Source organism: Argopecten irradians, chromosome 7 (genome assembly GCF_041381155.1).
Source record: "Argopecten irradians isolate NY chromosome 7, Ai_NY, whole genome shotgun sequence".
In the NCBI taxonomy this organism is placed as follows: Eukaryota; Metazoa; Mollusca; class Bivalvia; order Pectinida; family Pectinidae; genus Argopecten; species Argopecten irradians.
The window spans coordinates 16,680,681-16,969,038 of record NC_091140.1 but is presented as its reverse complement, the minus strand read 5'-3'; the positions used below and the strand labels follow the sequence as shown (position 1 = coordinate 16,969,038).

At 35.3% G+C, this 288,358-nt stretch overlaps 8 protein-coding genes and 1 long non-coding RNA gene across 11 annotated transcripts; 6 read left to right on the top strand and 3 right to left on the bottom strand.

The window, feature by feature from the left end:
* Positions 1–1,426: 1,426 nt before the first annotated feature.
* LOC138327705 (protocadherin beta-11-like) lies at positions 1,427–40,153 on the top strand. 3 transcript variants are annotated; one of them, XM_069274016.1, is made up of 7 exons: positions 1,427–1,581; positions 12,009–12,136; positions 27,334–30,107; positions 33,331–33,444; positions 36,989–37,103; positions 37,350–38,149; positions 38,404–40,153. In XM_069274016.1, the coding sequence occupies exons 3-6, from the start codon at positions 27,441–27,443 to the stop codon at positions 37,856–37,858; spliced, it is 3,405 nt and encodes a 1,134-aa protein (XP_069130117.1). In that variant the 5' UTR covers positions 1,427–1,581; positions 12,009–12,136; positions 27,334–27,440; the 3' UTR covers positions 37,859–38,149; positions 38,404–40,153. The 3 variants fall into 3 exon arrangements, with proteins under 3 accessions (XP_069130117.1, XP_069130118.1, XP_069130116.1); XM_069274017.1 differs by lacking the exons at positions 1,427–1,581; positions 12,009–12,136 and adding an exon at positions 20,484–20,699; XM_069274015.1 differs by lacking the exons at positions 1,427–1,581; positions 12,009–12,136 and adding an exon at positions 25,461–25,642.
* A 17,870-nt stretch (positions 40,154–58,023) lies between these two features.
* On the top strand, positions 58,024–166,601 carry LOC138327704 (uncharacterized). Its single transcript, XM_069274014.1, is given in 29 exon segments — positions 58,024–58,177; positions 71,635–71,894; positions 85,427–85,670; positions 86,077–86,150; positions 86,153–86,210; positions 90,836–90,964; positions 95,186–95,333; positions 96,036–96,168; positions 97,325–97,459; positions 97,879–97,982; positions 98,344–98,468; positions 98,637–98,884; positions 99,608–99,808; positions 100,264–100,431; positions 101,157–101,342; positions 127,202–127,406; positions 137,103–137,234; positions 140,606–140,749; positions 141,647–141,896; positions 142,337–142,472; positions 142,900–143,138; positions 145,243–145,367; positions 146,050–146,294; positions 146,594–146,794; positions 149,382–149,555; positions 150,984–151,119; positions 156,599–156,754; positions 164,937–165,184; positions 165,402–166,601. Coding segments are annotated over 28 exon segments (4,713 nt in total). The 5' UTR covers positions 58,024–58,177; positions 71,635–71,639; the 3' UTR covers positions 165,516–166,601.
* Positions 146,243–164,126, bottom strand: LOC138327703 (uncharacterized). The gene is made up of 2 exons (XM_069274012.1): positions 163,077–164,126; positions 146,243–146,318 (listed from the first exon to the last, which is right to left on the bottom strand). The coding sequence occupies exons 1-2, from the start codon at positions 163,690–163,692 to the stop codon at positions 146,287–146,289; spliced, it is 648 nt and encodes a 215-aa protein (XP_069130113.1). The 5' UTR covers positions 163,693–164,126; the 3' UTR covers positions 146,243–146,286.
* Positions 166,602–176,256: 9,655 nt separating the features above from the next.
* LOC138327702 (uncharacterized) lies at positions 176,257–177,707 on the top strand. The gene is made up of 2 exons (XR_011209091.1): positions 176,257–176,476; positions 177,332–177,707. It is a non-coding gene; the product is annotated as an uncharacterized lncRNA (long non-coding RNA).
* An 11,986-nt stretch (positions 177,708–189,693) lies between these two features.
* On the top strand, positions 189,694–210,313 carry LOC138327701 (enolase-phosphatase E1-like). Its single transcript, XM_069274011.1, has 10 exons — positions 189,694–190,522; positions 196,173–196,335; positions 198,137–198,237; positions 202,340–202,459; positions 202,798–202,968; positions 203,487–203,602; positions 203,947–204,070; positions 204,380–204,388; positions 205,073–205,246; positions 206,570–210,313. Exons 1-10 carry the CDS (start codon positions 190,465–190,467, stop codon positions 209,524–209,526), a joined length of 3,993 nt encoding a protein of 1,330 aa, XP_069130112.1. The 5' UTR covers positions 189,694–190,464; the 3' UTR covers positions 209,527–210,313.
* An 89-nt stretch (positions 210,314–210,402) lies between these two features.
* On the top strand, positions 210,403–213,472 carry LOC138327699 (uncharacterized). The gene is made up of 2 exons (XM_069274010.1): positions 210,403–212,141; positions 212,862–213,472. The coding sequence occupies exons 1-2, from the start codon at positions 211,880–211,882 to the stop codon at positions 213,236–213,238; spliced, it is 639 nt and encodes a 212-aa protein (XP_069130111.1). The 5' UTR covers positions 210,403–211,879; the 3' UTR covers positions 213,239–213,472.
* A 2,757-nt stretch (positions 213,473–216,229) lies between these two features.
* LOC138327698 (methylmalonic aciduria type A homolog, mitochondrial-like) lies at positions 216,230–227,272 on the bottom strand. The gene is made up of 7 exons (XM_069274009.1): positions 227,179–227,272; positions 226,026–226,563; positions 225,529–225,651; positions 225,039–225,209; positions 218,149–218,235; positions 217,139–217,287; positions 216,230–216,609 (listed from the first exon to the last, which is right to left on the bottom strand). Exons 2-7 carry the CDS (start codon positions 226,561–226,563, stop codon positions 216,322–216,324), a joined length of 1,356 nt encoding a protein of 451 aa, XP_069130110.1. The 5' UTR covers positions 227,179–227,272; the 3' UTR covers positions 216,230–216,321.
* A 6,333-nt stretch (positions 227,273–233,605) lies between these two features.
* LOC138327050 (glutamate receptor 2-like) lies at positions 233,606–284,262 on the bottom strand. The gene is made up of 19 exons (XM_069273041.1): positions 284,202–284,262; positions 283,956–284,057; positions 283,237–283,275; positions 281,179–281,328; positions 267,089–267,337; positions 265,553–265,752; positions 264,650–264,703; positions 264,302–264,460; positions 263,225–263,446; positions 262,438–262,650; positions 262,007–262,076; positions 260,907–261,043; positions 259,982–260,328; positions 259,414–259,612; positions 257,603–257,847; positions 239,085–239,193; positions 238,061–238,195; positions 237,466–237,606; positions 233,606–235,592 (listed from the first exon to the last, which is right to left on the bottom strand). Exons 1-19 carry the CDS (start codon positions 284,260–284,262, stop codon positions 235,521–235,523), a joined length of 2,904 nt encoding a protein of 967 aa, XP_069129142.1. The 3' UTR covers positions 233,606–235,520.
* On the top strand, positions 276,159–278,767 carry LOC138326830 (UDP-glucuronosyltransferase 1-6-like). Its single transcript, XM_069272831.1, is given in 2 exon segments — positions 276,159–276,537; positions 276,540–278,767. Coding segments are annotated over 2 exon segments (957 nt in total). The 5' UTR covers positions 276,159–276,182; the 3' UTR covers positions 277,142–278,767.
* Positions 284,263–288,358: the final 4,096 nt, after the last annotated feature.

Sequence of the window (288,358 nt, the reverse complement as noted above, 5' to 3'; positions counted from 1 at the left end):
TGTACATTAAATAGTTTTATGGTGTTTACATAGGTTCATTTTTGTATCAGGTGTAAAAGCCCTTCCCATTCCCTACCCTCCAAAAACTAAAAAATAGAAGTTCTAGATTACTTTTAATTTCTAAAGTGTAGAAATGTTTCTGGTGGTCTTAAAGTATAATAATATCCCCAAATAATGATATAAGTTGTGTTTTAGCTATATACCTTTTAATTGATCATGTCAATGTAATTTATGATATATCTGATGAAATATTGCATTTAACTTAGTGCGTGGGTATGGTACCGTTCTATTAGAGTCATCTTCCACTAAAATCTAGTCACTATAAAGCCTAATTATTATCCTTGAAAGGTGTTTTATGGAATCCAAAGTGTTTTCCTTAAAGGTCAAGATTTAAGATTTTGTGTAGTCATTTTCAGAATATCACAAAAATCCTATACCAAAGTTTACTCCATTAAAGTTCACTGATCAATTTGACGATTATGTAATGATGATTTTCAGGGTGAAGTTGCAATCAAATTAGTGTGACTGTCTGTGTTTTTGTCAAAAAATAATAAAAATAATTTCGATAAGTATTCATGCATTTTGTGTCTGTCAGTACTTGTATTGTATGTGGTTAGTTAAAAAATCATGCATAACTGAAATGGTTTGTAACGACCTATTTGAAAGCTTTTAAAAGTTATCTAAGTATATAAATAGAATTCTAAAATAAACCATTAGCAAAAAAGCAAAACTTTAATTTTGCATAGACCATTAATTTTAACCCTGAAATTAAGGAAATGCTTAGATAATGTCTAATTAAAAAAATAATTTAGGCTTACCTGTATGTTTCAAATAATTAAATTTTAGCTACCACTTAATACAACAACTAAGTTAAAAAGTGGTATAACTTGAAATCAAATAGGCAATGTTTTGTGGATTATTTTATTTATTAAAATAGTGTTGAAATACAATATTTCAATTTTTATTTTTATAAAATTGAATGTCATGATGTTCTCAATTTTAACTTTTTCATAATTTTTTGTCTGATTTTTCTCTTTCTATTTTTTCCTACCAAATAATTCTGTGTATAAATAGTAACATCCAGTTGAAATTGAAATGGTTTAATTATCATTATTTTCAGTGTTTCAATATGCAATACTTTGAGATAATCTCTATATTTATGATGTATGTAATGAAAGTTATCATTAAGCATTATGATAATGTATGACCTAGAGTTTACAATGTCCGATTTTAACCTTTAGTGAAGGTAATAGTACGATTAACTTTCTAAAATACCATGTCTGAATCCTATATAAATCGGTGCCCTTTGGTTAGTACCAGGTAATGTAACAGACCAGGATGCTAATCAGATCACCTGTGATTTTTACCTGTGTCCTATCCAGGTATTGTAACGTGACAGCTTTAGCCTGAGGGCACCTGTGACTGACCCACGGTGGGCGGAGCATACGATCTGGCTCGGCATACAAACATTTACTACGATACTTACCTACATGTTTACAAGGTTTATGTTGTGATATCTGTTACGTTAGTACATTCTGTGATTTTCGTGATTCTCAGACTTGGAATAACAATTGATATCAGGTAAATATTTATATATATTGTTTATTAGTATAATATAGTTCTAGCAGGTATTATTGTGAAATTGGCATTCACATGGACATCATTGATGAGTCTATTCATTTATGTATGTTCAAAATTTTGAATTTTGATTTATGATGCTGCAGTTACTGATTCTGAGAGGAATGACTTCAATGCCCCGTTCTGGATTTGTAAAAAAAACTTTTCTTTAACAATGATCATATGTACTTAAGACATCTTATAGACAGTCAAGGATATTAATTTCACAAATCAAAATTCTGTAAAGAATACAGTATAGTTGTTTTAATTTATGACAAATGTAACTTGTTACATGTGGATCTTTATCAGTGTAAAAAGAGTTTTTGATAGTGATATAAAATTTCTCTGGTAGAGTAAAATTTCAGTAAAATGTTAACTATATCGCTGATGGATGAATTGTGTGATTATCTAAGGGTAGACATTTAAACTTTCCTCGCTAGCTTTAAGGTCAAAAACAGTTTCCTATTGAACAATCTGACTCGTGTCGGTGACTCTAAACAGACATTCGTAGATTTTATCGGAAGGGTTGTTATTATCGTAACATGGTATTTTGTGAAAAAACACTTGGAAACAATGACAGTATTTGTTGCTAAAAAACATCACCCCGATTTTTAAACGGACAAAATTTACGACTGTCACCAATTCTTTAATGGTACAGTTGTGTGTTTAACAAATGTTCTGCTTTTTAAAAATCATGTCAAATATGAAATTACCAGGTGTATGTTTTTACAGGGTTTTAAAGAAATTTTTCAGGTTTTCATAAACAGGTAGACAGACGCCTCTGCATCACCTAGATGTTGTCAGAGAGGCGGAATGTTTGTCATAAGTGTGTCAGTGTGAGTATATAAATCCTGGTGGTAGATAAATATATGTTTCTTGTCCAGGTATTTAGTGTTTACAAAGCCCTAGTTTTGACCTTTTTTGTGTGATAGATATGTTTTATGTGTGGTGCGGACATTGTTGTATGTTTGACCAGTCATATATGGTTTATATGGTATATAGGTACATGTATACATTATATATAAAAAATATCTTATAAATGTAGGCTACAAAGCAGACATACTCTGTCCCACCTATAAATGTTTGACTATAGAACGAAAAGTTAAAAGTTCATGTCAGTCCATAATGTCATTAAAAGATATTGCATGTATGACCAAATTTCAAGTACCAAACGATTATGATACATTAATTATTGAATTCTTTAAAGGTTCTTGTATCGAAATGTTAATTTTCTTGGATTTTAAAAATGATTTTTTTGAAGAAAAGTTATGTTTTCTGATTTACGATGATTCAAATATGATGCCATATTGACTCAGTTACAGTGTATTGTTTGGGTCAGAGACATTTATACTTTAAGTGAGAATATTAAAAAATTAATTTTGTCAATCATTCAGATTATAATCCAAGCAATATTTTTAAATTGGTTAATTTAAGATATCATTCTTAGATTATAAATAATAAATATTAATCCTTTCAGGTTTTTCAGATAGTTTCTTAAATATTTTGATCAAATAGATATCTGTAAAATGCAATGACAATGAAGAAATTCATGTTTCTTTAATACATTGATTTCTACAAAAATAACCTGTATATGAAGAATAATTTGATTTACTATTGATTAAAGTATCTCCTTCTGCTGAATGTTACATTATGACATGATTTTTGTAATGTAACAATCACCAGAAGATGGAACTAATCAATGGTTAATTATACTTATATATCCACATCGTTTTGGTATATCTCAAAACCATAATGTATCAAGTCTGAACTGTCATTGAACAGTTTATATAAAATCTATTACTTATGATATTGTATGATAGAAGGATTATGACTTCTTCAGCTGGAAAGAATCTCCTGTCCTTAATCAAGTTTCTTAAATTATCTGTCTCCCCATTGATTTATAATGACACATATGTTCCCATTATAGATTCCCCTCCATTTATATAAATTGTTCGTTAGCGATATTTAACACACACACTGTCCAATATGAAGGCTAACAAAGATAGAAAGCCGTAGTGAAAGTAGATTGATTTAACTGTATTTCAAATTTCCAACATTATTATCCAAATTGCAACCATGTTTGTGTAAACTTTCTCCCATATGGTGTGTCTGTTTGTAGTCAATAATTCTATTGTGTGTTCTCCTGAGAAATGTCCACTGCCTATTTGTTTTCGCCATTGGTCAGTTTTTACCTTTTTAAACACTCTATTGATTTTTAGTTTCGTGTCAATACCAACTTTTCACAAGTTTGTTTTTGTCCGATACTTATTTTAGAAATTGAAAGTTTATTGTTATTCTAAGTTTAAACATCTATTTGTATTTGTAGTTTACAAGGTATTTAAATCTTTTTGACCATTTAAGTAGGTCTCTTTTACACTGAGGACATAGACTTATGGATATTATATTTACCTGGTCATAACTCATTATGTTTAGGTGTAAATAAATAATTAATTAGCTTTGTTACCTGGTCATTGTTCGGCAGGTGAAGCTAGACTTACACAATATCTTGATTCCCCGGCCTGATAGATTTATCGGACAGATCAGTTTACTATTACTAGCCAATCAATGGTCAGCTACCGAATAAAAAATTACATCATGATAGCGTACAATATTTATGATATGGTAGAGCTACATGTGTGAATAAGATAGGGAGGAGATTGATTTCTGATATCCCTACATGTCGATGTAGACAAGTCTGTGTGTCAATGATCAGGTTATTAGAAATGGTAACCTGTGCGTCAATAGACAGGGTTACCTGTGAGTTAATAGACAAGTTTACCTGTGAGTTAATAGACAAGTTTACCTGTGAGTTAATAGACAAGTTTACCTGTGAGTTAATAGACAAGTTTACCTGTGAGTTAATAGACAAGTTTACCTGTGAGTTAATAGACAAGTTTACCTGTGAGTCAATAGACAAGTTTACCTGTGAGTCAATAGACAAGTTTACCTGTGACTCCATAAACAAGTTTACCTGTGAAGTGATAGACAAGAGTACCTGTGAGTCAAAAGACAAATTTACCTGTGAGTCAAAAGACAAATTTACCTGTGATTCCAAAAACATGTTTACCTGTGAGTTGATAGACAAGTGTACATGTGAGTCAGTAGACAAGTTTACCTGTGAGTCAATAGACAAGTTACCTATGACTCCATAAACAAGTTTACCTGTGAAGTGATAGAAAAGTGTACCTGTGAGTCAATAGACAAATTTACCTGTGAGTCAATAGACATGTTCACCTGTAATTCCATAAACAAGTTTACCTGTGAGTCAATAGACAAGTTTACCTGTGAGTCGATAGACAAGTTTACCTGTGAGTCAATAAACAAGTTTTCCTGTAAGTCAAAATAAATGTTTACCTGTTAGTCAATAAACTTGTTTATCTGTGAGTCAATAGATAAGTTTACCTTTGAGTCAATAAACAAGTTTACCTGTGATTCAATAGGCTAGTTTACCTGTGAGTCAATAGAAAAGTTTACTTTTGACTCCATAAACAATTTGACCTGTGAGTTGATAGACAAGTTTACCTGTGAATCAATAGACAAATTTACCTTTGAGTCAAAAGACAAGTTTACTTATGAGTTAACTAGATAAGTTTACCTTTGAGTAAATGGACAAGTTTACTTGTTAAACAGTTGATATACAAGTTTATCTGTGCGTCAATAGACAGGTTTACTTGTGATTCAATAGACAATTTTACCTGAAAGTCAATAGGAAAGTTTACTTGTGAGTCAATAGACTAGTTAACCTGTGAACAATAAACAAGTCTATGTGTGAGTCAGTAGATAAGTTAACCTTTTAAATCAATAGACAAGTTTACCTGTGAGTCAATAGACAAGTTTACCTGTGACTTCATAAACAAGTTTACCTTTGAGTCAATAGATCAGTGAACTTGTGAGTAAATAGACAAGTTTACCTGTGAGTTAATAGATAAGTTTACCTTTGAGTCAATAAACAAGTTTACCTGTGAGTCAATAGATAAGTTTACCTTTGAGTCAATAAACAAGTTTACCTGTGATTCAATAGGCAAGTTTACCTATGAGTCAATAGAAAAGTTTACTTTTGACTCCATAAACAAGTTTACCTGGAAGTTGATAGACAAGTTTACCTGTGAGTCAATAAAATGATTTACTCTTGAGTTCCTACACTGATTTAAAGCCTATATTATCAAGCATTTAAGACGTGTAAAAGGTGTTTAAGATGAGAATGGGATCTACGTTTTGTTTACTTGTTGTACCAATCTCTGTATCCATGGAAACCTACAAGTCCAGGTAGGTACAGTAAACAAAGTCAGAGTTAGTTTATGAATATGTGTAGCTCATCATACAGAGAAAGCTTAATTAATTTCAAAAATGCCTGGCAGCTGTGTGGTATTTATATGCAGCTGTATAATTCATAACTCATCCGAGGATGACAGTCTCACCTGCCCAGAACAATTAGGGGAGCAGTAAATTAATATACCTATATATCTACCTGACAACTGATTTAATTAACATTTATAGGGGTTTGATATATTCTATGACATTTTATACCTATAAATGATACAAATATGGTGTTAAAATTATTAAGGACTTGTAACTTTCTTACTTGCGAAATACAATTGTACATTGTTCAAATTCAGGCTTTGTGAATTGTGTAATGTATCATCTATATAAAGATGTTGCATTCAGATTTAAAAAGCTGGTGAATTAGAAAACTGTGAATTGGAAAATCTTGGAAATGAACATCTTTGATATTAGATATATGAAAAACCGGGAGTATTCAACCTCTAGGTACTTTTTAAGTTCCATGAAGCCCACACAGACAGTTGCTAGGTAATGATTATAGGTCTGTGCTTTTCACTGGGTACTCCGGTTTTCCTCTGCTTGCTATACTTGACACCTCCATAATGCCCTTTGCTGGTTGTCAAGTGATTAAAATGTCCCATTGTGTTACCACAAGCCCTCTACCTCTGGGTTGTTAGTTTGCCAGGTACCGACTGATGATTGATGGTTTTTCTCCGGGGACTCCTGGTTTCTTTCACTTATAAACCTGCGACACATCTGTAGATGATCCTAGCTGTTTATAGGACATTAAAACAAACAATATGAGCTAAAATTGTAATATAGTAAGTTGATCTTTTAAAAAGCAAAAATGACACCCACATTAAAATACTGATTAACTCTTTACAATTGGTTACAGGAATATAAAATATATGTCATAACAGTGAATTAAAAACAGATCAGAACTTTCAATTATAACGTCTTATCAATAAAAAATTAAGAGCTGAAAAATTAAGGTTTATATTCAAGGCATTAAGACATCTCAATTGAAAATCAATCTTTTTTAATTCAAAACTTAGGTAGCATATTTAGGTTCGAAAAATGTTAAAACCTTAGACACAAATACAAAATTGCAACTTTGAGAACATTTTTTTAGATTGAATTTGACACAATGTCATTGACAGTTGGAGGTCTTTAGTTAAAACACCAGTCACGCCGAACAAAAGATAAAATCGGTAATTTCTGAACTCAATTGATCAGAAAAATGCCAACAAATGTATTTCAACCGTGCGATTTGTACATTATTGTGTGTGTAACAGGTCACAGAGTGAAATCAAGGAAAGCTGGCTATTAGTGTCGTCAATAGAGTGTCAGTCGCCGTTAGATTTCTGATCAGGTTAAGAAAATAAACGATAGATTATAACTACGAATCTCCTGTTGACTCAATAAACGGGAGTTGTGTTTGTAAAACATATTGTCCTCAAAACGTATTTCAGTCATAATAATATTTGTTGACACTATTTAATATTCTACCTCGCACAATCAAAACAGATCATTTTCAGACGGCGTTTAAAATGACATGCTATGATTACCAGAACAGACACGGCTGTTCTTTAAACGGTAGTATGATAAAAAATTGGATAGACATATAGACTTCCCGGCAATTTGTTATCACTCTTCAATTAATATGTATGAAAACGTGGCAATTTATTTAATGATGGTGTCACCATTTTCTGGAGATCCTTTGATATTCTGTAGACTGCAATTAAGACAGCGTTTCTCAATAATCGTTATAATCAACAGACACCATATCTTTTTTAACCCTTTTGAAATGTTTTCAAATCCTCTCATGTAATACATTTTCTGTGTTACATAGTGTTGAGGAATCAATCAAAGGCTTGGTCATGATCATATGATACCAAATATTGATATTGAAACCCTGCCGATGACATCGTTCCATCGATTTGACAAAAATGATCTCTTGTGTTCGAAGGGCTGATTGGTTTCCACAAATTGACCAATCAGAACATGTTTTTCTGTTGTTGCTAAGGTTCTCAATCTAACAAATAGAGCAAAGAGGAATTTTATGACAAAAGTTGAAGAAATTTGAGATTTAGCTTAAATTGTTCTCATAGACATTATTCTTGTGGTTAGTTTACTTTGTGTGTATGAAAGGTTCAGAGATTCTTGAGTACTGTCTTGGGTTGCTGAAGTCTCTCTGTGGACATCCACAAAAAAGGAAGATAGGCCAGATTGGTTTATCTCTTAATTTACTTGAACCACCAAAGTCAGGTACTACCAGTATGATATTTCAAGGCAGGACTTATATCAAGGTTTAAATGTATTCCTGTGGTGAAAACCTCGTATATCCTTTACAGATATCATACGGTCGGGCATATCAGCTTTAAAGAATTGGCAAGTATTGCTCAGTATGTGGCATATTGTCGTCCCAAACCATCACCACTGATTTCTATATACACTTGACCTTTAAACTTACCTGACTTTTTTTATCCATACATGCTTTTACCTGTCCTCATTTCGCAGTGGTTTAGGTTCTATAGAGATCAATGTTGAGTTGATAGGAGATTTTCAATATTTTTTCACCTGTCTGGAAATGAATATACCAAAATCAAATTAAATACATATTAATACTGCTGTTTAGAGCAGTTGAATTTTTTTGATGGTATTAATTGGAAAAGCTTGGATCCTGCTGGTTTTGTAAGGTGGTAGGTAAACGACCCTCGGACCTGCTGATAGGGTAGAAAGGCCAGAAACACACCGACACGTCCGTATACCCTCTTCAGGAAATGATATGTCAGAACTCTTTTGTGTGTGGAGTCCGACACCCAGGGTGCAACATTACCTCTCTGTTTGACAACCATTAGCATAAAACACTCACCGCAATTGAAATGTAGAAAAAAATAAAGCCTGATTCAGAGAATAACAGAATTTGTATAGATTCCACTGATGACTTTGTTATAGTGAAATCATTCTTATTGAATGTCTGTAAAATCTATATAAAGTCTTCGGAGAGGAACGTGATTTCATTTGCTGCATCAATTTGCTCTAAGTTTTGACAAGTATTTCAAGTAGGCAACCTCGGGCTTGTTAGTGCTAATTAGAGCCGGAGAGAAATATTCACAAAACTTTCTAAAATACACTTCTCAAGTCAAGTTCACCATCTTCACCAGGTGGTTTTAACCAATCAAGTCTACAAGATGAAAGTATCAAAGGTAAAAATGAGTGTATATTGTCCGCGGAAGCAAATAATCGTACAACAGGAAAGGGTGAAGAGTATCAGAGTCTGAAGAGTTCGGAAAACATACAGTGCTTGTTAGATCGTGTTTTCGTATTGAATTCTGGGTCCCTGCGTTTGATATCCTAGTGCTAGACAAACAGAGATAAGTGGTATAGCAATTAAATCTCAAGAGTCTCGCGTCTTACCGATATAGAGTCTTGTGCCATCCACGATCGTTGTGACATTTATACAAAAGCTGTTTTGTAGCTATCTGTCAGAAATGTAAGACAAACAGCGGTCCAACAGGATTTATATCATCGATAAAAATTCTAGACTGTAGAAATGTAAATAAATAAAACCAGCAATTATTTGAAGACAGAAAAGTTCATCAATTTGACCATAGCTCTACCTTTATACTTATTTGTTTGTCCACTTCTTAACTTGACATTATGGTTTTATTTATTTGTTTATTTTTTTTTTTAAATGCTACTTTTTAGAAATAAAAATTCTTTGATGACAAAATGATGCAGTATAATGGAATGATACCATACCCTTGAAACTTTTACTATCACCATGCAGTTTTCAAATATAAATGCATTACTTTTATGTTCATCACTCTATTTATAAATTCCTTTAATTGAAAACTATTTTAAATGTTATATTCTCGAAATATTTAAAAAAAATTCATTGCCCATGCCTCAACAATTTAGAGAAATGTATGTTTTTGTGAAATCTATTGTTAAGAATCATAGGTATGAAATGAATGCATATATCAAATTTTTATCACTTTATGACCTAATTTTATTGCCTGATATACATAACATTATTATTTGTTATATCATATGCCTCACATGAATGTTCTTGTAATTGAATAAAAAATAAATAAAATTCCTTTTGAAACCAGGTAGATAAAGTTGATAATCTTGGTATGTATATTTTTACAAATGAATGTGAAATGGATTGTAAACATGGAAACAAAGCCTTATCATGTTGTGTAAATCTTGGCCATATTTTGTGTAGTGTTACCACATACTAACTAGATACAGGTAATTGATAAACAACATGGTTTATTTACTGATAATTATCATTAATTACTGTTTAAATGTTTACCTGTGACATAACACCTGTATCGCCCATCTCCTTTGGATCTCACCGTACTGGGCCTGTCTACAATTTTATTTTATTTTTATTTACCCGAGGGGCCTTGCCTCGACACATGGGTGTTACCTAACCGATTGTCTGTCCCAACACGGTCTGATCTTTATCTGTCTGCTGGGGAAGTCTTCCTTCCACCTATCTGTCTTTGGTGATTTCACTCTAGTGGGAACAGACCTATATACCTTAGTAAAGGACCTGGGACATTATATTTACCATATATGGATATTTGGAAATTCAGTATTTGTTTTTAATATTAGTGTGCATGGACTTTTACAAGACGATTGGTCGTTTCAGGTAATTATTTTAATGGGAATTAAAATTATCTTGATAATTCTGCACAGAATATTATTTTTCAGTCAAAAAAATGTGAAACAATTTTGGAATATATTTTCAAGAAATTAATTAATATTTTGAAACAATTTGTATTAGATACAATTTTCCAATTTAAATTCTCATTGCAACAATGAGTGAGTATTGATAATTGATGAAAATTCAATATTAATTTCTTTTTAGCCTTTTCATGTAAGCTTACTTGAAAACCATATTCTCATGACAGTTCTCAAGTAACTTTTATCTCATGGAAAGTTGTATATATATATATATATATCTAAAATATTTGGTTCATGAAGAACGTGTTATGTGGTATGTTGGGTGTTAAGAGGAATTTACAGTCAACTTATCACCCCATGTAGTAATGGATTAAGTTGTTTTCATCCTTGGTCACTCTAACGTTTGTCGACTTCACGCTCCTTACTCTATCATTGAGTCCCAACATGAATGGTTTGTGTCCTGCTGAGGAACATACTATTCTAAACCAAGGTGTCACACCTTCGCTCATTCAAAGATAGCTTGAGGTGTGGTCAAGTGTCCAAATTACCCCACAAGTGGACACACGTAATGGTCAAGTTATTCAAGAACCTCTTTGGACATGCAGTCATAGTGACCGATCGCAAATTGAGATGACCCAGAACTGTCTTGTTCAGACAGTGCCATTTTCGTGAAGTACAGATAAATCAATTGAAATTATATGTCCTTTGTAGAAAATTGCAATCCCAATTTTGTAATTAAATTATTCTGTATAATGTAGACGTTGAAATAAATCAAACCAAAAATTGCATATAATACATGCATTTCAGAAAAGTGTAAAATTGACAACCTTTATAACTAATATAATATTTCATGGTTTTATGATTAGCATGTAAAACTAAACCTTGTCTATAGAGAATACGTGTGTGTCTATATATAGCCAAGTGGTCTTAATATACACGGTTTATCTTAAGTTGAAATTGGCTATTTTTAACCCCTAAGAAATTGGTCTTATTAAGCAGATGGTCTTTATACAGAGGCTGTCACTAAGGCGGATTTCACTGTACACAAATAGAATAATGAAGATCTACAAAAGAAAAATGAACAAGAAGACATTGATATAAATCCCTTAACTGTTGGTCAGACTGAAGTAAATCTGTTTTAAAAGAATGTATTCCTTTGTAATATGATGTTCTTATTTGACATGGAATGTCTTTTGTGAAGAGTGACAAAACATAAAATTTAGTTTTTACTTTTATAAAGGATATAAATCTTGACAATAATTTTATTGAAACTTGATATAAAAGCGGAGCCTAACTTTCAATGAAACTGATCTGATAATCCCGGTGGTGGGTCCCTGTTGCACCCGTGTATATTTTAATGGCGATATTCATATTCAACTGATCATGTTGTGCATTTCCTTTCATTTAAGGTCACCTGACACAAGACAGGAGAGTTCGCATTGTAAGAGATAATGGTGTAGCATTCTATCTCCGAAGCAGAAGAGTTCTTCAAGCATTAAGAGCATCGACGAGCATCAAGTTACAAGCAATAAAAAAGGTACTGTCCTTACGCAGTCAAAATTTCACTTTGAAAATGAAATCTGACCCATTGTCACTTTGACTAGTGGAGTGCTTTAGTATGACAGTAAAGAGTGAAACAAGAAGATGGACCAGATATTTTATGTGGATTACAGTATTGTACTTTCTGTTTTGTCTGGTAAATTAAAATGCATATTGTTGGGTTAGGTAACTATTTATTGTCTAAAGTGAAATGGTTTTAATCGTGCTATAAAAAAGTTGGTGTAAAATTTGTTCGTTAGCGCCATAAACTTAGGCAATAACTGTATAGTTTCGGCATACATTGAAATAAATAATTAATGTAATTTTATCGAATATAAATATCTCCTGTCTTGTTTTCAACAAAGAAATCCTTTCGATCACAAATGAAAAATCTTGAGTCCGCCATCTTGGATCCAAGTGGTACGCTTCTGAAAACGAACCTCTTGTACTGGTACAGATCTGCTGGTACAGCACGTTCCATTTGAGATACAGCAGATTCGTATCAATACTACTGGTACGAATCTGCAAATGGAACACATGGTTAATGTTTGCTGCACTGGATAAGTGGTTAGGATGTCTTAATTGACATATTACCACTATTACCACTATGCTAGTCCACTTTTGGGTATGTAGTGCGAGTTTGATTGAAGGTTGATGATTTTTCTCCATGTACTCCAGATTTTCCCCATCTCTTTAACCTGGACTAGGCTTTTAGTGTATTTCTAATGAAAGTATAAATTACTAAAATATCCAGTCAAATTTAATGCATGCAATAATTGAGACAACAGATTTCTAAAATTCTTATCAATTAAAACATTAATTATCAATTTTAATAAGACATGTGTAGCATATATATAGGTCAGCTGTTTTACTGTATGGTCAGTTTCACATTGATCAGCTTGTCCATCCGAAGTCAGGGAGTTTAGATGTTGAGTGGTCAAGTGTGAAAGAGAGTGAGTCACCATAGGGTCTGAGTTGACTTCATTTGGGGTACTGATCATTGTTATACATAGGACACATTCAAAGTGTCCCCAGGTAATAATGGCTATTTGTTTGTGGAAAGTTAGCATCAAGTTTACAAACACACACACCCTCTGGTCAAGCGGGGTGGTCAAGCTTTGCCCTACACTCTATAACTTTAATTTGATGAGGTAGGAAATCAATGTATAGTTAGCTTAATGTGATAAAAATCAAAAGACAATTTAAGAGTGTTTAATTTTGTTATTCTAAATCTATTTAAAATGCAGATTGGTAATTTTGAGTGTTAGGTTTTTGTTTGAAAAATATTCAATTAAAAAAATATGATCCCATGCAAGTATCATTTATTGGCTCAGATTTTCTAGTTACAAGCTGACAATACAATTTGTCATGTTGATGTTTTCCTGTCTATAGTTACATTTGTGTGTGTCCACTTTCCCTTTGTCCACTTCCCTAGATGTTTGGTTACATTTTACTGGTCAGCTGTTATGTTTGCTCCTCCTGACCATTGTCCAGTTTGTCTCTTTGTCCATCCATGCCGCCTCTATTCCAAAGACAAATACCTGGCCAAACATTGGTCAGTGCTATGTCAATTCTATCATCCTGTCTGACCATGCAGAACTTAATTACTAACAAAAACACCTGTGTGTTGTGCATACCCTTTATTTAAAGAAACAAACACCTTTCTCTATGTCTCCGTCATCACTTTTACCTGTAGGTATTGTTATTTCTCCAGGTAGATGTTAATTGTATTTTTACCTGTAGTCTAACTTCATTATACCTGTACGACTGCATTCCCTTTCACTCAATTATGTCACAAAGTCTTTTCCCTAATTGGTAGAGACATCTCGGACACCTTGTGTATGTTAGCTTTCTTAGGTCAATTTTCACAGGTCCTATGTAAATTGTTGGGTGGACAAGTTCAAAGTGTCATGGTATTATACATTTAAGCCAATATTAGGGACCCCTCGTAACAGACAGGCGATAGTTCTAGTGTTAATGTGATTCGGACTTCATACAGACAGAGGCAAACTTCAGTGTAAATATATACTTTTGATGCCATTCTGAGGGATAGCGACTTCTGAAATAGGTAAGAAGGTTTCTTGAATCAATTTGGAGCCTAATATTCTTGACAGTATTTTTTTTAGCGAAAGTCTTAATTGATATATTGCTCATCTAGGGTAAATATTGCATGGACATGTGGTCGCAATTAACTTGCTATCTGTCATGAACGCAAAATATTGGAGTATGTACAGGTCACTGTATTTCAATTTTTTATTGATCAGATCATCCTATAATGAAATTGGTTTATCAAAGTCAATTGTAAATTGTCTTTTTTATCTAAATACTGGAAAGCTCTTATTTTAATTGAGGAAGTTAAAAAGGATCACTATAGATTTATATTGTAACAAACAAACAAAATAAATAAAAAGAAAAAGAAGAAAAGAGAATCGTAATAGATTGTTTGAAAATATTTTGTTTTTGTGTATTATTAGATATTCTTACACTGAATAACATCGATCATTTTACTTTAAGTAGAAAGTTAAAGTCTTTAGTATTATGACATAAGAGGAAATATCAACTTTTGTTGTCCACTGACTTTAAGAAATGGTGATTGGATCATAATCTACATAAACAGCTTACATTAAATCACCTGAACAATAGCCATAATTCATGGGATTTAATGTAGAATTCTCCCCCTGTTATGACATTATGATATTTTCCATCCAGTCGAGTACGATAATCTATGCAACAGGTATGACACCATGCTGTGTCATTGTGCAAGTGTCAGCTCCAACAAGGCTGATCTGTGATAGTCTTTTCCAGTATAGATCCTTACTTTTGTGTCTAGTGGTCAGTCTTGACCAGTTCATGTCCAGGCGAACGTCCACTGCATGGACACAATCTGATTAGTATACTTATTAGTAATCATCAGACCATTCATCGATTATTAACTTTCACTGGGAGATTAACGTAGATTTGACTTTGAGATTTTGCACAAATGCCTATCACACTGGGCGGTCACAGAAGCTCTTGACTTACCTAAGGTGTGAGAGCCCATCAGTAAACATTTCTATCACACAGATTTTGACAGAAGCCTCCATGTCAAGTGATTGGTTTGAAGAAGCTTATAGGTTGATTAGGTTCGTAGTTAAACGGTAAACCATGGATTACTAAATGTTTTATCCATGAACCTGATTGGATGTTAAGTCAGATGTGCTGGTAGTTCGGAGTTCGTTACGTATCTAGTACTGTATTGACGTTTAAAATATTAAGAATTAATGATTTACGAAGTGAAATCTGCATGGTTCTAAACCAAATTTTGTGATTCCAATATATGTGTTCTCTGAGGATTTAAACATAGACGAGTTTGAAGGTAAGGAAAAGATGTCATTATTTGTTATTAATCAATTCATACATTAATTCATATAAATAAGATCCTTAATGAATTACCTTTAACAGATATTTTTAGGTAAAAAGCAGAGAAATTTGATAGTTTTGTGAAAAGATATAACTGCATGATCATTGATAATTAATCAGGTAATTTGATTTGATAGAATTTAAAATTGTCAAAGTCTAGATATAAAAATCTTACATAAATATAAAAAAAACTTGCTGGGTAAAAAAATGTCATGGATTTGTTTGTGATGTCTGTATGGCTCTTATAGGTCAGTGATGCTGGAAACAAATATCACAGATTTGTTAAAAGTCTAATTCTAACCAAAAAGATGTCAGGAATATGTCATGGATTTGTTTAAAGTCTCTAATTCTAACCAAAAAGATGCTGGGAATATGTTATGGATTTGTTTAAAGTCTCTAACTCTAACTAAAAAGATGCTGGGAATATGTCACGGATTTGTCTTAAGTCTCTAACTCTAACTAAAAAGATGTCAGGAATATGTCACGGATTTGTCTTAAGTCTCTAAATCTAACTAAAAAGATGTCAGGAATATGTCATGGATTTGTTTAAAGTCTAACTCTAACTAAAAAGATGCTGGGAATATATGTCACAGATTTGTTTTAAGTCTCTAACTCTAACTAAAAAGATGCTGGGTTTGTCATACAAAGTTATTATCCTAAAATTACCTGCATGATGCCAGAAAATGTCATGATTAAGTTTTTGTTCGATGATGACCAGTACACATTGAACTGTCCAGACACCTTGATTACTTCTTGTCTGGTCAAATTATCTTCCATTTTATCAAATAATTCCATCATTGTTATCTTCTTACCATAATTCTGTCACCCATCTTGTCAACTTTAGACAGAATTAAGAGCATTAAGCTTTTCACCTGTAGGGTTACCTGTAATTAGAAAAACTCCATCTTCATTCTTATCTTATAAATCCTGATTGTGGAAATTGGAGTGTTAATTAATTAACCTGTCTGCAAAGGGAATTGTTAGCTTTATCGGGAATTTGAAAAACAAATTCACATAAATCTTTTAGCCTCAATAATTAAACTTTTTTCTTTTATTTTTGTTTTTAAATTGAATATTTGTTGCTGTTTGTGTTCTTTTTTCACTTAGGACAACAATAAAAGAACTAAAATTGTGAAGAAGAGAAAATTATAAACAGATCAAAATTTAAAGTTGACAAAACATAACTGATGCCATACAACTTTTTTGAGCTGGATATGCAAAAATATGTCTTTGATAAACAACGTACTGCACGGTTGTTTGTAGTGATCTGTGGTCATTTATTGGTTTATTTAAAGCTCTTAGGTTATGGAAAGAAGATTAGGATTCATGATGAGTGCCAAAATTTTACATTTTGCTAAAAGACAGGTGCCTGTGGTTTAATATACAAGGATGATCTGGAATATACATATCACAAAAAAGATTATTTTATTTGTTTAACTTAATTTGTTTTACCAAATAAAAAAATATTTTGCTTTTTAAGAGATTTTTTTAGTTTACTCAGAAAATTGAACATTTTAGTAATGAAATTTTGATTATTGTCAGGAACATTATCAAAATATCTTTGATTAGCATTTAATTTCACTATTAGATTTTTTTTCAAAACTGAAAAAAAATGTATTCCAAAATAAAATAAAAGGATAAACAAAGTTAACACTCATCAATATTAAAAACGTTTGTTTGTCTTAAAGCTTAACTTCTTAAATTAAATACAATAAATATGACCTTATATGGTGTGCATATATTTTTTCCCACACAGTTTAAGATGTACCGCGTTTGAACCCAAGACTCATAGACAAGGCTTACCTGTATAAGCTACCTGTTGTATTAATCCAGATCATCAGTTAATCTACTAATCCAGATGGTGTATTGTTATTAGCGGTGTATTAATAGGTTTGTATTATAAAAACACAGGTATGACTCATAGCCTGCCACGCTTACAGATTAGACCTATATTAAAAAATGTACCGAGTGATTCTACCTGTACTCTAACTCCCAGGGTCGGTAAAACATAAAGCAACAACGGTTTACAAACTATCGGTCCTTAAGACAAATCCCATTTTAAAATCAATATAAATCTATTATGATTGTGATTACCGTATATTTTGGTCTGCATTAGAAATTTTGTAGTTTTAGGTACACACATGTATAAAATATGTACCAAAAGTTAAACTTGTTATAATCTTTACTTGTTGTTGAAACTAATCTCATCAACTTTAAAGATTAACATGAAAGAGCGGACGATTTACCTAGTCTGAGAATTACTTCAAGGTTTTTAAGTGCTTGTAAATATTGAAACTACAACGTGGTAAACACATTTTTAATTTAACAGGCAGCGTATTAAGTAAAGACAATTACATTGACAAAATTTTGTCCTGAAAGAAATCACCAATTTTTTTTTTCAATTGATATATATATACATATATTTTTTTTCTTCACTTTTCTGATATTTTGATAATCTTTTTTTTTAATTTGGTGGAACTTCTAAGAAGATAACTTGAAGCTTATAATGTTTAAGTGAAGTTTATGGCATTAAAGTGGCTTTAAATGGCAGTATTATGTGAATTTCTTTAGTTCCATTGACATTATGACATCATTTCAGATTCCTCTAGATTTCTTCCTAATTCCAATGAATTTATATCAGCATATCTTTGGAAGCAATAAATATTTCTAAAGATTCTCAGAAAATATACATGAGGGAGACACCTATCTTTGATATTTTTTGATGAGATCGTTGAAGTTGTGCTTGCTGGTGGTCATAGCGGGTCATGCTTTACATGCCCATGTAAGGAAATGATACTGAAAAATGAATTAATTATCAGATATTTCAAATGGAAAACCTCTTTAAGAACCAACAACGAATCTCAATTAAGAACAATTAAGTTTTCTTTGACTGCAGGATCAACTTTTTGGCATTGTCCCCTTGCCTTATAAGTAGATACATCTGCAGTGGAGTGATACTAGAATAAGTTTTCTTGTTTAGACATTCTTTGTGGTCAACTTGATGAGAGTAATCTTCATCTCTATGAAGTAGTCAATTATACCACTGACTGAACGCTAATTGAATTCGGTGAATGGACCATGCGACAAATTGACTATGGAGTGGAATCTTTTGACCATGACCAGAGACTAATGTAGCCCTTGTGGTGAAAGGTAGGCCTGCATGACAGTGCATTAAGGTACGTTCTTGTCCGACTTGACCAATGCCCCTCAGCATGTCCGTACAACTCCAATCTTAAGTTGTCGCCATGTTTTCATCAGATAATCTCCTGTGGATTTTTCAGTCAATGAATATTTATTATGATTTAAATTCTCCTAGATCTTGATAGGTTGTCTAAAGTCATGATCATCATGTATTCAATTCTTCCTAAAACTGTCCTATTGATGGTCCAAGTCAGTGACTCGAATTGTTAAATGCAGATGAAATATCCAGTAAAGGTTTTCATTTGAATTGGTATTTTCCAGAACAAAATTTTATTAAATTTCCCAATTATTAATTTGCATATTGAATTAATCTGGGTGGTAATTATAAAATGTTCATGAGCGATAGTTTTTATGTTGTTATTTGTACTTGGTATATTCTAATTATTTGAGAATTTTGTGAGTTTAATTTACCTTTACAGGTAAATGAACAATCTAATTATAACTAATTAAGGCTCACCTGTCACTTAATCAATCCTTCTTTGATTGACACACCTGAGGAACTTCTAACACCTGTTTCAATTAGTATATAAGAAAGTGTTACAAAAAAAAGATATTTTGATTTCAATTAGTATCAATTAAATTGCTAATATAAATGGCAGGAATGAAACACAAAATGTCAAAGTTTTATCTAAACAAATAATAAATAATATATACATATATATTTACCTGCTAATTTATATATACAAATAATAGATATTGTTATTAAAAGAAATGTCATAATCTAAAAATGTCACATGGCATATGTCTACCTCTTTCAGGAATTAATTAGCTGGCACAGCTGCTACTGTCTGAGAAAATTAAACAATTGTCTTTGTTTACATAAAAACAACAAAGCGTTTTAAGTAGTTACGTAAACAATTTAACAATACATAAACAAAGCTCCGACATTATCTGGCTATAGTGTATAGGTACCATATGGTGAGAATAAAATAAACATTTACGACAGCTACTGATCTTAGCTGATTTTCGGTACAGAAATTAAACTTCAAAATTCAACAAAAAGCTTTAAAGTATTGTTTTGTGTTTTGACCTAATTTTTTACACAATATACGTGTCATATTAGTTCAAAATATATCATACACAAAAAATGAAGTCCAAGGGGAGGAGGTTGCAATCTTAATTTCTTCAGTGACCATTTATGTTACATTGCTTTCAGGATGATAGTAATATTGCCAATACTTTTCTTAGTGAAGAAGATATGAATTTAAACATATTAATTATAAAAAAAACAATTACTTATATGTCCATTAAAATATATCTTAATGTAATTGATAATTTGTTAAGCAAACAATACTCAAAATTCAAGGATGAAATTCTGCTTTGCACTGAATGTTCTTTAGAACAACTATATACACATAGATGTTAACAAACTAAAAATAAATATGAATATATTTTAAAGACTTGTTGAGAAAAAAAAGAAGATAACAAACATTGAAAAAGATGCTGGTCCTAGATAGTTGGTTTAGATTTAAAGTTGAGATATTCTACTGTTTCAAAATAATCTCTGATACATCTTCTGTCACGCACGAAGGGGACGAAATGTTCACAGCTTTTGTTTCAACCAGGACGATTTTTATACATTGTTATCACCCTTTTGTCAAAGTCATTGTCGTGATTCGTTGGTCATGAGCAGGACGTCGTCAATCTACTGTTTATTGCGTCTGATCCGTCAGATTATTTTTGTGTTGAAAACGGCTCATAACTAACTGTGTGCTGAAGCGTGATCGTAAATGTGACAAAAATAAAGGCGGATGATTTAGCTGGAGATGGAAGTATTGTTTTATTTGCGAGGTCTGGTGTCTCCAAATTTTACGGTAGTATAGGGGATCTTAACTTCCTACGGTGTGGTTGTGTGTTCGCAGGGTATGTCAGCTCTTGTTTGGCTCCATTTCTGTTTTTCTATTTCGGTCAAATTCTGGACACAATTTTGAAAAGAGATTTTGTATCATTCCAAGAATTTGGTAAGTTAGCTTATTCATGCATCATTATAATAATATTGTACCAGTCATTATAATTTATAACTAACTTTCTGTGTAATGGACAGTTTTTAAAAGGAAAGGATGAGTTGCTGTAAGTAGGGTATAGGTTTGGGGAAGGGGAGGGGGTGACCGGGAATACAGTATAACCATTGATGTTGTACAGTACTTGGGGTTTATATATATAGGGAGGGAATGGGGAGGGGAGAGGAGAGGAGGGGGGGAGAATTACAGGGAATGCAATATAGTGATTATGGTACAATAGATGGGGGGTATAAGGGGGAGGGGAGGGCCCTGGTGTCACAGGGAATATGGTTATACAGTAATGCTATGACACTTTGAGATGGAAAGTACCTATATCAAATAATTTTACCTAATACTTGCATGAATATAATAATGATGTTGCATTTTAATATGTAAAGTAATGTACGATAGGTTCATCTCATGAATTATATACATATTTATATTCATGAAATCCTATGTAGGTAATATGAAGCTTTATTTATTGTTTTTTTTGCATGAAACCAGATTTTAACATGCAAGTGTTGGTTTTCTTTCGTACCTTTGCAAGACAGGAACGAGTAAAAATGTTGATTTATCCACTGATAAGGAATATCTGATATCAGATTAGAATTTAAATAGTTTCTGTATTAAATATGAAATAAGACTACGATGCACTTGTTACAAGGGTCGGAGTAGTACAGGATTTGGAGAGTGGACTTTGCAGACCGTAAAATTGGTGTCTTGGTTTTAATATCAGCAGCTATATACATATGCGGTATTGTCAAAATGGAGGCGTTTCATCTGGTGGAAAAAATGATAAAATTCCTTAAGGAGACTTATTATATCAATTAAATATTTATGTATAATTCTATTGGGTATGAAAATTAATTGAAACTGTAACTTAATTAGTATAAATTTCCTAGAACAGTTAATTGAATGGCCAAATGCACATGTAGCTATATCAAGCATATAATATCTGAGTCTCTGACATTTTGGTGGCAGATTTACACTACTTGAAGCCTCTATATATAAAAAAATCTCAAACAGGCTATATTACAAAAGTGCTTACTAGATTGTTTAGATTCCATGTTTATAAATATTTTGAATATATCTACTCAACTTTTGTTGATAACTGAATGGTACAATATAATTATATATGACTACACTTGTGCAAACATTCTCATCCAGATAGATTTCCTCAAACTATAATCATATTTAAGTGCTACCATTCAGAAGTTTTAGGTTCAAATTCAAAACCTGCTTTATCAACTGAATTACATTTTTCGGTACCACACAGTTGGTCATTCATTGTGACTTGCGTCTGGCGACACGTTCGGTGATAACTCGCTCATGTCCGTTATTCATATGAACTAAGTGGGCTGGACGCTCGCTGATGGTTTATATGCAGTGGGTGTCACCTTTTATTGGACAGCACATTTGTGCCGTCTTTGTGCCCTGTCACATTTTAAAGCCAATTTATGGCTAATTGACTGCTGCACTCTGTCGGGGCCGAACTCATCTTTTCAGATGAAACAGCCAATTTTCACTTAGCTCGTTTGATTGGCCATCATTGATGGAAAGGATTCAATAGCATGGGGTCAGTTTCGGCCCCTTTTAGTAATACTTCATACCTCAAATCACATCCTTTGGGTCCAAAATGTCCAGGTCCTTTTAGAAGAAGATGAAACTTTGTATTATAAATGTATCTAATGTCCAGCCATCTTGGAATTAAGGTCAATTTTAGAGGTTAGTATCTGCATAAAGAAGAAATTTCGTCACCTTCAGGTCTAAGTGTAAAGAAATCCAGGTTCTTTTAAGGAGAAGATGGAAAGGACTCTGTTTTAAGAATGTATCTGTAATGTCCATGCAACCAGTTTGGAATAAAGGTCAATTTTAAAGGTTAGTATACTTAAAAATGAAAAAAGGTTGACTTCCTGGTATTAACATTAATGTATTTATATCCCACTATTTTGGAATAGGGTCAATTTTAAGGGTTAGTATCCTAAAAATATGAAAATTCATTAACTTTTAAGAATGTATCTAAATTTCCAACCTTCTTGCATTAAAGGTCACTTTTAAAGGTTTGTATAAAAAATCATCAACTTACCTGGTTAAGTTTGATGTTAACAGTTATATGTTACAAGGGGTTTATAAATTAGGGTCTGTTTTGTAGGTACCCAGGGGCTAGTACTGAGTGGCATCCCGGCCATTGAGAATTAGATTGTCTGCTAGTAATCCCTTGTTGTCACTTCAAAAGATAAATGTTTTTTAGGGATTACTGTAAAGTGCTGTGTTGTATAGGGAGTTTTAATCCCTAGTTCCTTAAGGTACACCCCAAAAGGGACCATCCAAGCTGTCATCATTTATCTTAAGGAATTAAGGTTCGCTTTCAATTGCCTTATTGTATCATTGTGATGTCTTCAAAAATCAAACTATTTGTTTTGACGTTATGGAGAATATGTTTAAGTGTGACGCAGGGCAGTGACAAGCTAAAAACATTTACTTTGTGGAACCAAGGTAGCAACTGACAGATTTGAAAAATCTGTTGAATCAATGTTTACCACTGGAGAAGGGATTTGTGTCAGGAATATAGTTTCAAATTCAAAGTGTCAAAAAAGAAATGTATGTACATAAGTTATGATATGATGAACAAACATTTGTTGGAGCCAGATCGTCAGCAAGGTGTACTTGAACGTCGTTAAACGAAGGTAGGGTCTATAAAGTTTATATAGCTACACGTTAATTTGGTTAAATATTTGTATAACTTTCGGCCTCTTTTGTGTATTTAACACAGCAACATTGAAGTTTGATATTTTATTGACAAATTTAAAGCAAACGAGACAGTAACGCATTACTTGCCGTGGGGACAATTTTAACTAAGTGTCCTGTGTGTGTATATTACTCATTGACAATAGACGCTGCCACTTTGCTATTATCATATAGTGACCAGGCAGGCATGTACGATGAACGATATATAAAAACACACTTCGTAACGGTTTTCTAACCTGTCACTGTCACATGGAAAAGATCCCTGTCTCACTTCTAACAGCGTTTCTTTATGTATCATGATAAATTTTGATACATTTTGTGTTAAACAAGGCTTTAGTAAAGTAATCTATTTTATAGGTAGCCACATTTTTTTTTTTATATTTATCAACATGATAAAATGTACATAAAAATGATACATAGGATTATTTTAATTCTCTTTATTGTTGATTAATTATTTATTTAAAAAAAAAATATTTATGTTTATATATTCAGAATTTAAACTAATTAATTCATAAATAAGATGAAACATATTATTGAAAATGAAACAAATCTATTTCACACTTCAGTATATTAGAATCATTTTAATATGGATGGTTAAAAAATTAAAATATTGATCTAGCTGTTTTCACATCACCATGGTAAAAGAATTCTAGTTTTCAGAATTTCACCCGTTTTAAATCTTTGTTGATAAGATGAGAGAAAAACAAAGCAGACATCTTAATCACAGAGAACCACCTTGATAGTCGTGACAACATTTTTCTGTTTTATTTGACGTTGGTTTTACGATAATCACTGAGTATGTTTGCTTAGGTAGAGCTATGTAAAGATGCCGCTCTTACTTTCCTCCCTATCTCTGTCACGGGAAAGACCAACCACCGGTTACCGGCCGATGTTACATAACTTGTTTCATCGTAAAGCCCTCCGAGCTGCTGGGGAAACTAAAAAATTTTGAGAGATATGTAGGATTTTGTCTGGTGACAGACTGTCGAAGATGAGTGGACTCATGGAAACTTATTTAATCTTTTGTTTGTCCGTCTCGGATTGTTTCACGATGACGATGGATGAATAATCATCTCGTCTGTAGGAGAATAGGATGGTCCTGTATGTATTGTTGATGTGTGTAAAAGTGTTATCTTTACATTCTGGGTTCATTAAGAACGGTGGTTGTATCCCTGTTAAATGAGCTAGTGCAAAATAATTTTGAAAATTATATTTTTATTTACTCGAAAGATTGATATCAGAAAATGTCTGCTGCATTATAAATCAATTTTCCCTTAATTCACTTATAATTCAAGGTTGGTTTTTAAATAAAATCTTATCCATTCGCTGCATAGAATTATTTTGTACATTTATGAAACTTGACCTAGAAAAAAAGTTTTTGGAGAAATTTCATGTACTTTTAACAAATTATGTGTAATTAAAAAGTTATAAAGTATATATGGTTGTACTCTGTTGCCTGTATAAGTTTGTTTTCTCATACTTTTACTCAATGACATCTCTTAATTAGCCAGAAATTACACAGAGTGTGTATAGTCACACACAATCGACTTTCACTCTCTGCCTTTATCTAGATAATGGCGGACTTTGAGTGTTCAATATACACACAGCCACGATAATTGTTTCTCTTTTAAAGAAAACAAATGGATATACCACCGCAGCGATGAATTATTAGGTGACAAACATTATAACAATTTCCTCAAGTATTTAGAAGAATTAGAAAAGAATATTTCAGTGTAAGAAATGTTGTCTGGTGAACTGAAAGGCTGATTGAGAAACAAACACACGAAATAAACAACTGATAAGCGTGGAGATTTGTTGACGGAGTGACCGCTTGGTACATACCGTCATCAGCAGCATGTATCCGGCCAAACTTGACCACACGTAGTAGGGTTGGTCAGTTCCTGAATACAGGTAAAAGTACAGGCTGTGCTCAGGTGTAGCTCGTTACCTTTAAGACACACCTGAGGGAGCATAAGACGAATCGCTCAGGTAAACTACACTGTACACATCACTGTACACAGTTTGTGTGTGGTGTGGCAAGGTGTGGGGATGTATGTGAAACACTCTGGGATAAAACAATGTTACAACGTCATTTAGTGCATCAAGGATAGTAATACAAATGTTTCTCAGGAGGTCTTCAACTTCTTATTCTACAGGTATATATTATAACTCATTTATTTACATGAGATACATAATTCTGTATGTTTAATATGATATCCAACATGACGTTCATTACATCACTGGAAGGTGTAGTGTTGTTGAGATGATTAGAATACATTTCATCTGTGTTGCCATGGTTTTCATGCTAGCTGGCACATTTAATTAATAGATATGAAAGTTACATCTATATATAATAGAGATCTTATTTTGATGTTCTCTGATTAGTTTTGAATTTGTCATGCAGTTACTCTGTATATAGCACTATACTATAGTCAGCCTGATGGAGACCAACAGATCTGTACACCACATCTGTGTATGCATCTATTATAACCAAGTGATATTTTCTTGGATTACAATGTTATAAAGAATTGGACTTTTCATAAATTTAGGATTTTAGCTATATAGGTGATTTTTTTTTTATGAATCTGAAAAAAATGACTGCAAGGCAACTAGATGTAGAACTTTAAATGAGTAATAAATATAAACCAATTGTCATCTGATATCTGTATCAAAGATTTTAGAATATTTTCAGATGTTTCTACAAATCTTGACAAAGATTTTTTTTTTTTTTTTTTTTTTAAATTTAATTAATTTATCTCAGAATCTGCTAAAAGTCTATTTTAGAATAGATATAAATTGGACAATTGGATGCCACTGCAAACAAATCAGAAAAAATCACTTTTTAGGATAAAGTACACTTTAATTAAATCATAAAGATATCTGATTTAAATTTAATTTACTATGAACATGCATTCGTTTAAAGGTCAAATTTTATTTCACTATTTTATTCACTATATTGTAGATTATTTGGTCTCTATAATCAACATGTCTTAATTGCCTGTGCACTTAAAAACATTTACTAGATGGTGGTTTTGTTGGTGAATTAGATGTGTAGTTTTTAAAATGTTTTAAAGCATGATTACAAAATTGAGTAAATACTTAAAAGCATTTTTTTTTTCAAAGTAACATAGAATTTTTTTTAACATAGTTGTGAAATGACTGATATTTGATTTAGTGAAAATGTCAATACAAATTTTCATGGGAAAGTTTCAATTTTTCCCTGGCAATTAGCAGAAGGGAATTGTGAACTTTAATTAGTCTTGGGTATCGTTAGCGGGTCGGTCTGTAGTCCTAACTGCCAAACCAGTAGAGTGTTTACTTCGCTAACAAAACTTGTATGGATTTCTCACCCTGTGCTTCACGGACAACAAAAACGGAGCAAATATTGTCAAATAAACCACTTGTTTACCATCGATACACACGAGCATCCCGTGAAACTAGCACAGTTCCGTCTAACAGTGTTTCTTCTTTTCAAGTTTTTGTAACCACCTTTTATGTTCAAATGACCAGATGTTGACATTTTTAAACCTGAAATAAACTTTGTCCTTTGGTATTAGTCTTGTTTGTATAATTTTTGGGACAGATTATTTAAAATGTGTCTTAGTGCCTTGTAGTCAAAGCTGATCTGAGTCATCAGAATGCTTAATGATTGTCAACACTTTGTTTTTTGGAGAAAATAATTGAAATTTTAATTGATGATTTTAGGTGGAGGAAAAATTTGTGTCTTTGTTGGTAATTTCCCTCATAACATTAGCATTCTGAAATTAATATCAGGGGAAACATTTGAAATAAGTTTTAATGTTTTATGAAAATTTTGTTCTTTATTCAATCTTTTTTCTTTCAACAGGGAACAGTTTTTACGAAGGAGGAATTTTAGATGACATGACACAGATGGAAACTCGAAGGACATGAAACAAAGAAGGAAATAATACCTGGACGAAAATTTTACCAAATATGGCTCCTGTTCATTTATTTCTCCTTTGTTCTTTGTTTCTGGTGAGTCAATGCCTGGCCAACTCGCCCAACGTTACTTTTCCATTACAAGAGGAGAAGCCAAATAACACTATCATCGGTAGCATCATTGAAGAACTAGATTTAAGGAATAAACTCGACCCTGATGTCCTCAACAGCATCCAGTTTAGATTCATGGATGGTTCCAACATTCCCACAATATTTCGTATCGATAGTAACAGTAGCAAGATTTTCACAGTCGGAGTCATTAATCGTGAGGATGAGAACGTATGTCAGTTTAAAGTGGATTGCTACTTTGATTTCGAGGTGCTAGTCGGAACACCATTGTCTTCGGTTTACTTGGAAATAATTACAGTTCGGATCAACATCACAGACAAAAATGATAATACACCAACATTTTCTAAATCTATAATGGTCCTGAATATTTCGGAATCAACAGCTGTACATAAAAGTTTTCTAATTGAAAATGCACAGGATTTAGATCGAGGTGGCAACAATTCTATCCAGTCTTATGAATTAGTAGCCCTACAAACACAATCAGATTTTGTTCTTCGACAAGAAGCAAATGCTATTGATGACAGTCCCATTTTAAACTTAGAGGTAAATCAGGAACTAGACTATGAACGGCAGACAAATTATGAACTGATTATTTTAGCTAGGGACGGAGGAGTGCCTGCCCGCACTGGGACTCTCACAATTCAAGTCAATATTCTCGATGAAAATGATAACAAACCAATTTTCAAAGATCCAGCTGTAAATATAACTGTTACGGAAGATCTTCAGCCGAACAGTCTCATTTTCACCATGGATGCTACAGATAAGGATTCTGGGAAATTTGGTGAAGTTTTTTATAGGTTACGTAAATCCCAACCTCAGGAAATATATGAACTTTTTGAAATTGGAGAAGATGATGGACATTTAACAGTTAAAGGAACATTGTCATACCAGCCTGGAAAAGTTTATACGATTATTGTGGAGGCCTCAGACAAGGGAAGTAACCCTCTTGTGTCTTCAGCTGTCGTAAGACTATCAGTACGTGACTCTGGAAATAATGCACCGAAAATTAGCCTCAGTTTCATATCTGACAAATATCCAGACAAAGTTGAGATCTGCGAGTGTGCTGACTTACAAATGTTTGTTGCCTTGATTCAGGTTTCGGATATAGACACAGGAGCAAATGGAGAAGTCACATGTTCCACATTCAGTACTTATTTTGGACTATCTAGTTTCGGTAACCAAAGATATAAGGTCATAGTTCAACACAAACTGGACAGAGAATCTATTCCGGAGCACAACATCACAGTTACGTGTCACGATAAGGGAACTCCACAGTTGGACGGTTCGGTGACTTTCACCGTCATCGTCTCAGATGATAATGACAACCCGCCTAAATTTTCGCAACATTATTACAGCATTAGCATGGAGGAAAACAATGCTCCTGGCCAGGAGGTAATCCAGGTCGCCGCCACCGATGACGACATCGGACCAAATGGAGTCGTAACTTATGCCATAGATCCACCTTCTGATCAGCGCTTTGAAATAGATTCCATTACCGGTGTTGTTCGTGCCAACATGGTGTTTGATAGAGAGGCTACTGCTCATGTGACCTTGAGTGTCATTGCTATGGACAATGGATCACCAAGACTTAATGCTACCGCTACTGTTGTCATAGATATCATCGACCAAAACGACAGGGATCCTGAATTCCTTAAGAGTATTTTCCCATTCAGAATTTCGGAAAATCTTCCAGCAGAAACGCCTGTGGGGTCTGTAACAGCTGTGGATGAAGACCAAAATTCAAATGGTGAGGTCCGCTACCGATTTACACCAGGCTTTGATAATTTTTCTGTTCCTTTTGTTATCTATCCAAGTGGAGAAATTAAAACCACAAAGGAGCTAAATCGTGAGGATCTCAGTCGCTATGACTTCACAGTAGAGGCATATGATCAAGGAAATCCCCCCAGAACAGGATCAACACAAGTTGTGATTACTGTGACTGATAGCAACGACAACACACCACAATTTATATTTCCAAACGAGGAAAATTATACCATTTCCATCCCTCACACGACCCCGGAAGATAGCATCATTGCTTCAATTCAGGCTTATGACATGGACGAGGGTGAAAATGGAAAAGTAATGTTCTTCATCAAAAAGGGTGATGTTGATAACATGTTCTACCTGAATCATGAAACTGGAAGCCTTCATATTCGCAGGGCTTTTGAATTTCACGAGGATAAGCAATATACTCTGACCTTAGAGGTCAAAGATCGTGGATCACCCATTGTGCAATCCAAAGATCGTGACCTTCACATAATCGTGAGATATGTTAACACAACAACGATGATAACAACGCCTCAGGATGCGGACAAATTTGTGCTTATCGTTGTATCAGTTGTATGTGTAACTGTCGTGCTATCAATCGGCCTGATCGCTGTAATATGTGTGCTTCGTAAACGGGAGAAGGACAAAAATAACAATCCAGAGTTATCTTTCCCTACTCAGTGTACCAGTATACCTAATCTGTATGATGAACCAAATCCCTCGTCACAAGGAAAATCCAAGCCAAAAGCCAAAGTGAGCTTTTCACTGGATTCTAACTCACAGTTTACAAAGAATCAGCTTTTACAGAAACTAACAGGCTCACCGGTAAGTTGGCTTAGATAATATATCCAACTTGTAGTTATCTCCCTTGGTATTTTTGGTGTTATTACACTTATCTCCCTTGATGATGATTATCTTTCTTATGATCATTGTCTCCCTTGCTTAATGCCCATTATGATATATGATTCTTTTAGTTTATTAAAGTCGTCTTCATTTATTTTAAAAGGTTAATCTTTCTACGTAAATTTAATAAATATCTTTCTAAATTAATGTTTGCTATGCCAAATGGAAAAATAGCATTCTAAATTTTTGGAAAAGTTAGAATAGTACTCTTTTAAATTTATGCCATTTTAAAATGTATTCCTTTATTTTGGAAAAATCATCACGTTTAAAATATATATATAAGTCATCGGAAACATGACTAAACACAGCCTTAGTATTAACAGAAAGAAATATGTATCTGAAAATCTCAGAATATACACAATAGTTTTCATTTGTATACAAAGCCAGATTTTTTTAACACATAACAATACGTCACAAATACAAAAGGTGTCGACAAAACCTGTTGCCACAAAAATAAACCTCCAATGTGTGAACAAATCCTGAATATAGTGTCAAAGATTGGCTAGATAGATAAAACAATAGTCTGAATGTTCCAACTTGATGAACCGCACATTGGACTGGGAACTTCTAGGAGGCCGACTCTATTGTTCGCTTCCTGTGACTAAGTCAGGCTGGAGATTTTTGTCTTCAGATAATGAGTGTTGTGTTCTCTTGTAGGTGTCTTGTCTTAAACCCAACAACAAAGAAATTTGATACTGTCGCAAAAATTATTTTTTTTATGTTTAAAAAACAAAATAAGATTTAGTTAACTTTAGATTGTTTCAAAATTAATATTCTAAATTATTTATTTGATATTGTTCTCCCTTTTATTTTTGAATTTGAAAAACTTGACGTTCTCAGATTTTGTCATTTGTAAAACGAGTCATGCAACTGCAAGAGGTTGGTCAATTGAAAAAAATCATTGATTAATTATAAATTGATGCAATTTGAAAGGGATATATACCAATTTATTAAGTATTTCTTTGAAAGTCATAAATTTGATATCAGTTTTAAAAGAAAAAATGATTTAAAGAAAAATTATATTGTAAAAAAGTGATTCCCATAACATATATGTGGGAAGTGGGGGGATAGTTATAACAAAGAAAGGCATTTTAACAATAGTTCAAAGTCTACACTACTACTGTATCCGATTTCAGTAATTTAAAAGTACAAACTTTTTAAATTGCTCATTAAAAGAAATTCACACACAATCGGACAAAGTCAGAGAGTTCAATACTTTTGAATAGATTCAAGTAGATTTGTAAACTGTTTTGAAGTAGAGGTGAAATGGAACCATCCTTGTAATGATAGGGGAGGGGAGAATAAGGTGACTTCAGCTTGTTAATTCAAGGAAGTCTATCGAGATCCTCCTTTTGTTTACTGTCAGTAAAAGCAATGTGAAAAAACAAATGTTAAAACATCAAAGGTACCAATATGTAGATTTATCCTAGCTTGGAATTTTCTTGATTAGGTTTAAATTTATAATTTGGGAAAAAATTCTATTATCATTTGAAACAGTTTTTGAATATAGACCACCTACAATGCATTGTTGGACACCTTATTTGACAGACATTTAGAAGGTGATGTAGATTTATCTTAGCTTTAAATTGTCAATTTTGTTTGAAATAGGATTTGCATAAAAACAAATTCATGGTTTTTTAGACGATTGAAATCCTACTTCATTAAACACTACCAGCATTACCATGTTACAAACCTTACTGGCAAGTGTCAACAAGGTCAAGTCAGAGTTGTACTGGGTGTATGTACAGGTTCTACCCATATGTATACATATATATATATATAGATTGGATCACACGACCGCAAATGAAACTTCTGGTCAATATATATCGGGGCCTCTGATCTCGGGATGATTTGTGGTGTCTGGAGGACAAAAGATTTATCTAAAATGGTTGACCAATCAAAATCACCATGACTATTAACCCCTGGCAGGTGAAGTGTAACTTTGAAGATAAAATAGTCAGCCAGTTTGATGGCTGGGAGCTGGTCGACGTCAGATAGTTTCAATCTTTCCTCCGGATACTCCTCCGATTCTTATCTGCCTATTTCATCGTCAGTAATTTACATATCTCGTTAGGATCTTGCCATAGGATAAATCAAACAATAGAGATGTTTGTTCCATCTATAATACATTATTTTTTTGCATATTTTTTCGAGTACACTAAAAGTCAATCACATGTTGCTATGGTGATGTATTTTTCTTAAATACTTACCGGAGGGTAGCTGTTAAACGTTATGGTGATCTAGAATCCATTGTCGCTCTTTGTGAGGTGGAAGATAAGAATGAGTAAAAACTACCATTAACATAATTTTAAAATGAGGAGTCATGATATTTGAATAGAGCTTTTGAATTGTTGGTTTATTGTGATGAAAATAGCATGCTTATATTGTAGCATAACATAGATGTATTATAAGTGATGTCCACAAAACCCAAAACAAAAAATACACAAATTGGAATCGACAAACAGTACCAGTAACTTTCTCCAGGGATGGTTTGTTAAATGTGTACAGGTACATTAAACATAAGATTCCCATCCCAATGGTACAGAAATGCTGGCTTATCGTCCTATAATTTGAGGGAGTTCCCTGGCCTTTGTGTGAATGTACACGGTTGAGGATTACTAGTACAAAACGCTCTCTTATGTATTCTTTTGGTGAAACAAAAAGCCATGATAAGGTATATTGTAAGAGAATACGAGGCTAGTCGTTAAAGTATTGTTATTGAAATAGAACAACTTGACTTCTTGACCCTCCCAGCTCATATCTTCATCTTTGGGGATTTTATGATAAAATCTTAAGTTTTACAAAGGTGAAGATGTCTTTGTTGTCTTTTACCTGTGTTTTTTGTTGTTGATTACCATGGCGACTGTAAGTTACTAAGTTACTGATTATGTGATAAGAAGTGTTAAATAATATGTGTTGTCCAGTTCACTCAACCATGACTGCTTTCAACTCCGTAGCTAGATAAAAATACACTTTTCTAACAGAAATGATGGAAAAAAAAGATAATGCTTCAGCTTGAAGTTTCCTCCCAATTTAACCGAAAAAGTTTTGAAAAAGAAAAAAGAAATGTTTTGAGATTTGATTTTTGATAATTTACCTGTCAATAGGTATCAATGTAAGTATTGTGTAATTTGTATTGTTTCAGACTGGTAACAAACCTGAAGTAAAGGACACTGAGAAACTTGTAGTACACCTCCCCGGCGGACAGAAATACCCTCCTAGTAACTCAGAAAAAATCAACAACTACCATCAAAAACAGGTAACATATACAGCTGTATATATACTTCTATCAATATCACATCCATCAGCTTTCCTTTTTTGTGCCACTCTTTCTCCAGATCATATGGATCTTTCTTTCTTTCTTTCTTTCTTTCTTTCTCTTTCTTTCTTTCTTTCTTTCTTTCTTTCTTTCTTTCTTTCTTTCTTTCTTACTTTCAATCTTGGTGTAATATTTAGGAATAGATCTACCTGCCTGCCATTTTAATAATCTACTCTGTTGACATCTGTCAGCATGATAGAAATGGATGGTTTGTTTCTGCGTCACACGTTTCTGATTGACAATCAGATGTGTGTTATGACACCACGGACGATCATGTTTCACAATATTGCATGTGTGCCGTTTTACCTCTATAAATATCTGTGATATCGTGTTGTATCTCCTCACTGTATTCGAGCAACATCTGCCTGGCACTTTTAGCCTAAGATTTTTTTATGAAAAAAGACAAATTTATATTCCTTTCAATGAAATTAAATAAAAATTTAGCAAATCTGAAATTTAATACCAGCAGTAAGTCTATATATTCAGCAAATCCGATATCTAAGACTTCAAGTATATTTAATTTTAGTTTAAATTAGCACAGTTCTTGATGAAAATGCATATATTTTATATGAAAAATATAGGGTAACTAAGTACTTCTACTGCAATAACACTTTTGGTTGATTTCATTTTCCATATGAGAGCTAGCTTTATATCTGTTTAATAAGCAAATCAAATTGAAATCTACGGCAATTTGGGTTGACAGACCTAAATGTTACATAAACAGATTAAATGGGCACATTTTTCTCAGGGGAGTTTGATCTGTTTACATAGCTTATTTTTATGGACCCTAAACCCCTAAAAATTTATACGATAGTGTGCACGATAAAACGGCAATAAAACACGAATAGAACATGCATCGATGTACCTGTCTACAAACATGCCCCTGTCCCTGCTAATAAAGCACCTGTGGACTCGCCAATATGACACGCAGATTAAACCTGGAAACCTGTTTTCTTCCGGTTCATTTCGGATTGGAATCCCAATGAAAGTTACACAGGGATGGACCATTAGTGAGAGAGACTTTTTCTATTGTTATACCGCTATTGTTACTATGAGATGGGATTTATTTCACATGATCTATACTAGGGGAAGTCAAACAGCATTTCAGAGTATAAACACCTAGCTTTATCGTAAGCTTTAATCCCCGTAACATGTGGTAGTCAGCGTATATATCAAACTCAGTATCTCATGTGAATATACATGTATACCTGTATCTTTGAAATGAGTTGGTGATGTTGATTTCACCGTTTAATGACTTGATGAAAGCTTGAAGTTTATTCAGGATTTCAGGGAAAATAGTGATACAGAAACTTAAAAGCATGAATTAACCAATCCAATATTGATTAAGAATACATCAAGATGAAATTTTAAGGTTTACTTACAGAATAAAAGTGGTATTCAGGATTGAGTAAATTATTAGGTCATATATTGACATTTGTCATACTCTGAGATACAACAAATTTATAAGAGCCTATCAGAAAACATTTGCTATAAAATATTGCATATTTTTGTTTTTGTAAATAAAATATTTTCAAAAAAAGTAGTTCTGAATGCATAGGAGGACATAAAGAATTAAAATAATAACAAATTTTGAAATTTAAAAATTATGCATGGCTTGATTAAAAGGCATCATATATGTTTGTGTCCATTTGAATGATCTTCACATCAAACCCGATGGTTTAAAATAACACATCAAAATGTTCAATTAGAATTTGCCTCAGACTATGTACCTGGTACGATTTCCTGTTCTCTGTCTCTGGTATTGTTCAGATACCCAATAAATATGAAATTCCATTTGAAGAGTATTAGTTGCAATATATCAACAATCATTTGATAAAGGGCTTATCTGTCGCTTTATGAAGAGGAAGAACGTGTGATGATAAATGGCGGTTATTTATCTACGATTATTGATATCTAAATATTACACACACGGACCTCCCCGCGAAAGGAGTAAACAATTTGACAGCGGGGCTCAATAATGTGGTGACATTTTCGGCAGAAAGAAAGTTTAGATTAGGTTTGTAAAGTCGGTGAGGATTTTAGGCTTTAGATACAGTGTTAGAAATATTGATCAGATTTTTGACAAGCTGTTCAGTAACTCTGCCTGTGTGGATTATTTCCTATACAGAAATACGGACGTGATGTCTACCTCTTTTTATCTTCTGTGTTCATTTTATAAGATGATGTTCGTGCTCGTTGAAACGTTCAAGTGGCCGATGGAATATTGATGATTCAACTTACTAAACTATGTTTTTTCATTTCAACATGTCAGTTTGTGAAAATGAAAATTAATAATGTCAGCAGTTAAAATCAAATATCTAAAGAAATCAAATAAAATTGACCAGACACGTTTTAATTGTTTCTACCTGCTGTTTCCTGAGCTAGAGAGAGGATTGATATTAATTATACAAATATTTTAGAATTTAAATGTCCGTCCACTATAATACATGTATAGTTAATCAAGTTCACAAGATTTTACATCTTGCAATCCTTTAATTCACTTTCATATATTTTTAATAGTTGTATACCGTAGCTTGAAAAAGAAGTTTTCATTCAATATCTACCTTTTCATTATTCTTAATTTATTTTGTATAAAAAGATTAATTTGATGCACCAACAAATGCTTTTAAATTAAACAGACACCAGGAATAGCTAAATCATAACTTAATATTCCAATAAATAGCATTAATATACCTAAATCAGAAGTCCATTTCCTCAGATTTTGCCGTCGTTCAAAATGATGATAAAATGGCAATGATGCTTTATGTACCTGTGGTGGGAATTAATAGATCGTCGTGCTTTCTCATGCGGAAATGGAAATCATTTTCCTCTGAATGTCTACGCCGGTGACCTCCTCAGGTATCTTTCCACATTTAACGAAGGATAACTGTATAAAAACTGTGCCATTCCATTGCCTGGTATCCTGTCCAGTGTAATTTTACACCTGAGCGAGTTTTCATAACAGGATAATTTCATAAAATCAATGAAATTGGTTAAAAGTGGGGGAAAACGAGATGAAATGGACCACAACATTTTGCGCTTAATTCTGTCGCGACATGATACTTAATGTCTGTAAATGTGACAGGATTTAGCCATCCCTAATCTCCAGGATATATAGAAAAAGACATCCCAGGTGGCCATTCTGACAGAGGTTATAGGTGATTACAACACCCCTGCTGTTTCCTCGGGAGATGTCAGTCAAATCATGGTCACAACGGAGGGTTTTAAATGTCCGAATTCAGAATGAGGGGGACTCACTCAGTGCCTCACATCCCAATAAAGATTGAAATTTCATGTACCATAGAAAACATTTAAAAATGCAAATTATCTTATATTTCTTTTTGAAAGTGATAATCTGATATCATTGTGCTGCATACGAAACATTTTGCCCTAAATTTAGTATTTTAGTATTTATTTAACGACCTGGTAGCAGAATTAGAAATATAACAGTAATTTAATTTTGATATTATTTTGTATATTTCAGGTTATAGTATCTAAGTCGCACCAGGAAGAGAGCCTGAGTGAGTCGTCCGGGGAAACCTTGCCATCCGTCGCAGATAGTGGTCATGGTGGCAGCGAGGAAGACTTCTCACACGCAGGTATATATTCTATATATATATATTCAATATATATCTATTGTTTTATTCATATAAAACAGTGAGATATGATTCAGTTTATTGTGCTGGAGTTACCTCCCTTTTAATGAGTTCTTTCACTGTAACAATGTACAATTACATATGGCTACTGAAAATAAATTAACTTTTAATTAATTTATCTAATTTAAGCTCTAAACATAGAATTTTTTCCTTGCTCTTTTTTCATTCTGCTTTTATTTTTATTTTCAGACAATCAAAACACTTTTGAACTCAACCCACTGTTTGCACAAGGGAAGGATACGCCGGGAATATATGTAATACGGCAGCATAGCCATGGTGGGAACTCTGACGTACCCATCACCAAACCACTCAAACATCAAAACAGATACTCATTACCGCCGGGCATCAGAGCACCGAGTGTACCGGTGAAAAACACAAATCGCTATTTAGATGACAGTTTACTGACTTCTAGTGTAAATTCAACAATGTGCTCAACAAATCGTAGTCAAAACTCACATAAACACAATCCTAATAATGTGAATACATTGCCTACAATATTTGACTTGCAATCAAAAGGCCATTCTAGTTTTGACTTTGGTAGTGGTTCTATGTTTTATAGTAAGGATTTCACACTTGGAAGCCAAAGTGCACACAGTAGAGACGATGACGAAGTCACGACAACGTCGGGCAGTTATACAATAAATCCAGACGAATTAGACGATGATTTTTCTATACGTCCAAACGACCTCTATGTGTGAAAGGCAGCACATATGTGATATTGTGATATAAATCGTTGGAGGTCGAACAGTTTGGAATACATGTGTTTATATGTATGTAATATGAAATGAATTGGTGCGATATTGGATGTGAAGAATCCTACAAGTGATAGAAACCATCACTCATATGTGGTTAAAAACTACGGCAACAACAAGTCATCGCAAAAAACTAGGACAGCGATGATATCCACCTCATGGAAACACGATATCTAGAGTGGTCAGTGGTCACATATCAGCATCCTCTTGGGGACTTCACCCAAGGGAAAATGACAGGTAAATATCACAAATATGTGTACATATATTTAAATACATGAAGTACATTATATATTTTCAGTAAATTCAACAATTAGATATTTTATAAATTGCAAATGTTTTATATCCAATAAACTTTTAAGAAAAAGTTATTCAAACATCAGCCACTGAAAGATAAAGTTTCTTTTTATTGTGATAAAATTCCTTAGTAATTGTTTTATGCAGTATTGTGATTGATGTGTTTTATATGGAAATATTTTTTTTTTTCATTACAGACACCATTGTGCTATGGCCAATCAGAATGTTAAGTCACCATCAGTCATCTAGAATGTTCCTTCATCACGAAAGTTGAAAGAAACAGACGAAATCTGGAAACCAACATGTACTGAAAACCATTGTAATAGATAATTATTGAAAAAATGTTGATCCTAAAAAGAAATATAAAACAAATGTATGTCTCTGATGGAGTTGAAATTAGAATCTTTAAGAGCCAATCATGAAAAAATGATTGTAAGACATTTTAACTGAGTGATTTGTTTTTCTCATGGATGATTTTGTTTGTCATTTAATGTGAAGGATTTGGGTGAAATATGTGCCATAATTAGTATCTAATCTTTTTATGTCAAAATTTAATTCAGGCATTATCTGGAAAATATATATTTACCAGTCAGTTATTCAATAATTTTGTTAATTGAAACACAATTTTGTAACATTATTTTCTCTGTCTGTTTTGGTGGTGCTATTAGGCTGGCTGACTAAAACAAAGCATTTATAATTAAAATATGAAGTTTTTCTTTAACAATGATGTTAATTGAGCTACATGGGTACCAGTGAGAGATCTGTATAGCATTTCAAAGAAAAATATCCCTTATTGTATTTGCTTTATATGGATTTACAACAAGAAGGGTTTAAAACAAAGATTTGAGATCCAGCGTTAACCAAAGTTATGTAACATAAATATGGATGTGATATATTAGTTATCCCTATATATTTTTTACTGTAATACAAATGTGTTCACTATATATATCATAATTCTAGGGTGAGGCTTGATGTATATCCAAATTTACTGCTTAATAACTATTTGAAGTGTATGCTTAACATGTAAAGATGCATGTTTGTTCAAATTCATGTTTTAACGTGCAAAGATATATTTTGTTTTTGTACCAGTAATTATATAAGCAAAATTAACTGAATAGAATAAATACATGATTTACAAAATCAATTTCAGGTTATGTTGAAATGATTTTTGATAAATTTGATAACAGAAAAATATATCTTACAGATTTTAAATCTTTCACCCATGAAGACACATTTGGGTTCATCTAATTCAATATCTGTGACAGCCCATTATAAAATTTCAGGGGTTAATGGGTTAATTAGTGAATAAATTATTTGATCAAATTAATGAAAATAGAAAAAGTTTGAGAGGCATTAATGTTTAAAGACAAGATGTAAAGCAAAGGATTTAAAAGTATACTGTAGACAATGCGTAATACAGTACAGAAAATCAGAAAAATGAGAAGTCACTATAATCAGATTTGCAAAAAAATGACTATTACTTTTGAATGTGTGAGAGAAAAACAGGAAAGAGAGAAAGTTAAAATTGAAAGACTGAATAAATGAGAGATAGAATCCAAAGAAATTCAAAGCTCGTTAGCAGACCAATTTTTGTACATTTCTAATTTCATTGGTCATTACGACACATAACATATGCCTTTCAACAGTGCAGTTAGTGCGTCTAAAATAATATTGTATTTTTATATTTTTACTTAAGAACAAAGTTTCATATTCTGGTATTTCGATACATTATGGTTACGTTGTTCTTATAATGATGATGTTTATGTTGTTGTTGTTATTGTTACGATACTGTACATGTGAATTTATATGTGTTATAGTATAACAGGGCGGTGATGAACACTAAATTGCACAGTGTACATGTATAATATAAAACTATAAATGAAAAAAAATACAGGAAAAAAAATGAGAAAACAATATGATGAAAATAATAAAAATCATAAAATAAAATGCCTGACTTGTTTTGTTTGTTCACATTATGGTTATATAAGTAGAATTTGATCAGTTGGGACAAATCCTTATAAATGCAGGGTTTAATGTATAAAATTTCAAGTCTTGAAATTATTCTCAGTTAGTTCTCAGTCTGATTCATTTACTGCAGTGAATTCTTAAGTCTATCACTATTTTGGATTTATTTGGAAAATACAGAATTTGTAGAATTCATCAGCAGGAGACAAAAATGCTTTATAACGGTCAACAGTAATATCGATTTGTATGCTTCCCCATCTACTTTTAAAAGCTTTTAGCTATAGGCTGAGGAGATGAATCATTGCCTCCAGATGGTGTTTCGTTTCATGAAGTTACCATTAAATCTACTGTTACAAACCACATATATAACATACATATCTATTTTGAGTTCATATCAGTCATACATCCATGAACTGCTATTTGCAAATTACAGATACCTGCATTTATGAGAAAAAATAAAATGAAAAATACTGTAATGTGTGATCCCTCTCAAATTTAAGGTGTACATCCAAATGAGTAATTTTGATCATATACTGAAACTACCAAACATGCAAATATGGGGATAAAAATTGTTTGGAGACTAAAGATTGCTCAAGCTTGGCAATTAGGGAAGTCATATGAATTAAAGGCTATATAATTTTCATAATGTTGATGGTTGGATCAAGATCAAATACCAATTAGTGTCTTGTGTTTTGGAGAAGAAAAAAAGTACAGTATATTATCTGCAGTAATAATTAGATATTGAGACCTACGTATACCTTTCTATTGGTGATAGTTTTTAAATAGCGACAGAAAAAAAAATGCTGTAAGGGTTTGTGGCTGATCCAAATTATCAGTCAAAGGGAGGCAATCCATTTAGATTTCAGCAAAAGATTTATGGCGGGAAAATTTTTGTCAAGTCTACCATGTAGTTTTATTACGACTTATGAACCAAACCCATCCGATTTATAAAACTTTTAAATGAATAAAAAAATATCGTAATTTCTGTACGCAAACAAGAACAAGGGATCATAACTAATAGTTTTATACAAGGATTTGTTTTATAGTTGCATTTGACACCCATGATGACATACATGTGTGTGACAAGCCGTTTGGGTTTTTACCTATTGAAATGAAGATACAGTGGCGTAGGAAGATGAAACATGGGGGGGGGGGGCAAAGGTCCTCAATATTTTGTAACCCCCCCCCCCCCCCCCCCGCCACACCTACAGGAGGAGATTAATTCAACTCCCAACCATACAATATATGCTTTATGTACATTTTTCATATATCACTAAATTTAATCCTTGTACACATTTATAGACAGTGGGGTCGCTAAAAGGAAATTAACGAATACGCAAATTGGCCAAATTAGCGTGTGAGCGTCGAAGGCGCAAGATTTTGGTGTTTTATTAGGGGTCTGAGGGTGACCCCCGGGATGAGTTTTATGTATTTTGATGATTTTGCGATCGCCCGAAAGTGCGAGAAATTTAGTGTTTGGGGGGTCTGGGGGTTTCCCCCGGGAAAAAATTACAATTTAGAATGGCTTAGATGAGTTTTACGATGCAGTTTGATGAATTTGCGAGTGCTCTAAGGCGCGAGAATTTAGTGGTAGGGGGGTCCGGGGGTCTCCCCCGGGAAAAAATTACGATTTAGAATGGCTGAGATGATGAGATGAGTTTTACGATAAAGTTTAATGATTATAAAGCGTTCTTAACATGGTAATTTTTCGATTTAAAGCTACCTGCATTTAGAAATGATAATTGTGTCGTCATAACATTATGGAACCCTACTCGATCTGAATATACCGGCTTCACACCATCGGCACATTGTTGTGTAACAGAAAAAAAAGAATGAATTGTCTCGCTAAGACATGAGACATTTTTTAAATAGTACATAGAATCCCTTGATGGGCATTTTTAGTCTAGTTTGTGTGTATTGAATTTTTACAATTTAAGGTTTGACATTGTGTGCTTGAACCCTTTAGGAAATGCGTCGCGCAGCGGAAAATTTTCTAGAATGAAGTACGAAAAATGTGCAGGAGGACCCTTTTTTCTTTCAAATAAGCTTTTTTAGAAAATTTCAGTCGGCGAAAATGGGGGGGCAAAAAGACATGTTTGCCCCCCCCCCTGCCCCCCCCCCCCCCCGCTTCCTACGCCCCTGAGATATCTCTATTTAATTAAAGATATCTCTAATTAAAATACAGATATCTCTAATAGTTGCAGAAATACAGATTTCTTTATTTTGAATACAGATATATAAAAACTCAAACGGCTTGCCAGACATGTGCATGTAATCTCCATACTCAAACTAACGAAGAGTTTTTATTAATATGTATTTCAGCGCCAAAAGTTAACTACATTTTGAGAGTTACATTACTCACATGCATAGGTTATAATTTTACATGTGAAAATAAGAGCTCAAAACGAATTTTGGCAATTGATATTGTCAAAAATCGTTATATTTACGTCTACAGTGCAATGAAATGTATACAAAGAGTCTATTTATAGATTCATTTTTGTGTGTGTCTACATCCCTATAGTGTTATAAGTAATTAAGTATGTCTAAACCTTAAAGCATGTGTTGTACCACATACCATGTATAAATAGTTGTAGATGAAGGTCTGTGAGGAATGAAGTTATTTTTATTTACCGACACAATTCATCAACTGAGAAGGATTTTTTTATTTTTCATTTATTGATTTATTTATTTTGTGTCTTTGTTAAAATTATACTAAATGGGCGTTTTCAACTGCATAAATAACACTATAAATGAATAATCCAATTACTAATTTATTACATTAACAAATCTAGCAATTAAACTTGACGAAGACCACGTGCACGCATTACATTTTAGGTAGTGTAGGTGATTAAGGGGAAATAACTCCAACGATATTAAAAGTGTAAAAGCGTGTGCGGTGCGGTCATCAAGAACAGCGAGATTGTTCATCAAATGTTTGTCAGATTTAAGCGGGACGTCTAAAACGTAAGTTTGTGGCATTAATGAAGAAAAATGTCATTTTGTACAATATTCTAGCTAAGATTAAAACCGAAAATGAACAGATCTAGGATAGATATTTTATATCACCAAGATGATATTTCTAGCACCCACGTGCGCGCATTTCATGTAGTCTAGCCTACAATTTACATTATATAGGCCTATACTGACGCAAGACAAAGTGCTGGGTCTCAATGTAAGAATATAATTATATTGGTAGTAAGGTACATGCATGCGTTCTGCAACAAACTGCGGTGTCTTTTTTTACAGAAATTAATCCTGTGTATGTACTGTTCCCGACATTCGAAAAAAGGATCGTCATCTACATGTACACATATTGATCTAGATCTATTTGTTTTGGTATTTATATTGATGAGAAATACTTTTAAAATATATCAGCCATTCATTGTGATTCTCAGCGGAGATGTTGAATGAAAACCGCGCAAGTTCATTAAAAAATAATTTCTCAGAACCAAGGACGTATATGAGAAGGATAAGTCACACTGGGTTTTTAGGGAAGGCCAAGGCAGGCGCTATTTGTGTTTGTGCACTGACCGTGACGTTGGGCGACGACTTGATTTTCCTTTGATAATCCGCCGGCGCAGCCTTTGAATGTAGCTTGCGGGTGCGAGGGTTACCGTCTTACTTTCTGAAGCGGTGCTGTCATTTCATGAGCTGTCGATTTTTTAACGAAAATTTAAGACATATCCCCTAAACATTCCGTCTTTAAAGCAAGTTATAAACGTCGTGAAATTTAATAAACTTTACAATGGTATTTCGTTTGACTCGATAGGACAAGTATTTGTTGAGAAAAACGGTTTTTATTCCCGGTTCATAAGCGTCTCGCGTGGTGTTTAGTAATGTAAAGAGACAGACACGAATCCTTCTCACTTATAAATCCTTGCTCAGAACAAACATGTGTAGGTACAAAAGTAGCTCTTCATCTTTGGATGATGGGTTATCCTGTTACAGACTACAATACGACCTCTATTGGTCCAGGTTTATCCTAGGTCTGAATGTCAAAGGTTCACCCTTTGTCTAAATATTATACTGTAGGTCAGTGTTCAGTGATTTTTTTTATGTATATGGGGCCGAATAAAAAAAGGCTCCTTCCCCTAGAGAAATTTAGCTGTTTTTTCTCAATTTCACATAAATATTTTCCCAATTAAACAAATTAACCAATTTAAAATGATGTTTCAAGAAAGATGTAGTTTTGCCCGATTCAAAAGGTACAAGCCCCTGAAATCATTTAGTAAATAAGAAAATCACTGAATGTTCACACTTTCACATCGCCCGTGGGCAAACTCATCATAAAATCCTTGTAGAATATGCTAATTCACATACTAGAATTGACCAATTAGAATACTCGATATATAGTTTGGAACTCTTCAGAATGAAGGCTGGTTTATTAGCTTGAAGATCGATAAACAAAAAATGGCGGGGCCCATAAAAACATGTGAGTTTTGTATAGAAACGATCAAGGACAAACCATACAGATCTCTATCTTCCAAAACTATCTCATGTGACCACATACCGGTAGGTCATGGTATACTAAGTAGTATGGTGAGTGTGGAGGTATGACACCAAGGGTAGAATGGAGTTGTTGACCACAATGAGTGTTAACCAGCTGTGTTTGGTTACAATGTAGGTCAAGGCGGTGTTGGCTCCATGACGTTGAGCTACAACATACGTATGCCCTAATTAATACCTTATACCTAATAACATAAAGACTATTCATAAGACAATACCTATTTCAGCCCTTATAAAGCATGATATTATTACTGAAAATACCTAATAAAGTCCTACACTGCTATGAACAAAGCTAACAACGCTTTTGTTCATAGTTTACCTGGCCTATATTCACACGTGTATACATGGCTCGTGGGTTCACAGTATCGCGTACCCTAACATTCACCAGGTGCAGGTCTTGGCCATCCTTGTTGTGCTGCCGTACACTGTACATAACGCTTAGTCTGATTGGATGAAATCCCATCGCAAAAACATACTGGAACCAATCAAATTCTTCATGCATATAAATTACCTACCAGGATTTTACATTGAGTTTGCCAACGGGTGAAAAGTGTAACATATTGTAGTACGATCACCCGTGGGTCTCCGACGATGCACTTTCATGGTTTTATGTTAATTTGAGGTCAATTGGAAGATTCACAATTGATCTAAATGTCATAGGTCAAGGTTCACCTTAGGTCCGAATGTCATAGGCCAATTAAGGTTCACATAGGTCTGAATGTAATATATATGTAGGTCAGGTTCAACCTTGGTCTGAATGCCATAGGTCAAGGTTCACCCTTGGTCTAAATGTCATACATAGTAGGTCAAGGTTCACCATAGGTCTGAATGTCATAGGTCAATTATGGTTCAGTTACATTTGTAGGTCTGAATATCACTGGTCAAGGTTAAATTGCATAGATTTTATATTAATATCAGACATGTTTCACCCAATTAAGGTATTTTGAAGAGACTACACATCTACGGTATAAACACTATTGTGTTTTATCAGATAACTTATTGCCTTTGGTGCTTTCATCTTATGCAGTGTATATAGATGTCAGAATAAAACTTCAGAAATGAAAGTACCAGCATTGGATTATTTAATTATCAAAGGTCAAACCAAGGTCACTAGAAAATTGGCTTCGACCTTCATTGGCACCAACATTCTTGTCAAGTGTAAATTGAAATACCAGTGGTAGGCGTCCAATTATATACCTATCTATGTCTAAACAATTTTATGGTAGAAAACATATCTGTAAACCATGATTCTTAACCACTTCCTGTTGCCTTTGTGCTATGGAGCCAATCACAATTCTCTAGTGTTTTATTCTGTCTGTAGGCGAACATACAATCACCGGCTGGTAACAGAGTATTGCTCACCACACTATCTCTGTTCTACCGTTCAGTGTTGAAATCAATATCGTTTATGTCAATATTTTTTCGGGGAATTCCCTAATTCAAAGTTGGATAAAATGCTTATTTCAGGTATTGGGATGCATTTACCTCGTGTTTTTAGGGGACATAAGCTAAGTGGAGGGGCAGGGGTGTAGTGGAACTGAATCATTGGCGACCATGTAGACCCATAGTTGGTAGAGTTTGGAAGAATCTGGGTTCAAATCATACTTCTTCTTTGCCACATATGTATTATACTACTAGTATATAAGCCATTATGGATAGACATTGAATAGACTGGCCACCAGTTTCTAGAATATTGAAAAAATCACTTAAATTTGACTTGATTGTTTTTGTCTCTTCATGTCTGATTCTAAGTTTCAAACAAGGGGGAGAAATTCTAGTAAAGAACTCTACTGAGAAAGTCTTACCAACAACTTAGGGTCTGGTGGCAAATCTAAAGATTGAATATCCCTGGCAAGTTCAGTCCTGTTTTTACAATTAAATGATGAATCTTTTTCCATATGTCTTTCTTCTCAGAGAGATAATGTTACTATATGAAGACCCAATCTATGCTATGACAATTTAGAGTTTTAATCTGTAACCTTAAAGGAGAAACTAGAACAGGATTCCAACTATATATAGAGACCATCTCAACTCTAGACAGACACCCTGTAAATACATATACAGCAAAATAAATATACCCAACCTAGTCCTGCTACATCATTTATCTTAGCTTTATAATTCTATTTCAGCAGGAGTATTGTATTGATGGAGAGAGACGATAGTGACCCAGTGTTCCAGGATTTAGAAAACATGTGAGTTTATGTAATACAACCCTGTTTGATGAATTAATGCTTAAAATTAATGTTTATGATATAATGTAGATGTCATATACATTCCCTACTACACTAAAACACAGCTTTACAAACCTCTTGAATCGACAAAATCACTACATTTTAAGCGTAGTATAACATATATTACAAACATATAGGAACCTTGACAGGAAATGAAAATTACTGTGTTAATTAAAAGAGTGTTGATTATAAATGTTTACTAAGAAGAGTTTCTTTGTTTTTCTTAAAAAGTATAAATAAATGTAATTGTTGTGAACTGGATACATGACCTACTAATCAGATAAACTGGATACATGACCTACTGATCAGATAAACTGGATACATGACCTACTGATCAGATAAACTGGATACATGACCTACTGATCAGATAAACTGGATACATGACCTACTGATCAGATAAACTGGATACATGACCTACTGATCAGAAAAACTGGATACATGACCTACTGATCAGATAAACTGGATACATGACCTACTGATCAGATAAACTTGATACATGACCTACTGATCAGATAAACTGGATACATGACCTACTGATCAGATAAACTGGATACATGACCTACTGATCAGATAAACTGGATACATGACCTACTGATCAGATAAACTGGATACATGACCTACTGATCAGATAAACTGGATACATGACCTACTGATCAGATAAACTGGATACATGCCTACTGATCAGATAAACTGGATACATGACCTACTGATCAGATAAACTGGATACATGACCTTACTGATCAGATAAACTGGATACATGACCTATCTGATCAGATAAACTGGATACATGACCTACTGATCAGATAAACTGGATACATGACCTACTGATCAGATAAACTGGATACATGACCTACTGATCAGATAAACTGGATACATGATACTGATCAGATAAACTGGATACATGACCTACTGATCAGATAAACTGGATACATGACCTACTGACAGATAAACTGGATACATGACCTACTGACAGATAAACTGGATACATGACCTACTGATCAGATAAACTGGATACATGACCTACTGATCAGATAAACTGGATACATAACTACATGACCTACTGATCAGATAAACTGGATACATGACCTACTGATCAGATAAACTGGATACATGACCTACTGATCAGATAAACTGGATACATGACCTACTGATCAGATAAACTGGATACATGACCTACTGATCAGATAAACTGGATACATGACCTACTGATCAGATAAACTGGATACATGACCTACTGATCAGATAAACTGGATACATGACCTACTGATCAGATAAACTGGATACATGACCTACTACTGATCAGATAAACTGGATACATGACCTACTGATCAGATAAACTGGATACATGACCTACTGATCAGATAAACTGGATACATGACCTACTGATCAGATAAACTGGATACATGACCTACTGATCAGATAAACTGGATACATGACCTAAACTGATACATGACCTACTGATAAAAACTGGATACATGACCTACTGATCAGATAAAACTGGATACATGACCTACTGATCAGATAACTGATACATGACCTACTGATCAGATAAACTGGATACATGACCTACTGATCAGATAAACTGGATACATGACACTTGACCTACTGATCAGATAAACTGGATACATGACCTACTGATCAGATAAACTGGATACATGACCTACTGATCAGATAAACTGGATACATGACCTACTGATCAGATAAACTGGATACATGACCTACTGATCAGATAAACTGGATACATGACCTACTGATCAGATAAACTGGATACATGACCTACTGATCAGATAAACTGGATACATGACCTACTGATCAGATAAACTGGATACATGACCTACTGATCAGATAAACTGGATACATGACCTACTGATCAGATAAAACTGGATACATGACCTACTGATCAGATAAACTGGATACATGACCTACTGATCAGATAAACTGGATACATGACCTACTGATCAGATAAACTGGATACATGACCTACTGATCAGATAAACTGGATACATGACCTACTGATCAGATAAACTGGATACATGACCTACTGATCAGATAAACTGGATACATGACCTACTGATCAGATAAACTGGATACATGACCTACTACTGATCAATAAATCAGATAAACTGGATACATGACCTACTGATCAGATAAACTGGATACATGACCTACTGATCAGATAAACTGGATACATGACCTACTGATCAGATAAACTGGATACATGACCTACTGATCAGATAAACTGGATACATGACCTACTGATCAGATAAACTGGATACATGACCTACTGATCAGATAAACTGGATACATGACCTACTAATCAGATAAACTGGATACATGACCTACTGATCAGATAAACTGGATACATGACCTACTGATCAGATAAACTGGATACATGACCTACTGATCAGATAAACTGGATACATGACCTACTGACAGATAAACTGGATACATGACCTACTGATCAGATAAACTGGATACATGACCTACTGATCAGATAAACTGGATACATGACCTACTGATCAATAAACTGATACATGACTAACTGATAAACTGGATACATGACCTACTGATCAGATAAACTGGATACATGACCTATGATCAGATAAACTGGATACATGACCTACTGATCAGATAAACTGGATACATGACCTACTGATCAGATAAACTGGATACATGACCTACTGATCAGATAAACTGGATACATGACCTACTGATCAGATAAACTGATAAACCTACGATCAGATAAACTGGATACATGACCTACTGATCAGATAAACTGGATACATGACCTACTGATCAGATAAACTGGATACATGACCTACTGATCAGATAAACTGGATACATGACCTACTGAATCAGATAAACTGGATACATGACCTACTGATCAGATAAACTGGATACATGACCTACTGATCAGATAAACTGATACATGACCTACTGATCAGATAAACTGGATACATGACCTACTGATCAATAAACTGGATACATGACCTAGGATAAACTGACCTACTGATCAATAAACTGGATACATGACCTACTGATCAGATAAACTGGATACATGACCTACTGATCAGATAAACTGGATACATGACCTACTGATCAGATAAACTGGATACATGACCTACTGATCAGATAAACTGGATACATGACCTACTGATCAGATAAACTGGATACATGACCTACTGATCAGATAAACTGGATACATGACCTACTGATCAGATAAACTGGATACATGACCTACTGATCAGATAAACTGGATACATGACCTACTGATCAGATAAACTGGAACATGACCTAATCAGATAACTGGATACATGACCTAATGATAAGATAAACTGGATACATGACCTACTGATCAGATAAACTTGATACATGACCTACTGATCAGAAAAACTGGATACATGACCTACTGATCAGATAAACTGGATACATGACCTACTGATCAGATAAACTTGGATACATGACCTACTGATCAGATAAACTGGATACATGACCTACTGATCAGATAAACTGGATACATGACCTACTGATCAGATAAACTGGATACATGACCTACTGGATACATGACCTATATCAGATAAACTGGATACATGACCTACTGATCAGATAAACTGGATACATGACCTACTGATCAGATAAACTGGATACATGACCTACTGATCAGATAAACTGGATACATGACCTACTGATCAGATAAACTGGATACATGACCTACTGATCAGATAAACTGGATACATGACCTACTGATCAGATAAACTGGATACATGACCTACTGATCAGATAAACTGGATACATGACCTACTGATCAGATAAACTGGATACATGACCTACTGATCAGATAAACTGGATACATGACCTACTGATCAGATAAACTGGATACATGACCTACTGATCAGATAAACTGGATACATGACCTACTGATCAGATAAACTGGATACATGACCTACTGATCAGATAAACTGGATACATGACCTACTGATCAGATAAACTGGATACATGACCTACTGATCAGATAAACTGGATACATGACCTACTGATCAGATAAACTGGATACATGACCTACTGATCAATAACTGATACTATCAGATAAACTGGATACATGACCTACTGATCAGATAAACTGGATACATGACCTACTGATCAGATAAACTGGATACATGACCTACTGATCAGATAAACTGGATACATGACCTACTGATCAGATAAACTGGATACATGACCTACTGATCAGATAAACTGGATACATGACCTACTGATCTGATCAATAAACTGGATACATGACCTACTGATCAGATAAACTGGATACATGACCTACTGATCAGATAAACTGGATACATGACCTACTGATCAGATAAACTGGATACATGACCTACTGATCAGATAAACTGGATACATGACCTACTGATCAGATAAACTGATACATGACCTACTGATCAGATAAACTGGATACATGACCTACTGATCAGATAAACTGGATACATGACCTACTGATCAGATAAACTGGATACATGACCTACTGATCAGATCAACTGGATACAACTGATATAATGAACTGACCTACTGATCAGATAAACTGGATACATGACCTACTGATCAGATAAACTGGATACATGACCTACTGATCAGATAAACTGGATACATGACCTACTGATCAGATAAACTGGATACATGACCTACTGATCAGATAAACTGGATACATGACCTACTGATCAGATAAACTGGATACATGACCTACTGATCAGATAAACTGGATACATGACCTACTGATCAGATAAACTGGATACATGACCTACTGATCAGATAAACTGGATACATGACCTACTGATCAGATAAACTGGATACATGACCTACTGATCAGATAAACTGGATACATGACCTACTGATCAGATAAACTGGATACATGACACTACAGATAAAACTGGATACATGACCTACTGATCAGATAAACTGGATACATGACCTACTGATCAGATAAACTGGATACATGACCTACTGATCAGATAAACTGGATACATGACCTACTGATCAGATAAACTGGATACATGATCAGATAAACTGGATACATGACCTACTGATCAGATAAACTGGATACATGACCTACTGATCAGATAAACTTGATACTAATCTAAACTGATCAGATAAACTGGATACATGACCTACTGATCAGATAAACTGGATACATGACCTACTGATCAGATAAACTGGATACATGACCTACTGATCAGATAAACTGGATACATGACCTACTGATCAGATAAACTGGATACATGACCTACTGATCAAAATGATAAAACTGATAACTGATACATGACCTACTGATCAGATAAACTGGATACATGACCTACTGATCAGATAAACTGGATACATGACCTACTGATCAGATAAACTGGATACATGACCTACTGATCAGATAAACTGGATACATGACCTACTGATCAGATAAACTGGATACATGACCTACTGATCAGATAAACTGGATACATGACCTACTGATCAGATAAACTGGATACATGACCTACTGATCAGATAAACTGGATACATGACCTACTGATCAGATAAACTGGATACATGACCTACTGATCAGATAAACTGGATACATGACCTACTGATCAGATAAACTGGATACATGACCTACTGATCAGATAAAACTGGATACATGACCTACTGATCAGATAAACTGGATACATGACCTACTGATCAGATAAACTGGATACATGACCTACTGATCAGATAAACTGGATACATGACCTACTGATCAGATAAACTGGATACATGACCTACTGATCAGATAAACTGGATACATGACCTACTGATCAGATAAACTGGATACATGACCTACTGATCAGATAAACTGGATACATGACCTACTGATCAGATAAACTGGATACATGACCTACTGATGACAGATCAAAACTGGATACATGACCTACTGATCAGATAAACTGATAAGACCTACTGATCAGATAAACTGGATACATGACCTACTGATCAGATAAACTGGATACATGACCTACTGATCAGATAAACTGGATACATGACCTACTGATCAGATAAACTGGATACATGACCTACTGATCAGATAAACTGGATACATGACCTACTGATCAGATAAACTGGATACATGACCTACTGATCAGATAAACTGGATACATGACCTACTGATCAGATAAACTGGATACATGACCTACTGATCAGATAAACTGGATACATGACCTACTGATCAGATAAACTGGATACATGACCTACTGATCAGATAAACTGGATACATGACCTACTGATCAGATAAACTGGATACATGACCTACTGATCAGATAAACTGGATACATGACCTACTGATCAGATAAACTGGATACATGACCTACTGATCAGATAAACTGGATACATGACCTACTGATCAGATAAACTGGATACATGACCTACTGATCAGATAAACTGGATACATGACCTACTGATCAGATAAACTGGATACATGACCTACTGATCAGATAAACTGGATACATGACCTACTGATCAGATAAACTGGATACATGACCTACTGATCAGATAAACTGGATACATGACCTACTGATCAGATAAACTGGATACATGACCTACTGATCAGATAAACTGGATACATGACCTACTGATCAGATAAACTGGATACATGACCTACTGATCAGATAAACTGGATACATGACCTACTGATCAGATAATCTGGATACATGACCTACTGATCAGATAAACTGGATACATGACCTACTGATCAGATAAACTGGATACATGACCTACTGATCAGATAAACTGGATACATGACCTACTGATCAGATAAACTGGATACATGACCTACTGATCAGATAAACTGGAACATGACTGATCAGATAAACTGGATGACCTACTGATCAGATAAACTGGATACATGACCTACTGATCAGATAAACTGGATACATGACCTACTGATCAGATAAACTGGATACATGACCTACTGATCAGATAAACTGGATACATGACCTACTGATCAGATAAACTGGATACATGACCTACTGATCAGATAAACTGGATACATGACCTACTGATAGAAATGATCATGACCTACTGATCAGATAAACTGGATACATGACCTACTGATCAGATAAACTGGATACATGACCTACTGATCAGATAAACTGGATACATGACCTACTGATCAGATAAACTGGATACATGACCTACTGATCAGATAAACTGGATACATGACCTACTGATCAGATAAACTGGATACATGACCTACTGATCAGATAAACTGGATACATGACCTACTGATCAGATAAACTGGATACATGACCTACTGATCAGATAAACTGGATACATGACCTACTGATCAGATAAACTGGATACATGACCTACTGATCAGATAAACTGGATACATGACCTACTGATCAGATAAACTGGATACATGACCTACTGATCAGATAAACTGGATACATGACCTACTGATCAGATAAACTGGATACATGACCTACTGATCAGATAAAACTGGATACATGACCTACTGATCAGATAAACTGGATACATGACCTACTGATCAGATAAACTGGATACATGACCTATGATCAGATAAACTGACCTACTGATCAGATAAACTGATATACATGACCTACTGATCAGATAAACTGGATACATGACCTACTGATCAGATAAACTGGATACATGACCTACTGATCAGATAAACTGGATACATGACCTACTGATCATATAAACTGGATACATGACCTACTGATCAGATAAACTGGATACATGACCTACTGATCAGATAAACTGGATACATGACCTACTGATCAGATAAACTGGATACATGACCTACTGATCAGATAAACTGGATACATGACCTACTGATCAGATAAACTGGATACATGACCTACTGATCAGATAAACTGGATACATGACCTACTGATCAGATAAACTGGATACATGACCTACTGATCAGATAAACTGGATACATGACCTACTGATCAGTAAAAACTGATACATGACCTACTGATCAGATAAACTGGATACATGACCTACTGATCAGATAAACTGGATACATGACCTACTGATCAGATAAACTTGATACATGACCTACTGATCAGATAAACTGGATACATGACCTACTGATCAGATAAACTGGATACATGACCTACTGATCAGATAAACTGGATACATGACCTACTGATCAGATAAACTGGATACATGACCTACTGATCAGATAAACTGGATACATGACCTACTGATCAGATAAACTGGATACATGACCTACTGATCAGATAAACTTGACCTACTGACAGATAAACTGGATACATGACCTACTGATCAGATAAACTGGATACATGACCTACTGATCAGATAAACTGGATACATGACCTACTGATCAGATAAACTGGATACATGACCTACTGATCAGATAAACTGGATACATGACCTACTGATCAGATAAACTGGATACATGACCTACTGATCAGATAAACTGGATACATGACCTACTGATCAGATAACTGGATACATGACTACTGATGATAACATGACCTACTGATCAGATAAACTGGATACATGACCTACTGATCAGATAAACTGGATACATGACCTACTGATCAGATAAACTGGATACATGACCTACTGATCAGATAAACTGGATACATGACCTACTGATCAGATAAACTGGATACATGACCTACTGATCAGATAAACTGGATACATGACCTACTGATCAGATAAACTGGATACATGACCTACTGATCAGATAAACTTGATACATGACCTACTGATCAGATAAACTGGATACATGACCTACTGATCAGATAAACTGGATACATGACCTACTGATCAGATAAACTGATAACATGACCTACTGATCAGATAAACTGGATACATGACCTACTGATCAGATAAACTGGATACATGACCTACTGATCAGATAATGATAACTTGACCTACTGATCAGATAAACTGGATACATGACCTACTGATCAGATAAACTGGATACATGACCTACTGATCAGATAAACTGGATACATGACCTACTGATCAGATAAACTGGATACATGACCTACTGATCAGATAAACTGGATACATGACCTACTGATCAGATAAACTGGATACATGACCTACTGATCAGATAAACTGGATACATGACCTACTGATCAGATAAACTGGATACATGACCTACTGATCAGATAAACTGGATACATGACCTACTGATCAGATAAACTGGATACATGACCTACTGATCAGATAAACTGGATACATGACCTACTGATCAGATAAACTGGATACATGACCTACTGATCAGATAAACTGGATACATGACCTACTGATCAGATAAACTTGACCTACTGATCAGATAAACTGGATACATGACCTACTGATCAGATAAACTGGATACATGACCTACTGATCAGATAAACTGGATACATGACCTACTGATCAGATAAACTGGATACATGACCTACTGATCAGATAAACTGGATACATGACCTACTGATCAGATAAACTGGATACATGACCTACTGATCAGATAAACTGGATACATGACCTACTGATCAGATAAACTGGATACATGACCTACTGATCAGATAAACTGGATACATGACCTACTGATCAGATAAACTGGATACATGACCTACTGATCAGATAAACTGGATACATGACCTACTGATCAGATAAACCGGATACATGACCTACTGACCAGATAAACTTGATACATGAACTACGTTACAATAAAACAAGGAACACACTTACATTGAATTCATGTTTACAACATTACAGTACAATCAATTCCCCATCAAAGTTCCTGTAAGATACTTATATTTAAGTAGTTTTGTTTACTACATCTGTTCTCGTTGGACATCCAAATGCTAACTGGATGTTCTACAGAGGTCTCTGAAATAGAAACTTGGGGTAAAGCGTTATCATGATTCAACGTTTAACAATTATGAATGATTAAGGTAATAAGAGGTCAAATGTGTTTTTGAACAATTTCTTCTTGCTTATGATAATTGGCCAATGGGACTAATTCATGCTTAGCATGATACCTAACGACCTTTGGTGGGGACTATTGTTTCTATTGGTGATAGGATGAGTCCAAGATAAAATCCTTCCCTAACATCATTTCAATGGGAAGATTACCTGTACAAAGAGTTACGCTCCATCACCACTGGAGATAATAGTTCCGCACAAATGTTTTCAGGTATCATATTTGTGGTACATAAATTAGTCCCAAAACATGAATGCATGTAATTCATAATAAGTCTCTCTCTCTCTCTATAAATATATATATATACATAAACATGTATTTATAATAAATTTGAAGAAAAATTCTTGTGGACAAAATCTATAAGAAATAAAAACAACAAAGTCTGACTAATGAGCGCTTTCTCCCGGGGGCCCGTTCAGTGGAGCTCTTCAGACTGTCTGAAGAGCTCACTTAAATGGGGTGAAAGCGTTCACTAGTCAGTCGTTACTGTTTTTATTTCTTATACGTGTATAGATATACTTGACTTCAAAGAAAGTTTCTTCAATTTACTGACCTTGACATATATTTGAGGTAGTTCACTTAAGTCTTTGGGTTCTTTAATGAAAACTTCAATTATCCATAGACTAAAATGTTATTATTTGTACACGGTAATCAGTTTTTAAAACCATATTGGTAAAAATTCATTCCAATAGCAAAACATCTATCATGTTTTAGAACTAAGATATTCATCTGGCCCCATGGGCCTCTTGTATCTCTGTAAACCAATTAATGTATGAGTAATGATGGAAATCCCAGGAACTTTTAGCTGAAAAACTATGGTATTTACAAAATGTTTATGTTATATAATACATGAAGCGGATATGGATTATATACATGAAGCCAGTACAGCACAACAAGTGTCTGTATGTTACTGGGAACAACTCCACAAGATTGGTGTCTCTCCACCACCACCATTAATCCAGACTGTGATTGGGGAGACTTGTATTGAGCCAGAGACATTGTGTAGAGAATTAGTAGCTCAGCAGATTCTCAGAATATGCTATGTGTAAGGGATGACTGCAATGGCGCTGTCAGCCAACATGTATCGGTGCAGCACGATGACTCGTCATCGGGAGGAGAACCGGAGGTGTCATCATGAGGTCATCAATGTTACAGTGTGTGTGGCGACTCGTGTGATGTACCACCTGTAGGTTCAGGGAGGGGCAAACATTTACAAGAATAAGATTTACGTACAACTGCCATCATGTAGAATTAACAGGAGTCCGGGTGTTGTATATTCTCTATATACCCAGGAAACAGTAGGTAAGGTATTACTGATCATATTCAGGCCATCCTGTCTTCTCAACATTTAAAATTTTTGTTGATGTCTTTCTTGGACAATCTTCCATGTATCTTAGGTCTAATATGACTTTAAATTCAAATTTGAAAATAGAATATTTCTGAATTCGGATTTGAAAATAGAATGTTTCATTGATATTGGAAATTTGTTATTTATATCTTTGATTTTCACTTCTGCCTGATTTCCAATGCATAAAGTGCCTTTTATTTTGATATCAAGGGTGTTAAAAGATTGAAAAAAAGGAGAGAGAAAAAGAAGAGAAATTTGAATTTGGAAACCCTTTTTTGTGGCCTCTAAACACCAGTTTTTGGCCCATCCCTTTCTGTGATGCATATATTGCTTAAATCTTAGACAGGCTAGGGAAACTGAGACAAGTGCAACAGAATCTCTTTAAAACATCACTGGGACATATACCAATTCTTACTAGGGTTGACCCCTGCACATGCTTCCCCGTCTCAGGAGTTAAGCATACATGTATGTCCACTTTTTATAGAGTCTCCAAAATAACATGCTTTAGATCCAAAGGACGACATGCCATAATATACGAAGTGTAGTTAAAGTGTCAGGATTGAATGAATGCACATCAAATGAGCAAAACCAAATTATGCATATCAGCATTATTTCTCATGTTCATATATAATTTTTATTGATAGAACAATCCTCCAGATTCTGATATAATACATCAGTTAATTTTAAAAACCCTTTGTAGCTTAAATATTAATTGTACTGATATCAAGTTGAAACATAAAATTTCTTGATGTGATTTAAGGAAAAAGATTTCTCAATTGAGACTAAATACAATGTATAAGAATAACTGGGTAGTTTTATCTTTGGTTGCCATGGTGACAATGTCGGACAAAATCTCTGTGACAGTTGATATGTAACATGGAATCTTTGGCAACAGACTTGTAGCTAATGACACTCACAGAAAAAAGTAAAAGACATCTACAATTACTGGTCTACCTTACTTATTTATTACATATTGGCATAGCAAACTTCCTTTGGGTAATGAAACCTGCAATTGGCAATTACCGAGCAGTAACTTTGGCAGGTGCTTGCATTTCTACACCAGTAACAAATATTCACTGTCAAATTAGATAGGTAAAATTTGGTCAGATCTGCTTTGTAGTTTGGCTGATATAGACGATATAACCTTTTATAAAAGTCTTGGTACGATATAAAATGAAGCCTATTGTAGTTTGTTCCAAGAAATATATTCTCTTAAACATTGGACACTAACATGCTGTAGACCTCCATTGTAGATATATACACAAATTGTTTGGTACATTGTACTATAGAGCAGTATGTACTGAGGGTACAAATCTTTACATGCAAAAATATCAAAATGGAATAAGTTTGTTTATTTAATTTCAATACAAATGAATATGCAAGTTAATTGATTTCATTAAAGGCCCATTACCTTTCTGGAGCAAAATATAAAGGTTTCTTAAAAAACATAAATAACATCAGAAAATGCATACCGATGACCTAAAATAAGGTTACGACACCAAACAAATGCAAGATTTCCTGCGTAATATATGAAAACAGTGGCGAGTCAATTCGCTGTTTTGCCGTCTGGCGCAGTGATAATCAACCTGCGCGCGGTATTTAGGACGACGGCGGGAAACATAATACGACCCGCGTTATGAAAATAAACATTTTATTTATTTTAATCAAATCGTTCAGAAGGTGATGATAAATGTAGTATTAACGGTAAGTTAATAATTTTTAAGACTACAAAATTATCGATCTTGTTTTACATTCCCATTTTAACACTATTTTCTATACTGTCCTTTATACGTCAACCCTAGACGGCTCCTTTTTAACTCTATCTTGGAACTTGACAATGATATACCACTGACAACACAAACATTTTTGCAAGGCTCTGAAAGACACGATATAAACATTAACAAAGCTATATTGGATAAAGTTCAGTGCTTTGTCAGAGATACCAATAGATTTCAATAGATTTCGCTGATTTTGTTGAATAGATTTCGTTGAATTCGTTGAATATCTTGTAAAATCATTTTTTTTTTCTATTTGTAATGATATGAAGTAGGAGACATTTTGTATATGATGTTTATCAATATCTAGCTTGATGTTTTAGGAAATCATCATCATTAAATAAATATAGCAATTAAGATTATTTATGTATATATCAATATTAATTTGTATCTACTGTTAATATGTAAGGAGAGGGCGTGTATAGGCATGTTGCCTGTTGCCCAATTCCAATTGTATGTAACATCTGACAATAAAATATTCTGAAATGAAAATCAGAAAATGCATACCGATGACCTAAAATAAGGTTACGACACCAAACAAATGCAAGATTTCCTGCGTAATATATGAAAACAGTTGCGAGTCAATTCGCTGTTTTGCCGTCTGGCGCAGTGATAATCAACCTGCGCGCGGTATTTAGGACGACGGCGGGAAACATAATATGACCCGCGTTATGAAAATAAACATTTTATTTATTTTAATCAAATCGTTCAGAAGGTGATGATAAATGTAGTATTAACAGTAAGTTAATAATTTTTAAGACTACAAAATTATCGATCTTGTTTTACATTCCCATTTAAAAAATTAAAAGCCGTTTCGGAAAGGTAGTGGGCCTTTAACTCCTGAGGACTTAACAACTGGAACTTTGCATGGTTTGGTTTTATGAGTTTAATGTCCTATTAACAGCCAGGGTAATTAAAGGATGCATGTGCCTGATTTAGATGGTGGAGGAAAGCCAGAGAACCTGGTGAAAAACCACTGAGCAGTGGTCTGACATGGGATTTGAACTCGCGACCCAGAGATGGAGGGCTTTTGGTAATATGTCGGAACATTTTAACCACTTGACCACCACGGCCAATTTCAGGGGTGACTGGGTAAAATAAAAAATCAATCAGCTGATGCTTTTACACCATCCTACCATGAATTAGTAGGGTATAAAAAACTTAAATATTCCCCTAGTTTTTTTTTTGTAGTATGTCGCTTCCGGAATGTCATATTGAGGCAGATAATTTATAGCTATTTTAGTTTGAATTTTTTCTAGCATCATACTCCGTAAGTGTGTCTAGTGTTTCTGCTATCAGCCATGATTGATTGTAGATGGATGTGTACTATAGTAGATACCGTATTCGACCCAATAAGCGCCCAGGGCGTTTAAAAAATTGAAAACTTAAGGTGCTAATAAGACATAATTATTGCAAATCTAGAGAGTTTTGTGTAGTTTTTGTCTTAATTTATGCATGGGCAATTAAAATCGAGGCCTCAGAAGCGGGAGGGGCGTTTATAGGGATATGGGCGCTAATTGGGTCGAAAAAGGTAATGTACCACCACTTATAACTAATTAAAGATGGAGGTAGCAGAAATCTATGTCAGCATTGCAGGCCCATATGGCCTCTTACTATTCAAATGTAGTGGAGCAGAACACGTGATCTCTAAAATCCATGCCTTTGCTCTAATCAAACGCTTTACCTTTGACCTAATAGTCTTACAATAAGCTGATTATCATAACCAAGTGATATAGTGTACGCATGGCTCTATAGGTATGGCCTCTTAGTATTTATCATTTGTGATTCTCAGGACTGCTAGCACAAAATATGGTTTCTTTGTATAATTCGGGTGTAATCTAACAGTACCAGATTTTATATTATAACAAGCCTTGCCCACCTATCGTGTAGTGAAGTACAATTTATATTGTCCAGAAAACACCTCCTGAACTACTGGTTGAATTTCAATGAAACTTTACAGCAATGTTTTAGATGTGATTGCAGATTTTCTATAGTCAAAATTTTAGTTGTCATGGTAACCTAGTCACCAATGGCTTCCAGTTCTAGTTCTTTGCTGTTACTGGATAAATCATACCAAGGTTACCAATATTTTGAACGTGCTGGACAAGCAGTATCTCATATTTAACCACTACGCACCCTAATTTCTTAAATGCTCAAATAAAATTAGCCTTGAAGTTTATGAAATTCACATGGAATATGGTATTCATATATGTATTTGCAAAAGCACAATTGGCTGTGGTGTAAGCCTTGTGTGGTAGACTCTATACCATATATCTGGGGATGAATTCTGTGTTGTCACTATACATTATGTGTTAACTCCCAAGTGACTCTGTCTGTCCAATCTATAGTAACGGTGACGATGTCATGCCTAATTTAATTCCATACCCACCATTTCACTGGTGTGTTACGTAAGCTGTACGTAGTCTCTCATGAATTAAAGAAGATGTTCTGTCTACTATAATTACGTCGAACAGTTGAACAAGTCTACACTGTCAAAAGCAGGTGAGTTGCTCTGAATTGTATTGTTTTGTCTTTGAACTTCATTGCTGTTAGGAATTAATACACTACAGATAATGATGTAGGTTTTCATTGGTAGTCAAGTTGCTCTAAGTAGCTTTGTATTATAACTTCATGAGTTGCTCTGACTTGAAATTGTATTAAAATTTAATCTTCATGAGTTGCTTTGCATTACAACTTAATTGTTAGTTGAGTTTCTCCGAGTTGCTTCTAAGAACTTTGTGAGTTGCTCAGAGTTGCTTTGTATGAGAACTGCATGAATTCCACAAAGTTGCTTTGTATTGGAACTTCATGAGGTGCTTTGAGGTGCTTTTTATTAGAACTTTGTGAGGATGTTTTATATTAGATATTCATTGCTATTAAGAGACTTTAAAATTAACTGTTCCATACTGCTTAATATTGAGGATTCCCCAGCTTGGTCATAGACATTTGACATAATTATCAAACTTTCAATAGAAAGGGTAAAGAAGAGAAAGCAGAAAAAAATATGTTTCATTTGACTGAAGTAGATCTATCTGTGGTGGGTGTGGTGCCATGATCAGACACCTGGGGATAGAAGGATGGAGTATTCCAAAAGGAAACATTGCTGAGATTTCACATTAGATTTCCCTTTCTATGAAACTGAAAGTGGATCAATCTGCCATTTAATATTAATCTAAACTAAAGACTTACAGAATCTTTCCCTACAAAGAGGGTGTAACAACGAAATTTGTCACATTCTCATAGGGGAATAATTCTTTTTCTCCTATATATAAAAAAGAAGAAGATGAGACAATAACCTTTAAAAGAAGCATTTTTACCGTGATATGAACATGTTCCGTCGATCGCAAGTCAATATTGATGACATCATCAACAATGTATGCCATGGTTACATAGCATGACGTCATGAAGCATGATGTTATGACATCATGTAATTGTTTTACCAGAGCTATATCTTACGCTTGAAGTTGACCGAGAAATCTTTCGCAACTAAAACCGGTGACAAATCTTTAAGAATGGTTGGAGAATTCTCTATCAGGAAGTAGAAATATTGTCTTGAAGTCTTTCATTTAATATATGTTCAGATAGGCATTATGGACAGGACCTTTTTGCCCTTGTTTGCTTCCATTCTTCTTTATTAGAATGTTTTTGCTAACATGGACAACTAAAGAGCATGGCTACGTACAAATTAAATCACATTGTTTTAAAAAAATTAATGGTACTTTATTATTAATCAATAATCAATGATCAGTGTTAATTTGCATTGTAGCAAAAATATATGTAAACATTGCATGTTATTGCTGTTAATCAATGGGAGTGTGTGTTGTGGGAATTACATCATGTTCAGTTTTATGTGTGTTACATTGATGGAAATCTACACATTTAATGGCCATTCTCCCTATCTTCAGAGATGGAACTCTACACATTTAAAGGCCATTCTCTCTATTGTCAGAGGGGCACACTTCAGTCATAGCACAACAAAACGGGCAAAAACATCTTTTATTGACTTTTGATATCAGGATCATGAATGCTCTTATTTGGTCTGACAATGATGGTATTCTGGATTTATTTCATGAAAAAATTATTCTTCAATATACAGTCAATTTTTTCCCAAAAGATAAGTGAAGTTAGAATATATTGTAAACCAATTGCAATTAAACATTCATTCAAGGGCTCTAAATTTCGCGATTTCCAATTCAAAACTGATTGACTATTAGTATAAAATACCTTCCAATATGAATTAGCCAGATATGAATTCGCAAAGATAAACTTTCCCAAATCTACTTTGATTGTTAAAATCGCAAAAGTAAATTGTACCTGAAAAAAAGTTGGCTTACAGTGCTTTGTTGCATTTTGGATCTGTATTCATGGACTTCTCTCATTGAACAACTTCCTTTCCATACTATGATGCCATGAGAAAGACCTGATGTTTGACATACATGTACATATGTACTAGCATGTTTAATGACCTTCAATAAGGACGTCTTCATGAATATGGGGAATAGATACTGAATTCATAAGTTTGATCAGAAGCTTTAACTGGAACAAGTAGCTGACTATGACCTTGACCTCTGTTCAATGTAAATGGGTCAAATGATTGCTTCCTAGTACAATCAGTAAGCGCTGATCTTGAAAAGCATGAGGTGGTCTATTGCCAAACCAGCCAGAGATTATAAAGAATTGTTTATATTAGTCAGTGAGGTAAAGACATTATTACTCTGATAGCAGGAAAAAAGTGGTTATAATGTTGTGGCCTGACTATAAAGGAAGCATGGAAAGTAATAGTTTATAAATATCAAGTCAAAGAAATATAAGTTTGCCATTGTGATCAGGAAACCTAAGGCAACATAAAATTGTATCAGTCATTGATGTTTTAGCATTTCATATCAGAGCCATGTAATTAATTGTTACCAGTATGTATGAAACCCTACATCAAACAAAACAGCCGTGAGAGATAACTAATGATGTAGTGGCAATTTAGTTACTTCTATTAATTTTGTGTGTTTATCAGGGAAATAAAATCTGGTTGGTATTAATTGCTACAGATCCTGGATCTACCGTATTTCACCGTAAATAAGACCTCCTCCCCCACCCACTCAGAGAAGAAATAAAGGTCAAAAGTGGGGGGGGGGGGTCGATCTGATTTCCAGACAACATCAATCTAGAAGGTGACACCATCTTGGATTTTTGAACGTCATATATGTTTAACAGTTGCAAGTCAGACGGTTAAAAATCTAGCAATATTTTCTTACAAAAGTAAAGATGCATGAATATAAAATTCAATCAAATGTTATGAAAAATTAAAATGTATTTACAGTACCGGTAGGCCTTATCACAGAAAGAGAAACTGACTATTTTTAGGTCATCTGATCCATCTGTCACATTTTGAACTTCTTCTCAAGTTCTACCACTGCAATTTAGCTGAAATTCACGTGAAATGACACTGACATGGTCCCGACAAAGTGTAAACTTTTTCGGGTCGATCCGAAATCCGAGATGGCCACCACAGCCGCCATCTTGAAAACACATGAACTTCTTCTCAAGTTCTATCTTGAAAACACATGAACTTCTTGTCAAGTTCTATTGGTGCGATACTGACATGGACATGACAAAGTTGTTTTTTTTCCCCGAAATCCAAGATGGCCGCCATCTTGAAAACACATTTTGAACTTCTTCTCAAGTTCTACTGGTGCGAATTGGCTGAAACTTGCTTGAAATGATCCTTACATGGTCCCGTCAAAGTGTTGTTATTTTTTGGGTCAATCCGAAATCCAAGATGACCACCACAGCCGCCGTCTTGAAAACACATTTTGAACTTCTTCTCAAGTTCTACTGGTGCGAATTGGCTGAAACTTGCATGAAATGATCCTTACATGGTCCCGACAAAGTGTTGTTATTTTTCGGGTCGATCTGAAATCCAAGAGAGCCGCCACAGCTGCCATCTTGAAAACACATTTTGAACTTCTTCTCTAGTTCTACTGGCGCGAATTGGCTGAAACTTGCATGAAATTATCCTGACATGGTCCTGACAAAGTGTTGTTTTTTTTCGGGTCGATCCAAAATCCAAGATGACCACCACAGCCGCCATCTTGAAAACACATTTTGAACTTCTTCTCAAGTTCTACCGGTGCGATTTGGATGGAACTTGCATGAAATGATCCTAACGTGGTCCTGACAAAGTGTTGTTACATCTCTGGTTGATCCCAAATCGAAGATAGCTACCATGACACTATATCTAATTAATTTCCTATATGATTATTGCCAAGGTAGTCAGATGACCGTTAAGGCCCTTGGGCCTCTTGTTTTTAAAACATTTCTGCATGAGTCTCACGGACATTCATCACTGAATGAGGAGGCGGGAAATGAACCAAAATAACAATATTTTTATTAATTCCCGTAATTGGGTAGAATCTCTATACCACATTCCTTATTCATTTGACCAGTAACTAGTGACCCACACTTGGCCAAGGTGGCTGAGTGATTAAGATGTTTCAACATAGTAACAAATAATAGGAGTTTACCTTTGAAAATGACAATTTCCTTTAAATCAATACTAGTCATAGATTTCTGCATGGATTGTAACCAAATTTGGCCAGAAACATCCTTGGGGGAAGGGGAACAGAACTTGTATAAATTTTGGCTCTGAACCCCCGGGGGCAGGAGGGGCGGGGCCCAAAAGGGGGAAAAGAGGTAAATCCTATCAATCGCTACTTGTCCTAGAGTTCTGTATGGATTGTAACCAAATTTGGCCAGAAAAATCCTTGGGGGAAGGGTAACAGAACTTTCATAAATTTTGGCTCTGACCCCCCCCAGGGGCAGGTGGGGCGGGGCCCAGTAGAGGAAATAGAGGTAAATCCTATAAATCGCTACGTGTCCTAGAGTTCTTAATTGATTCTAACCAAATTTGGCCAGAAACATCCTTGGGGGAAGGGGAACAGAACTTGTATAAATTTTGGCTCTGACCCCCCGGAGGGGTGGCGCTCAATTGGAGAATTAGAGGTAAATATTGGAATTTCTTCAGAAAAGAAACAATGAACCTGTGTTTAGAACATTACTTGGTATTACAAACCAGGTGAGCGATACAGGCCCTCTGGGCCTCTTGTTACCAAATTTGGCCAGAAACATCCTTGGGGGAAGGGGAACAGAACTTGTATAAAAATATGGCTCTGAACCCCCGGGGGCAGGAGGGGCGATGCCCAATAGGGGAAATAGAGGTAAATCCTATAAATTGCTATTTGTCCTAGAGTTCTGCATGGATTGAAACCAAATTTGACCACAAACATCCTTGGAGGAAGGGAAATAGAGTTTGTATAAATTTTGGCTCTGACACCTGGCGGCAGGAGGGGCAGGGCCTAATAGGGGAAATAGTGGTAAATCCTATAAGTCGCTAATAGTCATATAGTTCTGCTTGGATTTTAACCAAATTTGGCCTAGAAACATCCTTGGGGTTAACAGTATTCGTATGTATTTTGGCTTTGACCCTCTGGAGCAGAAAGAGTGGGGCCCAATAGGGGAATTAGAGGTAAATATTCAAATTCCTTCAGAAAAGAAACTATGAACCTGTATTCAGAACATTCCTAGGCATTACAAACCAGGTGAGCGATACAGGCCCTCTGGGCCTCTTGTTACATTTAAGAACCTGTGAGAAGTTTTATCTAAGTGATAAGACCAACAAAATTGATTAAAAAAAATTCAAGAAAATCTTCTACAAAGAAATTTTATAATAATGATATATATATTTCTTGATGATCAGTTTTGAGATATAGTCTGTGTCATGCATTTTGTTAGATACAAATCTCTACAAAACAAGAAATGTGATGATTTATCCTTATACTTCAAAGGCGATATGGTATAGACATATCTACTGGAATCAGTCTGGCAGATATTGTTAATTTTACTACTGGAAATCACCTTTAAATATGCTGATTCAGCACACGAATTGCTAGTCAATTTAATCTTAAAAGGGGGAGTGGCATTTCCATAATGTCCAAACCACAGAAAAAACTTGATTATACTTCATAACTCCAAAGTGGTATACAGTTTTAGTCAATATAGCACTTACATACTCTAAAGCTTGTGGGAAACATTGTCTGTCAAGACCCATGGTTGATCGCACAACACTACGCTGCACTTATATAATTATAGCGTACATAGTGTACCGGGTAGTGCAATCAACCAAAAATAGTCCCCAATGATGGTGGGATGTGGATTCCTAGAAAGGTTTTATAAAAACAATAACATGCATACCTGTAACAATGGAATTGGTTGAGAGGAGAATTCTGTATTGTTGAGTGATATCATCTCTAATGTGTTATGGATGATTTATCAACCACCCCCTGCTGTGAAATTAAAATGTCAAAAATCTCAGTACACTGTACCTCACTGTAAAATATGGATGGTTTTCGGTTCCTGCCAGTCCCATTTTCTACTAGTTCAGTGTGTTCAATGTGAGGCATTGCTCCAATTTTAGGTGAAGGCCGATTAAAGATTGGAATGTTTGCCGTGGTTCCATCTCAGACAAGTCTTAAAGATTTACACAATGGTACAAAGGGATTGGTTTTACATCTGAAATCTGTCTGGTATTATCAGTGTTCTGGGAATGGCATTGAAAATTTACATCCTCTTCAAGCCAATCCTGAAAGCAATTCTTTAAATTCTTTTATTATTTCCACCCAATAATCAGTTTTGATGAAAATAAAGAATCTTTTAAAATCATCCTTTACACTCTGTGAGTGGAACTCTGTATTGACAATATGTTAATTGTGCTACCTTTTTAACATTTAACACAAATTCAATGGAACAAAAGGTACCAATTTGTCGTGAGACTGCTCAGAATGTAATGTGTTTTGAGTTGTATAAAATAAAAAACCTTAGCAATGCCCTGAGACTGTTCAGAATGTAATGTGTTTTGAGTTGTATAAAATAAAGAGTACCAATGCCCTGAGACTGCTCAAAATGTGTATTGTTTGGATAAAAAATATTTTTCTCTATTTTTTATTTCAATGTTTCATATAAGCAGTAAAAGGAAATATTAATGTTTGCTGAAACTCGAGCATTTCTTCTGATAGTTTCGCAGTTTACAAACAATAAAGAAGTTGGTATAAATATACAGATAACTGCATTTACAAGGAAAACAATAACATTGTACATTGTTAGAGATTTAGGTTAATGTTGTGTAAATTGTTTCTCTCGCCATTTCCTTGTCCTATAAATTCTGCTGCGATATACACAAAAAATATTGATCGTGACATAAAGTGTAGTGTAGGACGTACATTATATGTCGTGTATGTTGCTGATAATACAATCTACGTCGACCTTCAAAAAGAAAAAGTAGGCCTGAAAACGTACTGTATTACTGCAAACTAAATGGGGTATGAAACATATACTCTAATTACAGGAAATAAAAAAAACGATTCTATCTGAACTAGATTGTCTCTTTATATTCAAGGAAATGTTTCAAACAAAATACTACAACTACTTATCAGAAAACGTAAATGATTCGTACATAATTTTTACCGTAATAGCTAGCGGGAATGACATTGAACAAGTCATTATTGCACCAATTATTGACCGCGATTGCAGGTAGGGCAAAAAAAAACCTGATGAGGGGTGATATAATTGCAGTGCCTTTACCGTAACTGCTGAAGATCGTTTCATCTGAAAATCAATAAGATTTCTGATAAGCAACCTATGACCAACCAGGGATGAGATATTTTGTTTGGACCAGTAGAAAATGTTTTTCGTGTTCTCGCTCATCGATTGCCAAACTTGTACAATTTACCGAGGAGTTCAATTTACTATAACATAACTCTTGTATGGTTTTAGACCTATCGACAGTGTGCTGGGATTGATACAGACTCAATATTCCAATTAGGTTTATTTTGCCAAAGTATGGTATGACTTATACGCTGTGATTTACTTGAAGGCTGAAGCAGTAATGGATTTGTAGTCTATATGTAGTGATTTCCAGGTCAGCTGGATGCTTTTTGTTTTCAAAGATTTTATGTTTGGAAAAATCAAAATGCTTCCGGATTCACAAAATTTAGGTATGGTGATATATATATTATTGTGCTTTGAGAAGGAAATTGAAACACCTGATAGAGTTGTATATTTGTCTTCTTTGTTTGTAAATGATTTAGCATTGGAACTTCTTAAATGGTAATTCAGGTTTTGAAAGTTAAAAGTCAAGTTATTGTTGTATAATGTGTTATATGAGCCGGAAAGAAATTACAAAATTTAAAAGCTCTCAAATGAAATATTATACATTTGAGGATGCTTCATTGCTAAAGGAGACTATAAATACTTGGTAATTTTCCCGAAAGATTTGAAATTTTAGGGAGATTTATTAAGTCATTTACATGTATTATGGTACACTCTAAAAAAACTGTTAAAAATGTAAACCATTATGAAGGTCAAGATATCAATATCTGTTTGATTTGAATGAAGGGGGATGTTGTAGAATTCATTATATTTTAAAGTCTAGTTTTTGAGTTACCAAGAAATTTTGTCTCTCGCGAAAATTAAGTTATTTTCAGAATATATTTAAAGGGACAATTCAGTCTTAGAGAACAATAAAATTTGTACATTTATAGGAAAAAATCCAGTTCTAATGGAAATTAGATCGGTCGGTTTTACTGTGATATGCCAGAGAAGCCCATAGTGGTGAAATGAGTGTGAAACGTTCAAACTCGCTTGCTGTCCGCCATTACACATTGTGGTCGAACATCTTGTATGCCGAACCCTGTCCCTTGCTCGTAGAGTAATGCTACTTTTGTCTAGAACTGCTCAAATCCCTCTGACAGTAGTGTGTTTACCTTATTAGTTGAATTGTCTTGCCTAAAAAATCATTTTATCACCTTTTCAGTGGTTATGTAGTTCATTTGTTGACGTGCCTGCAGGCTTTGTCTCTGATATGGGTACAGCATACATATTGTACCTGCTTAATCGTATTGATCAACGATTTGTAATTACAATGGTATCAATTAAAATACTTAACAATGTCGTGGAATTTGTCAGTGTTTTACGTTATATGTTTCATAGGAAATGTAGAACAATACATTTATGCTATATTTTGCTTCTTGGTTATATAAAAGAATTAACCTAAGTGAATTGTCCCTTTAAGATGTAATATACATATATATTATAATATATTTAACATATCAATAACTTATTTGTAATGTATTTATTTATCAAAATCATTTAAAAGCTAGGACATAGTGTGTAAAAATGTATAGTACATGTTTCAGTTTAAGCCTAGCTGATAGTTCCATTTTTGGTTAGATTCTGTGTCACCTATCTACACTTTCTGTGTCACCTCTGGAATTACGTGTTTGACTCACAGGTGTACCAAGGTCAAGGTAGTGTATTGTACCATAAATAGGTCACTGTAACCTAGTTATCTGTAATAAATTATGTTTTATTCTTTATATTTATCTGCTGTTAATTTGGAAAGAGTTCAATATCTGTTGGCGGTGGCTGGGTGTTAGGGTTAGTGGAGGGCTGTAATATATATATATATATATATAATATATATATAATATATCATTGAAATATCTAGTTTAAACTTAGAAATAAATATCACGTGTAGAATTAACAGGAAAAAATAATAAATCATGTGTTTACCTTTGTTTCTTCCTCAGGAAACATGAAGATCTGTACTGGGAAGGACAGCTGTGTGATGGAGGATAAAACCGGCCTCCCCGGGGGTGAGGACCCCCTTGGGGAGGGGGAAAAACCTCTATCATTTATTGCGCCTCCGAAGGGCAAGAAACGGGTCAGACTTTCCCTGGAGGCAGGCGGAGGTGAAGATTATCCAGAGGACGACATGGATGAATTTGAAAATGATGCTGATGATGAAGCATACGATGATGTGTTTTTACCCAATGATTATAGGGATCAGGTAAGTAATTTTTATACATTATTGCAAATAAATTGGGAAAAGCTACTTGCAATTTACAGGTCTATAACTTCATTATTGTCCATGTTAATGTTTAATGATATGACATCATTTCATTAAAATATACCATAAGAAAAGATAAGTAAATGGATTTTGTGGTAATTTCATCTGTTCATGGTCTAACCGTGCAGTGGATGTCTCATTCATGTCATGATGGCTCAATCTTTTTGTTGTATTAATTTACATAAACGCTGACTGATGGCTTCTCCTAGACACATATCCTTATAACACCCCTGCCCCTGTTCTAGCCTCCCCCCCCCCCCACCTCAAAGTTAGGGGTATACACTGGTTTTGTCCAGACAACTCCCCTGAACTTCTCAGTTCAATTAAACTTGGCAGTAATATTTGGGATTTGGATTTTTTTGATTGCTGTGGTACTAGGTCATTGAACACAGGTTTTTAATGAAAAAAATTGTCTGGACAACTACTCCCACATTACTGTGTCAATTTCAATGACACTTGGCAGTGTTGTTGTGGACCATATGTGTCGTAGTGCTATTGCAGTGACCAGACACTTCACTTTCAGCAGGTTTTAGAATTTGTTTAGATAACTCCTATAGCTCCAAAACTACTGGATCAATTTCAATGAAACTTGGCAATCATGTGTCGATGCATGGGCATGTATATTTTCGTTTTTCAAAATTTTGGTCCCGACTTATGGTGTCTCCTTGACACCTGTCCTGATTTGGCCATGACTCTTGATGTCCATGACAATTGTCCTTATTTGGCCCGGTCTCTTGGTGTCTCCTTGACACCTGTCCTCATTTGGCCATGACTCTTGATGTCTCAATGACACTTGTCCTCATTTGGCCATGACTCTTGATGTCTCCTTGACACATGTCCCTATATGACCCTGCCACTATCTGGGCCGACTTCTGCCATTAACCTCCTAATCACCTTAGCAACCTTTTTATTACTTCAGATTTAGGTATCATAGTTTCTTTCTCTCCTTTCAACATTGATAACACCTTGGTTACCAAGATCCTGACAGGCTTATGTAGGTTATCAGGTTTTAATGGTTAATCAATCAACTTTCTCGATATTTGAGAATTTAGTGTGTGATACCTTCATTATTGGACAAGCTTTAGCCTTTATGAGATAAAAAAAGTGCGGCCAGGTCAAAGCATTGATTGGGTGGAAAGCACTTTAAGGCCAGACAAGTATGAAACATATGATAAACCCTACTTGGCCATATTACACAATGCTATGTGGAGAAACTTACGGATGACATGTTGTCATCATAAATACATTACCAGCTGTTTAATTTCCCAAATGTGTATTTGATAGTGGAGAAGATATTTCAGGAGTTGGCATGGTGTTATTTGATTGGAGCGATAAAGATATTGATTTTTGTTTCCAACTTTCTAGTTTACCAAGTAAAGTTATCCCTGTTCTAGTAAAATTAAAAAAAAAAAAAAAAGTTTTGATTATTCCACAGAAGTTTTGGATAAAAGTTTCCCACTTGAGGTAATGGAAGTGACAAAACACAAAAAAAATACTTTCATCATCTTAAGCAATATATGTATATAATAATAAAGCAGCTCACTGGAACTAGGTCACTGTGACCTTGACATCAATAAACTCAATTTCAGTACACCAACCTGAAAGAAAAACCGTCTGAGCCAATGGTACAGTGTCCATTGTTCAGGGGCCATCCAGCATCAAATTTACCTTTTCATAGACTTTGTAACCAGAAGACACGTACGGGTCATGGTACTGGGCCTGTAGTATTTCAATATGAAGCTGAAGGGCTATAAAGTTTTTTCTTTGATTGGATATCATAAGTCACAGCATTTTCCACAATAAAGTTTGACTTAAAATGTTATTTTATAAATCACAATTTCCTTGTCAGTTGAATAATTCATAACAGGGGTATGCTAACTTGTTCAATATTGTTTTTTGCATTAAAAGTCAAATTAGTTACATTTACAGGATTTGATTTTAATAACAGCTCATAAAATATTATATAATTTATTCTGTGATATATATGCAAATTGGCAATCTGATTTAACAGCTTTAATGGTTCTGGATCAGATAGATGGTAAAGCACCCTGGCTTGTGCTCATAGTGTCTCAGGTTTGAATCCCAGTCTGGCCATGCCTTTTGCTGCTAATATTACATTTGATACCTGTCACCAAACCCTTTTCTAATATTGATGGTACCTTAAGTAGGGTGATACCCGGGTTGTGTAATGAATGAATCTTTGCTGCGAAGAGAGGGAAGAGAGTTCTGGTAGGTTAGATCGCTGGTGACCAGATAAATCAATTGGTAGAGCTAACTATAGTGTTCTGACAGAAGGGTCATGGGTTCAAATCTCGAAAACGCCGTGTTTTTTTCTGCTTCTGCTTCACAGCATTGTATAGGTTTTCTTTTTGAAAAGTACAAACATTATAGATTTTTTAGTAAAACTCAGGTAACCTCTTTCTTTTGTAGATTTAAGGCTTCTGTGTGAATATTGATTAACGGATGGGATTTCATGGCTCAGTGATATATAGGATAATTAAATTGATACGAGAATATCAGAATGTTCTATGGGATCTGTTATCACAGCTAATCTCTATGTAACATGTACCATGTTGTACATCACTCAAAACGTATTGCCAGTACATATATGGCTTCTCTAGACCGTCTAAGAATGGATTGCCAGAAAATGAAATTTACCAATCTGCACTTGAACTTGAGCTGTCAGCATTTATGCCTTTAAAGCTGTTTTGGTTAATTGTTTGTCAAGGGACATTATTAGTCATTGACATGGTTATTCAGCGTTTAGATTCGTTATATTTTAATGGACACTTGGGACAATTACACGTAAATTAACTATTGCAATTTGCCTTTTGTTGCCATTCTTTGGTCTAAACAGTATACAATTTTGACTCTTTAGCCATGTAGATGAAAATTTATATTATCTTATGAATGTCTTTAACCATTCTTTCAAGATTATAGGGTACAGTTAAGATATATTAACAGTTTAATCTCAATAACTTGGGAGTCTAAAATCATTTCAACATTGGTCGTGTAGTGTGTCCTTGGGTGAATGGGTACCACGTTCATTGGTTGAATAACCTTGACCATCTTTCAAGGTCACTGGGTTGAAAAAAGGATCTTGCCATTTCACAAACTTTAAACTATATAGCAATCTTTGAACCTTTGGCAAATTCTAACCTTTAATGGACCATTAAGACTATGGCAGAACTATAGTCTCTAGTTTGACTCTTTGACATTGGATTAAACTGAACTATATAGTGTTAAATTGATCAATATGTTGTGATTTCCTGGACTGTCTGGTCTGTGGGGTCCCTGGGGTCCAATTCCACTACCCAAAGACAATCTGAAGATATTGGCAGATCACTCCTGAGTATGCTTTGATTACACTAGATACCATTAATACACCGATAGTTTTTTAGGTTGATCAGCGTTAAAGGGCAAATGCTACTCACATTTGTTTAAGTTCATCGATTAAAGTGAAATGTCAATATAAAGGTCACGAGTATGTGGAAGGGGGTTCCTTATTGATCTTACCGCATTAGTTTGTATGCTAGAGAATAGGTTAACTGTCTCAATACTTTAACGTATTGGCACTTGCGTACAACAATGACAGTCTAGAGGGATTGCAGTGTATTCTAACTGATATATGTACCACTAAGCAAGGTTTACAAAAATATATTGTATATTAATAAAGGGGCTACAGTAGCCACTAACCCTCCACTCCATAATTATAAGTACAATTTCCAGGTACTGATCATAGGTCAGTGGTTTTTCTTTGGGTACTCTGGCTTTTCTCCATCTAAATGTTCCCCTCGGTTAAAACTACAAAAAGTCTTGAAATAAATTTATTAAGACAGTTTCATATGCTTGAGCAATTATCTATATATATGTGTATTGTTTTTGAGTGACCTTCAGTATTAATCAAGGTCATGATTGGCTGAAAATAATGCTCTTAATCATCAAAGAGACCTAAAATTGAGTATTAAGTAACATGATAAGTAAGTGCGACCAAAATTGATCAAATAATTGACTTATATTGTACATTCAAAATCACATTGAAATTCGTTTTACTGTTTGGATTTTAATAATTGGAATGAAGTCAACTTCTAAACATTAAAAAAAAATGAATGAATCAAAATTAAATGTTTTACCAAACTTAAATAATACAAGACAGTAATTATTTGATTTGTTGATATTTCACCAAAAAAAAACTGGAGCTGACATGTATTGCAAGAGAGCAATGCTTTGTCTGTGAATCTAGAATGAAAGATGGGAGAGGGGGATGAATTTAGAATGAAAGTGGGAGAAGGGGAGATGAATCTAGAATGAAAGATGAGGGAGGGAAAGTGAATCTACAATGAAATGTGGGGGAAGAGGAAGAGGTGAATACTCTAATTACCAGCATGCCTTGGGGTAGGAGTGGGGTGAAATGAGGTGAGGAGAATTTATTTAGTTCATTTTTAAGCTTAACAGGGAATGGGATTGGTGAATACTCTAATTACCAGCATGCCTTGGGGTAGGAGTGGGGTGAAATGAGGTGAGGAGAATTTATTTAGTTCATTTTTAAGCTTAACAGGGAATGGGATTGGTTTCTTAAATATAGAATGAACACGGAGAGGGGCTATTTGGGTAGTATTTTGAGTACAACAGAGGGGGAGGTGGCTGAAAATATGTACTCTTGAAAAGAACAGAGAATGGTGGAGGGGGAGAAAGACATGGAGGGGGGAGAAAGACATGGAGGGGGGGGAGAAAGACATGGAGGGGGAGAAAATATGTACTCTTGAAAAGAACAGAGAAATGGAGGGGGGGAGAAAAGACATGGAGGGGGGAAGACATGGAGGGGGGGAGAAAAGACATGGAGGGGGGGGAGAAAGACATGGAGGGGGGGAGAAAGACATGGAGGGGGGGGGGAGAAAGACATGGAGGGGGGGGGGGAAAAGACATGGAGGGGGGGAGAAAGACATGGAGGGGGGAGAAAAGACATGGAAGGGGGAGAAAGATATGGAGGGGGAAAAAGACATTGAGGGGAGAGAAAGACATGGAGGGGGGAGAAAGCAATGGAGGGGGGGAGAAAGACATGGAGGGGGGAGAAAGACATGGAGGAGGGAGAAAGACATGGGGGGGAGGAAAGACATGGAGGGGGGAAACATGGAGGGGGGAGAAAGACATGGAGGGGGGGAGAAATGGAGGGGGGAGAAAGACATGGAGGGGGGAGAAAGACATGGAGGAGGGAGAAAGACATGGGGGGGGGAGAAAGACATGGAGGGGGGAGAAAGACATGGAGGGGGCAGAAAGACATGGAGGGGGAGAAAGACATGGAGGGGGGAGAAAAGACATGGAGGGGGAGGGAGGAGGGAGGAGAAAGACATGGAGGGGGGAGAAAGACATGGAGGGGGGAGAAAGACATGGAGGGGGCAGAAAGACATGGAGGGGGGGAAAAGACATGGAGGGGAGAGAAAGACATGGAGGGGGGAGAAAGCAATGGAGGGGGGGAGAAAGAACATGGAGGGGGGAGAAAGACATGGAGGAGGGAGAAAGACATGGGGGGGGAGAAAAGACATGGAGGGGGGGGAGAAAGACATGGAGGAGGGAGAAAGACATGGAGGGGGGAGAAAGACATGGAGGGGACGATTTACTTATTATGTTTGAGTACATGTGGCAGGTATAGTGTAGCATTAAGAGAAGTGGTCGTGTAAAGAATGCCATTATGTAGACTGTTGATGAAGATATCATGTCCAGAATCACATTTATGACAGAAGAGAGGAATGTGAGGAGTAGGTTTCTGATACACCTGTAGATATCTTACCTGAGATAGACAGGTAGACATTCTCTAGAATGACTTTGTCTGACGGAGGCTGGCTGTAACTTACTACATATACACAGTCTCCGCTTGTACTCCCATTTCTGTGTTTTATTTTTCCGTAGTATTCGTTGTTAAAGTCTTCTGTTAGTCAGAGCAAGCTTATATCATTAATTTAATTGCAGTTTGTTTATTTTGGAAACATTTTTTTATAATTAACAGAATTTTATTTGTTTAAGAATTAACACTTTGTGGTAGCTAGACAATTTCTTGCTGTGTAAAACTTCATTCATGGGATGATTGTGTGAATAAGTGCCTACTGGAGACTAGTTAATTAAGAGGCTGCTGGACTAACCGAGACAGAATGTTAACTTCATGGATATTGGGCTTACAGAAAGTTTGTGGATACTAGGAAGCACTACTTAACGTAGGAGCATACATATGGAATGCACATTTTAAAAGGTTTGGTTATTTTTTTATCTTTGTTTTATTCTTCAATTACCTACAGTGCTGACTTTGCCATAAATTGAGAATAACAAATAATTAGTGTCTTAATCATAATCCATCTAAGCAAATAATTAAAAAAAAATTAAAAAAATAAAACTGAAGCAGAGACATGATAATAATGATTTACTTTTTCTTTTAATTTTAATGTTTGTATATGGAAATCTTCTTGTAAGATTAAAGATTATGATTTCAGAAAAAAATGACAATATGGGTGTAGTAATTTCAGGAACGATTTACTATTTTTTAAATGTAACTGTAAATGTAAATAAATAAAATATTTCCTATATATTTTCTCGGCAACGTTATTAGTGTTTCGTCATTTGAAACTGACGTTAACAATTTAAAGTGGTTGAAGCAACGTTGGCTAAATGTCATGCATTTACTTTATATTCAAGAGAAAAATGTCGACGTTTGTCCAACGTCGACGAAACGTAAGAAATCTGACTGCGACCTAGCAGACTGAAAATGACGTCGGACCAACGTAACTCTGCTTGCTGGGTACATGTCACATCCCAACGAATCACATTAACAATGCTATGTATGTCCCTAGTTGTGTTTGAGACATCCAAGAATGAGTGTTTCGGTAGCCATCTTTGAAGACCAAAAGTTAATTTTAACAGCGAATCAGAATTGCCGAATTTCACCGGAAAATGATACCAGCTGTCTGATTGGGTGTTAATATTAACTTTCAGTCTTCAAAGATGGCTACCCAAACACTGATTCTAGGATGTCTCGAACATAACTAAGAACATAGTAGCATTAATGTGATGAATTGGGATGTGACATGTATTAAATTGAGTGCCATATATTTTCTTTTAACTGTCAAGACCTCTTTGGTCCCAATTAAACCTACAGAAGTCCTACAATCGCTGTCGCCAGATTTGTACTACAATCCCCGGCTTTTCATGAGCAGTAGGTAGCTGACCATAAAAGGGCGATCAGTCAAAATTTTGAGCCTGCGATTATGGTCAGTTTTAGCGGACTAGTTACCAAGGTCACAGTCCATATTGAGGCTGTTACCAAGGTGACAATCCTTACAGATGATATTGGTTTCAATGCAGGTAACAGTCTTTTAAGACTTTCAACATTTCATATATACATATCTAAATCTGATTTCAAAGGTAACAATTACTCCTTTATAGATTTTGGATTAGGATGGTAAACCAAGGTAACTGGCCTAACAATAATTGTGGTAACCGCCTATCTTTGATTAGGTTAGCTTCCATCAGTCAAGTTGCAATATCCTTAGCAGATTAATAGCATTATATCATAAAGAAAATTAATGGGAAAATAAGTGTTAGAAAACAAAGTGTAAATGTATTGATTACACGACAAGTTTATGAGTGTTGTTATGACAGTCTGACGATATACGTCCCCATTAACCTCCTTGGTTACCCTTCCATGTCCATTATCTCCTGCTCGCTCAACAATCCCCAGACCCACTCTTGGATTTCTGTTTTGAAAGATCATATATGTCAAATGAGAAAGAAAGAAGAGTGTGTTATGATTGGTTGACTCTTTTCCAGAAACACTACTGTACATCATTTTTGTTGTCTATTTATTGATATTTGTCGGTGTGAGCCGTCTGGCTTTGGATGATGTTTCAGGATTTTGGCTAAATCGGGGATGAGGGTTTGACCTCCAGGGTGACCTCTGTATATATATAATACATGACATAGGAAAGTGATGCTGAGTTGAAGAATGCCTTTTTCTGATAGACCTAAGTCTTGTCATCGTTTCGAGAATAAAGGAAATCTCCTTCATTAAAATTATCAAAGCATTATAGAATCAAGGATCAATGTTTATTGCTAATTTTGGTCCTGATTTCCAATCATGAATACTTTCCGTTTAAGGTTCTTCCAACAAAATAATAGTTTGTCGAAAGAAAATTTTTTGTCTCTTGTATTTATAAGGAGAATCGAGAGTAACAGAAATTCAGATTGCTTATGTATTAGATCATGTGCTGTATGTGAAGTTAATATGACAGAAATGATTTCACAAAGAAAACAGTTACTTCTAATTCATCTTTTCTTGCTGAAAAAATATGCAAGTATTCCTAAATACGATCAAACCTGTGTGTAAAAACCACCCCAGGGACAAACTAAATGATACTCGACTTGATCACTATACACAGGTCAGATAGTGTTGGAATGAACCATCTGGGTTCAATGATAATGGTCTATGTAGGCAGGTGGTCTTTATACAGAGGTGGTCGATATAAGATTTTTGTATGGAATAAATGAGAGTTAATGGTTGTATATGAACTGTATACAATTTATAAATTATCATGATGACATCACATGTTTTAATGCATGAAAATCACTGAAAAGGCTCTCAACTGCCTCTGTCAAATTTCTCTTAATATCACTTTTTCTTTTCTTTTTTTTTGCCTAACAATTTAATGGAATATGGCATTAATAGGGTTCGACTCTATTGCAATATGATATATTTAACAAATATTGGGGAAAATGCATGTTTTGCCATTCATTTGCTACGAAATATGCAATGACTCCTAAGTATACTATTGGAGTTAACAATAGCATCAGGGGTTTGTAAAAATACGACTGTTATAATGAGAATAAAGTCAACGATTGGCACGACCAACATGTAAAATCTAAAGCTGTGTGAATTATGCATTGTTCACATGGCTATTTCTACAGTGCAGCTCCCCAGTCCAGGGAATCTATCAATGTATTGTGGTATTACATTGTACCACAGAAATCTGGAAAGGAATATCATCAATGGTTTTGTAGGAAAAAAAGGAGTTATTGAGTTATTGACATTATATAAATATACAGTTAGCATCTGGTAACTGCCCCACATAGGCATTGTTTGCTAACATATATGGCATTAGCATTGTACATTGAAACTTTATGTAGGATATGATTTTTTTTTCTTGCTGACTTCTCCATTTTCACAAATTTAGTGTTCTCACCTATTAGAAAAGCTGCGGGTTTTGTCCCTTGGCTGAGACACAAAAAATGTTTGTGCTCCTGTTAAGCATTCTGTATGTAAGAGGACTATGGTGGATGGCTTGCCCTCTGTATTATATGACTGAGTGGGGTGTGTTGTTTGGTATCTTTGGCAGTATGTTTCAGTGAGATAGCACTATAAAAAGAGCAAGAGTACATTTTCTACAAGGGGATACAACACAAACATACCACAGCCTCCCAAAATCATACTGTAATCACCATAGGCAACACACATCAACTAAAGGAAGGGTTGTCCGTAAATGACCTTAGCTGTTATAGCGTTTGATGTTTAAGTATAATCAACAATCACTGAATTATACAAATTATTGTAAACTTATGACTACTATAAAGCTGGAGCAGAACAAAAATCTAGTATAACTTGTATTAATATCCCACTAAATGAACAAATTTTAAGAGTAAAAAAAAATTCTGAAACAAAAACAAATTTTTTTTACGATGCATGTTTAATCATAATTTTAAAACTGGTACTCCTCATTATTGGTTATATTGTGATGATATAATAAAGCGCATGGCTGATTACTGGGGCATCTTGTAGTCCCTACCATTGGAAGCAGGGAAATATTACAGATATTCTCTCTATCTACAGGGAAATTGATTCCTGCAAACATTACATATTTGTGGAATTATGTATCCTTGAGCTAGATTCTATGTCCCATAAATCAAATTATACTCGGTGAAAATATGATTAGAAGGCAACGATTAATTACATGTTTTAATCAAGTGTTATTAGGACCAGATACTGGCTCTCCATGTCCTGACATCAGCATTTGTAAACGTGATGAATTTTATCGTTAACTGTAAATAATTAACAGGTAATATTTATGTTTTATAGGCTTTCATGGATTTTTTTTATTTCTCTGCATCAAGACATAATTATTTTATTACATAACTGCAAGCAGAGTAATTTTTTTTGTTTTACCTTATCAAGTGCCGGAATGTTTCAAAACATCTTGTAACTTGTTATATGTGATATGCCCAAATGGTCTTTTAAACAAAAATTTGATGCTACTTAGAAAAACAGTAAAAACAATTATTATTGAAATTGACATGAATAATTTCTTTTAAATTATGTCTATATAGCTACAGAATATAATACAAGCTGCTTAAATAGGTCTGTTATCCATGTAAGAATTATTGGGGTTTTAACTTCTTCAAAAATTTCAATGAATCAATGGTTCATAATGAAAAAAATATAGGTCTTTCAAGTAATTTTTAAAAACAAGAGTTGAAATTTTTAGGTCACCTGACCATAGGTCATGGTGACCTATTTGGTTAGTCTTTTGTCCGTCGTCGTGTGTCGTCCATTAACATTTTTCTTGTGAACGCAATAACTTGAGTAAATAAAAACTGATCTTAATGAAACTTTGTATGTAGACTAACATTGGAAAGATCTCGGACGAATTTGAAAATCAGCGTGATTCAAGTGTAATTTACAGAGTTATAGCCCTTTGCACTAATAATCATAATTTGACCTTGTGAAAATGATAACATTAGTAAATATGAACTGAGCTAAATGAAACTTCATATGTAGACTAACATTGGAAAGATCTTGGAAAAGTTCCAAAATCAGGGTGATTCAACTGTAACTTACAGAGTTATTGCCCTTTGCAATGATAATAATTGAACCTTGTGAACATGATATTTATTACTTGAGTAAATATGAACAGAGCTTTGTGTAACTTTGTATTTAGACTAACATTGCATAGAAATATCTCAGACAAGTTCAAAATCAAGTTTGATTCAATAGTACTTTAAGGAGTTATTGCCCTTTGCACTTATAATTATTATTGGACCTTGTGAATATGATAACTTGAGCAAATATGCACCACGCTTAATTTAAACTTTGTATGTAGAAAGATAGTAAATGACATAACTAATTTTTATCAAATATCATGTGACCGTTAAGGCCCATGCATGGGCCCCTTGTTAGCCCACCATCATCAGATGGTGGGCTATTCAAATCGCTTTTTGTCCGTGGTCCGTTGTCCGTCCTTCCGTCCGTCCGTCCGTCCTTCCGTCAGTTAACATTTCTTGTTACCGCTATTTCTTGGAAAGGGCTGAAGGGATCTCTCTCAAATTTCAAATGTAGGTTCCCCTCCGGCCCTAGTTGTGCATATTGCATTTTGGGACCGATCGGTCAACAAGATGGCCGCCAGTCCGCCATCTTGAATTTTGATAGTCAAAGTTTGTTACCGCTATTTCTCAGAAAGTACTGAAGGGGTCTCTCTCAAATTTCACATGTAGGTTCCCCTAGGGCCCTAGTTGTGCATATTGAATTCTGGGACCGATCGGTCAACAAGATGGCCGCCAGTCCGCCATCTTGGATTTTGATAGTTAAAGTTTGTTACCGCTATTTCTCAGAAAGTACTGAAGGGATCTCTCTAAAATTTCATATGTAGGTTCCCCTAGGGCCCTTGTTGTGCATTGCATTTTGGAACCGATCGGTCAACAAGATGGCCGCCAGTCCGCCATCTTGGATTTTGATAGTTAAAGTTTGTTACCACTATTTCTCAGAAAGCACTGAAGGGATCTCTCTCAAGTTTCACATGTAGGTTCCCCTAGGGCCCTAGTTGTGCATATTGCATTTTGGGACTGATCGGTCAACAAGATGGCTGCCAGGCTGCCATCTTGGATTTTGATACTTAAAGTTTGTTACCGCTATTTCTCAGAAAGTACTGAAGGGATATCTCTCAAATTTCACATGTAGGTTCCCCTAGGGCCCTAGTTGTGCATATTGCATTTTGGGACTGACCGGTCAACAAAATGGCCGCCAGTCCGCCATCTTGGATTTTGATAGTTAAAGTTTGTTATCGCTATTTCTCAGAAAGTACTGAAGGGATATCTCTCAAGTTTCACATGTAGGTTCCCCTAGGGCCCTAGTTGTGCATATTACATTTTGGGACTGATCAGTCAACAAGATGGCCAACAGGCCACCATTTTGAATTTTGATAATTGAAGTTTGTTACCGCTATTTCTTAGAAAGTACTGAAGCGATCTGTCTCAAATTTTATATGGAGGTTCTCATAGGACCTGCATATTGCATTTTGGGACCAATCGGTCAACACGATGGCCAACAGGTAGCCATCTTGGATTTTGATAATTTAATTTTGTTAGTGTTATATATCTCAGAAAGCACTGAAAGGATCTTTCTCAAATTTCATAGGTAGTAAATATGTAGTAAAAGTTTGAAAAGCAGAGAAAGGTCCCTCTTTCTATTGTCAGACAAAGATCATTCTTTGGTGGGCGCCAAGATCCCTCTGGGATCTCTTGTTGATATTTCTGCTTTGTTACTTCGAATTCCTGAAGCTTATTTGATTTAAAATGCCTGAAAATTAGGAGTAAAATATCTGCCTTCAGTTGGTAATGTATTCTCAGAGCCACTAATGCTCGCTGAATAATTTTGTCCCTTGAGTATTAGGTGTAATTTGGTGTTATTTAAAGGTTAGAAGCACATTTTCCTACAACCAATAGTCAGTCAATCCTGTTAGATACAGAGGCTGAAGCTCCTTGGTCTGAGGTTTGTAAGATTTTATCTGATAAGTTACAATTAGTTTTGTACAACTTTATTGAAAACAATAAACACCATGTATTTATGAACTCTTGAGAGAGAAAAGATGCTGTAAGTTATCTTTGTTTAGTGCATTAGGTATTAGAAAGATGGAAAAAAACAAAACACAAGTGATTTAAAGCGAGATATTTGATTTATATTTCAATAATTTTAAAGGAATTTAAAACAAGTTATATCAACTTTCACACCTGAAATTTAGTCTCAGGAATATATTAGCCATATAAGGACTTAATTATAATTAGACTTTTGTGATTTAGAGGTTTTGAGCACTCTAACCATCTGTGTTGTGATTGTGGAATAACTGCCTCATCGCTGGGTGGTTTACGTGTGAAAGGGCGTTATTATGTTTTATAGTTTAAGGCTTTGAGTTATTACTTACCTTAAATTCCCGTCCTTATCAAATGCTATCTGAATCAATTAATGAATACCATGGATTCTTTATTTCATTTATATTTTGCATATCAGTTTGAGTCTTTCTGTGAAATAATTTTGTGGAAGGTCTGGATATGACCCCATTAAGTATTCCTCACAATTTTTTAGCATTTTTTTGGTCTCAAATATCAGGTAATTAAGGTAAATATACTAATGACAGATACAAATGTTAAACCTGTATTTGTTCCAGATGGACACTTATGTAGGATCTGAGGAGGAATATGATGATGCCAGTACCGTCACAGCTGGCCAAATAGACCAGGAAGAGGAGGCCCGTCAGGTTCTGGAAAGGTCATGTACATCGAGGTCGTCGGAAGGGGAGACAACTCCGCGATGGAGCAGCCAGATAGAGTATATTTTAGCCTGTTCAGGTTTTATGACAGGACTTCATGGTGTTCTCAAGTTCCCAGAACTGGCTAGAATTCATGGCGGAGGTAATAATATTGAATTTTTGTTGGTTTATTGAACTGCTATAAATCTTTCTGTAAAGAAAAAAAACCTTACAGAGATAATATCAGAATGATGTGCACAAGCACATATATATAAGCATTAAGCACATAAACCATTTTTACTTCATGGAAGAATGTATGTAACGATAATCGGTTTTTAACCAGAAACACCATTGTATTCATGCTCTTATGACTATATCCTCATATAAATTACCGAAGTATTGAACTTTATGTATAGACACGGAAGTACAAAGAATTCTGGAGTTTGGAATAATTCACAATCCCGACATTTTGGGCTGGGAACGTAAAGGTATATATTATATAGGATCCTCAGTATTACATATATTATCAAACAAATCACATTCATTTCAAACAAATTTTACCATTTCAGGTGTGTTCTTCATGGCCTATCTGATAATGGTCATGGTCTGTGGCTTTCCACTCTGTTACATGGAAATGATTCTGTGGGACAGTACTCCAGGGGTGGTCCAATCACAGCCTGGGCCGTCATACCTTTATTTAGAGGTAAGAAAGAGACAGGGATGGTCCAATCACACTCTGAGTAGTGGTACCGTTTATAATCATGTGTCCCTGCTGTAGGCTGTATACTTTGTGATTTACAGGTGTTGGTATATGTGTGGTCCTGGTGTCCATAGTGGTCAGTGTCTATAACCATGTGTCCCTGCTGTACACTGTATACTTTGTGATTTACAGGTGTTGGTATATGTGTGGTCCTGGTGTCCATGGTGGTCAGTGTCTATAACCATGTGTTCCTGCTGTACACTGTATACTTTGTGATTTACAGGTGTTGGTATATGTGTGGTCCTGGTGTCCATGGTGGTCAGTGTCTATAACCATGTGTTCCTGCTGTAACTGTATACTTTGTGATTTACAGGTGTTGGTGTATGTGTGGTCCTGGTGTCCATGGTGGTCAGTGTCTATAACCATGTGTTCCTGCTGTACACTGTATACTTTGTGATTTACAGGTGTTGATATATGTGTGATGCTGGTGTCCATGGTGGTCAGTGTCTATAACCATGTGACCCTGCTGTATACTGTATACTTTGTGATTTACAGGTGTTGGTGTATGTGTGGTCCTGGTGTCCATGGTGGTCAGTGTCTATAACCATGTGTCCCTGCTGTACACTGTATACTTTGTGATTTACAGGTGTTGGTGTATGTGTGGTCCTGGTGTCCATGGTGGTCAGTGTCTATAACCATGTGTTCCTGTTGTAAACTGTATACTTTGTGATTTACAGGTGTTGGTATATGTGTGGTCCTGGTGTCCATGGTGGTCAGTGTCTATAACCATGTGTCCCTGCTGTAAACTGTATACTTTGTGATTTACAGGTGTTGGTGTATGTGTGGTCCTGGTGTCCATGGTGGTCAGTGTCTATAACCATGTGTCCCTGCTGTAAACTGTATACTTTGTGATTTACAGGTGTTGGTGTATGTGTGGTCCTGGTGTCCATGGTGGTCAGTGTCTATAACCATGTGTCCCTGCTGTAAACTGTATACTTTGTGATTTACAGGTGTTGGTGTATGTGTGGTCCTGGTGTCCATGGTGGTCAGTGTCTATAACCATGTGTCCCTGCTGTACACTGTATACTTTGTGATTTACAGGTGTTGGTGTATGTGTGGTCCTGGTGTCCATGGTGGTCAGTGTCTATAACCATGTGTCCCTGCTGTAAACTGTATACTTTGTGATTTACAGGTGTTGGTGTATGTGTGATCCTGGTGTCCATGGTGGTCAGTGTCTATAACCATGTGTCCTGCTGTAAACTGTATACTTTGTGATTTACAGGTGTTGGTGTATGTGTGGTCCTGGTGTCCATGGTGGTCAGTGTCTATAACCATGTGTCCCTGCTGTACACTGTATACTTTGTGATTTACAGGTGTTGGTGTATGTGTGGTCCTGGTGTCCATGGTGGTCAGTGTCTATAACCATGTGTCCCTGCTGTAAACTGTATACTTTGTGATTTACAGATGTTGGTATATGTGTGGTCCTGGTGTCCTGGATGGCGTCAGTGTGTATAAACCATGTGTGCCTGCCTGGACCACTGTAATATTTGTGATTTACAGATGTTTTGGGTATAAGTGTGGTCCTGGATGTCCATAATGTGGCAGTGTCTATAACCATGTGTGCCTGATGTACACTGTATACTTTGTGATTTACAGGTGTTGGTACATGTGTGGTCCTGGTGTCCATAGTGGTCAGTGTATATAACCATGTGTTCCTGCTGTAAACTGTATACTTTGTGATTTACAGGTGTTGGTATATGTGTGGTCCTGGTGTCCATGGTGGTCAGTGTCTATAACCATGTGTTCCTGCTGTACACTGTATACTTTGTGATTTACAGGTGTTGGTATATGTGTGGTCCTGGTGTCCATGGTGGTCAGTGTCTATAACCATGTGTTCCTGCTGTAAACTGTATACTTTGTGATTTACAGGTGTTGGTGTATGTGTGGTCCTGGTGTCCATGGTGGTCAGTGTCTATAACCATGTGTCCCTGCTGTACACTGTATACTTTGTGATTTACAGGTGTTGGTATATGTGTGGTCCTGGTGTCCATGGTGGTCAGTGTCTATAACCATGTGTCCCTGCTGTACACTGTATACTTTGTGATTTACAGGTGTTGGTAATGTGTGGTCCTGGTGTCCATGGTGGTCAGTGTCTATAACCATGTGTCCCTGCTGTAAACTGTATACTTTGTGATTTACAGGTGTTGGTGTATGTGTGATCCTGGTGTCCATGGTGGTCAGTGTCTATAACCATGTGTTCCTGCTGTAAACTGTATACTTTGTGATTTACAGGTGTTGGTGTATGTGTGGTCCTGGTGTCCATGGTGGTCAGTGTCTATAACCATGTGTCCCTGCTGTACACTGTATACTTTGTGATTTACAGGTGTTGGTGTATGTGTGGTCCTGGTGTCCATGGTGGTCAGTGTCTATAACCATGTGTCCCTGCTGTAAACTGTATACTTTGTGATTTACAGGTGTTGGTGTATGTGTGATCCTGGTGTCCATGGTGGTCAGTGTCTATAACCATGTGTCCCTGCTGTACACTGTATACTTTGTGATTTACAGGTGTTGGTATATGTGTGGTCCTGGTGTCCATGGTGGTCAGTGTCTATAACCATGTGTCCCTGCTGTAAACTGTATACTTTGTGATTTACAGGTGTTGGTGTATGTGTGGTCCTGGTGTCCATGGGTCAGTGTCAGTGTCTATAACCATGTGTGGTCCTGCTGTAACTGTAACTGTATACTTTGTGATTTACAGGTGTTGGTGTATGTGTGGTCCTGGTGTCCATGGTGGTCAGTGTCTATAACCATGTGTCCCTGCTGTAAACTGTATACTTTGTGATTTACAGGTGTTGGTGTATGTGTGGTCCTGGTGTCCATGGTGGTCAGTGTCTATAACCATGTGTCCCTGCTGTACACTGTATACTTTGTGATTTACAGGTGTTGGTGTATGTGTGGTCCTGGTGTCCATGGTGGTCAGTGTCTATAACCATGTGTCCCTGCTGTAAACTTTGTGATTTACAGGTGTTGGTGTATGTGTGGTCCTGGTGTCCATGGTGGTCAGTGTCTATAACCATGTGTTCCTGCTGTACACTGTATACTTTGTGATTTACAGGTGTTGGTAGATGTGTGGTCCTGGTGTCCATGGTGGTCAGTGTCTATAACCATGTGTCCCTGCTGTACACTGTATACTTTGTGATTTACAGGTGTTGGTGTATGTGTGGTCCTGGTGTCCATGGTGGTCAGTGTCTATAACCATGTGTCCCTGCTGTATACTTTGTGATTTACAGGTGTTGGTGTATGTGTGGTCCTGGTGTCCATGGTGGTCAGTGTCTATAACCATGTGTTCCTGCTGTACACTGTATACTTTGTGATTTACAGGTGTTGGTAGTATGTGTGGTCCTGGTGTCCATGGTGGTCAGTGTCTATAACCATGTGTTCCTGCTGTAAACTGTATACTTTGTGATTTACAGGTGTTGGTGTATGTGTGGTCCTGGTGTCCATGGTGGTCAGTGTCTATAACCATGTGTTCCTGCTGTACACTGTATACTTTGTGATTTACAGGTGTTGGTGTATGTGTGGTCCTGGTGTCCATGGTGGTCAGTGTCTATAACCATGTGTTCCTGCTGTACACTGTATACTTTGTGATTTACAGGTGTTGGTGTATGTGTGGTCCTGGTGTCCATGGTGGTCAGTGTCTATAACCATGTGTCCCTGCTGTATACTTTGTGATTTACAGGTGTTGGTGTATGTGTGGTCCTGGTGTCCATGGTGGTCAGTGTCTATAACCATGTGTCCCTGCTGTAAACTGTATACTTTGTGATTTACAGGTGTTGGTGTATGTGTGGTCCTGGTGTCCATGGTGGTCAGTGTCTATAACCATGTGTCCCTGCTGTAAACTGTATACTTTGTGATTTACAGGTGTTGGTGTATGTGTGGTCCTGGTGTCCATGGTGGTCAGTGTCTATAACCATGTGTCCCTGCTGTACACTGTATACTTTGTGATTTACAGGTGTTGGTATATGTGTGGTCCTGGTGTCCATGGTGGTCAGTGTCTATAACCATGTGTCCCTGCTGTATACTTTGTGATTTACAGGTGTTGGTGTATGTGTGGTCCTGGTGTCCATGGTGGTCAGTGTCTATAACCATGTGTTCCTGCTGTACACTGTATACTTTGTGATTTACAGGTGTTGGTGTATGTGTGGTCCTGGTGTCCATGGTGGTCAGTGTCTATAACCATGTGTCCCTGCTGTACACTGTATACTTTATGATTTACAGGTGTTGGTGTATGTGTGGTCCTGGTGTCCATGGCGGTCAGTGTCTATAACTATGTGTCCCTGATGTACACTGTATACTTTATGATTTACAGGTGTTGGTGTATGTGTGGTCCTGGTGTCCATGGTGGTCAGTGTCTATAACCATGTGACCCTGCTGTATACTTTGTGATTTACAGGTGTTGCTGTATGTGTGGTCCTGGTGTCCATGGTGGTCAGTGTCTATAACCATGTGACCCTACTGTATACTTTGTGATTTGCAGGTGTTGGTGTATGTGTGGTCCTAGTGTCCATGGCGGTCAGTGTCTATAACTATGTGTCCCTGCTATACACTGTATACTTTGTGATTTACAGGTGTTGGTGTATGTGTGGTCCTGGTGTCCATGGTGGTCAGTGTCTATAACCATGTGTCCTTACTGTATGCTGTATACTACCTGGTTATCTCAATCAAGTCAATGCCCTGGACATGTGGAACTCCAAAAGGTAAAGCTGACTTATTACAATGATCATATTTATTATTTATTAGCCCACCTGATCCAAAGGACCAATGTGAGCTTATGGGATACCGTAGCGTCTGGCGTCCGTCTGTTCAACGTCTGTCTTCCGTCCGTCCATAAACAATCGACATCTTCTCCATAACTGCTGGTCGGAATTTAACAAGATTTGACTGTTAGCATCCTTATTGGGTACAAACCTAAAATTGTACAAATGATTGGGCTGAACCCCCCTGGGGGCCTGAGGGGCAGGGCAAAAGGGGTCAATTTGGCTATTTCCATATAAATGACTTCTCTGAAATTAAGCATGGGATAGCACTCATATTGGAATGAAAGCATCCTTATAGGGTGGGGATTCAAAATTGTACTAATGATGGGGCTGGACCCCCGGGGCCTGAGGAGCAGGGTCAAAAGTGGTCGATTTTGCTATTTCCGTATAAACACCTTCTTCTCTGAAACTAATTATGGGATAGCACTCATAATGCAATGGTAGCATTTTTATAGGGTGGGGATTAAAAATTGTACAAATGATTGGGCTGATCCCCGGGGGCCTTTGGGGTGGGGCCAAAAGGGGTCAATTTGGCCAGTTTCGTATAAATGACTTCTCTGAAACTAAGCATGGGATAGCCCTCATAATGCAATGGTAGCATTTTTTATAGGGTGGGGATTCAAAATTGTACAAATGATTGGGCTAACCCCAGGGGGCCTGAGGGGCAAGTTCAAAAGGGGTTAGTTTGGCTAGAAACTAAGCATTAGATAGCACTCATTATGCAATGGTAGCATATCCTGATGGGGTGAGGATTCAAAATTGTATAAATGATGGGACTGGGGGCTTGAGAGGTATGGTCTTTGTCATAATCATGAGTGATACAGACCCTCTTGGCCTCCCCCATGGAAAATGTGAGTGGGATCCCACCGGGACTTCAAATCCCACTGGGATTACACAGTGGGATATCCAATAATATCCCACTGGGATTTTTGGAAACCTGGATTCCCACTGAGATTCCCACTTGGATTTCACAAGACCGGGATCCCAGCTTGTCACAGAAGAGTTACTCCCCTTTTTAGCTCATCATTATCAGATGGTGGGCTATTCAAATCGCCTTTCGTCCGTGGTTCCTGGTCCGTCCTTCCATCTGATAACAATTTTTGTTATCGCTATTCCTCAGAAAGTGCTGAAGGAATCTGTCTCAAATTTCATGTGTAGGTTACCCTAGGGCCCTAGTTTTGCATATGGCATTTTGGGACCAATCGATGAACAAGATGGCCACCAGTCAGCCATCTTGGATTTTGATATTCAAAATTTGTTATCGCTATTTCTCAGAAAGTACGGAAGGAATCATTCTCAAATTTCATATGTAGGTTTCCCTAGGGCCCTAGTTTTGCATATGGCATTTTGGGACCAATTGATGAACAAGATGGCCACCAGTCAGCCAACTTGGATTTGGATATTTAAAGTTTGTTATCACTATTTCTCAAAAGGTACTGAAGGGATCATTCTTAAATTTCATATGTAGGTTCTCTTAGGGTCCTAGTTGTGCATATTGCATTTTGGGACCAATCAGTGAACAAAATGGCTTCCAGGCAGCCATCTTGGATTTTGATAGTTAAAGTTTGTTATCACTGTTTCTCAGAAAATTTTGAAGGGATCATTTTCAAATTTCATATGTAGGTTCCTCTAGGGCCCTAGTTGTGCATATTGCATTTTGGGACCAATCAATGGACAAGATGGCCACCAGCTCAGCCATCTTGGATTTTGATATTCAAAATTTGTTATCGCTATTTCTCAGAAAGTACGGAAGGAATCATTCTCAAATTTCAAATGTAGGTACCCTTAGGGCCCTAGTTGTGCATATTAAATTTTGGGATCAATCGGTGAACAAGATGGCCTCCAGGCAGCCATCTTGGATTTTGATATTCAAAATTTGTTATCGCTATTTCTCAGAAAGTACGGAAGGAATCATTCTCAAATTTCATATGTAGGTTCTTCTAGGGTCCTAGTAGTGTAGATTCCATTTTAGGACTGATCGGTGAACAAGATGGCCGCAAGTCAGCCATCTTGGAATTTGATTATTGAAGTTTGTTTGTGTTATATATCTCAGAAAGTACTGAAAGGATCTTTCTAAAATTAAAAACATTTTAATATTCAAATTTTGAAAACAAATGTATCGGAATATCTCTGACTAAACGGATTAAATTACATTGCAGGGGAAAACACTCTAATCGCTCTCCACTAGGATTTTGCTTTTGATATCACAAGTCAGAAAGCGCCGGTAATTTTGGATAAAAATATTGCGTTTGACTATATAGACATTTTTTATATGCTTTTGCATGGTACATATGTGATTATGGATTATCAGAGGACTGATATGTGACTATGACTTTAGGAAAAAAGGTATACTATTGTGAAAAAAATAACTTTGATCAAGGCGGCGGTAAAATTTCCAACATAGCGACTGTCGTCCGTTTCTGTTTTATACTAAATATACCGATTTTTAATGAATTTTCAAATCTTGTATTTTCTGGAAAAAAACCACATGCCAGTGTTATATATTCACCAATCTATCCACCAAGTACATAAAATGTATGACAACATCCATTTTCATTGAGTTGGCCCCCTGTGTCTGTAGGAGGTTTCTGTGACAACAAAACTGCTAAGAATATCAGCAAGTCATCAATGATAATAATTTTAATATTGCCTCTTTTCACCTTCTTTGTAGCAGATACAATAGTGCAAAGCTATGTTCACAGGCGTTCGGTCCTTCACCATTAGCTATTGATACGTCTGCTACTAGACCAGTATATCATCAGTAGCATCGGCATCTATCTATTTGGGGATACAACAGTTGTATTGACAGAGAACATATTCATTGCTGAAATTGCCTTGAGGATGTATATATAATAATTCTGCTTTCTCTCAGTGGAGATTTTAACAATGATAAAAGTATATAATGATTGACAATTATCGGTCATTATAACGTTAATAATCCATCTTTTGATAATTGATTTTGCTATCACCTCACTCCCACTGAAGGATTGTGCACTTATTGCTTCGGAAGAAAACAAAATCTTGTAACCAGCACTAAGAGCAGACGGCAGGGGAGAGTAGTATTAGATTGTGAGGATCAATGATGTTGTCTAGGGCTCCAGTAGAATTGTCTGTTTAAAATGGCTCATTGATTGAAGACCACACTCAGGATTCCTATGAACAGATTGATTGTGTTGCTTTGGTAGTTTAGGCTCATTCTGTATGTACAAATGACATTTTAAGGTAATTTAATGCTGAAATTTTGAACAAAACAATACATTGTATTTTTGTCTGAATTCTCGTAAATTTTCTGTATCAACATTTTCAGAATGTGACACCTTCAAAGTAGGTACTTGATGTATTGATCCACAATTCTTGTTTTTGCTTTTAATGGCTGGGTGTGTGGGTGGAGGTGGTGGATTAAAGTTGCAGGAAGAGTCTTATATAGGCCTCTACAGTACCTATGGGATAACATTTTGCAGAAACTTTTAATTTCTTGCTTTCATGTAAAATTTAAGGAAATCAATGCATTAGAGAGACCTTACCTTTAAACACTTAACATAAAACAGGTTTTTTTTTTGAAGTGTTTAGAATTGCACTAATTTTGTTTGATGCCATCACCATTGAAGGATTAGCACATGGTGGTTACCGTGTCCATTGTGTCCTTTCCTGGGGGGAATGAGGTGTACTTCGTCTTGTTTTGATTTCATAATTATCATAGTTTATTCAAATCATGAAACAATTAACCTCTATTAGTGACAGTAAAAATTGTCTAAATCTATTTAATAGCAAAAGTTGACATACTGCAACTAAATTTCCAACGGTACAAATAAACACGCCAGGACCCTGGAGTTTCACAAACATACTTTAAATAATCCCTTACTTAGGAATTAACTTAAATTCCTCCATAGAAAAGCATTGCACAAGTTAAGGAAAAAATCTGAAGTAGCCTTCCTTATAATCTATGATGTTTTGCAAATTTCAAGTTACGGAACTCCTTAAGTTTAAGGAATGATCCTGATACTGGGGCCTGGCATTGTGATGATCTAGTCCTAACACTCAAGATTATATTGTACATATACATGTATTGAAATTCTTTGTATTGAATCATTCATTTGTTTGTATTGAATTCCACATTTCTTTGTTTTGAATTTCTTATTTTTTTGTATTGAATTCTAACAGATGGATGCTGGCCATTCCTGGAGGTGAACAAATCTAGTCTGACTGATGTAAACCAATACATTGACACGGTATATCTTACACATAATGTATCCAGTCTGCCAAGGTTTCCTCTGGATACCATTACTAATAAGCAGCATTCCTTTTTCTAGTAAGTTACTTTTACACTGTCATATTCTTAACTTTGTTTTTGTGACTTCTAGGTACTACGATTTCTTTTTAAAACAAGTTTACAGTGATATCATTAGCTATATTATAATTGAACAGATTTAGTACAATGTACTTTTCATTACTATTGAGGTAGATATTTATTTGTAAAAATTTGATCGCAAAATTTGTGAAATAAAATCGCATGTCAAAAAAGGTTGTTTAAGTATAAATTTAGTAAACTGCTGGTAATTGAATTTATCAGTAAGGAAAAAGACATACTTTGTAAAACATGTTATAGCGAAACTCTGGGTCAAATATAAATCACTTTATTATAAACATAGTTCATCATACACATACTACAGACATCTTATCAGAACTTAGACACTGGAATAAAAGTTACTTTGTTATAATCATAAATTCGTTGTCAGCATATTCATTATAAATGTGTTTTGATGTAGTCATTTGTAATATTCCTGAATTGGTTGAACTCCAGAACTTCTTCAAACGCAGCTAAAACATCCACTTTACAGAATTATCTGCCATTTGTGACCTTTATCTATGATGAAATCATCAATTTATGAGCAAATACTGTGTTGTTTTCTCTGGAAGACATTGTATTACGCTCCCAATTTTATTACATGTTTTATCTGAGAGAAAATCAATGAAAACAAAAGTTAATTGATATATACTATTTCCGATTCAGTGCTGATGTCCTGAACATATCCAGTGGCCTGGAGGTGATTGGTCAGTTACAATGGCCACTCGTGTTGTGTCTTGTTGGAGTCTGGACCGTTATCTACCTCGTGACAATTGCTGGACCAAGGTCATTTGGCAAGGTGAGCATCCATTCGAGGAAAAAAGTAGAAATAGCTTGTAGGAAAAGAATAGCCAATTAATGGCACCACTTATAGATGAATCGACACAATTGTTCTAACGTAGAATCGATGTTTACTCCTGATATGTCACATCAGTTGATTTACCTATACATGTAGATGAAACGACACAATTGTTCTAACGTAGAATCGATGTTTACTCTTGATATGTCACATCAGTTAATTTACCTATAGATGTAACGACACAATTGTTCTAACGTAGAATCAATGTTTACTCCTGATATGTCACATCAGTTGATTTACCTATAGATGAAACGACACAATTGTTCTAACGTAGAATTGATGTTTACTCCTGATATGTCACATCAGTTGATTTACCTATAGATGAAACGACACAATTGTTCTAACGTAGAATTGATGTTTACTCCTGATATGTCACATCAGTTGATTTTTTTACCTAATAGATGAAACGACACAATTGTTCTAACGTAGAATTGATGTTTACTCCTGATATGTCACATCAGTTGATTTACCTATAGATGAAACGACACAATTGTTCTAACGTAGAATCGATGTTTACTCCTGATATGTCACATCAGTTGATTTACCTATAGATGAAACGACACAATTGTTCTAACGTAGAATTCGATGTTTACTCCTGATATGTCACATCAGTTGATTTACCTAATTTACCTAGATGAAACGACACAATTGTTCTAACGTAGAATTGATGTTTACTCCTGATATGTCACATCAGTTGATTTACCTATAAGCTGGGTTTAAAGGCAACAGAAAATTGTCTACCTTTTATATTACAGTGAAACCTACCTTAGTGAACACCTCTATATAAAAACCACCTGCTTATAAAGACCATTTTATTAAGGCTCTAAATGATCAGATTACTGGGGTTCGGCTTATAGTTAGGTTTGAATATACTTGTAATATACAGCCAAATCTATATATCTATATTGTATTAAGACTATACTGAAACACAAGCAAAAATGGTGTTTATAGCCAAGCGGTCTTTAAACACAGGTTAAATTGTGTTGAAATTGACCATTTTGAACCCAAAAAATTGGTTTTATTAAGTAGGTGGTCTTTATACAGAGGTGGTCGCTAAGGCAGGTTTAAGTATATATGTCTATGTTTTATATTCTAGGTGGTGTGTGTGACTTTTGGTATATCTGTATGTCTATCCTTGTCCCTGTTGGTACGCTGTTGTCTAGAAGATGGGGCCATCGTTGGAATCAAGTTCTTCCTCAGCCTACAATGGAGTACGCTAGGTAATCCCCAGGTCAGCCTATGATAGGGCAGTTCGGGAGTTATCTCCCTTCAATCTTACAACTTGGTTGATACTTATACATTTATATTTTTAACCAATATTGATCTTTAATAATTACATCAATATTTATAGAAAGGAAATTGAAGTACATAAGTTATGCATTAAATTTTTCAATTATTCCAGTTGATATTTATCTAAATTCTAAATATACAGTTTCATACTATTGAGCATTTAGGATTCATAAGATCATGTGCTTTGTTTCCATTGATAGATATATCATCTTTTGTGCTAATAAACATCTGTAGAAAAAATATCAATTGGAAAAAAACTATATCCAGTAATAGCATTTCCTTTTGTAGGAAAAAATATTGTTGGAATTGTCTAACCTTGAATAATGTGATTCTAACAGTTGATGCTATTTTTTTTAACAGCTGTGGCGAGATGTTGCCCAGTTGATGTTTATGTCCATGGGACTCGGGACAGGCTGTTTGACCACGCTGGCCAGCTACACTCACTTCCACAGTCACTGTTTTAGGTATGTATCCATGGAGACGACATGAGGTCCAGATTAATGACCTTGACTTACTTGTTAAAATGTAGGGATCAAATGTGTGAAAACCAATAAAGATTTCATCTAAATAACCAAAAAATCTGAGGGAAATAATTCTGAGTTAAAATAACCAAAAAAAACTGAGGAAAATAATTCTGTGTTAAAATACTCTCACTTAGATGAAGGTCTTCCTTTTTCTAGAATCTTACATTTATAATGCATAAATTCTTTACTTAGATTAAAAAAAATTGAATAAAAAGTGGAAGCTATGAATTTTTCAGTGAAACATTTTTATTGAATGAATCAGATAAAATTTACTGAAAATTATATAATTATATCTGTACAGGAATTCCCTGGTCACCGTGCTGGCCCACCTATTCAGAGTCATCCTAACAGGGTTCACCATGTTCTCCATGCTGGGGGTGTACGGTCATAGCAAACAGGTGGAAATCTCAAAACTCAATTTCACATGTAAGTAAAGTCATTTCTGAAAACTTATAAGATTCATAAATGATATTGATGTGTTCTTGACTATATCTTTGCTTCTTTGGACCATATAATATTGTATAATATAGTATAGTAGTAATAGTAATTAATAAAGTATTTGAAACTGATGATTTTCAAAATTTGCATTCACAGCCTGGGAGCTTGTCTTCAGTATCTTCCCGTCTGTGCTGAACAAGATGGAAGTGTCCAAAGTGTGGCTGGTGGTGCTCTTCCTCCTTCTGGTCCTAGTTGGTCTCCACACACAGTGTGTGTACGTTGAGAACGTGTTGTCAGGGATACTCCTCGTCCTCAGGAACAAGAGGCTGTTCAGATGGAAATATATAGTACAGTTAGTGACATGTCTGGTCCTCATGGCTATAGGGTTGCTGTTTACCTCACAGGTAGGAAGAAGATACTAGCTTTCACACATGCATACTTTTCATTACATACTACACTTGTTTTCCAGTAAAGTTTCTTTGTAAGTTAAATGTCTGTATTTGCAACTACAGTTGTGTTTCATAGCACATATTAATGTTCATACAACAGTGAGAGAAGTATCATGACAAATTAAAAGGAAGCTATCTCATCTAACAAAAGTTAGGGAGGAAGGGAGATAATCCATTTATCTCATCTAACAAAAGCTGGGGAGGAAGGGAGATAGTCCATTTATCTCATCTGACAAAAGCTGGGGAAGAAAGGAAATAATCCTGTAGGTATTTGGAAGTTAGCAAAAGTTTTATGAGATCAAAATATCAGTTAGATTGAACAAACATTATGTTTGTACAGTTATGAAATTTGTGTGAGGTGTTAAGATTTTAAAAAGCATCAGATTATAATGCAGTTGAATGAATTATCTGAACTTCATAAACAGATAGTAGTTAATTATGATCATCTTTAGAAAAAATTATTCTTAGGCTGCCTTGACTATCTGACTCATCTAGTGACCACCAGTGTGTGTAGACTTGTCCTATTTTTGGTGACATTTAATGATTTTTTTTTTCATTTTAGAATATTTTATTGTCTGACGTTAAAGACAATCGGAATTGGGTAATATGCAACATGTCTTTACATGCCCTCTCCTCATGGACTGAATGTATCGTCCTAACTTGGCTGTATATTTTCAGGCTGGTCTGTATCTAACCCATCTAGTGACCACCAGTGTGTGTCAACTTGTCCTGTTCCTGGTAACTCTGACTGAATGTATCGTCCTGACCTGGTTGTATGGCACACAGCGACTCTCCAACAATGTGGCGGACATGACAGGAAGTGTGGACAGTCCATGGTGGAAGATTACATGGCAGTTCTTTACACCATTGGCCATAATGGTGAGGTCACCACATCTGTCCTATATACTAGTGTGTTAAACATCAATACTGGACCATCAAAGTCAAAGGTCAACTTTTCCAAATTCCTTCTTTTTAACCTTGACCATCAAGATCAGAGGTCAAGTATTCCAGAGTCCCTTCTTTTTGATCACTATGAATGGAGGCTGAAACATTGTTTTATGAGAAGCTACCACTCATATTCAAATTAAATAATGTCACTAAACGGTCACAAAGTCACAAAATTGTTTAACATATGAATATTTTCCCTTATAACCAAAGCTGTAGATACCATTTTTGGGTCAGACTAGAATGCTGAGGCGAGACACTTCAAAGTTTGTTCAATTAAATAACCTTGACCTTCGCTCATTGTCACAAATATCAAATATATTTTATATGTAAACCTGAGAGAAGTAGGTGAGGATACAGACCCAATGGATCTCTTGTTTTAATTCCAGACCCTGTTGGTTCTGACGATAGTGATTGACAATCGCCTCACCTATAAAACCTACCTGTATCCTGATTGGACAACACCTGTAGAATGGATCTTTACCATCATTCTCGTCTTACCTGTTCCTCTGGAAATGATTACGGTTCTCATGAAGGGATCAGACCCCTTTTTAGAAGTAAGTGTTACAGATGCTAGTTTGACCTTGATCACTGCTCTGCTCTTACTGTGTAGGGAGGCAATTTGTAACATTATGATGCCTCTTAAACTTCCAAACAAAACCACACGATGATAATAATAGAAAATGAGAGCAGCTAAAGCAATATTTTGGAATAGTTGATTTCATTATTAACCTGACGTTAGATATTATGGATAGAGATGTATTATAAGCATAGCTACATCTACTCTAAAATACTGTCACAGATGGAAATTAATCCTTTCTACATAATATCTGGGATATGGCTCTCTACAGGTGTTTCATATGTATATGTACCTACATGTAAGAAGATTAAGATGTTTTTACATGGCAAGTTACAAAGACATCCAGTGAATCAATATCTCTTATACAGATTTTACCTCTGGTTAAACACAACTTTTACTTAATCTGTATGCTCTTTTGCTTTGACTTTCAGAATTCCCATCATATTTACTTGTAAATTCTTTCTGATATATTAGAATAATATGTGAAAATTGATTCCAGTATAGGAAGGTAAAAACAGGATCATGTAACATATATATATCATTGGCCCTGAAATGTATGTTTTGGAATTTATTGTATGTTAAGGTAGTGTAAAGGTGAGTATTTGATAGCTATAATTTATAGCAAGGCTAAATACTAACATTGCCTTCTTACTTTCCGATCTCATAAATTTATTCATGATAAATCAAAATTTATCTTGCTAGAGAATCAAAAGAGTGAAAGCCACTCCGATTGGCTGGGGTCCAGGACCTTTGGCCAATGAGGAACCAGACAAGGATCTCCCTGAATATGTTATCTGTACCCCGGATATCTATAAACCTGAGCATGGACTAGCCTTGTTAACCGCAAACCTGTACATACCCAACCTCAGTAACCTGGTCACCGATGTGGTAAGTAACCATGGTAACCATTAACCTGTATATACCCAACCTCAGTAACCTTGTCACCGATGTGGTAGGTAACCATGGTAACCACTAACCTGTATATACCCAATCTCAGTAACCTGGTCACCGATGTCGTAAGTAACCATGGTAACCATTAACCTATATATACCTAACCTCAGTAACCTGGTCACCGATGTGGTAGGTAACCATGGTAACCATTAACCTGTATATACCCAACCTCAGTAACCTGGTCACTGATGTGGTAAGTAACCATGGTAACCACTAACCTGTATATACCGAACCTAAGTAACCTGGTCACTGATGTGGTAAGTAACCATGGTAACCACTAACCTGTATATAATGAACCTAAGTAACCTGGTCACTGATGTGGTAAGTAACCATGGCAACCACTAACCTGTATATAATGAACCTAATTAACTTGGTCACTGATGTGGTAAGTAACCATGGTAACCACTAACCTGTATATACCGAACCTAAGTAACCTGATCACTGATGTGGTAAGTAACCATGGTAACCACTAACCTGTATATACCGAACCTCGGTAACCTGGTCACAAATGTGGTAAGTAACCATGGTAACCACAAACCTATACAGAACCTCAGTAACCTGGTCACTGATTTGGTAAGTAGCCATATAGTAACTGCTAATTTGTGCATAGCAAACTTCAGTAATCAAAATGGACCGTATAACCACATAAAAATTCCCCAGATTTATTCTATTAGTTCTTCTGGTTATAGAAAGTAAATGATAACTTATTATAGCTGTGGTCTGTTATCAGGGAACTGCATGTTTACAGATCAGACCTTAATTACCCAATCACAGCTGTAGTGATATATTAGCAATGTACCTGTATGTTTGATAACGTCTTACCTGTAATGTGAGAGTAGTGTTTAGTAGTTAAGACATATTATAGAGGCAGTCTTAGGACCAGGCTTATATAGGCCTAGCCTGTTGCTCAATCCTGTTGATTATTAATTTCCCCCAACAGAGTGGGGAACTTATTGTGTTTGCTTCGTTTCTTGTTATTATTCTTCTTGTTCTTATTTTTCTGCCGCGACTTTGTCTGACCATTTTCTTGAAAAATATAAATCAGACCGCCATGAAATTTTGTGAGGTCATTTCTGGTGACCTGCAGATGAGTCGAACGGTTTCATTTTTCCAACCAGCATCCAAGATGGCCGCTACAGCCTTCATTGTTCAAAATTGAACGGCTTATAGATATTTAACTACTGGTCCGAGTTGCCTGGAATCGGTTTCAATATGTAGTTTAAATCAGATTCTAAATTTTTGAAATGAAAAATACCGTAATTATGAGTAAAAAAACAAATTTTGTGACTGTTTCAAATTTTCTTCCTTTATCAGGGATCCGTTATATAAGGTCCAAGTTTATTTTTGTTGTATTTTTAAGTTGTAGATCATACTGTTACTAGTGACATAAAACTGTTTTGTGGTCATGTTTTTGGCAACCTTTGCAGACCAGGAATCAAGATGGCTGCCACGGTATGCTATTGGTCAAAATACAAGGTTGAGAACACAAATCTACTACAATTATAGACATTACTGTGCCTAATATATTAACTTTAAATGATGTGACTTTTCAAAAAGCATTTTTCTTGAGCGAAATTTATTAATCGGTAAACAGTGTCACTTCATCATTCAGGAGAGGTCACTCTTGTCAAATTAGGCTCTGTAGAGATCGGGGAACTTTATGTGATGGCACCCGGCACAATTAGATCTTGATATTAGTAAAATTTGTTGAAATGAAAATAAAGGCAATCTTATTCTAGATATATATAACCAGTGTTGTTTCCAGTAACAAAACAAAGGGGGAGTACTCTGCTGTGTCTGTCTCACGTACACTCAAGTTAGTTGAGTGTTAGGTCTATGTTCAGACGCTACATGATTTTAATGTCTTTATTGGCATACTCGCTGGATAAGGGTAGAGGCAAGATTTGTTTACATAATAGTCAGTTTAACTTTAGAATGATTTCTATATTTATATATAAATAATGTATAATATGTTGACACATGTGACTTCAATAGTATCTAATTATATGGTCAGCGACATATCAATACAGATCAGTTTTTTTTGTCAGAATTGTGTTTAGGTATAGACTTAAGGCTTGATAATGAAAATATATAAAGTCATATTACTTTCTTATTATTACAAAATCTGAAACAATAAAAAAAAGTGCGGTTCAATTAATACTATTTGTAACCTGTTAATAAAACACTTAATCTAACTCTGATATATAAAGACTTCCGAATCAGCCAGTCTTAAGTGGAATTCAACATCTTAAACTGAGGATAAAAAGTTATCTTGTACAAGCTTCTTAATAAAGTCTTCAACCCTGAACAGAAAAGCCATCCATTTCAGTAACAGGAGATGAGAAAATGTAGTAACCAGACTAGGGTTTGAGTCTGGGACCATCAAACACTAGCCAGATGCTGTCCCAATTGAGCTACCTAGTCAAATATGATTGACCCAGTCCAATTTTCACTCATTCCTCCCTCCTTTTTCCAATTCTTAATCTTCGATGACACAACAACTCACAAGTTCTCATATCCATCTGTTACGTATACTCGCAATTCCTGGAACAGAGGTTGTCAAACTTGCCAGTTTTGTAACAGCTAGGAGAGGAGAAATTATAGAGACTAGATACAGATTTGAACTTTGGACCATCAAACACTAGCCTGATGCTTTACTGACTGAGCCAACTAGTTACCGATGATCGACAGTTCAGTTCCGCTACATTTCATTTCTGTATAGATGTGTCTGAATCTAAGCTCTACTCTAAGAGTTGTCAGGTGTCAAGAAGTATTTTGCTTATTTAGACCTTATTCAGACTATAATAAGAAATTTAGGACTCAATCTTGAGATTCTACTGGTCAGAAGTTGCCACTCTACTGGTCAGAGATTGGCAATCAACTGGTCAGAAGTTGGTACACTACTGGTCGGAAGCTGGCTCACTACTGTTGGGAAGGTTGTCACTGTACTGGTCAGAGGTTGTCACTCTACTGGTCAGAGGCTGCCACTCTACTGGTTAGAGGCTGTCAGTCTACTGGTCAGATGCTGTCACTTTACTGGTCAGAGGCTGTCAATCTGCTGGTTGGAGGTTGTCACTACTGGTCAAAGGTTGGCACTACGAGTCGGAGGTTGTCGATCTACTAGTCATAGAGGTTGTCACAGTACTGGTCAGAGGTTGTCACAGTACTGGTCAGAGGTTGTCACTCTACTGGTCAGAGGCTGTGATCATAACTTGTCAGAGGTTGTCACTGTACTGGTCAGAGGTTGTCACTCTACTGGTCAGAGGCTGTGATCGTAACTTGTCAGAGGTTGTCACTTTACTGGTTAGAGGTAGAGGTTGACATTTTACGGGTCGAAGGTTTTTCTCTCTACTGGTCTGAGCTTGGTGCACTACTGGTCTGAGGTTGACACTACTGGTCAGAGGTTGACAGTACTGGTCAGATGTTGAAACTACTGGTCAGAGGTTGACAGTACTGGTCAGATGTTGAAACTACTGGTCAGAGGTTGACACTACTGGTCAGAGGTTGACACTACTGTTCAGAGGTTGACACTGCTGGTCAGAGGTTGACACTACTGGTCAGAGGTTGACATTACAAGTCAGAGTTTGGCACTCTATTTCTAGCTTTCTACTAAAGGTATATCAAAGCTCTGCACACTTTCTCCTCATGCGCTCTATAAATAGTGCCCATTACAAGTGTTAACGAGAATAAAAATTTTAAATCTGACAGATTGGTCAGAGGTTGACAGTACTGGTCAGATGTTGAAACTACTGGTCAGAGGTTGACACTACTGGTCAGAGGTTGACACTACTGTTCAGAGGTTGACACTGCTGGTCAGAGGTTGACACTACTGGTCAGAGGTTGACATTACAAGTCAGAGTTTGGCACTCTATTTCTAGCTTTCTACTAAAGGTATATCAAAGCTCTGCACACTTTCTCCTCATGCGCTCTATAAATAGTGCCCATTACAAGTGTTAACGAGAATAAAAATTTTAAATCTGACAGATCTTGCTTTACTGCTGGATATTGATGTTACATAATCATCTTTAGCATCTACTCAGATAAATTGTGACTGCAGACTGAACAGACCTAATCGATTAAGACCGGGTGCAGGATACCCAGTATTGGAGCAGTGTTACCATATCTACCCTTCGGGATATCTTTCTAAATAAATGATACCCAGTGATAAGGTCTTTGTTTGTTAAACATATCGTTAAGCAGTGAAGCAGGTGCTTGGAATCGTACTTATTGATTGAGTCTAATGGATCACTGTACCAGGTATAGTTTATACTGTTGATTTAGTACTGTTCATTTATAGTCTAAATCTAGGACCCCAGGGAGTCAAGTTTGTTGGAACTATGGAATGAACAGGATGGTAGATATTGTATACTTGCCAGCTGTCAGTCAAACCATCTTGGTACCGCAAAATTGTGACTGCATTTTGCATTGTGTTTGCAACGACATTTGCTATGACATTGAATACTGCCTGGCAATAGGTAAATTGTCAGACATTCAGGTGTTTACTTTCTGTCACTAGTACTCGACCACTGTGTTGCAAGCTTGAACCCATGTAGGTTATGGTTGCCAGGTGCTGACTGTTGGTCGATGGTTTTCCTCTGGGTAATACTGCTTTCTCCTGTCCTTGTAAACCTGACACATACTTAGAAAGTCAGGACATTTGGTTTGTTTAGTTATACGTCCTATTACAAAACCAGGGTCATTGAAGACGTGCCAGGCATGATGGTGGGGGGAAACCAGAGCCTGGAGAAAACCCAGTACTGGCAACTGTCCCACATGGGATTTGAACTCCCGACCCAAAGGTGGAGGGCAATTTCAATTCCCACTATAATTATAGTGGATAGGTATAAATAGCTCTTGGAAGTCAAGAACATAATTCATCTATCTCACTTTGCTCAGCCGCCTTCTTGGATTTTGACAATTGTAGCAAGAAATGAAAGTTTTACTTAGAAGAAGTTGAGTATTATTCTCAAATTTTGTAGGATGATTCCTAATGTAATCTTAATCTACTGTGTATTCTTTTGAGCTAATCAGATTCAAAATGGCTGCTCAGTGGCCATCTTGAATTTTAGCAATCACGACAAAACAAAAAACAAAAACAAAAAATGAAAGTTTGGCATAAATTAAAGGTTATTATTCTCAAATTCTGGGCCAACCAGATTCAAGATGGTTAATCAGTGCAGCCATATGGGTATTTTTAACAATAATAAAAAAAAAATCAAAAAAAATCTGATTCATAATGATGGGAACTTGCATTCAGTAGAGTCTGATATCCTGGTCAAAGTCAGTCATTTAGCGGGGCTCTTCCTGACTTATCAGTATTCTTGTTGTAAATTCACATTTTTAGCCCACCATCTAAGATTTATTTTTTATTTGTTTCATTTTATTTGTCATAGTTAAAAAAACTTATAAATATGAAATCAAGTATTTACGGTATATCTATCATTGACAGCCTGCACAGGTACATAGAGGACAGGTGTGTACACTGATCTGTCAATCATGTCGTATATTTCATTTTAGGTCATGAAATATGTATGAAGGTTGTCTAGTATAGGATTTTTGCACCTTCATGTTCCATTGGAAACTTAGTGCAAATGTCCTGAAACAATCAAAATACAAAATCAATAAACATCATTATGAGATGAAGAGATATTGCAGTGAAATGAAGTACAGGAATCGATATGTTGGCATTGTCGTGCTACTCAAGTGTGAAAGATTCCTATGTGATATGAAGGTTTCTCATTACAGATATATATTGATCTTATAGTTGAATTCAAACTTTTTTTCCATGCATTTGTATAAGAATTTTTTTAAATGTTTTTATTTGAATTTCATAGATCATCAGTATATCGATGATGGGATTTTGCAGTTGTTTTTCAGTTTGTAGTCAAAACTTTCTCTAAAGACCTTCCAAGGTCAAACCTGCCAAAAGAGACCATCCAAGGTCAAACCTGCCTATAAGAATATCCAAGGTTATTAGGCTTTTTTTTATTTTTTTTTTTTGCCTAATATATAGTCAGCTCGCGGTACCTCTTAAAAATGTGAAATCGTAGGCCAGATTTGGCCTACGCTACGTCAGCGGCATATTTCTAATATATCGTCCATGCAATGCCGGGAAAACGTACACATACCTTTATATTGGGATCTTATGTACTCCTTTGCCCCCATGTTACATATCCCATTTATGAAATTAAACAACTGTGTACAATGAAATACTTCCGAGACCCTTCTATTTCACACATTTGTAATGGCCGCCGTATACACATTTAGTAGAGCAAACGGCAGCCAATCAACTTCGCTTCCGGTTTTATTTTTAAATATCCACGTGTAGTTGAAAGATAAACAAAATTCTACCGTGTATATGCTACATGTATATGCAACGTGAATATCGCGAAAGTTATGCGGTACCAGCAATAGTCGTGTTCAATTTGAATATTTGACAACATGTCGTGTATGTCGACCATGATTTTACTTTAAAAACTCTAACTGGCTAGCATTTTGTTTATCTTTCAACTACACGTGGTTTTTTAAAAATAAAACCGGAAGCGAAGTTGATTGGCTGCCGTTTGCTCTACTAAATGTGTATACGGCGGCCATTACAAATGTGTGAAATAGAAGGGTCTCGGAAGTATTTCATTGTACACAGTTGTTTAATTTTACATAAATGGGATGTAACATGGGGGCAAAGGAGTACATAAGATCCCAATATAAAGGTATGTGTACGTTTTCCCGGCATTGCATGGACGATATATTAGAAATATGCCGCTGACGTAGCGTAGGCCAAATCTGGCCTACGATTTCACATTTTTAAGAGGTACCGCGAGCTGACTATATATTAGGCAAAAAAAAATAATAAAAAAAGCCTCAAACCTGCCAAAAGAGACCATCCAAGGTCAAACCTGCCTATAAGAATATCCAAGGTCAAATGTGTTTATACACAGATTATCTAAAGTCAAACCTGCCAATAGAGACCATCCAAGGTCAAACCTGTCTAAAAGAACATCCAAGGTCAAACATGTTTATAGAGACTATCTGAAGTCAAACCTGTCTTTAGTGATCATCATAGGTCAAACCTGTCTATAGTGACCATCCAAGGTCAAATCTGTCTAAAAGAATATCCATGATCAGACATGTTTATAGGGACTATCTGAAGTCAAACCTGTCTTTAGCCACCATCCAAGGGTCAATGTAAAATTGTCTTTTATAGAAAGTGGTCAAGTTGTGATAAAATTTGTCATTTGGAATTCTATCAAAATGGTCTTATTTAGCAGATGGTGTTAATACAGACAGGATTCAACATAGCTCTCCTTTGATTAAAATATAAACATATATGCTCATAAAGGTTTGCAGATAATTATTATACAGGTCTTAGGAACCTCTTGTAATATGATACTGTCCAGTATATCAGTCTAATTAAATGTACATTTACATTAATTACCTATTGTTATGCATTACTATGGGGCATTTACAGGCCATTGTTTGATACATGAAGATAATCAGGGACAGCTTAGGGTATCAGAAATTAAAGTCATATTTATAAAGATATTTTCTTGTTTTGAGAGAGTGTAAACATCATTAAGACTTCGAGAACACAGATAATATCTTTTACAGTTTCACATTAAATTTATGAAGCGTACGAGGAGTCTTGGTGTGGGAGGAAACAAGAGTGGTCACAGAAAACCCATATGATCAGGCAGGTGACCCCTAACCTTTTTCACATCTGTGCTGGGGATTGAATCCTGGTCTGCTAGGAGAAAGGCGAGAGTTTTAACCTCTACACCACCCAATCACCCAACATGCTTTTTCTCCAGGTGCTCTGGTTTTTCTCCGCCTCCTAATCCTGGCACTTTCAATGACCCTGGCTGTTAAAAGGATTGTATAAACCAAAGAAACCAAATATATCGTTAGGACTGTCACTTCAAAAAGGACTGGGAGGGTGGTTCTTCTGATTTACAGTTCATCTAATCACTTTGGGTATATATATATATGTATAGATTATATTCAAAAGAGGAACATCTTTCTGTATGTGCATAATACATAGTAATGGGTGGGGGACTAATTTGGTGATAACTCAGTGTGATATACCACTTATAAGTGACCGACAGGTTACATGAACTTTAAATCATACATTGATCTGTATGTAGGAAACAGCTACTTGGTCAAATCATCACAAATACTCATATATAACGATCCACAAAGGAAAATGATTCATAAAACATTCCAGTCAAACTATTACTTGGAATTCTGGTTAATAGTTTTACCTACTGCGCACTAGCTAGCTGTTTTAATTGCGTCACTGATATTTTTGATGCATTGTTCTTATCATAATGCATTTTTATTTTGTTAAAAGTTCGAAACCGGTTATACAAAAGGTTTAAAAGTCATTTGGTATGGAAATGTGACATACTGGATTTTTTACTCTTGTTAACAGTGATTTATGAACTGATAATTGGAATCACACAGGCAATATTGCACAGTCTATTGAAGTCTATGGTCTACTGTAGGTAGACGTGGCTTATTCTATAATTACATTGAATTGTAATGTCATCAAATATTTATTGATTTGTATCTTTATAGTATTGGATTACCAATCTGTAACATTAAATCTAAATGATAGATTTCTGATTGTACATTGATCACTTTGATAACATGTAATATCTTGGAGGATTGAGAAGGAGTGTCTACAATAGCACCTGTCTGAGGATTCAATCAGTCAGGTAAGATATTTCATATCTTCCTTTGTTAGCAGGTCAAAGGGCAAATATATATACTAAAGACTAGCGTACAATGTTGTAATGGAGATATGCTGTTGTTAGTTTTATTACGAGCATATCGATGTAGGAAATTATGTTTTCTTTAATTTTGTATAAGGTGTAGAATTATGGCAAAGCAAAATATTTAAAATTCTATACATTCGTTAACGGAGATATATATAACAATGCTGATGACTATCATGCAGTTTAATCATTATCATAAGTAATGATCTTAATCCGTAAACACATGCTTATAATATAGTCCATGATCAGTGTGTACTGGTTCGCTGCATCTACAGTGACAAACTATGTACGAAGGCACAGGGCTGGTGGACAATTCACCTCCGTCTATAATCACTGAAGCGTGGAAACCAATACAAATCGCCACAGCCCTTGTATTTACCATTCAATGCCGTGAACTGTCCCCATTTTAATTTTTGGGAACAGTAAACGCAGTAGCATGATGTTTATATTTCTGATTATTGTCACAGCGGACTTGTGATGTGTTTATATGTGGTTGTGAACCTTAAGGACCAGGGAAATGCATTGTCCTGCGGTATTTACGACCAGTGTCCAATGTAATAAAATTATTCCACGGATTGTTAAGTGCAATAAATATTATTTTAAGGATCAACTTTAAATGTCCTCACTGAATACCAGTAACTGTGATTTACCTATCGTGTCTCTGTGATGGATATATGTACGATTCTCTACTGAACCGGGACAGTGTCATCGTGTAATTGCTGGTGTTCCGATAATTGATTGGAATATCTTACATCATATAGAATTTTTGTAAGTATTATTAACATATCCGTATATGCTACAGAGCATTGATTTGACAATTGTAAAATATACCACAACAATTAGAGTATTATAATGCAAATGTCATTGTTATATTGACCAATCAATCTATATATAGTTACATATACTTACGTAGTTCTTTAATTAATATTGATCTGTATAGTAACTTCTATGGTTCTAATTGCTCTGGGTATGATGGATTATATAACTACATGATATTGATAAGTAGGGACTATTTTAACAGAGATTCAGTACAACCAATTTGATTTAAAAACTAAGTCTCAACCTTTTAACCTGATATTCATACAAAGAGGCACCCTAATTTTAACCCTAATCAACCCCTGAAATTTCAGAATGGACTGGTCTTGTCATTGATTTAGGAGAGTCTAAATGTGTCTTAATGGGTGAATGAGTTAAGCCAATTAAATTAAGATTTGTTATGATTTGTAGAAATATATGCTGCAGAGTTTTAGAAACCATTAAGGTTCTCCATATGTTGGATGCCATGGGTATAAAAGTGGAGAGCATGTATTAGTAGGGACACTTATGGATTTTTGTAATCTAAAAATCTTGTAGTCCAGTACTTGTACTGTTTGGGGTCTTAAGCAGCATCCTTCATCCTTCACTGATATATAGGTTCAGAAAGCACTATGATATATGAGCAAGAGTTCCACTATCACAATAAAACAATAACATACCACAACACAAATATACCACAGCCTCCCAAAACACAATATCACAAGGTGACACAACACAAACAATGTACCACAGCTTCCCAAAACACACTTTCACAAGGAGCCACAATACAAACAATGTACCACAGCCTCCCAAAACACACTATCACAAGGAGACACAACACAAACATACCACAACCTCCCAAAACACAATATCACAAGGAGGCACAACACAAACAATGTACCACAGCTTCCCAAAACACACTATCAAAAGGAGACACAATATAAACAATGTACCACAGCCTCCCAAAACACACTATCACAAGGAGACACAACACAAATATACAACAGCCTCCCAAAACACAATATCACAAGGAGACACAACACAAACAATGTACCACAGCTTCCCAAAATACACTTTCACAAGGAGACACAACACAAACAATGTATCACAGCCTCCCAAAACACACTATCACAAGGAGACACAACACAAACATACCACAGCCTCCCAAAACACAATATCACAAGGAGGCAAAACACAAACAATGTACCACAGCTTCCCAAAACACACTATCACAAGGAGACACAACACAAATATACAACAGCCTCCCAAAACACAATATCACAAGGAGACACAACACAAACATACCACAGCCTCCCAAAACACACTATCACAAGGAGATACAACGCCATAAACCACATTCTCCCAAAACATACTAACAAGGAGACACAACATCAACATGCCACAGCCTCCCCAAATGCACTATCACAAGAAGACACAACACAAACATACTGCAGCCTCCAAAAACATACAAGCAATACCAATCACCAGAGAAAACATTTTTCACACAGGGAGGCCTTTATTAAAGAATCTTAACTGTTTATAGATCTTATCAATAATCCATCAATGGACCAAACTAAGAAATCCTAGCTTCTATATACAGCTAGTACATAAACATTCACGCAGTGATATACATCCAGGTCACTTTGTCTGAAAGACACAAATAATAACAAATTCAAAGTCGGTATCCCTATTATCTGCTAAACATATAATTCTGGGCCAAATGTTTCAGTTGCAAGCTCACCTGGTTCAAACCTGGATATTCTGAATCTTTAGAGGGAATCGCTAATCACTGATTAGCTGAGTTTACTGTTATAATCGATCATCCTGATACATTGTGACATGGATCGAATAACAATTGTGTCAGTACACAAAACATTGTGATATAACAACAATACGGTGTGGTCATCAATTATCCTACAACTTCCTGTCTCTTTTACTGGAAACTGTTGGTATCAATAAAGGTATACAATAACAAATAGCTGTAAACAATAGGTTTGGAATCTGATACAATGACATTTTCTTTATTACATGAAGCAGAAGAGTGGCAAAATGTGTACATGTTAACTAATGTAAACAACGAAGTCAGTTTATTTGAAAAGAGCAACAAATGTGAACATCATGTCAAAGTTAACTTGAAAAGAGCAACAAATGTGAACATCATGTCAAAGTTAACTTGAAAAGAGCAATAAATATTAATATTATGTCAAAGTTAACTTGAAAAGAGCAATAAATATGAACATTATGTCAAAGTTAATTTGAAGAGTAACAAATGTTGACATTATCATCAAACCTATTACTAATATGAACGTTCCAGAGGGGTCCTGAATCACTACATGGCTACCATTTAACACACTGTAGTGGATTGACCTATAGATCAATTAGTAATGTTCAATTACAGGTATGTCAATATTAATACAGGAATCGTGAATGGGAGTAAAACTCTTGGGCTGAGGTTACATGATCCCTAGGGGTTATAAATACATAGTGTTTGTATTACCTGACTTGAATTCATCTGTATAAGAGTAAATACTGGTGCTCATTGAATACAACTGACGGCAACACCCAAATACATTCTTAAGATTTGTTCTGTTGTCAAATTATCCTGTTTATTCAGATATTTTTGTCTTTATGTTGGAAAGGTGTCCTGTCTAGTTGAATGGGATGGCAACAATGCTTTATCTAGCTGACAGTTTTGTATCTATGGATTAGTTTGTAACAGTTTTCATGTATATAGCTGAGTATACAGCTCCCCCTTTGAAATTAGATTTCATTTGTGGGTGATCAGGTGAGGAAGTGGTGAAACCACTGTCCTCTCACCTGGCTGGCCAGGGTCCGATTCCTGGCATGCATGTTAAATTAAATTATGGTCGGGGTCATCTGCCCAATCACATGGGTTAATTTTCTCCAGGTTCTCCAGTTTCCTCCTACTCTAAGAACCTTTGCACACTTAATACATACAGGCCATGAAAAGTGATTTGTATACAACTGTTCTACAACTTGTTTTGCAATCAATGTAAAATAAAAGTTTTATATTTCATTTGTTAATTTCTCAGGTTTATCAAAACTTAAATATTCATTACTGATGTTTTAAACTTTATAACGTCATTTGTATAAATGAGCATATGGACTACGATCTGAATATAGAGGCACACATAGTGTCTGGGTTCAGAATAAACTAAGTTAATTAAACTAAGTTAAGTTATCACATTGCATCGTTAATGAATAATATGTTCTAATTATGTGATAGGAGAAAAATATAACTGCTAAGATTAAATGCTGTGTTCAGTCAACAATTAAAGACAATTTGGTTATGCAAATTTAAGTCAGATCATATGTAACAATGATGTAACTGTTAGGTATCATATATAATACTGTAATTGTACCTCAGAACAAGCTATAGTCTTAGGTGTACTGCCACCTGAAGACTTGTCATCACTTAATTCTACTATTACGGTATCTAATACATGTAAAACATATGTATGTAGTATACAAAGACAGCTCGAATAACTCATTGACCCCTGGAAATTCATAATGAACTCTTCTAGACTTTGAATTAGAAGACGTCAAAATTTGTCTTCAAGGGTGAGTCAGTTAAATGCAGACTTACATTTTTTTTCAATTTTAGAGATACATATTCATGCACTTATGTGTGTCCTTGATCTACATGAAATTGATAAATGGGTTATAGTGTTTTTGTTCTAATTTCATGGGAAAAGCTTTTTCCCTCCATACTTAATTAGACGTTTACTAAGAACATAGGGAGAATCGATTTATATAATGTCATAATAAAAGGTTCCAATTTTCCCTTGTACACATACAGGCCACTTCCATTAGTAAGAACATCAACAAGACAAAACACTATCTTTTGTTGTAGGTTTGGATTTTTTCCTTTGTTGTAGGTTTGGAACTCTCCCTTTGTTGAAGGTTTGGAAATTCTTCCATTGCTGTAGGTTTGGTACTCTTCCTTTGTTGTTGGTTTGGAATTCTTCCTTTGTTGTAGGTTTGGAACTCTTCCTTTGTTGTAGATTTGGAACTCTTCCTTTGTTATAGGTTTGGAACTCTTCCTTTGTTGTTGGTTTGGAACTCTTCCTTTGTTGTTGGTTTGGAATTCTTCCTTTGTTGTAGGTTTGGAACTCTTCCTTTGTTGTAGGTTTGGAACTCTTCCTTTGTTGTAGGTTTGGAACTCTTCCTTTGTTGTAGGTTTGGAACTCTTCCTTTGTTGCAGGCTTGGAACTCTTCCTTAGTTGTAGTATCGGAACTCTTCCTTTGTAGTAGGTTTGGAACTATTCCTTTGTTGTAGGTTTGGAACTCTTCCTTTGTTGTAGGTTTGGAACTCTTTCTTTGTTGTAGGTTTGGAACTCTTCCATTGTTATAGGTTTGGAACTCTTCCTTTGTTTTAGGTTTGGAACTATTCCTTTGTTGTAGGTTTGGAACTCTTCCTTTGTTTTAGGTTTGGAAGTCTTTCCTTTGTAGTGGGTTTGGAGCTCTTCCTTTGTTGTGGGTTTTGAAATTTTCCTCTTTTGTAGGTTTGGAAATCTTTCCTTTGTAGTGGGTTTGGAGTTCTTCCTTTCATGGGTGTTAATTCAGGAACTCCATTTTTGGCAGTTTTAAATTTTGCTCATATTTTGGGAACTCTTACTCTAGTGTTGTTTGGGGATCGTTTTTGGTGTTGTTTTTCAGAACATTTAGTTCCTTTAGTGTAGTTTTTGGAAAGTTTTCTCTTGATGTTGTCTTGGGAACTCTTGTTTTTGTGTTGTTTTGTGAACATTTCCACCATGAGAGGAATTCTAAGTCTCAAATTATATATTTGCATCAATTGTCATTGTGCTTGTAGTCTGCATGATTTATTTTTATCTGAGGCTTTCAATCTAGTTTTGCTTCTTTTCACGTTATGCTACCAGATTGTAACTATATATACAAATTTTATTGATAAGTAAACTTGATACAATGTACTTATAATTTCTTACCATCAGAGTAATGAGGAATTTTTCATTTCTTATATTTTGTGATTATGATTGTAAATGCTTTGTTTTTCTTAGACTGACTTTAGTAGGTATATATTCAACATATGTGTAATATTACCACTTAAAAATTTCATCCAATTTTCCAGCTGATAGCTATTATCCTTGAAATGAGGTTAATTTCTTTTGTGAATATATGTTACATGTGCAGAAATAAAGAATTCCCTTTAGTTCACTCTCTTAAGCCTCAGGATAAGGTGTCTTTAAATCATGCAGACTTCAATCTCATAGTTATTAAATAAAATGAAAAAAAATAAAAAAAAAATCTTTTATTGATTCACTTTAGAAAAGTTCAGCATTGCACAACAACATTAAAGGGCATAATACTCTAATGTACTTGATATTGAATTCAGGGTACGATTTTATTACTAGATCCAGACTCTTACAAAGGACATTAAATGGCCTGATCTGGTTCTAAGATTTCACGTGTTCACCTACTGGTATTGTGTGGGTGTTTTAATGCCGTGGACATGTATTATCAGTTGTGAACTTTTGAACTCCAACTTGTCGTTAAATTGCTATGTATTTATTGAAAGAGGTATCATAAAAGCCACCGTTTATGACTTGAATATTTTTCAAATCTTTTTGTGTTAACTGTAAAGACTATTAAAAGCCTTATATAACTCAACAGGTAGAAATGGTAGACCTTTTGTGTGGTTGTTTGTGAGAGTCTATGCTTGTCATCCTAGTTGTGGGCAATTAACATATTGTTCAGATATATTTATACACCACAACAGCAAACAATAATTCAACTCAATTAACAAGTACATTGATAAAATGAAATATGTGTTTAGATCTCCAATGAGGCATGGTTTATCTGAAATATGTGTTTAGATCGCCAATGAGGCATGGTATACCTGAAATATGTGTTTAGATCTCCAATGAGACATGGTTTACCTGAAATATGTGTTTAGATCGCCAATGAGGCATGGTTTATCTGAAATATGTGTTTAGATCGCCAATGAGGCATGGTTTACCTGAAATATGTGTTTAGATCGCCAATGAGGCATGGTTTACCTGAAATATGTGTTTAGATCGCCAATGAGGCATTGTATACCTGAAATATGTGTTTAGATCGCCAATGAGGCATGGTTTACCTGAAATATGTGTTTAGATCGCCAATGAGGCATGATATATCTGAAATATGTGTTAAGATTACCAATGAGGCATGGTATATCTGAGATATGTGTTTAGATCGCCAATGAGGCATGTTATACCTGAAATATGTGTTTAGATCGCTAATGAGGCATGATATACCTGAAATATGTGTTTAGATCGCCAATGAGGCATGGTTTATCTGAAATATGTGTTTAGATCGCCAATGAGGCATGGTTTATCTGAAATATGTGTTTAGATCGCCAATGAGGCATGGTATACCTGAAATATGTGTTTAGATCGCCATTGAGGCATGGTACACCTGAAATATGTGTTTAGATTGCCAATGAGGCATGGTATACCTGAAATATGTGTTTAGATTGCCAATGAGGCATGGTATACCTGAAATATGTGTTTAGATCGCCAATGAGGCATGGTATACCTGAAATATGTGTTAAGATCCTCAATGAGGCATGATATACCTGAAATATGTGTTTAGATTACAAATGAGGCATGGTTTATCTGAAATATGTGTTTAGATCGCCAATGAGGCATGGTTTATCTGAAATATGTGTTTAGATTGCCAATGAGACATGGTTTACCTGAAATATGTGTTTAGATCGCCAATGAGGCATGTTATACCTGAAATATGTGTTTAGATCGCCAATGAGGCATGGTATACCTGAAATATGTGTTTAGATCGCCAATGAGGCATGGTATACCTGAAATATGTGTTTAGATCGCCAATGAGGCATGGTATACCTGAAATATGTGTTTAGATCGCCAATGAGGCATGGTTTATCTGAAATATGTGTTTAGATCGCCAATGAGGCATGGTTTATCTGAAATATGTGTTTAGATCGCCAATGAGGCATGTTATACCTGAAATATGTGTTTAGATTGCCAATGAGGCACGGTATACCTGAAATATGTGTTTAGATTGCCAATGAGGCATGGTATACCTGAAATATGTGTTTAGATTGCCAATGAGGCATGGTATACCTGAAATATGTGTTTAGATCGCCAATGAGGCATGGTATACCTGAAATATGTGTTTAGATTGCCAATGAGGCATTGTACACCTGAAATATGTGTTTAGATTGCCAATGAGGCATGGTATACCTGAAATATGTGTTAAGATCCTCAAGGAGGCATGATATATCTGAAATATGTGTTAAGATTACCAATGAGGCATGGTATATCTGAGATATGTGTTTAGATCGTTTAGAGCCAGAGTTCCAGACAGGTGAAATTTTAGTTTGGGGAACAAGAAAAAGTCACAGAAGGCCAAGTCTGGTGAATATGCAGGGTGGGGGAGGACAGTGACCTTTTCTGCCTTCAAATACTCTGTTACAATGCGCGCCTTGTGTGCTGGCACATTATCATGTAAGAGCCTGAGGTACTTCAAACCTGTCTGTGGGCGGCGGCGTTTGTAGACTTTCTTAAGTTTTTGAAGTACAACGTCTCTATAATACTTTGCTGTGACAGTTTTGCCTTTTGGAACAGGGATTTGAATGATTGGACCCTTGTTATCAAAGACTATGACATACAAAACCTTCCTCACAGTGCATATTCTTTTAGCAATGCTAGGGTGCCTGTGCGTTTTTGCTTGCCCAGATTCGATTAGAGCATTTTCTTTTGGGTTCGAAAAACTACACCCATGTTTCATCACCTGTGACCAAATTATCAAAAGCCTTTTTGCTGTATTTTGGGTATTTCTTCAATAAGGATTTGGCCTTGTCAACCCGGGACCTCTTTTAGTTGTCAGTTAGAAAATGGGGTATCCACCTGGCATTGATCTTGCCCAGCTTAAGATGTTTCTTTAAAATGCAATGAATATGTGCTAAAGACAAGCCTGTCATTTTAGCTAACTGCCGGACAGTGTACCTTGCATCTTTTTCAAGGATTTGCCGAATTAGTTCAATGTTATGCTTTGTTGTTGTTGTTGCAGGGCGACCTGTGTGGGCAGCATCTTTAAGCTGCTGGTGTCCCGACTTAAATCGAGCAACCCACCTACAAATAGTCATATATGACATTTGACCCTTCCCATATATATCACACACCTCACGATGAATATCCACCGGCTTTAAGCCAAGTAGAGACCTACCTTTGATATATGCCCTAATTTCAATTACGTTTTCAACTCTCTTGCCAACTATATTTGTATAGAGTGTAATGAGTGCGCTACAAAACAATGTACACAGCACCAAGGTCAGTGTAATTGTGAGCGGATATTTGCCTATATCATGTTATAGATATCACGCTATCGCCATGAGGTAGTTTTAAGCCCATTTAGCACGATTTCCACAAGATATTGCGCAAGTAACATTAATTTCGGAACATCCCTCGTACACCTGAAATGAATATGTGTTTAGATCGCCAATGAGGCATGGTATACCTGAAATATGTGTTTAGATCGCCAATGAGGCATGGTATATCTGAAATGTGTTTAGATCGCCATTGAGGCATGGTTTATCTGAAATATGTGTTTAGATTGCCAATGAGGCATGGTATACCTGAAATATGTGTTTAGATCCCATGCTGGTATCTGAAATATGTGTTTAGATGCCAATGAGGCATGGTATACCTGAAATATGTGTTTAGATGCCAATGAGGCATGGTTACCTGAAATATGTGTTTAGATCGCCAAGGAGGCATGGTATACCTGAAATATGTGTTTAGATCGCCAATGAGGCATGGTATACCTGAAATATGTGTTTAGATGTTGCCAATGAGGCATGGTATACCTGAAATATGTGTCGATATGTGTTTAGATTGCCAATGAGGCATTGTACACCTGAAATATGTGTTTAGATTGCCCAATGAGGCATGATATATATCTGAAATATGTGTTAAGATTACCAATGAGGCATGGTATATCTGAGATATGTGTTTAGATCGTTTAGAGCCAGAGTTCCAGACAGGTGAAATTTTAGTTTGGGGAACAAGAAAAAGTCACAGAGGGCCAAGTCTGGTGAATATGCAGGGTGGGGGAGGACAGTGACCTTTTCTGCCTTCAAAAACTCTGTTACAATGCGCGCCTTGTGTGCTGGCACATTATCTTGTAAGAGCCTGAGGTACTTCAAACCTGTCTGTGGGCGGCGGTGTTTGTAGACTTTCTTCAGTTTTTGAAGCACAACATCTCTATAATACTTCGCTGTGACAGTTTTGCCTTTTGGAACAGGGATTTGAATGATTGGACCCTTGTTATCAAAGACTATGACATACAAAACCTTCCTCACGGTGCATATTCTTTTAGCAATGCTAGGGCGCCTGTGCGTTTTTGCTTGCCCAGATTCGATTAGAGCATTTTCTTTTGGGTTCGAAAAACTACACCCATGTTTCATAACCTGTGGCCAAATTATCAAAAGCCTTTTTGCTGTATTTTGGGTATTTCTTCAATAAGGATTTGGCCTTGTCAACCCGGGACCTCTTTTGGTTGTCAGTTAGAAAATGGGGTATCCACCTGGCATTGATCTTGCCCAGCTTAAGATGTTTCTTTAAAATGCAATGAATACGTGCTAAAGACAAGCCTGTCATTTTAGCTAACTGCCGGACAGTGTACCTTGCATCTTTTTCAAGGATTTGCCGAATTAGTTCAATGTTATGCTTTGTTGTTGTTGTTGCAGGGCGACCTGTGTGGGCAGCATCTTTAAGCTGCTGGTGTCCCGACTTAAATCGAGCAACCCACCTACAAATAGTCATATATGACATTTGACCCTTCCCATATATATCACACACCTCACGATGAATATCCACCGGCTTTAAGCCAAGTAGAGACCTACCTTTGATATATGCCCTAATTTCAATTACGTTTTCAACTCTCTTGCCAACTATATTTGTATAGAGTGTAATGAGTGCGCTACAAAACATCCACCGGCTTCACAGCACCGAGGTCAGTGTAATTGTGAGCGAGATATTTACCTATATCACGCTTCAGATATCACGCTATCGCCACGAGGTAGTTTTAAGCCCATTTAGCACGTTTTCCACGAGATATTGCGCAAGTAATATTAATTTCGGAACATCCCTCGTACACCTGAAATATGTGTTTAGATCGCCAATGAGGTATGGTATATCTGAGATATGTGTTTAGATCGCCAATGAGGCATGGTATACCTGAAATATGTGTTTAGATCGCCAATGAGGCATGGTATACCTGAAATATGTGTTTAGATCTCCAATGAGGCATGGTATACCTGAAATATGTGTTTAGATCGACAATGGTTTACAGTACACTGAATTGTGTTTTGTAGACTTTGGTTTGGTTTTGGGTAGTTTAATGTCCCATTAACAGTCAGGGTTATTTAAGGATGTGCCAGGTTTAGATGGTAGAGGAAAGTTGGAGTATACCTGTAGAAAAAATCACCGACCAAACAGTATGCCCCGCATTGGATTCAATCTCGCTACCCATAGGTGAAAGGCTTGTTGTAATATTTCAGGACATCTTAACCACTCAGTCACCACAGCTCCTATTTTGTAGTAGACTTATTACTGTATTATGAATTTCTATCTGGCTTACTTGACCCCATCTTCTCCACTCCAAATTTCTATATGATAACCATGAAGACTTTTAGACAGATAATGATGTCCAAACGGTAAGGTAAGCAGTGAGTTACCGTATTCGACCCAATAAGCGTCCAGTGTGTTTTAAAATTTGAAAAAAAAATGAAAAGAGGCTGATAAGACAAAATTACTGCAAATCTATATAGTTTTGTGTAGTTTTGGTCTTTATTTATGCCTGGCCAATTGAAATTGAGGCCTCAAAAAGAGTAAGGGGTGCTTAAAGGGACATTGAGGCTTATCGGGTCGAATATGGTATGTTTTATTCATTCTAAGTGATGTACAAAATGGAGGTTTTCCAATTGATACAATTAGTTAAAGATAGAACCAGTTATGTGGTTCACAGTTTAACATGGTTCTCAAGGTTGTTTGGAAGGAGTACATTTTTTAGCTGCGGTTTTTGGTTTCTTTATATCGTTTCTGTCATGCAGTGTCTTTTTAAATCAAAAGATTTCCTACAAAATCCAAGACGACCACTAAAGCCACCATATTAAAAACACATTTCAAACTCAAGTTTTACCTGCACAATTTAGCTGAAACTTGCCTAAAATAGCAAACGTTCCTTTAAAAATTCTCAGATTCTTGAGAATATATATATTCTCTAGAGGGATGGTTGTTTCATTAAAATACAACATATATGATACAGTACATCATCTTTGAATTCCCTGTAGATTTAATTCTGTCACACCACCATTGGTATAGTGTCAAGGTCATTATAGACAAAACCATACTGCTTGTCAAACTTCAATGTAAACAAATTAATCGTTAGATGATGGCAATGTAATAATAATTGATCCATTAGTGTCATTCTGGTAGTAAAAAATGATATTCATATGGAGTTAGCTAAGTGCCTATAGGAAAGTCAAACGCACTCTAGCTGTTATTGATAGTTGATTGATTTTAAGGAGATTTAATTTGATTCGGTATGTTGTTATGTCAAATTATCATGAATACTTTATGTGGGATATTGAAAAATTTAATACAGAATGCATGTGCAAAAGACTTAATTGTGTTAAGTTTACATCATACAACATATACCTTAAACTGCAGGTAAGGCAATACCAATTTGATTTCTTGTTCTTCGGATTTTGGAATTTCAAAATTGGAGCGAGCGAGCGAAATTTTTTTACATTTATTTTTTTTTCAAATGGCCAAAATCTTTGAGCGAGCGCATATTTTCTACTCAAAGCGTGCATGATCAGATGGATATAATCAAAATACAAGGATAAATATCTTACTATTGTCGGCATACCAACTAGGTGAAATCGGCCTAGAAAACCTGTAGTATTGGATGGACTTATAACAATTTATGAAAATAGAAAGAAAAACTACAACAGAAAACTCATATAAAATAAACAAAAAGGTTTAATAAAAAGATTGAATGTCAACAACAACAAAATATTAAAATTATAAATCTCTTTTAGATTGGTACAAAAAACATCAATCTTTAATCCTTCCTGGATTCACTCATTGGCACAAAATAATAATTTAAAACAACAATATATATATGAAAGATATTAAACAAAACAATAAGGGGGAGGTAATATATATTCTATCACTTGATTCTGTTCTAGTTTAAATATCTTCTATATTGACACAAAATATCAATTCTAGATGTTTACAAGATTCAAAACAGTTATTAAAAAATACCCCCCCCAAGGGAATGTAATATATCTTCAAACACTTGACTTATTTCTTTATGCCATTAGACACAAGACTTTCTTTAATTGGAGTAAAATCTCTTCCGACACATTTCCTGCACAAAATATGACAAGGATCACAACATAATGATTTATAAAAACTATGGAATAAAGATAAAAAATAAGGTGAGGTAATTTATAATAAATCTTCTATCACTTGAGTATTCTTCACAAGACTTTCTACTCCTACTAAAAGTTACAATGTCTTCTAAATTGGCACAAAAGTAACCATCATCTACATACATACTTCCCCCTATTACTTAATGACAAAAAATATGATAAGTCTCATAAAAATGAAATTCAAACAAAAATCAACAAAACAACGAGGGATACATAATACAGGTATAAATATACCCTATTTGTTAGCACTAGACTTTCTTCTATTGAAGTTAAAATCTTTCCATCAACACAGAAAATGCCGATTGTTTGGTTGTTGTTTCATTAAGTGGAGAGTCATTCTTAAGTACTAAAAATTCAACAAAACGCATTCCAAATTCATTGCATACGTCAACGGACATTACATTGACGGCGATGAAATGACGATGTTGTTTTGGGAGGGAGGGCGAGTAGTAAATATTATAATTTCATGTATGTTGTTTTCTTGTTCTAAGCGTTCATACAACTCATAGAAAGTTACATCACCTTCAATGTTAATTGCTGTATTTTGCAGAACATTCGAGCGTCCGGATTCTGTTGTTACCGACACTACAAGCACGCCCATGATTAATCATTATACAGTCCGGCGATGGCGATTTGCCGCTTTAAAACACGTTTTATGGGTCTGATCGGCGCTTTCACGTCAGAATGAATTTTGATTCCTTCGATTCAAACATCTGTTCGACCAAGAAACGGGTACACTAAAATTAGAGTCCGGAAAAAATCCGGAATTTTTTTTCACGAGTTCGTCAGACTCCGTCGGCGAGAAAAGAGGAGCGGTAAAATTTTGTTTTTATTTTTTTTGTATTTGTTCAAAATAGGAGCGGGAAATCCGACGAACGAGAAATCAAATTGGTATGGCCTAATTGTTATTTATACATACATGCATATAATCATTGTTAGCAGTGCAATACATAATTTCCAACTGGTACAATGAAGCCATAAAGGAATTCATATGTGCAATATTAACCTCATAAGGGATTTACCACTAATCCAAGACTTGTTTAGGAAGAAAATACACCTTGAAAATGAAGGAAAAACTCTAGAAGAGGCTGCTGGAAAATGTTTGAATTTTGCAAAAAAATTGTAATAATTCATTATAACATAAATGTAAGATATATGCTTTAAAGTGTACACGGAATGGTTTGGTATATAAGGCTTGATAAATGTGTCATTGTATAAAATTTAGAATGGAGAAAGTACGAGTTTCATAGCGAATACGGTATTAGAGATAATGCGACTTTTCTCTAGAACACACCTGAAGCCCCAAGCCATTGACCCCGATTCGGGACCCCTGACCTGTGACGTCACGAGGACAACGGGACCTACTCTACTCGCATAAGATAGAGTGGCGATTTTCTGTGTCTGCCATCTATCTGTTTGTAAATATCGATTTTTACAGACACAAGTACATGTGTACATGTCCATGCCTATTCAATATATCCTCAATCACAGATATGAGTTTGGAATACGCTTGAAAATAGGGATTTATACCATGCATATATTGATGAACCTGTCGTAGATAAATGAACATTTCTGCGCGATTTCTGCACAATTATACACAATATAATGTGTATAATAATCCACGTACGTTGTAAATCTACGGTATTTGGAACCACATATACATGAATATTATGTAAAGGATTCTTGACTATGTTATCCAAAACCCGACTCGGGTCGTTGTACTGGTCAAACCCGCTTAACAAATTTCTGACTTTTTCATATAACCTACCCATACGAATTAAGTTATGATTCTAAACAGAATTTTTTGCATATATGTAAATGCATCTACTAATTGCGTTATATCTGAAATCGATCCATTTTTTTTTACGAAATACATTCAGCTTTCATATAATACAATACATCCGACGACTTGTTGATATTTCGCTCAAGTTCATTTATTAGTGTCTTTAATTGAAAAAATAAATCATGCACGAGTCAGACGAAAAAAAGACTAAAGATGTTTATGTCTAATCCAAGTTGCAGATATCAAGTACAGAACAAAATCAGAACTGTACTTCCGAATAGCCAATGTCGTGCTGCGTTTAAATCTCTTTACCTGTATACTGCAGTAACTAAAACGCGTGGTCAGCCGAGACTAATGAGGGGGCTAATAACCAGATTACGTAAGAAAGGTGTTTAGTGACCTGTCGCGCTTCGTTGATTAGCTCACGTCAGGTGTCAAAAGTAAGATCTCAGGTAAGTTAGCGATGGCCCATCATTTAATTGTTGTATTATGTCATATTTGTTTACACTTATAAATCCTTAGTTTACAGTAAAATACCGTTCGAACATAACATACAACAAGTGTATAAATCACTAGATGTATACATAATTGTATATTTCAAAATGACCAATGTATACATTTGTCTCGTATATATATTTCTAGTTATATGTATATGTATTTTTATAACAGAAACTACAAAATTATTTACAAATGGCATGTCGAGAAAGAACAATGCAAATATGATGCACAATGTCAGAATTTTGATATTTCTGGTAGTTGCTAGATTTTGGATATCCAATTCTTTGTGAATTTTGGTCAATATCGATCATTATATAATACTAATAATAATAATCTATATGACCAATAAATGTACTGTTGAATATAAAAAAACACGTTCTCATTCATGTACATGTAGCTATAAAAGGAAGATAGACTCGTTACAGCTATAAATGAATTATGTATTTTAAATTCAATTTCTCAAGTGGTTTATTGGTTTTTATTTACTCCCCCTCCCAATTTATGTCTATGATATTTACGTGTATTGAACTATGAAATACATTTAACACCTTTTCTTTTCGTTATGCTGATTCTTGAAATCCATAGGCCAAGTGAATTTTTATTTATACAGAAACATATTGAAATGGATAATTATATGACCATCATTTTTCGAATTCGTCTCTTTTCATATGACAATATGAAAGTTGATTATTCCCCAGGTTTGATAATTTAGTAAGCTGTTAAAACAGAGATAAGATCTCTACTTCAAAGTTTTTATACAAGGTACACCTGGCTTATACCAGAAACATAAATAACTTATAATATCCGCTAATCTACTTATGTATTTAGCATGATTTCAGTTGCAATATTTCCTATTTTATATATAATCAAATCGTCACCATAACTGTATACTGTAGATACCGTATATCTGTAAAATTCTCGTAACCCCATTTTTGGAATACATATATGACCAAACACCTCACTGCCATTGTCCTCGTGACGTCACATCCAGTTAACCCCCAAATCAGCGTGAGCGGCCGATTCCCTGATTAGCAGTTGATATACAGGTAAAAATCGAGCACTTCGGAGGGCGGTATCTCGGTACTGAAGCAGCCGATTTTGATGTGGTTTTCAACATTCTTGTCAGGAGATCAAACAGAATAACATATCTAAATATCATTTTCCATTCCGTGTACACTTTAATTTGACTCCCATGGCTATGACAGCTATGTAAAATTGAAAAAAAATTATGTTTCCATTGTTAGGACCTAGTGCTTTTATGATGTAACAATTCTCTGACTCTCTGATGTTAATATTGTCATGCATGGCCCATGTGATCAACATGCATTTACAAACAATGTATTTGATTCTTCTAACAACACATTAACTCAAACAAATGTCTATAACTGTTATTTAAAAGCGTTATAACCAGAAGACTTTTTATATGTTATAATTATGTGTTATATAGGAGGCTGAGGATGCCGACATGACCAACGGCTACCTGTCAGAACTGACCACTCTGGACAGTGGCGATAATGAGGAGCCAGATGAGGACAGTAATTACCGTGGTAACTGGAGCAGTCGTCTTGACTTCGTCTTATCGTGTCTGGGATACGTGGTTGGTCTCGGAAATGTATGGAGATTTCCATATCTTGTCTACAAAAATGGTGGAGGTAATTGAAAACTTTTGACTCTTTCATGTAACATTTAGAAGCCATGCAATAAATCAGTGAATTTGTACTTGCGTTATATTATCCCCCGCCCAACGAAGTTGGCGGGGGATATACAAATGGGTTCTGTCCGTCCGTACGAATGGTTTCCGGAGCATAACTCTAAAACCAGTAGAGATATTTCCATGAAACTTCATACACACATTGGTCTTATGGTCTAGTAGTGCCTTTTGCTATTTTTAGGTTTTCATTTTTGCTTTTTTTCCGTAACCATATAAACATTGCTGAAAATATCATATTTTTATACCAGGTTCGTTTCCGGAGCATTACTCTAAAACCAGAAGAGATATTTCCACGAAACTTCATAGACACATTGGTCTTACAGTCTAGTAGTGCCTTTTGCTATTTTAAGGTTTTCACTTTTTGTGTTTTTTTCTGTAACCATGGAAACATTGCTGAAAATGGCAGATTTCTGTGTAAGAATTGTTTCCGTAGCACAACTCTAAAACCAGCAGAGATATTTCCATGAAACTTCATAGACACATTGGTCTTATGGTCTAGTAGTGCCTTTTGCTATTTTAAGGTTTTCACTTTTTGTGCTTTTTTTTGTAACCATGAAAACATTGCTGAAAATGGCAGATTTCTGTGTAAGAATCGTTTCCGTAGCACAACTCTAAAACCAGCAGAGATATTTCCATGAAACTTCATAGACATATTGGTCTTATGGTCTAGTAGTGCCTTTTGCTATTTTTATCCCCCGCGAAACGCGTTTGCGGGGGATATTGATTTGGGCTCTGTCCGTCCGTCCGTCCGTCCGTCGTCCGTCCGTCCGTCCGTCCGTATCGTTATCGTTTCCGGGCTATAACTCCTAAACCGTTCAACTTGGCTACACGAAACTTTCTGTACATGTTAGGCTAGTGCTCTAGTTGTGCCTTTTGCTAATGGGAACCTTTCATTTTCGATACTTTTTCTGTTACCATGGAAACTTATTCAAAAATACCATATTATTAGAATTTCCTTTCTATTCCGGGCTATAACTCGAAAACCGTTCAACTTGGCTACACGAAACTTTCTGTACATGTTAGGCTAGTGCTCTAGTTGTGCCTTTTGCTAATGGGAACCTTTCATTTTCGATACTTTTTCTGTTACCATGGAAACTTATTCAAAAATACCATATTATTAGAGTTTCCTTTCTATTCCGGGCTATAACTCGAAAACCGTTCAACTTGGCTACACGAAACTTTCTGTACATGTTAGGCTAGTGCTCTAGTTGTGCCTTTTTCTAATGGGAACCTTCCATTTTCAATACTTTTTCTGTTACCATGGAAACTTATTAAAAAATACCATATTATTAAAGTTTCCTTTCTATTCCGGGCTATAACTCGAAAACCGTTCAACTTGGCTACACGAAACTTTCTGTACATGTTAGGCTAGTGCTCTAGTTGTGCCTTTTGCTAATGGGAACCTTTCATTTTCGATAGTTTTTCTGTTACCATGGAAACTTATTCAAAAATACCATATTATTAAAGTTTCCTTTCTATTCCGGGCTATAACTCGAAAACCGTTCAACTTGGCTACACGAAACTTTCTGTACATGTTAGGCTAGTGCTCTAGTTGTGCCTTTTTCTAATGGGAACCTTCCATTTTCAATACTTTTTCTGTTACCATGGAAACTTATTAAAAAATACCATATTATTAAAGTTTCCTTTCTATTCCGGGCTATAACTCGAAAACCGTTCAACTTGGCTACACGAAACTTTCTGTACATGTTAGGCTAGTGCTCTAGTTGTGCCTTTTGCTAATGGGAACCTTTCATTTTCGATACTTTTTCTGTTATCATGGAAACTTATTCAAAAATACCATATTATTAAAGTTTCCTTTCTATTCCGGGCTATAACACGAAAACCGTTCAATTTGGCTACACGAAACTTTCTGTACATGTTAGGCTAGTGCTCTAGTTGTGCCTTTTTCTAATGGGAACCTTCCATTTTCAATACTTTTTCTGTTACCATGGAAATTTATTAAAAAAAATACAACTGGGCGCGGGGGATAATGCCAAGCTTTGCGGCTCCTTGTAAGGTTTTCACTTTTTGTGCTTTTTTCTGTAACCATGGAAACATTGCTGAAAATGGCAGATTTTTGTGTAAGAATCGTTTCCGGAGCACAACTCTAAAACCAGCAGAGATATTTCCATGAAACTTTATAGACACATTGTTCTTATGGTCTAGTAGTGCCTTTTGCTATTTTTAGGTTTTCACTTTTTGTGCTTTTTTCTGTAACCATAGAAACATTGCTGAAAATATCATATTTTTGTAGCAGGTTCATTCCGGAGCACAACTCTAAAACCAGCAGAGATATTTCCATGAAACTTCATAGACACATTCTTTTTATGGTCTATTAGTACCTTTTGCTATTTTTAGGTTTTCATTTTTTGCACTTTTTCCGTTACCATGGAAACATTGCTGAAAATATCATGGTAAATGGTAAATGTTACTTTGCAAAACTCCACCCATCTTTGTGTATATAGTCTAATATAAATGTCAAGGCTGTATACCTGATTCAACAATTGCAGCCCCGCTCTACTTGAATTATACTCCATCTTTCTTTAGCTCAACTTCCTTTTTCCTGTTTTTTTTTCATACACATAAGTCTCCACAATCAAACTTACTTAAGCTTTGATATCTCCATTGGCGGGGGATCTGAATGACTATGTCCTTGTTATATCTTGTATTCTTACAACAAGAAAATAATAGAGATTTATTGAATGAAATGTTTAGAATATATGTAAATGAGATTTTGTCTGAGGGAAAATATCTACAAGGCATATTCTGAAGGTCATATGATATTAAGTTTAACTGATTCATTATTTAATATCTAATATTTTGCTTCTAAATGAATCAAGGATTTTAAATGATAATTCTTGTCGTTTATTGAAAAGTTTCATCAATTTTACTGATCATGTCGTTAAGAACAAACCTGGTCCAATAAAATTCAAAGGAAAAGAACTCCTTGGCTTTAATTTGTCATTTCAACATATTGACAAATGTATGGATTTATTATCAATAGCAGTCTGCTGTGAAATATATTTAATTTTGACAGATAGCCTTGATCTGCTACTCTGTGTAATTTTGACCATCAGGGAATTAGACCATGTTCACTCTGACTTAACATTTAGACCATCTGAGGGAATTACACCATGTTCACTCTGACTTAACATTTAGACAATCTGAGGGAATTAGACCATGTTCACTCTGACTTAACATTTAGACCATCTGAGGGAATTAGACCATGTTCACTCTGACTTAACATTTAGACCATCTGAGGGAATTAGACCATGTTCACTCTGACTTAACATTTAGACCATCTGAGGGAATTAGACCATGTTCACTCTGACTTAACATTTAGACCATCTGAGGGAATTAGACCATGTTCACTCTGACTTAACATTTAGACCATCTGAGGGAATTAGACCATGTTCACTCTGACTTAACATTTAGACCATCTGAGGGAATTACACCATGTTCACTCTGACTTAACATTTAGACCATCTGAGGGAATTACACCATGTTCACTCTGACTTAACATTTAGACCATCTGAGGGAATAACACCATGTTCACTCTGACTTAACATTTAGACCATCTGAGGGAATTAGACCATGTTCACTCTGACTTAACATTTAGACCATCTGAGGGAATTAGACCATGTTCACTCTGACTTAACATTTAGACCATCTGAGGGAATTAGACCATGTTCACTCTGACTTTACATTTAGGCCATCTGAGGGGAATTACACCATGTTCACTCTGACTTAACATTTAGACCATCTGAGGGAATTAGACCATGTTCACTCTGACTTAACATTTAGACCATCTGAGGGAATTACACCATGTTCACTCTGACTTAACATTTAGACCATCTGAGGGAATTACACATCACTTAATTTGACATCTAGGGAATTACACCATGTTCACTCTGACTTCTTAGACTAACATTTAGACCATCTGAGGGAATTAGACCATGTTCACTCTGACTTAACATTTAGACCATCTGAGGGAATTACACCATGTTCACTCTGACTTAACATTTAGACCATCTGAGGGAATTACACCATGTTCACTCTGACTTAACATTTAGACCATCTGAGGGAATTAGACCATGTTCACTCTGACTTAACATTTAGACCATCTGAGGGAATTACACCATGTTCACTCTGACTTAACATTTAGACCATCTGAGGGAATTAGACCATGTTCACTCTGACTTAACATTTAGACCATCTGAGGGAATTAGACCATGTTCACTCTGACTTAACATTTAGACCATCTGAGGGAATTAGACCATGTTCACTCTGACTTAACATTTAGACCATCTGAGGGAATTAGACCATGTTCACTCTGACTTAACATTTAGACCATCTGAGGGAATTAGACCATGTTCACTCTGACTTAACATTTAGACCATCTGAGGGAATTAACACCATGTTCACTCTGACTTAACATTTAGACCATCTGAGGGAATTACACCATGTTCACTCTGACTTAACATTTAGACCATCTGAGGGAATTAGACCATGTTCACTCTGACTTAACATTTAGACCATCTGAGGGAATTACACCATGTTCACTCTGACTTAACATTTAGACCATCTGAGGGAATTACCATGTTCACTCTGACTTAACATTTAGACCATCTGAGGGAATTAGACCATGTTCACTCTGACTTAACATTTAGACCATCTGAGGGAATTAGACCATGTTCACTCTGACTTAACATTTAGACCATCTGAGGGAATTAGACCATGTTCACTTGACTTAACATTTAGACCATCTGAGGGAATTAACCATGTTCACTCTGACTTAACATTTAGACCATCTGAGGGAATTAGACCATGTTCACTCTGACTTAACATTTAGACCATCTGAGGGAATTAGACCATGTTCACTCTGACTTAACATTTAGACCATCTGAGGGAATTAGACCATGTTCACTCTGACTTAACATTTAGACCATCTGAGGGAATTAGACCATGTTCACTCTGACTTAACATTTAGACCATCTGAGGGAATTACACCATGTTCACTCTGACTTAACATTTAGACCATCTGAGGGAATTACACCATGTTCACTCTGACTTAACATTTAGACTGAATTACTGTTCACTCTGACTTTTTAGACCATCTGAGGGAATTAGACCATGTTCACTCTGACTTAACATTTAGACATCTGAGGGAATTAACCATGTTCACTCTGACTTACATTTAGACCATCTGAGGGAATTAGACCATGTTCACTCTGACTTTACATTTAGACCATCTGAGGGAATTAGACCATGTTCACTCTGACTTAACATTTAGACCATCTGAGGGAATTACACCATTTAGCCATCACTGTTCACTCTGACTTAACATTTAGACCATCTGAGGAATTAGACCATGTTCACTCTGACTTAACATTTAGACCATCTGAGGGAATTACACCATGTTCACTCTGACTTAACATTTAGACCATCTGAGGGAATTACACCATGTTCACTCTGACTTAACATTTAGACCATCTGAGGGAATTACACCATGTTCACTCTGACTTAACATTTAGACCATCTGAGGGAATTACACCATGTTCACTCTGACTTAACATTTAGACCATCTGAGGGAATTACACCATGTTCACTCTGACTTAACATTTAGACCATCTGAGGGAATTAGACCATGTTCACTCTGACTTAACATTTAGACCATCTGAGGGAATTACACCATGTTCACTCTGACTTAACATTTAGACCATCTGAGGGAATTACACCATGTTCACTCTGACTTAACATTTAGACCATCTGAGGGAATTACACCATGTTCACTCTGACTTAACATTTAGACCATCTGAGGGAATTACACCATGTTCACTCTGACTTAACATTTAGACCATCTGAGGGAATTACACCATGTTCACTCTGACTTAACATTTAGACCATCTGAGGGAATTAGACCATGTTCACTCTGACTTAACATTTAGACCATCTGAGGGAATTACACCATGTTCACTCTGACTTAACATTTAGACCATCTGAGGGAATTACACCATGTTCACTCTGACTTAACATTTAGACCATCTGAGGGAATTACACCATGTTCACTCTGACTTAACATTTTAGACCATCTGAGGGAATTACACCATGTTCACTCTGACTTAACATTTAGACCATCTGAGGGAATTAGACCATGTTCACTCTGACTTAACATTTAGACCATCTGAGGGAATTACACCATGTTCACTCTGACTTAACATTTAGACCATCTGAGGGAATTACACCATGTTCACTCTGACTTAACATTTAGACCATCTGAGGGAATTACACCATGTTCACTCTGACTTAACATTTAGACCATCTGAGGGAATTAGACCATGTTCACTCTGACTTAACATTTAGACCATCTGAGGGAATTACACCATGTTCACTCTGACTTAACATTTAGACCATCTGAGGGAATTACACCATGTTCACTCTGACTTACATTTAGACCATCTGAGGGAATTAGACCATGTTCACTCTGACTTAACATTTAGACCATCTGAGGGAATTACACCATGTTCACTCTGACTTAACATTTAGACAATCTGAGGGAATTACACCATGTTCACTCTGACTTAACATTTAGACCATCTGAGGGAATTAGACCATGTTCATTCTGACTTAACATTTAGACCATCTGAGGGAATTACACCATGTTCACTCTGACTTAACATTTAGACCATCTGAGGGAATTAGACCATGTTCACTCTGACTTAACATTTAGACCATCTGAGGGAATTACACCATGTTCACTCTGACTTAACATTTAGACCATCTGAGGGAATTAGACACCATGTTCACTCTGACTTAACATTTAGACATTGAGGAATTACCTGTTCACTCATATAGAATTACACCATGTTCACTCTGACTTAACATTTAGACCATCTGAGGGAATTAGACCATGTTCACTCTGACTTAACATTTAGACCATCTGAGGGAATTAGACCATGTTCACTCTGACTTAACATTTAGACCATCTGAGGGAATTACACCATGTTCACTCTGACTTAACATTTAGACCATCTGAGGGAATTAGACCATGTTCACTCTGACTTAACATTTAGACCATCTGAGGGAATTACACCATGTTCACTCTGACTTAACATTTAGACCATCTGAGGGAATTAGACCATGTTCACTCTGACTTAACATTTAGACCATCTGAGGGAATTAGACCATGTTCACTCTGACTTAACATTTAGACCATCTGAGGGAATTACACCATGTTCACTCTGACTTAACATTTAGACCATCTGAGGGAATTAGACCATGTTCACTCTGACTTAACATTTAGACCATCTGAGGGAATTACACCATGTTCACTCTGACTTAACATTTAGACCATCTGAGGGAATTACACCATGTTCACTCTGACTTAACATTTAGACCATCTGAGGGAATTACACCATGTTCACTCTGACTTAACATTTAGACCATCTGAGGGAATTACACCATGTTCACTCTGACTTTACATTTAGACCATCTGAGGGAATTAGACCATGTTCACTCTGACTTAACATTTAGACCATCTGAGGGAATTAGACCATGTTCACTCTGACTTAACATTTAGACCATCTGAGGGAATTACACCATGTTCACTCTGACTTTACATTTAGACCATCTGAGGGAATTAGACCATGTTCACTCTGACTTAACATTTAGACCATCTGAGGGAATTAGACCATGTTCACTCTGACTTAACATTTAGACCATCTGAGGGAATTACACCATGTTCACTCTGACTTAACATTTAGACCATCTGAGGGAATTAGACCATGTTCACTCTGACTTAACATTTAGACCATCTGAGGGAATTAGACCATGTTCACTCTGACTTAACATTTAGGCCATCTGAGGGGAATTAGACCATGTTCACTCTGACTTAACATTTAGACCATCTGAGGGAATTAGACCATGTTCACTCTGACTTAACATTTAGACCATCTGAGGGAATTAGACCATGTTCACTCTGACTTAACATTTAGACCATCTGAGGGAATTAGACCATGTTCACTCTGACTTAACATTTAGACCATCTGAGGGAATTAGACCATGTTCACTCTGACTTAACATTTAGACAATCTGAGGGAATTAGACCATGTTCACTCTGACTTAACATTTAGACCATCTGAGGGGAATTACACCATGTTCACTCTGACTTAACATTTAGACCATCTGAGGGAATTAGACCATGTTCACTCTGACTTAACATTTAGACCATCTGAGGGAATTAGACCATGTTCACTCTGACTTAACATTTAGACCATCTGAGGGAATTAGACCATGTTCACTCTGACTTAACATTTAGACCATCTGAGGGAATTAGACCATGTTCACTCTGACTTAACATTTAGACCATCTGAGGGAATTACACCATGTTCACTCTGACTTAACATTTAGACCATCTGAGGGAATTACACCATGTTCACTCTGACTTAACATTTAGACTATCAGGAATTAGACCATGTTCACCCTGATTTAATATTTTCTTTAAATATATATAAATCATGTCACACAAATAAAATTTGACTTGAAAAAGTGTAAGTATCTGAATCAGGTAAGTTATTTTCCATGGTTCTTGGTTATATCTGTATATGGCTAGATGGCCAAGGCTTGTCATAACATGCCATATTTTAGATATACAGGTACATTGGGCCTCTTGTTTGTATTAACATCCACCTAACAAGGTATTTGGGAAGTAAAAAGGGTGGAGTTCATATTTTATACGGTTATTATATTTTCATTTAGGATAACATGTTTTGACCCCATTAATAATGCAGTGCTCCCTTTCTAGGTAATTTGCTGTACCTAGATTCTGTTTCTGAAGGAGACTTTGCATTATTGACGATCTCCAATATATAATGACTCATCACAAAGTCTATTTCTGTATATAACAAGCTAAAACTCCTCTGTCCATAATCATGTAAAAAAAACCAAGCCATTATTTAGAAGATAATTGTTCCCGTCGAGCCATAAAGTCATTATAATTGAAATTTTATGAGTTAGTATAATGTATTATGGTCATATAACAGAGTTCATGTATAACAATGAAGATATAAGTCTGGTATTGGTCCTACCCATATAAACAATGGATGGATTATTTGTTTGTTATAACTAAATCTTTCTGTGTTTATCTCTATATAAGATACAAATTGTATATATTTTTGTATCCTTGTAGTCTCTGAGAACCAAGTAAATTCAAACAAACATTCCAATGTATAAATTAATTAAATCTTCATGTCAAAATTGATGAAGTTTAATACATTTTCAATACATCAATCATTCAATTTAAGGAATCTTGACCCTTGCAAAAAGGTCAGGTGACCTTGACCCTTGTAAAAAAGGTCACAGGGGTGAAATATGATAAAGGTGTTGAAGAACTATGGCTGGTTATTTAGAACATTTGTGGTATTAAAGTGCATCTTGTGCTAATATTGTAACTAGAATAGCTCAGACTGGACCATTTCTCAGGTCTCTGAATAACACATTCTGTGACTCTTAAATCTTCATTTACTTCATGCATATGAAGGTAAATTTAGCTGACACTAACAAAAAGCCTTAATTAAAATTCTGTATAATCATTAACCAAAATTAACATCAACTGATATTGTTTTGTTATCTTTTTCAGGAGCGTTCTTCATCCCTTATGCAATAATGCTGGTGTTCTGTGGTGTGCCATTGGTCTATCTGGAGCTGGCCTTTGGACAGTATGCCAGTTTGGGGCCTATCACTGTATGGAAAGCTGTACCTTTATTTAAAGGTCACTTCATTTTGTAATGTTAGCTAACTCAAAGTTGAACTTCAGGCTTACAGCTCACACAGTTTAGGCTAACTCAAAGTTGAACTTCAGGCTAACAGCTCACACAGTTTAGGCTAACTCAAATTTGAACTTCAGACTAACAGCTCACACAGTTAAGGCTAACTCAAAGTTGAACTTTAGGCTAACAGCTCACACAGTTTAGGCTAACTTAAAAGTTGAACTTCAGGCTAACAGCTCACACAATTTAGACTAACTTAAAGTTGAACTTCAGGCTAACAGTTCACACAGTTTAGATTAACTTACAATTGAACTTCAGACTAACAGCTCACAGTTTAGGCTAACTCAAAGTTGAACTTCAGGCTAACAGCTCACCCAGTTTAGGCCAACTTACAATTGAACTTCAGGCTAACAGCTCACACAGTTTAGGCTAACTCAAAGTTGAACTTCAGACTAACAGCTCACAGTTTCTAACTCAAAGTTGAACTTCAGGCTAACAGCTCACACAGTTCAGGCTAACTCAAAGTTGAACTTCAGGCTAACAGCTCACACAGTTTAGGCTAACTTAAAGTTGAACTTCAGACTAACAGCTCACAGTTTAGGCTAACTCAAAGTTGAACTTCAGGCTAACAGCTCACACAGTTTAGGCTAACTTAAAGTTGAACTTCAGGCTAACAGCTCACACAGTTTAGGCTAACTTAAGTTGAACTTCAGACTAACAGCTCACAGTTTAGGCTAACTCAAAGTTGAACTTCAGGCTAACAGCTCACACAGTTTAGGCTAACTTAAAGTTGAACTTCAGGCTTACAGCTCACACAGTTTAGGCTAACTCAAATTTGTACTTCAGGCTAACAGCTCACACAGTTTAGGCTAACTTACAGTTGAACTTCAGGCTAACAGCTCACACGGTTTAGGCTAACTCAAAGTTGAACTTCAGGCTAACAGCTCACACAGTTTAGGCTAACTCAAAGATGAACTTCAGGCTAACAGCTCACAGTTTAGGCTACTTCAAAGTTGAACTTCAGGCTAACAGCTCACACAGTTTAGGCTAACTCAAAGTTGAACTTCAGGCTAACAGCTCACACAGTTTAGGCTAACTTAAAAGTTGAACTTCAGGCTAACAGCTCACACAGTTTAGGCTAACTTAAAGTTGAACTTCAGGCTAACAGCTCACACAGTTTAGGCTAACTCAAAGTTGAACTTCAGGCTAACAGCTCACACAGTTTAGGCTAACTTAAAGTTGAACTTCAGGCTAACAGCTCACACAGTTTAGGCTAACTCAAAGTTGAACTTCAGGCTAACAGCTCACACAGTTTAGGCTAACTCAAAGTTGAACTTCAGGCTAACAGCTCACACAGTTTAGGCTAACTTAAAGTTGAACTTCAGGCTAACAGCTCACACAGTTTAGGCTAACTCAAATTTGAACTTCAGGCTAACAGCTCACAGTTAAGGCTAACTCAAAATTGAACGTCAGGCCAACAGCTCACAGTTTAGGCTAACTCAAAGTTGTACTTCAAGCTAACAGCTCACACAGTTTAGGCTAACTCAAAGTTGTACTTCAAGCTAACAGCTCACACAGTTTAGGCTAACTAAAGTTGAATTCAGGCTAACGGCTCACAAAGTTTAGGCTAACTTACAGTTGAACTTCAGGTTAACAGCTTACACAGTTTAGGCTAACTTAAAGTTGAACTTCATGCTAACAGCTCACACAGTTTAGGCTAACTCAAAGTTGAACTTCAGGCTAACAGCTCACACAGTTTAGGCTAACTCAAAGTTGAACTTCAGGCTAACAGCTCACACAGTTTAGGCTAACTTAAAGTTGAACTTCAGGCTAACAGCTCACACAGTTTAGGCTAACTTAAAGTTGAACTTCAGGCTAACAGCTCACACAGTTTAGGCTAACTCAAATTTGAACTTCAGGCTAACAGCTCACAGTTTAGGCTAACTCAAAAGTTGAACTTCAGGCTAACAGCTCACACAGTTTAGGCTAACTCAAATTTGAACTTCAGGCTAACAGCTCACAGTTAAGGCTAACTCAAAATTGAACGTCAGGCCAACAGCTCACAGTTTAGGCTAACTCAAAGTTGTACTTCAAGCTAACAGCTCACACAGTTTAGGCTAACTTAAAGTTGAATTTCAGGCTAACGGCTCACAAAGTTTAGGCTAACTTACAGTTGAACTTCAGGTTAACAGCTTACACAGTTTAGGCTAACTTAAAGTTGAACTTCATGCTAACAGCTCACACAGTTTAGGCTAACTCAAAGTTGAACTTCAGGCTAACAGCTCACACAGTTTAGGCTAACTCAAATTTGTACTTCAGGCTAACAGATCACACAGTTTAGGCTAACTTACAGTTGAACTTCAGGCTAACAGCTCACACAGTTCAGGCTAACTCAAAGTTGAACTTCAGGCTAACAGCTCACACAGTTTAGGCTAACTCAAAGTTGTACTTTAGGCTAACAGCTCACACAGTTTAGGCTAATTTAAAGTTGAACTTCAGACTAACAGCTCACAGTTTAGGCTAACTCAAAGTTGAACTTCAGACTAACAGCTCACACAGTTTAGGCAAACTCAAAGTTGAACTTCGGGCTAACAGCTCACAGTTTAGGCTAACTCAAAGTTGAACTTCAGGCACACAGCTCACAGTTTAGGCTAACTTACAGTTGAACTTCAGGCTAACAGCTCACACAATTTAGGCTAACTTACAGTTGAACTTCAGGCTAACAGCTCACAGTTTAGGCTAACTCAAAGTTGTACTTCAAGCTAACAGCTCACACAGTTTAGGCTAACTCAAAATTGAACTTCAGGCTAACAGCTCATAGTTTAGGCTAACTCAAAATTGAACTTCAGGCTAACAGCTCACACAGTTTAGGCTAACTCAAAGTTGAACTTCAGGCTAACATCTCACACAGTTTAGGCTACTTCAAAGTTGAACTTCAGGCTAACAGCTCACACAGTTTAGGCTAACTCAAAATTGAACTTCAGGCTAACAGCTCACACAGTTTAGGCTAACTCAAATTTGAACTTCAGGCTAACAGCTCACACAGTTCAGGCTAACTAAAAGATGAACTTCAGGCTAACAGCTCACACAGTTCAGGCTAACTAAAAGATGAACTTCAGGCTAACAGCTCACAGTTTAGCATCTGGAGAAGTCAGTTTAATTAGAAAGTTATAATTTTTATTTTATTTCTAATTGTAACCAGTTAATTCAAACTTTACCCTCAATCGTTTTAATCTGAAAACTTAAAATGAAAATTGATATTTTGAAACCCTGGCAATGCTTTATGCTGATGCAGCATTACTTCTTATTTAGGTTTTGTTTAATGTTGCTGAATTTTCTTTACTTTTTGATAATGCTAATTTTTCCCTAACAGGTATTGGTATATCCATGGTACTGTCATCGGCTATCGTCTCTGTTTATTACAACATGGTAAACGCCTGGGCCTTCCATTTCTTGTTTGCTTCCATGACCGGAGTACTGCCATGGCTTGGTTGTGATAATTTCTGGAACACAGAAGGTAAATGTTAAAGAGGTTTGATTGGAAAATTGTAAAGGAAAATATGAAAATTAAAAAAAAAATGAAGACTTAATTAGAACAGATATATTTGCAGTCAGTGGGTGTCTGAAAGAAAGTTCTCTTATCTTATTTTGCTTGCTCTCTTGGTCTTTTAGTAATTGGGAAGAATTGAAACATTGAAAGATTTTAACTTACCGTATTCACGTTGATAAGCCCCCATCCCTCTATAAGCACCCCTCCCCTTTTCTGAAGAAGAGTTGAAGTTGTATAAACACCCCATCCCATGAATATTTAATAATTTGAATGTTTTACAGCAAGTGATGCCTGTAACAACAGCATTGTATACAATTTTTTACAGTCTTTTACATGTGAATCGAAACATAATAATGTGTCTCAAAGGCTAAAAGACATACTAGGTATGCGTGTTTACTGTAACAGATTAATGTACCATGAGTACAGAAAGATTTAAGATATGGCTGACTTTTTTCGTCCACAACTTACATTTTGATTCAGCGCCTTAGCCCTTTGTTAAGATTTTTAAGTGCATCTGGCGCCTATTACGGCAAACACAGTACATGTGACCTTGAATGAAGGTCAAAGTCATTGATGTTGTATACAGGTTGTCCTTCCACTCACGCATGATTCAGACCAAATATTTTTGACTGGCTTACTCTGAATTATTAAAAAGGAAATCTGCATTACTTTAGAACATCTGTTATTTCATGGAAATTTTTTAAAAATCCATGACTATATATGAAACAATTAGAAACTATATATTTGTCCATAGTTTTAATTATTTAATTATTTCATTCCAGCCCTTGAATCGGAGGAGTTCACATCTATGTCTTCAGGGGAGAATCAGAATTAATGATTTCATATTTGATGGTTATTTTCCAGCATGCAGTACAAACCAATACCATGTAGACAACTGTTCCTGGGTAAATCAGACTTTTTTTGAAGATGGAAATTTGACTTTGAATGATACTTGTGTATCAGTGGTAACAAACTGTAGTTACTATGGAAACAACGAAACTCAGTTGATGCAGAACTGTATTAGAAGTCTGCAAGTTATTCTGGGAAACGACATTTTATTGGATCAGCCAAAATATGATGGATCTCGGACAAGTCCGACTGATGAATATTTTTTGTAAGCATAAACATGTACCAAAGTTTTTGTTTGAGTGTTTGGAAGACAAAAGTTGTATCAAGTTATTATGATCAAAGCAATGTGACTTTGTTATTACTTGTTTGATATTTAGTACCGATAGAGATCATCTTTCAAAAATTACCTATAAGTAGCCATTACTCCCATTAAAACAACTTGGTGATTTTTAAAATGTGTTTGTCAAAATCTTTAAAAGTTTGTGGTAAAGCCTTTTATGTGAAACTTTGCTAAAAAGATTCAAATGGTCAAAATTTCTTCAATAGAAAAATTTAAGGTTAAATTGAATTATCAATAATCTTAAAAGTGAAAAAAAATGAGAAATCAAAAACAGTCAAGTTAATCAATTTACAGTTTAAAGATACCAGTAATAAATATTGCTATTTAAATTGATCTGATGCTGTAACTTTTGTTTTGACTTTTAGTAATCGAGTTCTGGGAATGGCAGGGAAATCTCTTGGTAACCTTGGTTACATCCAATGGGAGCTAGCGTTATGTCTGATGCTGGCTTGGGTCATTGTGTTTGTGTGTTTGATAAAAGGAATTAGGACATCAGGAAAGGTCAGTCACCATCACAAAATTACAAACCTCAATACACCAGAAGTAAAATACTTAAAAGATGTGTTTAAGCTAAAAATTCTATACAGAATGAATACACTTGCAAGTTCTTGCAGAGGTCACTGTTAGCCAAATTATTATCTTAATTTTGCGTTTTAATAGAGATTTTGTTTTGCCATTTTTAATTGCCTACAAAATCTTGGAAAAATTGCATGCATAAATAAGTTGGTTAACAGTATATAAGTTAATTTCTGTGCTAAGAATAGACCACTATTCAACTTATGCTTATGAAATGTTGTCCTTATATGATCATAATTTTAACCCCTGAAATATTTAATAATGAAGTTCTGACAATTTTTTAATGGATACTGTAGAAAGATTGAAATATTAAAGACACACATTGTAACACTTTCTTTGTTTTTCCCACCAGGTTGCATACTGTGTCGTCACCTTTCCCTACATCATTATTTTTGCTCTACTGATACGAGCGTTTATGATGGACGGTTATATGCAAGGAATCAAATTTTACGTCACACCAAAATGGGAGCGGTTAAAAGAGCCGGGGGTCTGGGCAGATGCTGCCGTTCAAGTTTTCTTTTCATTATCAGCTTGTATGGGCGGATTGACAACCCTAGCTAGCTACAATAAATTCCACAATAATATATACAGGTAAGTCGTTCTCTGGTGCACTAAACCTGATTGAATGTTAAAATAATTTATAATCGTGTTTGAAGGATTCCTGACCAATATAGTAATGGTGCTAAGGCAAATTCACCCATCTTTTGCCAAAAAATTGTATATTATACTTGAAATTTAGATTTCAGCTTTTTTTCATAAGAAGTTTGTTTATGCATAATAAAATGGGACATTCTTATTTTAGATTTATGATATCTATTCCATAAAGTCAGCTTCTGGCATGGAATATTATAATTATAGTCAAATTGTCATAAAATCCACTCAGCACATGCATGTTCTGATTAATATCATTGGTATATCCAGTCCTTAAGCAACAGTTAGATTTAACTTTTTATATAGATTTAAAGAATATACATTTGTGCTTTTTCTCCAAGGGAGATTACTCTAATACAAATTATGATTACAATGGCATAATTCCAAGGATAAAATCTCCTTCATCTAAATTATGATAGTCAGAACAAGGCTTAAAAAACTACCATTTGATACAGACCATTTACTATGACGAAAAAATGTGAGATGATGCTGAGATGGAGGAATTGGTGAGTCGGTCCGAGTGTTTCAGGCCTGTGTTTTATTCAGGTTAATCTTGTGGTGGTTTTGATAACAAAATTTGCAGCAATTAAACTTCATTGCCTCTATTTCCTCAACCAAGGCTTAGATGAAGCTATAGAGCATTCCCGATCTCTTAAGAATTTTCAGGGCTATGACAAATATCTGTAATAGTAAGAGATCAGACTATAAATCTGGATTTTAATTTCCTGCTGTTTTGTATTACTTACAATTTCTGCCTATCCCTTTCCTTCTGACAGTACATCACTTCAGCCCAGCTTTCAGCCCCTGGACAGATCTGGTATTTGGGTGGTTTTTTATAAAATTCATTGATATTTTATAATATAGATGGGGCTATGTAAATATACATGTATATAGCTCAATTGTAAATTTGTTTGAGACTGAAATTATTGCATTAATTGTTCTGTGGACCAATGATTTATTGTCTTACTACCTTGTACATTGATCCATATTTTGTCAACCCCCCATCCCATACCCTCATTTCCTTCATCTTTTGCTGTACAGAGTTGTTATTGTTATTTCGTAATGTTTATACAAGAAAGTATGTCCCTAAAAGTATTTTTAAGTGATTGATCATAAGTATATTATTACTGCACTACGTACATCAGAGTGTTGAAGTGTTAAAAGAGTAACTGTTTTACCTTTGTTTTCAATTTCATATTAACACATGTTTTAATGATGTTGTGTAAAATGAGTAGAAACAATTGAGTATTTCACTTCTGATAAATGTTTTGTTCTGGATTAGTATTAGCATATTGATGGAGGGTAGAATATTTCAAATACCATTATCTTCCATCATGAATCCTTAGATTATTGAAGAAAATGCAGAATATGGTTGATAAATTACAACAGATTGATGTAAAACTTAGAAAGTTTTGTCACTTTATAGTGGGACTAATTAACGTTCTTGTACCACATGATACATGATAATGATTGTTCAGGACTATATTGTTTCAATTAGTGATGGAATGACGTTAAAAGATGATATCCCGCACCGATGTCATTTCAGCAGGAATAAATGTCCTATCACCACTAAAGATACTAGTCCCACATAAACATTATTGGGTATCACGTGCACATGAATTAGTCCCATTATATATACAGTAGATCCCAATAATAAAAAGTGTCAGTGGATTGGAAAATTCACTATCTGGACAGAAATGGCAGGAAATATTTGTATATAGACTTAGTAGAAGAAATAGTCAGGAAAATTTGCAATCCGGATGGTTTGAACTAGGGACAGTCATGCTTCAGGATTGTGTGTCCACTTATAATACATTGTAACAATAATACATATTGTACAGTTATTGTAAAAATATCATAATTTTGTCTCAATTAATTGTTCTATGTTTTTAACACATTTAATCTTTCTCTTGCAGTATATATTGTACAAAAAATAATCATTAAAATGGGCAAACACATTTCTAACACATTAATGTCACTTTACAAAGTCCTGCTATATCATTGAATTTTTTATGATATTTATTTACTTATGTTGTAATTCCAGCGACGCTATACTTGTTTGTCTCGGTGATACATTGATGAGTGTACTAGCTGGATTTTCTGTATTTGCCATGATGGGTGTCCTCAGCAACGAACTCAACACATCAGTTGAAAATGTCATAGCCTCAGGTGGGTTGTTTGGTTAGATTAACATCACTTTAACAGCAAATTAATTAAGGGTCATTTAGGCCCATGTATTCAGTGTGTTGCATGTGTGAAGAGCGTATTTTGGGAGACTGGTTTGTTCATGTTGTACAACTCAGTCTATTTCACTGTTTTGTGCCTATTCCGTTCCATTTACATCTCTTCCAAAGTCGAAATGGTGAATTATGATCTAGCACTTTATTAAAATATGTATTTCTGGTCACAATGGAGTTCACAGTTTATGGAAAAAGCAGCCGGAATTTTAGGTCTTACAAGAACCAGTTCTTTTCTTTTATTCTCTCTCATGTTGAAAATAGAAATTTTTCTGTCTTTAAAGGAAATATTTTTGCTTGGCTGATTTAATTGTGATGTCATTACTTCTTGAAAATGACTTACATATATTTGAATTCCTTAAAAGATATGATTTAACCCTCAAAAATACATGAAATCACAATTAACATTACCTGCAAGGGCAGATAACTCTGTACAATGAGATTATGTGAGCACGGGCGTATGATTTAAAAATGCTATGCAAAAAGGATAAGGAGGCATGTGAAAAAAATTGGTACTCGGTATTAAAATAAATGCGAATAGATCATGAAATATGTAACTATACGTTTCCGAACCGAGAACAAAAACTAATTGTGATACTTTACTTTGATCACAGGTATCGGACTGACCTTCATTGTTAATCCTGCTGCCATGTCTTTCTTCCCGGCAGCCCCGGTGTGGTCTCTGCTGTTTTTCCTAATGATCGTTATGTTAGGGCTAAGTACACAATTCGTCAACATTGAGACCGTCATCACTGCTATCATCGATGAAAATATCACGTTACTACGGCGACGACGGGTCCTCATTGTCTCCCTTTTATGTACATTTTTGTTTCTGTTGGGACTTCCTCTTACTACACAGGTAAGAAGTAAATTGATGACACATCTACGATTTAAAAATACAATAATTAGTCTTGTTCAATAAATATCTCAATAGTTTCATGCACCCTATCGATGTTCAATTAAATAAAAGTCAAACCTGTCTATAAAGACTACCTAAGGGTCAAAAATTATCTTTATATACATGTATACCCTACAACAGCAATACAGAGGTCATAGTGCTGAAATTGACTAAGTATGGGTAACCCCAAGACAGTGGTTCTATACAACAGGTGGCCTTTATACAGAGGTTATGAGAGATTTCCTCCCTTGTCTATTTAGGGTGGTATGTATGTCCTCCAGTTAATGGATGAGTACGCCGCTGGGTTCCCGACCCTGATCAACGGAATCTTCGCGTGTGTGGCCATCGGCTGGGTATACGGTGTGAAGCAGTTCTCTCGGGACATCAAACACATGGTTGGACGCAGTGTTAGTTACTGGTGGCAAGCTATGTGGTGTGTCATGACACCTCTTATAATTGTTGTAAGTACATATCTCTCATTGTTTTCCATATTTTCCTGACTAATCCTATGGCTGTTTATTGCTATAAGGTGTAATATATAGGAGCAAGCCGCATGATGGTTGACAGTCAAATCCTCCACGCAGGTTGAGGTTAATTTCTTAAAATATTTCAAGTCCATTTGACAGAACCATGTTTTTAGCCCACCATCATCAGATGGTGGGCTATTCAAATCGCCTTTCGTCCGTGGTCCGTCCGTCCGTCCGTCCGTTAACAATTCTTGTTACCGCTATTTCTCTAAAAGTACTGAAGGGATCTTTCTCAAATTTCATATGTAGGTTCCCCTAGGACCTTAGTTGTGCATATTGTATTTTAGGACTGATCGGTCAACAAGATGGCCGACAGGCGGCCATCTTGGATTTTGATAGTTAAAGTTTGTTACCGCTATTTCTCCGAAAGTACTGAAGGGATCTTTCTCAAATTTCATATGTAGGTTCCCCTAGGACCCTAGTTGTGCATATTGCATTTTGGGACTGATCGGTCAACAAGATGGCCGACCAGCCGCCATCTTGGATTTTGATAGTTAAAGTTTGTTACGGCTAATTCTCAGAAAGTACTGAAGGGATCTTTCTCAAATTTCATATGTAGGTTCCCCTAGGACCCTTGTAGTGCATATTGCATTTTGGGACTGATCGGTCAACAAGATGGCCGCCAGGTAGCCATCTTGGATTTTGATAGTTAAAGTTTGTTACCGCTATTTCTCAGAAAGTACTGAAGGGATCTTTCTCAAATTTCATATGTAGGTTCCCCTAGGACCCTAGTTGTGCATATTGTATTTTGGGACTGATCGGTCAACAAGATGGCCGCCAGGCAGCCATCTTAGATTTTGATAGTTAAAGTTTGTTACCGCTATTTCTCATAAAGTATTGAAGGGATCTTTCTCAAATTTCATATGTAGGTTCCCGTAGGACCCTAGTTGTGCATATTGCATTTTGGGACTGATCGGTCAACAAGATGGCCGACCAGCAGCCATCTTGGATTTTGATAGTTAAAGTTTGTTACCGCTAATTCTCAGAAAGTACTGAAGAGATCTTTCTCAAATTTTAATATGTTGGTTCCCCTAAGACCCCAGTTGTGCATATTGCATTTTGGGACTGATCGGTCAACAAGATGGCCGACCAGCAGCCATCTTGGATTTTGATAGTTAAAGTTTGTTACGGCTATTTCACAGAAAGTATTGAAGGGATTGTTCTCAAATTTGATATGTAGGTTCCCCTAGGATCCCAGTAGTGCATATTGCATTTTGGGACTGATCAGTCAACAAGATGGCCGCCAGGTAGCCATCTTGGATTTTGATAGTTAAAGTTTGTTACCGCTATTTCTCAGAAAGCACTGAAGGGATCTTTCTCAAATTTCATATGTAGGTTCCCCTAGGACCCTAGTTGTGCATATTGTATTTTGGGACTGATCGGTCAACAAGATGGCCGCCAGGCAGCCATCTTAGATTTTGATAGTTAAAGTTTGTTACCGCTATTTCTCATAAAGTATTGAAGGGATCTTTCTCAAATTTCATATGTAGGTTCCCGTAGGACCCTAGTTGTGCATATTGCATTTTGGGACTGATCGGTCAACAAGATGGCCGACCAGCAGCCATCTTGGATTTTGATAGTTAAAGTTTGTTACCGCTAATTCTCAGAAAGTACTGAAGGGATCTTTCTCAAATTTTAATATGTTGGTTCCCCTAAGACCCCAGTTGTGCATATTGCATTTTGGGACTGATCGGTCAACAAGATGGCCGACCAGCAGCCATCTTGGATTTTGATAGTTAAAGTTTGTTACGGCTATTTCACAGAAAGTATTGAAGGGATTGTTCTCAAATTTGATATGTAGGTTCCCCTAGGATCCCAGTAGTGCATATTGCATTTTGGGACTGATCAGTCAACAAGATGGCCGCCAGGTAGCCATCTTGGATTTTGATAGTTAAAGTTTGTTACCGCTATTTCTCAGAAAGCACTGAAGGGATCTTTCTCAAATTTCATATGTAGGTTCCCCTAGGACCCCAGTTGTGCATATTACATTTTGGGACTGATCGGTCAACAAGATGGCCGACCAGCAGCCATCTTGGATTTTGATAGTTAAAGTTTGTTACGGCTAATTCTCAGAAAGCAAAGGGATCTTTCTCAAATTTCATATGTAGGTTCCCCTAGGACCCCAGTTGTGCATATTGCATTTTGGGACTGATTGGTCAACAAGATGGCCGTCAGGTAATCTTGGATTTTGATAGTTAAGTTTGTTACATTTCTCAGAAAGATTGAAGGGATTGTTCTCAAATATCATATGTAGGTTCCTCTAGGACCCTAGTTCTGCCTATTGCATTTTGCGACCACCATCTTGGATTTTGATAGTTTAAAGTTTGAAAAGCAGAAAAAAGAAGTGTAAGTTTGAAAAGCAGAGAAAAGATCCCTCTTTCATTTGTCAGACATAGATCAATCTTTGGTGGGCGCCAAGATCCCTCTGGGATCTCTTGTATTTTATTTTATTTTCCCAATACTTTAACGAAAAATAAGTTATTTCCAACATTTTCATAATCATGATTTGTTTTTGTTTCAGTTTATTTTGATATTCTCTGTGATCGGGTATGAACCTCTTTCAAAAAAGTACGAGACCGAAGCCTACCCTGACTGGGCCGAGATCATTGGATTCATTATCACTCTCACTCCTGTCCTAGCCATACCTGTGTGTGGATTGTTCCAAATCATCATCAGGGAGGGCTCATTTCTACAGGTAAGGGTGAATGAGGGTAGGCTGTCATACCTGTGTATGGATTGTTTCAAATCAGCATCAGGGAGGGCTCATTTCTACAGGTAATGGTTAGGTCAGGCTGTCATACCTGTGTGGGAATTGTTCCAAATCATCACCAGGGAGGGCACATTTCTACAGTTAAGGGTTAGGTCAGGCTATCATACCTCTGTATGGATTGTTTCAAATCAGCATCAGGGAGAGCTCATTGCTACAGGTAAGGGTTAGGGTAGGCTGTCATACCTGTGTGTGGATGTTCCAAATCATCACCAGGGAGAGCTCATTTCTACAGGTAAGGGTTAGGTCAGGCTGTCATACCTGTGTGTGGATTGTTCCAAATCAGCATCAGGGAGAGCTCATTTCTACAGGTAAGCGTTAGGTTAGGCTGTTATTCCTGTGTCTGGATGTTCCAAATCATCATCTGGGAGGGTTCATTTCTACAGGTAAGGGTTAGGATAGGCTGTTATTCCTGTGTGTGGATGTTCCAAATCATCAACAGGGAGGGCTCATTTCTACAGGTAAGGGTTAGGTCAGGCTGTCATACCTGTGTGTGGATTGTTCCAAATCATCATCAGGGAGAGCTCATTTCTACAGGTAAGTTTTAGGGTAGGCTGTCATACCTGTGTGTGGATTGTTCCAAATCATCAACAGGGAGAGCTCATTTCTACAGGTAAGGGTTAGGGTAGGCTGTCATACCTGTGTGTGGATTGTTCCAAATCATCAAGAGGGAGGGCACATTTCTACAGGTAAGTTTTAGGGTAGGCTGTCATACCTGTGTGTGGATTGTTCCAAATCATCATCAGGGAGAGCTCATTTCTACAGGTAAGTTTTAGGGTAGGCTGTCATACCTGTGTGTGGATATTCCAAATCATCACCGGGGGAGCTCATTTCTACAGGTAAGGGTTAGGGTAGGCTGCTATACCAGTGTGTGGATTGTTCCAAATCATCAAGAAGGCCTCATTTCTACAGGTATGTTTTAGGGAAGGCTGTCATACCTGTGTGTGGATTGTTCCAAATCAGCACCAGGGAGGGCTCATTTCTACAGGTAAGGGATAGGGTAGGCTGTTATTCCTGTGTGTGGACTGTTCCAAATCATCAAGGAGGGCTCATTTCTACAGATAAGGGTTAGGGTAGACTGTCGTACCTGCGTGTGGATTGTTCCAAATTATCATCAGGGAGGGCACATTTCTACAGGTACAAGTCTTGAGTTCCTTTTTGTGGGATTAATTACTAATATACATTAAGCTTATACAATCCTAAAAAGATTCAAAGCTCACAAATGCTTGTCTGAAAAATTATTTTGTGTACCTATGTCGACTGATTTTAGTAAGTTTATAGAATCAATACTTTTTAATGAACATTTGAATATTTCACGTCTTAGAGAATAACTCTGAAGCTTGTATTTATATACAGCGGTTAAAGAAGAGCTGTCATTCGGAATCTAACTGGGGTCCAGCCCTGGAGCGTCACTGGAAGAATATCGAGTACTTCCCTACAGTGAATACCCACACCATGGTGGAGGACCACTCCCTTCTGCATACTGTTACAGGTACATATCAATCAGACCAGCAGTTATGCACAGGTTGGAAAAGGATTTAACACACACACACCCTCCCTCCCCAAAAAAAAAAAAAAGAGGTGAACTTCAGGAAACAAAATGCTTGGAAGTGACATAAAATGGTGAAAATAAATTTGAAATGTGAAATTCTTAAATAAATTTTTTTTAAAATATATTAACCTTTTAATTGATGTAAAACTTTAAAAAATTACTGGAAAGCCATTGGAAGCCTTTAAATTTTGCCACACGTGCATTGTACTAGTCCACTAAACCTGCCTATATTATTAGGCTTTTTTTAATTTTTAGGTCACCTGAGACGAAGTCTCAAGTGACCTATTCTAATTGCCTTTTGTCCGTCGTCGTCCGTCTTGCGTCGTGCGTCGTATGTCCGTAAACAATTTACATTTTCGACTTCTTCTCAAAAACTGCCGAAGCAATTTCAATGAAATTTTGCACAAACCATCTAAGGCATAAGGCCAATCAAAATTGTGAATTATATGGTCCCCACCCCCCAGGGAGCTATGGGAGGGGCCAAAAGGGGTAAAATTGACTAAAATTTCAAAAATCTTCTTCTCCACAAACAGATGTGATGAATGAATTAAATACTCTTCATAGATAGAAAGGTCATAAGGTCCTTTACAAAAATTGTGAATTATATGACCCTGGGGTCTCAGGTTTCCCCCCTGGGGAGGGGGTTAAGTTTACTATAGTTTATATAGGGAAAACACATTTTTGAGTATTATTTGATCATTTGTAATAGGAAATGAGTCAAATATTGTCAGAATTATTAGTATGAGATTGCCATTGAATCCTATTAACCAATTTTCCATGACTGACCCCCAGGGGCCTTAGGGCGGGGTCAAAAGGGGTCAAATAGGCTATATACTTCAAAAATCTTCTTCTGAAATTCTGGAAGTGGTAGAATCACATACTCTTCATAGATGGAAAGGTCTTGAGGTCCTTTACCAAAATTGCGAATTATATGACCCTGGGGTCTAACGTTTCCCCCTGGGGAGGGGGTCAAGTTTACTATAGTTTATATAGTGAAAACACATTTTATGAGTATTTTTTGCTCAATTTTAATACGAAATGAGTCAAACTTGTTTAGAATTATAAGCATGAGATAACATTTTAATATCATATCTATATTGGTCCTGGTCAACCCCCTCGGGGCAGAGGGGCGGGGGCAAATAGGCTAAAACTTTAAAAATCTTCTTCTTAAATACTGGAAATGGTAGAATCAAATACTCTGCATAGATGGAAAGGTCTTAAAAGTCCTTTACAAAAATTGTGAATAATATGACCCTGGGGTCTCATGTTTCCCCCTGGTGAGGGGGTCAAGTTTACTTTAGTTTATATAGGAAAAACACATTTATGAACATTATTTGCCTATTTTTCATAGGGTTAGAATTATTAGCCTGAAATAGCATTTTAAACATCATATCCATACTGGTCATGGCTGACCCCCAGGGGCCAGAGGGGCGGAGCCAAAAGGGGTCAAAATGGTAATTTCAAAAATCTTCTTTTTGAATTCACAGATTTGATGGAACCAGATACTCTTGATAGATTGGAAGGTCTTAAGGCCCTTTACAAAAATTTGTGAATTTCATGGCCCTGGGATCTCAGATTTTCCCCTAGGGAGGGGGTCAAATTTAGTATAGTTTATATAGGAAAAACACATTTAGGAACATTATTTGCTTAGTTTTTCATAGGAAATTAGTCAATCTGGGTTAGAATTATTAGCCTGAGATAGCATTTAACATCATATCCATATTGGTCCTAGCCGACTCCCAGGGGCGAGAGGGGGGTGGGGCCAAAAGGGGTCAAAATGGATAACATTTCAAAAATCTTTCTCCTGAATTCACAGATTTGATGGAACCAAATAATCTTCATAGATTAAAAATTTATAAAATCACTGACTGACTTCAAGGGCCTGATGGGCCAATATATATTTGTAGTGTTTATATGCATGTCTTTGTTTCATTCTGTGTCTGAACTCAGGTGACCGCTAAGGCCCATGGGCCTCTTGTTTTTTTGTTTTTTTTTGCTTAATATATATAGTCAGCTCGCGGGGTACCTCTTAAAAATGTGAAATCGTAGGCCAGATTTGGCCTACGCTACGTCAGCGGCATATTTCTAATATATCGTCCATGCAATGCCGGGAAAACGTACACATACCTATATATTGGGATCTTATGTACTCCACTGCCCCCATGTTACATCCCATTTATGAAATTAAACAACTCTGCACAATGAAATACTTCCGAGACCCTTCTATTTCACACATTTGTAATGGCCGCCGTATACACATTTAGTAGAGCAAACGGCAGCCAATCAACTTCGCTTCCGGTTTTATTTTTAAAAAACCACGTGTAGTTAAAAGATAAACAAAATGCTAGCCAGTTAGAGTTTTTATAGTGAAATTATGGTTGACATACACGACATGATGTCAAATATTCAAATTGAACACGACTATTGCTGGTACCGCATCACTTTCGCGATATTCACGTTGCATATACATGTAGCATATACACGGTAGAATTTTGTTTATCTTTCAACTACACATGGTTTTTTTTAAGAGGTACCGCGAGCTGACTATATATTAGGCGAAAAAAAAAATAAAAAAAAAAAAAAAAAAAAAAGCCTAATAATATAGGCAGGTTTAGGCGTTGACTAGTAAAAGTACAATACAGTTAATGTTATTCTTATAAATATGTACTTATAATATCTTGTTTAGATTGGGACTGTATGGGAATGTATTTGGTTGTCTTCTGAACCCCAATAACTTTAACTTGTGTAGACAATGTAACTTGATTTAATTTAAAGTACTTTAAAGTAAGTCAGCTTGCCTTGACCAAACTTTTACATTTAAGTAAACCAATCTTATTTTATAACTTGATATTGAGATTCAACTAACAAGATTTGACGGTATTACTGAAGCTAATACTTAATTGTAGTGTATACTTTATTTTGTGTCCATGTCATTATCAACATATTCATCAATATAAAAGGTCTGTGAAGGTGTATTTACATGTCCCGTAAATTATCTTTTTAAAATAATTATTTGTGGAAAATTTGAATTCATGTTTAAAATGTGGTGTATCGCAAAAAATTTAATTTAAATCTTCGCAAAAATTTGTAGTGAATTAACACAGTATACCAATTAAACTAATTGGTGCTTTGAGACACCTAATAATGACATGTTTGATATACATTTAAGTAATTTAAAAAGGAAAATAGAAATAAAAAAAAATCAATTCAAACACTTCTGGGATTTTTTAAGGCTAGCTAGCTACAGCCTTAAATGACCAGGAACAATAAAAACAAAGAGAATTTCTTCCACCTGGAAAGTTGTGCTACTGATCAAGGTATTGTAGGTTATCACTGGAAGTTTGTGCTACTGATCAAAGTATTGTAGGTTATCCACTGGAAGTTGTGCTACTGATCAAGGTATTGTATAGTTATCACTGGAAGTTTGTGCTGCTGATCAAGGTATTGTAAGTTATTCACTGGAAGTTGTGCTACTGATCATGGTATTGTAAGTTATCACTGGAAGTTGTGTTGCCTGATCAAGGTATTGTAAGTTTTATCACTGGAAGTTGTGTGCTACTGATCAAGGTATTGTAAAGTTATCACTGGAAAGTTGTGCTGCTGATCAAGGTATAGTAAGTTATCACTGGGAGTTGTGCTACTGATCAAGGTATGTGTTAGTTATCACTGGAAGTTGTGCTTCTGATCAAGGTACTTGTAAGTTATCATTGGGAAGTTATGCTGCTGATCAAGGTATTGTAAGTTATAAATTGGAAGTTAGTTATGCCTACTGAAATCAAGGTATATTAAGTTATCACTGGAAGTTGTGCTACTGATCAAGGTATTGTAAGTTATCACTGTGGAAGTTGTGCTACTGATCAAGGTATTGTTAGTTATCACTGGAAGTTGTGCTGCTGATCAAGGTATTGTTAGTTATCACTGGAAGTTGTGCTGCTGATCAAGTTATTGTAAGTTATCACTGGAAAGTTGTGCTACTGATCAAGGTATTGTAAGTTATCACTGAAGTTTTGTAAATGCTGATCAAGGTATAGATGTTAGTTTATCACTGGAAGTTCAGTGCCATGCTGAAGGTCACTCAAAAAATTTCATTGTATGGTTATCACATGGAAGTTGTGCTACTGATCAAGGTATTGTTAGTTATCACTGGAAGTCTGTGCTGCTGATCAAGGTATTGTGAGTTTATCACAGGAAGTTATGCTACTGATCAAGGTATTGTGAGTTATCATCATGGAAGTTATTGCTACTGATCAAGGTATTTTTAAGTTATCACTGGAAGTTATGCTACTTATCAAGGTATTTTAAGTTATCACTGGAAGTTGTGCTACTGATTCAAGGTATTGTAAGTTATCACTGGAAGTTTGTGCTACTGATCAAGGTATTGTTTAGTTATCACTGGAAGTTTATGCTACTTATCAAGGTATAGTAAGTTATCACTGGAAGTTATGCTACTTATCATTTAGGTATAGTAAGTTATCACTCGAAGTTGTGCTACTGATCAAGGTATTGTAAGTTATCACTGGAAGTTGTGCTACTGATCAAGGTATTGTAAGTTATCACTGGAAGTTGTGCTACTGATTCAAGGTATTGTTAGTTATCAACTGGAAGTTATGCTGCTGCTGATAAAGGTATTGTAAGTTATCACTGGAAGTTATGACTGCTGATCAAGGTATTGTAATGTTATCACTGTAAGTTGTGCTACTGATCAAGGTATTGTGAGGTTATCACTGGTAAAAGTTGTGCTGACTTAATCAAGGTATTGTTGTTATCACTGGAAGTTGTTGTTGCTGATCAAGGTATTGTAAGTTATCACTGGAAGTTGTGCATACTGATCAAGGTATTGTAGGCTATCACGTGGAAGGTGTGCTATGTGAAAAAAAAAAATAAAAAAAAAAGAAAAAAAAAAAAAAAAATAAAAAACAAGGTATAGTAAGTTATCACTGGAAGTTGTGCTACTGATCAAGGTATTGTAAGTTATCACGTAGTACATTTAGGTCTAGATAAAAGTTACAAGTTTGAATTTCATTGTTGAAGCCAGTACATTAAGGTCTAGATAAAAGTTACAAGTTTGAATTTCATTGTTAAAGCCAGTACATTTAGGTCTAGATAAAAGTTACAAGTTTGAATTTCATTGTTGAAGCCAGTACATTTAGGTCTAGATAAAAGTTACAAGTTTGAATTTCATTGTTAAAGCTATTACATTTAGGTCTAGATAAAAGTTACAAGTTTGAATTTTATTGTTAAAGCTGAAGTACCATTTAGGTCTAGATTAAAGTTACAAGTTTGAATTTCATATGATTTGAATGCTACCAGCAAGACATTGTTACAACTGTTTTGATTTGCTGTGATCCTTTATGCTACAACTGTTTTGATTTGCTGTGATCCTATAGTTTGACCTCTAATCACCTAACCGTGTTTGCAGATAATGTTGATTTCACTACGGTTGGTGTTCGTGTACCAAGTCTATCCCAAACAAGCCTGCTTCCTAAATCCCTGTCCCCAAAGAAACCCCGAGACATGAGGGAGCGTGCAATTCTCAACCACGCCTACAGCAATCCACAATGTCATCAATCAACAGGTAGGTCACTTAAAAATAGGTCATAGGTCAAAAATTAGGTCATGTGAATTAGGTCATTGATTATGAAAATAGCTCATTAATTTCATAGATAGTTCACTGATCTTACAAGCAGGTTGATGATACAAATAGGTCACCCACATAAAGATTATTGGTCACATAAATAGTTCATTAATCCTTCAAGTAGGTCATTGATCATACAAAAATAGGTCATTAGTCATAAATTTGGTAATTGCATGATCATACAAATAGGTCATTGGTCATTGAAGTAGGTCATTCAACCTATACAAATAGATGATTGGTCATGAAGATAGTACCAAGGTGTTGTTGGACATTTCATTAGGTCATTGATCATAAAAATAGGTGATTGGTCATAATTCAAATCATTGGTCACTTAAATATAAGTCATTGCTATTTTAGTAGGCCATTGATTGGTCATAAAAGTAGGTCTCCAATCATATAAATGTGTTATTGTTTCTAAAATAAGTTATAAGTCATTCAAGTGGGCCATTGATCCTAAATTCAGAAAGGCCGCACAAATTAGGCCATTACATGGTCTCGCAAATACATCATGGAATACATCACTTGGCTTGAGGAATTAAACGTTGGTGTTTTGACGCTTAATGTATTACATTATCATGCTATGTATGAGTATGTATATATCCCTGCCTAATAGCATTGATTGTGAGGATCATGAAATTGACAGATCACCAGCTGTCAATCAAACTGCCCAGGTACGGCACATGACTTAGCATTTCGTATTGCATATGTTACAATGTTTGCTGCGACATTGAATGGAAACGTGCATGTGCGAGCACAGGGCATGGGTATACATACTGCCTGGCGATCTGTCAAATGTACATGTGCATGGGGTTTTGTCTGTATACAGCTATATATACATGTACATATATTACATAATCATCATAAATTTTGAATGTAATCAACAAATGGAGTGTTTCACATGTGTATATACACTGTACATTAACAAAATTTTGTATTGCTAGGGTTAAATCAGTGGTACATGTACAGGTGATACATGCTGAACAGTTACTAGTGAACAGCGTTTAGTGATCTCATAAACTCTTACTTTGATACACATCACAATGACAACCACAGGTCAATGAACATTGACCAGGAAGCTTGATTTATAGATTGAGGGTCTGGTTTGTGTTTTGGTTCGTTGGTTTGAGCTTGATCAGTCAGGCCGCTTCATTACTCCACTCCAGTTACAAACTTGGTGAGCTTGCCTCAACCGTTATTTTGAGCAATTTTGTAAATACCCCTAGCAGGGGATACTTTTGATTAGATACGTCTTCTGGAGCAAAGAGTTGGAGAATGAGGGAGGAATGTGGCGGAGTTAGACAGAGTCAACATCAGTTAGCTAAACCGGTAGAGCATCTCGTTAATGTCTGGAGGTCCGGGTTTGAGTTCTTGACAATCATGAAACAGTCTTAGCCTTTTTTTGGGGGATAGCCAATCAAAAATTGCATATATTTTTAGCTCATCTGGCCCGAACTCACATATACTTCACATAGCACATTGTAACGCAACACTAAGTGACATGCTGCAAACATACTGCAGTCTCCCAAAACTCACACATACTTCACATAGCACATTGTAATGCAACACAAAGTGACATGCTGCAAGCATACTGCAGTCTCCCAAAACTCACACATACTTCACACTACACATTGTAACACAACACAAAGTGACATGCTGCAAGCATACTGCAGTCTCCCAAAACTCACACATACTTCACACAACACATTGTAACGCAACACAAAGTGACATGCTGCAAGCATACTGCAGTCTCCCAAAACTCACACATACTTCACACAACACATTGTAACACAACACAAAGTGACATGCTGCAAGCATACTGCAGTCTCCCAAAACTCACACATACTTCACACAACACATTGTAACGCAACACAAAGTGACATGCTGCAAGCATACTGCAGTCTCCCAAAACTCACACATACTTCACACAACACATTGTAACGCAACACAAAGTGACATGCTGCAAGCATACTGCAGTCTCCCAAAACTCACACATATTTCACACAACACATTGTAATGCAACACAAAGTGACAACCTGCAAGCATACTGCAGTCTCCCAAAACTCACACATACTTCACACAACACATTGTAACACAACACAAAGTGACATGCTGCAAGCATACTGCAGTCTCCCAAAACTCACACATACTTCACACAACACATTGTAACACAACACAAAGTGACATGCTGCAAGCATACTGCAGTCTCACAAAACTCTCACACTCTTCATACAACACATTGTAACCCAACACAAGGTGTCATGCTGCAAGCATACTGCAGTCTCCAAAAACTCACACATACTTCACACAACACATTGTAACACAACACAAAGTGACATGCTGCAAGCATACTGCAGTCTCCCAAAACTCACACATACTTCACACAACACATTGTAACACAACACTAAGTGACATGCTGCAAGCATACTGCAGTCTCACAAAAACTCACACATACTTCACACAACACATTGTAACGCAACACAAGGTGTCATGCTGCAAGCATACTGCAGTCTCCAAAAACTCACACATACTTCACACAACACATTGTAACACAACACAAAGTGACATGCTGCAAGCATACTGCAGTCTCACAAAACTCACACATACTTCACACAACACATTGTAACGCAACACAAAGTGACATGCTGCAAGCATACTGCAGTCTCACAAAACTCTCACACACTTCACACAACACATTGTAACCCAACACAAGGTGACATGCTGCAAGCATACTGCAGTCTCCAAAAACTCACACATACTTCACACAACACATTGTAACACAACACAAAGTGACATGCTGCAAGCATACTGCAGTCTCACAAAACTCTCACACACTTCATACAACACATTGTAACGCAACACAAGGTGTCATGCTGCAAGCATACTGCAGTCTCCCAAAACTCACACAACACATTGTAACGCAACACAAAGTGACATCCTGCAAGCATACTGCAGTCTCCCAAAACTCACACAACACATTGTAACACAACACAAAGTGACATGCTGCAAGCATACTGCAGTCTCCAAAAACTCACAAATACTTCACACAACACATTGTAACACAACACAAAGTGACATGCTGCAAGCATACTGCAGTCTCCCAAAACTCACACATACTTCACACGACACATTGTAACGCAACACAAAGTGACATGCTGCAAGCATACTGCAGTCTCCCAAAACTCACACTTACTTCTCATAACACATTGTAACGCAACACAAAGTGACATCCTGCAAGCATACTGCAGTCTCCCAAAACTCACACATACTTCACATAATAGATTGCATACAAATAAGGCTATCCTTTAATGATCATAGCTGGTAATAGGATGTTAATTAAAGCCACCAGCCAACCATCCATGTTCATTTTAGATCTGATCATCTATAATCATATATATATCATGACACATATAATCAAGTCAGTCTCTGGATCAATATGATCAGAATTTTCCTTAAATAATATTTCACTCATTAATATATCATGACTTTCACACAACTTATGTCATCTGCTTGGTTGTATTGCAATTCTAAGATCAGTTGAGCTTGATTCATTACAGGGCAATGGTCTATCAACTGACCGGCGTATTCAACCCAATATTGAATAAACGCTTGTGTTCAAACAATTACTCTAGCTCTTTTTAAATTCTCTTTAAATTCTCAAGATGACGAGTCTCTGCCTTTATAACAGACATAGCTATAGTATAGCGTTATTGGTGTTTTATGAACAAACGACTCAAAAGCAAAATGTACTGTACAAAACTAATAACATTTATTCAAAACTTACATTTTGGGCTGAGGGGATATAACAGCTGTGGTGTTGACTCTCCAGCAAATGACCCGGCCTACAGATACTTAGACTTAATATCTATTCTATTCTTAATTAATAGTTATGTGATTGTAGCTAGTGTGAAAATGTGTAAGCCAAGCCATGTACTGAAGAGAGTCAATTGTATAAGATTATAAGATAAACAAATTCTTGGGGGACTTACGAATTACAAATGATGTAAAATGCCCCATAACAAAAGGAATATTTTGCTGCAGAGCGGGGTGCCTAAACCCTAACTCCCATAATGGAAGGGGGAAGGTAACGATTTGTCCATGCTCGGAAACAGCTGGCAAGTGTTTACTCACTTAAACGCCTTATTGAATTTTGAAACACAACTGTCATAAACCCTTGCATCACCTGAAATGGTCGTGTGGTGGGGTGGTGGCGGTGAAGAATTACTTGGCGCCAATCTTGTCTATCTATACTGAAGAAAACTGCTGAAGAGACTGACCAGTCACGTGACTGTACTGACCAATCGCCGCACATCTGACTGGTCACTGTACATGTTGTACTATTTATAACTATACTACCCATGCTGTATATGTGTATATAGTATGTAGACTAGCTTAGCTGACAGTGAATAGCTCAGACTAGATCGTCTCTGTTCATAAACGGCATTTATGTATAAATACATAAATTTTGATTTATGAACAAACGACTCAAAAGCAAAATGTACTGTACAAAACTAATAACATTTATTCAAAACTTACATTTTGGGCTGAGGGGATATAACAGCTGTGGTGTTGACTCTCCAGCAAATGACCCGGCCTACAGATACTTAGACTTAATATCTATTCTATTCTTAATTAATAGTTATGTGATTGTAGCTAGTGTGAAAATGTGTAAGCCAAGCCATGTACTGAAGAGAGTCAATTGTATAAGATTATAAGATAAACAAATTCTTGGGGGACTTACGAATTACAAATGATGTAAAATGCCCAAATTGAAGATGTTCCGCAGCTGAAATACCCCTAAATACATGGACTATATCCAAAAGCAAGACGTTTGTAATAATAATACTGATTGTCCCATTTCACACAAAAAAGATGCCATTGTGACGGATGAATCGGAATCAGGTTTGAACGCGTCTGAAATATCAGTTTTACACATCACTGCCCCGGGTCCTATGTTTTTAATAACATTAATAGCGTCATCAATCTTGACATAAGAAAGAGAACACTCCTCCTTGTTAATGAGCTCGTTAACACTTGGGTTTAGTTCATCCTCATGGGGAGCAGACAAATCTACTATGAGCCGTTTTTTGCCAGAGTATTTACCCGTTGCTAGGCCTATGGGACTGACTCGATAGCTGTTGAACGGTGGCTGCTGGAAAGGTCCTGCCAAGAAACCTTTACTTATTTCTTTTTGAATTAATTCTGTCACGGTAGAAGCTTCCTGAATAGCTGATTTCAAATTTTTACATTCTTTAGTCTGTAATTCTAAACACGATCTTATCTTCGTATCGAAGCCTAATTCTAAACCTGAGCAGAGATAATTAACCCAATCTCTGTCTGGGTGATTAGAGAGTTCTTCTCTCTGAGTTTAATGACATTAATTGGAGTGGTAGCGGTTGAAGAGAGTCCAAAGTCTGTATTATTTGATTCTAACTGTTCATTACCCTCCAGTCACCGTTTCTTCTGTGGGCAAGACACTGCAGGATGGGCTCCATTCCTACATAGTTTACAGGCATGGCCGTACCGGCACGTAGCTCTGAAACATTTCCCACTATTAAAATTATTGCATAGTTCAATGCCCTCCGCGACAACTCTCGATCTGCCGTATCGATCCATATCTCCACCTCGGGGTGTGGTTGTGTGTTGATCGGTCAACACTTGATGACTACGAGACATTTGATTTTGCTGATTTCCCTGTGATGGAAATTTGGTTTGTATAGAATTACCAAGCGAGATCGGACAAAAAGGGGTTGTGTGTGTGTGCTTGACCCACATGCACAAGCAAACGTTTTGGCCCCTGCCATCAACATAGTTAAAAGCTGATTGTCTTTCAGGGCCCAATTAACTTTCAAATTCAAATGGTGTAATGCATATGCGCTCCTGGCCGAGAAGTTCTTGTGGTATTCGTAAAACTTTGAGCCATACAGGTTGTAAATCTCAATAATTGTCTCTTCATATCTGTCTAATTCCACCCTTCTGTTAGGGTGTCTTTCACACATCACGCGTTTATATTTGTTGAACGCCGTGATAAACTCACTTATAGTCAATGTTCTATTGAGACGTGGGTCAGTAGGGACTTTGACGTTGAACTGAACCCCCTCAGTGTGTATAACGCGATCTTTAGCCACGTCGAAGTCCGGGATTAACAACGACGCTAAATTAACGTCCCTACCCTCTACAATTTGTTTCCTAATGTTGTCGGAAATTATGTCCATAGGAGGGAGAGAATCGGGTGGTATACCGTTTGACGGCTGAGAGTACGCACCTGAATCTGAGCTGTGATGTAGATCACGTTGGCTTCCTGAGGCATCCTGAGTGCCCGACAACCTAGCCATGGCAGCATCTAACTTGTTGTTGTTGTCTGAAACATCGTGAGCAACAGTCTCTCTTTGCATCTCCCGAGTAAGCAGCAAGTTGATCGTAGTTTGCAGCTGTTGAATCACGCCGCTGTGATTCTGCATGGGGGCCGCCATATTGTCTGCGCGCGCACTCTGTTGTTCCGGTGACTGATCATCGATTTCCGCCCTAGTTAAATCTACATTTGGCCTAAGCATGGTTTCCGGACGGACGTCGTGATCGATGTTGTTCGCGTTTGTCGATGCGATTGTTCTATTAAACCTACTGGTTCGTCGTTGATTTGTTTCATTCGCTGTATTGGCGACCACGTTTAGCGTGTTCGTCTGTGCTGGTGTTCGTCTTTGTTTCGAGTTCTCAATAAACAACACTTTTAAATTTGCTTTCGACATGGAACTTGGAGTCCAAATACCCATCTCTTCGAGTTTTTTACGTAGAATATCAACCGTCCAGTTGTTCGGATTTTCCATGTCATATGGAGTAGAAGTTTCTGTCCGTCGTCGTTTGTTTGTTCTTCTGTCCGCCATTGTTTACGATCGACCGTAGTCCCAAAGTCTTATAAATTTAGGCAATATAAGCACTTAATTTACATAGTTGCACACACTGAAAACATCCACTAAATAAACATAGGTTCTTGACACGTATTGTAAATGTTCTGGTTGAAAAAGAAGTCCACAAAACGTTAAACGAAGATGAAGAATTACTGAAGAATTACTTGGCGCCAATCTTGTCTATCTATACTGAAGAAAACTGCTGAAGAGACTGACCAGTCACGTGACCGTACTGACCAATCGCCGCACATCTGACTGGTCACTGTACATGTTGTACTATTTATAACTATACTACCCATGCTGTATATGTGTATATAGTATGTAGACTAGCTTAGCTGACAGTGAATAGCTCAGACTAGATCGTCTCTGTTCATAAACGGCATTTATGTATAAATACATAAATTTTGATTAAATTTGCGATGAACACGGAATATATTGCATGTTGCATATGATCATACCTCCGCAGCAAAGCTAAGGGAGGTATACTGGTATTGAGTTGTCCAAATGTCCATGCATCTGTCTGTCTGTCTGTGGACACAACTTTGTTGTGCAAACTTCTCTTAAATTACTTCACAGATTTTGATAAAATGGTACACAGAACCCTGACATAAAGGGGAGTAGAGTAAACTATGAAGGGTCTGCAATGTCCCCTATTAATAGAGTTATTTTTAAATTTTTGCAATAATGCACATATGGTCAAATACCCGGTAAACACAAAATTAAAAACTTTATTAAGATAAGTATGAGGATTATATTCATATATAAATAAAATAATTATATTGAGAGTTGTTGAGAGGGAAAATATATAGAAATATGGAAATGTGTACAAGGAGCCTTCTGTTGAATGGACACTGTATTGTATTATGTAATATTGAATAAAAACAAAAACCAATTTGGTAAAAAAAAAAAAATTGCAGTGAGGAGTATTAGTCGTCTACTCTGGCGACAGTTCTAGTTTTGCAATTTGGCGTGTGTAAAACATATCAAGAAGTTATTATTTTTCATGATAAGTGTGCCTGTTAATGTATTGCAACATACATTTAGTTTAAACACCAATATTACATGTGAGGAAATAAACGCTGTGCATGAGTTAGCGCTTCAAACGCAGCATGATAAACTACCGCTAAAATTTATGAAATTAAAAAAAAAAATCCATTTTTCATATGTAAGCAAAACATACCCAACCCATGACTGAGGGAAACCTGTATGTTTCTCCACAGCTTCCATAGAAAAATCATCACTTTCTTCAACATCCTCCTCCAGCAGTAGTTGCCATGGAGATGAGAAGTTGCCGAGTCCTGGTCTCCATGACGACAAACTCCCATCTTGTAGTCACAATGATAACTTCTTCTTTGGCCCAGACATCATTGTAGTGCCACGGAATAAGACCAAACCACAGATGTGCAATGCTTCAACTCAGACAGATTCACAGCTGACAAGAAAAACCTCTTCTAAAAAACATCCAATGGTAAACTTTATAGATATAAAATCAATAGTAAGAGTCAATAGTCTGTAATGTTTAAACAGACATACTGAACAATGCAATTGATAATGTTATACAATACAGTAACCAGAAATTTGTTAAATCAAATACAAATTTTTTTTTAATTTGAAGATTAATTAGCTCACCTGCTCATAGAGCAAGAACTGCATAATGCTTATTTCAGATTTCATTCTTTTTTTAGACATCATCTCGAAAATCATCGACATCTTCGTTTGCTTCACAATCTGTTTGTCACCAAAGTATTATAAACAATGACTCACCAGCAGTCTTGGAGGTAGAGGTCACACAACTCTGACCTTGACCTTTGACCTTTGAGATGGATGAAAAGACGTGATCCATGACCAGGCTGTTTATTGTTAGATACTTGCCATTAAATGTTAAAGACTTGTCCTATTGAGGCTTGCTGAATTCAGTGTAACCTTGACCTTGTCAATTTTGTAAAATGAATGTGCAAGGTCAAGGATGAAAACCAAATTTTAAAATGATTACATGATGGCATTATGTTATCATTTTATAATAAACTTTTATCTGAGCTTCAATTTGATAATTGAATGTGTATTTTGACACTCTTAAATCCATGTTTTTCCCATTGATTTTTATATTTACATACAAATGTATGTAAAATGTACCGGAAGGTCTGTATGTGCACTTGCCAAAAAGAGTCTGCAATGCAGTCAGTGGATAGATTTTACAATTTTTAACGCTTTATATAGACAACATCCTGGCTTCAGCTTTGAGTTAAACTTGTGAAGAAAGCTTTGGGTCATAGTCTATGGCCGAGACAAAGCCCAGTTTAAAAGCATTGGTAGTCTGCTCCTGTCTTGTGCTCAGTACATTCAGGGAGTGGTACGACTGGTTTGCCCATTATTTGTATAATGTGACCTGATGTCTTTTTCTGTATGCTTTAGTGAGATAGCACTATAAACAATGGCAAGAGTAACACTATCACAAGGAGACACAACATGAATATACCACAGCCTCCCAAAATACAGTCATACTGCATACAGAGGATGATAAATATGGTGATATATTAGTATTGCATTGAATGTAATGTGTGTTGTTATTGATTTCCTCCTTTGTTAAACTTGTAACATGAAATATATCAAATGAAGTGAGGATATAAAATCGTATGATTAAAATGTAATACTTATACTAGGTACCATATTTATCTTCAAAACATTCTTCAAAATTAATTTTAATGAATTGTATGGAATATTGTTTTAAGCTACTTAATATATAGTAAAATTTTACCTTCAAGATTAATCACTTTTCTATTTTGAGCTTTATGACAATTGTATTATAAGTATACACATTGTACTATTGAAGTTTAAAGTTAATAGATTTTTTCTGAAAACGTATTCTTTAAAAATGTTAAAGGTAGGTTTCGTATAAATATACTGAATATTTCATTAATCCTTACAGGTTAATTAACAAGACAGGGTTTTGTTTTTTTTTTTTTTTTTGGTGGGGGGGGATGGGGAGTGTTGAAGAACATAATTTCTTAACTTTTATGGAAAGGTAAAGTTAACCACAGAGAATTTTCCAAGTTTCTTAAACATTATCTGTGATTGTTAACTTGGTCACCCCTGAAGTTTCATAATGCACTAGCTCAGTATATAAATTAGAAGTGTTCAAATGTGTATTAAGGGGTTAGTGGGTTGATTATTAGCTCACCTGGTCCGAAGGACCGAGGTGAGCTTATGGGATACCGCAGCGTCCGGCGTCCGTCGTCCGTCGTCCGTCGTCCGGCGTCCGGCGTCCGGCGTCCGTCGTCCGTCAACAATCGACTTCTTCTCCATAACCGCTGGTCGGATTTCAACAAAATTTGACTGGTAGCATCCTTATGGGCTACTAACTAAAAATTGTACAAATGATGAGGCTGACCCCCCAGGGGGCTGAGGGGCGGGGTCAAAAGGGGTCAATTTGGCTATTTCCATATAAACGACTTCTTCTCTGAAACCAAGCATGGGATAGCACCCATAATGCAATGGTAGCATCTTTATAGGGTGGGGATTCAAAATTGTACAAATGATGGGGCTGACCCCCCAGGGGCCTGAGGGGCGGGGCCAAAAGGGGTCAATTTGGCTATTTCCATATAAACGACTTCTTCTCTGAAACCAAGCATGGGATAGCACCCATAATGCAATGGTAGCATCCTTATAGGGTGGGGATTCAAAATTGTACAAATGATGGGGCTGACCCCCCAGGGGCCTGAGGGGCGGGGCCAAAAGGGGTCCATTTGGCTATTTCCATATAAACGACTTCTTCTCTGAAACCAAGCATGGGATAGCACCCATAATGCAATGGTAGCATCCTTATAAGGGTGGGGATTCAAAATTGTACAAATGATGGGGCTGACCCCCCGGGGGCCTGAGGGGCGGGGTCAAAAGGGGTCAATTTGGCTATTTCCATATAAACGACTTCTTCTCTGAAACCAAGCATGGGATAGCACCCATAATGCAATGGTAGCATCCTTATAGGGTGGGGATTCAAAATTGTAAAAAAAAAAAGGGGCTGACCCCCGGGGGCCTGAGGGGCGGGGTCAAAAGGGGTCAATTTGGCTATTTCCATATAAACAACTTCTTCTCTGAAACCAAACATGGGATAGCACCCATAATGCAATGGTAGCATCCTTATAGGGTGGGGATTCAAAATTGTACAAATGATGGGGCTGACCCCCCGGGGGCCTGAGGGGCGGGGTCAAAAGGGGTCAATTTGGCTATTTCCATATAACGACTTCTTCTCTGAAACTAAGCATGAGATAGCACTCATAATGCAATGGTAGTATCGTTATAGGGTAGGGATTAAGAATTGTACAAATGATGGGGCTGACCCCCGGGGGGCCTGAGGGGCGGGGTCAAAAGGGGTCAATTTGGCTATTTCCATATAAACGACTTCTTCTCTGAAACCAAGCATGAGACAGCATTCATAATGCAATGGTAGAATCGTTATAGGGTGGGGATTCAAAATTGTACAAATGATGGGGCTGACCCCCCGGGGGCCTGAAGGGTGGGGTCAAAGGGGTCGATTTGGCTTTTTCCATATAAATGACTTCTTGTCTGCAACTAAGCATGGGATAGCACCCATAATGCAATGGTAGCATCCTTATAGGGTGGGGATTCAAAATTGTGCAAATGATAGGACTGACCCCCCGGGGGGCCTGAGGGGCGTGGTCAAAAGTGGTCAATTTCCATATTAATGACTTCTTCTCTGCAACTTAACATGGGATTACGCTCATAATGCAATGGTTACATCCTTAAAGGGTTTGGATTCAAAATTTTGCAAATGAAGGGGCTGACCCCCCGGGGGCCTGAAGGGTGGGGTCAAAAGGGGTCAATTTAGCTATTTCCATATAAACGACTTCTTCTCTGCACCTAAGCATGGAAGAGAACTCATAATGCAATGGTAGCATCCTTACAGGGTTGGAATATGAAATTGTACAAATGATAGGGCTGATCCCCGGGGCCTTAGACGGCAGTAGATGCGGGGTCAAAAGGTCAATTAGGCTACTATTTTCATATATATTACTTTGTCTCTGAACCTATGTATTGGATAGCATATTTGTATGGTATCAATAGCATCATTTTAAGGTTGTGATTCAAAATTAAACTTTGGGAGTCAATTTTGCTAATTTTTCTAATGATTGTCAGTCTTTGTGATAATTACTAAAAAAAAAACCAGGTGAGCGATACAGGCCCTCTGGGCCTCTTGTTTATTAATGTTGTACACAGTCCAGTGTAATATACAGCTTAGCTTGTATAAGAGTACCTAATGTTAGCAGTATATAATATTGTACACAGTCCAGTGTAATATGCAGCTTAGCTTGTATAAGATTACCTAATGTTAGCAGTATATGATATTGTACACAGTCCAGTGTAATATACAGCTTAGCTTGTATAAGATTACCTAATGTTAGCAGTATATGATATTGTACACAGTCCAGTGTAATATACAGCTTAGCTTGTATAAGATTACCTAATGTTAGCAGTATATGATATTGTACACAGTCCAGTGTAATATGCAGCTTAGCTTGTATAAGATTACCTAATGTTAGCAGTATATGATATTGTACACAGTCCAGTGTAATATGCACAGGGACTTGTAACGTAGGTTGTGAGAACGTCTGCTGTGTATACATGTGTACTATATACTATATAAAAGGACAAGGGAACCAACGGCTCGCTTGGAAGAGGTACACCTGCCTCTACAAAAGTCGCCCGTATTCCGTCAAACATTGATAAATATGTACATATTTAATACCAATATATTCTTAAATAAATTTTCGACATGGAAAACACAACTTCAAACATGAAATAATATATTAACATACCTTTATTTCACTATGAACGTGGAAAATGCAGTCAGATATCACCGATGTCGTTTTACCTGTCCACTGAAATCTAGGTTAAACACGTTTGTGTGGATATTATGTACCCCATACCTGGACCCGGACTGGAAACACCATATACCCGGTGTCTGTACACCAAACGCTACAATATCAATGTGGTAACGGTCAAGTACAACATTAGAGTCTCCATTTAAGTTAGATTCTTCAATTAATGATATATGTATCTCAAATAAAGGTTCTTCTAAGGACCTAAACCATGAAACTTAATATATACAGAGTCTGAGTACAGAATTTCAGTGTAGTATCGGGTAAGGGCGAGTACACCAAAAAGGTACACATCATCAATTACAATATGGCGGATTATACGAACAAGAGTCGAGTGCTGGATAAAAAAAGTGTGATTCCTCGCTTAGCTGTTGGATTGGATTAATGAAAGAGTAATCAGAGATAGCCTTTTTGTATTTGCAATGGAAAAATATCATCAGAAAGTGAAATGAATGCATACAAAATCTGTTACAAGGGAATATGAGTGCTTTTGACCTAGATTTTACTCAAGGATTTATAAGTGAGAAGGATTCGTGACTGTCTCTTTACACTACTAAACACCACACGAGAGACACCTATGAACCGGGAATAAAAACCATTTTTCTCAACAAATACTTGTCTGATCAAGTCAAACGAAACACCAATGTAAAGTTTATTAAATTTTACAACGTTTATTACTCGCTTTAAGGACGGAAAATTTAGAAAATATGTCTTAAATTTTCGTTAAAAAGTAAGACAGCTCATGAAATGACGGCCCCGCTTCAGAAAGTAAGACGGTAACCCTCGCACCCGCAAGCTACATCAAAGGCTGCGCCGGCAGATATCAAAGGAAAACGGTCGTCGCCCAACGTCACGGTCAGTGCACAAACACAAAAGCTCCTACGTTGTACTCCCCCAAAACCCAGTGTGACTTATCCTTCTCATATACGTCCTTGATTTTACTGGACAGGCAAAACGACATCGGTGATATCTGACTGCATTTTCCACGTTCATAGTGAAATAAAGGTATGTTAATATATTATTTCGTGTTTGAAGTTGTGTTTTCCATGTCGAAAATTTATTTAAGAATATATTGGTATTAAATATGTACATATTTATCAATGTTTGACGGAATACGGGCGACTTTTGTTGAGGCAGGTGTACCTCTTCCAAGCGAGCCGTTGGTTCCCTTGTCCTTTTATATAGTATATAGTACACATGTATACACAGCAGACTTTCTCACAACCTACGTTACAAGTCCCTGTGGTAATATGCAGCTTAGCTTGTATAAGATTACCTAATGTTAGCAGTATATGATATTGCACACAGTCTAGTGTAATATGCAGCTTAGTTTGTATAAGATTACCTAATGTTAGCAGTATATGATATTGTACACAGTCCAGTGTAATATGCAGCTTAGCTTGTATAAGATTACCAAATGTTAGCAGTATATGATATTGTACACAGTCCAGTGTAATATGCAGCTTAGCTTGTATAAGATTACCTAATGTTAGCAGTATATGATATTGTACACAGTCCAGTGTAATATATACAGCTTAGCTTGTATAAGATTACCTAATGTTAGCAGTATATGATATTGTACACAGTCCAGTGTAATATACAGCTTAGCTTGTATAAGATTACCTAATGTTAGCAGTATATGATATTGTACACAGTCCAGTGTAATATGCAGCTTAGCTTGTATAAGATTACCTAATGTTAGCAGTATATGATATTGTACACAGTCCAGTGTAATATGCAGCTTAGCTTGTATAAGATTACCTAATGTTAGCAGTATATGATATTGTACACAGTCCAGTGTAATATACAGCTTAGCTTGTATAAGATTACCTAATGTTAGCAGTATATGATATTGTACACAGTCCAGTGTAATATACAGCTTAGCTTGTATAAGATTACCTAATGTTAGCAGTATATGATATTGTACACAGTCCAGTGTAATATGCAGCTTAGCTTGTATAAGATTACCTAATGTTAGCAGTATATGATATTGTACACAGTCCAGTGTAATATGCAGCTTAGTTTGTATAAGATTACCTAATGTTAGCAGTATATGATATTGTACACAGTCCAGTGTAATATGCAGCTTAGCTTGTATAAGATTACCTAATGTTAGCAGTATATGATATTGTACACAGTCCAGTGTAATATACAGCTTAGCTTGTATAAGATTACCTAATGTTAGCAGTATATGATATTGTACACAGTCCAGTGTAATATACAGCTTAGCTTGTATAAGATTACCTAATGTTAGCAGTATATGATATTGTACACAGTCCAGTGTAATATGCAGCTTAGCTTGTATAAGATTACCTAATGTTAGCAGTATATGATATTGTACACAGTCCAGTGTAATATGCAGCTTATGCTTGTATAAGATTACCTAATGTTAGCAGTATATGATATTGTACACAGTCCAGTGTAATATGCAGCTTAGCTTGTATAAGATTACCTAATGTTAGCAGTATATGATATTGTACACAGTCCAGTGTAATATCAGCTTAGCTTGTATAAGATTACCTAATGTTAGCAGTATATGATTGTACACAGTCAGTGTAATATGCAGCTTAGCTTGTATAAGATTACCTAATGTTAGCAGTATATGATATTGTACACAGTCCAGTGTAATATACAGCTTAGCTTGTATAAGATTACCTAATGTTAGCAGTATATGATATTGTACACAGTCCAGTGTAATATACAGCTTAGCTTGTATAAGATTACCTAATGTTAGCAGTATATGATATTGTACACAGTCCAGTGTAATATAGCTTAGCTTGTATAAGATACCTAATGTTAGCAGTATATGAATGTACACAGTCCAGTGTAATATACAGCTTAGCTTGTATAAGATTACCTAATGTTAGCAGTATATGATATTGTACACAGTCCAGTGTAATATACAGCTTAGCTTGTATAAGATTACCTAATGTTAGCAGTATATGATATTGTACACAGTCCAGTGTAATATGCAGCTTAGCTTGTATAAGATTACCTAATGTTAGCAGTATATGATATTGAAAGCATATGATAAAGTACTATGATTTATGTTCTCTATACATAGCCAAGTGATGATGTTTGGTTATTCCTCTTGACTTTAATTGTTACTACCTATGTATTTTGTGATTTGAATGTGGCACATACATTTTCATGTAATGTATATATTTTCAATATGTTCTCATATTATATTGATAGTGCTAAGAAATGTCCACTTTGACACAAATATGAATCTGATTCACACAATGTTGTGTCTTTTCTTGTTTACATATGTTATCTTGCAGATAATCCAACATATATATGTATATTTTGTTTACATATGGTATAATCCAATGTATATTTATTTATTGTTTGCACATACAGAATTATTGTTGTTTTTCAGAGTATTTTTTACCAATTAGAAATTTAATACAAGTAGTATTATCCTGATGAACAAGGCGACATAGAACTACTAGAAGTATAGATACAGAATTTAGCACTAGAAGACTTGTGTGTTTGGTTTTTTTGTGGCGTGAAATCACAGTTTCCAAATTCCAAATGTAAATAAAAGTACTGTACACGATGTGTGCATGTAAATAATATGCCATATTTCCATATGAATGTTAACTTGAATTGTTATAATATCTTGTTACTGTGCATATCTTTTTACATTGAATTAATTTTATTAATCTTTTGATTTTACATTAATTTAAAATAAGTAAAATTAATATGAAAACACCTGTATAACTATATACTTACGAGTCCATTGTGAAGCATTCTGTTGTATCAATCAAATATGTTTTAACCAAGTTTTATAAAATATGAGTTTGTTGTTACATGCATATCATAATAACATAAAATATATTGAAATTGAAATATTGTTTTGTTATAAATCACGAAGGTATGGTTATATTAACCTACCTCACAGATCATGATTTGTTTTTAATCACGATTATTCTTTTGTATAGGAGTTTAGTCCAACAACAATAAAATGACAAATAATTTATACTAGATAAAGATCTACTTACATCAACTTGACTTGGACAGATCTATTTTAGCAAAAAAGATTCCAATATTTATTGACTAACATGTACATCCTGAAGGAAGATTCTATAAATTGGTATTGGTTAGAAACCTTGGCCTTGGTTCACTTTCCAATTCAAACCTGGAGCCAATTAAAATTGGAGTCTGAAGTCTATAAATATAGTAGTAACCAAAGCTTTAGGTTTTGAAGTTATTCGTTCAAAACAAATGTTTTTTCTTATTCTATTATTTTTTAAGTCAACACACATACAGGTTCCATTACAATATAATGTTAACCGTGTTTCACAGTCCTTTAAGTCTTTGGTCGTTTGTGTTTATGCAGAACTTTACACGCTTCCCACCTTTACTTTTCCTTGTAAGGTTGTTTATTTTAACTGACGACTGCAAGTTTATAATTCAGTTCGCTTATTTGGTTATTTAGGAGGTCAATTTGTCGTTGAAGCTCAGCATTATCTGTTTCGTTGCTTTTTTTGAACTGCTTTACAGTCATTCCATCTTTGAATGGAGATTAACGACAATCAATATGGTATCCGTACTATAATGTAGTCTTCGTCAACTAGTCACATCTATAGTCTAGAAAATTACCTACATAGGACTGGCTCACAACTACTTACAAATTGACCGGCATGGAATCATGCTAGTCGATTAAACAATACCTCTTTCGGGTCAATATTCACATAGACAACGCTGTGGTGTAACCATCAATTATTACATCATCACATGGACCATCAAGCTAAAGGTATCTGTGCCAATCTAGCCAGTTAAATACATACATTTTAAGTCTGGAACAAAACATTCTTACAGTACTGTTTTGTCTGTCCAGAAGTTTGTTATCCTGACCGGCATGGAATCGTGCTAGTTGAGTGAACATTTATACAACCTTCTGTTAATTCTATACCTAACAATGGACCAATCTAGGAAGAGACCCTGCCCTTCTCCTAGGGGAGATAAGTGTGCAAGATGTGATGGAAAACTTTTAACCAGAATGTTTATAGCTGTAGTGAATGCAATTTGAACTTCTGTCCAACACGTGCTAACGTAAAAGTAAGTGTAGTGAACTTATATTAATTAGTCTCAAATGGAGAAATGCCAGGTTTTTGATGGTCATGTTTTGCATGCACCAACACACTACCAACTCTGAACAACATCAGCAGAACTCTGTCAGAGGTCAATGATACAAACAACAGACGCTTTGCAAATGTAGAGAACAAAACAGCTTTACTTGATACCAAAGTACACACTCTAAAACTTGAGCATGATGACAAAATATCACAGCTATCTAAGGACATAGAACATGTACGCCTAACAGCTGTTAACGACATAACATCAGATATTGAAAAGGTCATTGATGGCAGAGTGAGAGAGTTAGATGTCAGAAGGAGAAGGAATACCAATATAATTATATTCAACATCCCTGAAAAAACCACAGGAGACGGTCAACAAAAGAAAAAAGAAGATGAAGATGACATCCGACTTCTGATTTCAAAAATAGGTGTAGAAGATTTAGAATCAACCACACACTTTCGACTCGGTAAATATGATGAATCTAAAACCCGACCATTAAAAGTAGTTCTAGGGAACAAACAACAGAGAACAAAATACTGGAAAACGTTATCCTTATTGAGATAAATCACCATCTTCAGGATAACAGTTTATATTCTGAGTCTCACTATTATAATCTTGACACCTGTCATCGATCCTGGCCTGACAATCCTGGGGAATGCTCCAAACATGCTATTGTTTGCTACAACAGGGCAAACTAGAAGTGCAGAATAGGAGAATAGTTTTACTTCTGTACACAGTGATTCTTTTAACGAACTTCACATATTTTATTCAAATGTAGATATTTTGTCTACTAGCAAGATGGATGAACTTCAGGAACTCGTTACCCAGTATAAGAACAAGATACTACCTCTGGACAACAGTTTCTATAAATTACCTGGATTTAGATGCTTCACCAACAATACTGAAGGTCATGGAGTAGCCATTTATATCTGGGAACAAATGACAGTCCAACAAGTAAAATTTACAATCACCTTTGAAGAGTAACTAGCTGTTGAACTAAGTAATGGTGACAAGCTACTTATTGCAAATATCTACCGTAGCCCCAATAGTACAGCTGAAAATTTCACCTACCTAACAAACTTAATGAGAAGTGTCAGCCAGAAACGCAAAACACATTTTGATCACTGGAGATTTCAATTTTCCAGAAATAAATTGGACTGACTGGACAACATGTACGTCAGAAAATCATATATCTACTCGTTTCTTGGTAATGTGTTCGAGACACTTTTTTATATCAACATATCCAAGAGCCAACCAGATATAGGAAAGGTCAAAATCCATCTGTACTGAATTTAGTTTTTAGCAATGATGAACGGAATGTCAATGTCTTTTAAAGCCGCATGATCCGTATCTTTCAGGGTCTGTAAAACAAAAAATGACAAGATATGGTGTAATAGCCCTAAAAAGTTATGAACTTTCCCCAAATTACAAGTCTAGAAAGTTAAGAGGTCCAAAGATATAAATATACAAAATTTTATTTTAGACTTACGCGCGGTCCGACAGAAAGTCAAAAGTTAACGCCTCCAAAGCTTAGAAATCCTACTTTGCGCATGTCCGGAAATAAAAGTTGTTTACCGCAATGGAGCGAGCTTTGCAGTGAAAGCTCGCCGGCTTAGAATCAACTGCTGATTCGAAGTGAATAAGGAAATTATATCAACTAAAAATGTTCTGAATTGCTAAGAATATTATATGGAAACGAATTCGAGCTATGACAACAACTATGATTTGTGAATGATCTACCAAAACCACATAAACTGACTTCTCTTCGTCTCTATAAGGTGAGTGGGGCCCCGAAGGGGTACGGGTTATATTCTGTAAGTGTTTGGTCGCTTTTTGGAATTGGTACCATAGTAAAATAGAGATTAAAACCAGGAAAAGTGTTGATAAATTTGGGAACATATAACAGATTTAATCATGGATTACAACAGAAGCATTAATAGAGTCATATTATACAAAAAAATGTACGTGTTTCCTTAAAAGATGATCACATTCTTCAGTGTTATACATATACGATATACATGTAATGTTAGCTACTGTTACAGGCTTACAGCGTCAGGAGTGTGATATCTTTTCTGATATCTATTTGTGTATTGATGTATATTGGTGAAATATATCCTTTTACTGCATGCTATGGATATTATTGTATTAAAGAAGCCACTTTCAAACTTAATTCATCAGTGTTCGTGTGTATAAGATTGTATTTTTTTAGACTTACAGTCACTTAGTCACGTACTCGTTATCCTATCTGCTGGTCTTAATTATATAAAATTCACACCAATACATCATAAGTGGTGTGAGTAAAGAATAGTAATTGACTTTTTAAAATATGTATTATATATTATGTCCAATATATTTAGGCTACATAAATTCTGGCACTAATTAGAACCATTACTCTTCACATGAAAATGCCTAGACCTCTGTAATTCAATAAATGACTAACTTAGTATCTAGTGAGGTTTGATTTTGATAAATGTGTTCAAAAACTGTGTAATTGTTATAAATTTGTGTTTGACAGAAAACAATTGGAACTAGTTTGATTTACATGTAGACTTACACTGAAAGAATATGTACATGCATGTATACAGTATTTATCTATGTACATAACTGACATTTACTCCACATTTTCTTTATAGAATATATGGGACCTTCAACCAGATGACAAGAGTGCAAGATGTGATGGCAGCTCGCCCAAAAATAAAAGGGAAAAAAACAACTACATGTATCTCTGAGATCAAAACTGACAGTAAAAAATAAAGTCTGTTTGTAATGTACCCATTATGAACCAGAAAGAAATTATTTTCAAGAAGGAAGGACAGAACAAACCTAGCATAATTCTTTACTATTATCACCAGGATATTTTCAAATTATACATTTCTTCACACAAATGAAAAAAGGAATAATAATGATTATTGCATGTTTACACACCTAGTGTGTATAACTTTTGAATAATTTATATGGGACAAGGATGTAATTCTAATTTATGAACAATAAACCAATTAAAATAATATATGTCATTTGTCTGAGTTGTTTAATTATGTAGTGTTCATTTCAGAAGTGTTCAAATACAGAAAATAAATAGCAAACAAGACTGGAGCTAGATCAAAGGTTATTTGGGTCAAAAGTCAGTGTCAAATCTCAAGATATTGGCTCTATAGATATACATATATCCCTATGTGTAATAAAAAAAAATCTTGTTGTGTAATACACAGATTGCACATATATATAAGAATATCCATATATCTGTAGAGACAATAGCCTGTGATGCATGTTGTTAAATTGCATTATTCATTTTTGACTATTTTAAGTTGCAAAGTTTTGATTGATTTAGAAAGGAATAGACTGACAATAACTTCTAATTAGTCCAGGTCAATCAAGGTCTAATACATGTACAAGCTCTTAGCAACTTCACATAATTAGTGTTTGGAGCAAGATCACACTAAAGGAATTAGGATTGCTTGAATATATAAAGATAAACTATCAAAATACAACTAATAAAGTTAGATTTTCCACCAGGTTAGACTACATACATCCTAAAAAATGAATTTTACTGCAATTACTCTGATGACATTATAATCACATGCTATGGTCAGCTTATTTGCTACTGGATGCTATTTTGAACTCCAGTCATTTTTCTATTGACTTAGAATTCAATGCACAATATGTGTACATGACACTACAATGCATATGAATGTGCTATTTGTGCATGAATATGATTGTATAAGAAACATCTAGGTCTTTTATTATGCATGTCTCTGATTAATTTGATTCAGAGGCAAATTCACGGCTGGACATCATATTATATGGTAGCTATATGTACATCACAAATTTAACTAAGGGATCTGTCTTCATTATCTACACAGAAAATATATACATAATTGCATGTTAGACATTCAGAACTTTTAACACACATTAAACCGCCTTATTGCAACCTCAACCCCATTTTTTTTTATTTTTTTTTTTATTTTCTGTAATCCTTGAAATCATATAACCAAATGTTTATAGTTTCACCAGAAATTTATCATCATGTTTTTAACGAACATGGAGCTTTTCCAACATAAATATCAGAAATATACATAAAATAACATGTATTAAGTTTTATACTGGTTTATGGCGGTACATGGTGATTATTTAACTAATAGATATGTATACACATATGACATTGAACAAAAATGCATATTATGTCAAGTTTGCTCTCCGTGCTTATTTTACTTGATTTATTATTATATTTCATTTGGACCTTTATAAAACAAGTTATATGGTTATCCAAGGCAAGTCAAATATCGTCTGAGATATTTATTTTAAAAAAATATCACCAGAGTAGAAAACCATTTTCGTCTCTATATAGTACGATGTGTCTTGTCTATTTCATTATTTATCAACACCATTATTTATATATCTGGTACATTTTTGTACAATTTATTATCTTGTCTAGTACGTTGTATGGTATCGCAACACGTATTTTATACGAAGTTTAAATACCGTTCCCACAAAAATCCCTCCGGTGGCCCCCGGAAATTAGGCAAAGCATAGTCAACCGATCGCCGTATAGTAAACACTCAAAATGACCGAATGGAAGTATTGTTTACACGACGTTAATGTATATATATTGTTCTGAGGGACTCTTTAACTTCATCACATAACAAAACATTCACTTGTTCATGATAAGTAACAAGTTCTTCCGTAGAAGTTCCTGCTAACATGAACGACACACTTTTGACTGGGCACGCCATTTCGTTTGGTCTGGAAAGTCACGTGATCGTCTACGATTGAAAATGCATATTCAAACACTCTGGATATCGAATTTTTAATCATTAATTTCTTTTGAACTCGGGACTTTTTGGATGTGTAATTAGGGGAAAGTTGATAACTTTTTATAATATATGTACCCTAATTTTCTTTTGTTGATTTACGGACCCTGAAAGATACGGATTATGCGGCTTTAAACTGAAATGTATCGCATTGTGATGAATTGCAATAAGCATGAGAGGAGGAATTGTCACAAAGGGCATTACGACGCTATACGCGAAGAACTTACCTCTGTCAACTGGCTAAACATCTTTCAGGTTGAGGACATGTCAACGAACCAAGCATGGAATGTTCTTGTTGAAATCATAACTAAACTAATTGAAGATAAAATACCCGTCAACAAGACATCCCTTAGTAAGGAAACTTTGGAAGCCCCATCATGACTACGAAGCCAAGTAGTCAATCCGACAAAAAAGGCGTAAGTGGGTCTGATATCTCCACTGTAAAACAGAAAGCAACTTTTAAGTGTATCAGAGAGCCAGGAACACTGCAACACGACATATTCGATGTTCACACTATTATTTCGAAAAGGAACTAGTGCAAGACATAAAGATAACAGCAAGCCCTTTTGGAAATATGTCGGAGAAGAACAGGAACAGGAATGTCTGTAACCAACGTGGTAAAAGCTGATGGTACTAACACCACTAGCCACTGCGACACCGCCAACGAGCTGAATAACTACTTTGGACCAGACTTTAACCCACCAGAAAGTAAACTTACACCACACATCTAAGAGAGACCATATTTAACAGAACTTGATGATATTGAATTCGACAGGAATTAAATTGAAAAAAACTGTAAAGAAATTAACCCCTAATAAATCTCCAGGGCCTGACAACTTCCACCCTAAACTTCTTGTTGAAACTTCAAATGAAATATCACAACATTTGAAAATTATATTCAGAAAATCGTTAGACGAAGGAAAAATTCCAGATGAGTGGCGAATTGCAAATGTGACTCCTTTATACAAGAGTAGGAATCACAACAAAGTGGAAAACTACCGTCCAATACGTCAGACTTCAATCCAAGGCAAAATTCTCCAAACAAATATTAGGGACAAGCTTGTAGATCATATGGACAGGAATCATCTCTTCACAGAACATCAACATGGCTTTAGATCTTGCAAATCCTGCACTACCAATCTATTGGAGGCCCTTGAACACTAGGCGGAAGCCAAAGACAAAGGGAGTAATATCGATTCAATTTATATTGACTTCAGTAAAGCTTTTGATAAAGTCCCTCACAAACATCTACTTAAAAAATAAAGGTTTACGGCATCACTTGAAAAATACTGAAGTGGATAGAAGACTTCTTATCCAACCTACAACAACGAGTTGTTATTCATGGTGAAACTTCTGGACTAGTAGATGTGACTAGTGGTGTACCACAAGGTAGTGTCTTAGGTCCTGTTCTATTTCTGATATATATCAATGACCTACCCGAAGTAGTCTAACATAGCTCAATTAAACTATTTGCTGACGACTCTACAGTTTTTAGAAACAACATTAGCCCTACCGAGTCTCAAGAACTTCAAGCCGACATAAACAGTGTAGTCACTTGGACTAGAGACTGGAAGATGGCCTTGAACACTAAAAAATGCAAACACCTTAACATAGGCAATCAAGGACAAGACACAAAATGAACAAATAGAGAAGGTACAGTGTGAGACAGATTTAGCTGTACTTTTCGACAACAGGTCAGCACGTTAGTCAATCAGTTAACAAAGGAAATCGCATACTGGGGCCAATATTCAGGACATTTGTCTATATAGATATAACTATGTTCTTAACCCTATACAAAAGTCTAATTAGACACAAATTAGAATATGCAACCCAGGTATGGTCTCTATTGCTAAAAAAAGATCATATCGCTCTCGAAAATGTCCAACGAAGAGCCACTAAAAGAGTTCACATCCTTTCTCTGTTCTTCAAATATCTTCAGGTAGTCCTTTCTCTGTTCTTCAAATCTCTACAGATCACACTTTCTCTGTTCTCCGGATCTTTCTTCATCTGTTCTTCAGATCTTCCTTTCTCTGTTCTCCAGATCGTTCTTTCTTTGTTCTTGAAATCTTTCTTTCAGGTCTATTCAGGTAGTCCTTTCTCTGTTCTTCAGATAGGCCTTTGTCTGTTCTTCATTCTTTCATCTGTTCTTCCTATAGTTCTTTCTATAGTCCTTTCTCTGTTCTTCAGATCGTCCTTTCTCTGTTCTTCAGACAGTCCTTTCTCTGTTCTTCAGATCGTCCTTTCTCTGTTCATCAGACAGTCCTTTCTCTGTTCTTCAGACAGTCCTTTCTCTGTTCTTCGTCCTTTCTCTGTTCTTCAGATCGTCCTTTCTCTGTTCTTCAGATCGTCCTTTCTCTGTTCTTCAGACAGTCCTTTCTCTGTTCTTCAGACAGTCCTTTCTCTGTTCTTCAGATAGTCCTTTCTCTGTTCTTCAGATAGTCCTTTCTCTGTTCTTCAGATGTCCTTTCTCTGTTCTTCAGATAGTCCTTTCTCTGTTCTTCAGAATCGTCCTTTCTCTGTTCTTCAGACAGTCCTTTCTCTGTTCTTCAGACAGTCCTTTCTCTGTTCTTCAGACAGTCCTTTCTCTGTTCTTCAGACAGTCCTTTCTCTGTTCTTCAGACAGTCCTTTCTCTGTTCTTCAGACAGTCCTTTCTCTGTTCTTCAGACAGTCCTTTCTCTGTTCTTCAGACAGTCCTTTCTCTGTTCTTCAGATCAGTTCTTCAGATAGTCCTTTCTCTGTTCTTCAGACAGTCCTTTCTCTGTTCTTCAGACAGTCCTTTCTCTGTTCTTCAGACAGTCCTTTCTCTGTTCTTCAGACAGTCCTTTCTCTGTTCTTCAGACAGTCCTTTCTCTGTTTTTCAGATCGTCCTTTCTCTGTTCTTCAGATAGTCCTTTCTCTGTTCTTCAGACAGTCCTTTCTCTGTTCTTCAGACAGTCCTTTCTCTGTTCTTCAGATCGTCCTTTCTCTGTTCTTCAGACAGTCCTTTCTCTGTTCTTCAGACAGTCCTTTCTCTGTTCTTCAGATCGTCCTTTCTCTGTTCTTCAGACAGTCCTTTCTCTGTTCTTCAGACAGTCCTTTCTCTGTTCTTCAGATAGTCCTTTCTCTGTTCTTCCGAATGTCCTTTCATCTGTTCTTCAGATAGTCCTTCTCTCTGTTCTTCAGATACAGTCCTTTCTCTGTTCTTCCGAATGTCCTTGATCTGTTCTTCAGATCGTCCTTTCTCTGTTCTTCAGATAGTCCTTTCTCTGTTCTTCCGACAGTCCTTTTTCTGTTCTTCTGATCGTCCTTTCTCTGTTCTTCAGATAGTCCTTTCTCTGTTCTTCAGACAGTCCTTTCTCTGTTCTTCAGACAGTCCTTTCTCTGTTCTTCAGATAGTCCTTTCTCTGTTCTTCAGATAGTCCTTTCTCTGTTCTTCAGACAGTCCTTTCTCTGTTCTTCAGATAGTCCTTTCTCTGTTCTTCAGATAGTCCTTTCTCTGTTCTTCAGATCGTCCTTTCTCTGTTCTTCAGATCGTCCTTTCTCTGTTCTTCAGACAGTCCTTTCTCTGTTCTTCAGATAGTCCTTTCTCTGTTCTTCAGATCAGTCCTTTCTCTGTTCTTCAGATAGTCCTTTCTCTGTTCTTCAGATCAGTCCTTTCTCTGTTCTTCAGACAGTCCTTTCTCTGTTCTTCAGATAGTCCTTTCTCTGTTCTTCAGATAGTCCTTTCTCTGTTCTTCAGAATGTCCTTTCTCTGTTCTTCAGATCAGTCCTTTCTCTGTTCTTCAGATAGTCCTTTCTCTTGTTCTTCAGACAGTCCTTTCTCTGTTCTTCAGATCGTCCTTTCTCTGTTCTTCAGATAGTCCTTTTTCTCTGTTCTTCAGATAGTCCTTTCTCTGTTCTTCAGACAGTCCTTTCTCTGTTCTTCAGATAGTCCTTCTCTGTTCTTCAGATAGTCCTTTCTCTGTTCTTCAGACAGTCCTTTCTCTGTTCTTCAGACAGTCCTTTCTCTGTTCTTCAGATAGTCCGTTTCTCTGTTCTTCAGATAGTCCTCTCTCTGTTCTTCAGATCGTCCTTTCTCTGTTCTTCAGATAGTCCTTTCTCTGTTCTTCAGATAGTCCTCTCTCTGTTCTTCAGATAGTCCTCTTCTCTGTTCTTCAGATCGTCCTTTCTCTGTTCTTCAGATAGTCCTTTCTCTGTTCTTCAGATAGTCCTCTCTCTGTTCTTCAGATGTCCTTTTCTCTGTTCTTCAGATAGTCCTTTCTCTGTTCTTCAGACAGTCCTTTCTCTGTTCTTCAGATAGTCCTTTCTCTGTTCTTCAGTCCTCTTCTCTTCAGATCGTCCTTTCTCTGTTCTTCAACGTCTCTGTTCTTCAGACTGTCCTTTCTCTGTTCTCTCTTCAGACAGTCCTTTCTCTGTTCTTCAGATAGTCCTTTTCTCTGTTCTTCCGAATGTCCTTCATCTGTTCTTTCAGATAGTCCTTTCTCTGTTCGTCATGTGATATTTTATGGAAATGTTAAAATTAGAAATATTATTTGTATCTGTTATACATGGCTATGTGTATCATTGGTCAGGGTAAATACACTATAGCTTAGGTATTTGCAGGCCGGTTTATCATTGGACATGTTTAACTGTACATGTCTGTAGTCTTAGGGACCTGTCGCGCGCGTGTCGCGGGTCATGTTGTTCAGACATCGATGAAAGTTATTTAACAGAACAGATACAGGATTGTGTATATGCCTTGTAGCTATAGGAATCATGTACTAGTCATGAGGTTTTGATGTAACTAAGAACAACACTGTGATTAACATTGATTTTATAGATATTACTCAACACGAACATTTTTTGGCTTATATAAACGCCGTCGAAACCTTTTATAGTAGTAATTCCCGCCAATGAAAATTCTGAAATGTTTGACTCTCCGTCAACTCAACTTTACTCAACAATAGACCACACCAACTTTTGAAGACGACACACAGACTTAAAACCTTCACAGTCAGATCGTCCTTTCGCTGTTCTTCAGATCGTTCTTTCTCTGTTCTTCAGATCGATCTTTCTCTGTTCTTCAGATCGTCCTTTCTCTGTTCTTCATATCTTTCTTTCTCTGTTATTCGAATCTTTCTTTCTCTGTTCTTCAGATCGTCATTTCTCTGTTCTCCAGATTATCCTTTCTCTATTCTTCAGATCGTCCTTTTCTACTCTCCAGATTGTTCTTTCTATGTTCTCCAGATCGGCCTTTCTCTTTTCTCCAGACCCTTTTTCATCTGGTCTTCAGATCTTCCTTTCTCTGTTCTTCAGATTGTCCTTTCTCTGTTCTTCATATGTTCTTCATAGATCGTCCTTTTTCTTTTCTACTCTTTCTGTTCTTCGATCGTTCTTTTTCTGTTCTCCAGATCGTCCTTTCACTGCTCTTCATATCTTTCTACATCTGGTCTTCAAATCTTCCTTTCTGTGTTCTTCAGATCGTCCTTTCTCTGTTCTTCATGTAATCCTTTTTCTGTTCTTCAGATCGTCCTTTCTCTTTTCTCCAGATCGTTCTTTCCCTGTTCTTCAGATCATTCGTTCTCTATTCTCAAGATCTTCCTTTTTCTGTTCTTCAGATCTTTCTTTCTCTGTTCTTCAGGTCTCTTCAGATAGTCTTTTCTCTGTTCCTCAGATTGTCCTTCCTCTGTTCTCTAGATCTTTATTCTTCAGATCGTCCTGTCTCTGTTCTCAAGATTGTGTCTTCTCTGTTTTTTTAGATCGCCCTTTCTCTGTTCTCCAGATTGATCTTTCTCTATTTTCCAGATAGGCTTTTCTCTGTTCTTCAGATCTTTTTTCTCTGTGGTTCAGACTGCTCTTTCTCTGTTTCTCCAGATTGGTTTTTCTTTGTTATTCAGATTGTTTTTGCTCTGTTTTTTCAGATCCTGTTTCGTCAGATCGTCCTTTCTCTGTTCTTCGAATCTTTCGTTGTCTGTTCTTCAGGTCTATTAAGGTAATCCTTTCTCTGTTCTTCAAGTCTTGCTTCCTTTCTCTTCTTCAATTCTTTCTTTCTCTGTTTTTCAGATCGCCATTTCTCTGTTCTCCTGATCGTCCTTTCTCTATTCTCCAGATTGTTCTTTCTCAGTTCTCCAGATTGTTCTTTCTCTGTTCTCCAGATATTCCTTTCTTTGTTATTCAGATCGTTCTTTGTCTTCTCTAGATCATCCTTTCTCTGTTCTTGAGATCGTCCTCTCTCTGTTCTCCAGATCGTCCTTTTCACTGGTCTTCATATCTTTCTTCATGTGGTCTTCATATCTTTCTTCATGTGGTCTTCATATCTTTCTTTCATGTGGTCTTCATATCTACTTTTCTCTGTTCTCTAGATCGTCCTTACTCTGTTCTTCAGATCTTCCTTTCTTTTTATTCAGATATTTCTTTCTTTGATCTTGAGATCGTCCTTTCTTTGTTCTTTATGTCACTTCGGGTAGTCTTTTCTCTGTTCTTCAGATCGTCCTTACTCTGTTCTTCAGATTCTTTCTTTTTCTGTTCTTCAGATCGTCATTCCTCTGTTCTCGAGATCTTTCTTTCCCTGTTGTTCAGATCGTCCTTCCTCTGTTCTCAAGATCTTTCTTCCCCTGTTTCTTCAGAGCGTCCTTCCGCTGTTCTTCAGATCTTTTTTTCTCTTTTCTTCAGATGGTCCTTTCTCTGTTTTCAAAATGTTTCTATTCTGTTTTTAAGATCGTCCTTTCTCTATTCTTCATATTGTTCTTTCTCTGTTCTCTAGATCGTCCTTTCTCTGTTCTCCAGATCGCCCTTTCTCTGTTCTCTAGGTCGTCTTTTCTCTGATCTTCATATCGTCCTTTCTCTGTTCTCCAGATTGTTCTTTCTCTGTTCTTCATGTCTCTTTGGGTAGTCCTTTCTCTGTTATTCAGATCTCTCTTTCTCTATTCTTCATGTAGTCTTTTCTGTTCTTCAGATCGTCCTTTCCCTGTTCTTCAGATTGTTCTTTCTCTGTTCTTTAGATCGTATCTTCTCTGTCCTTCATGGCCTGTTTGTTCAAAGGATCATTTACTTAATCACATGAATAGGGATTTTTTTTTATTTCTCATTTGCTGCAGAAATTTTTGATTATGTCTGCACTAAAATTAGAAGCAAAGAATGGAGTTTCTAAGATTTTTATCAAATTTTGTAAAATTTGTATCACCAGAAATTATTTTGTCTTGATTTCTCTCTTCTTCAGGTTGTCATTTCTTTTTTAGCCCATCATCATGAGATATCAATTTTGTGTATGAAAAGGAAACAATATCACTGATAAGTAGCCATCTTGGATTTTGTCGCTTTCTTATAATGTTCTTAAGAGGTCTAGCTTCCCCAAATTTAATTTGTAGGGTCTTCTTGGTCTGGGCTCTGCATATTTATTCAATTTGTAAAAAATGCAAGTACAACATGGCAAACATGTAGTGGTGACTGAAGTGTGTTTCTGTTAAGCAATTGAATGTGAAGTTTCCCTATGTGGGGCGTCAAGATCCCTCTGGAATTTCGTTTCCAGATAGCCCTTTCTCTGTTTCAGGTCGTCCTTTACTGTGCTCTTTGCTTCTTTTTAAAACTATCCTTATTTCTTTTTCAGATTCCTTATTCCCTCGCCTGTGTCGCTGTGTATAACGTGTTCGCTCTATCATTGTAATATCGCACTGCAAATGACATTATTACCTCTGTTATATATATCATCCTTATACATCGTGTTTAGATTTTTGTCATATATATACGAATTGTACAGATAGTTTTGTTTACCCAACGGTGACTATTCACACTTTCAAGTAGAGGCCATATTGTCAATATATAACTATAGTTTCAGTCACACTCCGAAACAGCTTTATCATTAACCCCAGACCGAGGGATTGTGCTGGCATAGTGAGATAGACTAATAAAATGGACAATAGATTCCACTTTTTCAAAGAGACAATGCATTAATAAAAACATATGAAGTTTAATATTATATAAAACCTAATCAAACAACTATTAATTGTGCCCAAAATCATTTGCAAACAAATGGAAATACTTTAAACATCGGCATTTACGGTGAAAAAACCCACCAAAGTATACAGAAACAGCTAGGAATAAAATAATATAACCTCGATAAACCATTCGTAGAAGGAACGCCATTTCGCTGAATATTAGGAACAACTTTTCGAAATCTTTCTTGTCTAGAAATTTATGTCGAGGATCAGAATGGTACAAAGAGCACTGCAAAAGTGTGGTCCAAGAGATGCGAGAGAAACGAGCATATAGAATCGTACATATAGAAGCAGAACGTGAGTCCTATCCTCCTACAAACATAATAACTGCATTATAATTGGTCAATGCATATACATAATTACATATACATAAATGTAAATATTTCCCGACTACCCATCATCTAAAGTAAAAATATATCCGTTAAAAACAGCACAGAAACTTTCCAAAAGCATCCGTCGTATAGCCACAAATATACAAAGTATACTTATTTGCAACAGACAGGCAGTCTCTGAAGACCAGGCCTAATGCAAATCGAAATGTATATACAGGTGGTCGTTAATCGTTATACACCGTAGTCATATGCGCAAGGATTGATTATTATCAATATCCTTTACGAGGGTGGTACTTTGCTTAAGCGTGACCTTATTATCATTCAGTTCTAGATTATTTGTTCTTTAATCGCAGTTTAAACGTGAATTGACCTTTCACGTGCGAATCGTACATGTAGATGTGCGTGCAATATTGACAGTTAAAGGTCTACACGAGCCGTCGTGCTATAATATTATGAGAAGATCGTATCCGACTTTTTCAAAGGCAAATTTATTCCCAAAATTAAAATATAAATAATGTTCCAACCTTAGTGGGCACAAAGAAGAAAACAAGAACACTGAATATAATTTCTGAATAATAAAGACGCATCGCGTACATAAAAGTTCATTAATAATATAGACTATACCTTGATCCAGGCAAGTTTTAGGTGGTACCTCTAGTTTGGATTTAATCAAACTGCTGAATATTACCGGAGAAACCGATGTCCAGAGACAAGTTAAAACACGGGCTGTTTTGGTCTTCCGAGAATAAGTTACAAGTTTATATCAACTTGGACCCACCCGAGTGTCCATAGACCCATATGTAGAGGTATTAGGGTTCCTAGATTATAAACAAAAAGACAGTGAAGTTCATATTCTATCTGTACACGAGAAGGGAGAAAAACTCCCCGAGACAAAAACATCCACGCACACCAAGTTTTAGACTGGCACATTTAAGTACTGGATCATAAATATTAAGATGTATACTGGTTAAAAATCGTTCCAGGTCCGTGTTTTAGCGGCTAAATAATAATTTTTCCGAGTTTGTTTTTACAATCAATTAAATTCAACTTTTTTTTAAACCATTTACTATTACACATGTAAATTTCCGTTAGCTAAACAAATAACAAACAACATGAACATAAGTAACTTGTAAAAATAAATTGAATGCAATGTTAGATAGACGACATTTAGATTTATTAATACAGAACGTAATTTAAATGCCGACCAGTACACATTGCGCACGGCTTCGAAAATCCTAAATACCTCAGATTTATAATCCGCTTATTAAATTTCCGAAGAACGCTCGGTGCACTGGTCTGTTTGTTTAAAATTATGAACATCCTTTTTATTTACACTATTTCGAGTACTTTAATTACAAAAAAATGTATATTCTTATTCACAATTTCATTGTTTTTATCCCCGTTATAATTCTTTATTAGAAGTAAAAAAAGACTTCATACTTAAACAGTTTATTTTTCCTCCCTAGCGCTTTCCTCGTTTGTTCGAATGAGTGATATATATATATATTATTATATTGTCCATTCCGAATTAACCCTCATTGTTATGTTCTCGTATTAAAAGCCATATACATGTATCGAATACATTGATATTTCTGTTTAAGAGTTTTTTTGATTACTTGATTTTGACATCCTGCTGGGAGACCTGTATAAGCTAAATAATACTACAGTAAGGTAGCATCTGAACAATCAATGTAAAGGTCCAGAGAGTCTCTTTTTTATATTTTCGTTGTAATAGTCCGAGAATCGGAACAGGTACTATAACACAATGCCGATTGTACTTCTCACTTTAAACAATCAGTGAACTGTTTCTGGTGGTATTAGTCTTAACATAATTGACCATAAATGGTTATAAATGAATAGTTTTGCTCTGAATGGAAATTATTTCATATTCTTTTTTTTTTATAAATATTTATTTTGATTTGATTCACATTGGTAATAAGTAGGCTAGTAACATTACATTCATAATTATACCTAGTCAGAATATTATAGTATATGATACAATGTAAATGATTCCGTTTTGTTATGTTTGCCTTAATTTTTTTTTTTTTTCAAAACTAAACGCAAAGTTTTCTCATTCCTCTTAAATTCACGAATTTCAAAGCTTTAGTATGTAATATTTTGTTTTATACTCACAAAGAACGCACTTATAAATAACAAAACATATTATATTGTTCCCCTAAATATATAAATGTCCCCGTGTCAGAACTATAAAGGTAAGCCCTTGATTTAATTGTACTGTAGTGATTCCACAAGAGTTTCTAAAGCATTGATAGCTTACAAAACATATTTAAGTGTTTAGTAGGTTAAGTATTGTTAATCCGATTAAGCTGCCACTACTTTGTTTATAATAAAGCCGATCTCTAATAGGATATTGCCCTGTAGCCTATATGGAATACACCGTAGTTTAAGTCTAGAGGATTAATGACGATAATTCAGGGGATTAGCGAGCATGGATACGGGGAAACGAAATACACAAAATGGCAGCCTCATTATATCATTAGAAAATAACAACATGAATTTTTACACTGTACAGAAAATTGAAACGTTGTAATTTGATGTTTTGTTGTTGAGTTAAAAGTGATGGAACGAGCCAGGATGTAGAAGAGCAAACTACATAGGAGGAGTATAATTAGTTCGAGATTCCAGACGAATTCGGACAAAGAAGCTCCCAACATGTCTACTCTAACATGTACAGTTCTCCTCTTTACCACTGCTTTAATTAATAATGCAGGTAAGTTATAAATTAAGGACATTCATAATTCAGGCAGGCGTATTAGAGATGCAGTATTTCAGATATGAAATGGGTTGTACTCTCTACTCATTTGAAATATTTATCGTAAATGTATATAGCGGTTAGTTACAATTAGATACAAAAGTCTTTAATTTAATTAGTTTATGTATAAATATGTCATTACAAGAAGTTATTTAATAAACAGTGATCTTTCAATCCAAAAATCGCAGCGATAATTACATGCATTACTTTGAATATGACCAGCGTCATCTAGCTCATTTGAATAATTTAGAAACTATGTATATATACAGATGTAACTAATCTATACAAAAAAACGAGATATATAATGAGTGCGCAATTGTAACACAAGCTAAGTTGATCATCGTGTAACGTCTTAACTATCCTTTAGTCTTCTACGTATAGACGTATGGAAGACAAGTTTAAATCTTCCCCAGATTGGTCCAAACAAAATAATTTTTTGGGTTTACTTATTCTTTTACAATTTTACATTTCTTGAATGTTTATTCATAGATAGGATACTTAAAATCGTCAGTTTATTCCAGCCTTATATGTATAAAAAGCATAATTTAAAAATGAAAATGCAGAGAATGTTTTCTTTTCAAATGCTACCGCTTTCCAGGTTACAAGATAACAAATATGTATGCTCGTTTGCCGAAACGACTTCACGTTAAATCGATTAATTTTTACAATGTTCAAAGTTCTAGTGGTTAAAACTTTAATGTTGACCATAAATCTTTGACACACGAAGAGGAAAATAAGAAGAAGAAAAATAACCCACGTGGGTACAACTATTTCATAAGATGGATATAAATGGATATAGTTGGGTTTTTTTTTCAAAATCTCCCAGCTATATATCTTGTCAGTTTCCACCAATAATGTTTCACTTTAAAAAGCAATGGGAATCATGAAATATTCAATTATCCACTTTTCACTACAAATAAATCTACAATGAACAAATCCAAACTCTTTCCTGTAAATATAAGAATGGTAAGAAGACATCAATTATTTCCCGTGGTAGGCGAGTACGTCAATGTCGTTCTCTTTTACATTACACGATGTGTCGTTTTCTGTTGATTTGGGTTCGGAATTTTGTTTGTATTCGTAGTTATATAAAAATTGCACATAGCACATTGTTACAATAATAAAACGGTATAAAGCTAAGTATGCTTAATGTCTTGCTAACAATTAACATATTCAACCCTGAAGGCACATTTGAACTCTTCTTTTAAGAATTTAAGAACGGATTTCCTTACATGCAGTGCAGTATGTGATGAGTGCGTGCGTGGTTTGGGAGGCTGCGGTACCACATCAAAAAATTAAGTACCAAGTTTGGTAAAAAAAAAAAACCGTCAAAATTTCCAGCTGCAAAAATATCCCAGTTTACAGTATGTTAGTGTTGTTATGAGATTAACGTCATTACCCATTTTATATTGCTATCTCGAGCTCACTGACACATATTGTAACAGATGCCGAACACTTAACCCTACCTAGTCATTTTATATTGCTATCTCGAGCTCACTGACACATATTGTAACAGATGCCGAACACTTAACCCTACCTAGTCATTTTATATTGCTATCTCGAGCTCACTGACACATATTGTAACAGATGCCGAACACTTAACCCTACCTAGTCATTTTATATTGCTATCTCGAGCTCACTGACACATATTGTAACAGATGCCGAACACTTAACCCTACCTAGTCATTTTATATTGCTATCTCGAGCTCACTGACACATATTGTAACAGATGCCGAACACTTAACCCTACCTAGTCATTTTATATTGCTATCTCGAGCTCACTGACACATATTGTAACAGATGCCGAACACTTAACCCTACCTAGTCATTTTATATTGCTATCTCGAGCTCACTGACACATATTGTAACAGATGCCGAACACTTAACCCTACCTAGTCATTTTATATTGCTATCTCGAGCTCACTGACGCATATTGTAACAGATGCCGAACATTTAACCCTACCTAGTCATTTTATATTGCTATCTCGAGCTCACTGACGCATATTGTAACAGATGCCGAACATTTAACCCTACCTACCCATTTTATATTGCTATCTCGAGCTCACTGACACATATTGTAACAGATGCCGAACACTTAACCCTGCCTAGTCATTTTATATTGCTATCTCGAGCTCACTGACGCATATTGTAACAGATGCCGAACACTTAACCCTACCTAGTCATTTTATATTGCTATCTCGAGCTCACTGACTCATATTGTAACAGATGCCGAACACTTAACCCTACCTAGTCATTTTATATTGCTATCTCGAGCTCACTGACTCATATTGTAACAGATGCCGAACATTTAACCCTACCTAGACATTTTATATTGCTATCTCGAGCTCACTGACGCATATTGTAACAGATGCCGAACATTTAACCCTACCTACCCATTTTATATTGCTATCTCGAGCTCACTGACACATATTGTAACAGATGCCGAACACTTAACCCTGCCTAGTCATTTTATATTGCTATCTCGAGCTCACTGACGCATATTGTAACAGATGCCGAACATTTAACCCTACCTAGTCATTTTATATTGCTATCTCGAGCTCACTGACACATATTGTAACAGATGCCGAACACTTAACCCTACCTAGTCATTTTATATTGCTATCTCGAGCTCACTGACTCATATTGTAACAGATGCCGAACACTTAACCCTGCCTAGACATTTTATATTGCTATCTCGAGCTCACTGACGCATATTGTAACAGATGCCGAACATTTAACCCTACCTAGTCATTTTATATTGCTATCTCGAGCTCACTGACTCATATTGTAACAGATGCCGAACACTTAACCCTGCCTAGATATTTTATATTGCTATCTCGAGCTCACTGACACATATTGTAACAGATGCCGAACATTTAACCCTACCTAGTCATTTTATATTGCTATCTCGAGCTCACTGACACATATTGTAACAGATGCCGAACACTTAACCCTACCTAGTCATTTTATATTTGCTATCTCGAGCTCACTGACTCATATTGTAACAGATGCCGAACACTTAACCCTGCCTAGACATTTTATATTGCTATCTCGAGCTCACTGACGCATATTGTAACAGATGCCGAACATTTAACCCTACCTAGTCATTTTATATTGCTATCTCGAGCTCACTGACTCATATTGTAACAGATGCCGAACACTTAACCCTGCCTAGATATTTTATATTGCTATCTCGAGCTCACTGACACATATTGTAACAGATGCCGAACATTTAACCCTACCTAGTCATTTTATATTGCTATCTCGAGCTCACTGACACATATTGTAACAGATGCCGAACACTTAACCCTGCCTAGTCATTTTATATTGCTATCTCGAGCTCTCACTGACACATATTGTAACAGATGCCGAACACTTAACCCTACCTAGTCATTTTATATTGCTATCTCGAGCTCACTGACACATATTGTAACAGATGCCGAACACTTAACCCTACCTAGACATTTTATATTGCTATCTCGAGCTCACTGACACATATTGTAACAGATGCCGAACACTTAACCCTACCTATTTTATACCGCTATCTCGAGCTCACTGACACATATTGTAACAGATGCCGAACACTTAACCCTACCTAGACATTTTATATTGCTATCTCGAGCTCACTGACACATATTGTAACAGATGCCGAACACTTAACCCTACCTATTTTATACCGACATCGAGTGAATGTGTATCAGGAGAAGAAACAACTGTCATTTAATTATTATGGACATAGCGCCTAGAGGAGTTTCAGCTCAACTCGAGACCAAAACGATAATATTAGGATTGATAAATATGAGGGCATTAATAAATGTCCTCTTTTCCATACAACTGTATGAGATGATTATAAGAACACCACGGATTTGTATTTATGATATGAAGGCTTTCACCGTTACACTTTTATATAACAACATTAACGCATTACGAATAAAGGATCCTTCAAGGTGTTAAATGTTCAAGCTTAAAGGAATAACAAATCTTATTACGAAGTTAAAAACAATATCATTAAAACAATGTGCATGTATTCTTCATTTTACATTATTTATAAATGTATTTATTTACTGTAAAACATACGCTGCGCCTTCTAACTATGAATTTGAAGTCTTAATTAGAGACAAGGTTGCAAAAATGATTCACAATGAACATCGAAAACACTATCATTTACATGTACAAAGAGGTTCAATCAATACACTATTTATTTGTGATAATGACAGTTTTTTTCTATAAAACTAACAACATGTATTTAGGTAACCACCAAAAAATGTTTTATTGAAAAAATCTCAAGCAATATTACTCTGTGTGATGTGTTACATATACGTTTGGATATCTTTCATTTCAAATCGAAAACAAAATCGTTGATATTATGTTTAGTTTAAATAATATTTACATTCGAGTAAACTATGATTTCATACATATACAAATGTATTGGAAGCTAGGATATTATGTTTAACGTGTTAAGGAGTGATTGATAAATTATATCATAAATCCTGCTGTTCTTATTTAGCATACATATGTCTAACTATTACGGTGGATAAAAGGTGTCAACTTCTTATTACCTAAATTATGAGACATAAGTATAAGACATTAAAACCAGTAGATCTTTGATGTTCCTAAATGCACATGGAAGTTTCGCATCACACATTCTAATGATATTATATGCTGCGGTTTTTAAGACCGATGGGATATACTTTATACTAACAACAGACCTTTCTAAAGCGATGCTGTTTCCTATACTTTGACCATGGTAAATGCTACTAGGTGTGTTTTAATTATTAAACAATGTGTAAATAGTTTAACGAAAATAATTTCAACATCATACCACCCTATATTTCGTAACTACTTATACGTATATCTAAGCCTAATACCCAAACGTGATTGTACGGTTATAAGCAGATTAGTGACGACTTGTACGTATACATACATGTAGCATGTTAAAAGTCAATTATACTTGTCATTGTTAAAGAGGAAAACTATTTTTGATGGGAATTCGATTTGAAATCCTGACCGGTAATACAATAAAATAATGGTTTGATGATACTTGATATCCTAAAATACCTATGACCACATTAGGGCACGAAATTAGTGGTTAGAAGACTAATTAAACATACCAACTCACCTACTGGGGGCTGTCCATGTTTAGAAAATGTACAGTTGAAACCTTCCATGAAAGAATCGCAACATATATTACAAAGGACCTCTTTCACGAACAATGGAAATTTGCCCACGAACCAATTTTGTTAAAACTAAATGTTACATGTAGCAACATTAAAGCAAACCATTGAAATACGCTTAAAAAAAAAAACGCGACTTTCACTCAATCTTTCATAGTCTACTTTAACGGATAGAAAAACACATTGGACTTTTACACCTGTAATTAAAATATATTAAATATTTGCAAATACAAAGGACGTAGATAAATGAGACAAGCTATATGAAATGCATAACGATCATATATAAAAAAGACATCACATGATGAATCTGTATGGAAAACAAACATAGTATAATATATCAACGATATATTTCAATTATTTGATATATTTGATAAATTAGTTTAGAAAACGTTAATTTTAAGTCGTTTTATTCTTTGAAAAATCTTCTGTTGTAGCTGGGGCCTGTACCTTCCCATCCGACATCCGAGGGACGTGGTTAAGCAGTGACCGTGGATCGCTGACCTTCAACTCAAGTCATGTAGTCGACTACCCAGTCTACAACCAAGGAGATCTAGCCTTCGAGTGTTACAGCCTGGTGGGAAACTACTACATTTTATTGTAAGTGCTGCAACTACTAAATTATCAACAGTTAGTATAAAAGTAGTAGTTGCCGTATAGACTTTATTAATACTCTATACTAACTGGCAATAATACCGGGTATATAATTAATGCTTAATTGGGCCCTCTGACGGCCATGGCCGATAAGCATTATTTTGTTTACAGATACCCGGGGTTTAGGACATGATATAACTTATGATTAAGGTTATGTCGGATTCCCTTGTGAATTATGGGGGTTAGAGAGAAGGGGCAATTTTCTGTTTTGTTTAGTTTTGTCGGAACAAAATGATATTTTTGAATAATTTTTATTAAATAATTATGCATTTATATGTTGAAAATACAACATTTTGGAAAATATAACTTAGTGTTAGAATATAGGTCACAGTGACTTAAATTTATAAAATGTCAATTATGTAAGAATTAAGTTCATCTTGTGCTATAATGTACCAGAAAAAAATGTTATATATCATATTTTCGCTCATACCTACATGTGTAATACTGGCTGGTCCAGGGCAATACACTCATGTCGCCTGAAGTTGTATTGCATGGCTACCCATGCAATAAAGCTTCGTGACGTCACGGCGTATACAAAATTTCTATTTCCTCGGTAAAATTTTAACATTTTTCACAAAACTGACTGGTTTTACTATAAAAGATACAAGCAACGGCATTTGTGTTGAAAGTATCACGTTATTTTTCATGTATGAAAAATTGAATTACAATCGCGTTTTTTTTCGAATTTATTTCAAAATGGCGGAAAATTATCGTAGTAAAATTGCAAGAAAACGTTGAAGTATGAGAGAAAATTACTCTTTCATAGGTGGATATGAAGGATAGGGATATTCTACCCTCGGAATCACAAAATGGTGTAAAACCCTTGGCAAGCCTCGGGTTTTACTATATTTTGTGACCCTCGTGTAGAAATTCCCTATCCTTCATATCTACATAGTTTTATGAAAGATTCTTATAAGATTGCATCGAACAATATACGGTATTTGCATATTATATACTTAGACAAAGAATATCATGGATGTCATGATATTGGGGAGGGTGAGTAAGGGGGATTTTATTTTTTAAATTTTAAAACATCAATAAATGTATTGCTATGTTCATAAGTAAGATAAACTGGCTCCATTTTTTCTGTAATGAATGAAGTTGTATATAAATAAAACATAAACAAAAATATTTATTGGTGTTTTAAAGTTGAAAAAATAAAACCGGACGACGACTCATAAATTATAGAAGAAAGTAATCTGGGCCTAAAAGTACTTATTTTAGCACAGTTAAATGCGCAAATGCGAATAACTGTAAGTTATGATTTACTTTCAGTAAATTGAATCATTAGGATTAATCGGCTCGAAAATAAGTTAGTTAGCGCTAACAGAAACTTGTATACGCAAAGATTGGAAACTCCTTTATTGTCGTTGTTAACAGTTGGAGAAACCGCCGGTTTGTAGGCATTTTCCCGTACCTAACTACTTTTAAGTGTATTCATTTAAACATGACATTTCTGCATCAATACAAAGTTTAAACATTTTTTTAAATCGTACACTTAAACCATCTGAAAAGTATTGAACTTTTGTAACATATCAAAGGTATTCTCCTGTATTAAACAATATATTTATTAAAGAGTATCTATTACCCAAAGACATACAGAGGTCATCTGCCGATTGTAAAAACTTTGGAGTTGCCAATCTCTCTAATATATGTTTCAAGCATTTTGAATTGACTAAACACTAAATCGATAAACTTAACACTTCTGCCATACCCTTCCCTAATGGTTTTGTTTTGTTCGGTACAGATCTGAGGAGTTTACCTTGTTCAGTAGCCCTGCTATTGCCGTTATGTGTGTCAGCTTTACAAGTGTGAAGGAATACATGTACAAATACCAGATATTTACAGGTAAGTTTCATAATTGTCATGGCAACCACAGGTCTGAAATGATACACGTACGAATACCAGATATTTACAGGTAAGTATCATAACTCAACTACGCTCACACTCGATTCCCTCATCGTCGGTTAACCACGTAAATCTGCCTGGCGTAGTGGAGTTTAGGCACTGAGTTTCCGAGAGTAAGCGTAGTGGAGTTTAAACACTGGGTTTCCGAGGGTGAGTGTAGTGGATGAAGATTAGAAACTTGGTTTCCATGGGTGGGCGTTGTGGAGTTCAGACACTGGGTTTCCAAGGGTGAGCGTAGTGAAGTTCAGACACTTGGTTTCCGAGGGTGAGTGTAGTGGATGAAGATTAGAAACTTTGTTTCCATGGGTGGGCGTTGTGGAGTTCAGACACTGGGTTTCCAAGGGTGAGCGTAATGAAGTTCAGACATTTCATTTCCAAGGGTGAGCGTAGTGGAGTTTAGACACTGGGTTTCCGAGGGTGAGCGTAGTGGATGGAGTTTAAACACTGAGTTTCCAAGAGTTATCGTAGTGGAGTTTTAATACTGGGTTTCCGAGGGTGAGTGAAGTGGATGAAATTTATACACTGGGTTTTCACGGGTGGGCCTAGTGGAGTTCAGACACTGGGTTTCCAAAAGTGAGCATAGTGGAGTTCAGACAATGGGTTTCAAAGGGTGAGCGTAGTGGAGTTTAGAGACTGGGTTTCCAAGGGTGAGCGTAATGGATGGAGTTGAGACACTGGGTTTCTGAGAGCGAGTGTGGTAAGTTCATACACTGGATGTCCAAGGGCGATATAATATTTTAAAGTTTGATGGTAGATTTGAAGTTGGAGTATGGCTTGAAGTTGGTTGTAGGTACATCGTCCGTGAGGTTCATAAGTTGAGTTGAGTTGAAAGATGAAAGACTCCAGTATTTAGTCGACGTTTTATTCTGCTGTGGTACATTATACAATATAATATACAGTTCAACTAACAATATACGTGAAAGCATAGTTCCAGAGTAATGCTGTGGTTGGCCCCAAAATGGGACCAGACACAGGGTGTGTCCGCTATCGTCCCTCTTCTCTGTATGTATCTCTCCGTCTGTATGTCTATATCTATCACTGGCCAGCCAAATATATATATACTGATCAGATATATTGCCTACGTGTACAAATGACATGTTACTCATGTTATTACACCATAAAATTATATAACAACAAGGAACGTTTCTATACAGGTATGAGTGACGTATGTCAAGGTAAATACCGAGACATAAAGAGAATGTTAATGATTTACATTAAGTCGTAAAGATTTTAATAAATAATAATTAAAAATTCCTAAAATAATACTAATTATACCATATTACGTCCCCTTGTTAATGATTATTTAAAATTAGATATAATTTGAAATAATTAAATAATAGACTTCCTAAAATAATACTAATTATACCATATTAACTTCTTTGTGTAGGTAGCTTGAAAATTATGTAAGTAAAACACGGAGAAAAAAATCTATCCGACTTTGATATATTCATGATAATTATGCTGTTATTAGAATAAAAATAAAAATGAAAGCAAATGAAAAGCGCTAGGTCAACGTCATATCGTTTTAAAACACTAGCATGATGCCTTGTCTTTAATTAGACTAAGACTGGTAAACAATTAATGTAATGATACAATTCACAGGAAGTTCTTTGTTGTTGTGTAAAAATGTAGTGAATTTTGTGTGTTATGTTATTAGAAGGTCGGAGCAACAACAATTAAATGTGTGTGTTATATCACATCACTACTCCGCCTCTAACATAAAAAATGGGAAGTTTATAAATACGTTTCATTCTCCATGCATTAGCACGTGAGAGAAACTTCCCATAAGTATATAAAATATGTAAAATATGTGTATAAGTGTCAACAAATAGAGTAAGATATTAATTATTGAAGAACTTCCATATGAATATTAAGTTATAACAACAGCATAATCATGAACAAGTCAATATAAAAAAAATAAATGCTACGCGTATTAATTGTTCAGAAATATAACGTTATAAAACTTTAAACAAAAATTGTACTGTTAATATGAACAGTTAAGCTACCATATTTATCAAATATATATTAATAAGATTAGGTATTATTTGACCTTGGGCACAATGTGTCATAGGGAAGCAGATATGTCTTCAAGCAGGGTGAGCGTAGTGGAGTTTAGACACTGGGTTTCCAAGGGTGAGCGTAGTGGAATTTAGACACTAGGTTTCAGAGGGTGAGCGTATTGGAGTTTAGACAATGGGTTTCCGAGGGTAAGCGTAGTGGATGGAGTTTAGACACGGGGTTTCCGAGAGTAAGCGTAGCGAAGTTCAGACACTTAGTTTCCGAGGGTGAGCGTAGTGGAGTTTAGACACTGGATTTACGAGTGGGAGCGTAGTGGAGTTTAGACACTAGGTTTCCAAGGGTGAGTGTATTGGATTGATTTTAGACACTGGTTTTCTGAGAGTGAGCGTAGTGGAGTTTAGACAATGGGTTTCCGAGGGTAAGCGTAGTGGATGGAGTTTAGACACGGGGTTTCCGAGAGTAAGCGTAGCGAAGTTCAGACACTTAGTTTCCGAGGGTGAGCGAAGTGGAGTTTAGACACTGGATTTCAGAGGGTTGGCGTAGTGGAGTTTAAACACTGGTTGTCCAAGGGCGAACATAGTGAAGTTTAGACACTTCGTTTCCAAAGGTGAGCGTATTGGAATTTAGACACTAGGTTTCAGAGGGTGAGCGTAGTGGATGGTGTTTAGACACTTGATTTCCGAGTGGGAGCGTAGTGGAGTTGAGACACTGGGTTTCCAAGGGTGGGCATAATGGAATTTAGACACTTGGTTTCCGAGGGTGAGTGTAGTGGATGGAGTTTAGACACTGGATTTCCGAGTGTGAGCGTAGTTGAGTTCGGACACTGGATTTCCGAGGGTAAGCGTAATGGATGGAGTTTAGACACAGGATTTCCGAGAGTGAGCGTAGTGAATTTCATACACTGGGTGTTCAAGGGCGAGCGTTGTGGAGTTTAGACACTGGGTTTCCAAGGATGCGCGTAGTTGACGGAGTTTAGACACGGGGTTTCTTAGTGTGAGCGTAGTGGAGTTCAGACACTGGGTTTCCAAGGGTGAGTGTATTGGATGGATTTTAGACACTGGTTTTCCGAGAGTGAGCGTAGTGGAGTTTAGACACTGGATTTCCAAAGGTGAGTGTATTGGAGGGATTTTAGACACTGGTTTTCCGAGAGTGAGCGTAGTGGAGTTTAGACACTGGATTACCAAGGGTGAGTGTATTGGATGGATTTTAGACACTGGTTTTCCGAGAGTGAGCGTAGTGGAGTTTAGACACTGGGTTTCCAAGGGTGAGTGTATTGGATGGATTTTAGACACTGGTTTTCCGAGAGTAAGCGTAGTGAAGTTCAGACACATGGTTTTCGAGGGTGAGCGTAGTGGAGTTTAGACACTGGGTTTCTGAGGGTGGGCGTAGTTGAGTTTAGACACTGGGTGACCGAGAGCGAACGTAGTGGAGTTTAGAACTTGGTTTCCGAAGGTGAGCGTATTGGATGGATTTTAGACACTGAGTGTCCGATGGTGAGCTTAGTGGAGTTCAGACACACGGGTTCCGAGGGTGAGTGTAGTGGATGGATTTTAGACACTGGGTTTCCAATGGTGAGCGTAGTGTAGTTCAGTCACACGGTTTCCGAGGGTGAGTGTAGTGGAGTTCAGACACTGGGTTTCCAAGGGTGGTCGTAGTGGATGGTGCATTTCATAACAATATATCAGTGTATTGTAGGTAGGATATTAGAAATGGTAATATCTTCATTTCAAAATTATTCAATTTTAAAATAATTGTTTGACATATGCGAGTATCAATCTGTTATGAATATTTTTAGAGAACGAAATAAATGGTTTCAATCTGTATCATTTGCTTTACGGGTGTGGAAAAATGAATGAAGATAATTATGTTCTAAATGTTTCAGTTACTTTATTGGGTGTAAGAATGAAGTTAATACTTTAAATGTTTCAGTTACTTTATTGGGTGTTAGAATGAAGCTAATACTTTAAATGTTTCAGTTATTTTATTGGGTGTAAGAATCAAGCTTATGTTTTAAATGTTTCAGTTGCGTTGACGGATGCTGATAACCAAAGAATAAGGTTTGCTGCCACAGGAACAACAGTGAACTCAGCTTTAGCTTGTACCGACCTCGGCGCCACAGACTACTATCTTCTGATGCAAGACGGTAGGTAAACTTAGGATGAAGGTCTCATGTCATGGTAAGCAGTATTCGTGTAAGATTATTTGACCGAGGAAATAATAAACATATTTCGGCGTATCCAAATGTGATTCAAGTCACATTAGGTCAATGTATTTTCTAGTTGCTGATTTGTCTAGAAGCTGCAACATTCGCATAAGATTATTGGCAGACAGACTTAGAAAATAGTAAACCTATTTTGGAGTCTCCTAATGTGATATTAGTCTGTGAAATATTTTGCTTATTAACCGCCGTAAATGTAGATGTATCAATTATTATGTTAGTTTTGTGAATTACTGTCATGAGAATATGTCATTGGCTTCCAGGTCAGATAGAGTCTGTCAAAGAACAGTGCCCGGATATTTTCCTTGGCACATTTGCATTTTCCTTCAACGAATCAGACTGTGCCAATAGTACTGGCTCCTTGAATGTTTGCAGTGACCTCGACACCATGACGTTCAATTACACGACGTGCAGTACTCAACAAGCCTACTCTAGTACGTAGTATAGAAACAGCTAACCGAGTGGGAAAGATGGGATCTGGTAAAAGGGAAAATAATTGGAAACTTATTGGTCGTTGTTCTGATATACTTTCAAAGATAATATTCTAGTGGTTACCTTATTTTACCACTTTTTGCAAAAGAACATTACGTTGAAATGTAATTGTAGTGTATTGATTTAACGAAGAAATCCCCCATTTATTACAAAGGGGTTGATTATATATATTAATTAAAATAGGTATATATAACAATGCATAAAGTAGCATCGCATCCGAAGCATGTTATAAAGCATTTTATAAATGATAACAAATAGCATACTGTCTGTAAAAAATAAGTGTTGTGAAAGCAAAATTTCGTTTGATATTTTGTGGTTCTCATGCCCATATTTAATTTTTCTTAATTACTTGTAAATCAAACTATATTTTCAAACCAAAACATCCTTAAATGGCGAAACAATGTTTCATTTGCAGTATGTTTTTAAACTTACTGTTAAATGAGTATGAGTCTGTTCTCAGGTAACGGAAGTCTCAACTGTCTATACTCCACGACTTCCGGTGACGTCACAACCCTGAATGTGTACAACCTGGACTCAACGACGGACGAATCTAGTACCTACAGGTTCACATGCTATGTAAGTATATAGTCCTAAAGACATAATTTAGGGGTGATCACATGTATTTCATTTTTTTCGGACCAGATCACTGTTCTTCACAAATAATTAAAAATGTATTGTTACTATTGCAGTTTTGTGATTGCTCTTACATGAGTTTTGACATTTAAAACTGATTTTTTGCGAATATTTGGTTTTGTCAAATAAACGTCTTTGAGTATTGATTAATTTCAATCTCCTTTTTGTGAGAGATAAACAGAATTTAATCGAAACAATCGAATGACTTAAGTTTTGTTATTGTGAATGGTGAAATATGTGACTACTACTTTCCTGAAGATGTTTGAGTTAAAATTCTTTTTAATCAGGTGATCGAGCAGCCGTCTGGCTCGAGCAATGTATATGCTACTCAGCACCCCAAGGATTGTCACGTGAATCAGACGTCGACATATGTCCCCGCCCCTGGGGCAAACCTCACTATGCTTGCTAGTGGTATGTTGACGTGTTAGTGGTGATAATAGAAAAAAAAATTTAAAATGATTTTCTATTATTCAACACTTTCTCTATGATATGCAGATCAATTTTTTACGATCAAGGTTAAAGGAATGTCCCACGAAATTAATACCCGCGAAAGTAAACGGATATATACGGTATTTTATAATTGAAATTCTGTAAATTAAAATTAATGTATTATGTTCTTAACTTTATGAATACTATTGATCTTGCAATTTACTTTATAGTAATACCATTACATACTGTACTGTTTTATCTTCTAACTCTATTTCCTTCTGTGTTTTTCAGTGACTTGCGGTAAGTAACAAGTTTTAATCCGCCAGTTGTTCGGCTGACACGTTTGGAAACAATCATTGTAGGAGGTTACCTATTGGCTACTGGTTGCAGAGTTATTAGCAACTACTGAGATATGTACTTTTTTTAAAGAGAAAAATCGCCATGTTTATAAACATATAAGAAAAAGACCGCCGGTTGATAATTATACTTCTTTATTGGTTAGCATGGAATTAGTTTTGTTCCTGTATTTATATATGTATGTATCAAATAAACACCTTTTACTGTTAACGACACTATAACTTGTATAACTTAACCATACATATCACGAAGTCTTCTCGTGGAGGTCATGTGGGTAATATAATTCATTAATACATGCCAAAGGCCTGTGAGACGTTGAATTGCAGTAACTGTATCCAATCAAATACTTTATATAAAGTGTATATGGTACATACAATAAAATTATGTCACATAATGTATATAACTAGGGAAATAATGATAATAATGTTGATTAAACTCATTTTAGTAAGGGAATATACATGTATCATAATACATATGCTGTATCCTAACACATATTCTGAGGACTTGAAAAGAAAACTGAAGTGAACTGCATGCATGATAAATTAGGGAAATGTAACAACAGCCGCATTTCCACGTAGATTTGTGTATGGTCATTTGTGAAAACAATTGCTCTGCTTTCTCTTTTAGTTCCTACAACGACGACGACGACCACGGCTACAACAACAGCACAAGCAGGTCTGATCGCCGGCGTGGCCGCTGGACTCATTGTCCTGCTTCTACTTGCTCTACTCATCGTGGGCTTCTACTGCTACAAAAAGAAAAGCAAGGTCCAACCAGCTGGGAAAGCACCGATTGATACAGGTATGCGTCTGATAGACGAAAAACCTTCCAAAGATCCTTCCAAATCTGGAGTTAAACCCAAAGATCCTAAAACACTATTGCCCGGTATGGCTGAGGAAAGTAAAAATCCTACTGACCCATCTAGTTCCGTACAGGGGGCTACAGGAGTCGAGAGCAATGTAACAGTTACTGCGCTTCACGTATCTGTTGAAAACCAATCACGGCTTCTACATGACGCTGTTGATATAGAGGTCGACCCTCAACGAAATAAGTTACCTCCCTTAGAAGAATCAAAAGGAAATGACCTTCACCCACAGGATGCAGAAATTGATGCAAAGCCTAAAACACCAAAGACACCGCCAAAACTGCCGCTCTCCCTTCCAATGCAGTAGAGGCATTTGTTTGCAGCAACAGAACTTTAAAAAAAGTGGTTACTAAAGATACAGGTTTATGATAACTTGTATAATAGACAATGCCTTTTATAGCATTCAGTTGAGAGAAAAGTATCTGTCATCTAACTATGCATTGACCCAAACCTATCCTTTTATTTGAAACCTCAGAAGAACAAACCTACCCAATACCTCATGAACCAACCGGAGAACCATTGTCTTTGTAACCTTTATACCTTGGAGCCATGATTTGCCTCTTGACTGGATTTCAAACCTTTATTTCCCCATGTTTTCCATATGCATTCAATGTATGAACGATAACCCTGCTTCATTTCCCATCCTGCATGTATGTATCAGCAAATGTACCTACCCCATCTCCTGTTTTATACCGACTGGATTTCCATTTCAGATTATCTTGGAATTTGCTTGGAGTAGCTATACGCTTGTTCGTCTTGCGCAAAATACAATGAATATTCGTCCACAGATTTCAATTTTTCGTGACTTCCGCTCCTCCGTGTAGCCTCCTAAATTGTGTGTTGTCCTCCTCAGCTAAACCGTTCCAACGTAAATCGTTCTTCTTGCTTACAAACGCCTCCTTCCCTGGGTTTGTTCTTCGGATTCATTTCTTTTTGTTTTGCATTTAGCTATTGTTATAAAAATGTCTGCATATTGTGATCAACATATTTTTGAAGCTTACATCAAAGATTTCCGTGAGCAAATAGATAATATATATTGAGAATATTCTTATAAAGTGAATTTGTATTTCAAAGTTTTGTTCTTGTATACACGAAAGTCGTAGTATGACTGATTGTACCACTTCCACATTTCATAAAATCTGTACACCAAAATTACGACGTTTTGTCTTTGATATTGATCTGTGTGAAAGTATATTAAATTGAATGCTATTAGTGGCCCCTGAACCCTTCCCTGATCGGTTCTTCCCTTTTATTACCAGACCCTGCCGAGCTACAAACAGATACTTTCTGTCTCATGACTGAAGAATCTACGAATACACCTGTTATTGAAAATGAACATGACGTGTTAGCAATCTTACACGACGCTGAGTTTGATAAAGTAGTTACTAAACAGCCAAAACCAAAAGGTCCTGCGACTATATCCTTAAACGGAAATAAAGGTGATTCCTTGCAGCATCTGAGACGCAACGACCGACAAACGTCTATACGTTTTACGGTGTCAAATCTCAAGAAGAAACAACCGGCCAGGAAAGCAAAAAATGATACTAAAGTAAAACAGACTTCCAAACCGAATCCTCCAAAGAAACAGCTTCCTTGGCCAGCTTTATTTCTATCACCAGAAAATGAGAGTCGCAAGGAAAAAGATCGAGAGAAGAAAACAAAAGTTCCTAATGACGTTAAACACAAAACACAAGTAAAAACATCAGAAGACAAAGATTTCAAAATTGAAGAAGAAATTCTGAAAGAGGTAGAGCAGATCAAAGCTAATGAAAACACCCAAAATGAATTAATTGAAAAGCAAACGATGTGTGTTGAAGATGATCATGACGAAAAGAAAGATAAAGATGAGGAAACTAAGTCAATGGTTCGTGAATCGTATACGCAAGAAACACAGGAAGAACAGTCGTTAATCAATGAAATTCTGTCAGGAGAAGAACCTGTCACACGTATTGAAGAGGAAGGTATTGGGAATGAGAAAGAAGCAGAACATGAGGATGTTCTTCGAGAGGAAATTGTCATCTCTCAACATGGAACAATAGACGATAACTTGAATGAAAATGTTCTTGATACGAACATAGACATAGGTCATCAATCAAAGGAAAATGAAAAAGAAAATAATAATATAAACAATGGCATTGATATCAAACAGGAAACCATAGTGAAACTCGAAAATGAAAATGAAAATGATGCTTCCAACAATGACATTGATAATAAACAAAAAGGTGAAGTGATTAAAGGCATCATAGAAAAGAAAGAAGCAAGCTTGTCCATAAAACTTATCAACAATGAAAGCGAAGTAGTAACATGTGGATCGACGACATATGAAAAAGATGACATTCTCGATGAAAAGACTTCTATAACTGTCACGAGGGAAGACAGTGAGAAAGATAGCGGTGTCTTTAGTAACTCGAGCTCAGTCGAGCCCAGTACTGATAATGATCCGAATTCACCTACTCCTGTTCCGGAAGATCATTCGGAAAATAAAACAGGAGATGTTGAAATCACTGAAACCCAATCCGGTCCTAATCAAACGGAAAATCAAGAAGATTCAGTTTCGACGCTGATTGATACAACGTCTGTAAGCAAGCCTTCCACAAAAACTGACAACAAAAATCTGGAGAATTCTTCCGTTAAAACTGACAACACAAATCAAGAGAATGCTTCCGTTAAAACTGACAACACAAATCAAGAGAATTCTTCCTTTGATAAGGCCCCTCGTCCAAGTCAGTTGGACGCAAAAGAGACAGATAATGTTCTCACTGGAATAGATAATGAAAGAAATGTTTACATTGATATGTTGAAGGACGTGAAGGACTCAGATAAATACTCAAGAACTCCTCGATTAAGACCTGTTCTTCTAGGGCTTATGTCGGATGAGAATCAAAAAGACGCCGTAGTAACTACTCGTCATGTTATATTGACGCAAAAGGAAGATCGAACTGTAAAGAACAGTTTACCAGAACATGAGGATAAAATATTGGATAAACCAACACTCATAGAACGGGAGATGACACAATATTCTATCGAGAAAAGTCATTTGCCATCTATTGGTAATGATAAGAATGACAGAATGAAACAAATTAAGGACAAAAGACTTCAGCACAAACAACAAAGAAAAACCAAGAGAGCTGCACTGAAACAAACTGAAAACAAAGTAACGGAAACACTTACAAATACAAATGACGTTTTAGCCACAGAAAACAGTGATAGCAAATCTTTTCCATCGTCTGATACGGTCATTGATGACACACTACCTGTGTTGGTGAGAGCACCACACAAAAATCTTGAAAATAACAAGGATAAATCTTTGTCTGTTATCGGTATTGAAACGACAGACCAAGTCGAACCAAAACTAAAACCTAAAGTCAAAAAGAAAAAGTTTTCATTTTTGCCAACTATAACAAATGCTTCAATGTTTGCAGAAGTATTTGAAAACGTAGACGCTGAAAATATGCCATGTAAAAGTGATTCGCCAGAGATTGTGAATCATTGTGAAAAACTTGAACTTGAACCATTAAAGGTCGCTGTGTTAGAAGACCCACAAACGGTACCGACAGAAATCACTGTTGAGAAAACGGAACCTGAGAAACAAGCAAGTTTCAAGTTACCAGATTCAGTCAATACGTCAAAACCTTCAAAAATGAAACAAATTAGTCATAAGCCAAAAGGACTTTCACTTCCTAATCTTACTGGACAGAAAAGGCATTCAGCCCCTGAGTTCAGATTGTCAATGATGCAGTCTAATACATGTGAAGGATCGCTAAGACCAGAATCGTTCAAGGAAACTAAAAACACACTCACAGTTCCAATTCAGGAAAATCGAGCATTAGTACAAGGGCCGACTGATGCAGCTTGGGTAGAGAATGAAAGTAAGAACAAATCAAAGAAAGTTCGCAAAAACAGCAAATCAGAAAAGGCTACAGCAAAACCAGAGAAACAAAAAACTAAAAAAGCATCCAAAGCCAGTGTTGAAAAACCAAAGAGGAAAAGGAGGAGGAAAAATAAGGTAGATGTGGAGGAAGATGAGGACGACGAAGTTGATACTTCAAAGTACTTTGATGATAACGAACGAGCTGGAAAGGTTCGCCCAGGTGACAAGGACGATTTACAGGGTCTGATCATGCGCATACGGGAGAACACGATAGTAGATTTCGGATTAGATAACAACCAGGGAAGTGAAAAGGAGGAGGGAGGTCATGATTCCAATAACGGTTAAAAGTCTGCTTCCATCGCAGAAGAATTGGTGTGTCAAACATAACTTCACAAGTTTGTAGATTGTATGCATGAATTTCAAAATATAACAACCTCAATTTCTTTACTTATCGTAAAATCTCGCGAGAAGACGATAATTTGCGCTTCAATAGAAAGCGTGAAATTATGCTAGTTAAAGACACTAAAAGCAATTTGATATTTAGATAATACATTGTATTGTCTTTCAAATCATCATTGTTTGCCCCATTGTGTTCATTTTTTATAAATAAACAAAGTTTCTAGTACAATCTATTCATAAGAAAAATATATTTGGAAATTGTATGCACTTCATAATCTATAAAATACCATTTTTGTCGTTTCGATATGTTCTTATCTAGCTCTTAATTACATGAATATCAATTTTTTGTGCATACTGCACCTTTCATTACGAAATAATATACATTACTTAAAGTGAACAGTCGGACAAGGATGGCTAAAGTCGGTAAAAATAGTGTGAATGTATCCAGTATAATTTCTTATGAAATAGAAAAATAAAATATCTCGTCAGAATTTATCTGCGTACGAAGAAATTAATTAAAAGTATAGGAATCCTAAAACGTCCTCCCGGCTGACTATGTCCGTGGTTACATTTCCACGCAGCCTCGCTTTCAATGCTTTCAACTTTTCTTTCTTTTAATGGTCAGAACTGGGAAACGTAAGCATAACTTGACCATCGTATTAATATATGAGAACTTTTGGAAGGCCAATGAACGCATTTAGACTGGTTTTCTTTGCCCGACTATTCACTTTAATTGCAATTCGGAATTAATCTTTTTAGAAGTTAAAAAAAAGTTCAGGTTTTGCGTTTCATGAGAATTCATATTATCCTTATTAATATAAAACGCTTGATTAATGATTTAAAGTGTAAACATAATGTAAATTAAACGTTTATTGGGGGGGATGGTTCTATCAATGTCTTCCAAATGTTCAACAAGGTCTTGAAACTTTGGTGTTTCTTAGATAACAAAACAACACATGTGTCAATCTGTTGATATATGGCACCGAAAATACCTTGGGTACATTATGGATGTTGCACTTTATATATACGGTTGGTTATAGAAGGAGTAAAAGACCTTCAGTCGTTATCACATGCCAATAAATAAGAAATACACAAACTGTTGTTGTTCTGTCTGAATACTTGAGTAATGGCGAGGAGGAATGTTGATTCCATAAACGTTTATGTATGTGTGGCGAGACCAATGGTAAGTTGTTACAATTGCCCCTTTAAACCTTCCTTGCCGAATTGATATTTTACTTTATCCAAGCATGTCAAAACTAAATATTTTCCTGGTTGATTCCACAGAAACTTTCCCATTTATCCAACTCCCTAACGATGCAAAATTCGTTTCCGTTTCGATGCCGATTAAAGTCACATACCTCATTCTTACGTATGACTCCTTGAAACCAAGCCCTTCAATACTGACATCTTAGACTTGAAAGCCACGAAATCTGTCCGGCTCTTCCCAATCCCTAAAATTACAAACCAATCCTGGTATTTTATCCCATATAAAAATATAACCCATGCCGATTCCTAAATTCCCAGAATCCACTTTATATATCCCGAATTATTCTAAAACAATGCAAAACCCATTTGTGTCCTTAAGAAAAGATCCGTGCCAAGTCCATATCGAGCACCAACAGAACCTATCCGCCGAATTGTCAATGCGACTCCTTACGAAAGCCACAAAACCTATCCTATCCTGTTAGACATGTTTTCATTTATAAAGGGCCTTCAATTTACCTCTGTCATCTAAGCATGTTTTTTTTGTTTATTAATATGCATGTCTGTGTTTGTTTTTCGTGCGATGATGTGTAGTTACTATTTCTATGTTTTATATTATTTACATAGCATTGACTTAATAAATACTATAAAAAATAAAATGCCACGCATAAAGCAAATGGCTCATTGCATTAAATTTGTAATGACTTATGAATGTGTAATTACTTCATCGCTTCAATAGTATTGAATTTCTTTTCTTTTGTGCTAGTTTGTTCATCAAAAGCATATATATTTTATAATTGATTGTCCGAGGACGTTATTTTCAGTGTTAAAGATGTTTTATTCGTTTGTTTGGTTTTTTCTGCTCCAATTTCATTAACATAATATTCTGAAAGTTTTGTAGTTAAAATGAATGTAACAAGTACAGTACAGCTTTTAGATATTTCTCAAAACACACCCATCCACCACAGACGTGGACACCACTGCCGTGACTGATCGATCGTCTGTGGTAGACGGTTGTCAAAAGGGAAGTCCAAGAAAACTGTATCTTAATCTGGCGTAAAACTAATATTTTCTTTTGTTTGATCAAACATTAGCCATGCCATACCAAAAGGAAAAGTTGAATGACTTAGAGATTGAGGAAGCGCACTCGGAAGTACCTCCGCGTTCAACAGAAGCGGAGCCCCCGACAGCTATAGGCCATTCGAGAACCGATGTCAACAAGGCTGGCCCTAGTAATGGTAACGGCCTGGAAAGGCAGATGTCGAAGGAGATCACTATACACTTCCGAGACTTAAAGGAACTAGAGCTGATGAAGGAGAGAGCCAAGATGCAGACTTTAGTGGATGATTGTCCCTTAAGTAAGTGGCGTAAAAGAAAAAGTAAACACTCACACATCAATAAATCAGCAGTACCAGTCGTTCAAATGGCGATAAGCTCTATCACATGATTTGTGAAGTTGACATTTCTGGTTTGTTGCAAAGTAAGCGAGTTGGTAAAGAACGCAGAACTTCAAAAATTAATAAATTATTGTCGAAGTTTGTCTAAAAATACATGTACTTTAATCTTAATTTGAAAAGTGTCGTTAAACTTTGATTAATTAAGTTAATTACTTTTTGAACAACTGGGTACAGATCTGCGTAAGCATACATTACAAATGTAATACATGAACTTTTTTCTTTGACGCGCCTTGTTTGAGATATCCTTCTATGGCTAATATTTTTGGATCCACTAGCCATTCATTATGAATATCCCGGCACGTGAAATTTGGCGGACTTTCGATTTTCGAACAATTAATCAATCATACTATTTAAAATCATTATATTAAATTGTAGTGTTTTTCCTTTTGTTTTTACACATGATTTTGTTCTGTGTGAACTATTTGACAGGTTGACAGGGGTGCTGCATACCTCTTTGACTTATAAATATCTTTATTATCATAGGCATAAAGGAGAACATTGCAAAAATGTAAAATGACTAAAGAGAGTGTATCTGATTAAAGATGCTTTGACTTTTCTACAAAACTAGGCAACATTAATAAATTATATAACAATTGATGAAAACCACGTTTCCCTTTACAGCTAAAGAGAAAGACCACCACTGGACGCCTACCTTTGACGGGTCAGTCCGACCTAGACTGGAACTGACTTATGTGGAGCCCACAGATTACAAAGAGGTCGTCCATCAACTTCATCCGAACGGAAGTGTGGCCAACGGTCACGTGGCCAATGGTCACGTGAGCAATGCGCGACCCAACGGTAACCTCACGCGCATGTCTGATCTGACAAACCAGCCAGTTTTAGAGCAGGATGAGGACGAGTATGAATCGACGGATGATGACAACCGCTTCATATCTCCTTCTGATAATAATATGGGGCCGGAAACGAAGTCCAAGACAAAGAAAAAGAAGAAAAAGAAAAAGAAGAAAGTTCAAATCAAGGATACTAAACACAAATAAACAAGTGAAATTGTAACGAAGGACTTCTACTCGAAATGTTCCGTGTCTAAATTATGTATTGAAAGCATCACCTGCGCAAATAATGGTGCGGAATTATATTTCACATGTCTTATGATAAACGATCGTGAAAACGGTTTTACAACGAGTGGTACCACTTCATGGAAATATAACGTAACCAGTGTGATCGAATTTAATGTAGTTATTTTTACCAGAAATACGGACATATTTAGTATGTAAATGGCTGTAATACTGTTTTAAACAAAGTCATTAGTCTAGCTAGAGATACAGGTGAAAAAACAAATACTTTTTCGCATTTCGAATACAAATTTTCGAATTAAAAATATAAAACGGAAATTAAAATATAATAAATAGTAGTGTTCTAACTTTTAACGATACGATAGTGGTCATATATACCAAAAAAAATCAAATACTTTTTTCTGTAATTTAGCTAGGATTTACATATCGTCAAAATATCTGTAAAAAGCGGATAATATCGTCAATAATTCTAAAATAAAGTAGTTGAACATTTCGTCGATAATTCGATAGTGTCATATTACTAGGATCATATCGTCAATAATTCTGTAATAAAGCTAGGATACCATTTATGGAATATTTCAATATCGGCGATGGCAAATGTAACTGCCGTGAAAATGTGAAAGGTAAATTGACAATGCCCCGTTTAATAGTGCACTTTGGAGTTATTTTTACAGTAAAACACGGTTATAACGAACCTCTAGGGATCAACGAAATACTGCCTTATAAGTATTATAACACATAATACCGATATATAATAGGAACCTTAACGTGAATGAAAATCACTACATTATAACCATGGGTTCGTTGTAATCGCGTTTGTTATAAACGTGTTTAACTGTATTTGTAATTCAGATCCATATACAATGTAAACGTATTTATGTATGTCTATATCATGTCATTGTGCTCAACTCTTATTTATATTATTATATAGCATTTATAAACGTACTATTCCATAAAAAAAGATCATTTTACAAATGTAGTTGTTATCTTGTGTATACTTGTACTTTCTAATCTGTGCGTAAAGCACTTCTAATTTACTCCATCTATATTTTATTTCTATATATTACGAATTGTTTTCATAGGTACGTTATTTGTACCCAACACTTCCATCTGTACGTGTTATACAATGTAGTTTATCTTTTGTTATCATGATATTTCATCTATACCATTACATGTATATTTTATTTGATATTAAATTATAAAATACTGTTATTCTTGCCCTGTTTTTATTTTATTTCTAATATTTAATTATTGATTTTTCTGCGTGTGTTTTCATAGATATTGAGATTAATGTCAGTCTAACCGTGCACTCTGGTCTCATCAACATTACTGTACAGTTGTTAGATTTTGTGGGTGTAAAATTATCGCGGTTGTTAATTTTCTCGAACCAACATTGTTTGAAGCGTTATTCACGTGGATGTGACATGTAAAACCATGATTTCTGAAAATTTTTCTGAGGTTTTAAATTTCGCTAGTTAATGTAAATCCGCGAATTTAGTGACATCAAAACCCACATGAATATTATTAGAAACATATACCCGGGTATGCTGAATGCAATTCAGGAGAAAAATATAACAAAATATAGGCCTATAGACACTTCCTTTTAAGATTACATTACAGAGAGTGACCCCCCAAATTACAAAGCCACACAGTACACCACAGTGTACCGTTATTCTTTGATGTACATCAAACGGCCAAATTACCTTCTCATTTGTGGTGCACACACACACAGCTTTGTTTTGTTATGAAATATTCCAGGGGTGGATAAAGCGACAGTGATAGTAACCCCTGGAATATAGAGGATAAAGTAATCCATGCTACACAATAACAAATTATAAAAAAAAATCAACATAACTTTAAAAGCATTGCAAAACAAGAGGCCAAGAGGACCTGCATCGATCACCTGTTTTAATTCAGAAATAACAGGCATTTATCAGGATAAGTACATGACACACAGTGTTTGTTATATATTGAAGTTAAGATTCGTTTTGACCCCTTTTAGTCCCTACAAATTACTTCCTATCGAGTTCTGAGAGTCTAGAGACCTGATAATGGGTCTGTGGCATGCTAAAATAAAACGTTACCAAATTTGATAATATAAATGACCTTGGCCTTTATTCAAGGTCACATATGCTTAAATCTTTAAACAACTTCTTGTCACGTTCTGGAAGGCCTAGAGACATGATATTGGATCTATTGCATGCTGAGATAAAGGGCTATATATTGAAGTTAAGATTCAATGCTGCACACAACTTTCAGAGAAAAAAGTCGTTTTGACCCCTTTTAGTCCCTACAAATTACTTCCTATCGAGTTCTGAGAGTCTAGAGACCTGATAATGGGTCTGTGGCATGCTAAAATAAAACGTTACCAAATTTGATAATATAAATGACCTTGGCCTTTATTCAAGGTCACATATGCTTAAATCTTTAAACAACTTCTTGTCCTGTTCTGGAAGTCCTAGAGACATGATATTGGATCTATTGCATGCTGAGATAAAGGGCTACCAAGTTTGTTAATATGAATGACATTGACCTTCATTCAAGGTCACAGGGGCCAAAACACTTTAAATCTTTGAAGCACTTCTTGTCAAGTTCTAAAAGGCCTAGAGACCTGCTATTGAATCTGTAGCATGCTGAGATCAAGTTTGTAAATATGAATCATAATTTCTTGTTGGTAAAAGCCCATCAATCTTTTCAATGACAGTTTCTAGTTTACATTTTATATTTGTGTTAATTAGACAATACCGTAACATGAACATGAGTAAACATTAATTATTGTTCAAATAATGAGTATAGTTTAAGCTCTGTTAAAGGTGGAGTATCTTTAACGAGAACGGATTTAACTTTAAACGTCAGATACATACAGAAACATTTTACAAGATGTCTGCTTTGCAGAGTACATAATTCTTTTTTGTTATTTATTGGAGTTCTGAGAAAACACAACAGCATAAACAAAAAAATAAAACCACACTTTAATGATGCATCAACATATAATAACACAGCAACAATTATCACATTTGAGCTTTTTGATCCTAAGTGACAGATGATCAACTCTCTTTGATGAACTCCTGTAAGAGAATGTCGGCTGCTGTACCGGGTGATATTGTACCCTTGACCACCTGTCCCTCCACTTCAGTTATTTTATTTTTCACCAATTTGTGGGAATGAAACAAGTCCATGATGTTGTCTCGTATATAATTCCACATCCAAGTACGTTTCTGTGCCTGCCGTTTGTTTGCGAACTCTTCAGATTCTGTCATTGTCGTTTTAAATGTGCCCATCGTTTCCCACAGATCCTCAATACCTTGGTTGTGTAATGACGAGATTCTCATCACCTGTCAGGAATATTGTGGAAAACGTCATGGTATTGCTATATTTAGGTTATAGTATATATCTATGCATATCAAATCAACTCATTTACTCATGAAAAGTCATATGAACTCCTAAAGCCTTTGAATAAGAATAGTACAAAAGTGTCTTCTGGGGTGAATTAGTTGAAGAGTATAAAGTGTACATGTAATTAATCAAATCAAAACACAACTTGGAAGGGCAAAACTACCGGTACTCAAATCAAATACGAAAGAATAACCAAAATTCCATCAAGAATATATAATCAACCATAAAGTACAAACATTAATGCCAAATATCATCAGGATATTTAACATTATCAAGGGATCATTGTGCCTTCTATCTAAAAGAAGCCAACCCTTCATATATGTACCTTTAGTTGATAAAAACAAACATTCTTTTTTTAAATAGTAAATTGTAACCAGTACGAAAACTTATAACTTAAGAACTATTTAATCAAAATGAAGTCTTGTGACTTCAGGCTCCTTTATTCTAGGGGGCCAGTTGCAGAATTACCTTAGGTTTCCAATTTGGAGATTTTGGTCGCATGAACTTCAGAGCACTGATATATTCATATTGTATACGGCGAGCAGCAGGTGCCAGTTCTCCGTCAGATTTATTAACAATTACCAAATCAGCCATCTCTACGATCCCCTTCTTTATGCCTGAAAAGGATGTACAACAGAGTACATGTATAAGATTTCAGAACATACAATGTACACCACATTATCTAAGTCAAAATAATTACACCGGAATATTAAATTTTTTATCTTATGGCATTTCTTATACTCTATGACCAGTAAATTTTCCAGGTGGTTTATATATTCATGTTTTCACTGAAATCTATAAATTCTAATCCCCAGCAAAATATTCATTGACATATCTACATACGGTACATAATCATAGGAACAAGTGAACTGTAAAACGTAAACTCCTCAAACCTGTCCTGGATAGGAAACTGCCAAATATTGACCCCACCATTTTAAAGTGCTATAGAGTAGTATGCCCAAATAAGATTCCAAAATTAATTTGAGGCATTTTAAACATATGACCTCTATCGACTTAAATTAATCTAAAAAAGGACATGCATTTTGCCATGACAGTAAAAACTGGTATAAAAAATCCTGGTATATTGAAGTGAAAAGCTACTAACAATACCCAAATTTACAGTTATGAGAAATATGTTAGAAAAGATAATCTTTCTATATTGCATTGCATGACCGATATAAATAAATGTTGAAATACACTGTCAATGTGACTTTTTACATGCATGGGTTTAATTTTACGAACTTTTAGTAAGTAAGCTATATGCATTGAAGTTCAAACTTTCTATATAACAAAACTTCTATGGGTGTGGATGTGTCACATGCAACTGAAGCAGAATCCAATTTGACGAAATACTTTCATTTTTTAGTTCAAACAAAGTGAACCTGACCTTTGTACCAATAATCTATAGGTCATAGTTCAAGCTTTTAATAATAATGTTGTCAAAATTAAACATACATGTAAATTACTTAGTTACTAACCTTGCAGTTCGTCCCCACCAGCAGGCGGAATAAGGAGACAGAACATGTCCACCATATCAGCCACAACAAACTCAGACTGACCAACTCCTGGAAAAGTATCATATTTTTTATACAGTATATGTAAATATTTTATTTAAATGGTAATATTTTTTATACAGTATATGTAAATATTTTATTTAAATGGTAATACAAACCTACATGTATCTTTCCTATGGAAATGACAACACAAACCTACATGTATCTTTCCTATGGAAATGACAACACAAACCTACATGTATCTTTCCTATGGAAATGACAACACAAACCTACATGTATCTTTCCTATGGAAATGACAACACAAACCTACATGTATCTTTCCTATGGAAATGACAACACAAACCTACATGTATCTTTCCTATGGAAATGACAACACAAACCTACATGTATCTTTCCTATGGAAATGACAACACAAACCTACATGTATCTTTCCTATGGAAATGACAACACAAACCTACATGTATCTTTCCTATGGAAATGACAACACAAACCTACATGTATCTTTCCTATGGAAATGACAACACAAAACCTACATGTATCTTTCCTATGGAAATGACAACACAAACCTACATGTATCTTTCCTATGGAAATGACAACAAACTACATGTAAACAACACAAACCTACATGTATCTTTCCTATGGAAATGACAACACAAACCTACATGTATCTTTCCTATGGAAATGACAACACAAACCTACATGTATCTTTCCTATGGAAATGACAACACAAACCTACATGTATCTTTCCTATGGAAATGACAACACAAACCTACATGTATCTTTCCTATGGAAATGACAACACAAACCTACATGTATCTTTCCTATGGAAATGACAACACAAACCTACATGTATCTTTCCTATGGAAATGACAACACAAACCTACATGTATCTTTCCTATGGAAATGACAACAACAAAACCTACATGTATCTTTCCTATGGAAATGACAACACAAACCTACATGTATCTTTCCTATGGAAATGACAACACAAACCTACATGTATCTTTCCTATGGAAATGACAACACAAACCTACATGTATCTTTCCTATGGAAATGACAACACAAACCTACATGTATCTTTCCTATGGAAATGACAACACAAACCTACATGTATCTTTCCTATGGAAATGACAACACAAACCTACATGTATCTTTCCTATGGAAATGACAACACAAACCTACATGTATCTTTCCTATGGAAATGACAACACAAACCTACATGTATCTTTCCTATGGAAATGACAACACAAACCTACATGTATCTTTCCTATGGAAATGACAACACAAACCTACATGTATCTTTCCTATGGAAATGACAACACAAACCTACATGTATCTTTCCTATGGAAATGACAACACAAACCTACATGTATCTTTCCTATGGAAATGACAACACAAACCTACATGTATCTTTCCTATGGAAATGACAACACAAACCTACATGTATCTTTCCTATGGAAATACAACACAAACCTACATGTATCTTTCCTATGGAAATGACAACACAAACCTACATGTATCTTTCCTATGGAAATGACAACACAAACCTACATGTATCTTTCCTATGGAAATGACAACACAAACCTACATGTATCTTTCCTATGGAAATGACAACACAAACCTACATGTATCTTTCCTATGGAAATGACAACACAAACCTACATGTATCTTTCCTATGGAAATGACAACACAAACCTACATGTATCTTTCCTATGGAAATGACAACACAAACCTACATGTATCTTTCCTATGGAAATGACAACACAAACCTACATGTATCTTTCCTATGGAAATGACAACACAAACCTACATGTATCTTTCCTATGGAAATGACAACACAAACCTACATGTATCTTTCCTATGGAAATGACAACACAAACCTACATGTATCTTTCCTATGGAAATGATCTTTCCTATGAAATGACAACACAAACCTACATGTATCTTTCCTATGGAAATGACAACACAAACCTACATGTATCTTTCCTATGGAAATGACAACACAAACCTACATGTATCTTTCCTATGGAAATGACAACACAAACCTACATGTATATCTTTCCTATGGAAATGACAACACAAACCTACATGTATCTTTCCTATGGAAATGACAACACAAACCTACATGTATCTTTCCTATGGAAATGACAACACAAACCTACATGTATCTTTCCTATGGAAATGACAACACAAACCTACATGTATCTTTCCTATGGAAATGACAACACAAACCTACATGTATCTTTCCTATGGAAATGACAACACAAACCTACATGTATCTTTCCTATGGAAATGACAACACAAACCTACATGTATCTTTCCTATGGAAATGACAACACAAACCTACATGTATCTTTCCTATGGAAATGACAACACAAACCTACATGTATCTTTCCTATGGAAATGACAACACAAACCTACATGTATCTTTCCTATGGAAATGACAACACAAACCTACATGTATCTTTCCTATGGAAATGACAACACAAACCTACATGTATCTTTCCTATGGAAATGACAACACAAACCTACATGTATCTTTCCTATGGAAATGACAACACAAACCTACATGTATCTTTCCTATGGAAATGACAACACAAACCTACATGTATCTTTCCTATGGAAATGACAACACAAACCTACATGTATCTTTCCTATGGAAATGACAACACAAACCTACATGTATCTTTCCTATGGAAATGACAACACAAACCTACATGTATCTTTCCTATGGAAATGACAACACAAACCTACATGTATCTTTCCTATGGAAATGACAACACAAACCTACATGTATCTTTCCTATGGAAATGACAACACAAACCTACATGTATCTTTCCTATGGAAATGACAACACAAACCTACATGTATCTTTCCTATGGAAATGACAACACAAACCTACATGTATCTTTCCTATGGAAATGACAACACAAACCTACATGTATCTTTCCTATGGAAATGACAACACAAACCTACATGTATCTTTCCTATGGAAATGACAACACAAACCTACATGTATCTTTCCTATGGAAATGACAACACAAACCTACATGTATCTTTCCTATGGAAATGACAACACAAACCTACATGTATCTTTCCTATGGAAATGACAACACAAACCTACATGTATCTTTCCTATGGAAATGACAACACAAACCTACATGTATCTTTCCTATGGAAATGACAACACAAACCTACATGTATCTTTCCTATGGAAATGACAACACAAACCTACATGTATCTTTCCTATGGAAATGACAACACAAACCTACATGTATCTTTCCTATGGAAATGACAACACAAACCTACATGTATCTTTCCTATGGAAATGACAACACAAACCTACATGTATCTTTCCTATGGAAATGACAACACAAACCTACATGTATCTTTCCTATGGAAATGACAACACAAACCTACATGTATCTTTCCTATGGAAATGACAACACAAACCTACATGTATCTTTCCTATGGAAATGACAACACAAACCTACATGTATCTTTCCTATGGAAATGACAACACAAACCTACATGTATCTTTCCTATGGAAATGACAACACAAACCTACATGTATCTTTCCTATGGAAATGACAACACAAACCTACATGTATCTTTCCTATGGAAATGACAACACAAACCTACATGTATCTTTCCTATGGAAATGACAACACAAACCTACATGTATCTTTCCTATGGAAATGACAACACAAACCTACATGTATCTTTCCTATGGAAATGACAACACAAACTTACAATGTAAAAACTTTCTTTCTATGGAAATGACAACACAAACCTACATGTATCTTTCCTATGGAAATGACAACACAAACCTACATGTATCTTTCCTATGGAAATGACAACACAAACCTACATGTATCTTTCCTATGGAAATGACAACACAAACCTACATGTATCTTTCCTATGGAAATGACAACACAAACCTACATGTATCTTTCCTATGGAAATGACAACACAAACCTACATGTATCTTTCCTATGGAAATGACAACACAAACCTACATGTATCTTTCCTATGGAAATGACAACACAAACCTACATGTATCTTTCCTATGGAAATGACAACACAAACCTACATGTATCTTTCCTATGGAAATGACAACACAAACCTACATGTATCTTTCCTATGGAAATGACAACACAAACCTACATGTATCTTTCCTATGGAAATGACAACACAAACCTACATGTATCTTTCCTATGGAAATGACAACACAAACCTACATGTATCTTTCCTATGGAAATGACAACACAAACCTACATGTATCTTTCCTATGGAAATGACAACACAAACCTACATGTATCTTTCCTATGGAAATGACAACACTAAACTACATGTATCTTTCCTATGGAAATGACAACACAAACCTACATGTATCTTTCCTATGGAAATGACAACACAAACCTACATGTATCTTTCCTATGGAAATGACAACACAAACCTACATGTATCTTTCCTATGGAAATGACAACACAAACCTACATGTATCTTTCCTATGGAAATGACAACACAAACCTACATGTATCTTTCCTATGGAAATGACAACACAAACCTACATGTATCTTTCCTATGGAAATGACAACACAAACCTACATGTATCTTTCCTATGGAAATGACAACACAAACCTACATGTATCTTTCCTATGGAAATGACAACACAAACCTACATGTATCTTTCCTATGGAAATGACAACACAAACCTACATGTATCTTTCCTATGGAAATGACAACACAAACCTACATGTATCTTTCCTATGGAAATGACAACACAAACCTACATGTATCTTTCCTATGGAAATGACAACACAACCTACATGTATCTTTCCTATGAAATGACATGAACCTCTGTATAAAATGATATTTATAATACAATGTGTTTCTAGTAAAACAAACCATGTTTCTATAAAACATTATTGTTTCTATGTAAAAGCAAACCATTGTTTCTCTGATACACAAATCTATTGTTTCTCTGAATACACAAACCTATTGTTTCTCTGAATACACAAACCTATTGTTTCTCTGAATACACAAACCTATTGTTTCTCTGAATACACAAACCTATTGTTTCTCTGAATACACAAACCTATTGTTTCTCTGAATACACAAACCTATTGTTTCTCTGAATACACAAAACCTATTGTTTCTCTGAATACACAAACCTATTGTTTCTCTGAATACACAAACCTATTGTTTCTCTGAATACACAAACCTATTGTTTCTCTGAATACACAAACCTATTGTTTCTCTGAATACACAAACCTATTGTTTCTCTGAATACACAAACCTATTGTTTCTCTGAATACACAAAACCTATTGTTTCTCTGAATACACAAACCTATTGTTTCTCTGAATACACAAACCTATTGTTTCTCTGAATACACAAACCTTTTGTTTCTCTGAATACACAAAACTATTGTTTCTCTGAATACACAAACCTATTGTCTAGAATCAACCTAGTGTTTCTATGTAAAAACAAACATATTGTTTCTCTGAATACACAAACCCATTGTTTCTCTGAATACACAAACCTATTGTTTCTCTGAATGCACAAACCTATTGTTTCAATGAAAACACAAACCTAGTTTCTAAGGCACAAACATATTGTTTCTCCCAATACACAAACCTATTGTTTCAATGAAAATACAAACCTAGTTTTTAAGACACAAACCTATTGTTTCTCTGAATACACAAACCTATTGTTTCTCTGAATACACAAACCGACTGGTTTATAAAGACACAAGCCTAATGTTTTTCTGAGTACACAAACCTATCGTTTCTAAGTTTCTCTGAATACAACAACCTAGTTTCTATCTAGACACAAACATAGTTTCAAAGGCACAAACATATTGTTTCTCCCAATACACAAACCTATTGTTTCAATGAAAATATCAAACATATTGTTTCTCTGAATACACAAACCTATTGTTTCTCTGAATATACAAACCCAGTGTTTCTCTGAATACACAAACCGACTGGTTTCTATAAAGACACAAACCTAATGTTTTTCTGAGTACACAAACCTATCGTTTCTAAGTTTCTCTGAATACAACAACCTTTTTTCTATCTAGACACAAACCTAGTTTCAAAGGCACAAACCTATTGTTTTTTTGAATACACAAGCCTACTGTTTCAATTAAAACACAAACCTAGTTTCTAAGGCACAAATATATTGTTTCTCCCAATACACAAACCTTTTGTTTCAATGAAAATACAAACCTAGACTAAAGACACAAACCTATTGTTTCTCCCAATACACAAACTTATTGTTTCAATGAATACACAAACCTAGTGTTTCTATGTAAAAACAAACATATTGTTTCTCTGAATACACAAACCCATTGTTTCTCTGAATACACAAACCCATTGTTTCTCTGAATACACAAACCTATTATTTCTCTGAATACACAAACCTATTGTTTCAATGAAAACACACAAACCTAGTTTCTAAGGCACAAACATATTGTTTTTCCCAATACACAAACCTATTGTTTCAATGAAAATACAAACCTAGTTTCTAAGACACAAACCTATTGTTTCTCTGAATGCACAAACCTCTTGTTTCTCTGAATACACAAACCGACTGGTTTATAAAGACACAAAACCTAGACTAAAGACACAAACCTATTGTTTCTCCCAATACACAAACTTATTGTTTCAATGAAAACACAAACCTAGTTTCTAAGAGGTCACAAACCTATTGCTTCAATGAAAACATAAACCCTGCTGATGTAACCTATTGTTTCTCAGAGTACACAAACCTATTGTTTCTATGACAATTAAATACAAACCTTTTCATATTCTATGAAAATACATGTTCAAGCATATTGTTTACAAACCTATCGTTTCGATGAGTATGACATCATATCCTGCTGCCTCACACACAAGTATGGCCTCATTGGTTGTCCTGGTGACTCCTCCAAGTATGCCTCGGGCAGGTGAGGGACGTATATAGGCATTCATGTTACGTGACAATTCTGGCATTCTTGTCTTGTCACCAAGGAGACTTCCTTCACAAAATATGGAAGTCTATATTAAATCCATCAATATAAACCAAAGTTGAATGTGTACATCAGGTAACAAATTGAGGTATTTCTACGTCAATAATGTATTGGTTAAGTTTGTGACAGGAGAGGAGAAAATTTAGCGACCCAGTCCAGTCCCTCTGGACCTCTCTCCCTCTGTTGTATTGTTTACATTTTATCTATTTGAGAGATTCTTTGAGCGGTTCCCTAACCAAAATCAAAATAATTTAGACAGGGGAAGACATAACATTGTAATATTCCTAAAATTGTTACCAGATAACTACAGAGCTGTGCAGCTTCTCACCTCCAGTCTGTATAGAAGATGGGTCGACAGCCAGCACTGCCACTCGGTGTCCTTGACTTGTCAGATAGCTACCAAACACCTCAATAAAGGTGCTTTTACCAGCTCCAGGAGGACCAGACAAACCTGCACAACAGTTATATTCCGAGTTAATTTAAAATTTATTTTCAATTTGAAAATGAAAAGAAAATTATGCCTGCCTGAGAGTAATAAAAAATTAATTAATGATTTTTTTCTTTACTCTTACTTTAATTTTCTTTATCAAGTTTGATAAAAATTTGGGGGAAAAAAATATATATATAGTAGTTGATTCACCCAAACAAGTTGGAATGTGAAAGTTTAGGTAAACTACTTGAAGCACATTAACCAGGCTTACCTGGTGCATGTAAAACATAATATGCAAAAATTATTACATTGAAGGAGTTGCAATATGAATTTTTTTTTTCAAAACCGAAAAGTTCCATAAAAATTCGTTAGAAGTATCAGATAGACTCATTTACCTAATCTAAATGATGAAGTTGCAGAATCCTGGTAGGTTTTTTCCTGTAGAATACGGTTCAAGAGTTCTTTAGCTTGAAGTTTTCTATTTAGGTTTCTAGATTCAATCAGTGTAATAGCGCGGGCCAAACAGCCACGATTGTTGTTTCGTAGACCAGTATATAGAGAATCGACATTGTAACGGTCTACATCAGTTCTAGTACTAAAGTGTCTTTGGTTTTGATTCAGCAAACTTGTATAAATATTTTCAAAACTATTTTTTTGATGAGTAAACAATTGACTAGGTGAAACAGAGACAAAACATCCATCTACATTTGAATTTTTCCTGCAGTCATTACATAAATATAATTTTGGCTGAATTTCCAGTGAAGAATATGTTTTGTTCTCCCGGATTTTACATAATGACCCTGCATACATGCACATGTATCTATGTACAATAACTGTGGACTTTAATTTGCAATAATTTTTCCATGGTAAAGAAATAGCCTTTTGCAAACCAGCAGCCATCATTTTCACATAAATTCTTCCCCTATAACTCATCTGCAAAGTACAAAGAAGCATTGTTTAGAATCATTCAGTGCAGATTTTGCATATCAGAAATCATAGTTAAGTTCGAATCAGAACCATATGCATTATACTGTATTGCCAGTATACAAGTACCGTACATTGTAACTTTATACAGGTTGGGGACACCCCCGTATATGCGTAATGCTCCTGTATTTACGTAACACTCCCGCATTTACGGGATGTTTTTGTTACGCATTTCCGGGAGTGTTACGTAAATACAGGAGCATTAAGCATATACGGGGGTGTCCCCAACCTGTTATACAGTTATATGAAGTGTTGAATTGGTATTCATCTGTGTTATTAATATATCAGTATATACAAATATTTGTACTTGTACAATGAACACGCATACAAGTACATGTACATTCTATGAACAAGTCCGAATATGTGACCAAGATTTATCTGAAAGCGTGTCACTTTATAAATGTACAGCTGATGTACGAAGAACCGTTTTGACTCGATAGCCAACATGCGGCCCTTCGATATGGACATATATAGTAGTTGATCAGTGCATATAAACACACTATGTTTTGAAAGCCTTAACAAGTTACACATATTGAAGTAAAATATGATGGCATAAATACTTACACAACTTTCGGGTGATTATTTACATATTCTCTTCCTCAAACATCCACCAGTAATCGTACCGGAAGTTATTCAATCAAACTAACATATGTGTCGTATCGGGAACGGAAAAAATGTTCCGGAAAAAGTTGTAATCACACGTGCAATTTAATATACACAACGTAAATAATCCACGTTTTCTTGTGTAAGGTCAGGTGCCCTAGATTCGTCAGGGACTTTTCATAACAGTTTCGTCTGCCAAAGCAGATTTAATCAAGGAAGATTTGTTTAGCTTAAAAGGGAGTAGTGTGTCAAGTCAAGTCAAGTAATTATATATAATCTTTATTTAGAGTCGGAACATGTGACACAACATATCAACACGAGCCATTAAGGCTTTAAATAATAGCAATAAGATACTTAACTATTTACATACAATATAAAAACAACATATTAATTTCTATTAAGATATGGTCATATAATTATAATCATTTAGGTCACTGATATAATTTACTAACAATATTACAGAGAAGAGAGTGGTGACTTTTGAGTAAAATGTTAAAGCTACATGTAAGTATGTTATATAAATTTTACACATAGTATATTTACAGTTTGCACCATTCCAAATTGAAATAATGTTTTTAAAATCTCTAAAAGATGTTGATGATATGATACAATCAGGCAAAGAATTCCATGTTGTAGCTACTACGAAACTTAAACTGTTGATGTTACATGTATATTAAACAGTTCTTGCTATAGGCACATATGAAATTTTATTGTATCTAAAAGAGTAAGAAGAATAAAATCGTGTAAAAACAAAAGCATGATAGGACTTACGTCCATCCAAGGTTAGGTACCTTCCAAGACGTCCAAGGACATTTATCTGCCTGAAGGTTTTTAGACAGTAGTTCTAATTTGTGTGTTAAAATTTAGACACGAGTCAATAGTTACTCCCAGAAGCCTGACTGCCTCCTGACAGTGAATAATGATGTCAACGATATCAAAAATATTAAATTTTTTTTTTTTACCTTATTTGATTTCTTGCCAATTGTAATTGTCTGAAAGTTATCAGGGTGTGCCTCCATTTTACTTTCCTTAAACCAGTTGACAAGTACCAGGTATCTTACTTTCTCTTTCTAGCGTATCCTTAATTGACGACAGACATTTCACCATTGGTGCATGACAAAGTATTGTCATCTGCATTATTAAAAAGTTTTGCGTCTTTAGTAAAAAAAAAAGAAGAAGATATCATTCATGAATGCATTAAAAATAGTCGGTCCAAGTATCGAACCTAGAGGGACCCCTTTAATGACATTCAGTACCTTACTGACGCTGTTTTCTACATATATATATATATGTGTGTGTGCATGTGTATGAGATTTACTGCAGCATCCCCCATCCCATATTCTCTCAGCTTCTCCAAAAGGAGATCTGCCGGGACACAGTCTAATGCCTTAGATAGGTCCATTAAAGTTGCAGCCGCAAATTTGTTGCTACATTTTGTATCTAAGGCCCTCCATTCTTCTGTTAGTGCATTGAGGGTGGATTGACAACTGTAGTCTCGACGGAAAACCGAAAGCATGGGGTGGAAGACCCTGCAGAAATATCCCTCTAACTGCTCTGAAAAACCATTGATATAGCAGGCAGAATACTGACTGGTCTATAATTAGATTTACACAAGGGATCACCCTTTTTAAAAATAGACGGTACCCTAGCAACTTTGGGGTTTTTTTTCTTGAAAAAAGCCAGTATGCATCAATGTGTGTATAATATTTGAATAGGATCACTACTCAATCTCTATATTTTGGGAGATCTATTGTCTAGGCCAGTAGATTTTTTTTTCATACCAATCTTCCTCTATAGGTTTAAAAGTAAAAACAGTTTCCTGGTTATGTTAGACAAGATTTTCCATTATCTCTAATACACTGGGGCGGTTTTGGTTTACAGGACAAGACGAGTCGTCCCCAATATTTGTAGCAACATTTATAAAGAAGTCCTTAAAAGTTTCAGAAACTTCAGTCCCTACTGTCTGAATTTTGTTATTTTCAATGAGCTGTATATTTTGCTGATTTTTACCACCTTTGTTTGTTAAGAATGTTCGGTCAGAAATCTCTAGCCCGAGATACTCTGGCCCTGACACCAGGCTTAGACATTATGACAGATAGATGTCTGGTTTATATCAAATGGTGGAACTCGCCGACACCGGTTGGTATCGGGCCAGGTCATCTCCCGATCAGACTGAACTCCGAGAAGCCCCATTTACCTTGGTCTTTTCGAAAAATAAATAATCATCTACCCAAATATAGAAATCCGTCGAGATTAGAGGCGATTTACATACTATAAGAAAATGGCGACAACGAGGGGGAAGATTTAAAGTTGCGTAAAGGAAACTACTGTATTGACATAATATAACGCGCATGCACGATAAAATGGATTGCTATGAGTAGATATATTATTCATTTGTTGAAAAGACCAAGTCTCGGTGGTAATGTATTTTAAGCAGTCTGAATGGGAGATGACCAGGCCCGATACCAAACGGTGTCGGTGAGTTCCGCCTTTTGATATAGCGCTGCGCTCTGGCCCTACACCAGGCATCTATCTGTCATAATGTCTAAGTCTGATGTCAGGGCCAGAATATCTCGGGCTAAGAAATCTCTAGATCCCTGGCCAACTCCGCACCTCTCAGAAAAATACAGTGTTATGGCCTGTCATTTGAGTTTAGCAACCAAGTTTCTTTGGAACTTAAATTTATGCCAGTTACTATTTGTTTTATAGCGGTTATATTTTCTGAACAGATCTTTCTTTTTATGTATTGCCCTCCCAAAAGAGCCATTCATAAATTGAGCTTGGGATTTCCTTTGCAATTTCTGTTTGAAAGGAATATGGCCATTGATCACATCCGTATACAATTTTTCATGTGCCCAGTAGACATCATCTATGTCGTCAAAAATATGGGCAATATGAAATGGTGTGGCTAGTAAGTCATTTTTCAGACTTTCTTCATCGAGGTTTTTTATAACATCGATATTCTAGTTTTCATAGTGGGTAGAATTAGATGGCGCCAGTCACTAAGTCCAGTATCAATGACTTTGGAATTAAAAAATGAGTTTAGTTTGTTTGTCAAAAAGACATCTACCAAGGATAGGGCACAATTTTCCATATAACATGTGAACTGTGTCACTAGATTTCTTAGATAAAAAAAACTCACTTACACCAATGAAATTACTATTTTTTCCCGAGTTAATCATATCAAAATTCATATCACCCAGAACAAAAATATGTTCGTATGACATACGTATATACTTTGTAAAGTTTGTTTTGGAAATCGGTAAAAAAAAATATGTTTTGATTTCCAGATGGGTGTCGATACACCAATTTTATTAACAACTTAGTTTTGTTCACATTTAGTTCTATCATTTTATCTTAAGCGCAATGTTCTAACTGTTGATCGTTTCTTCTCCTGGAAGGAATGTCTGCTCTCACAAAAGTCATTATGCCCCCTCCTTGCATGTTTCTGTCAGATGTATACAGTTTAAAACTAGGCACTTGGAACTCGGCATCGGGGAAAGAATCATCAAGTTTTGTCTCTTGGATGGTAAAAACATCAATAGGATTGTCGTGGAGCATTTCATGAAGTGCGTCATACTTGCATCGAATACTGTTTGTGTTATAAACAAGTAATTAAAAAAAAAAAATAATATATATATAATTGATAATATCAATTTTGTTGCTGTTTTACTTTCCAATAGTTTTGCCAGTTATGTTCACGAATTGTAAAACAAACATATGTTTTTTTTGCGTACAAATGCAAAATATAACGCGCAAATGTATTTATTTCAGCCATTCCAGAAAAAAATGGCTCCACTGTGACTTTTTTCTAAAAATACTTGTCACCTGTCGCCTGCCGATGCATCTGTTATTTGTTGTTTCAAATGTAAGACGACGGTCTTTGGCTACACGAATAATAATTTCCCTCTTTTATTTTTATTTGTGTATTTGTCTTCTTTTGTCTCTGTTTGTGTATTCGTTTTCTTTTGTTTATGTTTGTGTATTTGTCTTCTTTTGTTTATGTTTGTATATTTGTTTTCTATTGTCTATGTTTGTGTATTTGTTTTCTTTTGTTTTTATTTGTGTATTTGTTTTCTTTTGTTTTTATTTGTGTATTTGTTTTCTTTTGTTTTTATTTGTGTATTTGTTCTCTTTTGTTTATGTTTGTGTATTTGTTTTCTTTTGTATATATTGTGTATTTGTCCTCTTTTGTTTTTATTGTGTATTTGTCTTCTCTTGTTTATGTTTGTGTAATTGTCTTCTTCTGTCTATGTTTGTGTATTTGTCCCCTTTTGTCTATGTTTGTTTTTGTCTAATTTTTTTATGTTTGTGTATTTGTCTTATTTTGTCTATGTTTGTGTATTTGTCTTCTTTTGTCTATGTTTGTTTTTGTCTAATTTTTTTATGTTTGTGTATTTGTTTCCTTTTGTATATATTGTGTATTTGTCTTCCTTTGTTTATGTTTGTGTAATTGTCTTCTTCTGTCTATGTTTGTGTATTTGTCCCCTTTTGTCTATGTTTGTGTATTTGTCCCCTTTTGTCTATGTTTGTGTATTTGTCCTCTTTTGTTTATGTTTGTGTATTTGTTTTCTTTTGTTTATGTTTGTGTATTTGTTTTCTTTTGTCTATGTTTGTGTATTTGTTTTCTTTTGTTTTTATTTGTGTATTTGTTTTCTTTTGTTTATGTTTGTGTATTTGTTTTCTTTTGTTTATATTTGTGTATTTGTCTTCTTTTGTTTTTATTGTGTATTTGTCTTCTTTTGTTTATGTTTGTGTAATTGTCTTCTTCTGTCTATGTTTGTGTATTTGTCCCCTTTTGTCTATGTTTGTGTATTTGTCCCCTTTTGTCTATGTTTGTGTATTTGTCTTCTTTTGTTTATGTTTGTGTAATTGTCTACTTCTGTCTATGTTTGTGTATTTGTCCCCTTTTGTCTATGTTTGTGTATTTGTCCCCTTTTGTCTATGTATGTGTATTTGTCCTCTTTTGTTTATATTTGTGTATTTGTACTTTTTTGTTTATGTTAGGGTATTTGTCCTCTTTTGTCTATGTTTGTGTATTTGTCTTTTTTTTGTTTATGTTTGTGCATTTGTCTCCTTTTATTTATGTTTGTGTATTTGTCTTCTTTTGTCTCTGTTTTTGTATTTGTCTCCTTTTGTTTATGTTTGTGTATTTGTCTACTTTTCTCTCTTTTGTGTTTTTGTCCTCTTTTGTTTATGTTTGTGTATTTGTCTTATTTCGTCTATGTTTGTATATTTGTCTTATTTCGTCTATGTTTGTGTATTGTCTTCTTTTGTCTCTTTTGTGTATTTGTCCTCTTTTGTCTATGTTTGTGTATTTGTCTAATTTTTTATGTTTGTGCATTTGCCTTCTTTTGTCTCCGTTTGTGTATTTGTCTTCTTTTGTCCCTTGTAGTGCCTAGAGTTTATTCTCGGTCATTAGGTTTGTTTGTCAGTTTGTACTTTTTTCTTTTTATTTGAAAGCTGAAGTGTTTACATGTAGTTCTTTGAGGATTTTCATTACTCGTTATCCTTCATAAAGTAACTCCTTTTACCATTGGTATTAGTTTCTGTACTTTTTTTTTGTAACAGGAGGGCCATCGTGGCCGAGTGGTTCAAATGCTATGACACTAGCCCTACACTTCTAGGTACCCATAGCGATTTCCAAACTCACTGACTGTTGGTTTATGGCTTTCCTATAGTTGCTCCGGGTTTACTCCACCGCCTTACCACGCATCTCCTTAAATGACCCTAGATATGTCATTAGGACATAAACTTCAAAATAAACTGTTTCGGAAAGGTAGTGGCCCTTTAAAAATAAACGGACAAAAAAAAGATATGTCTCAAGAATTTTTCATTTTTGTTTTAGGTTTCATATCAGAAGGCTACTTTGTATATATGTACATATAACAAAACACACAATATCTTTTTAACATGTTTGATATAACATTGATATAACATACAGTGTACTGTGAAGTATATAATAATTCTATTACTGACGGTGTCAATCAAACACCATGTCGGCCTATATACCACACAACCGACATGTTGGAAATGATAAAAATAAATCATTCGATGTTTCATTGTAATATACATATCACTAATAATAATGAATAAAACATTCTATAGCTTGGAATCAATATGCCTCAATTGTGAGTTCATTCCGCATTTCATAGAATTCGGTATATTTGCTTAAATGTTCATATATGATATTTCACTCCTAATGGGTTTTTTCTAATCTGACCTTAAAACTCATTTCTATCCCCCAAAGTTACTTCTCTTCGTTTCACTCCGTCAGTACTGATGTGAAACTAAGGGAAATAACTCCCAAATTTTCTTCTACAATTATTTTCTGTATTAGCAATTGCAAACACATGCTTTCGCACTTATTAACAATGATAATAATATCTTTTTAAAGATAATATGTTGTAATTAGCACAAGGAAATAGCCACAGGTCAGTCATTTACGTAAACTGCCATATATAACATACCAATTACATGCTTAGATAATCAAGATGCAATTTTGATTTTTGCCCTAAGCTTTGTATAAAAATCAATCAATCAATCAGACGATCTCAGTGATCATCAAGATATCACAGTACTGATTTCTGACATAATTAATTATAAAAGTTATGTTTCTTATTGTTATTATTCTTTATCCTTCAGGGGTTACTATTGCTTACGTTAACGTCATATCCATCCCTAGATTATTTCATAGTAAAACTAAAGGCGGTTCAGTATGAAAAAAAAATACCTTTGAAGTCTACAGAGAGCGACGCCCAACTTCAAAGCCACACAGTCGACAACAGTGTACCGTTATACGATTGTTTTGATGTGCATCAAAGGACTACATAACATGTACCTGTTCTGTTGCCTCCAGCTGATATACCTACAGTGAAAGTATCCCCTGGAGTATCGAGGATGTAATTATGTAAAAGCAAAACTTTAGCATACTTTTGATTTTTTTTACATCTTGATCGTCATAAATGTTCGTATTTGGACTGAGATTGAGACAGTATCATCACATGATCAATACCTTTATTTGAGGACTATGGTCCCATATGAAAATAATGTGGGCAGTTTGGGTCTTTTGTCTTGGTAAGTGGAAGACGTATCAAACTGATTAATGTGTTGTGAAAACCTGGACCAAGAGATGTATTCGCAACATTCTGTTCCAACAGATTAGGGTGGCGATGGTGTTTTGTAATGTTCTTTTTCATAATATGATTGGACATAAAACTGAAAATTATAATGATATGTACTCATGCTTTATCGACAGGTATACTAGTACATGTATATGCATTCTCGATACTCCAGGGGTTACTATCATTGTCGTCATATCCACCCGTGTAAAATGTCATAGCAAAACTGAAGGCCGTTTCACATGCCTTCAAAGACTTGAATATATTTAAATAGTACTTGAAGTCCTTTGAATATTACAAAGACAACGGCGCCCAATTTCAAAGCAACAAAGTCAACAAAAATGTACTGTTATACAATTCTTTTGATGCGTATCAAAGGACCAAACTACCTTTCACATCTGTTGTCGCACACATAACCATTTTGCTTTGAAATATTTCAGGGATGGATATAACGACAAAAGTAGTAACCTCTGGAATATCAAGGATGCGCTACAGTGGTGTCCAAGAAAACTAATTTGCATGATGCTTTTATCGAGTGCGGAGCTGCTGGTTTATGTAATACACCTTTGCACTGTGAAACTTTAACAGATAAGCGCATTGATGAGTACATACACTCACAATACAACATAGGTAAATGACAAATCTACAAATACATAAGTTGTTATAGAGCACTGGGGAAACTTGGATTATATATATATTAATGCCATTATCGACAGTTGCCTATTCTGGATGACAATGAACACCATGAAGTACGTGTTATCAAAGTCGATATTATCACAGTACTGGACAGTCGATTTTGATATGGGTTCAATTTCACAAGATGTCAGCGTATTTCAATGTAAAACATTATCGGAATGGATCAAATGTCTTGAATCTAGTAAGAGACAATCACAAAAATTGTGGAGAAGATATATAATGATCGGACGTAAGACTGAAGTGAGGAAAAGTCAGAATACTTCTATCACTTGAGTAAATCAAACGGACTGAGTTTTCGATATATCTTCATATTTTAATGTAGAAATTAGGATTTTCCTCATGCCAATGCAGATGTGCCTCCAAAACTGATCCAATGCTTAGAAATATCTCGCTATTTTGTCCAAGAAGATTTAAAACGTTTGGCACAAGTCCGAGCTGACGAGATATCCCCATGGTTTCCGGGCGAAGATTGAACATAGTACTGAATTACACATCAGTATGAGTATTTCTGTCGTCAAGTGCCTCAAAACCAATTAACTGTGGTGTACCATATGTAAACTGAAATGTACAAAAGTATTGCATTATGTAAATTGAAACGTACAAAAGTATTACCATATGTAAACTGAAATGTAGAAAAGTATTGCCATATGTAAACTGAAATGTACAAAAATATTCCCATATGTAAACTGAAATGTACAAACACAATGCTATTTGTCAACTGAAATGTACAAGTATTGCCATATGTAAAATGAAATGTACAAAAGTATAGCCATATGTAAACTGAAATTTACAAACATAATGCCATATGTAAACTGAAATGTACAAAAATATTGCCATATGTAAACTGAAATGTACAAAAGTATTGCCATATGTAAACTGAAATATACAAAAGTATTGCCATATGTAAACTGAAATGTACAAATAAAGCACTGCCATATGTAAACTGAAATGTATGAAGTATTGCCATATTTAAACTAAAATGTACAAAAGTATTGCCATATGTAAACTGAAATGTACAAAAATATTGCCATATGTAAAATGAAATGTACAAAAGTATTGCCATATTTTAACTAAAATGTACAAAAGTATTGCCATATGTAAACTGAAATGTACAAAAGTATTGCCTTATGTAAACTGAAATATATAAAAGTATTTTCATGTGTAAACTAAAATGTACTACGGCATTGCCATATGTAAACTGAATGTACAAACAAAATGCAATATATTAAGTGAAATGTACAAAAGTATAGCCATATTTTAACTAAAATGTAAAAAGTATTGCCATATGTTTACTGAAATGTACAAAAGTATTACCATATGTAAACTGAAATGTACAAAAATATGGCCATATTTAAACTGAAACGTACAAATACAATGCCATATGTAAACTGAAATGTACGAAGTATTGCCATATGTTAACTGAAATGTACAAAAGTATTGCCATATGTAAACTAAAATGTACTAAAGCATTGTCATATGAAAACTGAAATGTACAAAAATAATGCCATATGTAAACTGAAAAAACAAAAGCAGTTTGTTTTAATTTGAAGATATTTTCATTCATAAATTGTATAGCTACAATGTATGATTTGTTATTAATATCAATGGACAATTAAGTGATTTACTTACTCGAGTCCATCGAGATTATCTGAGGGAGGGTGAATATAGCACTTATTCTTGTCCAATGTCAGTCTCTACGCATTATAAATTGTATATATGTTACTACTAGTATACTGATACCATAGATATACATATACTTTTTTAACTTAACCAAATGTTTAATTAAAGACGATGTTTCATGCATTTTTTCGTGCTAAAAGTATATACTCTAGTGGACGATGTTCATCACACAACTGCAATTAATATTTTATTCCTTCCACTTAAAAATATTGTAACATGTTGTTATCTAGCGGCTATATATCTAGTACATAAATATGAAATTGCTTATCCCACAATATCAGTTTATTTGATTTCAAACTTATTATTTCAATATTTTAACTACTATGACTATTTGCAATAATTATTATATTCTATAATTGTATTGAATTTTTGTAAATTGAATTAAATAGCGTCCGTACAAATTCGCTCTCCATCTCGATTCTGTAATTAGTTTTCACCATGGTGATAGATATATATAGATCTAATGTCCTAGATACTTATTTCTAATTCCTGTTTTGAGAAAATGTTTTATTGTTTATTGCAAATTATCTGTATAAAGAAAGCATAAACAAAACTTATTATATTATTATATATAGTACTTAATACGAAAAATGGTTGCCTGTTTCTTTATTTCGACCTATTCTGACGATATTTCGTTCTTCAAAGTGATGCTACAGGAAACACATGTCATAGTGTCAAATAATTTTATTTGCAAAATCTTTAAAAAAAACCCACACGAGTGCAGTTTTACAATGAAAACTTTCATATTTACCGTTCTTACACTTTTGTCCTGGGAGAAATCGGCAGGATAATGAGGAGGGGGAGCAGCATAATCGTTGACGTCACCATTTTCGCGTTCTGAAGGCGTGTCTATTAATGACGTAGCTGTTTCTGTGCCTTTCATATAGGCTGGCTGTACAAGTAGAATTTTAATGTCATACAACACAGATGTTAATGTAAACTTTGAGAAAAAATAAAGAATTTTCTTTGAGTATTTCATCTTTAATGTCGATTCGAGTTTCATGTGATCTGTTTTAATGTATGATGTTTTGAAATGTCATACACTTTTTACTGTTTTGCTTTTAGTTTTAAGAGAAGATTCACTCTTTAAAGAATGTATCTTTATGTAAGGTCAATTCTGAGATGAAGTTGAACATTCATTTTCCGGGTGCACGACAAACGACAGACGACGTAAAATGATGGACAAAAAGCAATTAGAACAAGTCACATAATACTTCGAGTCGTGTGATGTAATGCAATAAGAATAGTTGTGTGGTTGTTCAAAATATTCAGATTAGATATAGCAATATTCCATAGAATACAGAAAACTTCAAAATAAATACATGTAGTATAAAAAATATGTTTACCTTCGGTACAAGGCGAAGTCTTTTCATACCAAACTCTATGGCTCCTAGAATGACGGCACTGACCAGCCCACCAATCAGAATGTAGAATACTCCAGCAACATTGCTAAGCGACAGCGACTTCTTCCCAGATGATCCCTGTGGTACAAGTATAATTTAAACACGGATTCCGTTTAAATGTGTTTGCAGCATTCTTTTATAAATAATAGTTTTCCAAAGTTATGCATACATATGTTATAGTGGAACGTAGAATGAAAATTCAAAGACGCGTGTATCGAAATTTTCAAGACATGCAAACACACTGCCAAACATATTACATGTGGACATAGCGCCAAATTAGACAAGAAGTGGACATACTGCTAAACATTACAAGACATGGGGACGTACTGCCAACTATTACAACACATGTGGACGTATTGCAAATAAGTACATTTTGTGACAGAATACTGGATTCTGATTGGCTACACACATGGCTACTATTTGCAATAGTGCCCGGGCAAGCGGGCACTATTGAAGTGGCGCGAAATTGAACGTGAATGCATTTTGACGTCACCATTACCTGACGTAATTTAATGTTACGCTTCGACCAAGACGTCAAGATGGCGGACAGGCTGTAGTGTACGGGAATGGGAGCAAATGTTGCTTTTATATAAAAGCATTCATGTCCTATATTGATCTACTTTTAAATCTTCGTGAAGCTGAATCCTATTTTATAGAATCAGATTTCTTCGACAATTCATATGTTGTACTTTTAATGTGACAACGTGGTGTGGAAATGAAGATAGCGTTGCGAGGTGTCGCCTGACGTGCTTCTGTTACGATGACATGATAACGGGTCTCATGTGAGGGTGATGTACTAAACCCATTATGGCCGGGTCGAAAGGGCACTATTGCCTTAAAGTATTGTCTCATGATGGGATAGTGCTATTTTATTCCTCGACAATACTATATAAACATATCATTAGACACATGGACACACTGCCAAATTATAACATTTATCAGTACAAGAATTATCCGTATAACCTACCTTGTTACCATCCTGGGCACATTGACTTTTATCCTGCCACCACTTCTGTTGTAATTTGTGAAGAAATCCGTTCTCTTTTATTGTTAATACTGCTAAATTAATGTTATCCCTGAAATCATATAAACATTGTACAATATATAGTTATCAACCTCTGAAATCATATTAACACTGTACAATAGTAACCAACCCCTGAAATCATATTAACACTGTACAATATATAGTTATCAAACTTAGTAATACGGATTGTCATTTTGTTTTATTGTGTATGCGTTGTATTGCAATGTATTTAATTCTCCCATTCTCCCATTATAAATAGATCATTTCACAAAATTATTATTGTCGATTACATGTTTTTCAACATTGCATAATGCTATAATTCTATCATCATCATCATCATTATTATCATCATCATAACCATCATCACTTTTTATATCATTCTATTATAGCCCTTTCCAGAGGGAACAGTTCTCCTATAGTGTTGTCTGGCGTGGTATCGTCCCCGAGTCGAAGACGAGGGAACTATACCTCGCCAGACAACACTATAGGAGAACGGTTCCCGAGGGAAAGGGCCATAATAGATTTAGTACGTCACATGACATTCATTATGACGTCATATATTTGGTCGCGTGTTCATTCCCGGGGGACTATACTTTGGTATAGTTCCCGTAGTCAGGTATAGTCTCCGTAGTCAAGAAGGACAGAGAACTGTCGCAAAATAGACCATGGCTTTTATCCAATCGCATTCCTAGTAATTATCATGTGATGTACTAAATGTATTTATAGTATAACGTGTTTTCTTCACTATTAGATAATTGTATTACATTTATTATCACCATTACCAATCATCATCATCATCATCATCACCATTATCAATCATCATCACCATCATCATCATCATCATCATCATCAATCATCAATCATCATTATCATCACCTTTATCATCACGATAATGTGTTTTTACTCCATCGCATAATGATACCAAATATCATCACAGTATAAAGCAAAATATACCTATACTAAATAAACGTTCACAGAATTTAATATTAAAATAATCGTTATCTACATACATTGTACCATCGTTTACTGAAAACCACTTCATTTTCACGAGCTATACATTTTTACATAGATTGGTGAATTCAAATGTATCGCAGCAAATCACATAAAGAAGATCTACAAAATGTAATTTGGATTGCGAATTACTGTATTCATGGATATGTTAAAATATTAACGAAGATACGAAATAGAGCATTCTGTATTTGTATGTTACAGAGTTATCTGTCCTTTCGAATAGGTATTGATTGTGACGGCATGTGTTTGCGAACGTAACGTCATACTTTTCGGAGAAACCGACGTAAATTGCGCTCACAAAGTAATGACATAACAATCGATACTTACCCGCAAGGGATCTAACTCTGTTATATGGAAAGACGGAATACACGAAAATAAAGTGATGAGGTAAATGGTAATACGCTCATTATAGTAATATAGCTTAATCCTATACATGGAAGTACGGACTACTAGAACGAAACAAACCCGAGAAACTGGTTGGATGATCAGTATATCATTCATGTAGAACATTTTGTGCATAGACATTATACAATGACATATTCAAATAATTGCCAAATGTTATATCTCGTACATGTTTTCACAAGACAGCAGTTTATATACTGCGTGATTTATGGATTTTTTTGTTATAGATTTTCACATTTCAACAAGGATTCAATTGGATCTGAAATATTACGTAATTAACAACAAAGAAAATTTAATTGTGACATCATTGCAACAATTCACCAATTCCTGTAATGGCATAAGTATGTGTAGTATAACACGCGAATTTTCAAACAATAGCTTTTTGTGGAAACCTGTATTGTGGCGTCTTCTATCATATTCACGAAATTTAGCGTGTTATCGTACACATGAGAGGTCAAGAAATGGTTACTGATGGGTACTCAAGAATTGGTCGGCTGCCAGAAGTAATTATGATAAATCAATGTTTCAGTCTGACCAAAATTACGATATATATTTATGTGCACCTAATATTTATAATAATATCAACTAAAGTATTATGGTCATGACATTGACGATATACATTGAAAATTTAAACATATATTCATTGAAAATAACTCCGGTGTATCTTTATTCCAACGCAATCCTCGATCTCCGTTAAAGATTATTAATAAACAAATAAAGGATTTTCAAAGAATGCAAGACAAGATAAATAGATTTATATATTAAAAAAACCATGATTATTGACAGAAATTACAAAAATTAGTAAATGGATATCAACAAAACACTTCTTATCAATATGTAAAATACATTATAATCTACCAATAGTATGAATAGAAGATTAATACAAGAAGTTATCAAAATCTGAAAATCTAAATTAAGATCTAGAGGAAAATACGCTCGCCTAATTATAAGTATAATAAAACATTTCTCAATGATATAAGCGGCAAATTTGTAATGACGTAAGGAACACCTGACAAAATCGCGTGCCTGACAGCTGTTGTCAAAATGATGCGAAGCACTGTCGTTTGGACAACTTACGAAGCGACAATCGCTTGAAGAATTTGGATTTTATGTAAAGCGTGATATTACATTAGACTTTGATTGTGAAACATTGATAAATTGAAGATTACATATGTACATGTTGTGCCATGGCAGATGTCAAAGTTCATGTATATATACTCGACAATTACTTCATCTAATAAATTTGTGTTAATGTAACAGGCTAAATTTTGGTTGAATAATGCATGGGAAGTGAATTAATCCAGAGATTTAAATAGTAAATCTCTGATTAATCTTAACTTTTCCACTTTGTGGAAAATCCTTCAAAACGGATTTATCTCCCTTGATTAAAACTTGAATTTTTTTCATTTTTTTTTTTAAATTCAATAATGAATGCAGATCAAATATATTAATCAAATATGTGTATTAATTTAATTTGAAACATGTTTGTTTTGCTGAAAATTTGCAAAAAAATTAATATCAATACAAAATATTCATGATTGTAATTTGATTGTTGTTGTTTTTGTACTTGCTGTAAAATGAGAAAAACCGTGTTGTGGAGAAGAAGTTTGTTAAAATTTGAATTGTTTACAAATGGATGAGAGTTGAGAATGAGCAGAAGGCAATAAGGATATATATGTCTAACAGTCACCTGAATTCCGATATGCACAGTTATAAATAATGTTTTGCTTTTAAACAAACAAATAAATATGTCTCAGCCCTGTGACTTGGCACATAGGTCAAGATCATTGATTTGAACGAACTTTGTATTCCTTCATCCCAGCATGCTATGGCCCAATAACATGTCCATGTATGAGGTTCTTGGTTATTAAGAAGATTGTAAATTGTTTACAACAGACACTGGATGTTGCCGGCCAAAAGACAATTGCAATAGGTCACACAGGGGGAGATTAATTCAACACACAACCATATATACTTTATATACTTTTTCTCATAAATCATTACATATAATCCTTGTACACATCCATATCAATGGCGACGCTAACAGGAAATTAATGAATATACAAAATGGCGTGCGAGCGTCGAAGGGTCGAGATTTTGGTGTTTGGAGGTCCGGGGGTCTCTCCTGGAAAAAAATATTACGATTTAGAATTTGCGAACGCCGAATGCGCGAGATTTTGGTGTTTTGGGGGTCTGGGGATCTCCCCCGGAAAAAAATACGATTTTGATGATTTTGCGAGCGCCGAATGCGCGAGACTTTGGTGTTCTGGGGGTCCGGGGGTCTCCCCCGCGAAAAATATTACGATTTGGAATGGCCAAGATGAGTTTTACGGTGTATTTTGAGGATTTTAATGCGTTCTTAACGTGGTAATTTTTCGATTTACATTTACCTGCATTTAGAAATTATACTTGTGAATGTCGTCATATCATTATGCAACCCTGCTCGATCTCAACATACGACTTCACACCATCAGCACATTGTTGTTTAACTAATAAAAATGAATTGATTTATTTGTCTTGCTTAGACATATAAACAATATAATATTTTAAGAAACATTTTTGAAATAGTAGAATCCCTTGATGGACATTTTTAGTCTAGTTCATGTGTATTTAATTTTTTTTATTAAAGGTTTGAACACTTTTAGGAAATGCGCCGCAAAGCGGCAAAATTTTCTAAAATGAAGTACGAAAAATGTGCAGGAGGACCCTTTTCTTCCTACGCCCCTGCAGTTGCACCTTTAAAAAGTTTAATGAACTTGGTACCCACTACTGACTGATGTAAATCATGCCAATAAAAGATGGATCTTTTCTCTATTTCTGTTATTCTTTACCTTTTTCTTTCCTCTTGGAAATGTTTTATAACACGGGAAAACTAAAAATGAAGTCTATATAGCAGGAATAACAAAACACATAGCCACCTGTCAGCCATGCATGTTTTTTTTCTAATTGGTCACCCGAGCTCGGATAAAGAATGAAACAAATACATACACTGTATATAAGCACCATATATTTGGCCTATCAGGCCCATGAAATCAGCCAGTGATGATACCCATTTAACCTTTTAATATATGAAGAGTATTTGATTCAATTGCATCTGTTTCTTATGAAAATTGAGCAAATAATGCTCATAAATGTGTTTCCCTATATCAACTATGGTACAGACCCTATCCCCTGGGGAAAATTCCGAGACCCCAGGGCCATGAAATTCACAATATTGGTAGAGGGCCTTGAGACCTTTCAATCTATGAAGAGTTATTCTGACAAACAAAATGATACATTTTCGTACGGAACCTACCGAAGCATAATGAGTTAGGTCCTAGGTCCCAATTTACCAGGCGGGAAGCTGCCATGTAAGCACATAAGCCCGTGTTTCTTAGTATATGTGTACATGTACATGTATGTATTAGATTCCCAAAAAGCTAAGTGGGCTATGCGGAAACTTATTACTATTTGTTTGGAAATAATATGGAAAATAAACTATGATATGATAGTATTGCTAACAATTTCAAATGGTGGAAATGAAACCACGATCCGCGGAGGATTTCCCCCATAATGGTACAAAACACGCGTTCTTTGTAGTAAAACGTAGTAAAACAAGTCACGTGATTATACCTCATTCATGCCATTGGCCGAAATAAATATGGAATTGTATTAGTGGGTGACTAGTGATCACATGAGTGTGTGTTTACTTCCAAATGGAGTGATTTCTCTGACCTGGTATTTATACATAATTTGGCCTTATTTTCTCTGTGTTATATGTATATGTTCTGAACCCTAAAGCAGGTAATAAAATATATAAATATAAATTTAGAATTCTACGAATTTAGCCGGGAGTAGCCGATCTTCGCTGATTTTAGATTAGACGGTTAGACCTATTGAATTGGTCAATTCGTATTATATCATTTATTTACAAAACGTGAAAATGGCAGTTTTACAACTCATTCAGTTCATTATTTATAGTAAAACAGTGCATATGTGCAAGTCAAAATGATATGCATGCAATATTAATAACATTTTGGAGTCTAAATATTTGCAAATAGATCAAGTTCTCCGAAGAAATGGCAAGCAAACTATCACCATATTTGGAAGTAAACACAAAATCACGTGATCACTAGTTACCCGTGATACAATTGTATATTCCGGCCAATGGCATGAATGAGGTATAAGCACGTGACTTTTTTTTTTTACTACGTTTGACTACAAAGAACGCATGTTTTTACTACGAAAAATAGATGCAGATGTATCGCGAGTTGGGAGTTTAAAACCTCGTCCCTGGAGGATGTTTAGCCCAAAGGTTGAATCTGACCATTAAGACCGTAACAAAAATTCGTTGTGCCTTTATATAAGTGTATCGAGGGATGTAAATACTTATGTATATATATATGGACAGGCCAAGCTAACAAGTAAAGCTGGTTTCCCAATGTGTATTGTGTACCTGTACTGTGACCTTTATGGCTTTTGAATTACGTAACTGGTATTTTTCGGGATTCACAAGAAAATACAACATAAAAAAAAATGTTTTTTTATTTTATTTTTATTTTCATTCATTCTTTTAACATAGTATAGTACGGTATGTACTACATGGACTTGGTACGAATGCCAATCAACAAAACACACACACAGCTTTGAAACGAATTTTCAACCCACGGTTATATATATTAATAATTCGTTATACTTTTCCTTAGCTCGGGCTAACAGCTACATGAACGTACACGCAGGCTACAGTTTCATGGCCGGGATGTGCAGGATCACACTTTTTTATTTTGAAATCAAATAAATAAAAACTTGAATTAACAAAATCAACGTCGATCTCTGCTTTATGGCTTTTGCTGCATATACACAGTGCTCTATGAAAGGGTGGCCTTTGATTTCCACTTTCAAGACCAGATGTCGACATCTTTTAGTTTAGATGTCGACATTAATAACTGACAAGTCGGTGTCACACCCGAGCATAAACACATTAATCGCCGAGTTACCGACTGTCTACATAAATATCTTGGAATCATTATGTGGGCATGTACATGTGGTAAGTCGACATATTCTTCTGTTTATGTCGACATCTTCCGATATGATGTCGACTTAATGCCTTAACGATGTCGACATTATTAAGTCGTAAGTCGGCAAATCGATGGCAGACATATGCCACCATAGGTTACGACACCAAACATATGCAAGATTTCCTGTGTAATACATGAAAACAGTGGAGAGTCAATTCGCTGTTTTGCCGTCTGGCGCAGTGATAGTCAACTACCGCGCGGTATTTAGGACGACGGCGGGAAACATAAGGCGACCCGCGTTATGAAAATAAACGTTTTATTTATTTTAATCAAATCGTTCAGAAGGTGATGATAAATGTAGTATTAGCGGTAAGTTAATGATTTTTGAAGACTCTACAAAATTATCGATCTTGTTTTACATTCCCATTTTAAAAATTGAAAGCCGTTTCGGAAAGGTAGTGGGCCTTTAACGGAAATTATAATATTAATATTAATATATTATATTAAAGAGGACAAATGTACATGTATATCAACTTAATATTGTAACACCTCCTTTACAAAATATCGTGTTTATTACTCGGTTAAAACTTCTTATTCAATTTGAAGAATTGAAGAGAACACGGATGATAAGACGAAATATTATCTATCATTACTAATTTCCGTAATAGGTTATGTGTGTAGTACATCAAACAATAACCTTAATTTAAGATCTAATAAAGAATTTTATGTAAAACGATTAGAAACAATTATTAAAACTTTCATTTAATCCAAAGCGTAATAGAACAGATAAGGTGTAACTGTTGTGCCCCATCTTTCTGTATTTTGATCATCAGCATGCATCACAACGTACATAATGTCAATATTCTTTTTTTTTTAAATTTGTTTATTGAAATACAGTACAGTAAGATTTAACCCTGGAAAGTTTGATTGTGTAACTTGACTACAGTAATTCATACAATAGTATACAAATGGTGGAGCATAGATCATGCTTCCAGGGGACATTTTTAAAATATAATGGAACTCTCGCAAAAGAAAAGTACACAATTAGTATTTCTGGGTCTAGAAATTCCTAATACACAAAACGTGTGTTCATTTAACGAAATGAATAACATATTTATATAATAATCTTTCTCAAAGCGATCAATTTGTGGTTAGGAGAGGCTTGGCTAATTATGATACATTCAAGTGTAATTGACCTGTACATGTGTTGATATGGTCCGAGTGCAAAGTCAAACTCAAGTTACATTACGCAAACATGGAGTTCTTCAGGGTGGTGCCATATGGTCAATGTTTTTTCGTGTAAGTAACATGCACACTAGAGAATGGTTTGATACTTGCCAAAGAAAACAATATCTAGTATAAAAAATAAGAACCTCAGTTTCGGTTCATATGGTGTTATACCGCCCTGGTATAATTTAAAATAATGACCTCGGGCAGGCCTGGGTTATTATTTATTCTACCAGGGCGGGATAACAACATATATAGATCCTTCTACGTGTATATCTGCAGTGCTTTTATCTTTATATTCGGTAATTCCTGTGTTATATTCGATACATTTACCATTATGCTCCGTCGTTATATCGAGATATTCGATGCCTTTTCCTTTATATTATGTAGCTAAAATTAAACTTTATATTCGGTACAAATTTCTTTAAATTCTGTACAAACTTCTTTATATGATGAGCACCTTCTTTTTATAATGTGCAAACATTTATATGATGAAGATCAAAGCCGGCTTATAATATATGCATAATTTTTCGGCTGCTTTCGTCTTAGTGACAGCACTTTGTATAGTTGTGTAAGATTTTGAAAAGAAAATTATTGCTCTTACCAACGGTAGTAACCGTTTTTGTGAAGACTTACTAGAAATATGACTTTAACTGCTAAAACTACATGTAGGTGGACTAATTTTGTTTGTCTCGGGATCTATCCATCCTCCTCAATATATGTATCACCATGTAGATTACGATTTTACCGATTTTTGTATTTAAACTCATAAAACGTCTAAAATGGTATATGCATGACACTCTAGTGGGTCCAAATTATTGGATCGCCATCTACATGTAGACAATTAATCCTGTCTACATTGGATCACCAATATAAGAAAGGAAAAAATGGATTTTGTTTTAATTTTAGATTTGCTACTATTTTGTCAATTCATATTATGAAAATGAAAACAATTAAGAAGCAAACGCTAATTGAATTCTTCGTTTCGGAACGATAGTTGGTCTTTAAAGCTTTATATGTATGCCGTATAATTTTAATACTCACGAATCAAGAGCTTTTGGATATTTTAATCACCATCAACCTTTTGAAAATTACGTTTACAAGTATGAATAAGAACTGAAAATGACTTTGACATATGCGGTCAGGCTATGAAGCCAAGATGTGGTCTGCAATTTCATTTAACATTTTTATAAAATAATAAGAAATTATAAAGTGATTACTGCAGGTATGCATTTATCTTAACATACATAAGGCATGAAATCTGACTTGTAAATAATGTTTACAAGGCATCGTACATGGTTTTCTGACCATTTGAATGATTATCACACCTTAAAACAACCTGATGGTTTTCAATAGTTTCTTGAAGAAAAAATGCATGCCCAGTTACGGCACATATCACTTAACCAATTAATACATAAATCCCCAGCCGCCATACATCATCTATGATATAGGTTCATGTATATATTATTCGAAATAGCGTATATTGAACTTTGATTCCTAGGCGTGGCAACATTATAAAATTTTTCAAATATCTACATAGATATGTAGATCAACCCTGTTGAGATCAGCCGCTTGATTTTTACACTTTACCTTATCCCTTAACATGTTCCCTAACAGGTTTAGTTGAATTCGGCCCAGTTGAGAAGATGATGGAATTGTTATGTTTAGTAGTGATAGACAAACAAATAAAAGTGATGTCGATAGGTCACCTGCCTGAGTGACCATCTTAAGCTTGTCCTAAGGCTTAATAGTCCGAAGGCCCGTTAATCTGAACGTCCGTTAGTCCGAACGACCGTTAGTCCTAAGGCCAAATTAGGTCTGAACGTCTGACTATAAGTTCCTATACACGATTATAAATGTAGAGACTTTAAATTCCAAGACGACGAAGTAAACTTGATAAAATATTTGTAGGACCCCACGGATTAATAGCTATTGTGCACTAACACTCATCGGAACTCTTTCCTTCGTTCACTAAAGGTAGCCAAAGGGTCACCAGACAAAAATCGAAAGATGCTTATATAAAAAAAATGTTGAAAAAGCACTAATCTTGCAGTACAATGTTACAAAAACTAAAACTGTATCCGTAATATAAGAAAGAGAGAGTGAATTTGTACACTGTCCCAAAAGAACCTGGTTATTTAGTTTCCCCCATATAAAACCATTATTGCGAAGAACCATTTTTCCATCAATTCGTCAAAAAAAGGTGAAGGAAGAAACAAAGTAAATGGATAATGTAGGACGGGGCGAAACACAAAAAAATAAGTCGTGGAAAATACATATTTTCATATAGTGTATGCCAGGTTTAGAATTGGTAAATATATATATCATCCATTCAAGCAGCCATGTTATCCCTAATGCAATCAATTACAGGGGACAAAAGCTTTACATTAGGCATATGTTTGTAAGATACAATGTAATTCATAAAATGTATATTTATGTGACATCTTATAAACATGTAAGATATTTTCATTTTCTTATCATTTTTTCTTTAACTTAATGAATTTATTTTATTATTGACAAATTTTGTTGTATTTTTAATAATTGCAATGCTCATTGAAGAAATCACAACTTGCCGTCCATTAAAAGTTATGCAGTTAAATAAGTTTAAAGAATTGCCGAAAAATGTATTTATCACAATTTATTGAAAACATGTAAAACTATCAATTTACATGAAGTAAAACAACTATATAAATTGCAATATTTTCTATTTTTCGGATTAACGGGCCTTCAATCTATTAGGCCTTAGCGGTTGAAGTGACCTTAAAATTAACAGATGACGATTACTGCGTACTAATCAGACGGCACGACCAGACTATTATTACACGATTATCATATAATAAACAAATTATTGAAATTCATAGTTCAAAGAAAAATACTTTGACAACTCTCGATGAAGAAATTGCTATCAAATATCTTCATCTAGCTACAAACACGTGCACATAATTATTTTCATTAGCAATCCAATATGGCGAGTGTTATCCATTGTTTGCGCATGTGTAACAGGAAGGCGACAAGTCGACAACTCGACAACACGACAAGTCGACAACACGACAAGGCGACAACACGACAAGTCGACAACTCGACAACACGACAAGTCGACATTTTACCGCGACAACACGAGATTCTGTACGCGCTAATTAGCGTGTTTGAAATGTCGACTTGTCGTGTTGTCGACTTGTCGTCTTGTCGTGTTGTCGACTTGTCGCGGTTCGAAAACGCGACAAGTCGACAATTTAACTGTTAAATCTCGGGTTGTCGCAGTTTGAGACCGCGACAACTCGACAAGGCGACAACACGACAAGGCGACAACACAACAACACGAGATGGCCGTAATCAGCCACCATACGAAATGTGAACCACCTTGCCAGACCACGGCCGCTCGTGCATGGTTTCGCTGGCAGATCACCTCAGGCCACAGCCCATAGTTAGGAATTTAATAATATAAATACGTAATTACCAACACATATCTCAATAAGTACTTGTAAAAGATATATGTTTCGTTCTTTACCATGTATATCTTGTTTTAAAGGAATGCTATAAACCACTGTGTTACACTTATATGCAGATCTACTATACGCAATGTACTTGTTTACGTAAAGTATGGCTGCCGATCGCGATATCTCGAAAAATAAAATAGTGAAATCGTTCAGTTTTAATGCTGTAAAGTTTATTTTTTAAATTCAGTCGCTTTTATTCCATGGGCTGTTAAGTGAAGTCTCAAATTCGAGTGATATTACTTTTAAATAATTCGAATACATGTTAGATAGACTACATTTAGATTTATGAATACAGATCGTAATAATGTAAATGCCGACCACGACACATTGCGCACGGCTTCGAAAATCCTAAAATACTAAAAGTTTTGTTTAAAAATATGATAAAAAGTAACTATAGACTGATTCATTTGTATGTCATAAACTAAATTCCAATATTTCTGACGAAAAAGTTATCCAGAATACGTAATTTTGTGACTCTGAAAAAGGACGAAATTCGAGATCTCGGCAGTACTGTACGTAATGGCTGCCGTGCGCTTGGGGTAATCTACGAAAGCAAACTTGGTCATAATCACACATCGTAAGGTGTTTTACCAAGTAAGACTAAGAAAACAGTAATCGCTTATTAAAATTTCAGTACGATATTTGCGGAACTTGGAATTTAATTTGTAATTTCAAGCTCATATTTGCAATATTCTGTCAATGTTATACATAGGCCTAATGGCCGCCGTGTTTTTTCTCGTGTCGGTCGAAAATAGAGTATAAACATCGTAAAATATATGAATACCATATGTTTATATCTATATAGTATTGTTACATATTTTTATTTACACCTTTTGCAATTAAGATAAAGCAACAATTCTCGGATTGTCGTACTATTAATTACAACAAAATGTAAACAAACATCGAAGCGGCTGTGTTCCCACCATGTTAATGTGTACAGATATACACAGTTGTACCTTTGAGCGCCCGGATGTACCTTTGTGTGACGTCATCGCCATCTTTTCTGTACGTTTGACTATTGCACAGTAGTCTTTCAAACACTTTATCGATTGTGATCGTAAGTTATTATTTGACCAATCATTGCACGTGGCGGGATAATTAAAATCGATTTACGTAAATATATTTAATAATAATTTACACATATCAATACCAATTTTAAAACACATAGTTTCTCATTTACCCCAGGTGATACTATATGATAATTAAACCAGAGACATAGATAATTTAATTACTATCCTAATCTCTTAGACGATATGTATTTGAATTATGATTAAAACATAATAGAAAGTAATGTCTAGAAAAAGGTATTTTCATTTAGATTGTCAACAATTACTTCAGTGAAATTCAGTTTAAGATTTAAATAAGCACACACCATTAACTTTATTTAATGAAAAAAAAATATGTTTATGGTCTAGAAATAAATGGTATAGTCATTATATGTCCCTAATTTATCAAACTTTGAAAAATATTTGTAAATTATTGGTTTTGATTACATACGCATGCATTAAAATATGATATGATTAAGATTCTAATGGCCGACAAAAACTAATTGATCAAATATAGTAATTTGCAAATTTATCTTAACCAAAATATATCAAATGGTTTTTTCCCCACACGTACTTGTACATACTCAGCATGCTATATGTTATGTTTCTTATGGGTTATTTTTTTTTTATAGAAATGTAATGTATATGTCATTAGTCCAGTCAAACTAGGTTTCAACGTCAAACTAATTGCAACAGAAATTATTTTTGTTGGAATGTTTTTAGATTTCGACTATAAGTAACTGGTAAAAATTCCCAAAAAAATCCCATAAGGGAAAGTGGTTAATTTTACCTATTTATAAAGCCATCTACACCGCCGGTAAATGTGTCCCCATATGGGCCGCCGTAGATCGGAAGAGTTCCACAAAGGAGGTGGAAAAGAGTTACAATGTTGGCATGAGTGGAATACAATTCACATAAACAAAAGCGTTTATTATTGACAATCGTGCATCATTGGCAGGTTTTATGATAGTGTGAGCTAAGTTCATGATTATTTTAAGTTATATTATACATAGTACCATGTACTTCACAGATGTCTATAAGTGTTGGAATGGTTAGCGATGTTACAGATGAAACATAAAAGCACCTTCAAGAGTATAAGACAAGTTAAAGCTTTTAAAGTTTAATATTTTGTGTAGATTGTCAAGTCCAGTTTTTATCAATAACAATAATATTATATTTACATGTATACTACAGAACTAAAGATCATTTGTATTAAATGACAAATGATCTTCTGTCAATAAATGACATATTACCTTAGTCAAAGTGTAACAATAAATCACATGCTTATTTTTAATTACAGGAAGCTAATCATGGAAAACTTTGACTGATAGCAGTTCTTAAATCAAAAGGACATCCATGCATATGAGGAAAGGACTGGGATTAAAAGAATGGACATCATAACTTATAGACAGAGAGAAATTTTATACAAATGCATTGTAGAACACTACAAATGTAATCCAGTATTTTTATTAAAATGTGTTTAAAGTGAAAAATACAAGTTATGACAGCACTTTGTTGTTTTATTTGTATTCCAAACTTTATCAGCTACATGTAGCCAGTATTCCCTTCATTTGAGTCAGTCGAAATGTCCCGGATTCCAGCTCCTTGTCCCTTTCCTACCCAAGAAATGGAAACAGTGTCCATTGACACTGATAGTGATAGTGATAATATTGTCTTTATGTAGTTCCCTTGCATCAGATGTGTATACAGTAATAACTGAACAGTCTTTAAACAGAAATGCAATGTTCAGGGTTTCTTTCAAAAGAATAATATGGACAGTCTATACAAATGTATATGCATCTGTTAAAGGTATTATTGAAAGTTACACCCTGCCACCCTCGATACTCCAGGGTTTAAGACACAGACATCCTATCCACCCCTGAACTATCCCATTATAAACAGGAGGCAGTTCATGAGAATAAAACTTGCCAATCACAGGTCTGCAGAGAAATCCTTTTAGATTTCAGAGAGTGAGGATGTCCAACTTCAAAGCCACAGTCAACCAGAGTGTACCATTATTAGATTATTTTGATGTACAAGATCATCAAAGGATCAAATTACCTGTGTCTTCTGTTGCCTTCATTTTTGCTATGCCATAGCCCAAGGGTGGATATAATGTCAGTAGATAGTAACCCCTGGAGTATTGAGGATACAACTCTGCAGGATCATTAATTTTGTAAACTTAGATTAAAATATGGTGGTACAAAATATATTTCATATTAAGATAATTTAAGATAACTAATAACAGATTTCTATGAAGTGGCACACATGCTTTTGAGAGCAACATTGAACATGCAACCATTGATAGTGGGGTTTTTATTCAGTTTTTATAATGGTAAAATTACTGCCATAACCTTTATTCTCTTCTTGAGAATAAATTATTAATAAATAGATTTAACACACATATTCTAATAATTTTATTTGCTCAAAGTTTTCAATTTTGCAGAGTGCAGCACTGCAGGACAAAAGCACTCACAGTCTGACCTGCAAACACAAGAGTTTCTTCAATATTCTGATTATTCTCTAGATGCAAAAATATATTTTGAGATTAATGAAATATCATTTAAATTTCTTGTCATAATTTTCCATTCAGCTTTTAAGTGTTCAACAGTTTCTAGTGGATATAATGACAGTGAAAATAACCTCTGGAGTATCAAGGATGCAGTCTCCCATGTTATGAATATGTCATTGTTCTGTAGTAGAAGGGGAAATATACATGGCTAGTAAGAGGCTGAACTGAATACATCTACCACCTCAGTTAAGGTTCACTGATCTGGACCTGGACCATCCAAAAACACACAATCATTTTATTACAATAAAAAGAATAGTGATGATGCATTTGTGTTTCTTCAGATGTGAAAAGGTAACAAGACATTCAAACCTAATACAGGTGAAGATCTGATTTAATGTAAAGTATTTACATGTAACATGTGTATATACAAAAAAGTCTGGAGTTATTCTTGTTTTATTGCACTGTTTAAATATTAGAGTTAAATTCTATCTTTTTTACCTCATTTAATAAATATGTTATTCACAAATAAATTTTGTTATAGGTTGACTGCTTTGCAATCTTAAGATTTAGTGGTAACCATTTTATCAAACAGCTGCAATGATATCAAAAGTCAAGTTCTGACATCTTATTCTTAATATCTGTTAAATCTTAAAATCTTTGAAAAGAGAGTATGAAATTGCACAAAATATTAAATAAATGAAAAGCCTGAATGTAACTAGAATGACTGTTTGTTTCAATGTTAGCATATTAAAGCTTTGATCATACTCTATTGCTTTCTTATCGAAATCCAAAAAGGAAGGGATTGATCCTTACATGTATTTTGTCTTATGTTTGTTTACAGATTTACATGGAGAAAACTAAATATACAGTATATTATTTGGTTTGTTAATAAAATTGAATATTTAATCTCAAATAAATCCATCAGTATTTCAAATTCAATAAATGTTATTGACTCATAGATATTAGACATTGGCCTATGGCTGTCAAGAAAAAGCTTTATCCTCTCCAATTTGTATAATTGTGGTTTTCTTTTTCATTGCTGCTCACAAGAAACATTTGAATGGATCATCAAATAGACAACCAGAAGACTGATTTCTCTTCTTAAAACATTTGAAGTGTCATCATAATTGTCCCAAGTAAACCAAATAAGATTCATGTATATTTACATGTACATACATTCTATATACATGGTACATGTATAAATATTTAATGTTTCATAAAATGAAAGGAAGACAAGTAGATTTCTTCAAATATCTACTGAAGTAATACTCCCTCTCATTCTACAGAGTACTCTTAATGTGAAACTCATGTGTAACTCACCAGAGCAAACTTAGTACACTTTACTTATACTGACTAAAGTAGACCTAGTGCATTAGCAATCTGTTTCTATTTGCAAAGAAATGTTCATCATATTTAAATTGACTGTGTTGTCAAAACATGTACTTAATGTTTCTGGTGTTAAATAGGTATTAAATATACCGGACATGTACATTATGTATAATTTTAATGTGCATACGTATACATGTACATTGCCTCCCGTAATGTAGGGGGCCTACAAGTGTACGTGTTGTACATGTACTTTTGATCAATGAATTTATTATTTTTATTTCAATGGCGGTAACTACAGACACAGAGATTGGTCCACAATTATTTCTCAATAATCTTTCATATATAAACTGTCAGTATAATCAGGTTTCATAATTCATATGGAAAATTGAGGATTTTTAACATTTTTCAATCTGCGTTCCGTACAAACAGCTGACAAATGGATGATCAAAGTGTGTAATATAACATTGCATTGAAGCGACGAGTTACCCTTATATTTCATCTTTGACTGTTTCATAAATAAGAAAATAGTATAAAAATACCTTATTCAAGCACTTATTATCTTATCATGAGTTGTCACGCCGATATTTACACCAAAAACAACGCGTTTCGTCGTGTTGACATCGGTAACAAATGTGTCAGGTAATAGACAGGAAGTGCCGTTTTTGTCAGGTGTTCCTTACGTCATTACAAAATATGCCGCTTACATCACTGAGAAATGCAAATGGTCTATTATAAGTATAATAAAACATAGAGTCGATAATTTAATCACAAAATACTGGTTAGTATCATAAAAGGTGAGTATGCATTGATATAATGTGAATCGATAGCTTTGATGTTATAATCATTCTAAGTGCATTTTGTGTGTGAGGTTAAGTTCAACATCTGAAAAAAACATTTAAGATGATACCATGCTCATATATAAAGATGTTTATGGGATGTACTGCTCAACACATCTTCGTTATTCTAAGGATGGCTATACCCTATATACAGTCTGCTACATCCACCCCTATATTATGTCATAACAAAACTGCGTGCAACAACAATGATACAGATACTTTGGTTCTTTGATGTACATAAAAAATAAAATCACGTTACACTGTATGATTTCAAAGTTGGACCTTGCTCCTCGTTAATATACCCGGTATTTTTTTATTTTTTTTTTTTTTTTAACATGCATTCAGTTTTGCTATAACATAGTCCAGGGGTAGTTAACCACAGTGACAGTAACACTTGGGATATCGAAGATGCACTCAACTAAGGGAACTAAGGGTAGGTCATTTAAACCATTGGGACTTACCACACCTTTTTGTAATTAACATGTACTTAGGCGTACCATGATTGTTTTGGTTTATTTTCGATGGACTTGATAACATTACATACTGAGAGTGCAAATGATCATACATTGTGCAACAAAACAAATGCATGTTTTGAATTATGAAATACACACAACTTTAATAATACAGATTAGAATGATTTATCGTTAAATTACATATGATATCATTAAAGTCAATTGGTTATTGGTGCCTGTGTTGGGTTGTGTGCGGAAGAATTGATGATGCGACCAGACGATTAGTCTACAACGCACATAAAAGTATCTCGTCTATGCATATTTCAGAGTTACCTCCCTTACGCTAAGTATCCATTATGACGTCACTATTTTGTAAGCAAAATTCATGTCGTTTTCTTTCTGTAAAGTATACCGATATACTCGCAAGCGCATAACATTACAATCAATACAGGGGCAGGGGCAGGCAACTCTGTAATATGCTGATACAGATTATCATGCGAAAGTGAATATATTGATTAAACAGTCTATATACGCACAAAATGTATACGTGCATACTTTATGTCAACAATTTTCTACTCTATATATACCTTTTGATTTATGTGTACATTTAACAAACGATACTTCTACAACAAAACAACAGGCTTTTGACACAAAGTATGAACATACATATTTTGTAGACGAAAACGTGATCTAGTTACACAGTTTCGCCGGTCCGTTTTCGAACACCGTATAAACCAGTCCATGCACAAACAATGTTCTAATATGAAGATACGACTCACCATTACCCGTTTCTCTCCGAGATCAAAATTACCGTAAAGGCCGATTTCGATATCAAACAGTCGAAGGTTTACTTCATGCGCTAATTTGCTTTTATTTAAACGAAAATAAAATCCCGATGGTGTAGCTATCTCAGATCCATTTTCATGTGTTGCAATGACGCACTATAAAAAAATTGGATTAACAGCTAGGAAATGAGTAACGGTTATGATTTGATGAATTTGATTTATAAACATTAATATTCAAGGAGAAACGATCACAAACATTCTCATCTTGACGAGATGCACTTATAACTTCATTTTGAAGAAAAGGCAAAAGAATAATCGTAATGCCTGGTATATCAGGGGTAAATACCCAACGACACACGCCACATACCTCAGATAATAATTTTCGGGAGTGGCAATGCCAAACCCTTTAGAATTGAGGTTTCTGCCAACCCTCATAGTGTCACACGGCTCCCGGCTGTTGATATACTCATTGCCCGAAGACTCCAATAAAAATGCATATTTTCCTTTGGAACTTCGTACTCGTTCTATGCCTTGATTCATTTCCCTGACCATAACAGAGGGTTGTGTGGACATGAAGTGCCACATTTGCTGGTATATAGGCACTTTCGATGTCTGATAAATTAAAATGAATAGTTTTTAATAAACAAAAGAAACATTTTACCGTACACCAACTCGATTTTGCAAGCAATTAAATGTCACGTATACATGTAACACATGTGCATTAGTATGTTTCACTGTGAACCAACTCTCTTCCGCGGCTACTAAATTTCGCGATTTCCATTTCAAAACATTTTCAGGGAGATTCACGGATCAGATTTGAATAGAAATGTCGTCGAGTTGATTGTGGAAGATACAGTATTTGGAGATAATTTTCGGAAATTGACCTTGATCGCGAAATTCGTAAAAAAAAATCGGACGCGAAAGAAAGATGGTTTACAGAAAGTCTTAGTCGCAAAAGTAAAATTGCACTGCAATAGTCATTAGGCTTGGAAAAATAGGTTTACAGAATTTCCTTACGGTCATAAAAATCATAAAATATATTCTAGATAATATGCTGCAAGAAATTATGGTTTGTTATACAATCTAATAATAATGAGAAGAAAAAAAACAAGCGAATTTATAGGATATAAGACTTATAAATGATGCGAATGGTTTTTCCAAGGTTTCTAAAACTAAGAAAATGATCTTGATTGACGAAGAGAAAAAATCCACTTTATAACAATATCTTAAACGTTGTAAAAGCAGACCGTTGTTGCTTTTGTTGTGTTTTACCTTTGTTATTCTGATTCCGAATGTCTTATCATATTGACGTACAAATAAAGGGGAGACAACTACGGGAACGATTCTGTGGAAACCATTTGGAGATAACACTAAATATACATATGTATTACTTATTGGCTATAAGCGTGGCAGTAAATGTAATATCCATTAAAAATAGTCAGACGGAAAATATTAGAATCCTAGCAGAAACCAAACCTGATTCACGATAATAATTATAAAATAAACTTCCTTTGTAACAGGGTTTTCCCAAATCATTAGCTTCAGTTAGTAAAGGTACATTTCAACATTTCAAGCTCACTGATTAAAATTCGAATCGAAACATCTTGTCTATTTTTTAATTAATGTATTTTTTTGTTGTTGATTCCAAAAGTGTTTTTTACTACACAATTCAATGCTTAAAACCTTAATTTTCGGTCAACTCGAAGTCATTTTACTTCCGCCGACTTCAAGTTATCGATGTTTAATTTCACAATATGACATTATAATTTTTCATTCATTCTGTCGATATATATTAAGTCAAATTAGATTTTTTCTCCTTATGTAGCCTAACTTATGTTAAAATTTCTGACTTCAGTTCATTTTTTACTTAAGCTTGTTTCGAGAAATCGGAACCAGAATTTAAGACAAACTACCATTTTAATTTGGTGTTATCCGTAAATGGCTGCCCTCTGTTCCGTATAGTAGTCTCTCCTTTACCGTATCCTTGGGGTCTGAACTGAGCTGACAGCGGAGGAACGGTAGACACGATATTGACTATAACACTTCAATCGACAAGATGGCGTCACCGTGTTATTGTCTGATTTGCATAACGAATGATCTAAGTAATGCAAATCTTATCACAGGCAGTTCAAAATCGTGTACGGGGCTTATAAGCAGATTACTTGAGCAGTAATTTACCTCGAAGAATTTTCTGGTGGTTCCAGAGGAAATCGTACCGTACTTGATTTCAGTCTGTTTGGCTAGATCGTCAGCAGACTCAATAGGGGCTACCATTCTCTCAACCGTCAGAAACGCAGCCAGATTAGCGGTATACGTGGATATTATTATTAGGACGAAAAACCACCAAACTGTTCCAATTATCCGGCCAGATATCGACCTGGACAGAATTCAGGTATTCAAACATTTAATAAACGGAATGGAATAAAACCAAATGTAGAGAAGAACACCTATTCATAAGCTCTTATTTCGAACTAAGTATTGTATATATATAAATAACGCTTTGATAATTAATTAAGTACTTGAAGAAAGTTGATAACCTCTTACATCAACTGTTTATGGCGAAGTCATGATTTTATTGTTATAGAAAACAACCTCTAAATAAGATTAATGAAAATACACGTGTTGAATAAACATAACATGTTGATGAATATATATAATTCAAGATTTTATAATACACTATACTAAATATGTTTTAAAGATTTTTTTCTATTATACATAAATGTATTTGCATGCACTTTCAACCTACCTTGGGCACGTATCACTTCCTTGTAACATAAGGGCTCCAGTAGAAAACCAAAAGGAGTTCAGAATGGAAAACTCATTTTCGTATTCCCCTTTCATAGCTTTCTTCCATTCATAAGGACTGCATCGGCTAACTAGAAATAACCCTACACTTACTGCTGCATATGCTACTAAGATACAGATCCAAATACCAAGCTCAAGCGGCTGCATAAAGGAAAATACTCCCGGCTTCTCAATATCGGGCTTTTTAATCATAATACTTATGCCAATATTCATGAACGGTTTCGTAAAATCGACATCTTTTTCCCGGTCAAATGTGATCGTCAGTGGCGCTATGGCAAGATCTGCTTTCTGTCAAACAGAAAGAAATATTGCATAATGTATATACTAAGTAGTTCACATATTACATTGCATTGTAAAGATATTTTAGCAATTCGCATTTTTGATAATGTTTTGCTACAAATTCCACATAGGCGGCAATTTTTATAAAATGTTTCAAAATTTGGGTAGCTCCTTACTTATAATACTAGATAAAAGATTTGATAAATAATTTCTTATAACGCCCCATCACCTTCTAAATTCATTCAAAGACGTCGTTTCTCACCAATGATGGTCCTTTCTGAGGGTTAAAGACATAAGTGTATTATTAACATTTGTGTTTCTTTATGATAACACTTTACTTTTAACAAACAAAATCATAATAATTTAAACTCGATACGAAAACAACATTTTGTTGCAGTTTTGTTTTAAAACTTAAGAAATTTAATAACTATAACTTTATATAACAATATATACAATACTCTTATACTCGCATTTATTCTATCAGTATTACTTCCCTCCATTTCACTCCGTCAGTACTCACCGAGTGAAACTAAGGGAAGTAAATCTGATAATTTTGAATGCCTCCGTCGTGAACCAGTAATACATACCCCAGTGACAAGTTCCCCGATCATTCCGTTCCACGTCCCATTGACTTTAATACCATAAGCGTTATCCGCTACCTCATTCATTGTAAAGTTAAAATTCAGTCGGGCGGCTAACTCATTCGCTATATCCAAAGCATAACCTGGAAAAAAAGTGGTTCCTCATTAAGTTGTTTTCTGTACAATATGTTATGTATTTTCTTATCTTACCATCGCCCCGATTCATCTCATTAGATAAGGAATATGGCTAGAATATAAAACAATCTAATGGAATAAAAAAAGATAAAAGTCTAGTATTGCACATCATCAGGAATCATGATAGATCTTCCTCTACAATTACTGTTGTTATGTCCACCTCTGCATACCATCCTCAATACTTCAGGGGTTACTATCACTTTCGTTATGTCCACTTCTGCATACCATCCTCGATAATTCAGGGGTTACTATCACTTTCGTTATGTCCACCTCTGCATACCATCCTCGATAATTCAGGGGTTACTATCACTGTCGTTATGTCCATATCTACCTAACCATCCTCAATACTTCAGGGGTTACTATCACTTTCGTTATGTCCACCTCTACATACCATCCTCAATACTTCAGGGGTTACTATCACTGTCGTTATGTCCACCTCTGCATACCATCCTCGATAATTCAGGGGTAACTATCACTGTCGTTATGTCCACCTCTGCAAACCATCCTCAATACTTCAAGGGTTACATATCCACTTTTGGACCATCATCGAAATAACAGATGTTACTAACACTTTTGTTATATTACACCATCGATTACATCGTAACAAAATTAAGAAATAGTCGGTTGATCGACAGAAATGGTACACTGTTGGGCGTTTCTTTAATCTTAAAAAAACTCTTATGAAAGCATGTGGTTGGTGAGGTTTTCCCCCAAAATGCTTTCAGCAATAACATGGTCCAGGGATGGATAACACGACAGTGATCGTAACCCCTGAAATAATGTTATACAGTATACCACCATAGTGATCATCGTAATCAGTCGACTTTTTAAAAAGTTTTCTGCGAGATAACAATGCCATCCACATATGTATGGTATATTTAAACACAAATATGTATGCATATACGTTTTACCTTTATATCTGTCATTTCCAACTAATGGCACGCCGTCTTTACTTTCTTTAAGCATTAGAAATGGCTGGGACTGTAAAGAAAAAAATCTATAAATATATAGGGTATGCTTACAAAAGTTTTAAATAGTCGAAATTATGTAAATATCGAATCATCAATCACTTAATAAATTAGTCACCGTTTAAATGCCTTTCTTCTCAATATCGATCAAATACAAGATACATTATATATATATACAATATTTAGTTCATCACTAAACTATTGACCTCATGGACTAAAAACCTAAAACCTTTTCAATTTTAACCTCCTCAAGCTCTGACCTCAAGAACATGAAACAACCTTAAGTCCAAACAGTGTTAATTTTAGACTTAGCCAATCAAACATTACAAAAAATTACGTCATTGATTGGCTAAGTCTAAGTCAAATATTCTTACCAATATTGTAGTGATACGTTTGATTTTGGTTTGCATTGGAGGCATGCTGTCCTGAGGCTCGTGGTCCGGCGTACGGTACCCATGTTCCGGCGTCCATTGTCCTATCCGGACAGGCCCATGATCCTGTCCTACTGTACTCACATTCAGGGTATAATTCCGGCGAAATCCCATAAAATCGAATGAAATATGACCTGTTAGTCCTTCAAATTCTGCCTGAAATATTACGATTATTGTTTTTTATGTTTTAGATTCATTGCATTTCTGATTTAAATATTACAGAAAAAATACTATTTTTGAAGCAATAAAGAAATGCACAGAAACATTCGAATTTAAAAGGCCCTTTTTTCACCTTGAGTTTTATTTTACAGCATTAAATCAGACTGATTCAAATGAAATCAAATACCAAACCCCAAATAGGTGGTTATAAATATAATACTATTACGCTGTTAGGGTGACATTTTTGCAGCAAAAGTGATATACATATGCATTATTCTTCATAATTACATCGACTTTAACCTTCTTTTTCCCTACCATTAGCTAACGCATCTTAACAATTTTATAAAAAGTAATTTTTACAAAAAATATCATTAGCTTATAACCCCTAAATCCATTAAAGCATTTGGAATATTGTATGCGGTCTCTGTACATTTGGTGTATCATTATAGTAATTATCGGGCGAGAAACCCTTAATTAGAATCGGTAACTGTTATTAGCCCTTCACTCTCAATGCATTTAAGCTCTTCAAATATCATTTATATCATTCAGTAGAAACTACGACGTGGCAAACCTGTTTTAGGAAATGTGTTATGTTTTCTCCGTGCATCCAAGGAATCGGCGGAGGATCATTTAACTGTAGTCTATTACACGGTATTCCCTCTTTACTGTAATTACTGTTATAAACTTTTCCTCGTCGGAAGTTGGGTTGAAAAACAAGCTGGTTGTGTGCTAGCATCCGCGTAAACGTGTCAACAATCAGACGTAGTGCATCCACGGCCATGGCAGACTCGGACTATGCAAAAGGAAAGGAATCATCATGTAGCACTAACAAACAAAATCTACAAAATATATCATAATTCATCGTGTACATTTTGTCTTTGCATATTACAGAATTTTCTGTCATTTGGAGTAAGGACTCATTGTGACATCAGCAGAATGAGATCGTTACGTCATACTGTTTAGGGAAAATGACGCGAGTTTCGCTTGATCTCTCCAAAAGTTCATTACAGTTCACAGTCTCTCCCAGGGTTCTTTGCGATCCTCACATTCACGAATTGTTGGAACCACATTGCACCCAGTGAGATAGTGTACAGTTGCCTGAATGAGGAAGCGCAATAAACCATGGGAGAGCTTCGCTCACAAAATATTGAAGTCACAATGAGTACCTACCCGCCAGAAATGTAACTCTGAAATATGAAAAGACGGGGATAGCAGTTTTACTTACAACCGAAAAAGAACTAGCACTAACGTGTACGAGTATATATACATGATTCGAACAAAAGTACGGTATAACACAAAAGTTTGCAGGATGAGATGATATCATCATGCAGACTGGATTAGCTGCCTTAGTATCTATTCTCTCTGCTGTTCTGCGCACATAGATGTATTTTCGGAGCGAAGCCTAGCGGAGAGTAGAACAACTACGGCAGGCAAACAGTCTGATCATTATGTTAATTACTCAACTATACAAAAAGAAGAGTACTGACAAAATTAAAATTAAAAAAATGATTTTATAATGACAGGTATCCTTCAAACTTTAACTTAAGAAACATTTTTTCATTCAGTAAAATAAACAGCGACAATTAAAATTATCAGTAATACATTTCTAAAAAAATCATATTGCAAAAGAATATTAAATGTAACTTACTGTCAGAGGTGTACCAGCTCCAGCATATTCCGCAGTTTTAGCATTCATCCAGTGTTTATTGAATTTCTTTATTTCAGCATTTTCCTCCGACACGAGATCAAACCCGGTTAAATTCACCCCGCCATGTAAGAATCTTTCGAAGTCGAGTTTTGAGAAATCCTGGGATAGAAAATCTATTAATTATGAAGATGCAAATGGTTATATATTCGCAATAAAAAGTGCATTTGTTTTGATGCCACATGAGATTAAATATAAATCATTTTTTATAAAAATAGGTACCGAAAAAGATATAAACATAATATTTTGCTTTTAATGCAATTATGAGCTATAGTCAATAAATGTACTTACCAACGTAGCCAAAAGATAGAAGTAGCTATGCTTGTTCATCCCAACTTCAGCAATCTATAAATAGTAACAAAGATAGCATGACATGCAAGTGTTTAATAATGACAATGTATGTCCAATATCAGCGATCTATAAATAGTAACACAGATAGTGTTAGTTTATTACAATGATCGAATTTGCAGAATGAATTCATGTTATACTTTGAAATAAGATCTGGAGAGGACTTAAATAGGCGTAGCCTGATGTCCGATCCTATTGAGGTACATAATATCAATAAAAATATTGTTGAAATTACAATGATCGAAAGCTATCATTTTATAAGAAGACGTTAAATGTCTTATAATTTATGATGCATCTTTTGGTTGATGAAGATCACTCCCAATTTTGAAATAAATCTGTTAAAGTACTATAATATGTCTGGTAATTAGGTTGTCATCGGCAATTGTGACCTGAGTCAAAGTATTTGATATAGATAGTGTGGTACTATATATACTGTACTGATGGTAAATCAGGAATTACAAACTATGACTTGTAGTAATCTTCATTGGCTTCAATACATATTATACTGTAATGGCATTCAAATGTGTTCTTCCAACTTTTTTTAACTTCCTTTGACGGGTTTGTCGTATAAAGTGTATCATACTTAATAAAGGATTGCACTAGAATGCCGTTTGCTCAACCTAGGAAAATTGACATTACACATGTATATGGATTTGCAATGAAAAAAAATGCTTACATTGATAACGGCATTTGGCCGTATTTGTAGATACGTGTATAAATTAACGGACTTATATTCCATAATATTCAAAAAAAATCTCTTATAACTCAAGAAATTTATGGGAAATATAACATTCAGGACTATTTTCCTCAGCGGACTGTTCTGAACACATGATTGTGATGACTTACTTGTCGTAGGAGGGATTTATACGCCTGTTGTGATGTAAGGTCTAATACTATGGCCTTTTCTGGGTGGTCCTTAATGAATCTATCAAGGTGCTTCAACTCCTCATGCGCATGGTTCACGTCATTTAATCGGCGGAATCCAATGGTCAAGTCAGAATCACGTGACTTCTCGGATTCATAAATTTGTTGTAAACGTTGTAAGCCTGAGGAAATTATATTTCATGTAATATTAAATTTTACGTATACATTCTTTTTCATTTTTATTATTCGTTGAGCAAAAATGATTTTTACTTTTCTGAAAGGTGGACAGAAATATTAAATGATAAACATGAAGACACACCATTAGCATCGTTAATCACTGAAGTAATTTTTCAATTACAATCGTCCTGACACATGTATACCATATTGTCGATTTTTCATCATATAAAAAATTAATTGTGTTAAATCATATTTGTTGAAGGTACAATGAGATTAAACATATGGAACACTACGAAATAATGATGGAGGCCTTTGGCATTTGTATGATATGGCGATAGTCTTCACGGCATTATTTATTGTAGATTTCTGTAAAAAAGGCTTTTTTCCATCTACTTTTTATAGAACTTAATACGTAGTCTGACATTCAACCCCATTGATTTATGTATTGTATTATATCAATCAAACCTGGTTAGAATTATGTTTTGTTCTAACATTCCAAATTTTTCATTAATCGTCAAAATACATTTCATTTAGAGCTTAACTTTTACATACATCTGTATTATTTATCCATTATTTATTTTTAGACTATGTTTTAAATATAAAGAAGAATAAATGAGTGATAGATCATAGATAACAGACTACACTGTGACATTAAAGATGCAGTTGTACATAATTAATCAATCATATATATTATATATATGTACCTGTACGTGGATCTTAGTAATTCAATTATATAATCTAATCAGAAAGAGAAAGAAAACGATAAAACCCCAAAGCGGCGACTTGTTGATCAATTTGTGTTGGCTCAGTGGGGCCCTCTTCCCGTTTTCGCCAATCTATTCTTCCTAATCCAATTTCTCATGTCTAATATTAGATTAGGGCCAGTGCATAATCATATGGGGAGAATACGCGATATATGTAAAGTGTGATGAACGATAGCCATAAATGTGAATGACTGATTTAGGTCGAATGACTCTGCTTTATAAAGACAAGAGCTACAATGCAAAGTCAATTCTCCCAGTCCTTCCAGACGTTTTTGTATCAGAAATCAACAAAGATGAAAAGTATACCAGAACCAACCCCACGAAAATGTAATTATATAATCAAATGAGAGATACGTTTACAACCACCGTGGTTGCTTGTCTTACCAATAAACACAACTGCAACCCAAATGTGAAATTTAAGTTCGACGAAAGATATTGATATACTAAAACCAGAAGTACGTAGTACTATGAATGTAAGTAAAGGTGAAAATATATTTCGAATATGATATAGAGTTGAGGTTTGTAAAACATAATGAAACCACAGAAGTCGCTAGTAATTGTACAAATGAAGAATTACCTTCATCTGAATCGTACAGGAAATGTACCGATTTCCATTTATAAAATCTAATCATGTCGACAATGGCTTCCGTATATGATGGCTTCATGTGGACTTGAAATGGCGCACCAAAGCGCGTGACATCACGTGACAAGCTTGGGGATATGTACGGCATATGGAAGCGCCTGGTGTATGACTCTAATATGTCCATCGAGTTGATGTCTTTCATACCGTAAAAGAGAAACACCCCACTGGACATCTGCGTGCACACTGTAATAGATTGAACAATCAAAGATTAAAAGACAAGCATTTGCATCCGTGAAAACGGAGACAGAAAAAACGGACTTCCCCGATAATAACGACCGACATCAGACCAGAACCTGGTAATAAGACTCACGTGAGTCTAGGATCCAGCAGTGAAAGGGCAGTGGGTAGAGAGGTTCGACTTAATCTTACTGGCAGTAAAGAAAGAAAAAAACGATTTCACATAGTTTACTAACAGAAGCCAATGTTAAATGAGTTTGATAAAACATTATTCAATTCCAGACATAGTTTTGATAAAGGGTTTGTGATATTGCAAAGCTTCAATGTCCAGACTAGGTTTGTATGATGGTCACCCTGAATGCATTAGTCTGGCGTCTGAGACATTATATAGACCTATTGAAGCCTAACACACTGTCTCTCATCGACAGATAGGCAGCAACATATAGAGAGGATATTCGTCTGGGTAATATCTTAGCTTTCATAGCTGCCGCCTTAAGGAATATTGTCTATTTCCGGACCACGTCGTGCACATCTTGGATTGTTAAACGGTATGGAGAAATTTGGTTAATAATTTTTTTTATCTCAAGCCATAATAGAACAGCAATGGAAGAAAACTGTATCAAAGAACTGTCTTGGATTGATATTTGATGATAAATAAAAATTTTGTACTCTCAAGTCATGTATCAAAATAAAAATAGTGAAATAGATAAATGAATAAAGTCATGATGTCATCAATTGTTTTGATAGTGATCTGATATCATAATACTTGGTCAAGTCATGCCTACAGGGACCTATTATATTGCTAACTTGGTTATTCCATACAAACAAGCTAACAATACTTTCAATATTAACACTGCGTTGTGTTTCCAACTGATATGATCATGATTTAGCTTTAAATGAGATGAAACCAAAACCACATCTTAAAACAGTGAATTATTGGCAAACTCCAAATGTGTGCGTGTTGTGCGATCTTGAAATTTTTATGCGTTGAGATGGAAGCAAATTTGATACAAGGCGAGAAATCGATACCAACCCTATCTAAATTGTGATAATAAGATTGACACCCAAAGGGCTTGTATTTTACTGACATTTTTATAAATATTTATAACAACATCGAGAAAATGTGTTTTATGTCATTCTTGATTCCAACTGATTTCACTTGCAGGAGAAACGAGGCGTTAAGGAAGCGCTTATTTTCAGATTGATGGTTCTAATGATAACCGGTATTTTGTACGAGCTTGATGATATAGCTGTGAGCTCAGACCATGGAGACACGCTAATGCCTCCCTGTCATCTAGTATCCCCCACTATTTACAGTGCTCACACAGAAATCCCAGCTACAACCCATGAGGGCTACGGATTGAAAATACATGTATCTGTGTTGGATTGTCTCTTCTTTCTTAATGAGCTTCCGTTCAATCTTCCGTTTGGGCCTTAACTGGGTAAAGGTAGCATACAATCAAACCAAGCTTAGTCACACATCCTCCGTCATATAGAGAAGTAATGCGCGCACAAATATTTCGTATATGTATATAGATAAAACTAACGCCAGATAGTTTGGGTTTTTCTTAATGGCTATTGTCAAATATACTCTGGGTTACAATTTATCATTTTAAAGATAGCTTACATAATACACAAGAAAGTGAAAAGAAAGTGCCACAGAACATTTTCGTCTTCCTGTTTTAGTTTCTGAAGGATTGTTCGCTTGGTCTCATTACTTGGGGTAGGGTAATAGATCAATTTGTACTTACTAATGCAGAACATAGCAAAAAATGGAAAATTTCAAAGTCTTCAAGTAACCACTATTGTCTTATGTAAGTAATTAAGGTATGGATAGCATTAATGTATGTAGTATATATATATGAGTAATGAAGATATGGATTACATTATGCAGATTTAGTAATAATGTAAGTACAAGTACAATACATTTTGACATAAATTCTTTGTTAGGTTGGTATTTGTAAATATGTGATAAAAAGTATCTTAAAATAATGTTCATTTCATATGAGATGTAATGAAACTCTTTTCGAAGTTTTTATTTTTGCTTGCCAAGGCTCGCAAAATAAAAATCTTCTTAGACTCGTTTCATAAATTCTCATATGAAATGAACACTCATGTTAGATCCTATATTAAAGTAATAAAATTATGTATGCATTATGTAGATATAGTACTTACATACATTGTATGTAATTAAGGTATAGATTATATTATGTGGTCGGTGTCTATGAGCGAGTGGAGGCGGTAGACAGCACCATTCTCCCGATTTTGTTTTCAGATTCCAGAATTGCGTGGCGGAAGCCCCATGACACCCATTATTTCCCTGTCAAATTTCCACCAACCATGATTTATAGAAGGTCTACACGAATATTGCATTGATTTCATGCTGCATCAGGGAAATAGTACTGCCAAGAATCTATTGTCAAATTCTGCTGTATTGATCGTGCGGAAACTTTAAACTCATGCACCCCACATCTCAGTGCCTAGGAATATCAAATCACGAAATCTCTTGTTCATACAAATGAAATACTACAATTTGACGACGAAACAGATAGCCTGACAAAATCGAAGAGTCGCCGCGTGTTCTGAATACTAAGAAGATGTGTTCGTGGATGTGGTAGAGATATTTACATATTCCTCGACTGTATACAACTATCGATTCCCTGATTCAGTCTATCGTACAGTGGTTCGGTGTTTACTTACATATGACCTTGTAAAACAAATTGGCAATGTTCTCTGTCTTTGGTATAGCTATAGGGAACAGTCCTGTTTTGTAAAAAGGCGATTTGGCGGTGTAGATTGACTTATTGTATAAAGAACTTCTATCTTAACATGCCGTGTGCGTATAACAAAGTAATATGGCTGTGCTCTGAGTCGATGAGTGGTTTGTGTGTTAGAATTTCTAACATTTTCGAACTAGGCTTGCCTTTAACAAAGTACCGAACGTAGATAGCAGCAGGTATTTTCCCGGGGACTCCGCGTTTCTTATACTATCGATTGTCCTTAAATTAAATGAGGAAACTCATTTTCTGCTGAAACCAGAGTTTCACATACCTTTTCTGTGTGTTTTTTAACATTAATTTAAGTCGATCATAATTAAAATAATTTGAAATATTTACCTAATAAAATTAAACAAAGCAATTATCAAACTAAGGATAGAAATCAAACCTCGAATTCATTTATCTGTTGATATACCGTTGGGTCGGGGAAGGCTGCATTACGTCTATCCTCGCTAGCCAAGGCCTCTAATTACGTTACACTCCACAAACAATACCAATACTTCTTGTCGTAATGACGCTTCATGAGAATTAAGCGTTTCGAGAGTCTGAAGTTTGAACCACATATGCTGTAAGACACGTAATATACTGTTACATATACCATTACCGATACCATAGGATGACTATACCTGGACATAAAATAGGAGAAAGAGAAAGTACACGTTTGGGGCACCAGGAGTAATAGAAAATCGATGGCTGAACACATAAAACTCACAAAATGTTATATGTGGTAGAGTTATGTTATTTGTTTCCGGATATTGTTTCAGGTGTAATATATTGTATTGTTTTAGACTCATCAATCCTATTAGATAGCTACGAGAATATTTATCTTCACCAAGCACAGTCCATCAGGGTTTTATGTATATTTTATCTAATATCATCATCGTATTTGTATTTCCTGAAACACAAACTATTTATTTAGGAAAGGACTCTTGACATGCGAACCAGTTTGTTAAAACATTCTTTATGCACCAATATCAATAACGAGTACGAATATTAATGTTAACCATCATATTTAAGATAAGACATATACCATGCGTCGATGATTTCCTTCAAAAAAAGCTTTTCTGTACAATTTCCCAAAATTAAAATCTTCATCTTTGAAACAAACAAAGTATGGACACTGCCCTCCCTGGTTTCCTAATTTCTTCTTTGCTATTATTTTTCAATTAGTTCAATATGAGTTTCTAATCAATTTTACACTATGACCTTAGACCCCTGAAATTGCCATGAACACAGAAAAACAGGATACTAAGGTATGATCATCCAAAATATGTTCCTTATCGTGTTATTTCCCTCATTTCCATGCAACTTTTCCGAATTCTTAATGAAAAATTTTCGAACGATTTATTGAAATTTACTACATTGTATATTGAATATTTTACCAAGAGAAGAAATGAGAGACATTTCATATACTGTTATCCATGAGTGGTGATCAATGACTCTTTAATATGCAGTGTACTTCTCTACCTCAACGTAATTATTCTAAAACAAATAAAGCGTTGTGTTTTTAATTGTGACAGTATCTTGTAGTCTCAATAGGATACGCTTTAGATCAGTATACCCGACTAATAAAATTTTGTTTTATTCTATCATCAACAAGTTATGTGATGGCCTATCGAATTAAAAAGTAATTTGAAAGTTGTATACAACGTAAATATTGAGAAAGTAATTGAATTTCTGTTATTGTCGCATCTTTAACGACTTAAACGCTATTGTTACATCCTAGTTTCAGCACCGAACTCATCACCAATTTGCAGTTTAAGTATTTTAGATAAACAATTCCAAGTTTTCAATTTTCGTTTTGTATATCTAAAGTATGATTGCATGTTCTGAGAAGTAGCAATAACCCTGGTTTAAAGGTAATCGATCTGTTTGCTACTGTGGTACTCTGAGGGACGCAGTGACGCGTCTGGTAAAGGGGAGGTGTCTAGATCTTCATGGAAATACAAAGGCAAAAGATTAGTGTATTCACATATTTTTTTCCCTTATATTATGCATGTACGTAAAATTAATACATGTACAATAATCACCCAATGGTCTTTTTGGTGATAATGTTTGCTTGAAAGTTTAATTTGAAAAGAAAACAGAAAGAAAAGAGAAAAAAAGCTGAACTTGCTCTACAGACCTAAATCACATATTAGAATACCACTATCGACTAATAAACTATAATTAGCTATCAAATGTTTCACGAGTATTCCTTGACGTAAGGGAAATCCTTATCTTCATTTTTTTCCACACGAAAATGATTACAATAGTAAACAGTAAAGTCCTAAGCTGAGGAACTTTCTTTGACTTCTGTAATTAGGCAAATTTAAGTTTTAAAATTTAAAAGATTTTCTTAAAGTCAAGTAGTGGTTAGGATTCTGGGCCAATACACCTTAACTATGCTTTCACAACGGTCAAAATGCACAATTAAATACAATACATACATAAGATATTCCTGATAACATACACCTTAATGTGAAACAATTTTTGCTCGATCTTGAATGTTTTTCGTATTGCTTTTTATTGCGTTTCAAGTTGGAGTATATTGTTGTCAAGCCTTTATCTTGTTAGAGTCGGTGAGTTAATTAAGGGTAAAAGCCTACTAACATTTGATAGTGGAATCTTGTTTTGTGTCGTTAAGAGGTGATTAGAAAAGCAATTAAACAATTAGACAACGAATCCTATTCGAACGAATTACCTAAACTAACAAGATAAGATTTCTCTGCAATTATATCTTCATCTGCTATATTTCAAAACTTAGATGTTTTATCATCATGTTTATGGTGAAATAGGACTTACAAACGTTGTCCAAATCTTACAAAATATACAACAAATATAAAACAAAATCAGGTATTTAAATTATCACAAATTAAATGGAATCAAAAAACAAAAACGATTATATAATGTAAACGAAATAGGGATTTAATGGACTTATGGGGTTCATAGGGAAAAGTAGAATGAGATAGGAACCAAGTGTTCCAGAAGCTTGAGAGTACTGCATTGACTTTATTCTTGCAGGAAATGGTAATGAAGAGATGTCAGAGATAAATTTTAAGTAGAACCTAATAAATTTAAGGATTAAGTTCAAATTGCTGAATATAATCTTAGCTCTATAGTGCACTTCTATTGTTATCTACATTGGAAGGATATTTACCTTGTATATTTTCATTGAAATTAAAGTTAATGTATACTGTAATTGTTGCTATAATGCTAACTTGCTAACTTGCTATTGTCTCTCGTCAATATCATTGCTATGGTAAATTGTACATTTCTCTACATTTACTCTCAAAGTGGTGTATGGTTGCTATGGTAAAATGTTCCTTTCTCTATATATTCTGGGGTATCGTTGCTATGATTAAATGTTCCTTTCTCTATATCTACTGATGTATCGTTTCTATGGTGAAATGTTCCTTTCTCTATATATACTGGTGTATCGCTGCTATGGTAAAATGTTCCTTTCTCTATATATACTGGTGTATCGTTGCAATGGTAAAAGGTCCCTTTCTCTATATATACTGGTGTATCGCTGGTATGGTAAAATGTTCCTTTCTCTATATATACTGGTGTATCGTTGCAATGGTAAAAGGTTCCTTTCTCTATATACACTGGTGTATCGGTGCTATGGTAAAATGTTCCTTTCTTTATATTTGCTGATTTATCGTTGCTATGGTAAAATGTTCCTTTCTTTATATATACAAGTGTATCGTTGCTATGGTAAAATGTTCCTTTCTCTATATATACTAGTGTATCGTTGCTATGGTAAAATGTTCCTTTCTCTATATATACTGGTTGCTATGGTAAAATGTTCCTTTCTCTATATATACTAGTGTATCGTTGCTATGGGAAAATGTTTCTTTCTCTATATATACTGATGTATTGTTGCTATGGTAAAATGTTCCTTTTTCTATATATACTGATGTATCGTTGCTATGGTAAAAGGTTCCTTTCTCTTTATATACACTGGTGTATCGTTGCTATGGTAAAATGTTTCTTTCTTTATATTTACTGATATATCGTTGCTATGGTAAAATGTTCCTTTCTCTATATATACTAGTGTATCGTTGCTATGGTAAAATGTTCCTTTCTCTATATATACTAGTGTATCGTTGCTATGGGGAAAATGTTTCTTTCTCTATATATACTGATGTATCGTTGCTATGGGAAAATGTTCCTTTCGGTATATATACTAGTGTATCGTTGCTATGGGAAAATGTTCCTTTCTCTATATATACTGATGCATCGTTGCTATTATAGCAAAACGTTCCTTTCTCTATATTTACTGATATATCGTTGCGATGGTAAAAGGTTCCTTTTTCTATATATGTACATTAAAATCTGTATAACTCGAACAGCAGGGGACCAGGTCAATAGTTCGAGGAATATGGTGTATTCGACTCATCCGAGGTTGGTCACGATCGACAGTCAAAATGTCCGGTCTCAAACTATGACAAACAATGCACGACAATGACATTTTAATAACACTTTCTTTCAGCATTTTGTATCTCTTTATTCAAGTGTTTGATTGATAGTAATATCAAGTTGAAAAAAATATGTATAACATAAATTGAGCTTTTGAAAATGCGTACGAGAAAGCCCTAAATCAAATGTCATTCACATCAGAGTAAGCGATCGTCATCTAGGTTAATGTAAAATCCATATTGGTTAACAAGGGGGACTTTTTCTAGTATTTAATTATCACATATCATTTAAAAGTTTACAAAATACATCTCACAAGGTATCAACCAGCATAATTACTGACATAAGAAACGAATAAGATTAAAATACATGTAGCTCCGGTCGGAAAGAACTCTCTGAACGTCTTTAGGAAAACCAAGGTCGTCTGTTTATGCCTTCTCAGTTTTCGTGTATATCAAATAACCATTACGTATTCAGTTTAATAACTGATATAGCGATAGCAATGACCCTTTTACGCCACTGACACGGATGGTCATTCATCCGTAGAATAAACACCCTGAGCGACATGTAAAAATGTATACTATAGTTTGTAGTTTGAGTGTTTGTCCGTATTCGGCTTGTAAAGGAATAACAGGGGTGATATAAATAAGCATCATTTTAGTTTGCTACTGTGTTATAAGTCTTCGAGATATCTACATATTCGTCTAATGTGAAGAAAATATCCTGAATTTTATGGGCAAATCGTTTTATGGACGTAATACATGGTGCATCAGACAATGGGAAATTTGCGAAAAGGCTTGCACAGTTGAGTATTTGTAGTGTTTTTTGGGTAATAATGGCTGTTGCATTAATTTAAATGAATCATGTACTGAATATCTTCTCATTACGCATAATTAAAATATATCCAGCTAAATGGGCAGTTCGAAAAGGACCAAAATTCGGGTCGCAAATTCACTCAGCAATTTTTTCAGAGGATGACTTAGTTAGAAAAAAAATGATATGTTTGAATTACATAAACAATTTTATACCGACAGACTTTGTCAACGTGACAGTAGTAATATTTACATAATTGTTTATATTTCAGATAACCATTACTATAGAAGACCGTTGTTTACATCTGTTTATAGCGATGGTAGCTGCCTTGTTGTTGAGTCCAGTGAGAGCCGGAAACATCTTAGTTATTGCCATGCCGTCTTGGAGTCACGTCAAGCCCATGGTCAATACAGCCACGTCACTTTCAAATAAATATGGACATCGGTCAACATTCATTTTAAATAACGAATTGGGAGAGCAAATTAAAGAAGACCGGAACATTTTCGTGATAGTACCCGATTCTATTGTTAACATCACAATAGACTTATTTTTAAAGGATTTCATTGACGACGCCTGTAATCAAGTACTTCCTTCTCCAGTTTCCGCAATAAAAGCTGCCGCCAATCATATGTGTCAAAGTCTTCTCACCGACGACTCTTTGTTAACAAAACTAGGCCAAGAAAACTTCGATTTAGCACTAATTGATAACGTGGTTGTTTTAGGCTGTTTTACGGTTTTGGCATACAAGTTAGGGATCCCATACATACAAATCGGAGCAGCCTACAACCCTGGGAGAGCACGAATTCCTTTTATGCCTTCTGTGCATTCTGCTTTTTAATTTCTCGGATTTTTTTGACGAAATGTCGGTTCATCAAAGGATAGCTAACAGATTGTTTTCGGTTTGGACAATCTTTATATCTCAGCCATTTTTGGATGACGATTTGGTTCAGAAGTACGCTCCAGAAAAGTGGTTTGTATCATTAGATGTTCTGCACAGACGTACATCATATCATCTTATTGACCTAGAACATGTGTTAGATTTCCCAAAACCATCGATGCCAAGTATGGCGTTTGTTGGTGGCTTAGGTACTCGAAAACCAACTGATCTGCCATCAAATTTGAATGTCTACATGAATTCTGCAAACAACAGAGTAATCGTGGTTTCATTTGAAAGTATCGCCAACCGCCTTCCTTCAGCTCGAATGGGAAAACTTATTGGCATTTTAAAAAAGACTAAAACGTAAATTTTGTTCTAAAATACGGAAACGAGACGAAACTTGATGAAAATATCCTGGTGATGCCGTGGCTCCCGCAGAATGATCTATTAGCTCATGTCAATATCAAGGCTTTCATCACCCACTGTGGGAATACTGGTCTATACGAAGCGTTATATCATGGCGTACCAGTGATAGGACTGCCCTTCATGTTAGACGGATTCTATAATTGTCGTAAAATGGCTTCCAGAGGATTTGGTATTTCGTATGATTTTTGTTCATTTACAGAGTCGGAGTTATCAAATGCTATAAAAGGTATTCTGAATGATTCGAAGTATAAGGACAATATCAGAAAAGCTTCGAAGATTTTCCATAGTCAACAGGATACGCCGAGTGGACGTGCGGCTTTCTGGATAGATCACGTGATACAGCATGGCGGAGAATATCTCCAAACTCCAGCTACTGAAATGTCAGTGATTGATTATTACCTTATCGATGTCTTGTTGTCTATCATGTTGACACAAGCCGTAATCATCTTGTGTTACGTGTGCGTTATAAAAACGTATTTAAAGTTTTGCTGCAGATCAAAGTCTAAAGCCGACTGATGAAAAAATATATGTACGCAAACAAACCGTTTTCCTTTGCGTGTTATGTTATAAGAATAAGGCACGGATTTAGAAAGTCTTGGATCAGGTGCCACGCTTTGTTTTTACAGATTTTTCAATACGGAAATCTTATCATTATGTAATTTTGATATAATTATGAATTTTATTGTTCATACGGAAAGTGTAAATATGATCATATGGGCATATTATTTTATTTCCGTCAAATTACAACTACATGTATATACTAGTGTATCGTTGCTATTATAGTAAAATATTCCTTTCTCTATATATACTGGTATATCGTTGCTATGGTAACAGGTTCCTTTCTCTAAATACATTGTATACTGTTGCATGGTTGCTATAATAAAATGTTCCTTTCTCTAATTATACTGATGTATCATTGCTATGGCAATTTTTTTTTCTCTGTAAACTGGTGTATCGTTGCTATGGTAAAATGTTCGTTTCTCTATATATACTGGTGTATCGTTGCTATGGTAAAACGATCATTTCTCTTTATATACACTGGTGTATCGTTGCTTTGGTGAAATGTTCCTTTCTCTATATATACTGATGTATCGTTGCTATGGTAAAACTTTTTTTCTCTGTATCTACTATGGTGTTATTAACGTTTGTCTGGGTTCCATTTTTCATGTCTTGGGTGTTTAATTTGTCGATATCGCTCTTTTGATACTTTGTGTTGTCCAATGCCTGAGTCTATGTGCCTACTAGTGGTTTGTCTTTACCGTCATTGTTGTTATGACACATTTCCCCCTTTTTTCTTTCTTTCCTTTTCAATTTCCTCCTTGTGTTGTCATGGATCATTTTCCATGGCTACTATGTTTTACCTTTGTCTGTGATTGTTGCTGTGGTGATCCGGCTTCAAGTCAATTTGTTTAAGTACCATTCATGTTTCTATCGTCAATTCTAGTCCAACCGAAAAAAGATCAGATAAATTCTTGTAATTATTTCGTCGCTAAATCCGGTAGGAATACTAGATTATAATCGCTGTGTTGTAGCGTTATGGACTTTGTACAAAGATTGAACCACCGTTTTATACGATAATGTACATGTAAATAAAAAAATATCACTGGACTTGTTTGTTAGGTTTGTAATACTCTTACAAAAAAATAAATCCAAATATCATCGCGATATATCCATATTAATCTTTCGCTGAATATCTCAAAACCAAGTGAGTGTTTTGTGATTTTTAATAAAAGAAAAAAAGCTACGTTTTCAATGTAGCAATTATCATTGATTTTATAAGAATTCTGGCGTGTTTCCAAGACCAGCAAGTGTGATAAATGTACCTTGATTTAACGTTTTTCGAAAATGATGTGAAATTAAAATAAATATATTTTTGAACCATTTAGCTCTGTTCCTATTTTGATTTTTAGAATGTAATAAAAAAAACGGAATCGATTAATCAAAGGTATTGTGGTAATCGTGATAAATATTGAAACTAGGGTCGTCTATCAACAGGGAACTCTCGATATATTCTTGAAATGCATAACTAAATGTGATGCAATGTGGTGAATAAAATTGTCAACGAAATACAAAGGACAAAGTCAACGAAGGACGAATTAGAATGCATTTAACATAATCAGTATTTCAAATAGCTTTGTAACATACCTTCCAGATTCGATGTAATGCAATGTGGTAAATAAAATTGTCAACGAAATACCCTAGTACGTCTTTGTATCATTGACGAATTAGACTTAATTTGACATAATTGACCTGTATTTAAAATATACTTGTAACATACTTTCCATCTTTTAATTAGATAGAAGATACTGAGTAAGCTATTGACGTGAAGCATTCTCGATATTCTTCTATCATTTTCTATACAAACATGTACATCATGTAAGTTGACAATGCAATTTGTTTGGTAGGTTTTATATTCACCTATACCATCACTGGTAACAAATGCCTTTAAAAATGTCTTATACCAACACTGGTAACAAATGCCTTTAAAAATGTCTTATACCAACACTGGTAACAAATGCCTTTAAAAATGTCTTATACCAACACTGGTAACAAATAAAAATGTCTTATACCAACACTGGTAACAAATGCCTTAAAAATGGTCTATACCAACACTGGTAACAAATGCCTTTAAAAATGTCTTATACCAACACTGGTAACAAATGCCTTTAAAAATGTCTTATACCAACACTGGTAACAAATGCCTTTAAAAATGTCTTATACCAACACTGGTAACAAATGCCTTTAAAAATGTCGTATACCATCACTGGTAACAAATGCCTTTAAAAATGTCTTATACCAACACTGGTAACCTTAAAACATGCCTTTAAAAATGTCGTATACCAACACTGGTAACAAATGCCTTTAAAAATGTCTTATACTCAAACACTGGTAACAAATGCCTTTAAAAATGTCTTATACCAACACTGGTAACAAATGCCTTTAAAAATGTCTTATACCAACACTGGTAACAAATGCCTTTAAAAATGTCTTATACCAACACTGGTAACAAATGCCTTTAAAAATGTCTTATACCAACACTGGTAACTAAGTACCTTTAGAAAATGGTCATATACCAACACTGGTAACAAATGCCTTTAAAAATGTCTTATACCAACACTGGTAACAAATGCCTTTAAAAATGTCTTATACCAACACTGGTAACAAATGCCTTTAAAAATGTCTTATACCAACACTGGTAACAAATGCCTTTAAAAATGTCTTATACCAACACTGGTAACAAATGCCTTTAAAAATGTCTTATACCAACACTGGTAACAAATGCCTTTAAAAATGTCTTATACATCACTGGTAACTAAGTACCTTTATAAAATGGTCTTTTACCAACACTGGTAATTAAACACCTTTATAAAATGCCTACACCAACACTGGTAACTAAGGACCTTTATAAAATGGCCTACATCAACACTGGTAACTAAGGACCTTTATAAAATGGCCTATACCAACACTGGTAACTAAGTACCTTTATAAAATGGCCTATACCAACACTGGTAACTAAGGACCTGTAAAAAAAAGACCTATACAAACACTGGTAACAAATGCCTTTAAAAATGTCTTATACCATCACTGGTAACTAAATACCTTTATAAAATGATCTAAACAAACACTTGTAACTAAATACCTTTATAAATGGCCTATACCAACACTGGTAACTAAGGACCTTTGTTAAATGGCCTATACCAAACACTGGTAACAAAGGACCTTTATAAAAAGGCTAATACCAACACTTGTAACGTGTCCTTTATAAAATGGCCTATACCAACACTGGTAACTAAGGACCTTTATAAAATGGCCTATACCAACACTGATAACTAAGGACCTTTATAAAATGGCCTATACCAACACTTGTAACGTGTCTTTATAAAATGGCCTATACCAACACTGGTAACTATGGACCTTTATAAAACGGCCTATACCAACACTGGTCACTAAGTTCCTTTATAAAATGGCCTATACCAACACTGGTAACTAAGGACCTTTATAAAATGGCCTATACCAACACTGGTAACTAAGGACCTTTATAAAATGGCCTATACCAACACTGGTAACTAAGGACCTTTATTTAATGGCCTATACCAACACTGGTAACAAAGGACCTTTATAAAATTGCTAATATCAACACTGGTAACTAAGTACCTTTATAAAATGGCATATACCAACACTGGGAACTAAGTGCCTTTAAAAAGACGGCCGCCAACTTCCTTATAAAGTGTGATCGATATAAAAGGGGGCATCTGCAATGCATTTTTAGTAAAATAAATTATGTCAACACCAATAGTTTAATTGCATATGTTTAATCTTGATACTGAAAGAAGATAGGACGAAATATATTTAAAAATGAAGCATTATGATTGAAAATGATATCCGAAATGTTTCCCGTGCATGTTGTCTCGCAGCGTATACAAAGGGTATTTTACGTCTCTGTATCCCCTCACAGATGGAGGGTTCATTCATCACACTGGTTTTTTTTTATTATATTTTTCTTTCTTTCTTTCTTTCTTTCTTTGGCATATATAATGTTTATTGATACTTACGAGCGGTAGCCAGCTGGAAATTATCGGCAACATCGATAGTTTTTGTTGACCATTTTAGCTTGAACTTTTTATTCGACTCTTGATTATATAGATCAGATGCTAGACGAAAACTGGAACGGAGTTGTTGATCTTGAGCTTTAAAAATTGTCCCTGTAAAAGAGGAAATTAAAGCAATCACAATGTTTTCATATAAAGTCACATATTTTCATACAAAATTATTATGAAACGTAACTCGCGTCTAAATTACGTTATCTAACGAAAGTATAGATGAAAACAAAAACAGGTCATTCACTGTAGACTTTAAAATTTTCAATTTCGTTTTAGTTACAAGTGTAGATACTCTAAATTAATATTCTTCTTATCCGAAACTGTTAGATAGTCAAATAATAATTGTCCTATTTTTTCTTTTATGCTTACATCTTAGTTATATGCAACTTACAGGATAAATATAATGTTGAAATTAGATTATAACCTGATATATAACTTTAACATGATTATATATAGTAATTGTTTCCTTTTAAAATACATGTTCTGCTTTTGAACAGAAACTTTGGCTTTGATATTTTCTAATTAACAAGACACCTGATGATGGTGGGCTAAAAGTCATTCAGATAGTTTACAGTTGTATTGAAAGCATTTATGTATAGTTAAAATGTAGGAATGCAGGATGTGTTAAAGTTTTCAATTTTTTTAATCGCCGCCAAAAGAGTATTTCTGTATATCAATCTAGAACAAAGTTTATTGTCAAAACATTATTTCTATCGTATCAGTACAATGCCTAAAAGATGGATTGTTAGAAAACCAATTTAATAACTAAGATAATCAAATTACACATTTCCATGGCGGCATTGTTCTGATCTACATATACTACACTGGACCAACTTGTCACCTTTGTCTTGGGCTTGTATTCAGAAAAAGACAAATGATTTTCTACGGATGCCAAGAGTAACACTATCCCTCCCAAACATATTGGAAATACGTGTTGTCGGTGTTCCAGCTATAATTGGTTTTAATGTTACCTAGCACCCAGAATAAGACCAATGACTTTCGCACAGCAGACATCGGATGGCCTGTTTCAAACGGTCGATAATTCGGACATTAATCACAAAAATAGGTCAACACCTATTTTGTCTTAGGGTGTAAGAAGTGATAGAATAAAAAATCACTAAATATTTTTGGAGTCAATATATGGTACATTGTCAGTATTAAATTAAGATAAGTGTTGAAGCAAAACACATACGGTTTTTTTTACATATAGATGGGTATTGAAGTTCTACATGTATGTGTCATAACTAAACAACAATTTTGACATGTTTCCTCCAGTTATCTATTGTAATCAGTATCAGTTTCTGTGAAAAGCATTCAAATGGAAGGAAAAAAATACTGATGACTTATAATCTTTAGTTACACCACATAATCTATGCACTATAAAATTCATGTTTCTATGCCTTTTGTGTAGAGGGAAGCATACCTGTATATTTCCATTCTACTTTCAGTTTCCTGTTTAATCTATGTTAAACCAGATGGGCAATATATGGCTATGAACTCCAATCTGGTCAAGCGTATGAATATTTAACGTTTCCGCCGCGTCACTGACACTGTATTCAATGTATACTTACGCCTATACATAACGGTCAAATAATTTCAAAAGTGGTTTAAAAGTTGTGCAGTCTATGAAATCTAATAGTATTATCGTGTTGACAAAATCACTTGTATTAAAAAATTCATTTGTTCGCTTGTTTCAAACCGTTTTGTGTTGAACTATATTCAGAAGCTGATGCTATTGCTCTTCCGTCTATTCAATTTGGTGACGTCAACACTAGCGCAAGCGGGAATTTAAAGGATATACGTGTATAGTTTTGAATTCGAATGATCGTAATGGAAATATAAGTAATAAACTGTTACCAGATTGGACATACAGTTGATATGAAGCCCATCCGTCCGAAAGATAAATATTCATGGCGCCCTAACGAAGTAATATAATATTTTTGGCAATACAGCCAAAACTTATTTACAAAATAGGAAAAGCTCTTCTTCATTCGTGAGTATGAAACTTACGGCACACATTACATTTAATACTACACTCATCAGCGTCATCTGAAACAATTAATTGAAATAAATAAAATAATAAATTTCATAGCGCGGGTCGTCTTATGATGCCCGCCGTCGTCCTAAATACCGCGTGGTAGTTTACTATTACTGCGCCAGACGGCAAAACAGCAAAATTAATCTCCACAGTTATCATATAATACGCAGGAATATTTTAAAAGAAATCTTTAAATACTCCTGAAAGGTAGTGAACATTCAATGTATGGGATAAAAACTTGCTGCTGTTAAGCGCTTAAAATTCGCGGTTTCCTATACGGAGTATATTTGTGGTGATTACAATTCGCGGTTCTATAATCCCCGTATAATTCTTTGAGCTATCTTTTTAAATAACGTAAGTCAATTAATTTCGGAATATCATGCTGGTTTTTAGAATTCGCGGATGTCAGTCAAAACGTGAATATAGCGAAGATAAATCATCCGCTAAAAGTAACTGCTTTACAGTAACTGACTTTTGGTGATCTCATGGAATTTTCTATCTTATATTTCAGTGATCATTTCAAAACTAATGACCTCAAACTCTCCATTTCTTATGTGTATTGGATAGAATATTTAAAATTACAAAAATATGTATATTTAAAATCAGGAGAGCATGTGGGTATGTTTACAGCATGAAACACCTCGAACTGATGCACAAAACGTCCGATCGATATATGCACTCATAGACTTACCTATCGGGAGCGTCAATGGACCAGCAGGGTTGTTTGTCGTGTTTTCAACGGACCGGATGTGACGTAAACGGTTTCTCTCTTGGTAGATATTAAAGTCATCATCTGTAAATATATATAACATTTAAAATTAATAGTACAAATTAAATATAGACTTCCAAACAAGAGACGGTTATTTATCATGTTTATCATGTTTCACTGTTTATTCAAAATTTGAAAATTAACCAACGATAGTTTAGACTTTTATACCATAACGACCAGTTTTTTCTCGTCTACATCCAGCGAAGCTAACCACAACATATTGGGGCATCCTTACATTTTTGGCCATATATAAACAAATACCTGTTACAAATGTGTTAATGCACCAAAATGCGCCATGAAAAATGGTCCAATCAAAAACCAAGAGAGGTTAGAAAAGACTAATGAAAGTACACTGTAGGTGTAGAGGAGGAAGATGTAAACTTAAACGATAATCAACATGAGTTTTGCATTGTGAAACATGCATAGTTATGGGATAACTAACATATAGCATTCGAGGTAATCCACTAGTACATGTATATTCCCTGATATATTAATTGATTATTTGGACTACTAAATACTAATTCATCGCAACACTGGAAACATTTTAGAATTATTGTTCATTAGATATATGATATATTACTAGTTTTCGTTAGCATATAAATACAATGCTTAGAACATACAAATGTTAAAATGTTAGTAGAGTTATTCAAATGGATCAATCAAGTTAATGCGGATTCTAGAAAGTTGTCATCTACTAAATATATGCTATTTGTCTGTTAAACCAGGTTCAGGTTTGTGCAGGAAAATTTTGTTATTCACATGTGCTGTATATTTTCACTGTTCTATGTTTTAATCTACTGATCCAAATGTGTGGGTTGGTAACCACATAGGCACATTGTGACGACTATATGTTTATAACATCATGCATAGCTGTAATGTTAGAATTGTCAACCTTGGTGTTCTCTATCTAGATTTACAATGACATTGTTATATATAACCATTATGCACTAACATTGCTATTGAAAATCAACATCATATTTTATCAGAATAAATGTCAATATACGTATTATTGTCACATTTAGGACATGCATTGGCGTGTAATATGAATTGGGCTATATGTACCAACAAATCTAATGGTCCATTTCAGTACATTAGTCGGTACACCGATGGACGTCATAAATGTGGCAGCCGATACTTATTTTATCAATTCTTTGGTAAAGATGATTTGCAATTCTCAACAGTACAAAATTCAATCTTTAGTGAATTATGCCTAAGCAGTTATGATACTGTTTATATCCATACAAGTTAAATTCCACACGAGAAGACAAATTGAGCTTTCCATGTTTTAGAATAGATATCTAACACAATTAAAGGATCATTCCATATATTAGGAAACAGGAGTTGAATAACCTTGCTTGAAAATTATTTAATGAATTATCATTTTATAAAAGAATATTTTCATCAATGCACACTGAATATATCAATTAACTCAAAAATGGTTTTCATATTTCGTAATGACTGATGGTTTTCTCATCTTTTACCAAAGATCTATATAATAGTGGATGAAAATCAGTAACGTTGCTTGTCTTTCTGTAATGAAAGGAGTACAGACAGTATTAGAATCGGAGATCTGGGGGCGTTCAAGGATTCAATATTCTATTTATATATAAAAAAATATCTTTGATAATTTCGCCCTAAGAAGCTAATTAGCGAATTAATTTTACAGTAGTAGTACCCATGTTCTCTTAGCATTCAGCAATTTCATCAGATAATACAATCTGAAATTGCGTTCATTAGATGATAAACACGGAAACAAACTGCAAATCTGTGTATGGAAGCTATCAAAACAAGCCTCTAAGGGAATACGGAGCATCGGGAGTACTGCGAATGTCGTCCCTGATTCCATATTCTATATGTCAAGTGCAAACTCTGTGTTGTACACAGCACCAGAAGCAATCACCGGAGCCAGCAGATTTACACGAGGTGTCGGACAGACTGGACAGTCTTACATGGACATGTTTCTACGTCTGTTAATCTCCAAGCCCGTGTGATTAGTCGCCAGCACGGGTCCTCCTGATTACAACACCGGCGTAATTACCCCTCTGGAAATATAACACCCGTGCCAATATGCCTCCTGTGCCATCTGTTATAGCAGTCTAAGATTGGAAACTCGTCAACTCTTTTAAAAAACAAGATATTCTCATCTCATCTAAAATAGACTATTTCGAAATACAAGTCTCAATTTTAGAATGCAACTTATAACTTACCAAATGCATGTTTATTTCTTAATTCAGGTTTCTGTTCCATAAAGTAATTAGCAATCTTTATTATGATTTCCACTTTTTGAGAAGATAAATGTCAGGTGTTTAAACGGATAATGTGTCATCTGACCTAATTAGGAAAGTCGATGATTGTGGAACACGATCGATTTTGTTGGCAAATTTTGAAACAAGGTCTAACGGATGAATGATTATATATCTGAACACTTGGTACTACCACCAAGGATCGAACCCAAAAACATCTGGCTTACTAGTCTAATGATATGCTATCGATAGAACTATTATATGGGACAAGGAAGTAATTGCAACCGTGTGGACAAAAAAATTGTCAAATTTTCGAGGCAATCTGCCCCTCTATCAAGACATACAAAACGAACACGATTACATAATAGGATACGAACAGTACCAAAAAGTATCAATGCTGTTCGGCTAGAACGCTAATATATGAGCGATGACTGGAAAGTATGTCACGTGTGACGTCAAATGTGTGGCGAAATTTAGGCGACTAAATAGGCAACTAAATTTGCATCCTATACCAATGAGCACTATATATAAATTACGCAGATCACCTCAAAAATTTGACAATGTTTTGTCCACACGGTTGGAATTACGTCCTTGTCCCATATTTACCATTTGAAGCAATTCGTATCCAACAGACTTACGTTTGATTGGATCCCGTTTCATCTGGAAAATCCTGTTGATATTATTTCTTTGACCCTTAGAACTATTATATAAATACTTCATTTTGTTCCTGCATTAGAGGGTGACTATCACCCTCTAATACAGGTAGTATTTGTTTTATTATACCAAAAGTCTAAGTCAATAGTATTCGATTGGAAATAAAAGGGGATAAACTATAAGACCAGAAATTGCGACGTTATGTGAAATATTTGTACTTTTATCAGGAATATATAGTATTTATGTATAAATGCCTTCTCATTATTGTATCGTATAATACTTGAAAAGCACATCCAAAGCTTATTTTGCATATTATGTTATACAAAACACTGAAAAGTAAACTTTCTTAAAAGTTTTGAACAATTCTATAAAAACATACAAATCAACTGCTTTATACTGATTTTATCACAATTTATTAAACAATATATCATAATATTTAGATCTTTCTGTTATTCGGCGTTTTAAAATCTATAGAATATATCCGTTGCCAACTACATTCATGCTACCGTATAACGCAGTTAAAATTAGGATCAATCCTTAAGTAATTGGATGAAGAAGTTGGCGAACTAACCAAGACATTGGCTTATGTCACCGTTGGCGCTTAGTGATCAGCTAGATTTGTCTGAAAAGGACACAACCAAACTACAACTGAAAGGTTTCTTCGTGTAACAAAGGAACATTCGACGTTAACAATTGGACATCAACAATCCTGCCACTTTCAGACTTTATCAAATGAATCAATTCTAATTGCAAGGAAAAATCAGCAGTTTGTTGCTTTGGAAATAAGCTATTACACAAATGTGAAAGTAGGTACTGTTTGTGCTAAACGAATAAAGCTAATATTATTAAAACAAGAACGTTCATCCACCACCAAACCTTTACATTTATGCCAAAGATTTGTTTTCTAAAAGTGGTTTGTATAATCATCGTAATATCCACAAGGAAAGATAAGTTCTGTCTTTACTTTGGGTTTGTGATGGATTTGGGTAGTCACATGTACATTTGTATATTGCTAAATCTAATTTTGGAATATTAATTATAAACATTTTCATATTTTGAAAATCAATATACATGTATATCTTTTTTTAATTTATTCACATGAACGCTCTTTTATAGGCTCTTTTAAGGCTATTAATATCGGATTTTAATGTACATGCTATAAGTGTTCTGTCTAGTACGGTAAGACATATATGTTTGTTTACCAATGTCTTCGAACAATTACGACTATGTCCTTGTGTAGCTAATTCCTGTTTGGCAAATTACAATCTAATCTTCGACCAAATTCTCAGCCCAGCCTCCCGTATTTTCCTTAATGACTTTAGTTAAATTAGGAAAGCTACGTGTTTTAAAATTGATTACTTTTGGGGTTTGTATGTGAGTGTTTTTAGATACCAAATTTGTTTTCGCGCGCGGAATTGGACTCTGAGG

What these genes read in the sequence shown, in the direction of transcription:
- LOC138327705 (XM_069274016.1), top strand. Translation starts at nt 27,441, where the DNA reads ATGGCTCCTGTTCATTTATTTCTCCTTTGTTCTTTGTTTCTGGTGAGT. An exon ending in AGAAACTAACAGGCTCACCG is followed by an intron (nt 30,108 to 33,330) that starts GTAAGTTGGCTT and finishes GTATTGTTTCAG; the next exon opens with ACTGGTAACAAACCTGAAGT. An exon ending in ACAACTACCATCAAAAACAG is followed by an intron (nt 33,445 to 36,988) that starts GTAACATATACA and finishes TGTATATTTCAG; the next exon opens with GTTATAGTATCTAAGTCGCA.
- LOC138327703 (XM_069274012.1), bottom strand. Translation starts at nt 163,692, where the DNA reads ATGGCGGACAGAAGAACAAACAAACGACGACGGACAGAAACTTCTACT. An exon ending in ACATCACAGCTCAGATTCAG is followed by an intron (nt 146,319 to 163,076) that starts GTGCGTACTCTC and finishes TTTAAATCGTAG; the next exon opens with ATGTGTCATCAATTTACTTC.
- LOC138327701 (XM_069274011.1), top strand. Translation starts at nt 190,465, where the DNA reads ATGTCTACTCTAACATGTACAGTTCTCCTCTTTACCACTGCTTTAATT. An exon ending in TGCTTTAATTAATAATGCAG is followed by an intron (nt 190,523 to 196,172) that starts GTAAGTTATAAA and finishes CTTCTGTTGTAG; the next exon opens with CTGGGGCCTGTACCTTCCCA. An exon ending in GAAAGCACCGATTGATACAG is followed by an intron (nt 205,247 to 206,569) that starts GTATGCGTCTGA and finishes TTTTATTACCAG; the next exon opens with ACCCTGCCGAGCTACAAACA.
- LOC138327699 (XM_069274010.1), top strand. Translation starts at nt 211,880, where the DNA reads ATGCCATACCAAAAGGAAAAGTTGAATGACTTAGAGATTGAGGAAGCG. An exon ending in AGTGGATGATTGTCCCTTAA is followed by an intron (nt 212,142 to 212,861) that starts GTAAGTGGCGTA and finishes TTCCCTTTACAG; the next exon opens with CTAAAGAGAAAGACCACCAC.
- LOC138327698 (XM_069274009.1), bottom strand. Translation starts at nt 226,563, where the DNA reads ATGAGTTATAGGGGAAGAATTTATGTGAAAATGATGGCTGCTGGTTTG. An exon ending in TGGTGGGGACGAACTGCAAG is followed by an intron (nt 217,288 to 218,148) that starts GTTAGTAACTAA and finishes CATCCTTTTCAG; the next exon opens with GCATAAAGAAGGGGATCGTA. An exon ending in CTCCAAATTGGAAACCTAAG is followed by an intron (nt 216,610 to 217,138) that starts GTAATTCTGCAA and finishes TATTCCTGACAG; the next exon opens with GTGATGAGAATCTCGTCATT.
- LOC138327050 (XM_069273041.1), bottom strand. Translation starts at nt 284,262, where the DNA reads ATGCCCCAATATGTTGTGGTTAGCTTCGCTGGATGTAGACGAGAAAAA. An exon ending in GGAAGTGATACGTGCCCAAG is followed by an intron (nt 259,613 to 259,981) that starts GTAGGTTGAAAG and finishes AATTCTGTCCAG; the next exon opens with GTCGATATCTGGCCGGATAA. An exon ending in CCCGAAAATTATTATCTGAG is followed by an intron (nt 239,194 to 257,602) that starts GTATGTGGCGTG and finishes ATATGATTTCAG; the next exon opens with GGATAACATTAATTTAGCAG.